We start from the raw sequence: 288,358 nt of genomic DNA, 5'->3' as shown, positions 1-288,358 counted from the left end.
AACCAGGCTGGCAATTGTCATAAAAGCCATTAATAATACTTCTTTGTACCTCTCTAGATATCTTAATAAACTCTTTTTAAATAAAATTTAAATTTATTTTCTAGAGCACCTGTAGATTCACAGCAAAACTGGGTGGTAAGCATGGAGAGTTCCCATATACCCTCTTCCTCCATACATTATCCACAATGCCCACCAGTGTGGATGGGGATGTACAAAGGATGAACCCATGCTGACACAACAGAACCACCCCAAATCCACAGTTTACCTTAGGGTTCACTCTTGGTGTTGTATAGTTTATAGGTTTGGAGAAATGTATCACAACCTGTAAACATCATTATAGTATCATGCCCAGTGGTTTAACTGCCCAAGGATCCTCTTTGCTCAGCCTATTCCTCCCTCCTTCCCCCATAACCCCTGACATCCACTCATCTTTCTACTGTCTCCATAGTTTTGTCTTCTCCAGAATGTCACATTGTTGGAATCATATAGTCTGTACCCTTCCCAAAAATTTTTTCCCACTTAGTGTGATATGCATTCAAGTCTCCTCCATGTCTTTTCATGGCCTCCTAGTTCATTTCCCTTAAGCTTTGAATATTCCACTGTCTGGATGGACCAAAGTTTATATATCCGTTCACTTACTGAAGGACATCTTGATTGCTTCCAGGTTTTGTCAATTATGAATAAACCTTCATGTGTTGGACCAAGTGTTTTGTGTATATGTAAGATTTCAACTCCTTTGAGTAAATTGGAGGGCAATTGCTGGATTGTATGGGAAGAGTAGGTTAAGTTTTATAAGAAATCACTAAATTGTCTTCCAAAGTATCTGTACCATTTTACATTCCCACCAGCAATGAATGAGAGTCCCTGCCCCACATCCTCACCAGCATTTAGAGTTATCAGTGGTTTTTTGTATTTCATATCCTAATAGGCATGTTGTTTTAATTTTTAATTGTTTCAAAGGGCATTTCCCTGAAGCTCAATGTTAAGCTTCTTTTTATGTTCTTATTTGCTATCTGAGGTGTCTGTTCAAATCCTTTGTTCATTTTTAAATTGATTTTTCTTTTGTTTTCTTACTGCTCAGTTTTAAGAGTTCTTTGTATATGATGGATAACAGTCTTTCATCAGATATGTCTTTGCAACTATTTTCTCTCAGTCTGTCTCCTCATTCTATTGACAGTATCTTTAATGAAGCAGAATTTTTTAACTTCTAGTGAAGTCTAACATCAATTCTTTCTATCATGGACCACACCTTTGAGTTGTATTTAAAAAGTCATCGTCATTCTCAAGGTCATCTAGGTGTTCTCCTACGTGATCTTTTAGAAATTTTATAGTTTTGCATTTTACATGTAGGTCTATGATTTTGAGTTAATTTGGGGGAATGATGTAATCCAATAAAGCTTCAACAGAGATTTTTGTACTTTATTACATGGAATTGTTATAACTTATTACGTATTTGATAATAGGAAACTTTTTTTTTTAGAAAACATGCTACATAAGTAACAGATTAAGGATTAGCTTTCCTTTAATCACAAAGAAAAATCAAGACTCTGTGTATCTCTTGAATTATGTTAATGACCTATTCAGATGTGATCATTCTAGTACATTCCTCCTAAGGCTAATGTTTTAGAGAAAATTCTCCAAAGTTAGAGAATCAGAGAGCTTGCTTTTTGGTAAAATTAATAATTGACAAAAATCTTTCACTACTTTTATGAACCAGGTGGTATCATGCCCTAATTTTATTGATGACAAATTTTGTGATCCTAGTCCAATCTACTTCTGCAAGACCTCAGAACTAGAAGGGTCACCAAAACTCAGAGTCTCCTCCAGCTGGCGAATAGCTCCCATTGTAGTAGGAACTTGGGATTGATTGCCCTGGTCAGACCATTTTTCAAATTCCTCTATTTCCTTTCTTGGCTAACTCTTACCAGTTTTAGTTTTCGTCAGTGCATATAATCTTTTCTTCAGTGATATTTATTGCTGCTTTATCCTAAGACACTGTTTCATTCCCATCACAAAAGAGTATGGCTGTTTTATTTATTTCTCTCTTCCAATGTTCTGTTTCAGAAAGAAACTCTCTTAAATGGCACAAATGCCTTTGTCACTTTTGAAGAAAAGAGGTAGTGAAACCAGATAAGTTCCATCGAGCTAAAATCATTTGTTAATCTAGTCATCTACACTAGATAACTCGTGAATAAGAGAAAGAATCTATCTATAATCAAATTTTACTGAATCAAGTATACGACTAGCTGTGCAGAACATAATAAAATCACTGTACATATTATTTAGCCTTACAAAGCTTTAATCTATATTGAGAGGTAAGATAAAGAGGAAACAACGTGTTACTCACCTGCTAGGAGATATGCACAGACTCCAAGTGTAATAATGAAAAAAATTTGTGGAAATTTAAAAACAATTTATGTGTTATAACTTTTTTTTAAGATTCTATTTATTTGAGAAAGAGAGAGACAGAGAAAGCGACTGAGATAGCATAAGTGAGGAGGAGAGGGAGAAGCAGACTCAGACTCAGCTGAGCAGGGAGCCTGATGTGGGGCTCAATATCATGACCCCAGGATCATGACCTGAGCTGAAGGCAGATGCTTAACCTACTGAGCCACCTCAGGTGCCCTTATGTATCATAGCTTTTAATGATTTATTTTGAATTATTTCATTTTAGAGTACTTGTACACTCAAGAAACAGGTATAATCAGCATCCACTTCTACAAATCAGGAACTCAAGTCATATGGCAGGAAACACTTAAGCCAGGATTCAAACCTGGTCTTTCCACTATTTTTTAATTACCTGCTCCTGGAGACATCTGTGGATTACAAAGCTAGGGTAAGTTCTTGAAGTGGTTATTGGATATGAAATGATTGTTGAAATTTAAATGAGCAATGAAATCCAAGATCAGGAACACCTGGGTGGCTCAGCAGTTGAGTGTCTGCCTTCGGCTCAGATCGTGATCCTGGGGATCAAGTCCCACATCGGGCTCCCCACAGGAAGCCTGCTTCTCCCTTCGCCTGTGTCTCTGCCTCTCTCTGTGTCTCTCATGAATAAATAAATAAAATCTTTAAAAAAAAAGAAATCCAAGATCATAGAATAGAATTAAGGCAGGTGATGAATCAACGTGCTGCTAATAATAAGTGAATTAGTGTGCACAGTTTGAAGGGTTTATGATTGAGAGTCATGGTGAATAAGACTGTATTGTACAAACAGCAATCAATATTGGTTGTTGATTTGCAGCTTCAGCTTTATAATAAGGTGTCATTTGCTACTTCTGAATTTCTGATGTATATTGATATATAATCTGACTATATACAAGCAAAGGATGCTGGAAAATGCTAAAGGCATCATGACTCATAACTGACTATATTTCTGAAACAGTGTACTTATTGAAAACCCAGAAAAATCTAAATGTACACTCTATATACCCAGGTTATTCTTTCTTTAGCTGAAAATGAAATATGACTATCTTAAGGGACCCAGAGTCCATAATATGATATAAAAGAAGAAAAAAAAACTGTCATTGAACCTGAAAAATTATCAGTGAATCAGTGATTTACTGACAAGTGTGATTCAGCAGAAAGTTGGCCTTAGAAAGTTGAGTACCCTGGAGAAGGCTCAGCAGTTTTACATGAATAGTAATAAATCTAAATTATAGGAAAGTAATAGTGATTTAATTCACATTATACTATTTATTCCAAAGTTTTCCACTTGGTTAAAATATTAATACTCTGAATAAAACTCTCAAACTAATATTGTGCAAGGACATCCCACTAGATCTTATTTCTCCTCCTTAGTGATGTATAGAAACAACCAGAATGTAATAAAGTACATTTGAAATATTGTTACTCATCAAAAGTGTAATAGTCAAGAGAATAAAAATTATTACAAAGCACTTAGCAAATCCAAAATGCTATGGGAATGCTAAATGATGGGAGAAGGCATGCCAGGTGGGTGACAGTAATCTGTTAAGCAGTTCAAAATGTATTTCTTTCTTTAGGAGAGAATCAAATGGGCATAAGTAGTGAATCCAAAGTGTATCAGAGTTCTATAAAAAGTGGATGTCGAGTGTGTGTTTGCATGTGTGCTTGGGCTTATGCCTATAAAGAGGCACAGAAATGAAATAGAGGAACAGTTTCAGTTATTTTATTTAAGAAGTTTGTATGTAGGGGCACCTGGGTGGCTCAGTCAAGTTAAGTGTCCAACCTGACTTCTGCTCAGGTCATGATCTCAGGGTCATGATATTGAGCCCCACCTTGGGCTCTATGCTCAGTGCAGAGTCTGCTAGAGATTCTCTCTCTCCCTCTTCCCCTCCATCCCACCCACTCTCTCTAAATAAATAATAGATAAATAAATAATGTCTTTAAAAAAAAGTCCGTATCCTATAAGGTGGGTAATCTGAATTCACGTAGGCTGTATTAGTCATCCACTATACACCAAATGCTGCTTGTTAACTAAAATTTAAAAAATAAATAAATAAATTTAGACATTCAGAAACCCTTTCAGCTTGAGCGGGCCAGTGGGGGGGGGGGGGTTGTGGAGAGGAATACATAAATGAGAAAACTGTAATAATTTTATTAAGAGTAAGGTTAGGACTCAAGCAAGGTTATTAGCATTAAGGTGATTCTTCAGCTGTGGAAGCACAGAAACCAGTACAGCTACCCTAACCTACACCTGTGTCCTCCTCTCCGGGAGCACTGACTGAGGCTGGATAATGCCTTGGTGGTGCTGTGTTTGTTGGAGTTCTCTTTTCATTGCCTTTTTAAAGCATTGCTGGTTGAGATTGCTTAAAGGTTACCTTAGTGATAATTTTGAGGGCAGGAAATACCTGTCACAAATATTAAATTGTGAGAACCTTACATTGACACACTACAGACCTAGCTCCAGGATAACCTGGCATTGTTAATTGTTAATATTCTGCATCTTTGTGTGACTTAGACAGCTTTTCAAAACCAATCATTTTATTTGAAAGGAAGGAAAGACTCCCTTACTACTCCCTTTGTGTATAGCACAGAGCATATTTTTTGCTATATGATATGAGTGCTTTTTTCCTAGTTACTCCTTCTGCAGGTTGGTACACTGACATATTGTATAACTTGTTACTAACCTGCCTATTGAAATTGAATAAATGGAATTTTCTCAGCCTTCTGATGGGAAAAAGAAAACTCTTCAAAGTAATTCCTTAATATTTAACTAAAAATCACCTAGTTGCTAATAAATGATAAATAGTTTTTATAGCTTGCCATGTCATATTTTTCTATGTCCAGAGCCTGAGTGTATAATAAAACAAATTGTTGTTATCTTATAGTCCAATTAATAAATATATCATTTAATTTTAGTCTTTTGTCAGTAAAATGATTAATATTTGATTACTCTGGCATTGGCCTTAAATCATAAAGAGACTCATTCTAATAACTTTCTTCTCTTACTCTATTCAATTATTTCAGGCTTATCATTTGCCACTCATTTTGATCCTATTTGAAATTTTAGGATCAACTCTTGGTGTCTGATTAATTAAAAACCAGAGATGCAGCTTATGTTATTTTCAAGAGGAAAGGAACTCTCTGGCATGCTAAAAATTTCCTCTCACTGTTGATACTTATTTTTAAAAATGCAATCCTGGCAGCAAATAATACCACAATCTGTAAGTAATAACCTGTTGGGATGGATGGAGGGGGAGCAAATTGACAATGGTGATTATAAATCAATAGTGTGGGAGTCACTAATGTTACATGAATAATTTAGTTTTATGTTTCTTCCTTAGGAAAAAAAAATCCAGTGGTTGAGCAAACAAACATTCTCATTACAACCTGTCACTCATCTCTAACCTCACATTATTGGGTAGTTATTTAGAGCAAGATTTTATCTGGAAGAACAAGTACCAACTCTGTGACTCCAATAAAACACGACAAAACTTTGAAAGAGCAGATTTCCAGGGACAAATCAACCCCCTCAGGTCCCCAGTAGAGTTTATTATATCTAAGCCACGCTGAGCAATATTTCTTAAATAAAATGATAGCTCTGCACAGATCCTCCTGAAAGAGTGGGCAAAGTCAGTGGAATGACATTAAGCCACAGTGCGCCATCCTAGAGGTGACAAACTGTGTTTAACGTTATGAATTCATTATGCATGAACAAACCCAAGGGAGCCCCTCTTCCACCATTCCTCCCAGCTCTCCAACCAGCTCAGGACATTCCACTGAGAACCAAAAAAGCCCATAAATAAAACAATTAATAAAGACAACCCCTGATACCAATTATATGTGGAATCTGAAAATATTGAACTCGTAAGAAGAGTGTAGAAGTTCCTCAGGACTGCGGGGTGGGAGGAGAACTGAGGGGGATGTTGTTCAGAACTGGTAAATAAGACCTAGAGATCTAATGCAGAGCACGGTGATTACAGACAATAATACTGCCTGGTAAACTCCAAAGTTGGTGAGACACTGGATCTAAATTGTTCCTACTACAAAAAAGAAATGATAATTATGTGACCCGATCGAGGTGTTAGCTGTTGCTCCTGAGATAAGCATAGTACAATATATAAATGTATCAAATCAATGGGTTATATGCCTTACACTTACACAATGTTATATGTCAATTCTATCTCTATTACAAAATAAAAAGGGCAACTCCTCTTTCTCCTTCCTTTGACAACACCACACTGTCACCTACCCGGTCCAGGGATTGAAAATCCAGACAAGTAAACAAATGTGGAAGGATGATAGTATCTTCAGGGTTTGACAGGTACACGTTTTTACATTTTTCTCTGCATCTTTACAAAAGAACCAAAAGAAATACAACAGGAGAGGGTGTTGAGAACACAAGAAGCAGCGGATTTAGCTGGACCTAGCCTCAACTTTGCAGAACTACACAATGACCACCTCGCAAAATAGAATTACAGGTACTCAGCAACAAACTGAACTTCAAGTCAAAAAAGCAAGCAGTGCAAGGAAAACTGCAGAAGAGAGGCAGTTTCCTTTTTTATGCTAATTAGTACACAAAAAAAGACTAATGATATCTTTACTCCTTGGGGACCTTAATGTGTTGTTATGGGAAAAAATATAGATAAATTCCTTAGCTATTCCATCTTGCCTGCTCCATCCCTCCCAACCACATTATGACCCCCTAGTTTCCTCCACAAAAAAATTTCTGGAGCCACTGCTGCTCCAAATTCAGTATCATGCTTAAAATTGAAAAGATTCCATGTAGCACTGGGAATAGGGGATAGTGAATGAAATGTATCCTATTTTAGAATTGTCAGATCATGCAGTCACCCAACTGATTCAAACGAGGGTACAGGGTAAATGCAGCTATCTCTAGGGCTACAGATTCTGGCACAAACCCCATTCTGTGCTACCTTCATTCACCCAGCCTCATATGTTAGTTAAGTGAAAATTGGTAAAATAAAAATCACCGGGCTACTATCAGGAAAAAGATCGCCAAAAAGCCTGCTGGAGGATGTCCATGAAAGGGAGGATGGGCAGCCTCTTTATTTTGTGTTGTGCTCCTGGTGTTGCAGAGAGCTCTGTGTAACAACATACCACCAACTAGGTACCTTATAATCAACAGAAATTTCTTTCCCACAGTTCTGAAGGATGGATGTTGGAGATCAGGGTGCCAGCATGGTCAGGTGAAAGCCCTCTGCCTGGTTCATAGCTGGCACCTTCTACATGATGAAAGGGGCAAAGGAGCACTCTGGAGCTCTTTTCTTAGGCCCTAATCTCATTCATGAAGGCTCCAGCCTTGTGACCTCCTCCTGAGGGACACTCCACCTGATACCATCTCATCAAGCATTAGGATTTCAACATATCAATTTGGGAGGGGGGAACATAGCATTTAGACCATAGACGGAGCATCCAAAGGGGAGGAAAGGGCAACCCTGGCCTACTGAGTCACTGTCAGCTCTGTCTGAGGAATGGAAACACATTGATAGATTTCTGGAAATAGACTAGGTATAGAAGGAGGGTTTTTGCATTTAGATGAGATCAGCTCTCTGTAACAGTAAAGTTTACATATTATCATATTTGTGACAACAAGATCAAAATCATATTGTTTTTAGCAAGGAATGGCCTTTTCCAACTCACCTCTGTTGACATACCTTGTAATAGCATATTTATCCTGTGGTCAAACTAGTAAATAATTCTAAATTTGTTTCATCTAAAAAAATCTCTATTATACATTCTTATTAAAGTCAGTATATTTTTTATATTCTAACATAATATGGTTGATGTTGATAGTACACGGACAGAAGATTTTTTTCATGACAATTGGCTGACAACTGTGAAAACCTTAACTAAAATATTAAGAAAAATATTTCCACTAATTTCCTGTAAAAGTAGCAAATATCACCAGGCAAATCATTTCCATATTGGGAAATTAAGAAACAACAGTTTTAAAAGAAAGTGAAGACTTGGGCAGCCCCGGTAGTTCAGCGGTTTAGCACCACCTTTGGTCTGGGGCCTGGAGACCTGGGATCAAGTCCCATGTCAGGCTCCCTGCATGGAGCCGGCTTCTCCCTCTGCCTGTGTCTCTGACTCTCTCTCTCTCTCTCTCTCTCTCTCTCTCTCTGTGTCTCTCATGAATAAATAAAATCTTTAAAAAAAAAAAAGTGAAGACTGAATGTGCATTAATTCTGTTTATCCCATGTCACAGCATTTCTTAATTTGTTATTTGTTGAATATAAATGCTGAGTTTTGACAAGTGGGAATAGCGAAAAGACATGCACAGTCTGTATTCTGAGTTATGAATCTTTATAATATAAAAACCTTTCACTGTCTCTCAAGTGACTTGGTTGTTTTTATTATTCCTTTTAAATGGACACTTGTTCTCAGGTAGGTGGACCTGTGAAACCACATTCCTTAACTAATCCATTGACCAAGGCAGCATGTATTAATCACTTTATAGGATGTTAACATATCTTACTTAGCAAAAGGGCCTGTGGTCAAACAAATGTGGGAAAAAGTTTAAATACATTACAAACATTTTTTAACTGCAAATTTCACATGCTTTTATATGTTAACATGAAATTTAAGTCTGTAAGATATGTTCACACACTCTTTAGGTTTTATTTCATAGCGATATATTAGACAGCTAGACACCTTTCTCCATATTGAATAGTATTTTTTAAATTTTAAATTAATGTGAAAAAACAAACCTTATTAATTTAGCAGGTGGGGTTAAATAACACTTATGATATTTACTAGCCATTTTTATTTCTTCTTTAGTAAACTCTATTTTTCTATTTGCCTCTTTCTTTCAAATTTTCTGTTTCAGTTCCATTTTTCTCAATTGTATTCTAGCCTTCTGATTTGATGGAACATTTGTAAAAGGAATGTAACTGATTATTTTAACCTTGTTTAGTAATCTGTTATTTTATATGGTAATTTGATACTTCCACATTTATTAATTAGTGATAATCATTGGTCTTCTTGATATTTACTTGATATTCTCCATTTTTACACTTTGTTTAATATTCTTCCTTTCATTTCAGATTTCTGCTCAATTGTTAGAATTTTCTATTCTTTTTGATTCTTTTGACAATCTTGATAAAGATTATTTCAGTTATTTTAGAAGATGATCTAAAAACTTTACAAAGCTAATCTAATCATACTTATCTATCAAAAAAGAACCATCTTAATCTAATCTAACCATTTTAACCTAATACCTTTATCTTTAAGGAATATTTTTCTAACACTATAATAATTTTCATCATAATTGCTATTTTGTTACACTTTGTATATTATTCATCATATCTCATGCTTTCTTTTCTTGAAGTCCTTTCGCATTTTGCAAAAAGAGGTCTTTAAATTATTGTTGTCTCTTTTTTTTCCAGAATAGACTAATGAATGATAATTTTTCTTAGCCTTTTTGAGAATATTATTTTGTCCTCAATTTCAGTGTAAATTCAAATAATAAATTCTATATTCAAGATTATTTTCCTTCAGAATCTCAAAACTATTGCTTCTTTTTCCCTAGCTTTCTATACTAGAGATAAAAAATATCATTCTTCTGCTGTTGAGTAACATCTTTTAATTAAACTTTTAATTTTGAGATTATTGCAGAGTTGCATACAGTTGTTGGAAATTACAGAGTTTATGTACCTTTACTCAGTTTCCCCTAAAGATAACATCTTGAAAAACTGTAGTAAAATATTGCAACCAAGATATTGACAAGTGATACAATCCACTATTCTTTAGATATCCTGTTTTAGTTTTTCTCATGTACGTGTGTGTGTGTGTGTGTGTGTGTGTGCATGTAGTTCTATGACATTTTTATTACATTTGTAGTTTTGTGTATAAACCACCACTGTCATGTACGGACCAATTCCAACACCAAAATGATCCTTTATACCATGTCTCACACTCCTCCCACATCCTCCAAACCATTCTTAATCACTGACAACCCCTAATCTTAATATTGTCATTCAAAAGAATTTTAGATAAAGAATAATGCAGTGTAAAACCTTTTGAAATTAGTTTTTGTTTTTTTTTTTTGCTCAGCATAATTTTAAGAGATTCCTCTAGGTTGCTCTCTGTATCAGTAGCTCATTCCCTATTATTACTAACATTGTATGGTGTGGCTATAGCACAGTTTAACTCCTTACTGATTTTTTTTGAAGGACGTTGGGTTGTTTCCAGTTTTGAGCTATTACAAATCAAGTTGCTATAACAATTGTCAAAGAGTAAAATTTGTGGGTCATATGGCAATTACATATTTACTGTTATAAGAGACAGTCACACTGGGGCACTTGGGTGGCTCAATGGTTGGGAGTCTGCCTTTGGCTCAGGTCTGATCCCAGGGTCCTGGGATGGAGTCCCACATCAGGCTCCCTGCAGGAAGCCTGTTTCTCCCTCTGCCTATGTCTCTGCCTCTCTCTGTGTGTCTCTCATGAATAAATAAATAAATAAATTCTTAAAAAAGAAAATCTTAAAAAAAAGAAGAAAAAAACTATTTTCCAGAGTGGCTGTGCCATTTTACCTTTGTACCATAATGTGTAAGGGATCCAGTTTCTCTGCATCCTCATCAGCATTTGGTATTGTCACTAATTCAGAAGTGTTCTAGGCTACCTCCTTATGACTTTAACTTGCATTTCTCAGATGGCTAATGAAATTGAATACCTTTCTACTTGCTCATTTGTCATCCATATATCCTTTTCAGTAAAAAGCATGTTCAATTTCTTTTGCCCATTTTCAAATTAGATTTTATTGTTATTTTTTACTATTGAGTTTTGAGAGTTTTTATGTATTCTGGATACTTGTTAGTCTTTTGTCAGATATGTGGTTTGCAAATATTTTATCCAGTCTATCATTTGTCATTTATCCTCTTAAGGCTTACTTCATCCCACAAATACAACTAAATAATTACCAAATCATCCTAAATACATCAGATGTTGACCTGAAGACTTACAGAGCAAATTCCACAACTAAAGAGAGAGAAGATGCTATATTAAAGAAGGTAGGAAGTGCAGAAACATGGTTTGAGGGAAAAGGAATCCTGGCTGCTGTGGAATAGCAGGAGCCACAGTTATGGAGAAAGATGAGAGAGGAGCACACAGGAGAATGCACAAGGAACATTTCCTCATAGCCAATGGCTTCAAGAGGGGCTGAATTTTGTGAGTTTTTGCAACTAGCAGAGCTTACAGCCTGGCTGGAGTTTTAAAGGGCAGCACGTTTGGCTGGGATAGAACCTGGAGGGTACTGCACTTCTCTTGGACAGAAGGCAAACAGCCCAAGTGTATACGATGTGAAACAGCAATCTGAAGAGACCCCGAGGTACACACAAGGAGATTATTTGCTCTTCTCAGAATGTGTGCTTGAGAGGCAACCTTCATAGAGACACCTCTCTGAGTACAAAGGAGCTTCCCTTCCCATTTCCCTTCCCCACCCCTAGAGCCACTGCTGGAAGTAGTGCCATTGACTCTCTAACTTGCTTACACTAAGCCCGATTCCCTTGCACTTGTGGAACTGTTCTTCTCAGTCCCAGAGTGGCAAGCGCCTCCTAGAAGACCAGGACAATCATCTGTCTACACCCTGTGTCTAGATCAGAGTCCTGAAGAGCTTCAGTTCCAGTGGAGGTGGTAACAGGTCTCATTTCACAAGCAATCCAGAGCACATCTATTTAAAACTCACCACATTCAAACCAGGAACCAAACATGGCCCAAAGCAGTCAAGGAAAGCCTCTGCAGATGACTGGCCTGAAGAAGCCAGAACACAACAGCAGAGTGTATGCAGCACACACTGGAGACACTCCCTGAAGCACCAGGCCCTGGGCACTACATGACCTCTTCTTCATAAGGCCATTACTTTCAGAAGCAGGAGATATAACTGGCTTTTCTAACACAGAGAAGCAGGCAGAGACTTAGACAAAATGAGAAGACAGGAATCTATCCCAAAGGAAAGATCAAGATAAGGCCATACCTAGAGGTCTAAGTGAAACAGATATAGGTATCATGCCTGATGGAGAATTTAAAGCAATGATCATAAGGATACTCACTGAACTTGAGAAAAGAATGGAAGACATCAGTGAGACCCTTACCTCTTATTATCTGAACAGAAAATCAATAAAAATAAAAAAGAATCAATAAAAGATTAAAAGGACAATAAATGGGAATAGAAACACTCGGTGCAATGAACAGCAGCTGGAAGAAACAGGGGAACTAATTAATGACTTAGAAGACAGAGTAATGGAAAATGATCAAGCTGAACAAGAAAAAGAAAACTTATGCAAAATGAGAAAAGACTTTGGGAACTCACTGACTCCATCAAATGTAATAAGATTAATAATATGGAAGTCCCAGAAAAAGAAGAGAGAGAAAGGGGCAGAAAATTTATTTGAGGAAATATTTGCTAAAAATTCCTCTAATTTGGGAAAGGAAAAAGACATCTAGATCCAGGAGGCATGGGGAACTCCCATCAAAATCAACAAAAACATACCTACACAAAGACATATTGTAATTCAATTAGCAAAATATAGTGATAACAGAAAAAATCTTAAAAGCAGCAAGACTAAATAAGTCAGTAATTTGTGAAGGGAAACTCATAAGGCCATGAGGAGATTTTCAACAAAAATTCTTCAAGCCGGAAAGCAGTGGCCTGATATATTCGAACGGTTGAATGGGAAAAAACATGCAATCAAGAATCCTCTATCCAGCAAGGTTATTATTCAGAAAAGAAGAAGAGATAGAGTTCCTCAAACAAAAACTAAAGTATTTCATGACCACTAAACCAGCCCTGCAAGAAATATTAAAGGGGACTCTTTGAACGGAAAGGAGAGATCAAAAGTGACATAAAGATAAGAAATACAAAAGTAGTGAAAATGAATATTTCCATAAAAAGTTCAGTCAAGGAATTCACAAAAAGGGATAATAAATATAATAACACATATCTAAAATGTAGGGAGAAGAGGAGAAAAGAATGGGTTCAAACTTAGCCATCAACTTAATAATAGCAGTCTATATTATAGACAGAAAAGGTTATATACAAACCCAGTGATAACTATATATCAAAAACGACTAAGAAATATGCAAAGAATAAAGAGAATGAAATCCAAATATATCACTAAAGAAAGTCAGCAAAGCATGAAAGAGAAAAACAAGAAAGGATCAGAGAAAATCTCCAGAAACAATGACAAAGCAAGAAACAAAATGGCAATAAATACATATTTATCAATGATTGCTTGAATGTAAATGGACTATATACTCCAATCAAAAGACATCAGGTGTCAGAATAGACAAAAACACAAGACCATCTATATAATACCTACAAGAGATTTATTTTAGACCTAAAGACACCTGTAAGTTGAAAGTTAGGGAAAATCAATGAATGTCACAAAAGCTTGAGTAGCAATAATTATATTGGACAAACTAGACTCTAAAACACTGTAACAAGAGATAAAGAAGGGCACTATATATTAATAAAGGAGACAATCCAACAAGAAGATATAACTGTAAATATTTATGCACCCAACATTGGAGCACCCAAATACACACACAAAAAAGTGAATAACAAACATGAAGGAACTAATGATAATAATACAATAGTAGGGGACTTAAACAATTGATCCACTTACATCAATGGATAGATCATCTAAATAGAAAACCCACAAGGAAACAATGGCTTTGGATCACACACTGAACCAGATCTACAGAATAGATATATTCAGAACATTCCATTCTAAAGCAGCAGAATACACATTCTTTCCAAATGCATATGGGACATTATCCAGAATAGATCATATATTAGGCCACAAAAATGGCCTCAAAAATTCAGGAAGATCAAATTCATATCATGTACCACCTGCTATAAAACTAGAAGTCAACCACAAGAAAAAAATCTGGAAAGACCACGAATACATGCAGGTTAAAAGACAAGGTACTAAACAATGAACAAGTCAATCAGGAAATCAAAGAAGAATGTTTAAAAACCCCATGGAAAGGAAAACTCAATGATCCAAAACATTTGGGATGAAGCAAAGGCAGTCCTAAGAGAGAAGTATATCTCTAAGAGATAAGTCCTAAGAGAGAAGGCCTATCTCAAGAAGTCAGAAAAATCTCAAATAACTTAAGCTTATACCTAAAGGAGCTAGAAAAAGAACAACAAATGAATTCTAAAGCCGGCTGAGGGAAGTAAATAATAAAAATTAAAGCAGAGGGGTGTTTGCTTGGTTAAGCAGCCTATTCTTGACTTCAGCTCAGGTCATGATCTTAGGCTTCTGGGCTGGAACCCCACATGAGGCTCCACTCTCAGCAGACAGTCTGGTTCCCTTCCTCTCTCTCTCTGCCCATCCTTCCACTCACATGTGCTCTCTTTCCAATAAATAAATAAATCTTAAAAAAAAACACAAGAGCATAAATAAATAATATAGAAGCTGAAAAAGACAATAGAACAGATCAATGAAACCAGTAGCTGGTTCTTTGAAAAAAAATGAGTAAATTGATGTACCTTTAGGCAATCTTAAACAACAAGAAAAGAGAAAAGATCCAAACAAATAAAATCACAAATGAGAGAGGAGAGATAACCAATACTATGAAAAAACATAAACAATTATAAGAGAACATTATGAAGAACCATATGCCAACAAATTACACATTTGTCCAATGGATAAATTCCTGGAAACATACAAATTACCAAATAGATTATTTCCTAGAAACAAACAAAACTACCAAAATCGAAACAGGAATAAAAAATTTGAACAGACTGATAACCAGCAAAAAAACTGAATCAGTAATCAAAACACTCCCCAAAAACAAAAGTCCAGGACCAAATCATTTCACAGGCAAATTCTGCCCAACATTTAAAGAAGAGATAGTACCTATTCTTCTCAAACAATTCCAAAAAACAAAAAAGGAAGGAAAACTTCCAAATTTATTTTATGAGTATCACCCTGATACAAAACCAGATAAAGACACCACAAACAAAGAGAGCTGCAGGCCAATATGTCTGATGAACATAAAGGTAAAGATCTTCAATAAAATGCTAGCAAACTGAATCCAACAATACATTAAAAAAAACATTGACAAAGATAAGAGGGATTTATTCCTAGGTTGCAAGGGTGGTTCAATACTGGCAAATTGGTCAAAGTGATATATCACATTAATAAGAGAAAGGATATGACCATTTCAATAGACAGAACAGAAAACGCATTTTACAATGTACAATGTCCATTCACTCCTGATAAAAACCAGTAGGTTTAGAGGGAACAGACTTCAGCATAATAAAGCCATATATAAAAAACCCACGGCTAATATCATCCTGAATGAGGAAAAACTGAGAGCTTTTCCTTACAGTGAGGAACAAGACAGGGATGTCTACTCTCATCAATTTTTTTTTTTTTAGATTTATTTATTTACTTATTTATTTGAGAGACAATAGGGGGGAGAGGGAGAGAGAGAGAGACAGACAGACAGACAGAAAGCATGAGCAAACAGAAGGGGTAGAGGGAGAGAATCTCTATAAGACTCCCAAGTGAATGTAGGGCCTAACACAGGCCTCCATCTCACAACTCTGAGAGCATGACCTGAGCCAAAATCAAGAGCTGGAGCTTAACTGACCGAGTAATCCAGCTGCTCCTACTCTCACCACATTTATTCAACATTGTACTGAAAGTCCTAGCCATAGCAATCAGACAACAAAAAGAAATAAAAGGCATTCAAATTGGTAAGGTAAAACTTTCACTATTTGCAGACGACATGATAGTCTATGTAGAAAACCTGAAAGATTCCACTGAAAACTGCTAGGACTGGTAAATTCAGTAAAGTTGCAGATACAAGGGATCCCTGGGTGGCCCAGCGGTTCAGTGCCTGCCTTTGGCCCAGGGTGTGATCCTGGAGTTCCGGGATCGAGTCCTGCATCGGGCTCCCTGTATGGAGCCTGCTTCTCCCTCCTCCTGTGTCTCTGCCTTTCTCTCTCTATGTCTATCATAAATAAGTAAATAAAATAAATCTTAAAAAAAAAAAGTTGCAGATACAAAGTCAACCTATAGGAACCTGTTGTGTTTCTATACACCAAAATGAAGCAGCAGGAAGATAGGGAATAAATTCCATTTACAATTGTACCAAAAACAATAAGATACCTAGAAATAAGCCCAACCAAAGAGGTGAAAGATCTGTACTCTGAAAACTACAAAAAGCTGATGAAAGAAATTGAAGACAAAACAAAGAAATGGAAAGACATTCCAAGCTCATGAATTGGAAGAAAAAATATTGTTAAAATGTTTATACTATTACAAAGCAATCTTCACATTTAATGCAATCCCTAACCAAGAACATTTTTCACAGAACTAGAACAAAAAAATCTTAAAATGTGTATGGAACCACAAAAGACCCCAAATAGCCAAAGCAATCTTGAAAAGCAAAGCAAAGCTGGAAGTGCCACAATTCTGGACTTGAGGTATATTACAAAGCTGTAATGATAAAAACAGTATGGTCCTGGCATAAAAATAGACACATAAATCAATGAACAGAATAGAAAATTCAGAAATGATCCCATGATTGTATGGTCAATTAATCTTCAAAAAAGCAGGAAAGAATATCCAATGGGAAAAAGACAGTGTCTTCAACAAATGGTGTTGGGAAAACTAGACAGCAACATGCAAAAGTGTGAAACTGACTGTTATCTTCACCAGAACAGAAAATAAACTCAAAACTTAAAGACCTAAATGTGACACCTGAAGCCATAAAAAAGTCTCTCAAGAAAGCACAGGCAGGCAGTAATTTCTCTGAAATCAGCTGGTAGCAACTCTTTTCTAGATAGATCTCCTAAGTCAAGGGAAACAAAAGCAAAAAAATCAACTATTGGGACTACATCAAAATGAAAAACTACAGTGAAAGCAACAATCAACAAAACTAAAAGGCAACTTACAAAATGGGATCATTGCCGATGACATATCTGATAAAGGGTTAGTATCTAAAGTAAAAACAACTTATAAAACCCAAGACCCCCCAAATAAATAATCCAATTAAAAATGGGTAGAATACATGAGTAGATGTTTTTCACAAAGAAGACATACAGGTGACCAATAGACACATGATAAGATGTTCATCATCATTTATCATCAGGGAAATGCAAATCAAAACTACAATGAGACTATCACCTCAGACCTGTAGAACGGCTAAAATCAACAACACAAGAAACAACAGGAGTTGGCGAGTATGTGGAGAAAGGGAAACACTCTTGCACACTTGGTGGAAATATAAACTGGTCAGCCACTCTGGAAAGGAGTATGAAGCTTTTTTTCAGGTTCCTGAAAAAGCTAAAAATAGACTTTCTTACGGTCTAGCAATTGCACTACTAGGTATTTGCCCAAAGAATATAAAAATATGAATTCAAAGGAATACATGAACCCCAATATTTATAGCAGCATTGTCTAAATAGCCAAATTATGGAATATATATATATCATATATATGTTATACATATATACACATACATGCAATAGAATAATACTTAGTCATATGAAGAATGAAATCTTGCCATTTGCAAAGACATGGATGGAGCTAGAGAGTATTATGGAGAGTGAAATAAGTCAGTCAAAGAAAGACAAATACCATATGATTTTGCTCATAGTGGAACTGAAGAATCAAAACAAAAGAGCAAAGAGGAGAAAGAAAGAGAGGCAAACCCAGAAACAGACTCATAACCTCAGAGGACAATAAACCAATGATCAGCCAGAGGGGAGGTCGGTGGGAGGATGGGTAAATAGGTGATGGGGATGAAGGAGTGCACCTGCGATGAGCACCGGGTGATGTACGGAAGTGTTGAGTCACTATATTGTACATCTGAAACTAATATTACTCTGTATGTTAACAAAATGGAATTTATTTCTTTTACTTTTATTTTTTAAGGATTTTATTTTAATTTATTTACTCATGAGACTCAATTAGAGAGAGAGAGAGAGAGAGAGAGAGAGGCAGAGACACAGGCAGAGGGAGAAGCAGGCCCCATGCAGGGATCCGGAGACTCCAGGATCATGCCCGGGGCCAAAGGTGGCGCTAAACCGCTGAGCCACCCAGGGATCCCCAACAAAATGGAATTTAATTGAAAACTTCATAAGACCAGGCCTTTCACGGAGCAAATTTTAAAATTTGACTAGGTACAATTTTATGGTTTGTTTGTTTGTTTTTTTGTTTTCTTTCTTACCATGTTTTTGATGTCGGGACCCAGATCTTTTTGCCTAGTCCTAGATCATGAAATTTTTCTGCGTGTTTTTTTTTTTTTAATACTTACAGTGTTACATTTTAAAGTCCACAATTCATTTTGAATTAATTTATAGAAAATATGTGAGATTTAGGTTAGTTAACTATTTAATTTAGCCTTGAATGTTCAATTGGATCAGCATCATTTATTGAAAAGACTCTTCTTTCTCTGTTGAATTGCTTTTGCATTTATGTCAAAAGTCATTTGGGCACGTTTGTGTGGCTCTAGTCTAATTTTTGGATCCTGTTTCTGTTTCATTGATCTTTGTATCTACCCCTTTTCTGATACTATACCATTTTGACTAATGTGGCCATACTGTAAACAATATATTGAGTACAGTGATCCCTGTCACTTCATTCTTCCATTTCAAGATGGTATTCATATATTCTAGAGCTTTCCATATAGATTTTAGAATAAGCTTGTCTATTTCCACAAAATCAAATAACACATTTTTTATTTCTAACCTCTATTCTATGTTTTAGTGAGGGTAAGGTGTAGGTTTCTTCATATCCATGTTGCTGCTTTAACTAAAGCTGGTAAATTGAGTTTTTCTTTGGATTATTGTCATATGTTGTTTGTTTCTACTTCTTTTTACGATTCACCTTTTTTTGAAGCCTTGTCTAATGTAATGAAATTTAAGCTAATATTGTAGATGCAGCAGTTAACTTCTGTATATCATCTTTGTCATTATGAATGATATGACCAGTTTAAGTTTCATGTTCTGCTTTTATTTTATTTTAAAGATTTTATTTTATTCATGAGAGACACAGAGAGAGAGAGAGAGGCAGAGACACAGGCAGAGAGAGGCAGAGACACAAGCAGAGAGAGGATCCATGCAGGGACTTGATCACACCCTGGGCCGAAGGCAGGTGCTAAACCGCTGAGCCACCCAGAGATCCCTGCATGTTCTGCTTTTTAAAGTTTCTTTTACACATTTAATTTCATTTGTTCCCTCATCCCTATGAGGGACTTGATCACACCCTGGGCCGAAGGCAGGTGCTAAACCACTGAGCCACCCAGAGATCCCTGCATGTTCTGCTTTTTAAAGTTTCTTTTACACATTTAATTTCATTTATTCCCTCATCCTATATCTTCTTGAGATTACTTTAACATGATTAAATGAATAAAAAGGAAATAACATAATAATAATAATATAAATCATAAACTTTTAAAAGAGTTGTGCCAGCACCATGTCTATTGTTTACATGTATTACTTAGTCAGTAATCTTATAAGGTAAATATCATTCTCATAGATTATTCATGATTTTACTATGTCTCAATAACAGATTAAATCCAACTCCCACTGGCTTACTACAGATTTTTATCTCTTGCTTATGGTACATAGTCAGCATGAGTTAGTGGGTAAAAAGTTCTGCTATACATCACTCAGAGGCCCTGACTGTGGGAGGCTTTGTGATCTCTGTGCTACTCTATTTAAACAGGGGGACTCTTTGGTTGTCAAAGCAACTTGTGTTCATAACCAATTGGTAAGGACTAGCTATACAGTCCTGCTCTATTTTAGGGATGGCAAAAAATAATCTAATACCAAAATGAAAGAAAAATTGGCATGGATAAACACTAGATGTCTCTACACACTCTATTTTACAATTTAGAAATGAGTTTTAGTAAGATCAGGTAATTCTCCAAAGTCTACATATCCAGTATGTAATCTACAAAGCCAGTACATTTACGATTTTAGTAAATTGAGCTCCTGGGATTTGAACATGAGTCTGTTTGCACTTAAGATGTGACTACTTAATAGGATTAGGGACAATCATACCAATATCAGATTTAATTAAAGGTGGCAGATTTAATTTTTAACAAGTGCTTTCATGCAAAAATTTAAGGATATTCTTCACGTAATGTGGCTAAAGTGATGACTCTCTGGAAATGACAGCTTCCTTCTAAAATATATTTTTATGGCAGATAACTTATGGTTACAGCTTGTAGATTCATGCATTCAATTTTTTATTCAACAAATAGCTAGTGAACTCCAAGTATGTCTCAGATTTCAAGGATCTGGGAGCATAACAGTGAGCAAACATAAAGTCCTTCCATCATTGAATATATGTACTAGTGGAAGAGACAGAAAATAAATAGGATAAATGAGTAGAAGATAGAATATTAGGGAAAGCTAAAGAAATCAGGAAAGATGGATGAGAAATTTCGGGGCGAATGTGTCCAGGGGTAGTTCGCATTTCTCAGGTAGCTGCATGCCAAGCTGCTGAGTAAAGCAACCAGCGTTTCATGTTGCTGGCAGGAGTGTGGTCCTCCAGAGCCAATGTCAGGGCACAGTCATGTATACACACCTTCCCCTAGTAAAGAAAATTCCTAAAGATGCTTGTGTCCATCAAAATTATATTCATATCATCACAGAATTATTTATTAAAGTCCTAGTCTCCAGCAGGAACAGATTAGAAAAAAAGAGTATGTCAGTTTGATGTTCTACTACAAAATTTTATTGTTGAGTAGTAAACTGTTGATACTAGTGTCACTTAGGATTGTGCAGCAAAATGTGAGAGAGACAATGATTAATGTTTATCCTATTAGGCTTACATATTAATAACAGCTGCACACACCATTATACATAGGGGTTAATGACACAGATTGCATTTCTTTCCTAAAAGGTGATGATTGCCTTTTGATGAAACTGAACTTTATAACAAATTGGATGGTTTCCAAAAGTCCTGAGAGTCTTCCTTTTCTCTTTTGTGCTTTTCTTTGGAATGAATAATAATGTTATTTTTCTTTCTGGAATGGATATTTAACTTAACCCTTTTCTAGATTTTATTGTGGTATGAACTTCCTCTATACAATTTTAAACTATAACATTTTTCTTGACTCTTTACATAATTCTGTAGGAATAGGTGAAATTCAGGAAAATGTGTTCATGGTAAGAGATTTCTTGAAGTGTTCGTTTCAACTTAAGAACAAAGACTATGAATAACATTGCAGGAGGTTAGAGTCCATTAACGACTATTAAAATTAGACATGTCTACTGAATACTTATGAAAAATGAGGAAATCAATCTACTTATACTTCCTCCTACATCCATTCTCCAAAACTATTGATTTTGTCATATTTTTATTTTTAATAAGGTTTATAATTTCCACATTCTGCTTCGTAACCATAGTTCCCAGAGTTGTTTAGTTACAGTTTTACATGTAAATCAATTTAACGTTCATCCCCAATCCATTTACTACAGATTCCCTTCCTGAGTTCTTTGTTCTATATTTGCTCTGCGTTGACTGGGTTTCACCTTGAAATATATTTTTCTTTTCAAGAAAAGCTCATGGGTCCTATGTACCTGAGTTATATGTGCTTGAAAATGAGTATCTATTTCCTTAATACTTTTAGGAAAAAAAAAAAAAGAAAACGAGTAGGAATAAAATTTTCTTTCTGCACTTTCTTTTACTTAAAACTTTGCTGACAATGGAAATTCAGTGGAACACTCTAAGATACCTGATTTTTCTTTCTTGTAAAAATTTTATTTTTCTGACTCCATCTCAATACGTATGTGTTCTGGAATTAGTAATTCTTTACCACTTTTTCCTCTTTTAATATGAAAATTCAACACTGTATTTCAGCAAGTTTCTTTTTCTTATTATATATTGAAGATGCTTTTTCTCTTCCATTAAAAAAATTATTCTCAGGATGCCTGAGTGGCTCAGTGGTTGAGCATCTGCCTTTGGCTCAGGGCATGATCCTGGGGTCCTAAGATCGAGTCCTGCATCGGGCTCCCCATTGGGAGCCTGCTTCTCCTTCTGCCTATGTCTCTGCCTCTCTTTGTGTGTCTCTCATGAATAAATAAATACAATCTTTAAAAATCTTTATTCTCTAAAACACCAATTTTGTGTATACTTAGGAACCATTCTGTTCCATAAGTACAATCTTTCTAATTCTTTCTTTTTTCCTTCTTTCTTTTGTTTTTGAATCTCAGGAGCACAGAATTAAAATAAACATAATCCTATAAAGGTCCTCATCTTGATCATTACTTAACCTACTTTTATTATTTATTAACGACTTAGACATTCTTCCAAAGACATACAAATGGCCAACAAGCATATAAAAACATGGCTAACATCACTAATCATCTGGAAAATACACATCAAAACCACAATGAGATATCACCTCACACTGCTATTATTAAAAAGAAAAGAGATTAAATGTTAGCAAAGAATGAAAAAGGACCCTTGTTCGCTGTGATGGGAATGCAAATTTGTACAACCATTATGGAAAACACTGTGGAATTTCCACGGAAATTTAAAAACAGAACCACCACGTGATGTAGTAATTCCACTTCTGGATATCTATCTTAAGGAAATGAAATCAGTATTTTGAAGAGGTATCTATACTCTCATGTTCACTGAAGCATTGTTGACTACAGTCAATATATGAAAACAACCCAAATGTCCACTGACAGATGAATGGATAAAGAAAACATGATTTATCTCTGTGTGTTGTTGGTGTGCATACACACGTTTATGTGTAACAGAATATTACTCTACCATAAAAAAGAAGGAAATTCTCCCATTTGTGACAACATGGATGAACCTGGAGAACATTATGCTAATTGAAATAAGCCAGACATAGAAAGACAGATCTGATGCATAAAATCTAAAAAAGTCAAACTCATAGAAACAGGGAGTAGGATGGTGATTGCTGGGGGTTAGTGGTAGAGGAAAATGCAGAGATGTTGGGTAGAAGGTACAAACTTTCAGTTATAAGATGAATAATTTCTGGGGATATAATGTACAACAACATAACTGTACTTAACAAATTGTATTATACGCTTCAAATTTGCTGAATAGGTCCTAAGTGTTCTCCTCACACACACAAAATAGGTAACGATGTGAAATGATAAATGTGTTCATTAAATTGATTATGGTTATCACTTCAGAATGTACATATGTATTAAATCATCACATCCTACCCCTTAAATGTACATAATTCTTAGCAATTATACTTCAATAAAGATTGAAGTATAAGGAAAACAGTAAAAAATGAAGTTTGAAAAAAATAGCTTGCCTCAGTTGTAGAATTCTATGTTGTAAGAATTAAAAATGGGGCCAGATCTTCTTTCATTATCATATTTAGGGACTTACCACATACACTAAATACTAAGACTTATATAGATCTAAATTAGCTTATATAAAATTATGCCTTTCATTTCACATGGAAAGAAAGAAATATATTTAAACCACCTTAGGTAAGATGGGTTTGTCATAAGGATAAATTGGGGAGTATATATGTATAGAGAATGATCTCAAACAGGATTCATGTTGTCCTAGGATTCCTTTCAGGATGTAACAATAGCCTTAGCTGGGTATCTGTTGCTCATTCTACATATGAACTCTTGTAGTGAGCTCTTTTTTTAAATTTTGTTTTCTCTAGGCTGTTCTTATGTCTTTTTGTGTCAACTTTTGCTTTTGCCATCAACTTCAACTTTTACCTGCTGTTTCTCTTATTTCCCATAGCATTCTTTGTATGTCCTATAAAGTTGTTTAATCATCTTTCAACCTGAAGTACATTTCCTGTACAGTTTTGTGTGGAGTTTATATCATACGGTCTAGTTTGTGCAGACTGTATAGATGGTTGTCATCATTAGGGAGACCTATCAGTGGGTGCTATCAGATAACATAAAGATGACAGCTCACATGGTGGGATGTTCAATGCTTGCCTTTTCCATAGGGACAGGGCATAAAGCAGCTTTAGAAACTCCTGGATCTCTCTTACAAAGGTTATTTTATACACCACATAAACTGTCCTTTGAAATATTTGAGACTCAAGCCCTTATAGTTTTGCCTCTTTTTTTTTAAACAATCACTTAAGACCTTTATTAACAGGTGCTTGCCATTTGTTGACTTTTTTGAAAAATTATTTTTGCCTTTTTAATGCCTTTTTTTTTTTTTTGGCATCCTATTTCTGCAAAGACCGAAAGGGGGCAGCAAACCCTCTTGAAAGTAGGAACCTGTAGCAGCATGTGAGTGTGTTAGCAGGTTAAGGGCCTTTCTCATTGTCTGACATTTTTCCTTTTCTTATTTTTAAATATAAAGCTTGAATCTTTAAAATGATCAACTTTCTGCCTTTCAATACATACTACTTTCAAATATGTAATGTTAAAAATGAAATGCCTGTTTTCTATAGAGGAGAGTTCAGAATTGACAAATTTGGATTTTATAATTTGATTAGAATAGAAAAAGATAACTTAGATAATTTTCTGTTAAATGATCTTTGTTTTAGAAGAAGGCTTTGAATCATAGCTTCAACCTTTCTAAATCAAAAAGTTTATCCAAGCACCAAATCAAAGTGCTTGGATAAAATATGATATAGATTTATGACCCAGGTTTCCAGAGGAATATCTTAAATAAATTTAAGATAGAAAAGACACTTTGGTTAATTTGAAGAAAAAGGAAACTAGTTAATATTTCATTTTCCCTTTAGAATAATTTGGCTTCTGCCACAGGTTTTATTATTTTATGAAAAGGAAAAAAGAGAGTGAGAGAGCGAGAATGAGAAAAAGAGAGAGAAGAAAAAAACTAGTTTCTGGTAAATACTTAAAAATCACAGGTTTGCTAATATTATTTCACAACATAGACTTTGGCATTTAAAAGGAATCCAGAGAGATATTTCATATTGATGAAGTATTAAAATCCAACCAAGAAGTACAAGTTATGAATGTTTATACACATTAGAAGTTTGAAATATCTGAAATAGAAATTGGTGAAAATACTAGAATATGAAAACAAAATGATCACAGTGAACAACTTTAAATATTCTCTGGTCATTGGATAGACCAAGTAGAGAAGACTTAAGTAAGGATACTGTGGATTTGAATCCTTCAGTTAAGAAGCTTAAGCATTCATGAGAACAACCAAGAGAGATTGCATAATATCAAAAAAAAAATAAATAAATAAATAAAAATAAAAGAAAAGAAAAGAAAAGAAAGAAAGAAAAGAAAAGAAAAGATAAACAATCACAGAATTTGGCCTGGTGGTAAGTTATAAAGACCACTTCATTAAGGTCTAAAGGAAAAAATTACACACTCACTATTCTCTGACTGCTATAAAATAATTTATAATCAACAAATAAGTAAAAAAGCATATGCATTATATTTTAAATACATTTTTTTTAAATTAAGTTTTATAGATTTCTTCAAATTCACCACTCCGAGCTGTTGAATTATGGACAATAGTGATAGGACCACCAGTTAAAAGCTGTATCAGAATGTGATAAAACTGATACTGAGAAGAAATTATAGAGTCTTAAATAATTTTTTTGAAAAGAAAAAGGGGTGAAAGTAGATAAGAATCCCATTTAACAAATAAAAGCACAAAAATAAATCCTAAGAAAGTAAAATGTCTAAATTAATATGAAAAAAAGCAAAAATAAGTGAAATAGAAAATAAATAATTACCAAAATACAAATAGTAAACTTACCTAATTAAAGCAAGAGCTAGCTCCAGAAACAAAAAAATCTTGTAAAAAATAATTGAAGTGGAAGGAAGAAACGCAAGAAATGAAAAGTTTAGAAAGGGAAATATATTCTATTAAATACATGACTATTTGAAAAAGGATTAGACACTCTTCTCTTGAATTTTTACCAATTTATTTGAATATCAGATATTTAGATGACAAGGATAACTTCTAAAAAATACAAAGTATCAAAACAATGAAAAAGTCAAAAGCCTATGGAGGCAAGCATCAATAGAAGATACTTAGAAAGTATTACAAGTTTGATGTATAATTATGAAAATTGGCTCAGTAAACCTAAAGGGAAGTTTCTACCAAACTTTCAAGTAAAATTAATTCCAATGTTATTTATTCCTCTAGATGACAGAAAATGGTAGAATTTTCTCAGATTTATATTTGATGCTGGCATTCCCTAACCCCCAACTGAGCCAAGAACAAAATTAATAATAAAAAATATATAGTCCTTGCTTAATTCTAAGCAAAGATGTACATTTAAACATGCATTTAATTTCTTACACGATAGCAAAATAAGGTTTATCCTATTAGTCATTTCCTTCTCACTCCCTGAAATAGCCTAACCTTTAGTAACTATTTTATTAAAACATTTTGCCCAGTCTCTATGCCATCTGTTCAGCTATTCCTTCTCACTCTTCTGTACTGTAATCCATGCACATGTTTGCTATCCTATCATTTGTTTTACTTCTAAATGGCAAGTGGGGGAACTTACCATTACTTACTATGTTTTAGATGATATATGTATTTGTCTTCCTACAAACTTGCATTCTACTTGAGGATAAAGATACATTTGTATGCTTTTGTATCACCTACAATGGCCAGGGCAGGGTCTTGTATATAGTAGATGCTTGTTCAGTTTAAATGAATGCAAATTTTGCTAAGGAAAATTAAAACAAACAAACAAACAAACAAAGTCACAGGAAAGAGATGGAGAAGACAGGATAACAGTTAATAATGGTAAATTTCCTAAGGACATGGGACATAAATATGCATCATTAGTGCCTAAAACGTCAACAACGTCCAAGTGAATAAGTAAAACATTATGTAGGAGTTAATGCAAAATTATTTTTTCCTTTAGTCATTGCTCATACAGCATTAAGCACAACTAACATTGCGTCTTTGTGTATATATTTTATTAGATCTTCTTCCATTGTTCTTTATCTATTGAAATGAAGATTCTTGAATATGTAAAAACAGTTGTAAAGCGAGTTTTATTTCCTTCATTTCTGAATGCCATTAGGGCTGAGACCTTCTAGATAAAAATGGGTAGAATCTAGTCATAAAATCCACCTGGCATGACTTGATTCCCTCAAAGACCATGACCTTTGCTTTTAATTCCAATCTTAGGAAGTATTTCTTTCAATGGGCTATACTATTGTGTAGTTTTAAAAATTAATAGACTTTACTTTTTGGTAAATTTTATATTTACAGAGAAACTGAACAGAAAGTAAAGAGAGTGCCCATTGACCCCCCCACCACCACACTCCAGTACAGTTTTCTCTATTATTAACATCTTGCATTAGTGTGGCACATGTGTGACAATTGATGGCCGATATTAATACCTTATTATTTCCATAGATTACATCAGAATTCACTTTTCTGTGTTGTGCATTCTGTAAGTTTTTACAAATGTACAATGACGTGTATCCACCATGACTGTATCATATAGGGTAGTTTTACTGCTCTAAAAATTCCTCATTTTCAACTTATTAATGCTCCCTCCCCTCCTGAATCTGTGGCAACCACTGATGGTTTGTCCTGTCTCCACAGTTGTGCCTTTTCCAGAATGTCATATAGTTGAAATCATACAATATATGCAGCCTCTCAGATTGGCCTCTTTCATTTAGCAGTGTGCATTTAGGGTTCCTCTGTGGTTTTTCAGAGCTCATTTCTTTTTATTTCTAAGTAATATCCTGTAGTCTGGATGTAACCACAGACTGTCCATTTACCTATTGAAGGACGTCTTTGCTGCTTTCAAATTTTGGCAATCATAAATAAAGTTGCTGTAAAATATCAGTGTGGCTTTTGCATAGACACAAGTTTTTAGCCAATGTGGGTAAATACTCAAAAGGACAACTGCTGGATTATATGGTAAAAGTATATTTACTTCTATAAGAAATTACCAAACTGTCTTCCAAAGTGGCTGACCCATTTGGGACACAATGAGTGCAAGTTCCTGTTGTTGACATCCTTGTCACCATTTGGTATTGTCAAGGCTTCATTCTAATGGATGTGTAGTAGTAGTTCATTGCCGCTTTAATATGTAATTTCCTAAAGACATCGATACTGAGGATCTTTTAATATTCTTATTTACCATCTGTATATTTTCTTTGGTGAGGTTTCTGTTCAAATCTTTTTGTTCATTTTTACATTGAGTTGTTCGTTTTCCTACTACTGATTTTTAAGAATTCTTTGTATAGTTTGGATACTAATCCTTTATTATCTATGTTTTACAAACATTTTCTTCCAGTCTATGGCTTATCTTTTTATTCTCTTACTGGTGTTTTTGTTGTTGTTTTATTTTTTGCAAAGTAGAACTGTGTTAAGACTTAGCTTTTTAGTTAAACAAAATTTTATTGAGACAACCTTTTAGAGCAGTTTTAGGGTCACAGCAACATTTTAGGAAGGCACAGAAATGTCCCAGATGCCCCCCGGAACTGTGTATTTTTTAATAATATAATTTATAGGCAAATAGGGTCTAGACCCAAGGTCAGATCTCACAGGGGTGTGATGAGGTCGATCAAGTCACTAGGGCGCTAATCTATAGAAGCAGTGACCCTGTGCTAATGGCTGTGCATGTCTGTTTTTCTCTTATTCCCATTCTCCCTTGTCAGCACAAGAAACTAATTAGGGTGTTACTCTAAAACTGGCTTCAAGCCCAAATTTGTTAGAGATTTTTTTCTTGCAATTTCACTGTTTCCTGTTTCTTTTTGGATCAACTCTGGTGAACTTTTTATGTTCATTAACTCTAGGTGTGACTGGAAGTAGAAAAAAATCTATAGAAAAAAGACCCATTAATTTGCTTACTACTCTGCCATCAGCAGAAAATGTCATGTCATGAGGCAAACTTGGAAACTCACATTAAGTTAAGGGAGGACGCTTACTGAGGTGTATCAATGTAATTGCACCTGCATCTTATCAAAGAAACCAAAGATTAAACCATCTAACTCTTAAGTATTAAAAACATGCAAAATAGAGCCAGCAACATAAGCTCGTCCCTTCCAGCCGAATGCATTTGATTTGCAAAGAGTATAAAATGTTTTCACACTCTGAAATCATTTTCAGATATTATATTCAACAATTTGCTGAAATGGTTAGCAGTTCCTTTAAAGAGATAATCACCAGCCCTTGAGCTGTATGTCATAAAAAATATGTATATACAAGGACTATTTCAAAGGGCAGAAACAAATAGATCTGGTGTGTCCCACACATCATCAAACAATCACTTTTCCTTAATATATTTTCTTTTACTGGGGAAAGGCACACAACTAGAGTCCATTCTATTAAATATTTGAAATGACTCACTGCAATCTTAACGCTTCTGAAATAAATCATACATTAAAGGGCAATTATGGAAGTAAATATATATTTGTACCATTTAATTTCAGTTATAATACGTTGAGTTTTCTGTTTAGAAATGACACGAAGTAAAACTCTTCTTTTGCTCCATGCAGTAACTAAACTCTGTTTTTTAATATGAAGGTAGCAAAATCTCCCGAAGTTTACAGGAAAAATATACCTATGTAAGTAGATAATACTCACAGCATGTGTGTTTGTCACTACATGTTTTCTTTCTGTGTTTCTACATCTACTTTTACTCTTTATAATTATATAATTTTCCCTTGCCTCATTACCCCTACATAAATATATACTTTCCTCTTTCATGTGGATGCTGCCCCAATCAAGGTTCCAGGCATCAGTCATGGTGATTAGGAAATTGCCATTTGGACTAAGTTGTGATTCAGCCATTGTATGAGTTTTCTAGGGCTCCTATAAGTAAGTACCACAGACTGGATTGCTTAAATGACATAAATCTATTTTTTTTTTCACAGTTCTGGAAGCCAGAAGTCTGAGATCAGTATGTGGGGAAGGTTGGTTCCTTCTGAGGGCCATGAAAGAAGGTCTCTTCCAGGCCCCTCTCCTTGGCTTGTAGATGGCCATCTTTTCTCTGTATCTTCACATCATCATCTTCCTTTTGTCTATATCTTTGTCTAAATACCCCTATTCTTAAAGGATGCCAGTCATATTGGATTAGAGCCATCCTAGTGACATCATTTTAACCTAATCACCTCTGCCAAGAACTGCTCTCCAAACACTTCCATGTTCTGAGATACTGGGCAGGGGGTGGGGTGGATTCTGATTTCAAAATATGAATTTTCTTCTAGGCTACCATTATGGGGTAATCTCTGAATAGTGCCTAAAACTCTTGACTCTATCATGAAATATTTTTCTGTCTTAGTGGAACAAAACACTAACAGATTCTAACTCTTGCTCTTAAGCATGCTTTGTAGGGTCTATAATCTTTCTCAAAACACAATATCATATAGGCATGAAAAGTGAATGAAATCTGTAAACAGCTTGTTTAAATCCCTGTTGTTTAGCAATCAACTTGATTCTGGTTTTGCTTTGTATGTCTTCCGAAATGGCATGAAATGGAATCCTTCTTTTGACACACTCAGTAACTAACCTCTGTTTTTTAATATGAAAGTAGCAAACTCTTCTGAGATGCTGAGAGATGCTTCCTGCTTTTTGTTCCAAATGACACAAGAGAAAATACCAATGGGATTTCACCATGGGTCCCTTGTTATTTTCTCCGAAAAGAAATAGAATATGAGTAAACTTTGCCACATGGTCACACAAATACAGCAAAAAGAAACTGCAATTGGAAGCCTTTATCAGTCATCAGAGTCATGATATAGGATCTTGGCAACTTCCAGTACTGGCAAATTAGCTTTATTATTTTGTATTAGTAATAGCAAAAATAATGAATGCATCTTAGCATCTTTAATATTTTAAAGTTCTTGCCACTATCATTCTTTTGATGCCTGTATGTATGTATGTATGTATTATACTTTACCACTTTATTTAGGTATAATTGACAAATAAAATTATAAGATATTTAAAGTGCACAAAATGATGATTTGATATATGTAGACATTGTGTCAAGATTCCCCTCATTGAGTTAATTAACACATTCATCACTATTTTTTTTTGTTTTTTATTTTCGTGAGAACCTTAAATATATATCTTTTATCTTTAAAGAAAAAAGATCTTTATATTAGATCTTCAGATTTTATTCATCTTTTTTTCAAAGATTTTATGCCATTTGGACTAAGTTGTGATTCATGAGAGAGAGAGGGAGGGAGGGAGAGGGAGAGAGGGACACAGGCAGAGGGAGAAGCAGGCTCCATGCATGGAGCCCGACGTGGGACTTGATCTCAGGACTCCAGAATCACACCCTGGGCCAAAGGCAGGTGCCAAATAGCTGAGCCACCCAGGGATCCCCAGATTTTATTCATCTTATAGCTAAAAGTTTGTACTCTTATATTCACCTCTCTCTATCCCTCCAGCCCCTAGTCCCTGGGCATCACTTTTCTACTCTTTGTTTCTGTGAGGTTTTTTTCCTCTTTTTGAGATTCCACATGTAAGTGATACTACTTATATTATATTAAAATCTAAGAAGTAGATAGTAATTGCTTAGTTTCACAACTGTAGGACTGAACCACTAAACATTTAATTGGTTTACCTTATGTCACACAGAGTTAAGACTTGACTTAGGTGTGTCTAACTCCAAAGTCCGTGCTCTCCCTAGTACAGCAAATTGTCTTCCAGAGTCCTCTGTTTAGTCGGGGGTCAAAAGATATGGATTTGAATGGCAATTATGTAATTATGTTCAATCTATAAATCACTGTAACCCACAATGTCATATAAAGTTGCAAAATGATGTTCCCAGTTTGCCATTTATCTTTTGACTTGTTGTTTATTGCTATGTGAAGATTTTTTATTTTCTAATTATGTAGCCATATTAGTCTGTCTTTTGTCTCAGTTTTTCTGATATGGTGGTATTGTGATGTGTGTTGATCTTCCTGTGGAAAAAAGGGGCTTTTCTGAATAGGCACGAATTAATATTTAAAACTTAAAGTCAAATTTAAAACAACACAAATACAGGATTACACTTAGAGTTCCCCCAAAATGAAAACCCAAAAAGAATAACTTACTTTCTTAGATTAGAATGATGTGGGAGAAATACTATGTGTGGGAAATATCCTTGCAATGCTTTAGGGTAGGGGGTGGGAGGAAGGAAGTGAAAATCCCATCAGCTGCATCCTGGAGCCATTGGAAAGTTAACTACAGAATATGTAAAAACCATAAATCACTCTACAAATGCAAAGTGTTATAACTCACAATGTCAGATGAAAGCAGTATCTTGAGATAGATTCTGCTAGTGAGTGATTCTACATGGTGTTGATTATGCATTTCCTCCAAAGGGATAGAAAATAAAGATGGAGGTTAATTGCACTCTTTCTGTGGCCTGCTTTTTGCATCAATCAAATCTACAAAACAATAGAGTGGAGTGAGAGCGATGTGCACAACAGAAAATGAATATTTGCCACACTTCTTTTACCTGAACTCACTTATCTCTTCTGTTGCATGTGATTCCACATGTAAGAGATACCACTTATATTATATTAAAATCTAAGAAGTAGATAGTAATTGCTTAATTTCACAACTGTAGGACTTAATTTAATTTCACAGCCACAATTGCCACAATTGTTGTGCCCAGCCTGCTCACACTATTTTCCAGGTCTGACCTTGAATGAGTTTTGATCATCTTCAAAAATCCCATTCACTTTTAGAGAATGAGAATGCCCCAATTTTAGGAATGTAAAAAAAAACTTTTTTTTACATAAATTGTAAAAAAAAAAAATTGTGGGTTGGGAATTGGAGAATAAGCAGTACAATAATACTGGAAATACACAAGTGACTTTTTAAAACTACAGAAGACAACTCTAAATTGAACATGTATTTAGATACAAAATTTTACTCTTTTATTTATTGAAAACTTACTGAGTTTTCAGTGGGTGCCAACAAGTCAGACACACATAGAGAATGTGAAGATGTAATAATTTAGAGTTGCAGCCTTGGTGCGGTTTATTCTGATGTGTCTGTGAAAAATTTCTGTATGTTAAAAAAATCTCTTGCCATGTTATGGTCAGTATTCTGGTCAGTAAACACACACAAACAGATATGATTCTTACTAGCTTTGTCACTTGCCTCCTTAAGCCTTAATTTGATATCTGTAAAGTAAGGTTACTCACAGATTGCTTTTGAGAGATATAGCTAAATTCCTTAGCCCATGGCTAGGTATATAGTAAGCATTTAATAAATAACAATATAAAAGCCACTCAGTTTTCTTTTTAGATTTTTTTGTCACAATATTTTTTCTCTGTTCATATTTTTTTTTGTTTTTGTTTTTGCTTTAGTTTTTGGGAGTGGCGATTTTTTTGAATCTTAAGTCTCATTTTTCACATATGTGTGTGCCACCACATATAAATATGCCACCTTAATTATTTCACACAGATCTAAGGATTCATTTGTTCATTCAGTACATGTTTAGGGAGCAGTTACTAAATGTGGGAAAACTTCACATACATTATTTAATTCTCTCAAGAAACCTAAGAAGTAGATAGAAATGGTTTAATTCCACAAGTGACAAAACTGAGCTACAGAGAAGTTGGTTGGTTTCCCTTATTTCAAACAGGAGTGAGACTTGAATTAGGTGTAACTCCAAATCCACGCTACCTAGTACAACAAATTGACTTCCAGAGTCCTCTGTTTAGGTAGGGGTCAGGTCAAAAGATAGAGATTTGAATGGCAATTACATAATTGTTCTTTTGTATCTCCCCCTAGAACTGTAGTTCCAAGAAGGCAAGAACTTTTTATGTGCATGGTCTGGCTCCTAGTAACTCCTCAATAAATACTTCTTTTTTTTTTAAGATCTATTTATTCATGAGAGAGAGAGAGAGAGAGAGAGGCAGAGACATGGGCAGAGAGAGAGAAGCAGACTCCTTGTAGGGAGCCTGATGTGGGACTCAATCCTCGGACGCGGGATCATGCCCTGAGCCAAAGCCAGGTGCTCAACCGCTGAGCCACCCAGGCATCCCAATAAATACTTCTTGAATGAATATATGGAATATAATATGAAACTCTATATGACCCCCAAACTTTTATGAAGTTGATATCAAAACCTGTAGTGCAGTACTTAAGAGAAGGTAAGGAGGGGAATGATACCAGGTAGAGTTCAGAGAAGACAAAATGCAACAGGTAGTGGGACATGTTGGTTGGGGAGGATTGAACAGAGAGTAGAATGGGGATGACTTTTCATAATGCTTCTGCAAAAGCAAAGAGCTAGCTAGCAAGGTAGACCAGGTGGCTTAAATAATTCCTGTACGTGGTTAGGGAAAGTAGCATTAGATTCATAGGGCCTTGAATATGAAGCAAAGTGGGTTGATATTGCCCTGTTGAAATGGAGGGTGAAACTAAATATTTACTGGTCTTCCAGAGCCTTTGGAGCAAAGCTTCTTGTTTATACTGTGTTTCAGTATTGTGTGTCCATATAATCTAGAAATCCTGGCTATACGTTCCATTAATACAGATGCCCAGTATCACCTAGAAATACACAGATATGAAATGATGCAAGTGCCTTCAGAGAAACCAGGAAAGGTAGTGGTTTCTTTACCCCTGTGGAGTTTTCTTTCTGTCCAAAGGGAAGGATTCCTTGTAGTTAACTTATGATGCTGTTTTTCTAAGGAAGTACTGACTGAAAGATCAAACCTCAGTATTTTGTTGGGCAATACATTGCCAACAGGGCCTATGTTGGGCTGCAGGGCTATTTTCACATTCACAGAGTTTACTACTTTCCTTTGCTCACAGGAGTATTGCTTCTGCTTGGCTAATACCTGCTCTGAGCTGAAAACCGGGATAGAGAAGTATCATCTTTGTGAAAATGCAGTAGGTTACACTGATTGTGCTGAACACCAATTCATTTTGATCAATTGCAATATATGTTTCTTGGGGTATATGTACTGCCTCTTGGCTATAATGTTCTTGGCAACTTAGCGGTTACAAAATGTACTGTTATATTTACTTCAGTTACTTGCATGTCTCTTCTATCTTAACAAAAATAAATTCCTCCCTCAACTGTATGTCTTTGTCCAGCTAGATCTCCCAACTGCCCTTCACAGTCAAGCTTATGGAAATGAAACATTTGTTCATTTGATAATGCACCCTTTAAGCACATGGCAGGAACCAGTCATATGGAGCTTCAGTGGCATTATTCTCCTGAGATGGTTAGTGATCTCTTTATCTCTTTCTCCTCTGTATCCAATATGCAATTTTTATATTTATCTTTAGTTGAGCTCTCCTTATAGCATTTCCTGACTTTCCTGTTTTATCCTTTTCTCTTAGCTTCTTTGCTGTCACACTCTCCAAGTCTCCCCACATGTCTGGCTACTCTTTTCCAGTCTTTGTAGGTGTTTGTTTCCTGCTCATCCCTTAAATGTTGGTATGCCTTAAGGTTTCCTGTCTGATTCTCTCACTCCCCATAGTTTGCCAGATTAATTCCATTTCTTTTTGTATGCTACAAATCTTCAAATCCTGATTTAGACTCTTGATTTATCTCTGAAAGTCCCAAAGACAAAGGAATACAGTATTTCCAAAGTTTAGCTCATCTCTTCCCCATTCAATGTAGCTATTATTCTTGTTTCCTCACTCATGGCTAATATTTTCCTTACTATATGACACAGATCCTGAGCATCCTTTATAACCCTTTCAATCTCTTTGTCCATACTCCCATCTCCTCTAAATCCCACCATGAGCTGAGCTACATGGAAGACTTTTCTAAGACATTTTTTATACTACAGCTTGAATGATCTTCTTTTCTATTATTATTACCACCCTTAAAATCTTTAATGACTTCCTTTTGCTCTCAGATAAGTCCCAACTTCTTAAAATCCCTTTTAATGCCCATCCTCACACTTTTGATTTCTGATTCTATATTTTGGCCATACTGAACTTTTAACTTCCCTGAATATTACTCTGCTTCAAATACCTTCACTTCCCACTACAACCTTCAGGTTTGGGTTAAAAGCCTGTGGTAGACAGGCTTGTATTGTAATGTACTCCTCCCTGAAATCTTGCTATCAACCTCCAACACCAGTCAGGTTAGGGGACTGTATCTAGCTCTAGGGGTGGGCCCTGATAGCTCTACACAATTGTTCACCCCTTAGAGAGTGCTCCACTGATCAGTCATTAAATAAATTTAGTTTGTGTTGACCAGATGCCTTAAAAAATAAAATAGAATAGAAAATTACACAGTGGATTACACATAGTTGTAAGCATTGTTTCTGGAAAACTTTGTTAAAATCCATTTATAAGGAATGTTAGTCTCATCCTCCTTGCCAGCCATATTTTCTCTGTTTCCTTTAGACATTGTTCCTTTTGAATGTGTGCCCCATAACTGCTATAGCTTGCATGTTACCAGTCAGAACATGAACCCAAAATACAAAGGAGAACACAGCTGGGAAAATCACAGAGAAAAGGAAATAGAATTGTAGGACTAAGAAAGCCATAATGCTTGCCATTCCTCTGAACTTCCAATTATATAATACAGCACATGTCCTTATTTGTCAGCCAAAATGACTTAGATTTTTTGCTTGCAGACAAAACATCTAATTGATATCATCATATTCTCTTATCACCATATACTACTTCCCTTAAGGTCCCTACGTGATAACTGCTCTTTTATTTGTCTGTGATATCCACCAGCTACAATACTGTGTTTGCCACAGAAAAGACATTCAATTAATACTCATCAGACAAAAGAATGAGAATCTAGTGTGGAAAAAGAAGGAGAATAAATAAACACACTTTATAAGGTACCTAATATTGATTAAAGTTAGGGCCTAGGGATCCCTGGGTGGCGCAGCGGTTTAGCGCCTGCCTTTGGCCCAGGGCGCGATCCTGGAGACAGGTATCAAATCCCATATCGGGCTCCCAGTGCATGGAGCCTGCTTCTCCCTCTGCCTGTGTCTCTGCCTCTCTCTCTCTGTGACTATCATACATAAATACATAAAAATAAAAATAAAAAAAAGTTAGGGCCTAAAAGTCAGGTATACGAAGCAGTCTAAAAGGTGGACTTTATAGCTATAAAGGCGTAAATTAAAAAAGAAGATCTCAAATTAACAAACTAACTTTACATCTCAAAACACTGAAAAAAAGAAGAACTAAAATCAAAGCTAACAAAAGGAAAGGAAATAACAAAGATTGCAGGAGAAATAAATCAAATAGAGTAGTAAAAAAAACTAGAAAAAAATCAACTAAGAACTAAGAGTTGGTTTGTTAAAAAAAAAAATCCACAAAATTGAAAACCCTTTAGCTAGCATACCTAATGAAAAAAGAGAGAAGGGATACCTGGGTGGCTCAGCAGTTAAGCATCTGCCTTTGGCTCAAGGAGTGATCCTGGAGTTCCGGGATCGAGTCCCACATTGGACTCCTTGCATGGAGTCTGCTTCTCCCTCTGCCTATGTCTCTGCCTCTCTCTGGCTGTGTCTCTCCTGAATAAATAAATAAAATCTTTTTTAAAAAAGACAGAAAACTCAAATAACTAAAATCAGAAATGAAAAAAAAGGACATTACAAGAAATGATAAAGAAATAAATAATAAATATACAAGAATTCTATTAAGAAGTATACACCAACAAATTGGACAATTAGAAGGAATAGATTCCTAAAAACACAACATACCTAGATTGACTCATAAGTAGAAAGCCCACACACATCAATAACAAAGGACAAGATTGAATCAGTAATCAGCAACTTTCCAACAAAGGAAGTCCAGGACCACCAGATTGATTTCACTGGAAAAGTCTATCAAACGTTTAAGATGAGTTAGTACCAATCCTGCTTAAATTATTCAAAAACAGACAGGAAGACAGACAAAAACAAACAAACAAAACAAAACAAAACAAAACAAAACAAACAAACAAAAAAACACCTGGAAAGAAGGGAACACTTCCAAGTTCATTCTATGAGGCCAGCCAAAGTTAGATAAAGACACCACAAGGAAACTATAGAGCAATATCCATGATGAATATGATGCAAAGTCAACAAGATATCTAGCTGATTTCAACAGAACATTAAAAAGATAATATACTACGGTGAAATAGGATTCATTCCTGAAATCCAAGAATGATTCAAACATCAATTGATGTAAATACCATGTTAATGTAATGAAATATAATACGTGATCATCTAAATTTTAAAATCCATTAAAAAATATATGTATAGGCATTTAACTAAATTTACACACTTTCATGATAAAAACTCAACAGACTAGGAATAGGAGGAAACTACCTGAAAATAATGAAGATCACACATGAAAAGCCCATACCTAATGTCATATAAAACAGTGAAGGACCAAGTGCTTTTCCTTAAAGGTCTGGTAAAAGGAAAGTTTTCTTATCCTTGCCACTTCTTTTTGACATAACACTGGAAATCTTAGCCCAAGCAATTAGGTAAGAGAAAGTAATATAAAGCATCCAAATTGGAAAAGAAGACATAAAATAATTTCTGTTTGCAGATGACATGATATTATATATAGAAAATCCTAAAGATTCTTTAAAAAAATGTCTTAGAACTAATTAGCAAATTCAAGAAAATAGTAAGATACAAAATAAGCATTAAAAAATCAGTTGTGTTTCTATACACTAACAATGAACAATAAAAAAGAAATTAAGAAAACAATATCATTTACAATACCACCAAAATTAATGAAATACCAGGAATAAGCATAACCAAAGAGGTGAAGACTTATACACTGGAAAGTGTAAAACATTGCCCAAAGACATTAAAGAAGACACATACAAAAAATAGAAAAGCATCTCATGTTCATGGATTGGAAAACCATACTGTTAAGATGTCCATACTACACAAAGTGTTCTACAGAATCAGTGAAATCTCTTAAAATCCCAAAGGCACTTTTTGCAGATATAAAATTTCATCCTAAAAGTCATAAGGAATCTCAAAGAATCTCAAAGAGCCAAAACAACTTTGTAAAGATTTATTTCTCTCTTTTTAGAAAGAGAGTGTATACATAAGTAGGAAGAAGGGCAGTGGGAGAGAAAGAGAGAGAATCTCAAGCAGACTCCATACTGAGTGCAGTCTGATGTAAAGCTTCATCTCATGACCCTGAGATCATGACCTGAGCTGAAATCAAGAGTTGGATATTTAGCCGACTGAGCCACCCAGGTGCCCTTATCCAAAACAATTTTGAAAAGAAGAACAAAATTGGAGGGGTCACACTTCCTAAATTCAAAATACATTGCAGACATACAGTAATCAAATCAGGGTGGTACTTCCATTAGGACACACAAATACACCAATGAACTAGGATAGAGAGCCCAGAAATCAACTCTCATGTGTATGGTTAAATGATCTTTAACAAGGGTGCCAAGACTGCTCAACGGGGAAAGGACAGTCTCTTCAACAAACAATTATGAGAAAACTGAATACTACATGCCAAAGAATGACATGTGGATCCTTATTTTATGTCATATAAATAAATTAACCGCAAATGGATTGGTGATGTAAACATAAGACACAAAACTATAAAACTCCTTGAAGGAAATACAGTAGAAAGCTTCATGACACTGAACTTAGGTGATTTCTTAGATGTGACACAAAAGCAGAAGGGACAATTGCAAAAATAGACAAGTAGGACCACATCAAACTTAAATACTTGTACACATCAAAGGGCATAATGAATAGAGTGAAAAGCAACCTATGAAACTTGAGGAAATATTTACAAATCATATATCTCTGTTAAGGGATTAGTATCTGAGATATATAAGGAACTCCAACAACTCAGTTGGAGTGAAAAAAATAAATAATCTGGTTAAAAATGGATAAATGACTTGAATAGACATGTCTCCAAAGATGATATGGAAGTGGCCAACAAGCAAATAAAAACATTGTCAACGTCACTAATTTTCAGAGAAATGCAAATCAAAACCACAATGAGATATCACCTCACACCTATTCATAGGCTACTATAAAACAACAAATAGAAAATAACAAGTGTTGGTGAGGATGTAGAGAACATGGAATCTTGGTGCCCACTTAGTGGGATTGTAAAATGGTATAACCAATAGGGAAAATAGTTATGGAGGTTCCTCAGAAGATTAAAACTACCATATGATCCAACAGCTCCATTTTGAGGTATGTAGCCAAAGAATTAAAAGTGGAATCTCAAGAAGATATTCATACATTCATATTCATAGCAGCACAATTCACATTAGCCAAGAGGTGGAAAAAACCTAAATGTCTATTGATGGATGAATGGATAAACAAAGTGTAGTATATACATATAATGGAATATTCTTCACCCTGAAAAAATGAGATAAATTCTGTCATATGCTACAACATGGATGAACCTCCTTGAGGACATTATTACAAATGAAATAAGTCAATCATAACACGACAAATACTCTAAGATTCCACTTAAATGAGGTATCTAAATATTTCAGAATACACAGAAATGGAAGTATATTGGAGTTGCCAGCGACTAGAGGAGGATATAAAGGGGCCATGTCATTTAATGGGTAAAAAATTTCAGATTTTTTACTGGATGAAAAAGTTCTGAAGATCTGTTCCACAACAATGTGAACATGCTTAATGCTACTGAACTGTACAGTCATAAATGATTAAGATGGCTTAAAAAATGGGTACAAAAGAGTGTTGCTATATTACTACAGGGATGACTTTAAAGATGGAACTTCAATTAAAAGTTACACTGTATGGCACTGCAGACTAATTGCCCAAGAACATCACACTGGCCCACAAACCTGCCTCAGTGAAATCATGGAGGGGTGACTGGACTTTCTGGATTGATAGGACTAGACAGTCTGGTCCTCTCCAGAGAGGTTTGAGCATGAACAACCTCCCCCAGACCAGGGCATGCCACACACTCTCATATTTCTCTAGAGCATAGACTAGACTAGAAGTGGAAGCTTCTCTGTGGATTCTCATTCTTAGCTCTATTCTTATCTCACGCTTTGCTATGTCTGGGCAACTACCCATGATGGGTCATGGTCCATCTCTAAATCTCAGCATCACACCTGTATCCTACAGCTGTGGGAGTCACCATAGCATAGCTTCCATTTACAAACAAACAAACAAACAAACAAACAAACAAACAAAAAAAACGGACAAGATTCCATATGGCTATAGGTCACACATAGCATAAGGCAGCAAATTTCTCTAGGTAAGGCATACTTTTAGAAATCAATGGAAATTTCTCAAATGCTTCAGGTTTTCCATTGAGAGAATACTCTGAATTACTATTTACAAGACACAAAACAGAATCAGTCTAACAATGGTACCTGGACAAAATATGCCAGTAATTGAAGTACATGATAATAGTTACAATGTGTAATGTATACATTGTAGGGAAAGTTACTAAGTTATCTGCCAGTATTTATTGAATATTGTATTTAAATTTAATGGATGGTTAATTTAAGCAACATCTTTATGATCATAAATGTACTATAAGCTCATTGTTGAAAACTCAAGAAAAGTAGCAAGTTTTAGAGAAGAAAATATAAATGATTCCCCTTCCTGGTAAATAGAAGCTAGATTACAGTGTTGAGTGCAATTAGGGATTTTCCTCAAAGGAACAAGATACCTTATTGTCAAATAGGCAGAAAAGGCTATAGTCCTTAAAACTGAAAGAAGGAAAGCCCTGATCTTTTTCCTGGAGTTAAAATTTGTTGGATGAAGATTCTAACATAGACAGATGCTAGTAGATTTCCTTTTGGGGATTGAAACTACTCTCTGTCCCAGGAGGCCCACTTTAATCTATGCAGGGCTTCTTCTTGGATTTGCTCTTTTCAGGTCCCCAAAGTAGCTCCCTACACTAATAGCTGTTTATATATGGACAGAGAGGCAGAGAGAGACACAAAGACACAGACAGACACATACAGGGAGAGAAAGAGAGAGAGAGATTTTATAGAATTGGCTCACATGATTAGGGAGGCTGGCAAGTCCAAAATCTGCAGGATGGACCATGAGGCTGAAGACCCAAGAAAGAGCTGATACTGCAGTTCAAATCTGAAGACAATCTCCTGTAGAATTCCCTCTTGCTTACAGGAGATAGGTCTGTTCTAGCCAACCCTTTCAATGGTTTGGTGAAACTGACCCATAGTATGGAGGATAATCCCTTTTACTCAAAATCCACCAATTTAAATATTAATCGCATCTGAATAATAAAAACAACAACCCTGAAAAGTATTAACCCTCCAGAATAATACGCAACCAAGTATGCTGAGCCACATTGCCACATACTATTAACCATCACAAAGCTTGAGGAGAAGTCATGCAGAGAAAGCAGCTGTAGGATGGAGACGCATGAGGTCTTCTGGGGCCTCCAGCTGGTCAGAGGTCTGGAGGAACACTGGCTGCAGAAAATGACAAGTGACCGTTGGGGTGAATCTGTGTATCCAAAAACTAATCCTTAGGAACTCACTGGACTTCTCGGGTGAGGGGTGCTCACTAGGAAAACAAACTTCTGAACTGAGGGATGGAAATGTAACTAGATTGTGTTTATCCAGGTGACCAGGCTGCATATAATTATTGATTTCATTTACTGATTTACTTGAACAACCTCAAGCTTACATAAAAAACTGCAAGAAGAGTGAACAGAGCTTACTTTTCCCCAGAGCTATTTAGATTAGATTGTAGCATGCTGCTCCAAAATGCCTCCAAACTAATGTTTCCTATAAACAATGACATTTTCCTGCATAAATATGCTTTAGCCATCAAAATCAAGAAATTGACTTGGATACTTACTATCTAGTCCTCAGATACCATTCAAGCTTTGCCATTTTCTGCCATAATGTTCTTTACAACAAAAGTATTCACATCCAGAATCTTGTGTTGTATTTGTCAGCTTCCTTCCATTTGTAATGCTTCCTCAACTTCTCCTTGATTTTCTTGATCTTGACACTGAAAGAATACAGGCTAGGCAATTGATTAAGCGTCCCTCAATTTGGGTTTGTCTGACGTTTCATTATGATGAGATCCAGGTTATAGTTTGCAGGTAGGTCAGAGAAAAGATTCTGTGCTCTCCTCATTGCTTCCTATCAGGTGGCACATGCTGATTTGTCTCAGAATAGCAGACCACTTGGTTAAGGGGATTTCTCCCCAGATTTTCCACTGTAAAATTACTATTTCCTTCCTCTGGATTAGATAATTATTACCTTTGTTTTGAGCAGTGGTTTTCTTCCACTATATTGGATTGTCAACATTTTTTAAATTAAATTAATATTCCTAAATTTTTTAATACTGTACAATAGTCTATTGTATTAATAAACCATTATATGTGTGTATATGTATTCCCATCTATATTGCTTTCAACAAGATTCTATCAACTATTAATGATAAGGTGTTCAACATATTTTTAATATTGATTTTTACTTGTAACTCTTATTTTAAAGCAAGCATGTTTCTAATTACAATTTTTTTCTGTGTCAAGTGACACATAAAGGCATTAAACTGTAATTAACAGATTATAAAACTAGGCTTCCAAGGACTGTTAAAAGAAACTTTGGGGACACCTGGGTGGCTCAGCGGTTAAGCATCTGCCTTCATCTGAGGGCGTGATCCTGGAGTTCTGGGATCGGATCGAGTCCCACATTGGGCTCCTGCATGGAGCCTGCCTTTCCTTCTGCCTGTGTCTGTGCCTCTCTCTCTGTATCTCTCATGAATAAATAAATAAAATCTTAAAAAAACAACAACAAAAAGAAACTTTGTAAGTTATTAGCTATATGAAACATTATAGATGATCCAAATGCTTGAGTGATCAATTTTGTCATTAAAATATATCCTCCAAAATATTAGGGAGATTCATTTAAAAAACAATAGGAGATAAATTCGTAACTCAAAGAAAAAATAAATCTGTACCAACTTATCATTATGAGCAAGGTATACCACAAACCCTTTAATTACATCTTGTGATTATGCAAATGTTGCAATATGTAGTAGATGAAGGTTATACAATGGGGAAATCTCTTGTGTAGTTTTATCATCCCCAGAATCAGAAAGCAATTCTACACACCCATCTCTAGATGCTACTGCACTAGCTTACAACACAGCTGGGAGCTTTTCATCTCTTCTCTGAGACTACTACTAAGTTACTAGCTATTGCTGCAGGCCACATACTAAATGAAATGGTTCTATGTCAGGGGTTAAATATCAAAATTTTTAAAAACAAAGAGAGTTGCAGAATTTTCTTTATATAGATCACTGTGCGCTTAGAAGTTTTTTGTTTGAAAGAGCAAAGGGATGCATGAAAATTGGATATTTCATAAAAGGATATAAAGACTATAAAGATTTATGTATGAAAACTAACATCCAGTTTATGTAAATAGGGAAATAATATAAAAGAGACAAATGAAAATATCATTATTTTGAACCTTTGGAATGTTAATTAGAATCTGGAATATTAAGTGTTCCTTTTGTGCATAATATTTTCATTTTTTTCCTTGCATTTTTTTCATAAATGTAAGATGCACATTTGAAACCAGGGCACTTATACATGTGAAATAGCACAATATGCAATGAATTTTAGTAGGTAGAAAAAAGAGACGGCAATGAAAGAATGTATTTAAGGGGATATCCTTAGTTTGTATTTTCCAGAAATCAAAGCATGTTAAAGATCTCAAATGTTTACAAGGAAATATTTTAGGTCTATATGTAAAGTGCTAGAAAATGTTCATCAAATATGATTTCAGATACTGTACTTATCCATTACACATAAGCATTTCTTCATTATTCCTCCTGTGCCTGCCTACTGAAGAGCAATCTTTCATTGGAAACCTGGCAGCTAACTATACCAGGAAGGTTTTTTCAAAGTATGTGACCATTCAAATGTCCCACACCAGATATTTTCTTCCTAATAAATGAAATAACATTTTATCTGCAGTATTAGTCCTTTAAGCTTTCTGATTAGAAAAAGATCTTGCTCTGAAATATAAAAATAAAAAGACTGCTTCAATTGCTGATAGTTGTCTTAAGGACGGCATCACTGTTTAAACTCAAATTAATTTAGATTTGGATATATGTTGCATCAAGCCATAATCCCCCACTCACTTGATAAATATTCATTTTACGTGATTTTATTATCTCGCAGGACACTTGTTAAATTTAGTTTTTTCTCTCTGTGTAAGTATAAGTTGCATTTTAAAAGGCCATCATTAATTTCAGCTGATCCATAAATATTTTGGGTTAATTCAAAATTAAATGAGCCACTGGAGTATAAATAACATTTTTATTTTATTCTTCTCCCTGTACTCACTTAAAACGGTTTTGAATAAAAAAATCTTCCTTTCCCATATGCCTATTTGACAAATTGGTCAAAAAGCAAAATTAACAGGAGATATATACATACAATTACTATTCAATTTCATTTGCTTGAGGTAAAAATATTTGAAAATTCAGTAATGGATTTTTAAATTATTATTGCTCTTAAATTTCCTTAAGAAAATGAAATAATAATAGTGTTAGATAAATTCCTGCTCCAATATTAATGATATAGGTGGATCTTATTGCACATTTTACTCGTGGAACGGTAATAGTTCTCGGGAGACCACTCTAACACAACCAAAGCACATGTATGCAAGGCTGGGCTTTTACAAGTTGCCTGGGGCAAATGTCATCATTGATTCATTTAAAATCCACCTAGTGCAGAGCACCGTGGTGTGCATTCTTTAAGCAGGTCAAACTCAAATGAGTTTGTGTAATGTTCCTTAAAACAGCATCCATTTTAGGTATTTATAAATATTTATAAATATTTGTTGCTTACTTTTTTGGGGCATTGGAATATGATTCTAAAATAGTGCCAATACTCATTCACCTGTTACTAAAAAAATATTTTGTTATTGCTTTTTGTATGTCTTCCACCCAGATTATAAACTCCTCAAGAGATAAGACATTATGTATTCTACTTCATTATTCTTTTTTTTCAGCCTCCCAAGTCTATAATAAAACATTTGAAATTCATTAGGATTTTAACAAATGAGTGAATGAAGTGAATCTTCAAGAAAACTTAATAATACATAAATATATACTAATGTGGTATGGGGCATCCTTATACTAAAATATTATTTGTTGCTCATTTTAAAATTTAACTAGGTGTGCTATACTTCTATTTAAATTTGCTAACCCTAGATATAATTAGCCCTAGCCTATGTGCTACTATAGTCCTAACATCTTAAGAGCAGCACACTAAAGGATCAATCTGTGTCCAAGCAAGTTAACTGTGTCTCAGAAAAGAGTTCAAGATGCCTATAGCAGTATAAAATACCCAATAACCAACAAGGGGAAATATACAAAGTCTGACATCTAATTGAAAACTGCTATGAATGCAAAGGAGTGGGAAATATGACTTAATAAGTTGAAACCTGTACCTAAGGGCAAAGATGTAAGAACAGATGGAGACATCAAAGTTATTTAAAATATATCATCCATGAAAGAACTATAGGAAAATTTCAGTATGTTAAGTAGAGTGTCAACGGTTTAAAAAAAAAAGAGTCAAATCAACCTGTTAGAGATGAACATTACAATAACTGAGATGAAAGACACACTAGGTCAAATTAACAGAAGATTAGAAATTGCAGTAGGAAAGACTAGTGAACTTGGAGACATACAGTAGAAACCACCGAAAATGAAACATGGAGATAAAAACAAACAAATGAACAGAGCATCATTGAAATGTGCAGCTTTAAGCAGCTTAAGTATGTATAAGTGGAGTCCTTTAAGGAAGCAATGGGGAAAAAATGACTATTAAGAAAGAATTGAATCTAGATAGAGATTTTTATAGATCATACAGAAGATTTTCTAATACATATACTAACTGGTTTAGGAGACAGCATGTTCTATCTCTTGGACTTGTTAGAAGAAAGTGCTTAAAAACAGATTTGTGTTCCATGGATGGTTAGACTTAGTGATTTTGACTACTGCAACATGATTTCTCACTTTCTCCACAGTTTATATAGACATTTTATCCATGGCTTTGGCTGCCATTCCTATGTTCCCAAATGACTTTCTCCAAGCCTGTGAGTGTATCTCACTATCCGGGTCTCCAAGTGGATATTCCAGCAGCACTTTCAGACTCAGCATGCTGCCAACTAAATTTGTCATTCCATCCAGTAAAGCTCTATACCTATTACATTTCATCTCTCAGTGAATAGCATTGTTCTGTGGCCAATTTTTGAAGGTTATTGTAAGACAATCCTTCTCCCAGCTTCCTACCACCATCCACTAGTCACAGAGTCTTGCAAGTCATATTTTCGAAGGAACTCTAGAGTCTATCCTTTCTCTTTACCAGTTGCCACTATGTTAACTTGTGTGACATTCTCCCTTTCTTCCACTATTGCCACAGTATCACACATCTTAAGCATGTTCAGCATAGTCATGCCTCTCCTTAGCTGGGCCTTTGAGTGAGCTTTTCTCCTTGCTTGGAATGCCTATTTTCTACCTTGCTAATCCTCTTTTCTATTTTTTTCTATTCTCACCCCAAATATTCCTTCCTGGGACACCTTTTACTCACAGCTGAACAAAATCCCTACTCTACAGAGTTATAGCCTGCAATTTATATCACAGCTCTTTTCTCAGTATGATTTCTTTCTAGCTCTATTTACATATAGGTAACAAATAAAATTGCTTATATGTAAGATGTAGAACACGATGTTCTGACAGGACTGCACTGAATCTGTAGATCACTTTACATAGTATGGACATCTTAGTAACATTAATTCTTCCAATCTATGAACACATGATATTTTTCTGATTATTTGCATATTCTTCACTTTCTTCCTCAATGTTTAATAGTTTTCAGCATACAGATCTTTCACCTCCTTGGTTAAATTTATTCCTAAGTATTTTGTTCTTTTTGACACTGTTGTAAATGGGATTATTTTCTTAACCTCTTTTTTTGTTTTGTTTTTGTTTTTGGATACTTCATTGCTGGGATATAAAAATGCAACTGATTGTTGCATGTTGCCTTTATATCCTGCAACTTCACTGAAGTTGTTTATTAATTCTAACAGAGGAGGGCTGAAAAAGTCTATTACACAATTTGCTGACATCACTCTTTTGTGCCTCTTCCATTTAATTTTGATTTTTGTATCCTACTTTATATAGTAACTTTCTCCAGAGAAGGGAAAGGTTTCTCCTCCTTATCCTTAGCACTGAACACAAGTCCAGAAGTGAAGTCCCCAAGTCCATAGTCATTGTGAAGATTACAGGACCCAAAGATTACATATTTTTCTTCTTGTAAATTTTGCTTTTGAGTCCTCTGTCTAATTTATTGAGCTATGTATTGGTGCCATTGGGTAATTATTTTCAGAGACAGATAGTGATTTCATACTGAGGTGGATAATGCCTATAGTTCATATATAATTAGGAAGTTGACATTTTACATGATTTCTGAAAATCAAATTTTCAGAAAGATCGAATTCTATTTAAATGGGAAAGCTGATTTATCAGCTTTCAATTTATCAGAATTTATTTCTCAATTTATCAGAATAATATTAGATATAGAATATTCTGAATCATTTAGTCCATGTGTTTTCTGTTATCTCATGAAAAAGTAGATGAGTTCACATTTTAGTTTTTTAATTGAGGAATTTTCTATGATTATAAATAGGGTTCTAACACTGCAGCAAATGGATGTGCAAATATCCTCAATTAAAATTGAGCATAATTAGTGATGTTAGTGATGCACTGTTAAATTCATCTCACAATGCTTACATGGGGTTTTAAAATAAACTTTAAATTGGCATCAACAAATAAACTGTCCCCCATATAGATTTCAAGGTACAAAGATATGAAGTAACACATGATTCTCTTTAATCAGTAGAATCTACAATAACAAATTAGAACAAAGTTTTTTCAATATTCTGTCTGTTTGCTTGCTCATTTTTTAGTCCATCATTTATATTCAAAATGCAATGCCCTAAGTCCAATTCAGGAGAACATTCTCTGATAATAAATGGCCACCATTGCTTTTGTCTACCCTAGATCTAGCAATATAATATACTAAAGTGGGAAGTGGAGAAAACTCAGAGCTATTTCTATTCCATTGGAAATATTTTGCTTCTTGCACTATATTCTTCAGAACCGACTGTAATAACTTGAACTTATTTGGAGAAAATGCTGTCTTGGAAGTAAATAGTAGAGTGTGAATTAAGCTCCCCTCAAGCTCTTCCCAGATGTTGATTCTCATTCTCCTTTAAATATAACTCTTGGTTGTCTTCAAGTTAATATTTAAATCTTACCTCTCAATGTTTAATTAATGCTCCATCTTTAATATTTTAAAGTGACATTGAGATAAAGTTAAAAGCTCCAGGGGTCTTTTGTAATCAAGTGCCTTTACTTCCAGGAAAAACATTTTTTTTTTTTAATCTAATGAAATGCAAGTCTCTGTAGCAACAAAATATTGTGAGAATTCTATTAATTTCCCAGGGAAAATTTTTCCTGTTCTATGTAGAGTTTTTATTAATAACTGTGGAATTTTTATAAAGCACTTTTCAGTATCTACCTATTGATGTCATCAGATGGTTTTTATTCTTGAGTGTGTTGCTGTGGTAAAATGTGCTAAACAACTTCTGACATTGTATCAGTCTTGCACAACCCATATGGATGCTGCATAATATATTTTTGTATTTCTTGGATCTTTTTGCTAATTTTTATTTGTTATATCTGCATTTCTACTCTTAAGTCGGGTTAGTTTTTGGTATTACTTTTGTCAGGTTTGGGATATGTTATATTCAGAAAATAAATTAGTTTTTAATTTTTTCTATAGCCTGGAATATTATAAATATTGGAATTACCTGTTCTTTAATTCATTTTTGAATCCACTTGTTCCTCATGCTCTTTTTAGTGACAGAGCTCTAAAATAAACTTTCCTAATTTTGTCAATGATAAGTGACTTATAACCTTGTCCTATTTTTTTATTTGATTTTGTTAACTTGTATTTTGCTAAGAAATCATATTTTTCTCCTAAATTTTCAGATTGGCCACTATCTAGTTCCCTAAAGTATTTGCCTATAACCAGCCTACTTTCTTCTATATTTTTTCTTCTGATTCTTATTTAATTTCTGATTGTCATTAATGTTCCTATCTTTGTACCTTGGTAATGTTTGCATGGAGTTGATCAACTTTAGTAATCTTTTCAAAGTATCACATATCAGATTTAGTTTTTCAAAAAGCTTTTGTTTTTTGTTTTTGTTTGTTTGTTTTTAAGATTTTATCCATTTATTCATGAGACACACAGAGAAAGAGAGAGGGAGAGAGAGAGAGAGAGAGAGGCAGAGACATAGGCAGAGGGAGAAGCAGACTCCATGCAGGGAGCCCGGCGTGGGACTTGATCCTGGGTCTCCAGGATCACACCCAGGCGCGAAGGCTGCGCTAAACCACTGAGCCACTCAGGGATCCCTCAAACAGCTTTTGTTTTATATTTCGGTTTACATAAGCAACCTCTTTGTTAATTTCCTAGTCCCAGTTTCCCTTGTTCTTCTAATTTCTTAAGATTAAAATTTAAATTCCTTACTTACACCTTCATTCTCTACTGATTAAGATATTTAGGCTATATAACTTCTTTTAAATAGTGTTTCCCCGGTATCATAGGTTATGCTATTTAGCATTTTTCCTTTTCTTTTTTCTTAACCTTTGTAAGTAGTCAGCCATGAGCATTAACTGGTATGTTTTGAATTTATATTAAGTATTCAGAGTAGATACTAGCCTTATTGTTCATTATTAGCCTTTAAAATACACTGTTTCACTCCATTCATATACTTTTTCTTCATATCATTTATAAATGTTTACTATTTTTCAACTGAAGTAAGTATAGACTTCAGTAAATATTACTGCTGCATCATGCCCTTTTGTTCACCTCCTTTATCCTTCCTAACTTGCAGTCACAAACCCACATTTGCTTGCTCTTGAATCTACTGCATTCGTATGTCATAGTAAAATTTGCTCTCACATACAATACTTTATCCTGGGTTCTTTTCCAACTTAGACCCTTTCTTACTCACATTATTCAAATGATAACATTCTTGGGTGGGTGCTATTATTACTCCAATTCCAGGTGAATAAATTGAGGCACTGAACTGTTAAATGAATTGTTCAAATTGCACCATTCGTCAGTGTTGGAGCTGAGACACAAATCTATGTAGACTGGCTCTAAGAAAGAAGCCTCTATGAAATTCTAATATTTTAAGAATTGTCAGAAAGCACATACTAATGGAAATGGAGGGAAGAAATGTCCTCTTTTTGGCTTCTGTTTTGAAATTTTAAATTTTGTATATAGAGTAGTGACATTAGTGACTTTCTTTCCTAGCATCTCAGCTAGGGTGTGTTGTGAATGGCCCATTTCTACTTTCTTTACACTTGATTTGTTAAATAGAAACTAATTAATCTGCAGCTTATGTGGTCATAACCAACCAAAGGGCTGCTATCACACTACTTAGCACTGACAGCATCTTCCACCTAAGACAAGGAGAACAGAAATTAATTCAGTCTTTAGTCAGTTGTCCCTGGTTGTTACCCCTCCTTTCCTGGTATTTCACCATTTCAGCTGTAATCACAGGGCTCCCCTGTGAGTGAGATCTATATCTGAACTCTGTGACATCTACCTTTCATAACTTTAAGTACCTTATAGTCATTCACTTTCTAAGGGTGATTCTAAATCATTTTGTTTTATAAATGACATGATACTTAAATGTGGAATCCAGTCTTAAATACAGTTTTTTTTTTTCCCCCATTGCTTCTCAAGTAGCTAAAGCAAGCTACTCTTGATCTTGGAGATTTCTCTTCAAGTGTAGAATTTACCTTGGGCAAGAGCTCCATTTTACAAGAAGTGATGGTTTTATCCACTTAGTAGGTCAAAGAGTCAGAGTTTAAGCTTAAAAGGACAAAAATATATTCTCCTATTGTATAGTTAAATGACTACTAAAAGTTATTTTAGAAGACATTAGAGTTCCTTTTTTTTGCACAAAATTCTGATATACATTTTCCCATGCAGTTATGGTTCAACCTTCTCTGACCTGCTCTGTGAACCAAAAGAGTGGATTTTATGGACCACATTAATGCAGCCTCCTTGCTCGAGGGTTCCTGAAGGGTTTGGCCACAGGGACACACTGGCAGAGGTTGGAATGTGTTGGGAAAGAGGGATCAGGGTATTTATTCCTAAGAGTTGGCCTAATGCCAAACCAAATTCCATGGCTCCTGTCAGATGGCCCAGTTGAGACTTCCTGAAGTCAAGTAAGTATCCCTCTATTTGCCGGTTCAGTCCTAGGTGACAGCTTCTCATGATGATAGCTTTGGGATGCTTCATATTATTGGCTTCTCTTTTTTTTTTTTTTTAATTTTTATTTATTTATGATAGTCACACACAGAGAGAGAGAGAGAGAGAGAGAGAGAGAGGCAGAGACATAGGCAGAGGGAGAAGCAGGCTCCATGCACCGGGAGCCCGACGTGGGATTCGATCCCGGGTCTCCAGGATCGCGCCCTGGGCCAAAGGCAGGCGCCAAACCACTGCACCACCCAGGGATCCCAAAAACCAGTTTTCCATGGCAGCATGTTGTTTGTATGCAGCTGCATGGAAGTTATGTTTGTACTCCAGGCTCAGGGCCTGAGCAAAACTGTTACAGAGCTTCAGTACCAATTCACCTACAAGGTCACCAGGCCTTTAAGGTAAGGTATTCGGAGACCTTAGTGGGAGAAAAGTGGGAACCTAAATCATGATAGGAAGAGACAAAGACAATTGAAAACTCTGAACTTCCAAAGTTCTCAAATCCTCCTTGCTATAGAGAAAGCCATGTACCACTGTCCTTCAACGATTACATTTGGACAGTAATTTCATGAAAGGACAGCACTTCTTTCCAGGCTAAATCCTCCCGCCTCCACATGGCATTACCTCCATGGACACCATAACTGTCCTGACCTATAGGATCTGGTAAGGAAGGAGATAGCTTATACACTGACAGGTGCAGGGTCTTGCCCATTTGGAGTCTTGGATGTATTAATTAGAATAGCTTCTAAAGGTATTGTATTGGGGCTCCTGGGTTGCTTCGTGGTTAAGTGTCTGCTTTCAGCTCAGGTCATGATCCCAAGGTCCTGAGACAGAGCCCCATGTGGGGTTCCCTGCTCAGCAGGGAGTGTGCTTCTCCCTCTGTCCCTCCCCCTTGCTCATGCTCTCTCTCTCCAATAAATAAATAAAATCTTAAAGAAATAAAGGTATTATATTAAGTAAAATTAAACCTCATATTAAAACAGCTGACTTTATTGACATGGGTGTACTCCCCTAATATGCAAGATTTAATATTTTATTTCTGAGCACTGAGCAGTATCTCCAACAGTTTATATGGATCATTGATTGAAGTTATGTGTCAGAAAGATTGTAATTTCCTTTCTCCTTTATTTAAATGTTGTTTCAGATTCCTTGTATCTCACAGAGACACCTACAACAGTTAGAGATATTGATATATACTGTATACTAAAAGTTGAAGTAAAATGCAAGGTATAGTAGTAATTCTTTGTAGTATCTAATGATCAGTTACGTTTGTTTGAAGTATTTTATACTCATGTATCTTATTTAGATTACACTATTAATTTCTTGAGAACAAATCAAAGACTATTGCTTACACCTTTTTTAAAATCTCTGCAACCTAACATCTTTCATAAAGTGGGCAATAAATATTGGTTAGTTGATTGATTGGTTATTTTGAAGCTAATTCCCAAATTCCTTACCTTAGTTTTTCTATCACAGTTGACATACATTTATTGAGAATAATCTCTAACCCCAATACATTTATAGCGTGTAAGAGAAAAAAATATATAAATCAGTATTATGAGATAGCATTACTGAGAGCCAACTAACAAGGCAGACCCTGTAGGTATACAGGGGTTTGACAAGGGAGATATCACTAAAAATGATGATCATAACCTTCAGTGTAAGGTGGGAATTGGTTTGGCTTGAAAGGTAGATGTAGATAAGGAGAAAGGTTATTTAAAGAAGAACGATTTTGAAGGCCTGGAAAAATATGTAACACTGTTTCAATGTTTGCTAAAAGACCTGTTCGGAAGTATGCAGATTTCTTATAGGTGAATAACTGTAGTTTTGCAAATTATTTGTGACCTGATCAAAAGCGAGTTCAGAGCATCAACTTTGCTAGTTTTAACTGTATTTTATAGGTAAAAATAGAGCATGAAATTCTAGAGCTGGAGATTAGCATACACAAAGAGTTTTGGGAAGACACCAGTAGCAGTAGAGGTGAGGAACTGAGGGGTGATCAGCTGGGAGCAGAAGAGAAGAAGAGAAGAGCTAAGTGCAGAGATGTGGACAAGAGACCAGGGAGGCTGGGAGAGGCTGCTCATTGGAATTTCCCTCCCTGGGCTCCCTGAGAAAGGACACCTGCATGATGGTGACAAACAATAACTGTTGTCTGTCCTCCGGATACTAAGCTTTTGCATGCCTCTGTATTTCCAAAGTTTTAGAGACTGAGATAAACTAAATTTAGGTTGCCCACGTTTATGAAACGTTAAGAATTGTGAGAACTCCATCTGACCATCAAGAGTTCTCCAATTCTATACAGGGAGGCTTCAATGGCACCAATTGCAGGCAGGGGAGATTCTCTACCATCATCCATGCAGGTGACTGGTAGTCCATGAAGAAGAGGTGGTCAGAGTAGAGTAATTAGTTAAAGGAAGGATTAAGAGGTTGGGAGGATACATGGGTGATTTTAATAGATGTGGATCTTGCATGGTAAGTAGGAAAGTGTGGGAAGTTGCAAAGAAGTTAAAAAGGAGAGATCAGAACATAACTGGAATGGAGGTAGGAGGAAGGAGGGGGTGGGTATTGACAGGTTTCTCTCACAGCTTTATGCTCTGAGCTAATTACATCTCAACTTTCCGCATTAAATTTAGTGCAATAAATGTTAATTGGTAGGCAAACCCCTCAGCCCATTTTTTTTAAAGTGTTGGTTTTTAGCTATGCTAAATGTCTAATATATGAAGTGCTTATCACCTTAAAATAGCCAGCTTATGTGTGCAGCAAAAGCTTAAGAATGTTTTTAAAATCTTGGCCCCCAGAAATAACCCTTAGAAGTTACAGATATTAAACAGTGGACTTGCTTTTAAAAAAATTTAAATGCTTTAGATTTTTGCTTTTTTCTACTCTTATCTTACACACTACCAAATGTAATATACTGAACTGAAATGTCATTTAAAAATTTTCCATTACCTGGAAGAAAAAAAAAAGCCTTGAATTTCATAATTTGATGGACCAAACTCATACTGCACATTACTTAGAAGCAAATGAAATTCAATATAATATGTCAGGTTTCAAGATTAAATTAAAGATACGTGGAATTCAGTTTATTCCTTGTGGGGAAATATACAATGCATATCAAAAAGCCAAAATGAAAAGAGTTAACCTAAGATAGGAGATTTTAATACATAGCATAGCAAGGGACACTCTATTTGTATTTTTCTTTGTATTTCTCCTTATAGACATAGATAGCAGCTTATACTAATATGTGTTTTCAAATGATCATCCCTTCTCTAATTTCTTTATAATTTTTAAATAAAAAAATAAATGCTGTTTTAAAGCTTCAGTCAGTACAGAATATTGATAATAACACAGGTTTTAGGGTACTCATCCCTTATTTAACTACATATATATCATATTATTATGTATTGTTATTACATTGCATATTATATAATATTTATGAATATATGTTATATAATATATGATGTAGTAGCATATAATATACAAATATATATTGTGTAAAACTTATAATGATAATACATATAATAAAATATATGACATAATAATCACATATTATATACATATATACACATATGTATATAAATCTAGATACAAAATCTTGAGAAATTTAACTTCATTGCTCTGAACTTTAGCAGTCTCATCTCTGAATAGGGTCCTCGTACCAACATAATAGGATTGTTGTGAAAGCAAACAGTATATTAAAACAACCAATGCAAAGTATGAACTAACATCATGAGCACTGATTAATGTACTTTGGAGATTCTTTTTTTTTTTATTTTAAGAATTTATTTGTTTTAGAGAGAGAAAGAGAGAGTGCATTCTAGCAGAGGGACGGACAGATGAAGAGAGAGAGAGCAAATCTCAAGCAGAGTCCTCGCTGAGCATGGAGCCCAGTGTAGGGCTTGATCTCACAACTCAGAGATCACCACCTGAGCCAAAATCAAGAGTCTGATGCTTAGCCAACCGAATCACCCAGGTGCCCCTTGAAGATTCCTATATTTACTTCCTCTTCATTTAATCACACAATGTAAATAATTTCTAACCAGAGTCCGCACAGTAGTAAATTGAGGGGCCCTTGCCACTCTACTGATGACTGTAGCTGTAAAAAAGTGCTACAATGAAAACATCACAAACTGGTTGGCATATGTTTGTTCGTTTGTTCATCTTAAATCTATGGACCCAGAGGTGAAATTCATCCAGAGCCTTAGATATCATATTCTATTCTTTTTATTTTTAGAACTGTAAAATGTGATCTAGGAATAAAGTGCCTTTTCTAGTTTCATACAATTTCATATACATTACTTGGCAGTTGTTTTTAATACCCATATAGATTTTCAGATGTGTGTGTGTGGTATGCAATGTAAACATTTTAAAGAATAGTACTTTTGGAAAATTAGGCTCCACCATTCACTCTTAACCTCTGAGAGAGAAGATTACTTCATCAATTCATACATATTTAGTAATTTTATTAATAGGACCTCATTTGGTTAGAGTCATAGAATTTTTATAATTTCAATTCAATATAATAAATATATAGTGAATGTGTAGTATGTAAAGTATCTGGGGTACACAAAAACAAATTTTATATTCCTTCACCTTCATGAATTTCATTTTCATATCTGTGAGAAGAGAGCTACAACAGTAGACCCAATGCTCTTCAGACTATAATAATTACACAGGTTAGCAAAAAATGAATTCTATACATGGATAAAAAAGCAAGTGATGATACCTCATTTTGGATCAATGTGTTAGTCAAGTTGTTTGCCATAACATAACACTTTAGGCTGGGGGGCTTATACAACAGAAATGTCTTTTCTCACAGTTCTTGAGACTGAAAAGTCCAAGATTCATTTTCCAGCCAAACTGGCTTTCTGATGCGATCGCTCCCTGGTTTGTAAATGGCCTCTTTGAACTCATATGGCCTTTCCTCTGAATGCTTGCAAAAATCTCTCTCTCTCTCTCTTTGTGCATCTCTAAGACTAGCAGTCCTATTGGATTAGAGTTTTGCCACCTGACCTCATTTAACCTTAATTATGTCCTAAAGACCCTATCTCCAAAGATGGTCACATTGGCGATCAGGGCTTCTACATGTGACTATGTGGAGAGCACATTTCAGTCCATAGCAATCAGGAAAGGTTTGATGAAGAAGGCAGTTCTTGGTATGGTATGAGAGTGTATATAAGAATGCAAAATACAGATGTGGAAATCTTACTCTGAACTAGGGGGAAGAAAGAGCATCAAAGTACAGAATCTTGAAAATTCAGGCATGTTTGCAGAATAGTAAATATTACAGTTTTGCAGCAGCACAGAATATACTTCGGGGAGCAGTCAGAGAATAAACGGGAGGTAATTTTACTTTATATGTTGGAGGACCTGGAAGGCTAGTCTGAAAATTTTTACATAATTTAAACATCACCATGAAGTCATCAATATATTTGAGAAATCAGGGAGTGTTATTATTTGCTCATCATATTGAAAAGATTACCTAGATGAAGTGTTCAGAACAGATTCAAATGAGATGAGTCTAGAGTATGGGAGACAGATTTGGAGAAGTATTGCAAGAGACTTTATTAGGATTAAATAAAATCGTGGCTGGAGTAATAGTTTTATTTCCTTTTCACTGCCAAAATCCCTGCCCCATGGCCATGCCTTTCCTCATTATTTAAAAACAGTTTAACTTGCATCTACACATTCCCATAGAAATCTCTTCCTTAAATTTCATGGTTGGCTTCCACATCTCCCAATCCAAGGGTCCTTTCTCAGTTTTCCTTATCCTTGGCTTCTCTTCAGGCTCCATGAATTATTTTTCCTAAACTCATTCTAGGAACTTCTTTCTCCTTCCTTTATCTATATTCCTTTGTCACTTTCACTTGCTTCTCTTCCTTCCATACCCACAAAATGCATGTCTATCTCGGATTTTCATTTGTATTTCATTCTATGTTATCTTCCATCCATTGTAAAATCACTTGCGCTCTAATTTGTGTGAGTTACCATATGATCAGGTTTATCCATATTCACCTACCATGTATATCCCAAGCCAACCTATAGCCCCACATTCTCCAGAATTCCAGATCCCTCTGGCATCTTTCCAATCAGTACACCACCACTTACAATTCATTTTTTCTCTAATATCAATCTCTGGGTGCCTAATTAAAAAAAATTGACCTTTTTAATATTTAGGCTCAAAACCTCAAGGTGATCCCACTCTTAGAATTCCTCAACTATTTTCAATATATCTGACAATATAGTTCTTACTTGCACAGCTTTGTTTTGCAGTGTTTTCATTGCTATTACTTTTGTTACTACATTTATTTTTAAATCCTTTTTATGCTTCTTTTTATGCTTCATACTTCTCCAGTTAAATGAAGCATTCAGCCGCTGTCTTCCTCTCAAGACTGATGTATTTGTCCTCTATTTTCCTTATTAGAAACCACCCTGCCTGCACTCTGATAGGATCATTTTGCTGCAATATGTGTAATATATATATATGTATATATATATATACATATATATATATATAATTTTTATGTTTCTGCAAACTACTTGTCAAAGCTAATTTCTTTGCCCATACAAAATATTAAGGAACACAAAAAGCTATAACATGAAAACAATGCTTAAAAATACCTGATAGGTATTAATTGCTTTTCCATGTACCACGTTGTTCTTTTAAAAACTATTAATATATTAACTCATTTAATCCTCACAACTTAAATGAACTAGCTATTGTTATCCCAATCCCTAGAATTTGATAACATGCTTTTTTTTCTTTAACTTGTTCTATATAATTTGTCAAATCTTTATCTCAGTAAATTTGGCACACTGTCTACCTTATACTGTTTACAATGTAACTAATGTAAAGCTCAATTGGCAGATGTGGAGGAAATTTATTGTGAGGCAGGTAGCAAATGTTATAGTTGGGTGACTATCTTGGTTTTGAGCAAAAGGGCACATAGATAACTTGTTAAAAGATGAATTGAAGCATATTAAAAATTTTAAAAGCTCATTTGTGCCAAAATCAGTTTAAATCAGGCAGTGCCAAACCGGAAGTGGTTAGGACCAACAGGAGCTATGGGAGAGGCTTTTATAAAGAAAAGATGGAAACAAAGTCAGCAAAAAAATTTTTTTCAACAGCTTTACTTAGAGACCCTGAGGTGCTTTCTTTCTTTCTTTCTTTTCTTTTTTTTTTTAAGATTTTATTTATTTATTCATGAGAGACACAAAGAGGAGAGAGAGGCAGAGACACAGGCAGAGGGAGAAGCAGGCTCCATGCAGGGAGCCTGATGTGGGACTTGATCCCGGGGTCCCCAGGATCACGCCCGGGGCCAAAGGCGGCGCTAAACCGCTGAGCCATCCGGACTGCCCCCAGCAAATTTTTGATATAGTTGGAGCCAATGATCATTTACCATTCTGAAAATCCTAAGGCCCTTAAGAATTATACTAGGTCTACTCTGCTTGTCTTCTAAAAATGGGACAGTCTGGATGGCAGCACATCTACTTATGATATGGTTTAGTGAATATCTTAAGCCCATGTTGAGACTTACTGCTCAGAAAAAAAGATTCCTTTCAAAATATGATTGCTCATTGACAATTCACCTGATCACCCAAGAATTCTGATGGAGATATTAGACTAACAGTTTTCATGCCTGCTCACACAATACCTGTTCTGCAGCCCATGGATCAAGGAATCATTTTGACTTTCAAATCTTAGTTAAGAAATACATTCCATAAAGCTATATCTATCTGTCAAAGATAGTGATTCCTCTGATGGATCTGGGAAAATTGGAAAACTTCTGGAAAGGATTCACTGTTTTAGATGCCATGAAGCACATTCATGATTCATGGGAAGTGGTCCAAATTACCATGAATTTTGAAGATGTTGATTCCCACTCTCATGGATGACCTTGAGTGGTTCAAGATTTCAGTGGGGGAAGTAACTGCAGATGTGGTGGGAATAGCAAGAGAACTTGAATTAGAAGTAAAGCCTGAAGATGGAACTGAACTGCTATGAGCTCATGGTAAAACTTGAATGGCTGAGGAGTTGCTTCTTATGCATGAGCAAAGAAAGTGATTTCTTGAGATGGACTCTAATCCTGGTGAAAATCCTGTAAAGATTGTTGAGATGACAACAAAGGGTTGAACATATTACATAAATGTAATTAATAAAGCAGCAGCAAGGTTTAAGAAAATTGACTGTAATTCGGAAAGAAGTTCTACCGTGGGTGAAATGCTATCAAACAGCACTGCATGCATACTGCAGAGAAACTGTCTGTAAAATAAGAGTTGATCAAGGCAGCAAATTTCATTTTCTTATTTTAAGAAATTGCCACAGCCACTCCTACCTTCAGCAACCACCACCCTGATCAGTCAAGACTGAGGCAAGACCTCCCACCAGCAAAAAGATTATGATTCACTGAAAGCTAAGATGATGGCTCACATTTTTTTAGAAATAAATTTTTTAAAAAAATATTTTTATATTAAGGTATGTACATTGATTTTTTTTTATATCATGCTATTGCACATTTACCAGACTAGAGTGGAGTGTAAATGTAAATTTTACATGCACTAAGGAACCAAAAAAAAAAAAAAATCCATTTGACTAGCTTTACTGTGGTATTTGCTTTGGGGTAGTCTGGAACTGAACGTGCAGGATCTCCGAGGTACCCGTGCCTACATTTAGAAAAATCCTTTCAGGGGATCCCTGGGTGGCGCAGCGGTTTGGCGCCTGCCTTTGGCCCAGGGCGCGATCCTGGAGACCCGGGATCGAATCCCACATCGGGCTCCCGGTGCATGGAGCCTGCTTCTCCCTCTGCCTATGTCTCTGCCTCTCTCTCTCTCTCTCTCTCTCTCTCTCTGTGACTATCATAAAAAAAAAAAAAATTAGAAAAATCCTTTCAAACATCCTGTCAGATTTCATCCAGAAGAAACAGCATTCTTAGCAAGTGACCCCCTGGACACAAGAGGGATCCCCCAGAGATGGCGCACAGATACCACCGTCTCAAAACCCAGAGCCACTCCTGAAGGTAAAGAAAAGACAGAAAACGGGGATCCCCGGGTGGCCCCGGGTTAGCGCCTGCCTCCGGCCCAGGGCGTGATGGGGTCCTGGGATCGAGTCCCACGTCGGGCTCCCTGCAAGGAGCCTGCTTCTCCCTCTGCCTGTGTCTCTGCCTCGCTCTGTGTGTGTGTGTGTGTGTGTGTGTGTGTGTGTGTGTGTGTGTGTCTCATGCATAAATAAATAAAATCTTAAAAAAAGAAAAAAGAAAAGAAAAGAAAGACTCTGGTCCCCTGGCGACCTGACACGGTCAGTGGGACCCTAGCGGCAAATGGGTTGAAACTCACGTTTCCGCCACATTTTGGGCACCCCCCAAGCTGACGAATGCCACGGCAAGTTCTCAGAGCACAAAAGGAGACAAGGAGGAAGGCAATAGCTGTTTCTAGGAGAGAAAGAACTGGGAACCAGTGGGGACCCAAAGCAAATTCGCCAGTCACAATTCAAAGATCGAATTCTTACCATTTTTCCCCTGCCAACGTGGACAGAAGGGCCGTGTGACCTGTTCCCACCCCCACCCCCCAGGCCCCGCGGATGGAGACCCAGGAGAGCTGACGCTCCCCCTTCGCAGGTCCTGCCCCTTTCCCGGCCGCCTGCAGGTCCCCGCGGGTGCCAGACTGGGGGGGTGGGGGGGAGGGCTAACCTGCCCTCGGGTTAGGGTCAGGGTCAGGGTTAGGGGCCCCAGCAGGGTTAGAGTTAGGGTCAGGGTCAGGGTCAGGGTTAGGGTTAGGGGCCCCAGCAGGGTTAGGGTTAGGGTTAGGGGCCCCAGCAGGGTTAGGGTTAGGGTCAGGGTTAGGGTTAGGGTTAGGGGCCCCAGCAGGGTTAGGGTTAGGGTTAGGGGCCCCAGCAGGGTTAGGGTTAGGGTTAGGGTTAGGGTCAGGGTTAGGGTTAGGGTCAGGGTCAGGGTGAGGGTTAGGGGCCCCAGCAGGGTTAGGGTTAGGGTTATGGGCCCCAGCAGGGTTAGGGTTAGGGTTAGGGGCCCCAGCAGGGTCAGGGTCAGGGTCAGGGTTAGGGTTAGGGGCCCCAGCAGGGTTAGGGTTAGGGTTAGGGTTAGGGTTAGGGTTAGGGTTAGGGGCCCCAGCAGGGTTAGGGTTAGGGTTAGGGTCAGGGTTAGGGTTAGGGTTAGGGGCCCCAGCAGGGTTAGGGTTAGGGTTAGGGTCACGGTTAGGGTTAGGGTTAGGGTTAGGGTTAGGGGCCCCAGCAGGGTTAGGGTTAGGGTTAGGGTCAGGGTCAGGGTTAGGGTTAGGGTTAGGGGCCCCAGCAGGGTTAGGGTTAGGGTTAGGGGCCCCAGCAGGGTTAGGGTTGGGGTTAGGGTTAGGGTTAAGGGCCCCAGCAGGTCCCCGCGGGCGCCAGACTGGAGGTGGGGGGACGGCTAACCTGCCCTCGGGTTAGGGTCAGGGTCAGGGTCGGGGTCAGGGCAGGGGCCCCAGCAGGTCCCGGCGGGCCGGCGCGGGAGAGGACCGCTAACCTGCCCTGGCCTCCTCGGCGAGGCGGGGCCTCCGGGCCGGGGCGCCTCCCGTGGGTGGGTCCCAGACGCTGGGCGCCCCTCACCGCGGCTGCCCCTGGCCAGGTGCCCCTCCGCGCTCCGCCGTCACCCACGTCCCCAGGCCTCGCACCGCCGGGCCAGCAGGGGTCGGGAGCTCCGGGGGCCCGCAGGCACCTGGCGGGGGCGGGGGGGCGGCCCTCTCCTGGGCCCTGACGCCGAGCACCAGGTGCAAGCGGGTGTCTGAGCAGGGATCCGCACGGGCCGCCCCGGGCAGCCGCCGCACCCGAGCTCCGTGCAAGGCGGAGCGGACCAAGGAAACGAGGACGGGTGGTGCGGCCGCTTGCGCCGGGCGCCGGGCCCCGCGGTGTGTGACCTCGAGGCACCTCCAGGCCGCGGCGGTGCTGCGCTGGGCGGGCCCCGCAGGAGCCTCCGCGAGTCAGCCCAGGGGACCCTCAGCTTTGTGCCGCCGAGGCCCGTGCAGTTCGGGGACTGCCCTCAAGGGAAGGGACACACATTCTGACCTCGTGAAAGGGCATGTGTGACTGGGGGCCCGAGGCTCAAGCTCCCTGGTCTTCACCATCAATGGATTTTATTTTATTTTATTATTTTATTTTATTTTATTTTATTTTATTTTATTTTACTTTATTCTATTCTATTCTATTATTTTTATTTTATTTTTTATTTTTTTTTTCTATTTCATTTTATTTTATTTTATTTCATTTTATTTTTTCTATTCTATTCCATTCTATTCTATTCTATTTATTATTTTTATTTTATTTTTTTATTTTATATTTTATTTTATTTACTTTATTTTATCAATGGATTTCTGAAGCAAAATATGACTCATAAGGGTGTGAGAACAGTGTTGGGTGGTGGCCCAGGTTCCTGAGGTTGGTGCTTCATAGCTGAGAGCCGCAAATCCTTTCAGTGACTGTCCTGTTTGGGTGCTGGGGACTACAGGGGACACCTGTGAGGTGACAATGAGCCCTTGCAGAGGGCTGGCTCCGGCGTGTACTGTAGTCTCACCTCCCCTCATCCCTTTTTGTTGTCTCAAAATCTTGGCTAAAGCTTATAATCCTCGAACTTGATGGAAACAAATTGTAGTGATTCCACTACAATTAAGTGTATAAATTCCACAGAAATCTGTTCTTATAACCAATTTACATATGCAGGCAGTTTTAATTTCAAGGTTTTTATTCTTCTGCTTTGCATAAAAAAAAGAAAAAAAAAACTCGTGTGATTTTATTGATATTAGAATTAAGAAGTGCTAACATACTATGTCTCCCTGGGAGTTATCTTGTTACTGATGTCTGGACGCCCTGCTTATCTGCTGCGTGCTTTGATGATCTGATATCATTTTATTTTGATGTTTCAATCTCCTATTTGGGGCAGGTTTGGTAGTCAAAATATAATTAAGTAGATGCTTTTAATATGCAAATATCCATGTGATTACTACATCAAGCGATTATATTTATTCTGGAAAGAAGTGAAAATTTAAAAAGGTTGGAGATAATGGCAAAATTTCAAAATCTCTCTCTGAGTAAATGAGTTTTTAATATAATGATACCAATTGATAAGGATTCTTGTCTCTTAAGATCATTCCAGCACACAATCCCTTGTTGAAAAAGCCTTGTGTTGTAAGGAATAAAAATGCAAGAGGTATTTACTATGCGGTTGCGTATCTGAACACATAGGTATTATAGTGCTGGTCCACACAGAAGAAAATACTACTCTGTGATATTTTGTGTACCAAAATTATAAACAGAGCTTAGATTTGATAAAAGACTATAGAAGAAAACATTTAAAGTGAAACAGATTTTTTAGGGGCTAGATCAATCTTGACATATGATTCATTTTTTTCTTTAGTTATTTTTGTTACTGTTTTCCACTAGCAAAATGAAATCTTCATATTGTCTTTTCAAATTACAGTGTAATATGATCTTTTTCTTATTTCATTATCTCTATTTCCCCACCCCACCATAAACAATTATTATACATCATTTGGCCAGTGTCCTTATATTTGCAGGTGTCCTTGAAAAATGTGGTGACATTCCGTGTGTATGTTTTTAGAATTTGTTTTATTTGTAAAATTTACAAAGGTACAGAAATGTTGAGAGATGAGTAAAATGAAGAGCTTAGACTTAAAATTGTTACCATGTTGCCACTTTTCTATCATTCCTTCAGTCTCTCTCTTCTTACCTTGGGAGTTGCAAGACAGCTATTTTCTAAATCTATACCTAGTATTCATTTGTAAAGAAGAGCTTTCCCTTTCTCTATCCCTTCCTATTGATCTATTGTTGTTGTTTTTAATTCAATCCATCAAGATTCCTTGCATTTCTCTACACCAATAGGTCATTTTTCTTCTTGATGTCCAAATTGAGCTAATTTTGGAATGTGGAATCCCTTTAGGTGGTTTCTATGTTTTTTTGATATGCCCCCATTATCTCTTTAAACATCTTTTTCTGGCTTTCTGGTTCAACAAGTTGCAGTACTTATTCACCTATTTTATTTTGTACTTTCTCTGTCCCAGACCTGGAATTATTCCTAGGAGCCTTGATTTCTTCTGGTAAGGAGTGGACATAGGCTCCAAGATGTGGGTTTATTCATGGCAACTGGGATCTACTTCACTCCTGGGGTTGTTCTGTGAACAGAACTAAAATACACACATATTGTAAAAACATGAATTCATACTAATACCTGTAATTAAAATTCAATACTAAGTTTTTTCTCACTGTCTTCCCTTGTACATTTATATCCCCCTCCTTTTCCAATGAAAGCCCTCACATCCAAACATATTATTCATTTGTTCAATAACAAATATAATTTCAGAATTACAACCACAATGTTACCAACAACAAACCTCTTGATTTCAATATTTCTTTGCAATTTGAGTTGTCCCAACCAAGTAGAAGCAGTATATACCTATTTGTTCATATTCTTTGAGTATTTCAGGTGTGTATAAAATTTTCCTCATGTAGATGTTGATGTGTATGTGTTTGTGATTAAAATATATTATTGTGATATAGATCTCATTTTGTTTCTTACTTTTTTCAATTCAGGATTATATTAAAATATTTTCTTAGAATCTTAAAGTAAATTTTATTTATTTATTAGAGAGAGAACAAGTGAGAAAGCATGAGTGGGACAAGTAGAGGGAAAGCAGATTCCTCGTAGGGAGTCCCATGCATCACATCACATAGTCCGTGGTATTCCGGACTATGCATCCACTTCCTTTCTCCAGAGTTGGGAGAGTAGGTTGCCTCAAACCTTCTGATATTGCATACAGAGCTGCTTACAGGCCCTTAGAGTCTCCTTATGAGCCTCTCTGGAAACTTCTCTGGAATATAAACTCAGGAACAAGTTTGATAAATTATAGATTCAAATGTACGTACTTTGATTATTAGATTATTCTCTAGAATTGATGTTCCTACTATACTCCCACCATAAGTGCTTGAGAATACATTTATCCTACATTATCACCATTAATTGTTATGGTCCAGTTTTTTTATTTCTCTGGTTTCTCAACATGAGGAATATATGCCTCATTATATTAGTGGCTTATTTCTAGATAGTGTTTGAATATCTCTTTATGTGTTAGCAATTTGCATTTTCTATTCTGTGGACTGCATGTTTTTACTCATTACTCATATTTCTTTTTTTCCTGTAAAATATTATATTTAGCTCCTTAATCCCATCACCTATTTAACCTGTTCCCCCCACCCACCTCCTCTCTGGTAACCATCAGTTCTTTATAATTAAGAATCTGTTTCTTGATTTGCCTCTCTCTCAGTTTCCCCCTTTGCTTGTTTGTTTTCTTAAATTCCACATATGAGTGAAATCTTATGATATTTGTTTTTCTCTGACTGACTTACTTTGCTTAGCATAATACTCTCTATCCACATCATTGCAAATGGCAAGATTTCATTCTTTCTTATGGCTGAATAATATTATACATATATCAGTCAATTGATACTTGGGCTGCTTTCATATCTTGGCTATTGTGAATAATGCTGCTATAAACATAGGGGTACATGTACCCCTTTGAATTAATGTTTTTGCATTTTTAGATAAATACCCAGTAGTGCAATTGGTGGCTCATAGAGTAGTTCTAGTTTTAGGTTTTTGAGGCAACTCCATACTGTTTTCCAGAGTGGCTGCACCAGTTTGCATTCCCATAAATAGTGCAGGAGGGTTCCTTTTTCTTCACATCCTTGCCAACAGCTGTTGTTTTTTGAGTTTTTAATTTTAGCCATTCCAACAGCTGTGAGGTAAAATCTCATTGTGGTTTTTATTTGCATTTCTCTGATGGTAAGTGATGATCAATCACTTACCACACTTTTCATGTGTCTGTTGGCCATCTGTATGTCTTTAGAGAATGTCTATTCATGTCTTCTGCCCATTTTTTAATTGGGTTATTTGTTTTTGGATTATTTGTTTTGTTGTGGAGTATTGGGTTTTAAAAGTTCTTTTTGTATTTTGGATACTAACCCTTTATCAGATATGTCTTTTGTAAATATCTTCTCCCATTCTGTAGTTTGCCTTTTTGTTTTGTTGATTGTTTCCTTCACCGTGCAGAAGCTTTTTAAATTTTGATATAGTTCCAAGAGTTTATGTTTGCTTTTATTTCCCTTGTCTCAAGAGAGACATCTAGAAAAAAGTTGCTACAGCCATCATTCCTCATATTTCAGTTGGGTTTCCCATTTTGCTCTGATGGGAAACAATCTCTTTGTGCTCAGTTTCCATGGTCTAAAAATATTGGTAGTGATTCTAATATCAACATAAAGATATTTATTTTTTCATTAGAGTAATTTCACTACTGGGATAACAAGGAAGTTTGTAACTCTCAAAAGAGATAGAGAAAGTTATTTTGAAATGATAAAAATGTCAGTTCATGAGGAAGATATAAATTTAGATAAATTTAGATAAATTATAAACATATACACACCCAACATTAGAGGACCTAAAAATGTAAAGGAAACACGGATAAATCTCAAGACAAAAAGAGACAGAAATACAATAGTAGCAGGAGACTTCAGTACTCAACTCTCACCAGTGGAGAGGTCATCCTCTCCACTTTTTCTTTCATCCAGACCGAAAATCAATGAAAAAACAGTAGACCTGAGCAACACTAGACCCAATGGACCTAACATACATATATACACCAGACAGCATCAGAATGCTTTCTTCTCAAGCATACGTGGAACATTCTCTATGATCATGTGTTATCAAAAACAAGTCTTAACTAAGTCAAGGAGATTAATTTTGTTTAAAAAAATTTCTGTAAATAAGTACTTGGTATTTTTGTTGTTGTTTTATCAGAGATGAGCACAATTGCTATTTCCAATTTCATTTTTTTAAATGTTGAATTAGTATTAATAAATTCTTATATTTAGGTATACTTTTTACTACTTTCAATTCATCAGATATTTGTATAGTTAATAAATTATCTCACTAAGCAGTACTGTCTCAAAAGAAAACAGATTTCCTGAAGCTTGACTTATTATGTAGCTACTCTAAAATATATTCATTTAATTAAAAAGTATGATGACATACTAAGTTTCTAAAATTGTTAAAATATTGGTAATGGAGGAATAACACAACAAATATTATATTAGTTTTAAAATTTATTTTTTACATCTATTTTAAATGTAATGCTATGCCAATAAAATATTTAAAAAGATTATCTTTAATTTATATATTTGATACATCTAAAATATATATTTAGTAGAATTCCTTTGTGAATTCTATTTTCTTAATGTCTTTCTCTTTTGTGTGTGTGTGTGTGTCTTTCTTTTTTAAAAGGAGAGTGGTTTTGTTCTGTTTTGCTGTTGAAATAATAAATGACAAGTGACAGAAAATTGCTGGCCAGTTTATATCAATAGCATTTTTAAAGACCCTTACCTATTTTTTTTAAAGATATTTTATTTATTTATGAGAGAGAGAGGAAGGAGAAGAGGGAGAGGTACAAGCTGACTCCACACTGAGTATAGAGCCCGATAGAGGGCTCAATCTCATGACCCTGAAATCATGACCTGAGCCAAAATCAAGAGTCAAACACTCAACGATCTGAGCCACTCAGGTGTCCTAAGCCTTAATTCTAACCAAATAATGACAATAACTAAGATATCTTATGTAAACCTAGATACAAGTTATAGGTGTTTTTCCTTCTCAAACTTTCAACAGGAAGAGAAAAGTACTTCATACAAGATTCCTCAAAAAGTTATGAATATTAAAGACTAAACCACCAACAACTTTATTGTTGATTAAAAAAAAGTAAGTTTGGAGAAGACAATTAGCCTAAATCAATCTCAGTAGTAATTTTTGGTTGCTTATAAAGGTTATCTGAAGTAATTGGTAAAAATACATGACAAAGAAATTTAAGGTAGATTTAGTCATTATTATAGGAAACACAGTGTCGTGACACTTATAAGCTTGGATATGATTGTGAACATGTCTTTAGAGACTAAGTGGAGATTTTGCTTTGGATAGGGGAGATTTTAGCTTTGGGTAAAACTTTTAGTAACAGTATCTATGCCTCTATTCAAAAAGTTACCTCCACGACTTACATGGAATGATAGCATTATGGTCTGGGGAACTGGGTTAGATAACTCAAATATTTATCTTTAAGAATGAAAAATTTTTTATGTAAAAGATGCATATGATGAGTTTAAACAAATTATTGTATAAATAAAAAGTAATATTTTATATTAATGCTTTATTTTACATTGTAGGTATTACTAAAATAATACAGTAAACATTATAAGGTAGAATTATATTTCATCCACGTCCCTAAAATTTAATCATATTGGTAAAAGAGCAGACCATATAGTATTCGGGTCCCTATTATATGCAGCCATAAAACAGAGATGCAAATAATATGCTAATTAAAACTGAAAACTTAAAAAAACCCTGAAAACTTAAAAAAGCTAAAGGTATTTATGAGTTATAAGTTTGTTGAGGAGTTTCAATTTGTTAGGTGTATAATAATATAACTATTTTATTGTTTAAGTAATTCCTTTCATCTGTGTTCCAGGGAGTCATCTTTTTCCCATCACTTAATATCATTTTTAGGGCAGGTTTGAAAATATCCCAGTCACCTTGGTTATTAAAATTTAGACCTGTCTATTTTAAAATTTCAGTCCCGTATTCTTTTCAAAGTTTCTTCACCTTCCTCTCCTAGGGAAAAGTTTGAACCCTTTTGTTCAAGGTTGAAGTGTGTATGTGAGATTTCAGATTAGGGAACTGGCATACAATTTGTGAGAGGGGAAGGAAGACAGAGAAGAGAAAGCATGTGTTTTTCTAAGTGAATGGAGTTTAAAAGTTTCCTCCATTATCATATCCCACATGGAATGTTGTTTATGGCAGAGAGAATAAAAGATGGAATATTCAAATTCAAGGACACTGCCGGTCAAGTAAACAGAGAAATACCTGATCTGGGTGAATAAATGAAACAACAGTCAACATTTTGCAGCTCATCTTAGGAACAGGAAACACTTTAGCGTAGATTATGCTATGGCAAAATATGAAAACCTGAAGAAGTGGAATATTAAAGCCTAGAAATAATTGCTGACACGTCCTTCTAGTTTTTTTTTTTAAGGATTTACTTAACTATTTGAGAGAGAGAGGCAGGGAGTGCGAGTGCATGCACTCACATAGGTGCGGGGGACGGGGTACGGGGATAGGGAGACAAGCAGACTGCCCACTGAGTGTGGTACCTGAAGGAGGACTCCATCCCAGGACCCCTAGGTCATGACCTGAGCTGAAATCAAGAGATGGATGCCTAACTGAACGAGCCACCCAGGCAACGCCCCCCACATACACGCACACAACACCTCTAACTATGTAACACACAATCCTCCATGCATTGTACTTATTTTTAATCCTCTTTGAAAAGTCTTTAGGCTAGATAATCTATCTCATTTCAGATTAGGGAACTGGCATACAACTTGTTAAAAGTTAGATGGTGGAGGCACTGGGATTCAAATGCTGACACTGAAACTCCTGACTGAATGCTCTTAATCACTATGCAATAGTGTCCTTTAGTATCCCAGAAAGTCTGTTACATGAGAATGTGCCATGTGGAATGACATGCGGGAAATGTTACAGTCTGCCAGAGATGGGATAAGGCAATGAGATTTCCTAACAGAGCTACTTTCTTTGGGTCACATTGCTTGCTTCTTTCCTCCAGCCCTGCACCCAGATATCACAATTCAAAGGCATGGGGGAGTGAATGCTCCATGGGCTGAAAACTTTTAGAATATGGGTGCAGGGGCCCATAGATAAATATTTCCTCCTTTCTTCTTTCCCCAAATAGAAAGTCCTGGCACACTTTTTATATTGCTTTGCAGACGGTCCCAGTGAAGGAAGTAAACAGTCACTCAGGTGGCTGATTTAATAATGCAGCCTTGTGTTGGCTCTTTTTGCTTTCTAGCTTTGCTCCCTTTGACCTTCCATCCAGCTCCCTGGGATTAAACACCCCCAGTAAATTGGTCTTGTGTTAGCCTTTGTCTCAGGCTCCCAGGGAAACTAAGGGCAGAGCATCAGTAATGTGTCTATTTCAGCAGGTTAGCTGTGTTAAGTGGAAGTGAGGGTTGTGTGTTACTGAGAGGTTTTTTTTAGAGTAAAGAGGCTAGATTATTGATTCTTAGCCCTCGCTGCATAATAGAATTATTTGGAGAGATTTTTTTTAAAAGACTTCATTTTTGTAGAGCAGTTTTAAATTCATAGCAAAACTGATAGGAACGTACAGAGACTTCCCATGTCCCTGCCCCCACACAGGCACAGCCTCCCCATTACCAACATCCACCATCAGAAAAGTACATTAATTACATTCGATGACCTACATCGACACATCATAATCCATAATTTACAGTAGAATTCACTCTTGGTTTTGCATATTCTATGCATTTGGATAAATTTGTACCCATCATTATAGTGTCATACAGAGTATTTTCACTGCCCTAAACATCCTCTGCTTTCTTTCTACTCATCTTTGTCTTTCCCTTCCATCTTCTGACAGCCTCTGGCAAACACTGATCTTTTTACTGTCTCTGGAGAGAATTTTGAAAACAATTGTATCTATGTCCTCCCTTCAGAAATTCTGATTTAATAATTCTGGAGTTGGTCTGAGCATCAACACGGTGTGAAATTTTCGGGATGATGGTAATATATAGCCAGGATTTAAAAATCTGGATTGATCATACTTAAATTATTAAAAGGTTTTAAAAGAGAAGGAGAGATCAAAGAAGGATATTTCATGGTTCATGGCTTTTCAGAAAAGGGAAGAGAATGGGATTCAGGGTACATGTGGAGAGATTAATTTGTGCAAGACATAGGAACACCTACTTTGTAAGGACCCAGGGATTTGTTTTCCCAGCACTCTTCTGCACAGGCATTGCCTGGGGATCTTGTTAAAATGCAGGTTCTGATTCTTTAGATCTCGGGTCTGAAATTCTAATGTCTAACAAACTCCAGGTGATGCAGTGCTGCTGGTCTGTTAGACACATTTTTATTAGCAAGGACTTGAGGTTTGTGGTTTTGTTTCTTGTTTGTTTGTTTTTTTCCAGGTAAATGTGATCAGAAGGCAATGGGGAGAGGGAGTTTAGGGTGTAATTAAAAGAATTCTTATACGATGCTTAACTGATGTTCTTTGGACTCTAAGCTCAATAAAAAGTGAAGTGAAAAGGAGATTAATGAATTGGACACAGAGGGGTCAATGACTGAAGGTTTGAATGCCAATGAAACAGAATTGTATTGACATTACTGAATAAATCAGGTTGGAAATATAGGAGGGTGTGGTGGTCTCCTAATGGAATATGTGCCTTAATGGTATGGGACAGGAATGAATTTCAGGTAATGAAAAGTCAAGGGCTCAAACTGAGAGGCTGGGAATGAGTAAAGGAGATCACTGGAGATAAAATCAAGGAATTACAAGGCCAGGATGTTAGGTTATTCTTAAAGAGGTTCAGGTTTGGTAAAGAGGAGAAGCATGAGTCACACAAAAGTCTTCAGTGGATGAAAGGGACTATGACAACAAAGGGTAGAATAGTTTAAGTTAATTGGTATGAACTCAAAGGTGTAGGTTTATTTTTTTTTTAGGAACAGTAGTTTCTGTTCCAACATGGCGTTAGGAAACATGGAGGACATAACTCCATTCTTTTGAATGGAGCAAGTGAAGTAGTTGAGGATGGAGAAAAACTCAACCATTTCAGAAAACAAGTTCTAGCATCGCAGTTTGAAGTGAGAGCAGTGGGAGGATTAAGGTCAAGGAGAGAAATTATAGATAAATTTTGGAGAGACAGTCAGTAAAGAAGAGCCCAGAAAGGCTTTTTGAGCAGTGAACAAGAAAAATATCATTTGTGTTGAGGGTGGTTATCTTATGTATTTTTGAAGAAAGACACATTCTTGGGTAAAACAGTAATCCTATATGTTTTGGAAAGGACTCCCCGACTCCTTTCCCCCAAAGAGCCAGACATTTTCATCCCTCTAGTCTCCTTCTGTTGACAACTGCAGTCAGTGCAGCGCTAGTGGTGGCATGGAGAAAATGGATGTTAACCAAGAAGGCATCATTTCTAGCTCTCAGGAGCTAGAAGTCTCCAAATGAAGATCAGAGTCTTATTTTTCCCCAAGAACTCATGACATAGACAGTCAGAAATGGTGTAACATGGTGGCTAAGAATATAGTTCTTGGAACCAGGCTCCATGGGTCCAAATTCTAATCCCAACCCATACTAGCTTCATGACGTGGGGCAAATTACTGAACCTGTCGCCGGGTCATTATCTATAAAATGGGCATAGCTACAGTGTCTAACTCACAGGTCTGTGGTGAGGATTTAGTAAGTTAACATGTCGAACAGTGACTAACACAAAGTGCTATATAAACAATTGATGCTTTATTTATTTAAATAATTACTGGGCTTATAATGTGTTATTTTGATTTAAAGAGGTTTTTTTTTTTTTAGAGAAGATCATAATTATGCTAACAGCAAATCCCTAAGAGAGGAGTCCTTACCATTCATTATTTAACAGTTACAACTAAAACAACTGCAAGATGCATAGACACATATACAGTTTTTTCTTTAATCTTTTAGGCAAAGGAAAATTGCTTCAGGTGTGCCAGTGGAAATATTGCAGAGCAGAGATTGAGAGTAGGTCAGATGATGCTGTGGACAGAAGGAACTGCAACCTAAGTGGAGAGGGGGCTGGTATTTAAAACACCACATTGTAAGAAGACAACCTTCTCATGCAGTGAGAAGTCTGGCTGCAGAAATGCCACACTTCTCACCGTGTGTGAGAATCCCAGCCACTCCCAGCTTCCTTATAGAGTTTCACGGGAGGCAAGGCTCTCAGATGGAAATATATTGAAAGCAGTTTTATTTACAGTATGCCTTCACTTGTTACTGAGGAAGGCAGGCAGCTGCCTGTGAGTGAACCAGCAAATTGTGCTCTGGTGTTCACTTCCTCAGTGCAAGGTTGATATCTCCAAGCCGTGTGCTGCTTGGAATAAAAGCACCGACCATGGGCCAGATGGTGAGGCATATACCCCACGTGCATATACCTGGGAAAAGTCGACCTCTCAATTCAAGCCACTTGAATATTATTTGGGAGAATCAGGAAGCTCAGACTCCTGAAGTTCAATGGATATTTTTCATTAATATCCTTTGACTAATTATCCTTTTTTTTCCTTTCGCATTGGGGAGAAATTACATTTTCCCAACCCAGCACCTAAATACAACTTTGTCTTTACACATTTTCTTGTCTATTTCCAAGGCTTTCTTCATTCATTCAAATGTTGATTGGCTTTATTGTTTGCCAGGCAGGATGGTTAATTTTATGTGTCAACTTGACTGGGCTACAGGGTGCCCAGACATTTGGTCAAATATTATTCTGAGGGTAAGTGTGAAGGTGTTTCTAGATCACATAAACAGTGAATGAAACCAAGTAACGCAGATTGTCTTCCCCAATGGGGATGTATGCACTGGGTAAGTGGAAATTTCCATCAGTAAGAGGAAATTCCTCCTGACTTTCAGACATGAACTGAAACATCACTTCTTGGGTCTCAAGCATTACGGATTTCAGATGGCGCTCGTACCATTAGCTCTCTTGGTTCTCAGACGTTTGGACTTGGACTAGCTCAGCACTTCTAGCTTGCCAACTACAGATCTTGGGAATTCTTAGCTTCCGTAATTGTGCGTGCCAATTCTTTTAATAAATCTCTTTCTGTGTAATGCATACATTCTACGGTACTGATTTTCTCAAGAACCCTGGCCAACACACCAGGCTTTTAGTTAAATGTTAGGAATAGAATAGTTGACGAGTTGGTCAAATCTCAAGCACTTCCAAGGTAGTGAGCGTTAACAAACAATTACATACATTTAAAGTATTTTAAATTTGTTCCAGTGTAAAGGAAATTAACATGTTTATTTTAATGCTTTCTCTTTCTTTTGAGAAGGAGATAATGGCATCTTTCTGACTGATAGGGATATTTCCATACATGTGAGTTACGAAATACTCTTGTACTATGTGCTTTTCCTGTTGGATATTTGATTCTGCTAATTTAGTCTGAATTTCCCCAGGTTTAAATTTGAAGTACTACTCTAATCCTTGCATTGACAGAGCAACTCTCTATCCTAATGAAAATTCAGATTGGATGCTATTTTAAAAATGGAAATATTTTTTAATTTACATCTTGAAAGAAATGACCCTAGAATAAGTAAAACCATTAAAAAAGATGAAAAAATCATCAAGTCTATGTAGCAAAAAAAATAAGTCTGTCGTTCAAATCCCACTGCCATTAGCCAACTGTGTAAGCTTTGATAAGTCACTTAAAAAAAAAATCTAATAATGAGATTTTATTTCTCTCTGAAGTTTTCTTTTTCTGACTCAGAAAAAGAGTCAGAAACTGTATAACTTGTAGTTAGACATCTCTCTGCCATGGGACTGTGCTTATATGTACTGTGGCCGCCAGGAGGGATGATGTTCCTCTAGGCAGCCAGCACTCACTCTCATTTTCCTTTCTCTCTCCAGCAACCAGCAGAGCGGGGCACACAAGTGATGAGCCAGAAATGCTGGTTGGGCTAAACTGAACCTAAGTTTCCCTTAAGTCTCAAGGCTCAAGTGATATAATGACTGACAAGACACTTCAAGTTTAGCAAACGCATTCCCCTTTCTCCAGAGGCCAAACTCCTTGAGATTTGCTTATGAAGGTTGCATATTCTTCCTGAATCTTTTTTTGTTTTGATTATCTTTTTCCGCACAGGTTGAACAGTCAGCATATAATTAACTAGATGCTTTTCATATGTAAATATCACAGTGATTACAATACCAAACTCACTGGGTATCAAAAAGGATGAATCTCTTCTATGCGAAAATTCAAAGATTAGATAAAATGACTATGACTTTCAGATTTCTTTTATTCTTTCCTGTGGACAATTCTCTCTGTTTTCTTTTCCTTTTGAATAGATCTTCTACTTGGTAAGAAAACTCTTTCCAGGCGCCTTGCCCTTAACATATTCCTTTCTATGCTATCTGAGGGGCCATCTGCCAAGCTTGATGAAAATGCTAATGGAGCTTCCTCTGGGCCTGCCAAGTGATTCTGTGTTCCTCTGGGATCTCATATTCAAAACAAATATCCTGATGCAAAATAACAGCAGGAGAAGGTTCAAGAATAAAGAAGGGCAACAAATTTTATCAGTAGCTACTGATTCTATAACCCGAAACCGGCTTTTTAGCATAACTGGTACTGATTTCCCTAAGTAAAATGAATCATGGAGATAGCACTGACTCTCTGCCCAGAGCCAAACACTCTGCATATGCTACAGATATTAATTCACTTAATCTTCAAACCAAACTTATCTCTAAAAATACCGTCATTATCTGCATTTTACAGATTAGGAAATGAAGGCAGAGTGGGGTTTAGCTACTTGGCCAGGGTGATGCTGCTAACAAGGAGCCTAAGGTTCAAATCCTGTCTGAGTGGTGATAACCAACTTTTATAACCATTGCAAATATGTAAGAAGTTTTCACATCACTCATGTTGCAAGCCCATCGTTCATCAGAGGCTGCTTTATTCCTGACTGAGGAAGCTTCTGTCTAGCACATGTCTTGTGACAGAAGGAAAAGACTTCACAGCTCTGAGCTGGCTTTTAAAGCTTCTGCTTGGAAGTGACACACCTCTTTATTGTCCACATAGATTTCCCAAAGCAAGTCACATGACCACTCCTGAAGTCCAGATGAGGCACACTTCACAAGGCAGCGCCTGATGCGGGGGAGAGACTCTGTAAATCACACAACAATTTTGAATTCCATACCAAGCTTTACACCAATGAGATAGAGAAGTATACTCTTCCAGGAAGAGACCTAGATAGTTTGAGCAGGAATATCTACTGCTCTGTGACACTCGTACCTATAAAATAGTATCCCATCAGTGTCTTTTGTCTTTTTACATGTTTAGTGGCCGTTGGGGTCTTCTTTTCTGTGAATGTCCTAGGCATATAATTTGCTTATTTTTATATTGGTTTACTTTCTTGTCTTATTGAAGATCTAAATATTTTTTCCTATTTTATGCATAGTGAAAATAGCTAATTTTAAAAATGAATATAGTCAGCAGTGTATTTAAATTATATGGCTGTAGTAAGGAATACATAACAATAAATATAAGAATTTGATCATATGCAGCATATGATAAATTCTCAAATGCAAGTTATTTTTTAATATTGTCTAGAGTGCAGGTCAGCAAATCATAAACTGTGGGCCACTTCTGGCTCTTAATTTCTATAAATAAAGTTCTATTGGAACACAGCCATACACATTTATTTAGGTATTTTCTATGGCTGTTTTGTGCTACAAAAGCAAATTGAATGATTGTGACAGAGACTGTATTTCTCACAAAGCCTAATGTCTCTTTACTATCTGCCCTTTCACAGAAGTTTGCCAACTGCTAATCTAGACTGAAAAACTAAATGGAGATATAATGGGAAGCATGACCCAGCCACCTTTAAATCCTAAAGACTGGTTTTAATCTCTAACCTAGATGCCAGGATGCAATATAATGATTGATTTACTCTCTTGGCAACAGGGGATGGGAGTGGTTTTAAAGGCTTCCACCTGGTCTTTCTCACTAAGAGAAATCTTTCCTCACCAAGCCAAGACTCCTATAAAACTACTGCCAACTACTATGTCTAATCTACTACTAGGGTCCATGGTCCAACGGACCCAATGTGAGTTGGACCTGGGCCAGGAGTTTATTTTTACTGCCTCACATATACCCTCTTCTGTCTCATAGAGGGACATGATGATACTTTGTATTCCCAGGTATCAATGACTACTCAAACCCTATGCCCAACCTCAAAATGTATAGTGGTTCCCTTTTGAGAATACATAATATCTGAGTAAATGGTCATAGGTCTTTTGGGGATGAACTGGGGAAATCCTTACATTATTGGGGATGAACTGGGGAAATCCTTACATTATACACTCACCATGGTGTTTCAGGGTACATCCTGCTTGAGACCCAGCCTCTTCTTCAGAAAATGGGTCCATACTTGAGAACTGGTGCATGTCCAGAAACTGGACAAGGGGTTGTAGCTCTTCATGACAGTGGTTGCTTTCAGCTTCCTAAACGTTTACTCTTTATTTCTTAATCATATAGCTTGGAGATTATCTTTTCTGATAGCATATATCTGTAAAGGCCATCTTCTGTTAACTGTTTCATTAACACCTGAAGCTCAGGTAACTTCGGCTGCTCTTTATGATAGTCTGCATTGATGGAGGTTGAACATTTCCACTGTTTTCTGTTATTTGGGGATCCTATTATCCCCATTGCTACCAGGGAGCCCAGTTCTATAAAAGCCTCTCCTATTGTCATCCCTGGTCTACAGAAGAGAGCCACCACTTCTTAGGGATACTGGTATGATAAATATTCATTATTGTTCTGATAAACTGAGCTGAACACTGCTGATTGCTCTGATAAGGAAAGCAACAGGAAGATCCTCCCAACAAGCAGGGTCAGTCAGTAGGCGTTCTGGTCTCATATACCAGCACCAGATCAGCAACCCCTCTTCAGCAGATCCTTAGGTTCTACCCTGCACTTTGCCACTGCAGTTCTACCATTTTAACTATACTTAATAGGAGATATCACATTTTCTAAGCTTCCAAATCATTTAACCACAACATTAAAAAAGTCTCCTGAGACCTCTACTAGGGAATTAAATTCCATCTCCTGTAAATACTTCTGTATTGAAACATTCTCTTATTCAGCTCTATATTCTCAGATTCACTCCAGGCTCACACTGTTCACCTTAGCCATGTCCTGCAGCTCCTCTGGCATATATCCCTGTCTCTTCCTTAGCAGACCCAGCAGTTCCCTTGTCAGGGATTGATCTGATAGTTAGAGGAGGGTAGGGGTTGAACTGAGGATGGAGTTGGAAAAATACGATTAAAAAAAAAATTTCCTCCCAACCTCGGAAACCCTCTCCACAAAGGTAGAAGAGAAAGCAATGCTTATTATCAAATAAGTATTGTAATAGAATGTGATGTGCATCACAGGAAATCCATTAAGAGATTGCCAAAATAGAAAGAAATCTCCCTATTTTATAGAACCAAGTAGATGCAGCCCATTACACACATGTTCTCAAGATAAACAGTAACTATTTCAAGTCAGAGGACTTCGACCATTTGTCACGCATTTTTCTCAAATTCACCTGGTAATTGGAGCGATCATCTGTGTTTGCTCTTTGGCTTTATCAAAAGGACAAATGAGTCTCTCCCATCATTATGACTAGAGGTAGTTTTGGAATTTGAACCGAGGGGGCCTCTGCAGTTAGGCTCCTACCCACCCACAGAAACTGGGAGATAAGAGGGCTATCTTCTTTGAAGATTACATTTCAAAGAGATGGTTCCCAGGTTCTTAAGAAAAACATTACTGGGTTATAAAGCTGACAAGAGGCTTATTTAGCTTTTAAAAAGATTTACATACATTTCAAAGTGATAGGGAAAGAATTTACAAGCTTTCTAAAGTCAATGCTCTAAGAAAAGGGATTCTTCCCTTATTTTAACAGACAGAATTAAGCCCCTCATTTTTCATTTGTATTTTCCCTCTTAGGAAAATGTATTTACCTGCAAGGCAGAGTCCACACTATCTTTAAGCACTGGCCAAATAGGCATGCCTAGAGAGTTCATGACTATCTGGGAACTCATGTTTTCTAAAGTGTATCACCATGGGTGCCCCAGCTCTTTTTTCTTTTTTTTTAAGATTTTATTTATTCATCACACACACACACACACACACACACACACACACACACACAGAGAGAGAGAGAGAGAGAGAGAGAGAGAGAGAGAGAGAGAGAAAGAGAGGCAGAGACACAGGTAGAGGGAGAAGCAGGCTCCATGCAGGGAGCCCGACGTGGGACTCAGTCCTGGGTCTCCAGGATCACATCCTGGGCTGAAGGTGGTGCTACACTGCTGAGCCACCCGGGCTGCCCGGGTGCCCCAGCTCTTAACTTGTGCTGTCACTCCTCAGGGTTCTGATCTTGGTATAGGAGTATAGGAGACCTTTTAGAGCTGAGAATCAGACCTTCTAGAACTGAGAATCTAATTATTTTCTTCAGTTCCACTATCCTTATGATTAAGTCCTGGGCCTTAGTCTTTTCTTTTCTTTTCTTTTTTTTTCTTTAAAGATTTTATTTATTTACTCATGAGAGACACAGACACACAGAGGGAGAAGCAGGCTCCCTGCAGGGAGCCTGACATGGAACTTAATCTCAAGTCTCTAGGATCAAGTCTCCCTGGGCTGAAGGCGGCACTAAACTGCTGAGCCACCAGGGCTGCCTGTCTTTTCTTTTCTTAAATGCTGCCATCTAGGCACTCCAACTTTCAACTTCAGCCTTAATTGCTAACCCCAGGCTTCCATTGTCCTTTCCCCAAATGCCTGTAATGCTCAGTTATAGCCATTGAAGACTATATTCCCTTTAATTGCCATTCTTCACCCCTCAAACTTCTCATGTGCCTGATGCTTTTCTCCATCCTGTGCATCCTCTTCCACAGGTTTCCTATGGGTGAAAGTAATAACAGTTTTATATCCATTGTATGCAAAGATCTATCTATACTCCACCTACTACCAGTGATGTGGTTGTTGTTGCCAGTCACTGGAGGCCAATTCTGTTCTGAAATTTCATTCTAGACTCTGTTGCTCAAACTAACATCAAGATGCATAGTTGAAACTCCTTGGAAGTAGACTCTGAGATGATTTGATGCAGAAATTTTATTGGTGAGTGGTTTCATGGATAGCACCTCTTGGAGAATGAAGGAATCAGGACTGGACAGAGACAGAAGTTGGGCTACTGGGGATTGACACTAAGGGTGATTGCCCATGGAGCTCTGGAGCTGGTTTGCTTCTGCATAATAGCCTAAATAAGGTTAGGGGGGATGGGCTTTATAATATAATACGGCTCATCATTTGGCCTTTGAATCAATTTCATATCTTTGAAATTTTTGAATAAGTAGATATTGGTGATCATTATCTTAAAATATTGCATTTCATCTAATATTTATATAGCTCTCATCATGTACTAGGAACTGTGCCATTATTTAAAGATCACAAAAAACCTATAGGTTAGGCATTATTGTTATCATTATTATCCTGTTTTATGAACTTACTGAATAAGTATTGAATAAGTATGAGCCAAGCACCATTCTAGGCACTTTGGATGTATCAGTAAAAATGGAGAAATAGTAAAATGTTAAGGATTTCATTTCATGTTAAGGAAGTAAATAAAAAATAATAATAATTATTATTATATTAATATATTATATGTATATTTATACTAATGAAAGATATGGACAAATAGATAAATATAAAAAGTCTAACAGAGTAAAAGGGATTTGGAGTGATGGAGAATGAGAGTGTTGCACATGTTCATTTGTATTATAAATAAGACATCTAAGCAAAAACTTAAAGAAGGTTGGAGGACAAAAAATAAATATTCCGAAAGAAGTGATATCTAAGCTGGAACTTGTAGAGTGGGTGGAGAATACTGGACAGCAAGTAACAATTCATAGAAGTCCATTCAAAGGACGAGGGCTTCTAGATAGTGGAAGGTGTGTGAGCACCGTGTAGGTGTGAGTGGAGAAAGACCAGAGAGAACAGAGACTGAGGAGATAAGAGTGGTGAGATCATGAAGGACTTTATAAGGTAACTTAAGGTACAGGAGATAACTGAAGGCAAATGGGGGAATCACTGATCCATTTTAAGTGAGGAAGAAAAGACATGCTCACTTTAAAGTTTCAGAAAGATATCTGTCTGTAGAAAATGGGTTTTGGAGAAGGAATTAGGTTAAGAAAGTGTGCAAGAATGGAGGAATGAGAAACCAACCAGAAGAATATTTCATTATTTAAATAAAATTGATAGATGACCTAAAATATGGTAGTAGTAGTAATAGTAATGGCATTGAATATGAGAAAGTAGTTCATAATAATTATTGGACAAAAAAGTCTTGATTAACACCATCATATGTGGTAGGTCACCTATGGGCCATCATTGGATTTGTCACCAAGAAGGTCATTGGTGATTTCTGAAAAATTAGAGGCCATTTTTGAATGTTTTGAGGAGTGAGAATGGGAATAGCTGTATAGACAACTTTCCCAAGATCTGTTGAAAAGGTACCAGGTGAAGGGACTCATAGCTGGAGAGCACAGCAGGATTCAGGAGGCCTTTTTGTTTCTAATGTGGAAATGACTAGAAATTGTTCAAATGTAGATGAAAAGAAAATAGTTCCAGAGAAAGGTGAGGAATCAGGAAAAAGATGGAGGGAGGGTTTGGAATCCCCAACATTAGCAAAAGAAAGGTGTCCCTTTCATGTTAATAGGGTATTAACAGGCACAGTTTTGTTTCCTGGTATGATAGTGAGAGACTGAGAGAAATCTCAAGTGATGACTCCTATCTAAAGAATGAGGTAAAGTTTTAATCTAAGAACAAAAGAAGAATGTTGGGATGAGACGTATGATGTGTTGGTTTTCATGGCGGTAAGTTATCATTTGCACATCTTTCATATGGGTTTTCAAGTCGTTATCTACTTGCAAAGTAGAAAAAATATATATATTTATTATAAACAAAACTGATAGTACAGCATTCCAGGATGCCATCATGAATTTTTATCCCAAATTCATGACACAAATTTTCAAAACTTTGGAAAAATAGTACGACATAAACATCCATGTACTTTCAACTTAAATGCAACAATAATTGGTATTTTGCTATATTTGCTTTATATCTTTCTTCCTCTTTCCATGTATACAAATTCATGTAGTATACACATATATGTATATATGGTTTTACATATAGATTTTTTGTAGTACCATTTAAAGGTAGCATCATGAAATTAGACAATAATATGGTTTATATTTTGATAAATATTTTTGTGGTAAGAGTTTTTAGAGCAGACACAAATTTCATTGAATGTTTATTTCACAAAATAAAAACTCTACAATGACTAATTGCTCTGATTGTATGAATCTGTTTATTCTGAAATTGCTACATTCTTTTAAAACATTGCTTAACTTTCTGAAAATTCCTATTTTCATGCAATTGGTCTTACATCTATAATTTGATTTGTTAAATCAAGAACAAAGTATTTGATAGTGTACAATTTTTAGACAAGGATGTTTAAAACCATAATGTGTTTGATCTCTGTGTTCAAACTATCTGAAAAATATGAATACAAACACACAAGGGTAGGTAAGAACGTTATTTTGCTAACATTATTTTAAACTCTGAAAAGCAATAACTGTTTTTTAAATATCCCACCATACCTAGCATAATGCTATGTACCTAAGAGTTGCTAACTACTTATGCATAAATCTACACATTCATCTACATGTACATATATATAAGGTGGTTTGATGAACAAAATGCTATAAAACAGTTGCTGTGTCCCCCCTTGGTTTTTATTGGCACCACATCAATAATGCCAAATCCTTTCATGAGACTTAGGTACTATTTTTAGGTCAATTCATCTCAAGAGGGTCATCTTGTAATTACATTTATACCTTAGATAAATATAATAATTCTCTTCTAAGGAAATGCTTCACACTTTTTGAAATATTACCTCATTTATCTTTTCAACATCCCTGGAAGGCCAAAGTTAATCTTATTATTCCTTTCTTATATGTGTAGAAATTGGCTTGCTATGTATAAGGAAGATTTGCTCAGAGACACAGATCATCAACAGGCAAAGTAGATTATAATTCAAATTAGCAAGTTATTTTCACGATGAAGGGGTTTACCAAGTGTTGAAATCAAGTTTATCTTCACTGTTACTTCTACCCTTGCCAGGTGTTTAGCTATGTGTCCACAGCTTTCCTAAAAAGGATTCAGCCTCTGACCCTATCCACACTCTCTCTTTAGCTTAAAATTGCTCTCTATCTGTCCCCTGAAATAAAAATCAATGTTTGAGCAAAGGTTTGTCTCTCTGGGCAAACTAGCTGTGCAATAAATATCAGCAAACAAAACAAAACAGACAGCTATCTTTCTATGGGGCTGTTCAAGTATTCTTTGTCGGTGCTGGAAGAACTCCAGCAAGCATAGGACAGTATGTGACCAACATCTGGGACCTAGAGGGGAAAAGTTGTCAAGGTAATTATAAATATACTGGAGATTTAGGCCAGCAGGTCTTCCAGTGAACCTGTTCCCTTGTTACCAACCCATCTTCTCAAATCCTGGGTCCTGCTCCATAGAGTAGCTGCCCTAAAACGTAATAGCTAACACTCATCACTGCTTGGTCTTTTGTGTTTTGTCTTTGAATTTTCAACATGGCTTTCTTATATTTACTATAAGGATACATACATATTGGTAAATGCTGAAGTTCTGAGGTCAGAGGTCATTTCTTGAGGAATGAAAAGTAAAAACAACCAAATAGACTACTTTATCAAGAAAGTCTTTTCTTTCTCTTGAAAAACAGAAGAATAAATGGCTGAAGGGACCAGTAGGGTTCAGGATGCCTTCTTGATTTTAATATGGAAGTGACTAGAGATGATTAAAATATAGATGAAAAAAAAAGCCGTTCTTTCTGACAACTGAGAAAGGGTGAAGATGTACCCTTGACATCTAATTCACATCATTCACATGCAAATGTAAATTTTTAAGAATCCAAATAATTAAAGCAAATTATTGATTGACTCATTGATGTGTTTATTGGTAATACTCATAGTTTCTAAATGCTTTACACAATTGGTTCTGACCCAGAATTTTGTAACAGAATAACACGGGGGATTGTTCCAATTGTAGACAAGCCTGCAAAGGTATATATATTTGGAAAAGGTTTCCCATTTTGTGTTGATGTGTGTTCCCCTTAATTAAGAACTACTTCTAAGACCATATTCTACACAGATTTGAAGGCTTTGACACTCACAAGTCAAAATAGAACATGACAATTTTGATATAAAAAGGGGGAAAAAAGAACATAAAAATAAAAGCCTATAAGATGAAGGAAATGGAAAATTCAGAAAAAAATCATTTGGCCATTTGATATATTTGCAAACATTAGATTGTAGCTCTTTTTCTCTGTAAAAGCAAACTCCGTGTCTATGATTTATTTTCTGTTGTCATATTGGACTTGAATGTCTCTGTCGGCTGCTCCTCTCTTGAGAGCTTTGATTTTCAAAGAAGAAAGCATGTGGGAGTATAAACAGATCTTATTTATAAGAAACTTATGCTGATGCAACTCATTTGCTTTGTCAAGAAGCTAATTAGAATCTTCCTCACTAATAACAAATATACATATTTCTTGGCTTATTCTTCTTGGCCTGGGTTGAAAAGGTTAACAGACTACTTATGATTCTCCTACTCAGATCCCAGGAGGTTAGTACCTCTTACCCTGTGTGGGTTGTACATATGGGCATATACATATACTTGTGTATACCCTGTATTTGCATATCTAAAAAAATATTCAATGTTAATGTTGCAAGGAATAAATATGAATGATAATGTCATGAGTGAAAATGATTGTGTGTTTTGAAAAAGGAAATTTAAGAAAATAAGACTTTTCTATAAGTCACTAGAGAAAAAAATATTTTTTAAGGGAAAAATGTGCTAAAAAATTCCAACTTCTAACATAACAGAACAAGTAACATTGTCCTTTTGAAGTTTTAAGTTTTAAGAGAGAAAAATAATATTTCTAAAATGATCAATGTGAATGCGTTTTTACTTTTACTAGGAATAGATTCTAAACTATGAGTCTTCAAATCTAGGAAGACGATATGATTAAAGTTTATTGTTTCAGTTAACTATACCAGACAATATGAGTTTAATTACAATACCCCATCTTTCTAGTGTTGATTATCTTTGACTATCTTAAAATATTCTCTAAAATAGTTATTTTTTGTGTTTATTTTGTGAGTTTGTAGAGATGGTTTTACAGAATCAAACAACAAAAAATTGTTGAAATTCTAAAAATGTTGTGGCTCATAACTCTTATTGCTTATTACATTTGATCACATTTTATCCTCCCAACTGGATTGTAAATTCCTAGAAGGAAGAGATTATACATTGTACCTGACTTCTCTTCTTCATACTCTTCTGAAAATATATGCTACAGAGTTCACTGCTTCTCTCTCAGTTACCACATCCAGTTGTCTTTTACAGATCTTTGATCATTTTTTTTCCTCTCACAGACATTGGACACTGATTACTGCTTCCTCTTTTTTAGACTCTCTTTTAACCTCCTTAATGATATATTATCTATTAATCTCTTTGAAATCTTCTCTTTTTAATTGGCTACTTTTTCTGTTTCTAGTCCCTAAATTTGGGTGTTCTACAAGGTTTGGTTCTCAAAATCCTCAAAATCTCAAAATCTCCTTTGCTTTATTATTTATTTATTTATTTATTTATTTATTTATTTATTTATTATTGTGAAAACAAGATAAAGGATGCCCCTGGCTCAAGGAACTCATGGTACAATGGAGAAATAGTTCACATTCAAATTCAAATTCAAAAATCCTAGTGTCAGCTCCAGATTCTCCCAAAATAGATAGGTTTTTAGCTAATGGCATTTAATTACACTGTCATGAAATGGTTATGTTTATGCTGTTGGCTTTTTATTTACCCAGATGGATGCTTCATCTTGCTTATCTTTCCAAGCACTGAGTCTCAGGTGTTTATTTGTTCTGCTTAGGTGATCATAGCAAGCAAGGAGTTAGGAAGACGGAGGGTATTTGAATTAGGCCAGGACACCACGGTGAGATGTGTGGTGATGTTCTTGACAAAGACATAGGCACTCAACAGGAAAGGGACAAGGTTTGGGAATCAAGATCAACTATCCACCACTTGGTCATGGAGTGGATTCAACCTGTTCACTTATCCTCTTTGTTCTTATTTTCTTTAATCAGAAGTAATTCTTAATCCAAATGGTTGAGAGTTAAAGGAAATAATATACACATTTTTCTAGTTTGAGAGGTCATATTTTTGTTCAATTCTGGAAAATTATTAACCATGACTGAGTCTATCTTATTCTCTCAACTCTTTTTTTTTTTTGAAATTCCTCTTAAATATTGAGACTTTTTGGTTAATTTTGTATTTCTCTAATATTTGAAATTTTTCATATTTTAAAAATTATATCTATCTGTAGCATTCTGGCAATTTCTTTTGATCTTTTTAAACCCTAATTTTCTCTTTAACTATGTTTGTCCTGTATATAATACATTTGTTGTCTGTTTTGATGACTATGTTTTTGCTTTTAGGATTTCTACTTGGTCCTTCTTCACATTCCCTCTTATTTCATTACTTCCCACTTTCGTTTTATGGTTGGATTATTCCTTTTATACCTTAAGATATCTTAAACATAATTTAAAATCCTCTTCAACATAGTGTAGCTGTGACAGTCATGTTAGCTCTCAATGTCAGCAGCTGCTTTTTTTCTTATTTAAAAATTACAACAGAATTCAAATTGAGACTATTCTTATTATAGTGATACTATTTATATAAGCAGATTTATGGCTTTAGTGGTAACAAAGTGATTCTTTGTGATCTCATGTATTTTGAGGTAAGTAAATAATAACAATAAAATACTCATGGCTCCTTGTTTAGCTATACTGATTACAGAGTGCACCTTACCATCACAAAGTAAATAATTGTTGAGTCCTTTCTTGGAGTAAGGATTCCCTAGGTTTTTAGAAGTATTTACTACTTGGGGATTTAAGCACCTTTGAGATTAGTTAGTACCCATTATTTTAATTTTACAACCAAGTTAAGTGACTCCCACCACAAACTAATAGGAAGGTAAATCTTGTCTTTTTATGTGATCTTGTCCTGAAATAGTCTTGTTAACAAGTAACATATCACCAACTCCTGAGGTGCTTTTTTTTGGGGGTGGGGGGGGTTATAAGTTTATACCTTCTTCCAGAAACTAGAAAAGTGTTGACATCAATTCAATTACCTGGCAGAAATCATTACCTTTGAAGAGTAGTGTTATACTAAAGAGTGCTCAAACATAATTTATTATTCTCACATATTATCTTGTAACAGAAAAAGAAAGGAAACCTACCATTCTCTTCATTTTCATATATAGTAAATCATAAATGTATTTTTAAAAGAATACACTTTCCTTTGTACAATACAACCAATAATTATCTGCAATTAACATTTATTGTATGTCCATGGGTAAATGGTTTATAAAACATAAAATATAGAAAATAGTAAAATGACATTGAACATGACTCCTTCCTTTGGATATTTAGAAGGTATTTGGTGATAATGTAGGGCTTTGCTCTCATCATCAAGGACAATAATTTTTATTGAATCTTTATTGCAGAAGCAAGTTAGTAGATTTTTGACTGTTAGACTGACAGGTAACTAACTTGTCTTTTCAGTTGATTGTTGTTTTGTTGTTGTTGCTTTACAGTTTTTCTTCATCTTTGCAGAAATCTCACAAATGGGGTAAAGAAGTTTCCAGGGAAGAATGCGCATTCAAGGGGTCAGTGTTTTCATGGGAATGGAAGTGGCCCATACTACCACAGTGGTGCTGATCAGTGAGAATGCAAGCCACTCTGATAGGTCTGTGCTCTTACTCCAGGGATATGTTGGTGAAATGTCCCAGAAGGAAGATCCATTGAGTTAAATGACACACTCATAAAAATCCTTTATGGAAGCATCTTCTGGCTGGTGTTTAAGCACCACCAGAAGACTAAAAAAAAACAGACTCTGATTTATAGGTGGATGACTTCTCTGGTGTAAATACTCTCACAATGGCCCATTTCAAGTCCCAACAGTCTAAGAACCAGTTAAACAATTAGCTCTTAGGAGCCAGTGCAAGTCAACTCTAGCACTCTAATGAAATTCTTCCCTATGTAAGTGTAATATAACAGGAAAAAATAAAGCAATTTGATGTACTATGATCCCCCTCAATTAACTGGGACCTCGTTGAAAACAAGGACTAAGTTTTGCACCCAGAAAACTGTATCTCTACAAAAGAACAAAGATGAAAAAAAGCAAACAAACAAACAAAAAAACAACCATGAGATGAATCTCCTTTGATTGAAAGTGACTTATGTGCTCTGTTTTATTGCTTTTACTGGGATTTATAGAAAGAGCATGAGTGTTTGTTGTGTATTACAGTCTTTTTTTTTTTAATATCCCAAGAAAAATTCTTCCTGCTTCAAAAGGGCTAAATCAACAGAAGTCAAGAATAAATATCATTGCTTTCTACCTCCTTTAATCTTTAAACTTTAATCACTTATAGACAAAAAGATGTTTCTGCCAATAATTAATTGATCAAAAACCAACTTCCTCAACTGTTTAATTTCTTCCAGACGTAGTAACAGAGTAGTTGCAATGGTTCTACCATTTTTATTTAACAATATTTTTATTGTTAGGAAAAATATTTCAGTAGCATTTGTTAAAATGTCACTCATAATTGCATAATGGCAATTATGTATTTCTTATCTTTCCACTGCATGTGTTTATATTGCTGTACATGTCATTAACACTAGATCATTAAACTTTATTTCAGTTTGTTAGTCTTTGTAATATTATCAATGGTTAATGGCTTTATAGTACCTGGAGTTGATATATATCATAATTTGATAAACAATTATTATCAATTATTATTAAACAATTGATATATTAAAACAATATAGATATACCATAATGAATATTGTCCCAGATGTTGTATATTTTTAAATAATTTCTTTGAGTTTCCAAAATAGAATTAGCTAGACTATAGTTTGTCATCATACGATGACGTTATTCAGTGGCATCTGTTTATCAGATGCTTTGGTAAATAAAACAGATAATTTTACCAAGTGAAAGGTAAATTTTCAGAATAATTTTTATGTAGTAATAAAATACATATTTTTTCAAAAGCATTATCTTTTACATAAGCTTCCCCCAAATCATGATTCTTTTGTCTTTCATAAAAACTTACCTAACAGATCAAATATTAAAATAAAATTTAGTGAGGCTTTTTTGTGTTTTTTTTAGATTTTATTTATTCATCAAAGACACAGAAAGAGAGAGGCAGAGACACAGGCAGAGGGAGAAGCAAGCTCCCTGCAAGGAGCCTGATGCTGGACTGGATCCCAGGACTCCAGGATCACACCCAGAGCAGAAGGCAAATACGCTTAACCGCTGAGCCACCCAGGGGTCCCTAAAATAAAATTTTGAATTAAAATAAAACCCAGATAAGATATTTTAGAAATGTGACTATTTATCAGCATTTTACCTTTATTTATTTATTTTTAAAGATTTTATTTATTTATTCATGACAGACAGAGAAAGGCAGAGACATAGAGGGAGAAGCAGGCTTCCTGTGGGGAGTCTGATGCAGGACTCGAATACCAGGACCTGGGATCACGACCTGAGCTGAAGGCAGATGCTCAACCACTGCTCCACCCAGGTGCCCCAGCACTTTGCTTTAATTGTCACAATAATCTTATGAGGTAAGTACTAGTATTACCCCCAATTTATAGATGAGAAATTAGAGGCACCAAGCAGTTAATTAATATACCCAATATTAAAGCTAGCAGATGGCACTTTTTGTTGTATTTTCATAAGGCATATCTGTGTTAATCAGTCTCCTGAGGCATCTTGAAAGATAACAGGTGTAAAGTAATTTTAGGTGCTTTAATAATAATGAAGCAATATAAAATATCATCAAAGGTAATACAAATACATAGAAATTTGACAAGAGAAAAATTCCTTCCTATAACTTTGGAAGGGGGGAAAAATAACAAACCAAATTTAAAAATAAATCAAAAGTATGGGAAAAAAATAAATATTAAACAACCAAGTAAAGTCATCATTTACAATATCTTGAAATATATTATTCCAAAATTACTTCATTTTATGGTTTTAAAAATGGATTTATTAAAATCTAACTTCCTTCTATATTACTCTACTGAGTCCCCTGGGTACCAAAGATGGAAGAGTAATATACAGAACATTAGAATGCAGTTGACTACTTTGATACCTTGTGTGGTGTTTACAGTTGAGCTATTTGTTTGAATATCTTAAACCCTTATTTGTTTCTCCTACTCCATAGGCTCCTCTTACTGGGTAAAGAAAATGGTTTATTTAGCTTAATATCTATTAAAAGTCTTGGCTGACACATAGAAGCTACTCAGTAAATACTTTGCTAATGAATGTTCATATTAATAAAAACTTCCTGAAAAAATTATAATGTTAGAAAAATAGAAGAGATATACAAAGACATTTTCCAAAATGTGAACATGTTTTCCCAGATCACTAATTTTGATGCTATACAATTTCCCAAGAGATGGTTGTCATTTAGACACAAATTCCTTTAGAATAATTTATTCATCTCTTTCTATCATTTATCTAATATTTAAGTTTTTATTTAAATTCTAGTAGGTCACATATATCCTTTAGAATCCTTTAGAGTTCCTTTAGAATGAATGTAACCTTTTCTAGGATAGAGAAAAACTCTAAGTCTTTGGAAAACTATGTTATTCACCCCAAACAATTTTACACTTATTTGAACTAATTTTAATGTATACAGTTTGATTATATCTTAGTGCATAACTTGTTAATGTTTATATCAATGAGAGTGCTAGTCTGTGCTTATGCATGGTGGTTATTATAAGTAAATTACCTCAAATTCTCTTTGAAATTTGGCTACTTTGTTTTAAAGATTTATTTATTTATTTGAGAGAGAGAGAGAGAGAGAGAAGAGCTTGAGCACAGGCAAGTGTGGGAAGGGGTAGAAGGAGAGACTCTCAAGCAGATTCCTTACTTAGTGCAGAGCCCTATGCAGGGTGTAATCTCATGACCATGATATCACTACCTGAGCTGAAACCAAGAAAGATATTCTTCACTGATTGAGCCACCCAGGTGCCCCAAATTTGGGGTAATTTCTAACAAATAGATAACTGTGATAAAAATGCCGTGACAGTCTTTTTTATTACGATCCATTTTTGTCATCAGTTTAATGGTAATTAGTATTATTATGCTTTTTAAAAGACTAAATTTCCAAGGTTCTCCTTTTTAATAAATTTTTTATATAAATTCAATTTGTTAAACATATAGTGTATTATTAGTTTGAAAGGTAGAATTTAGTGATTCATCATTTGCACATAACACCCAGTGCTCATTACATCAGGTACCCTGCTTAATGCCTATCACCCAATTACCCCATCCCCCCCCGCAACTCCTTTCCAGCAACTCTGGAGTTTTTTTCCTAGAGGTCAGAGTCTCTTGTGGTTTACTTCCCTCTCTATTTTCATCTTATTTTATTTTTCCTTCTCTTCCCTATGCTCATCTGATTTGCTTCTTAAATTCTATATATGAGTGAAATCAAATGGTATTTGTCTTTCTCTGACTGACTTATTTCGCTTAGCATGGTACTCTTTAGTTCCATCCAAGTCAGTCCAAATGGCAAGGTTTCATCCTTTTTGATGGCTGAGTGATATTCCATTATATATATATACACACACACACACACACACACACACATATGTACTATATATACATACATATATATATTAACTATATACATAGGCATATATATGTGTGTGTGTATCTATATCTATATCTACCCTCTTTAACAATTCATCTGTCAATAGACATCTGGACTCTTTTAGTATTTTGACTATTGTGGACATTGCTGCTATAAACATTGTGTACATGTGCCCCTTTGAACCACTATGTTTTTGTATCCTTTGGATAAGTATCCTGTAGTGCAATTTCTGAGTCATAGAATTTTTCCCCAGCTTTATTGCAATGTAATTGACAAATAAGCATTTATATATTTAACGTATACAAACTGATATTTTGATACATCTATACATTGTGAAATATATTACCACAATTAACTAATTAACATACTATATCACCACTTTATGTAGTTACCTTTCTGTGTGTGTGTGTGAGGGGTAAAAACACTAAAGATGTACTCTCTTTTTTTTCTTTTGCAATGTGGTTTTAATCATATGTAGGGAAGTAGGTAGAGTACAGACCTAACTTTCTGTGTCCCAACAAAACAATGTGACTCTTAAGCTTTGTCATAGGACAAACTTTATGTCTGATAGCACGTTCAGTTGCCAAAATCATTTTCTGCATAATCTCTGATTGTGTCTTGTATTATCTCTGTGGGCTTAATTCTGAATTTTTCTTTGTATAGTATGGGAATAAAGATGAATGGTTTAAACAAGAAAAGCTGCAACCTGTGTTATTCTTTCAAGTTCAAGGTTTCAAAAATCCTTGAGAAAAGTAAAACTTCCCAAGTGGTTTTAGCTGAGAAACTTTTATTCTCATTCAAACCTGCTGTCACACATTACTTCTCATTCTTTCTTTCTTTACCAGTCTAATACAAAGCCATTTCTCTTAAATGAAATACTGTGATTTTCAATGAAAGAAATATTTTAAACTTTCTTTCCCTTGTGCTCCCAAATGGAAACTGAACCCACCATCAGAGTTAATCTCTTTCTCCCATTAATAATCTATGTATCTTTTTTCTTCCTTCTAAGGAATCAACTGTCTGCTTGGTTGAGCTTAAAGGGAGAATTTCAAATAGCTAGTTTCAAAAAAAAAATAATGTGTTTTGTACCAAATAAGCTGAATTGGGGCAAGATGTTCAGTTGCAATGCAGTTCAATAAGTCTCTTGTCAAAAAGTTATATTTCATTGTAATAACCCCAGGTAATGCAAAGACTCATTTATTATTTGTCTTTAGTTCAGAGTGAATTCCTTTAAAACAAAAAGCTCTACTTTTCCTCACACAATGCTAATAACCTGTTTACTATACCTAAGGCAAATGATATGGTTCATTTTTATTATTAATCATTTTATCAAGAACTATGCCTTAATTTCCTCATCTATAAAAGATGTGGGTTGCTCGCATTGAATGATCTTTAAGTTTTCTTACAGATACAATAGAAAATTATTCCTGCTATGTATTGTGTGGGTGGCTGAAAACCACTATTGGGATAATACAGAATTTTTCTTGGGAAATTAAAAAAACAAGACCTAAGACGTTAAAAATCTGAGTGCTTGGAAATAAAAATCATTGGGAAAAAAACGTTGAGAAAATAGAGTGTGTACGTGGGAGGGGAAGAAGACAAAGGAGAGATGCCAGATTGCCTTTATTAGATGGTGTTTCTCGTCCTTCCTACCCTGTTTGAGAGCTACCCATTGCTAGATCCCTGCTAAGCTAACAAAAACACAGCCATCTTCATTGGTGACTGTGCTGTGTTAAGCTGTGAATAGTTGAAATGTTGATGACCCTCTATATCAGAGGACAATCAACCTCTTTTTCAGCTTTGTCATCCACAACTTCATAGACTCAGTACTCTGGCAGGATCAGGCAATGTCCTGTTCTAATTATATACCCCACACATCTCAGCTTATCTCATGCTGTTCCCTTTGTCTGAAATCCACACTCGCCCTGTCCCTACCTTTCAGATTTCTAGCCATCACTCAGGGCCTGGCTTTCATGAAGCCCAGCTTGAGATGATTTCTCTCTCAAGACCACTGCATACAGCTTTATTTCACAGTTATTTGTGCCCTGCTTTTATTCCCCTTTTTAAAATTCAAGTTTTTATTTCACAAGGGCTATAACAGTGAATCTTGCTCGTTTTTGTTTTCTCACTCCTTTCTTGCCTTGGCTCTTAATACAAAGCACCTAACAGGTAGATTTAAGATCTGTAGAGAGAGCGCATGTCCCTCAAATTAATTTCCTCTTTAATGAGTTTCGTCTGCATTTTACTGGTATGAGAGAGAGCACCGCAGGGCAGAGAGCATCCAACGGGCAGTGATGGAGTGAATAGTTTATATTTTAACATTTTCTATAACTATCTCTATTTTCTCTAAGTAGAATGTACATTTTCCAGTAAACAGTATGTCTTACAGATCTTTTTATGTAGACAATGAGTTTTACTTCTTTCTTTCTAAATTTTATAGTATGGCTCACAGCATATTATTTAAAGATTCTATTTATAGATGTGGCTTTGAAAATTCTTGATTTTACACACCTTGTAAAGTGAATGGTTTTGTAGGCAAGATTTTCAAAAGTGGCTGTAGTGAATCAAAAGTAATGCCTGATTTTTATGACAGATTTTGTCAAATTGTCCATCCAGAACTCTTAAAAATGGGAGTTGAAAATTCCCATTTCCCCACACTGCTACCAACACCAATTATGTTCAGCCTTTATAGTTTTTGCTATGTGATGGACAAGATGTTGTATCTCATTGTGACCTCAGTGTACAGTTGGCTGATTACTCATGATAATTTTTACTTTTTTTTTCTGATTTGTTCCTCTTCTGAATCTTCTCTTATAATGTTTATCTTTTTTTTGCTGATTTTTAAGATTATTCATCCATATGTATCATTTTTTGCTCTATGTTTTGCACACTTTTCTCCACATTTTTCTTTTTTAACCTTGTAATGTCTTTTGTAGCATGAGAGCTTCATAATATTATGTATTCAAATTTGTCAATATTTTACTTATGGCTTTTGCTATTAATCTTTTATAAGATAGGAGAATAGACCAGTATTGTTCTATGTTTTCATATAGTTATTTTATTTTATATATTTTTAAAGATTTTGTTTATTTATTCATGAGAGACACAGAGAAAGAGACACAGGCAGAGGGAGAAGCAGGCTTCCCGTGGGGAAACCCAACGTGGGACTTAATCCCAGTACCCCAGGATCATGCCCTGAGATGAAGGTAGATACTCAACTACTGAGCCATCCTGACATCCTAGTTATTATATTTTATATACATTTTTAGATTTACTTATTTGAGAGAGAGAAAGAGACAGGGTGCCAGCAGGGACAGGCCTGAGGGAGAGGAAGAGAGAAAATCCTCAAGCAGACTTCCTGCTGAGCTCAAAGCCCAATGGGGATGAAGGGTAAGGGTGGGGGAGGGGGTCTTGTTCCCAAGACCCTGAGATCATAAACCTGAGTTGAAATCAAGAATTGGCTGCTTAGCCAACTGAGCCACCCAGGTGCCCCTCATGTAGTTATTTCAGAGCATAAAATATTTGGCTTATTATTCTGACTAGAATTCACTTTTGTGAATAGTGTGAATTAATGATCTAAACTGAGTATGTGTATGTGTATGTGTGCATCCTAATCCCAATACTGAAGTTCATTTATTTGAAATAATACCTTTATCTGCAATAAAATGCAATAAAATAAACCCTTGGATCTTCTTTTATAGTTTCAACTCTGTTACATCAATATATTTGTCTATTCTTACACCAGCATCACACTTTAACTTTTTTTCAATAACTTTTGTATCTGTTTTAACAATATTAGGACAAATTATTCCTCATAGTTCTTACAAAATGAAATCGATAGTTCCCATTTATTTTTTTCAAGTAAAAATTGGGATCATCTTGTCAAGGTCTGTTTTAAAAATTCTATGGAGGTTTTCATTGAATGAGTAAATTCAGGAGATTGAAATACCTAATTGGAAAGGTTGAGTCTTTAAATCCACAGACATAATATGTCTTTTCTTGGATTCAGACTTTAAATTTTTCCAAATGAAGTTTTATAATTTTCCTCACCAAAATTTTAGACATCCTGAGTTTTTTTTCCTATGTATAATATATTTACTATTGTAAATTGAGGTTCCCTTTTATTGTTTTTCAATTAAATACTGATGTTTTATAGGATAATTATTGAATTTTGCCTATTGATTTTGTATCTAATCACATTATTGAATGCTCTTATTTGTTATGATACCTTAGTCAATTCTCTTGGACTTTTAGGTGGACAATTAAATTATTTACTAGTAAATCCAAACTATTCCAGTTTGGATTATTTTTTCCAATAATTTAAATTTTATTTCTTTTTATATTCTTATTGCATTTGTTGGAACTCTAGGGAAATGAAAGATAATGATGATAGTAATGTGCATCCTTAACTTTTTCCTTAACTTTAATGAAATTTTTCTAGTTTTTTTTTCAGTAGTTATATTGTTTGTTACTGGGTTTTGCTATATAACCATTATCAAATTAAGGGAAAACTGGAGTTTTTGTTTTTGAGTTGGAAATATTTGTTCAGTTTTACTGAGTGTTGTCTTGTCAGTTAGGGGGAAAAATATATGCTTTTTTCCTAAAATTGGCTCATAGAGTAAATGGCAATAACACATTTTTTGAATCTTTAAAATATCTTTGCATTTTTGTTTAGCCTATTCAATTTTGATGTATTTTTCTTTTTAATATGCTGCTAGATTTTATGTGTTACTATTATATTTAGGATTTTTTGCATCTGTAATCATAAATGAAATTTATATAAGGTATTTTGTGTATGCCTTTATTGCCTTGTCCTGTGCCAGAATTTGGTAAATCTTACAGGATGAAATAGAAGGGTTTTATCATTTAGTAGGTTCTGATTTGCTTGTTTCTTAGCTAAAATTACTTGTTTCTGTATAGTAAAGTCTCTTATAAGTACATTAGTTTCTATGACCATATTGTCATATACTGCTATTATGTTCTTTGCCAATGTTGACTCTTAGGAATGTGCTTCTATTCTAAAGTTAGTGTATAATTAACTTGCTTTTTAATAATTCAAGACAGATCAAATCCTAGATTACTTGTTTATAAATAAAAAGTAGAAAAATTAACATTTGGACAGAATGCACTTATTTAGTGATTATACATATTGTATTTAATTGTGATATTTATGAAAGTATTCTATGACATTGCAAAATATGTTTGAGTTGATATGCCATTCATTATTATGCCTTAAGCTTACAAGTCTTTCACTTTCTCTTTTTGTTGTTTTTCTCTTTAAAGTCAAACGGGGCTGATGATAAATTTGAAGACTTAGCAGTGCTTCTTTAACTACACTCTAAATTGAGACTATCTCCCTGCTGTCTTAATTGAGTTGCCCATGGTAACCAACTGTCTGATTGTTTTCCAGTGTTAGGGGCAGGTTTCCTTAGGATGATTTATCCAGGTATTAAGGCTACTACCACAACGTGATGGTGATCCTGGTTGATTTTTGCTTCATTTTTATTTTCCTTCTGCTTTCTCTTCCCCATTCTTTATTAGAACGTCAAGTAGAAAATGCTAAATGGACATCCCACCAAAGGTGAATATTTCTAATTTATTTTAAATATCTAATATGTAGAACCCAAAATAGTATTGCAGTACTGACTTGTGTATTAACTTTAAACTTATCTTATACATCCATTTACTTTAAATAAACAAAAACAGATAATTACTTGGAAGTTTATAATATGCTCAACACAATACAAAAAAGTACATGTATATCTCCTTACATGTATAAAAATTATACAATGGTACTTCTCCATAAGCTAAAGGTTTTACCTTATCATTTTCAAAGCTGTCCATTAATCCTCTTTTTGATTTTTGACTGTGGATTTTGGGGAAGGAAAAAAATTATGTACTTTTGGAGTTTGTGCAAAAATAAGATAAGAAATAGTCTTCTATTAGTACCTTAAATGAATGTAAATATCACTCCTTAATAGAAAGATTTAATATTGATTTAAGTGAAAAGTGAGATATAAGCAACAATTGAAAACCTGTGACTACAAATATCTTACTTCTGATATATAGACTATATGTCAGAAGTGAGAAAAAGGTTGCTAAGGATTTTAAGGCAATACTTGAAAAACACTAAACATTTTTGGAATACATTGATGGAATGAAATTAATTATAAACCTTTGCCTTATATACCACTTAAATGAGATTATAAGGTTGTTAGAGGTAGATGTACATTCTTTTTGTCTTTTGAAAATACTTTTTTTCATGATTATGGAAAGAATATTTTACATGACCAATTTATTTACTGATGTATTCCTAAAGTATTTGATCCAGTTTACCTATCTAAAACCATAAAACACAGATCCACAAAGAAACTTATATATCAGTTAATAAAATTCCCTAATGTTTCAGAGAAACTTGACTCAATATCAAAAGCCACATAGCTGGAGAATTGATCGGGATTCTAAGAGATTTGAAGACTTTACGTTAGTCTTTTTTCTTTTTTTAATGCTTTACATCATACCACAAAATCAGTCAATACATTAAGTAACTTTGAGCACATTCCTGCCAAAAATTTATTAATGTTACCATTACTGTTTTTAAATGTAAAGAAATAATCATCCTTTTTTCTTGCTGGGTTCTATTGGCTAATTGGCCTTCTTTCCATGATTATATATAAGGTATAATCTTTTCTGAAAAAATCATGTATATACATGCAGATAACATTTCTACATTCAAATGGAGAAATGGAATTTACAGAAATGTATTACATAATTTTTAAAAAATATTATTCAAATTTTGAGATGCGTATAAAGGTGATTTACCTCAAATCCTTACCTCCCTTACCTCATATATGCTACATTTATCCAACCTTCACCCAAGTCCCTGTCTTGGACTCTGCTTTTAGTGGGACCCAAATGAAGAGATAGGAACACAAAAAAGAGATACAGATTTACTCAGGTTTTGATTATGTATTTTTGTGTATACATAACAATGTTTTATAAAAAGCATGTACATAATATATATGCTTTGTGTGACTATCTGTACATAAGAACATGTTATAAAAGATATTCTGGTTGTGACATCTCTCACTCTTCCATTGATCTCTGGGGCTGGTCAGGTGTAGCTGTCTAGTTTGTCTGTGATTCCTGTGATTATCCTAAAGTTGCTCAATCAATCAACACAGTTCCCTTTTCTTCCCATCTTAATAAATTACTCATTTATTTATAGTTCTATCATGTGAATGTACCTTCATATTCTAAAACCACATCTATAATCCAATGATACTATTATCTTGCTTGGGAATCAGGAAATTCTTTTGTCAAGTATGAAAGGAACATTTTATTTAAATCTTCAATACATCTATGAAGAACTATTCATACAAGCCACAAGGCATTCTTACACTTTTGGAAAGAACACATTTTTAAGGATGAAAAGATGTGCTTTTCTTCCCAGCACTCCTGAAATTTCTCCCAATGTCCTCATGGTTGGAATTCTTCAGCTATAAGTCATTTACTGCAAAGCAGAATATCCGTGACTACAAACTGAATTATCAAGTTACAAGTTGCAGATCCAAGGGTAAGAGAGGGGACTGAGGTTTACATGGCTCCAAGGGAGCAGATAGGATACCACCACTGGTGGGCAAAAAGAGGAGCTGAAGTTCAGAAACCATGAGACTCTGGCAGGAGCAGTAGCATCCTTCCCCACACTGAGAGTGTGAGGAGTTGAGTTTATTTGCCTTGTTTGCTCCCCGATGAAGATCACTAACACATAGTGACCCCATAAAAGGATCATTTACTGAGTGTGAAGTGGTGTTTGTCTGTGTCCTGAAATCCTGCACAGGTATCCGTGAAGCCCAGCCTGTGCCTCAGTTCAGGACATGTGTAAGCTGGCACTCTGGACAGTGTGAGGCATGTGGGGGATGTGGAGAAAGAGCTCTACCCTGACAAAGGCGGGATTCAATGGATGTGGTTTATGACTTCCAGGTTGTGATCTGTGAATGATGCTCCTTTTAGGAAAGATTTCTTAATTATAATAGGGCTTCCTTATTTTATTATTGGCAATTATATTTTTTTCTACAGTGAGTATGTATTGAATTCATACCTAGGAAAACAATACCTAGAAATATAAACCTACTGTATATCATCAACAAAACCCATTATCTGTAAGTGCAAGGTTTTATTTTTCATTATTTTATTCTATAGTTCGGTATCTATAGATATACAAAGATTCCTGTAAAAATGCACAATCTTTAATAGCCTTCCGAAACTCAATCTAATGTACGTTATTATAATGAATAAGAATTGATGTTTTATGAAGTATTTTCACAAAGCAAAGGAAATGTGGGAAGTGAATACAGTTATTTTTGGAATTTATAAAAGGCCTGACAACTTGTCTCAAGTGTACTCCTAATTTGCTAATTAATGGTCAAATAATTCCTTGTACCATTGTTTCTTTAACAAGGCCAAGATGGCTCCAGCCACTTTTTTTTTTTTTTTTTAAATTTATGATAGTCACAGAGAGAGAGAGAGAGGCAGAGACACAGACAGAGGGAGAAGCAGGCTCCATGCACCGGGAGCCCGACGTGGGATTCGATCCCGGGTCTCCAGGATCGCGCCCTGGGCCAAAGGCAGGCGCCAAACCGCTGTGCCACCCAGGGATCCCTCCAGCCACTTATTTATTTCAACTTCATATTTATAGAATAGCAAACCATTACAGTCATATTTCTTTGAAAGAGAATTACAGAGTAATTCAAGTTCTGTTATAAAGCCACTATCTGATTGTAATATGAAAAATCTGACCTTAACAAATTATAGTAATGTTCTAAGTGAGTGGAAGACACTAGTTTCTATAGGACGCAAAATGCATCCAAAGTAAATGCACATGCAGGAAGCATAAAACCATCTGCCTGTGGAGCCTGCCAAGAGACCAGATGCAGTCACTGGAAGAGCTACCTTCAGTGAGTTGGCATCTGGACATGCTTAACTTGACAAGGTGCAACATTTGATCATACTGCCTTTAGGCATTTTTTTGGCTATGTCTCCTGGAATAAGCATAATCTGGCAGATACAGAGGAGTATGTGAATACTGCAAATCTAGAATTGGATGAAAAATGGAAGGCATCAAATATCTTATTTTGATTGTGCATATGACACTGAAAAAATACCTGAATCATAAGGTTGGTAAATGAGATGCCTGGATGGCTCAGTCGGTTGAGCCTCTGACTCTTGATTTTGGCTCAGGTTGTGATGCTGGGGTCCTGAGAGTGAGCCCCTGTATTGGGCTCCATGCTCACTGGAGAGTATGCTTGAGATTCTCTATCTCCCTCTGCCTCTGCCCCTTCCCCTGCTCATGTGTGCGCAGGTGCCCTCTCTCTCTCTCTCAAATAAATAAATCAATCTTGAAAAAATAAAGTTGAAAGTATTTCTTCCATGTATTTACATTTTTTACAGCTGCACAAGTGCACATGTAACTTAGATATTCCCATTACCTTGTTTACACATGTATAAAATGATAGGAAACATTAAAATGGAAAACACCAGCGGGGTAAAGTATAATAATTAAAGAGCTTTTGGAACTTAAATATTTTGGTGGCATTTTCTATAAGGTAAAGGGCTCTTGAAGTGAATGAGGCATTTTGAGATATTACTTTGCATACATTTGCCAGCATGTGGTTAATTTAATAGTAAATTCCTGTATTTTCCAATGAGAATTTATGTTTCATAAAGTCACATAATTTGTTGAAAAAAATATTGACCAGTGTTTTAGCTCCAGACCAGAGAATTAAGTCAAAATATCTGCAGGTGTGTGTGCTTATTTAGAATCTTTGTATTTCTAATGTGTAAACTGTGTTAACCACAAAATATACAAAAGATGTAATTTGTTCATTTAAGCCTTTTTTTAATAATAAAGAGAAATTAGTAATAGCTTAAATATCTAATAAAATAGATGTTGGTTAAATATAGTTATAAACATGAGGAGATGCTATACAGCTATTCATATTCTTGAGGCATGCTTAAGGCAATTCAACTTTATTCCTGTGGTAGTTTCTTGCAGGTACTGTAACAAATTACCACAACTTTGGTGGCTTAAAACAAACCTTGGTATTTCCTCATAAGTCAGAAGGACTGACATCTGAAATCAAGGTTTCTGGGAAGGCCCTTTCCTTCTGGAAATTCTTAGAGGAGAATCCAGAGAAAATCCATTCCTTGTCACTTCCAGTTTCTGGGAGCCATTAGTATTCCTTTGCTTGTGACCACATCCCTCCTATCTTTGCCTCTGTCTTCATTTGCCTTCTCCTCTGATCTCCCTCTGTCTTGCTCTTATAGTATTTTGGGCCAATCTACATAATGCAGGAAAACCTTCTCAAGATCCTTAGCTAATCGTATATGCAAAATTTTTACCTTTTACTTCAACATTCACAGGTTCCAGGGATTAGGACCTGATGGGGCAACCATTTCGGGGGCACCCTTAGCCCACTACACTCTGGTACACTTTTTAACAGGTGCCAGCATGATCTGTAAATTCACTAAAACATGTGTTACTGAAAGGATATATATAAAATTCTCAAAAGTGATTTTCCATGAAGTAAGATTGTGTGAGATTTTTCTATTTCATTGTCTATATTCTATCTCTTAAAAATGTATATGATAAATGCGTTATATACATATGCAACATATACTTGGGTACATATCACTTGCTTCTGTGGGTAACAAAAACTCTCACTTCTTACTGCACTTATTTAGTGTCTACTGAATGCATATATTTATTCTTATATTTACATGTTGCATTGGAAGGATGCCACACACACACAAAAAGTATTTGCTTGCTGGGTACTAGTAGTATACCTGGAGAGAGAGAATACACATGGAAGATAATGTAAGATAAAGCAATCAGATACTATGACCTCAACAAGCAGAATGCCCAGATAATTTTGTAGGTGACTTCTAGTAAAATTGCAAGCAAAAAATATGCTATTTCTATGTTCTTTAAAAATTTTTAGACACAAGAAGGTGGGCAAGTATCTTTATTTCTAATAGACTTGATTATCAAATACTGGATATACTTGACACAAATATCCCAATCACACACAAAACCAAAACAAAATAGCATATATCAATCAATTTCATATACTAATGTAGCTGGAAAATATTAGCAAATTAAACTCAGTTTTTTAGTCTTTTAACTTTTTTTTAAAGATTTTATTTATTTGTTTTAGAGAGTGTGTGTGTTTGGGGGTGGGTACAGAAAGAGAGTGACAAGCAGACTCCATGCTGAGCATGGAACCTGATACAGGGCTCCATCTCACAACCCTGAGATAATGACCTGAGCTGAAATCAAGAGTTGGATCCTTAATCGAGGTGCCTCTACACTCAGTTGTTTTAAAAGAATAATACAACATGGATAGGGGCTATTATTCCACTAATTTTAGAATGCTTTGCCTTAAATAATATTATTCTAAAAATGATGAACAGCATTTAGAGATAAATAAGTATACACCTTAATAGATTTCTAATAACCATTTGATAAAATTCAATAGCCAATTCAGATTTTGAAAAAAAAATATAAGAATAGAAAAAAGTTCTACATAAAACTTCAATGGTGAAACTGAAAAATCCCTATTAAAATTAGAAACATGATAAGGATGCCCACCAAATCAGAAATTATAGAATTGTCCTGGAGTCCCAGCCAATATAGTATTAGAATATGAGAAAAAAATCAAGATCTAGAATGATATGCGATAAAAGTCAATTGAATAAAATTCCCAGAATGATAACAGTGAAGCAAGTCTAGAAAACAATCAGGCCAAAAAAAGTGCAAAAACCTCACCCTTCTGTAAAGCTTTCTTTGGAATCCTGAGAAGAATTCGTTACTCCTTCCTCTGTGATCCAAAAGCACTTGGTACACAGCTTTACTGTAGATTTTATCTCAATTTATTGCATTTGAGATTCCTATCAGAACATATACTTTTAACTTTTTAAGTCTAAAACCACAAAAATTGAGAGACTAGAATTTTGAAACCCCATGTATTCACCACCCAGCTTCATACCCTCAACTTTGGTCACAATTCTATCATCCTAGTTTCACCCAGAACTCCTATGTTTATTTTTGACAAGATATTGATTGATTGATTGATTGATTGATTTTAAAGATTTTATTTATTTATTCATGAGAGACAGAGAGAGAGAGAGAGGCAGAGAGAGAGGCACAGGCAGAGAGAGAAACAGGCTCCATGCAGGGAGCCTGACATGGGACTCGATCCCAGGATTCCAGGATCACAACCTGAGCCCAAGGCAGACAGACGCTCAACTACTGAGCCACCCAGGTGCCCAAATATTAATTCTTTTTTTTTTCAATTTTTAAAAAATTTATTTATGATAGTCACAGAGAGAGAAAGAGAGAGGCAGAGACACAAGCAGAGGGAGAAGCAGGCTCCATGCACCGGGAGCCCGACATGGGATTCGAGCCCGGGTCTCCAGGATCGCACCCTGGGCCAAAGGCAGATGCCAAACCGCTGCGCCACCCAGGGATCCCCCAAATATTAATTCTTAACATCATATAAGTGTGTCTTCATTCCTTAGAATGGTTTTTATCACCGGTTTATTCAGATCAGTGATATATACTTGGGGCTTTTAAGAATTGTCATCTTCCATGTAGCCTGTGGGCCATGCTATCTAGAAAGTGGGCTGCTTCCTAGGAGGCAGGGTTAGGCTGGCTTGTGTTTCTGTGAGCAGGAAGTGGAGGTGGATGCATGTGCACAGGATGACAATGCAGTTTTCAGCCTAATTCCTGCTGGAGAAAGCCACACAGGGCAGCTGGGACTGCTCAGCTGGAGGAAAACTATGTTGAGGAAAGATTTGGACTTCAGCACACTGCTTCTGTGACATCAACTGGTGTTGGTGATGCCACTTCTCCAAGAGTCTCTGTGCTTCTTATATCAGTTCGATGTCATTGAGCATCTAGTAGGTGTGAGATATTTGAACTATAACTGATTCCAGCAGAACCAGTAACTACTAGTTTTCCTAAGTCCCTGGCCTTTTTTTTTTTTCACTTGTGAATGAAATAAGTAAGGAGTGTTTACTGCATTTCTGGGTTTCCTATCTCCCTACTACTTCCCTTTGCAAACAAGCACAATCTCCAGAACTTCTTGCAATCAGATCCCAGAAAGGATGTTAAGCACATAAATCCCAGGACACTAACCCAGAAACATACTTAAGGGCTGGCCAAGATCTGATGGGTAGAGGATGGAGAAAAGAGCCTGGACATTTACCCTGTCTAGGACAGGAAGGTTGAGGCAGGAAAAAGGACGTAATTGATTAAGTGAAGAGGGCATGAGTTGGGTCATGTTTGCTTTCACATGTCTTAATCTTCAGACCCAGATACTTGCCTTTGTTGTAGGCATATCACTGAAACCTCAAAGCATACTTGGCGCATAGTAGCTACTCAGCAATATTTGGTGAGTTGAATTAAATTGAGCTGATCAACTCAAGTAAGTCAAATGAGAAGCTAAAGCTGACAGCACTGAAGGAAAACAAGAAATGAAGTACGTGACAAGATTTCCTTGAGTTGTTCAGAAGAAGGCATTGGGGAAATCAGCAGAAATGATGTTGATGGAATGGTAGCCTGGAGTTTAGTGAAAGGTTGTGAGAGCTAGACAGCTGTTTGCGTTTCACAGGATTTGTAGTGGTCCCAGGATAGAAAATGCACTATACCTTGTGAATCCATTTTACTGCATAACTGATGCATTCTACAAAGGATACATAAGGAGGCAATAGGAGTGGAGAGTCATGCATTTCTTTTCTCCTGTCATAGGCTAGTTGATGGAGATGAGCAAGCCATGGGAATTTTAAGAGAGCAACACTTTAAGAAAGAACATCTTTACATTCTAATCACTGTGTTCTTCTGGGCCTTCTTTTAGCTTTTTCTCTTCAATTATTTACTAAGTGTATAAGTACTTGTCAAAATATGGATGTGTGTTTCTAAAGCATTTCTAAGTCAAATTCTGTAGTCTGTCATTACCTCTGGAACTTATCTGGGGAATCTGAACACCTAATGTGGACGTGGGAACCTTTTGCTCTCCTTGAGGCACCATGTGTGTTCTATGAATGTGTCATCATTCCAGAGTATAATATTTCATGTCTTCAATTGGAAATGATCCAGCATGCTATTTAAGAAAGTTGCGGTTGCTGTTTTTAAATAGAAACTTGTAAGATATTTTCTTTATACATTTTAAGTATAATGAATTTATTGAGATTTTGAGGCAAGGCAACACTTTATATAGCTTTAAAATTCTATATTTTAATATTTAATGTAGACTTTGGGTTTATCTTTGCATTAAATATGATATTTAGATTATAATAGGTATATCAGCATTCAATACTTTTGATGCTATAGAGGAAAGGTTGGTTTTTTTAATGTTTATTTTTAATTTATTTATGAGAGACACATAGAGAGAGAGGCAGAGACATAGGCAGAGGGAGAAGCAGGCTCCATGCAGGGAGCCTGATGTGGGACTCGATCCCTGAACTACAGGGTCACACTGAGCCAAAAGCAGAGCTTAACCACTGAGCCATCCAGGTGTCCCGAAAGATTGGTTCTCATAAAAAAGTGAGATAAGGCAGATTATTCAAGATATCTGCAAAGATCAACTATAATCTGGGTGAAATAAGTAGCACTAGCAGTTGCATAAACATTTCTAAGTGAGGCTATCCATGATGATGTCTGAAAGACAGAAGTGTAAGAACAAGTCATTTGGTTCTACCTTCCATTCTGCTATGTGACGGCAGAAAGTCCCTTGTCTGAGTTTCCTCATTTGTAAAATATTTAGAATAAAACCAGATTCATAAGAATGGAATGAAGATCAAATTAACTAATCTATATATCTCAAAAGTATTGCAGATACAAGGTTCAGTTACCAATCATAATAATATTCTTTCTCCAACACATTTCTCCTCTGTAATATGATGTGGCGCTACATAAGCTATGAAGTTCCTCCTCAATCTAATATTCTAAAATTGTGATGGAATTTCTCTTATACTTGTAAATACATTTAACACATTTATTTTATGTTATATTCATTTGTAGGATTTCTTACATTATGTACTTCATTAAAGAACAGCACAGTGAGCATTGTAATCTCTTCTGAGTTGGGTATGTTTGTAGAAGGAACATACCTGATGGGATCATAAATGAGGCTCTTGGGGCACCTGGCTGGCTTGGTCAGTAAAGCATGGGACTCTTGATCTCAGGGTTATGAGTTCAAGCCTCACACTGGGTGTAGAGATTACATTTTTAAAAAATCTTTAAACTAACCTAAAATAAAATTAAAATGAGTTTTTCCTTTCTAGACTGATATTTACTTTTTGGGTCTAGTCCCTTGGCATAACAAGTGGTTTCACAAAGAGAATGGATCATTAATCAGCAAATTTTTATGAAGGATTCCTGAGTACTTCATGCTTTCCAGAGGCTACTCATGGTAATGCAGTTAGTGTAATTTAAAATCATAGAGTAAAAGTATTTTACCCTTCTGAAGGTTAATTTTATTCATTAATTTAGAAGAAAAGGTTAAATATTAAGTTTTTTTTTTTTTTTTTTTTTTAGTTTCAAACAGGATGAGAACTTTGTGAAATAAAATACAGGATGTTGGGACGCCTAGGTGGCTCAGCAGTTTAGCGCCTGCCTTTGGTCCAAGAGTGTGATCCTGGGGTTCCGGGATCGAGTTCCACATCAGGCTCCCTGTGTGGAGCCTGCTTCTCCTTCTCCCTATCTCTCTGCCTGTCTCTCTCTCTCTATCTCTCATGAATAAATAAATAAAATCTTTAAAAAAAAACAGGATGTTCACAAAATGACAATCATCACTGGCTTCCTCCTCCAAAAACAACTTTGGAAGAGTCATGTAAAAAACAACAATATGGGGCACCTGGGTGGCTCAGTGATTGAGCATCTGCCTTTGGCTCAGGTCATGATCCTGGGGTCCTAGGATTGATTCCTGCATCAAGCTCCCCACAGGGAGCCTGCTTTTCCCTCTGCCTATGTCTCTGCCTTTCTCTTTGGGTTTCTCATGAATAAGTAAAAAACAAAACCAAAAACAAACCAATATTATAACGAACAATGAGTCTTCTGAATTCAGTTTAGTATTTCTTTGAGGCTGTGTTAGTTCTTAGACAATATTGCTCTAAGGGTCTGCAACCAAAACACTGTTAAATTCATTTGAAATCATATTATTCTCTGGGTTGTTGAATTATCAACTTCATATACAATTAGTTTTATTCATTTGTTTCTTTTTCTGAGAGATTTTCTTTGTTTAAGAGAGAGAGTGCAAATGAGCATGAGCAGGGGGAGGAGCAGAGAGAGGGGGAAAAGCAGACTCCTAGCTGAGCAAGGAGCCTGATGTGGGCTTGATCACAGCATCTCTGGATCATGACCTGAGCCATAGGTGGATGCTTAACTGACTGAGCCACCCAGGTGCTTCTCATTTCAGTGTTTTTTCAACTTTTAGTGATTGATTTTTCATTTTATTCATTTCCTAAAAAAAAAAATAATAAAACTGGTATATTTTGGAAAGTAAAACTATATCTACGAGGTATGGTCAAGAGAATTCTCACTTCTAGTTTGTCTACTGCTATATTCCTTTTCTCCCTTAGGGAAATATTTTTTGTTTCTCCTTCCAATATTTATTTTTGCAAATATTACAAACACTGCTCTGAATTTTGTTATTTGATTTTTTTCTCACTGAATGTTCATGGTTGTGATGGTGTGGTGATGATTTCATGGTTGTATACTTATGCTCATCGAGTTGTATACATTACCTGTATACAGTTTTTTGCATGTCAATATACCTCAAGAAAGTAGTTTAAATAATAATAATACAAAGTAGAAAAACAAATAGCAAAAGCTTTCTTAAATAAGGAAGATAAAGTCTAAAAGACTTCTCTGTATCAATATGCAGACATTTTCATCATTTTAAAGGTACATGGTATTTAATTGTACTGATGTTCTATATTTTATTCAAACATTTCCCTTAATAGATATTTTAGCTTTTTTTCCAATGATTTGCTTTTGGAAATAATGCCACAATAAAGGCCTTGCTACTTCATATTTCTACCACTTTATGTCTAGGGTTGTTGGGTCAAGGAGTGCATCTGCATGCTTATATTCCCTTGCAGTATTGAAAAGTTCCCTCACATACGTATTTATGTCTCACCAATGTGCTGTTTGTTTTAGTTGCTTTGATATTTATCGATAAAGAATGGCAAACTATTTTTAATATTTCAGGACATTGTGTTAGTAAAACTCATCTTGCTATGAGTATTTCTAGTTTATTTGTTTTTGTACTTTCAAGTAGTGCTGCCGTAAACATTCTTGTGCTTCTGTTTCTGGTGCACATTTGCAAAAATGGCTCTCTGTGTGTGTGTGTGTGTGTGTGTGTGTGTGTACAGAAAATCTTCACATAGACTGTGTAACCATCCTCTGCTTAATATACTATAATGACAGCTTTTCACCTTCCAGAAAAACTGTAGTATTGCAATCATGCCTAGCTATTGTTTGCAGGCACTCTTCCCTGAGCAACCATTGGTAAACTTGCTATTTCCTATCTTTTTTCCCATCTTAGTTCCTTTGCCTGAAGCACCCTTTACCTTGGTTAATACTTAACTTCTACTCATTTCTCAAGACTCAGTTCAAGTATTTCTTCTCCTATTCTTAACAGATGCTTTTTTGAACTATTCTTGTGCTGAAACCTCTGTTGGAATAAAAGCATGTCGTGCTAAGTGTGTATATCCATAGCTGCCTCCCCCACTTAACTGTGAGTTACTATAGGGCAGGAACAAGTTCTAGTCATCATTGTATTACTTACGTCTAGCAGAGTGTTGGCTCAAAGTAGGTGCTCAAAATGGTTTTTTAACTGATGAATCAATATTTAAAAAAAATTGAATGGAAAAAATTGAATGTACATTATATTACATACAATCTTAAATTTTAATCTGGAAATTTGTCTTAATTATCTGACCCTCAGAGGATGCAAACACCTAAAGAAAAGTTAAATATTGAGCCAATACATTAACAAACAAACAAACAAATACACAAAAAAGCCTTTCTGGTAAATCAAAGGTGCCCACAAAGCCTGGAAAAGAATTAGGATTTTTAGAGCCAGAGGGCAAAGAGAAAGAAATAGCTAAATGTGGTTGTTATTTGTTACCTTATCTTACATCCAATCTAGAACTTTGAAATTCAAAGGGAAGGCTCAGAGGGTAGCAGATCATTGAGTTAATATTATAATAAGTATTGGATTGGACAAAAGATGACCCTAACTTTCCCCAGGGGGGAGTAAATTAGATGGAGGTGGATGAGGGTGTTTAGAGGCAGCCAATTTCTCCCTTTACAAAAAGACCTAATCCTTCACCACATGACAAACACATGAGTTTTTTCTTCTGATCATTGCCATTAGTACTTTTTATATGTTTTCTAGTGTCATTTAGAAGATTGCCATGTGTTCATGCCCCATAGTATTCTCACCTCTAAATGGTAGTCTACTTTGTCAATAGTCTGAGATGTTATCAGTCTCCACTTCAACTGCTAAAGATAGAATCCTTGACACCAGAAGATCAGTATCTGCAGAAAAGAAAATAGCCAAACAGGAGTGTCTGGGTAGAGCTAGAAAATACAGAGAGACACCTCCTTTACGACAATTGTGAGTAACTGGTGTTATTATTCACATTTGGTAGGTGAGAAAACGAAAGCTTAGCAAGGCTAAGTCAGTGGATCTCAATCGCATGCTTAAGAACTGGCAGAAACAGAAATCGAAACTCATTGTTATCTGGCATTATTGAGAATGTGTGTTAAATTCTCCCCCTTGAATTGAATAAAAAAGAGATGAGTTATTTAGTTTGACAGTACAGCCTTTCACTCTGTCTGCCTTGGCAGACTCTGACCACTGCTTATCTGCAGAGGGCGGGTTCCTGGTTGGCAGAGGAAGTGTGATGATTTGTGTCTTTTGCTTCAGATTCAGCTGTTTTGTGACAGAAAGTAGCTTATGCTATTTCTTTGTGTATCAATATATTAAAGACAGGAGAGAAGAATGTGGATGTAGATATTGGGAAATCTGAGTGAGTCCTTTACTGATTTGACCTCTTGCAAGCTGAGGGATTCTTAACTCTCCTGTTCTTATGCTCCTTATCCACAGCGGGAATAATACATAAATGGATTTTACATTTTTGTGATGGTCAAGTGAGATGGTGTTTACAGAACCACTGTAAGAGTAAAGTAATGCATTACCATGTCATTCATTCAATCAACACATGTACTTAACTACACATCTATTAATTAAACACAAATATGAAATCATATGATTCTGATCTTCAGAATGCTTTATTCATAATGGTGGCAAGACACGTACAGAAATATCTATGAAAAAGAAGAAAAACTTTAAAAATTCAAGAAACTAGGTATAGGAAAAGCCCTCATGAAACTGGAAAACACTTAAATCTTATTAGTATTTGAAATTTCTATATATTGAAGAGCAAAGATACTACTTTTACAAAACATATAGGTTTTCACTGAGAAAAGCAATCTCCCTTATATGAGTGATGGACCCGGAGGAATGATTGCTGTCACTATCAAAGAAATACCATGGTTTGTATAATATGTTATCGGAATATCAAACCTAGGAGATTTCTATTCCTATTCACAATATATAAAAACGTGAATAATACTTTAAATTGATAGACACTGTTTTCTATTAGCTTATAGAACTGATAGTTTACAGAAGTGACAATTTACTTATATGTCAGTCTTGCTGCTAGTGAAGACAGTGGAGCCTTATGCTAATTTTTTTGGTAGAACATACATATGTGGCTACAATAACATCCCATTCTCTTCATAGAGAGTTTTTGCAAGTAGTTAATTTTTCAATCTTAGTGACAGATTTACTTTTTTATTTTTATTTATTTTTATTTTTTATAAATTTATTTTTTATTGGTGTTCAATTTTCCAACATATAGAATAACACCCAGTGCTCATCCCATCAAATGCCCCCTTCAGACAGATTTACTTTGAAATCAAAACCAGGGCGTGTGTGTGGGGGGGTGGGGGGGGCACTGCTGCTGAATGGTAAGGAGACTAAGAATAAACATAAAAACAAAAGAAGAAAATGGTTCTTGAAATTTCACCACGCTGTGTTCATGTCAGTAAATTGACTCCAATTTCACCATGTACCTCTGAGCCTGCAGGGATCCCAGCAGCTTTCCCTCCAGCTTCTCTATACCCATGGACAGTGGTTGTAGTTTTGAATTTGGCAGTATAATTAAGAACAGTAAGGCAATGAAGTCACAAACAAAATTGATATCTTTAGTGTGTAAATTTTCTCTTGAGAGTTATCAGTGGAGTTTATAAAACTCCAAAAATTTCAATCCACGTCTTTCTTTCGATAGAAAGTCAATGCTTTTTCCTTGTAGCCTACATTTTAATTTAGAATCCCACATCTTAGAACAATGTTAAAATCTTGTGAATAGGCTAAAATTGCATTCTGTCTTTCACCGTATCAATTAAGTATGTGGACAGGATGTGGCGGGTGGGTGGAGAGGTGGGTGGAGAGGTGAGGGAGAGAAACTGATTTTTGTGTGATTCTGGGTAAATCCCTGGAAAAGTGTATTTTAATGGATTTATCATTTAGAAAAAGCAGATCAGTAAGTTGGCTTTCTCTTTCTGTCTTTAAAAACTCTGACTCAAGACTTTTCAATTTCTCTATGTTTTAGTTTTCTCACCTATAATATGAAGTAATCATCTGTCACTAATCTTCATCTTCACTGAATTCTTAGAACAATACACTTTATGTTTACAGGATGTTTTGAAACTTTTCAAAGAAAGCTTTTCATGGTTGCAAGATAGAATTTTAAGATATTTTTCTTTGAAATGTAACCATTGCTTTAAAAATTTTGTATTATGTTCTTTCTTTTTAAATTTAAGGCTTTTTGTCGCACAAAGGGGTACTTGCATTTTATTTTTTATTATTTTTAATTCTTTAAAGATTTTTATTTATTTGAGAGAAAACAAAAGAGAAGGAACATAAGCAAGAGGGGTGAGGCAGAGGGAGAGGAACGAGCAGGCTCTCCACTGAGCAAGGAGCCCAACTTGGGCTCAGTCTCAGGATCTGGAGATCATGACCTGAACCCAAAGGAAGACATTTAACTGACTAAGCCACCCAGGTGCTCCTATTATGTTCTTGGTAACATATTCTTTTTACAGCAAGAAAAAAGAATGGATTATATTAGTGAATATCTTATTTTAGGTTTTAGTTGATATTTCCTATACTTTTAGGAAAGTAAAATTATTTAATTTTCATTTAAAAGAAAGGATGAGGGGAGCCCTGGTGGCTCAGTGGTTTAGCACCGCCTTCAGCCCAGGGTATGATCCTGGAGACCCGGGATCGAGTCCCACGTCGGGATCCCTCCATGGAGTCTGCTTCTCCCTCTGCCTGTGTCTCTGCTTCTCACTTTCTGTGTCTGTCATGAATAAATAAATAAAATCTTAAAAAAATAATAAAGAAGTAAAAGAAAGGATGAAGTATTTCCTAGGTATATACTGTATTGAGCTAATATCTATGTATTCACTAAACAGGGAAACAGTATTTGATGAGAGGAAAAAGCAGAGAAAAAATTATTTTTAAGAAGAATAATAAATACATTAATGCAAAAAGTAAGTAAAAGTCAAAGCATATTTCACAGTAAACATAATTCTATTTTGATTATGCCAGCAATTTTCTCAGTACATAAAAAAATCAAAGAAAATATAATAATATCAACTTTGGTAATAAGAGGTATATAAATAATAATCTAATAATTACTAATAAGTAGAGAAATGGTATATTTTATTTATATTAATTAACAATATTAATTTTAATAGATGAGGCATACAAGGAAGAAAATGGTATCAAAATTTAAATCTATTTTTGACAATGGAAATTAGGAATTACAGTGACAAAGAATTTAGCAAATTTTTTTTTCCCCTGGCTTTTTAAGTAATCAGGAATTGTGTGTACTTTTAGATAGAAAGTTATCCCTTAGAGACTCAACAGGAGGCATTTCAAAATGGCTTTCTGCTGGCAAAGTGGTATAGATGAGGATTTGTCTTCCAGTCTTTCCTGTGAATTCCAGCATTTTCACTATGTCTCACAAAACTCTCCCTTTTCCATTTTCTGTTCTAGTATCTTTGTTATTCTTGGCTACTGTTCAATATTGCATTTGAAGCTAGAAAATTGCACTGTGGCATAGTGAAATAAATTTGGGGGGAAATGTTCAGTTTAGATGAAAAACATTCAAAGAATCTTCCCAGTATCACCTGTTTCTGCCGCATTTATATCTTGGTTGACTTTTTGTTGATTCTTATGTATTTTTCAAGTTCTCTTTTGCTTATTTGTTTCACTTTGAGGTGACTACATAATGAGTTTGTGATGTTTTAATAAATCAGTTAATACTGATTAAAATAATGAAATTATTTTTATTCAGCAAAACTGTTTATAAAAAAAAATCGATGTAAGAAATCTGCCCCTAATTCTTCCTAAGTACAACAAAAATAATCGGCATTATATATAAAACATTCTGGGATGTAAAGAGAATAAGGCAGGACAGACACACTCTGGAAACTGAGTAATGATATGTTAGTGAGTTGCTTGTATTTTCCTCTTCTTATTTTTTTTTTAAGATTTTATTTATTTATTCATGAGAGACACAGGCAGCCAGAGACACAGGCAGTGGGAAAAGCAGGCTCCATGCAGGGAGCCTGATATGGGACTCAATCCCAAAACCCTAGGATCGTGATTTGAGCCAAAGGCAGACACTCAACCACTGAGCCACCCAGGTGCCCCTCTTTTTGTCAAATATATCCTAGGCATAAAGCTGAAGAAGCTGCCAGGCAACCTGGGAAAGCCAGGAGATGTTGGGGTGGGAACTTACTTTCTCTAGTCAAAGAACCAAAAAATGAACAAAACAGCAAGATAAACAACTTTGAGACAATAATCACTTTATTCTAGTCAAAGAATGCCAAAATGCTGTGACCTAACCCTAGTCATGCCAGTAAAGTTTGAGTTCGAGCCTTTCACCCTTGAGCAAAGAGATGCCCCAATGTGCCCACCAGGCTGGGGTCAAAAGGCCAAGTAAGCAAGTGAGGTTTTCATCACCACTAGGTGATAACGAGGCTCCTCTGGCTGGTGCTGTGGAGACCATATGGGGAGACTGGGGGGGGGGGGGGGTCCTACCTCAGCCCTAGCCCACTCCACCCTCCATACATAAACATTCTTTAATCAGTTAGGAAGACCAGCCACTTTAATATGAGCAGCAAAAGAAAAGTTAGGTGTCATAGAAAGCAAAATGGAGTCTCTTATGTCAAGCAGGAGCCTGTGTCAAGCAAGAGTGCAAGTAGTTAAAGGTACTGCAGCTACAAGATATCCCTAGGACCAATGTTAGCTGACACCCCAGAACTGATAACCAGCAGAACCAGGGGTGGTCTGCAGGGGCCCAAGACCAATTAAATCCCTTTAAAAGAAGGAGGAGTTTTGCAGCAAATTGTTGGACTCTTCAGACATGACCTCTCTATGTCTGACCACTTAAAAAAGGCAACTACCACCAAAGGCTCTACCGGATTGATCTCTGGAAAGAACTGAGATCCTCCACTGCTTGAACATAATAAGCAGTAAGTGCTGAGAGCTGACCCAGAGGAGACCCCAGTCTTATTTCAACTGTGTGCCCGTAGACTGACTTTGCATTTGGTTCGTTAACTTCCTGTACCCATCTGTTATCTTGTTTGCAGTGTAGTTTGTCTTATGTCCTGCTCTGTGTGATGTGTAAGAAGCCAGCTTTAATCACATGGTGAAACGTCATTGAGTTTGGAATCCTGAACCTGCTTTATAATTGTGACTACTTTTGCTTTATGACTGAATAAAACTGGCATTGTAGAAAGATGCAACTCGTGTATACACCTTCATAGCATGCTCATGACAGGTGTACACATGTATCGATTTATTATTAGGAATGAAAATAAGCATGATAACATTCCAACAAATAATGATAAACACTGGAAAATGCGACTGTGAGTTTATGAAAAATTTCCTGAAATAATTCAATATATTAAAATCTATATATTGACAAGAAACAATATGTGTCTGGGAAAATTAAACCAGAAAAAGTAACACTGATACATGTCTTAGTAAATATATTGGTCTTTAAGGAAAGAGAAAAAATTCCTTAGTCATCCAGACACAACATCTAAGAGAAAGAAAAAAAGGTAATTTTCACACTTCACTCAATTTCTTCTTACGCCAGAGTGGGGATAAAAGGACCAATAATTCAAAACACTCAAGGAAAGAACATGAAAAAAAAAATAAATTATATCCAGCCAAATCATTGCTCATATAAAAATATCACAAACACACATCTGTGAACTTAAGAGAATGTTGTTTCAAGGAATCTTTCTTGAAGGAACCTACAAGAAACAAACTCTAGACCATTACGACATGATTGGAAACTTCCAACATTAGGTCTCCAGTGATTATTGAATATATTTAAATGTAGAACTAAGATGTTAAAATGAAGTCAGAATAGAAAGAAAAAAATTATGTAATGATTATATTTTTATTAAAATGGGAAGAAGTGTAGGAAAGTAAGACAAAAGTAGAAAAGCCTTAGGATAGTCATAATACTGACAAATCAAGTGTTACAGAGAGTAACACCAAATATAAATGACTCAAATGGAAGGGTGAAGTGAATGGAGGCCAGGCAGGAAAGAATTATTTCCAGCTAATGTCCAGACTAGAAATCCAATTACTGCACCAAAAGAAAGATATGTCTAAGGATATACATAAGAAAGCAATAGACAAAAGAAAAATTAAAAATCCTTATTATTAAAAGAAATAATAAAAAATGCAGTAAAGATAACAGACCTCATGTAGCATCAAGTGAAAGAGGTAAGCAACCTCACAGAACTAAGATGGAACATAGAGATGAGACTTAAAATGTGAGTAAGTACAAATTATCTACTTTAAAAATGTCTCAATTTGGCTAATAGAGCAAAATCCAGTTCTATGCTGTGTATGAACAACAAACGAGATGGAATGATTCAGTGAGGTTATAAATAAAAAAGATGAGTAAATATTAGACAAATGCAAATAAAAAGAACAGCATAGACCATAGTCTTGATGACAGGATAGAATTTGGGTCAAAAATGCACATAAGAGACAAAGATAGAGGGTTTACAGTAGTACAGAATGCAATTCCCATTCAAGGTAAATCGATTATCAATATGTTCATGAAATAGCACACCAGCCACTTGCACACAATATAGTTTAAGGGCTGTAAGGAGAGAGAAAGAGATTGAACCAGCATTAAGGACAGGAGATTTTAACACACTTCTTACAGACCTAAGTAGATCCATGGGCAAAAGTTTAGTGAGGACATGGAAAACCAGAACAACTTAGTGATAGTTGACCAGGAATGTGGATAGACACACACACTCAGAGAAAAGGAGCAAAGGAGAGAAAGAGAGATGGAGAAAGGGAGACTGAGATGCATCATGTAAAAGAAATTTATATATATATATATGCAACTGTAGAAATTTAATTTAATTACAGGCAGGATTTTAGGTAATACCAAGGTAATTTTGGTAATACCAAATTCTTCATTTTGTTATGTGTGAAAATGCCATGGTGTTATGTCTAAAGGTGTCTGCAGTTTTCAGAGATGCATACCGAAGCAAGTGTTGAAATTATATGACAAGTGTGTTAAACTGTCCTTAAAAAGGCATGGTTAAAACAAATGTTCAAATGTTGATAATTGCCGATGCTTTACATGGGGTATGCAAGGGGTTGCTGTACTGTTTCATGTCCAGGTCCATGTCTTTCTAACAGTAAGACTTTGTCTTCCAAATGGTAGCATTCTCTATAATTTTGGGGGCTTCAGTAATATCCACCTCATTGGCTTATTGTGATTACTAGTTAGATACAGGTTATCTGCTTACAGTACAAGAATGTTTGTTCAACACGGTGCTTTCTGGTGAAGGAAACTGGCACTAGGGAGGAACAATGCCAGGCTTTTATCTCACTTACACCGTGGACCACCTTTTTAAATCTCCTTTTCTTTGCATTAGTATAACTTCTTTTAGATTAAAGAAAATAAGCACTTTTGCTCATGATGTATTCCTGACCTGCCAAGCTGCCCAGGTCCATGGGCATTCTGGCCTCTCATTATAGAAGCTGACAGCCAAGGGGAGCATGCATTTCAGAGGAGGGTTACGTTAGGTCTAAGCTTAACTTCTAATTGCTACTTTGGATGCTTTTTTTTCTGTTTTTATTCAAGAGAGTTTAGATTCCTATAGGGCAATGGTCACTAAAAATACCCGATGTAGATCTAGGACTAAGGCCTTGGTTGCTTATTGAACCGTGTCTGGGGCAGGTGCTGAAAAACATCTGAGATTTGTCATCTTCTAGGGCTATGGCTAATACAAAACTAATTACCTGAGACAGCCAGCAAGGATAGAAGAAATACCTCAGGCCAGGATGTGACTCAAGCCGCTCTAGCTCAGCAAAATGATCTGTGGCATCCCAAATACCTTTTCTGACTGGGAGTTCCATGCTGCCATCTGAACTGTTTCTGACTTGAGGGTGTCTTAGATTTTGGAGGAGGCCAGAGAGGCAGAGTAAAGGCCTGTGGAGAGGGAGAAAACCTAAAAAGAAAACAAAACAAAAGCAAAAGAACTCCCACCCATTTAAGAAGTGACTGCAAAGGCCATAAAAAAAATTAAAAAAAGAAAAGCTAACATAAAGTAAGAGCCCTGATGTAATTCACTCTAAAAAAGATGAAAAAAAAAAAATGGAGTAAGGCAATCTAAACACAGCTTTAAGAATGGATGGCATCTTTGAAGATACAAAATAGAGAACATATGTGAAGAAATAATAGATATGAAAAAATCAAATGTAAATTCTAGAAAAAAGATATATTTTTAAAGATTTTATTTATTTATTTTAGAGAGAGAGAGGGCATGAGGGGGAGGAGCAAGGGGAGAGGAACAAGCAGACTCTGTGCTGAGTGCCAAACCCGATGCGGAGCTGGATCCCATGATCCTGAGATCATGACCTGAGTTGAAATCAAGAGTCGGATTCTCAACTGACTAAGCCACTCAGGCACTAACATTGTCAATTTTAACACTAACGTCAGAAAGGACTAGGAAAGTAGGCAGTATTTCCCTTCTGAGTCCTTGACTGCCTTCTCCCATCTTCAGAGCCAGGAGTCACCCCTTTGCCTTTAACATCCATAGAACATGAAGGGCTATCATTGATAGAACTTCCTGCCCTTTCTATAGCCTTCTTTTCAGGGACTTGGTCTTTTGCAAAGTGTGGGGTTGTCTTTCCCAAGCTTTTATTTTCTTGGGTCCAGACATTTAATGAACCATTCTAGCCAAGACTTCTTTATTACTTCATTCTTGTCCATATTCCCTAGTCCCATATTCTGGGAGTTCTATGTGTGGTCTTTCCCAAAGCAGAATCGGGCATTTCTGACCTACATCCCAGATCCCAATACCCAGAAGGTTGCATGCATCCCTCAGATAATAGTTCCAACCGGAGCTTGGTCTGGGAAGTTTTTTCACAAGAGATGGTGGGCCTCCTTATCCCTGCCTCCCAGGAAGCTGCTTATTGGGAGCCAAATCAGAGCTGTCACACCAGCTTCTAAGTCTCAACAGAAGCCTCCGATCCATCCAGCTCTTCTCTTTGGTTTTATTCTCCAAGGCAGTCAATGTGACCTCCTTCTATTCATCCTCCCAAATTAGTTTCACTAACAGTGAAAAGTCTGTAAGTCCCTCTGGTCTGCTGTGAAGTCAAAGTTGCCTCTGTAAGGCTTCACTCTAAATCAATCCAGTAGCAACTTCCATTCCCCTGGGCCTGATTTTTCTGAACTCCACCACACAGTGCTGTGTTTTACAGCTCACAGAAGAGTTTGTAAAAATCTCAACTTACACAAAGAGGTCTTTTCTCCTTCCTGTTGATGTACGATGAGAAATTTGACGTTAGAATCTTGGCATCGTCTCATATAAACAAATGCCTGTTCCAGTCGTGCTAGTCATTCATCCAGAGACAAAGGGATCTGCTGGTTTCTGACGATATATAATTCTTAATTTCAAGGCCTGCAAAAGTTTCCATGAATCTGTGTTACCCTGCTTCCTCTAAGGTCTGTTATATTTTAGCAGCATAGTGAAACCATAACTCAAAATCCATTTCTCTACTCCCAGAGTCCTGCATGATATTCTGTGGTTTTGTGATATTCTGTGGCTTTACTACAGAGCAGTGGATACTGAAGCCTCTTCCCAGACACCCTCTTTAAGGTTGATATGCTTGTCTTCATCTGATGCTAACCACTCAGTTCTGAATCCCTCATTAGAAACATCTCGGTAATCGATACCTACTTCCCTGAAATGTCTTTCTCTTCCTTGGGGTAGTCTGTGGTCAATGACTGTTCATAGCCGGGTGGGTGGGTGGGGAGGTCTGGCCCTTTGGCTCAATTTGGGGTATCTGAAGTGCCATCCCAGCTCCAAAGTTCCTTGGAACTTTCTTAAGCTTCAGTGTAATTATGCTGCAAGTTTATCCCTCTTTGCAATGTGACTTTCTCAATTCCCTACTGGTATATTCCACCAAAACACCTCCTTCGAAGGCTGCATGAAATGGTCCATCTCAGTGTTTATTTCCTGGGAACTTGCTCTAAAACAATTAGCATCAGAAGTGGTCCTAGGTAGTTGACTCAAAACAGGAAAATGGAGATGAATTTGATCCAGTTGGTGGGCAAGGAGGAACAGATCACTGATGGGATGAAGTATTGATAGCCCACAACTCACCATAAAATGCACTTGTTAAAGAGTTGGCGGGTACAAACCAGTGAAAGCCAAGGTGGGTGGGTTTGGTGCACTGGCTGCTACAATGTCTCTGGCACTAGAAAGTGTGAGAGAAATGGTCACTTAGGGATTATGGAAATGAGTGACTGCTGCTGAGTCTTTGACTCTTTGTTGAAGAGAGATAATGACTGGCTCAATAGTTCTAGGCAAAATGTGAAAGCCAGATAATCTTCTCAGTAACATTTAATGAAATCCTTGTATCGGCAGCCAGAAGGCCAACAAGGGCAGAGGAATGCTTAGGGTCTAATTATAAGGGAGGGTAGTGGAACTTCAGAGAGGTTTGAAATACCAGCCCCAGGCAAGCCTTCACACCAAGGTCGTGAATCAGAGGGAACCTGAGTAATGCAGGTGAGAGCCTTCAACAGTATAAATTTCACTCTTGCCCCAAGAGTATGTTAACTCTTCTTCCTTCTGTTGCAATGTTCAAAGGTGCCTGGCCCACCTGGATATTCTACAGAATGTTTTGAGGGTCCATTATGTCAATGACATCATGCTGGGCTAATCAGACTGGACGGGCAAGAAGAAGTGACAAGTATGTTGGCGGTCTTGATATATGCAGTACCAAAGGGAGGAGACAAACTCAGTGATAATTCAGGGTCCTGCCACATAAGTGAGGTTTGTAAGAATTCAGTCGGGGTTGGTCATATTGGGACTTTCCTTCCCAGGTAAGGGCAGGTTATTGTAGCTCATACTGTTCAAAACTTAAAAAAAAAAAAAAAAAAAAAAAACCCAAATAAACAAACAAAAAAACAAAAACTTTAAAAAAAAAAAAGCACAGAACATGGGAGACCTCTTTGGGTTGTGGCTGTAGCACATTTGGTATGTAGGCATTCTGCTCCAGTCTATTTAATGGGTGCAGAGAAGGTAGCTAGATTTGATTGGGACCAAGAATAGGAAAGGCAATATGGGTCCCTTTCTTTAAAGCTTGATCAAGAGCAGGTTCTACCTATCAATATAGTTTCCAGGAAACCCCATGTCAGCAAGAGATATGGGCTGGGGCGCTTAAACTAGTTAATGAGCACTTCTGATCAGAGCCATGTTTCCTCGTTAAGAAAGAACCTAGTTTTGTAGGAAATTGTGTAACAGTTGAGGCTACACTAAACTTCAAGTTCCAACTAGTTATTCTACCAGAAAGTGATTTTACTCAGTCTGTGAGCTCATATAAGAGTGTTTTATCTGAAATATCCAAGTATGTCTAGACTATAGACTTAAAAATCTGGAGCTACTTGGTAAGAGAAATGTAGTACCTCTGAGACTAGGTAGCAAATGGAGCATCTACTGAGCTGGTGTTTTGCTTAATCTTTGTCTAACTTCATTCTGTGTATATTTATATCAAGAACAATGTGCAAGAAAGATGGAAGAGTGTGGCACAAGTCACAATGGACCTAAGAAAACCATTGGAATGCAAGGGATTTTATGACACCTTAGTTCAGCATTTTCAGGGGTTTGCAAAATCCATCCTCAATATTGGAGAAGGAAAGGCTTTCAGGGTGCAGCAATGGACTATGAGAAGGTGAAACAATTTGCCAGATTTCATTTAAATGCATAGAACCTCAAGTTTCTTTGTCATTGGAGTCATCACAGATCAAACCTAATCCAATTTCTAAAATATGAAGGAGGGAATTTTTAAAAAATTTCAAACACTTAATACTAAAATACAAAAACCAAGACAAAATTATCTCAGAATGAGAAGTAAGGTGATTTTCTTAGAGAGACAATGCACTTTTACTCACTTTGCTTTTGTCTAATGTCATTGATCTGTTATCTAGTTGACAAAGCCAGGAGTGAAGCTTGTAAGCTGTCATGTATGCAAACTACCCAGCAGGTTTAAACATATGAATATAGAAGAGAGAGGCCATAAGGAGAAAGTCTTTTTGGTTGATGATAGCAACTTAAAAAAAAATTACTTTTCTTTAAATTTTTGGTATTTCTCTGTGTTGGTGACCACAAACATTATTTTTTAATCATCTGTTTTTTTTTATTGAGGATAGTATGTTATTTGGGGGAAAATAATGGCTGTTGGAAAATCAACTTATCAAATTGATAGATATGACACTCTTTTATAAAGACTGAGAACAGGTGCCTGGGTGGTTCAGTTGGCTAAGCGTCTGCCTTCAGCTCAGGCCATGATCCCAAGGTCCTGGGTTCTAGTCCCACACTGGACTCCCTGCTCAGTGGGGTGTCTGCTTCTCTTTCTACCCTTCCTCCCCGGCTTGTTCATTCTCTCTCTCTTTCTCTCTCTCTCCCAAAAATAAATATATAAAATCTTTAAAAAAGTCTGAGGAGCATAATTAGCAGAATTTGACATGTAAAATGAATGTAACTTGTAGATTTAGTGTTCTCACATACCTCACATTTCTCTATCTGAAATGTTTTTTCTATAGTTGCCTCTCCATTTTAACCTTTTTCTACTCATGGATTTGGCTACAATATTTTAGAGACTCATTTAATATGTGTTCCACATCATTCAATTGTAGTTATTATTATAACTTTTGCAGAAGAAAATCACAACATACAATAATTGATTTACAAGTTATCTTTCCACATTTAAGCAATATTTTCAAACCCTTTTATTTAACTCCAAATCTTCTCTAAATGTAATAAATTTTAGTTTATATTCTTTATTACTTTAAAAGTGTTTTTACAAACAGAATCAGTATTTAAATCTTCATGAATCTCAAAAGACAAAATTTCTATGGGGAGATGTTGAATCAAGGTAAACATCAGGTAGTATGGATGTGTTATTTTTTTTTCCAGTTGTGAGAATTATTGTGGTAACCCTGTAATGCATCCCATTTTGAAAGTCCCTCAAGATGAGGATTTTCGTGATTGGCTTTGAAATAAATGATGCACTTTCACCAAGATGCTTCAGATTCTAGAAGCACCAGATGAACAAATAATAAGAAATGGGCACTATTATCAATGTATTCTTGTATGTTTATTTGTGTGCTTACTTATTTATAACTTGCCCATTTAGGCAAAGATTTAAGGCATCTGGATTGAGTTGCATGCTACTTTAGATGAAGGGCATTTGAACTTCTCTCAAATATAGTTTATTGGAACCAATTTCAGTGAACATTTCAGATGGGGCATATGCTTCTCACAACAGAAGAGGAAGTAATTTAACTATTTTGGTATTAAGTCTGTAGCAATTTATTTGTTTTCAAGTTAAGACTGACCCCCTTTTTTTTCTTTTTCTTTCTTTCTTGTCTTGCAATAGACCTGTGAGTGAAAAGTTGGAAGCAATAGCTTCACATCTGATAAATATTCAAATAAATATTCTCTCTTCTGCCACATAAAAAATTTTTAAAAGTCCCTCTTTTGGAGACTAAGGGAAATGGAGTTTGGTTTCCTTAACTAAACTTTTAGGAGTAAGATGGGGGCTGTTCTTTTTTTACATATCTGGAAGAATTCTTATTATTCTTGAGAGTAAAAAGGATGGAATTGGCTAAGAAAATCAAACTCTGAGGAATTAACAGAAACTTCTGTTTTACATGTTAAGGGAAGGGACTCTAAAAGTTAAAGTATTGCTTCCAACTTCTCACTCACAGATCCTTTAATTGAAAAGTAAGCTCTTTTGGGGACCAAGACAGCCTTGGTTGATATAGATTTGTCCTGTGTCAACTTAGCCAAGTGAGAACTGTATTTTCCAGAATTCCCTTGTGTCACAATCCTAGGTGAATATGGACCACATTCTTGTCTTGCACCTGTGCATGAGATTTTCATATTTGCTTGTATGCTGTTGTAGGAGGCATGGCATTACTGATGCTCTGCTCCAGTGTGCTGTCACTTGTCATTTGTCACTGGCTTACCTTGTGGCTGGTTGCCCAGCTCCCACCATCTACCTTCCTCTTGTCTGTGAGTGCAGGGCCAGGTGGATGATGTGATGTGGTGAAGACTGTGAGGGCCTGGTTTTCAGCTCCCCTGCATAGTTTTTTATTATAGAAGAAATGTATGTTATAGAAGATTTAGAACATACAGAAAGCTAATAAAAAATCACCTGTAATCCCAGTGCCCCATCAAACTCCTCTCTATATTTGTATGTATATTATCTTATCAATCATGTATATGTGAACATGCATATATTTATATACTTACATATTATACTTATTAAATTATATAATACACAAAATATGAGACAGTATACAGAAACATGAATTTTTATATATTCAATTATATTTTTACACAATTAAGATTATATATTATGTAACATAATTGCATATTATAAAATACAAAAATAAATTATGGATATACATAAATAAATATTTTTAATTGAGTTATATTGCTTACATAGATTTAATTTGTACCTCTCTCATTTTATTTGTACCTCTCTCATTTTAATTAAGAGCATTTCTTCAATCCCTAAATATTTTTGAGAGTCTATTTTAAATAATGTATCCAGTTTCTTCCTTTACTTATCTAATCATCAACTGTATGTGTATTCATGCTCCTTTATTTTTTATTATTAGCAACATTGTCATAAGAAACTTTTCACATAAAATTTTGTGTAGATCTGTGTTTATTTCCTGAGAATAACTTACAGGACTTGGAGTTTCTGATTTAATGGGCGTTTTCTTGAATGTTCTTGATACTCAAGACTAAATAGCCCTTTTTACAAACTGAATGTGTTTTCCCCAAAACTCACAGCTCTCCTTATTTTTATTTCCTTGAGTAGTGAGGAAATGAAATATTTTCCTTTTTTTTAAGATTTTATTTATTTATTCATGAGAGACACAGAAAGATGCACACATAGGCAGGGGAAGAAGCAGGCTCGCTGCAGAGAGTCCAATGTGGGACCCAATCCTAGGACCCCGGGATCACGCCCTGAGCCAAAGCCAGATGCTCAACCACTGAACCACCCAGGTGCCCTATTTTCCTATCTTTATTTGGTCATTACTATTCTTCTCTTGTGAGCTGCACATTTTTCTCCTGAACCGAACTTTACATTGTAGTGTTTACTCTCTCTCATGGTGAGAACTCTCTCTTTTTTTTTTTTTTACCAGTGACATTTACACTTTAATTGACAGGATGTAACAATGTAAATAAAAATATTTATTATATGAGAATGAATATGTGGTGAAATATACATAGGCCAAGCATCCTGTAAATTACAATTGAATTTGAAAATGCTTGCTAACGGTTTGACAGAGATCATAGGGACAATAAATACTTGGAAGGTTTAAGATTTGTGCTGAAATTATCCTGGTCGGCAAGATAAGGAGAGAGAATAATTGGCTGACAGAAAAGAGATAAAGACTAAGACCCAATTAAGTTTGCAGATCAACTAAGGACATAATAAGATTTTAGTCAAGTGAGAACAAGGTTCTACAGGATTAAACTGTGAAGCCTCAGATGTGGCTGCCCTGGTCATGAAGTCTAATCCTCATGATGACAGCAATAACATGCAAATAAGGTTGAGATTAAATACATTTACACAGTGTGACTTTAGGAGGCATTTCAGTGAATTGTGTGGAGCAAAAATATTTGAGACTGAAAATAAAAGATACCGTGCTAAGCTATATATTCTAGACTTTCTTAAGTTTATGGTTAATAGATGTAAAAATTAAAATAAATGCTTTATACACGCAGGCTGCGTCACCTCTTTTACCTGGAGTTCATGGTTGCTTAGGAGAAAACTTGGACTGAAGTTGTCCCTTCTGTGATCTGGTGCTTGGACCTTTGGCAAGAGTAGATGTGTGCTACTTTAGCTGCCTTCACAGCCTTGCTGTGAACTGCTTAAAACACTGAGGATTTAGATTAGCAACTTAATACATTGCAAATACTTATTTTTCCTAATTTCCATTTGTTTTTATCTTCCTTATAGTTTGGTTGCTGTTTCCTAATTACTTATTTATTAGTTTGTTGCTTACATTTCAGTCATATACAATTTGTGGGTGTGGTCAGAATTTTCTTTGTGATGTCTTCCCTTGGTTATATTTTTTTCCGATCTACAATCATTTAATATTAGCCTATGGTTATCTCTGTGGTTTCTATTTCTCTAGTATATCTTTTTATGGTTTAGTTCTAAACTTGGAAATCTTTAATAACTCTGGAAAATAATTTTATAATATGAAATGTTAATTTTATATTCCCCCCCCATATATGTCAAATTGTATATAGCATTTTAAATACTATTATTTGTTCTCAAATTTGACATGACACATTCATTTATCACAAATTAACACATGTATGTTAGTGGAGGTTTTTTTCTTCTATTTTTGTTTGCTATTCTGTTCTTTCCACTTGTATTTTCCTATTTGAATAACGAATACCAGAATTGAGAGGAAATAGAGTAATAGAAAAAAGTGAAACTCCTGCTTCAATATTTTAATTGTAGGACCAAAGGAGAAACAATACTCTTTTGAAATGTACCTGGTGTTTCAACGCAGCTTATCATGCTTTGTTCTTATATAGTTGTGTTTCGAACAAAGGCACACCTTTATCATAGTATGGAGAGGCCCAAAGCTGAGGTTCTCAAATATCAGCAAGCCTAAAAACTGTCTTGTATGCACATAAAATGTGCAGAATCCTAGTTGAGTTGCCAAGGATTCCTAACCAATCAGTCTAGAGTGAGACTCTGACACTTAACATTTAACAAGTATCCAGGTGATTTTGATATGGAGGTCCATGTGACCAAGTCTTAAAAAAACAACTCCTTGAGCCAAATTTTGGCTGATTTTTATAAACTCAAACCATCTCTTAGAAACAAAGCAAAATAAAACATATTTGACTTTGTTCTTGAAACTGGTTTAATGGCTGAAATCTGACAATAGAATTATTTTATTTTCTCATTTATTCTGCTCAAAATATTTTGTTTTGACATAAAGGATATTAGTGAATTGCCATTCTAAACATAAAATTTTCTCCAAACACACAAGCTCCCTTGTACCTCTACCACAATGCTAAAGCCTATCAATCTTAGCGCTTGCCTTGAGGAATGGTTAAAAATGACTAAAATACATTACTTAACGTCTGCCAATAGTTCTCCATATAGAGTTGTGAGAAATACCCATATGAAATGCCTTCTGGGATGTGCTGGATCTCTGGGGAGAAATGGTAAGAGCTCCTGGAGTTCTGCAGTAGAGCGCAGCTGGGTAGGAGCTAAAAAACATACAAGCAAAAAACACACTAGTCCTGTCTAGGTTGTGACCCAAACACAAGGTTAGGTTGATGCCAGGGAGCAATTTCCATTTCCAAAAAAAGAAAGAAAGAAAGAAAAAGTTTGTAGGGGCACCAGGGTGGCTTAATCTGTTAAAGCTTCTGACTCTTGATTTCATCTCAGGGTTTTGGGATTGAGCCCTGAGTCAGGCTCCCTCTCAGTGGGGAGTCTGCTTGAGATTCTCTCCATCTTCCTCCACCCCTCCCCTACCTCCTTCTCTCTCAAATAAATAAATCTTTAAAAATAAGTTTGTAGAAGAATTAATGAAGTGACAATATATTGTATGTAAACTATGTAAGTAAACTATAATTTAGATCTTTTAAGAAAGTAGAGTTGCTGGGACACCTGGGTGGCTCAGCAGTTTAGTGCCTGCCTTTGGCCCAGGGCGTGATCCTAGAGTCCGGGGATTGAGTCCCACAGCGGGCTCCCTGCATGGAGCCTGCTTCTCCCTCTGCCTGTGTCTCTGCCTCTCTTTCACTCTCTCTTTCTCTCTGTTTGTGTCTCTCATGAATAAATAAATAAAAAGCTTTAGAAAAAAAAAATAGAGTTGCTGAAGAACTACTTTCTCTCTCTCTCTGTGTGTGTGTGTCTCTCACGAATAAATAAATAAAAATCTTTAGTAAAAAAAAAAAAATAGAGTTGCTGAAGCACTACTTTTCAAAAAGAAGTCCAGAAAAAGAAAGCAGAAATTCTTATTGAGAGAAAGAGAGAGATTGGGATTGAGAGCCCACAGCAGGTGAGAAAGCCCACTTGGAGCAGAGAAGATAGAGCACATTGACTATTCAGCCCTAAGTGAAGAGCATCAGTAAACAGTCCCACACTATTGTCAAAGAGAACTCATATTAGATAGAAATAACAATACAGGAAGACTTTATTCAAAACTATTTGCAATAGTTTTACTTAATAGTTTTACTTAAATTCCAGTTAGCTAACATACAGTGTAATATTAATTTCAGGGTACAATATAGTGATTCATTGCTTCCATACCACACCTGGTGCTCATCACAAATGCCCACCCTCATCCCCACCACCTATTTCACCCTTCTCCACTGGTAACCATCAGTTTGTTCTCTATAGTTTGTGTCTTGGTTTGCCTCTCTCTCTTTTCTTGGCCCTTTGCTCATTTGTTTTGTTTCTCAACAAAGTGAAATCCTATGGTATTTGTCTTTCTCTGACTGACTTATTTCGTTTAGTTTAATACTCTCTAGTTCCATCCATGTCATTGCAAACGTCAAGATTTCATTCGTTTTTATGGCCGAATAATATTTCTATATATATACATATATATAGAAATAGTTAATAGAATAATGTATGTATGTGTATATATATATATATACATACCAGTATATATATATATACCAGTTCTTTTTTTATACATTCGTCAATTGAAGAACACTTTGGCTGTTTTCATAATTTAGCTATTGTAAAGAATGCTGCTATAAATAATGCTACTATAATAGCACATGTATCCCCTTGAATCAGTATTTTTGTATTCCTTGGATAATACCTAGCAGTGCAATTGAAGGAACCTAGGGTAGTTCTATTTTTAGCTTTTTAAGGAAACTCCATGCTGTTTTCCAGAATGTCTCCACCAGTTTGCATCTCCAGCAGTGCAAGAGGGTTCCCCCTTCTCCTCATCCTCTCCAACATCTGTTTTTCTTGTATTGTTGATTTGAGCCATTCTGACAGGTGTGACGTAGTATCTCATTGTAGTTTTGATTTTCATTTCCCTGATAGTAAGTGATGATGAACATCTTTTTATGTGTTTGTTGGTCATCTGTATGTCTTCTTTGGAAAAATGTCTGTTCATGTCTTCTGCTCATTTTTTTAATTGACTGTTTGAACTTCTAAACAAACTCAGTAAAGTCACAGGATACAAAATCAAAATACAGAAATCTGTTGCATTTCTATACACCAATAATGAAGCATCAGAAAGAGAAATTAAAGAATCAATCCCATTTATAATTATACCAAAAGCAATAAAATACCTGGGAATAAACCTAATCAAAGAGGTGAAAGACCTATACTCTGAAAACTATAAAACCCTGGGGCACTATTTTTCTTGATGAGATCTTTGTGTGAGAGAGTCCTGTGCTGTAAACCTGCTTGTGAGATTTACATCTCAGAGGGGGCAGAGAATGAATTTACAATTGCAAGTTTTCTAAAGTAAATGCTCTGAGAAAAGGGAGGTCAGGAGCCTGTAGTCAAGATGACACCTGTCTAAAATTTAGTTAAGCTGAGGGGAACATCTAGACCTCTATCCCTTTCTATCAACCTAGGCAACGTAGCCTGACAGTTAGCAACAACAACAGAGAGAAGCCATGAATGTTAACAAAGAATCTAAGTATCTAGTCAAAGAAAGCAAATCCCGGCATTTATCTCCAGGACTTTTGATAGCAAGGAAGCCATTGACAAAAAGTTAAAGGGAGAAGGAAAAGGGACTCTTTAGTTCCTCTGAAGATGAGAATTGGAATTCAAGGAAAAAAATACATTGTGAATAGCCGAAGTTACAGAGAGAGTTAACAGATTTTAAAGACAAGCAACGTTATCAAAACTCAACATTTTTAGCTGACATGTTTGTATTTGGCATTGTCTGAATATCAAGGAAGTTAAATTATTTGTTTAATGTAATATACTTAGTGCCAGAGGCAAGATATACTATCCATTTTATTGTAAGATCCATTCACTCAATTATTCACATTCTTATTCACTGATTTTTTTCAAATGCTCTATGGAATTTTTTTAAATGATCAACTTTCCAGCATTATACTTAATTAATGAAGGAAGCAGTAACATGTTACAATCAGTTCAAAGAATTTTTCAAACAACTCACTTATATATTGGCAAGAGAAATTGCTGAAATCCATTTACATTTACAAATGTGCACACCCCTGTTCTGTATTCACAGTGCGATAATAGAGAATATTCTATTGGATACAATTCATGTGCATTTTGTGGATAAGTTGGTATTATCTTAAGTTTCCCCAAATAACAGTGTTGTAAAATAGCTTAAAGACAACAAAAGAGCAGATACTCACAGAGTAAGATGACTCTGGAAGGCATGATCTTTTTTCACCTTTTTGATGTATATTTCAGTCTTTCACAACTTTTCCTGACAGGGCTGCTCACTAAGTAGTTTATAGTGAAAGTTGCGTTAAAGGGATTATATAAAATAGAAATGAAATGGACAAACCCTGTTCAGGAGGAGAATAATAATCCCAACCCCAAATTAATATAATTTTTATAAACAACAAGTAAGATAAAAAAGGAAAATAAGTTTGTATAGTTCTAATTACTAATAAACATAAAGGAAAATAAGTTTGTATAGTTCTAATTACTAATAAAAATAAGAATTAGACATTCTCAAGAACACTAACAAAAAACAAGTTTGGTGTATAAATGATATATTTTGCATTTTGCTATCTACCATCAACACCTATACCAACGGCATCAAACCTTCTTTTTGCCTCTATTATTTTTTGACATCAGTTGCTGTGCCAACTCCTGTGCTGACTTCTGTATTCCTTGCCCTCTCCTCTTCCTACATTACCACCCCCATTTATCTTCGTTATAATTCTATATTTACTTGTAAAATACTATATTATCATTTCTTATATAGACCCTGAAAGGTTATCCTTACTCCTTACTTAATTATCTATGCATTTTAAACACATATTGTAATAAGCAAGTATTTGATTGGCAACTGTTTCATATTCAAATCAGGAAAAAAAAATTCTGTAGAGTCACCTTTCCATGGAATGGGAGAAAAAAGTTCAAGTCTGTGTAGGTGAAGGTTCTTGAATAGCCTTAATATTTACATTTTGAGAAGACTTTCAGTGTTGCTGAAAGAATAATGATTGCTGTAGAGTATGCTTAAATACACTTGACACTTACTAAACACCTGTTTTTATTAACAGTAACCTTGAGATCTCTTTCAGTAATAATTGAGCTCAGGATTCAATGCTTGATTATGGAATCCAGGAAGTATATCTTAAATACTTCTCAGGGTTACTTAACAAATACACAACCTAGAGACAGAATAGATTTCAGCTGAAATAAATACAATGTTTAGAGTATGGCACAGGATAAATCAATCTTTCCAAAATTCTTTCTTCTTTTAATTGCCTCATTTGCTTTTATCTTGAATTTTTCTACTTTAAAAAGTCATTCTAAAAAATCGCAATAATAATACCTGCTTATTATAGCAACTTAAGCAATGAAGAAAAATTAATAGTGTCTTTATTTATCAGTAAGGCGTGCTTTGGAAATGCAAATAACAGAAAATGACTAATACTCATGCATATTTGTTTATTTTTCCCATATAAACAGGAGGTTTTATGTAAGCAGTGACTGGTCTTGATTGTATCTCTGCAGTTCCTTTGGCCTGTTTCTCATGGTTACAGTATGATTGCTCCAAGACTCATATTTGAGTGTGTAGGGAAGGAACCACAATTTTCCCTCTGCTCTTCTAAGTAATTGGCTGAGACCCTTGTAATAAAAAATCAAGAAAAGCCAGATAAAAACAAAGAGAAGTTTATCAACATGTATACTTCTATATACATAGGAAATATTCTGGAAAAAATGAGTAATTCATTGAGAAATCCTAAATCCTGGCTTAAATATCATCTTCTGTTAAAGGAAAGTGAAAGAAAGGTATGGGAGGTTATGGGGAGAAGCAGGGTAAACAAGGGTGAGGTGTGTTGTGTAGATTGAAGTTGGAACCTTCTCAGTGATGACAGTTTCTTGGGATAGAATCCTCCTCCTCTTTCTGGTACAGAGAGGAAGACATGCTTTCAAATGGCAATTTCCTTTATAAATGTGAATATCCCCTTACAGAAGGGCAGCAGTCTGTACTGTTTCCAGAGCTTCCCTTGTGTCTGCTGTTTCTCAAAATAATCAGCTCAAAATAATCCTATGCCAAAAAGGCATGTTTTGGGATGCATGTTCTGTTACCCTTCAAGTTTAAGGCAAGGGATGAGGGAGAAGACAGCAGCAGCTGCCTCTGCTCCTTTTATTCAGAAGTTATGATTTCTCAGAATTCCCCTAGTGACCGTCCTTTTGCCTCACTGGCCAGGACTTGAAAATAGGGACAGACGTACGTGCAAGTACCTGGGTAACCTTTCTGGCAGTACAGTGGGAGGAAGCAAGGGAGAAAGGCAGTGAGGAATGGCTTTCGGGAGGACTTTCCTCTTTCCTTCTCAGTCCTGCCCATCTGCGGCATTAACCCTTTGGAGTGTAGCCCTTTCCTTCTACACACACACACATACACACATGCACACACACGTGCGTGCTTTCTATATACTATACACACATATTAACAACAAAAATGGGATAATATCTGACGCATTATTCTGCCAATTTTTCCCTCCACCTATTGTCCTCTTTATATAATATAAGCACGGATTTGCATATGTACATGTGTGAGATATTTACCAATGTATTATATGCAGTGTAATATCTTACGTCTACTATAATATATAAATATATGTATTTCCAAAGTCTTCCCGAGTCCATGTGTATATAGGCAGGTATATGTGTGTGTGCACATATATGTGGAACATTTATTTTTACATGTATTTTATTTATGTGTGTGTATATGTATGCATGCATACATATACATGCATATATACATACATATTTATACATATATATACCTTTGTAGATTCATCCATATCTGCAGATTTTTTATTTCTATAAGTGAGATGCATTACAGTTATATATTAGCATCAAAATCTATAAACATTGTTTTAAAGAGGTACGAAAAGAGATTGTAACAAGTGATATATCTCTCTCTGCACTTCATGTGGCTTTCTGTCTCCCTACTTTGTCCAGCATTGGATAGTAGTGATAGTTTAATGATTGGCAATCTGATGAGGTACATCGGCAGACTGATTATACACATTTATAAATGATGGAACTGAAGCTCAGAGAGCCTAACTGAATAGCTCAAGGTGATAAATCACTAGGAGTAGAGCAGTTTGGTTTTGTTTCTTTTTATTTTTTATTTTTTTGTGTGTTTCATTTTTAAATACTGGCCCATTCTGTTTCCAAAGGAATGCACGTTAATCTCAGCCGTGTATTATTATTTTAGGTCTAAGTCTTGTTCTTTCTTCAGATTTGTCTTTCCATAATTTATTCCATTCCTTCTTTTTCTAAGAGCAATGCCCTTTAGGATTCTAACTCTTCTTCCTTCACCAAAATCCTCTTCTTCATCATAGATATAAATTATTGCCTTAATTTTGGTATCTGAGAAAGGCTACGCGTAGACACATTCCAGCCATGACTCATCTTAGAGTATTGATGTTTAGGTAAAACTGACTCAATCTCTTTTCATCAGAGTATCTCTCTGATACTCCTGTGGGGTGCAGAATGTTTGAGCAAATGTCTTCTGCCTTTCAGGGGTTCACTTGCTTGGTATTGCATCAAAACAACCTGCTAGAGTTGCTGATGGACTAATAGGCTGAAATGTTTCCCTGATCACAAGGCCTGGCAGGTAGATTTCAAAATGTTACGTCAAGTTGCTGGATTGTATATTTTGTACACACAAGGGTTTCCCCATGGGCTGGTAATTCAAAGGAGCAGTCCTTCTATTATTCTCATAGATGCGAAGCAATTTGAGATTTTTTTTCCCACTTGATTATATTATGTCTCAAGGGTTAGTTTTACTGTGTGAACATGCTCTAACTGTAATTTCCTGATAGGTACTATTTTCTTGTGAAAGCACTATTTACATAAAAGACAGATGCAGGTTGTTGTAGGAATAAAACATAAGGTTAAAGGCACATCTCTTAGTTTGAATTTCTGTAGCTCCTCTATCAATTGCATCTCCACAGGGGTCTATCTACTAGTGAGACCATAGAGTTACGGATTTGAAGTTGTTCCATCTCCATCCCTCTGATACTACTACCATTGCTTACTCAAGTGGGGTTAAACTACTGGTGGGTTTTACGAAGTAAGTCACATTAAAAGTCTGGCATATTAAAAAAAAAAAAAAGTCTGGCATATTATACTGGTATTATTATTAAAAGTTTAAATATGTATTAGAAAATAAGTCCGTTTTACATGCCAAAACTTAGATGTAAAAATTTTAAGATATCAGACCCCTAAGTTATTCATACACTGTTTCTCTTCACTCTATAAGGAAAATAATCAAATTTACCATAAGTGTATTTAAGAGTACCCATTTTTTATACAAGCTTATATAATAACTTATGGGGACAATTTTACAACAGCTTTTTATAATAAAGAATATGTTTCACGTTCACAAATACAATATGAAAAAATCAATATCCCATTTTATTTTCAAAGTGATACATGAAAAGGAGTTTCAAGATTTATAGAATTTTAAATTCCATTAAGTAAGTTATACTAAAATCCTTGAGTCTAATGATTCCCATCCAAAGCAGAATTTTGTCTACAATCTTCAATTTCAGCTTATTTTTAGAGGCAATCTTTATATAGCAGCTCATTCCAATTTCAGGAAGTTTAAAGTACTGGAAAGTTTTCTTTTTACTCTGTCAAAGCCAGCTTCACTGTAATTTTCACACACTGGCCCTGGTTCTATTCCCTGAAGCCACACAGGATACATTTCATCCTCTTCCCCATGACAGTCCTTCAAATATTTGTGAATAATTCTTCCCATAAGACATTTCTGCCTCAGCTAAACATTTCACTTAATTAAACCTTTCTTCATATAACAAGTTGTCCAACCTTTTCATCATCATAGTTACTCACCCCAGCACACAAGTTTATTTTATTTTTTTTAGTGTTATGACCAAAATTTGTAAGTAATGTAACTGATTTTCCTCACAGAATGTGGAAACAGGCATGGTGTAGTGAATGAGGCTAGGAGTGAACTGCAGACAACACTTCAAATAATGTCTCACCAAAGAGAATATTCCAGACCAATAGCTCCCTTCATCTGAACATGCTGCTTTTATCAATGTCGCCCAAGGCTGTACCAGCTTCTAGAAAATCCACAGGAGAATGTAAGTTGATACTGAGTTTTCTATTATCTAAAGGTGATATTCAATTTTGGTAGCACAATAATAAGAATTATTCAAGTCTAATAATCATGTTCAAAGTTTCGATTTATTTGCTAGACATAATTTATAAATACAATAATTGCAGATAAGTAGTTCCTTTTCTCTTTAAATCAGGCAAGCATATTATCTCCACATCAGTAATTTTTATTTTTGACCTATAAGATTTATCAAATCATTCATGTATGCACTCATTCACTGATTCATTTGGCCGGTATTTATTGAGGTGCTACTATGTGTCAGATACTCTGATACTGGGACTGTAATTGTGAACAAAACAAATGTTGTCCTTTTCCTCACAGATTTCTTCTTCTAGAGGCTGTGTGGGAAAACTGACATTACCGAGATAATTATTGACTGTCCTCAGTGCTGAGTGAGAAATAGATGTGAGGTGACCACTATTGATTCTAATGTATGGCCAGAGTTGAGTGCTACTTTATTAGATGAACGGAGTAGTCTATATATTTTTGTAATAATTAACATTAAAAAAGAAAGGATATTACTTATGCAAGAAGCTACAGCAATTCAATAGTAACATTTAAAAAAATATCTTATATCTGTAAACTCCTTGAGAGAGGCACAAGTTCTATTTTCTTTTAAAGATTTGTTTATTTAAAATTGTTTGTTTATAAGTCAATTAAGCTTATTCACGGAAAACAAATGGCAGGGAGAGTTAGGTGTCCTCAACAACCCATAATCACATAGAGTTGAAATGATCATTTAAAACCAAAATATGGGGACGCCTGGGTGGCTCAGTGGTTGAACGTCTGCCTTCTGCTCAGGGTGTGATCCTGGAGTCCGGAGATCAAGTCTCGCATCAAGCTCTCTGCATGGAGCCTGCTTCTCCCTCTGCCTCTGCCTCTGCTTCTCTCTCTCTGTCTCTCCTGAATAAATAAATAAAATCTTAAAAAAAAAAAAAAAGAAAGAAACATGCAGTTTCCTGGGTGACTCAATTGGTTAAGCATCCCACTGGTGGTTTTGGCTCATGTCACAATCTCAGGATTCTGGGACCCTGCCCCATGTCAGGCTGTGTGCTTAGTGGGGAATCTGCTGAGGATTCTCTGTCTCTCCTTGTTCACTCAAGCACAGGAGTACATTCTATCTCTCTCTAAAATAAATCAATAAATCTTAAAAAAAAAATAAGATATATCTTTTACCTTTAAAACTGATTAGTAGTGACATTAGCAGAAATGGAGGAATAAGGATTTCTCAAAATCTCTTTTATAAAAGCACAAAGCATATGGGCAAAAATATCCAAATCAACTATTTTCAGGACTCCAGAAATTAAAGAAAAAAAAAAAGGCTTGCAGGGATCTGAGGAACATTTATTTAAGTAAAACAGTAGAATTGATGTGGGAGAGCTTGGCTCTTGTCTCATGGAGTCAAAAAATGAATCTCTCAGACAAAAGAGAGTGAGTAAAGTGATAGAAGTTTATTAAACAAAAATACAGAGAAAGCTCTCAGAAGTTAGAGGGGTCCCAACAGGGCTGCCACTGAGGGGGTTTTTTGGCTAGGTTTTTATAGAAAACCTGACTAGGGAGTTGATGGCCTTGGGAAGTCTTGAGTGAATGACAGGACTGTTTTGAGTCTTGGTGATTACTTGATAGCCATCAAAGGAAGATACTTGCTAGTATTTTGGAGTCAGGGTGTCAGATTTACTTCCTTATCTCTGTTTTTGTTGGCTTACCTCTGTTGCATCTCAGCGTCCTTGGAATTTATGGGATCCCAGAGATTTGTGGGAGCCTGACTCTGGACCTTTCCCTTATCTTTCCTTGCCTAGCCTCATCTGTCCCTAACTCAGAATCTTTGTAAGACAGTAAGTTTTCTGATGTTTTAACTTGTCTATATCCATCCCCTTCTCCCCAGCTCCCCAACAGTTTTGAAAACCAACAGCTTACAGTAAAAAATCAGTAGCTGGACATCCACTGGAAGTGGATGGGTTTGGAACTCCTTCAAAGCCCTAATCCCAAAGAATTGCTATTATTTGGCCTTTTGGGTATATCCTTTGAAAACAAAATTTACAAGTCTTTTCTTAATCTAACTCAGAGGTCTTTCTTTACTTAATCTAACTGAGATGTCTAATCTACAGGCCTTCTCCCCTAGGGCATTTGTCAAAAATTATCGGTAGCAATTGTTGAAAATCGGAGCTGCTTAAGGCAGTAGATAACATTTAGGACAAACAATAGATCAACCAAAAAGTCGAAAAGGAAAATCCTATGGATGGTATGTTTGTAAGGGCTTTAAAAGCTCTGGCATATTTATGGGAATCTAGAAGATCATACACATGTGTAGGGCTATATATACTTGCCCTGGACTCTATGCATGTTCAGGAAAAACTTGAGAAGGCCGTAAACTCTCATATCTGGCTTTTCTTGAGGTTTTCCATTGGGAAGTACCAGTGAAGGAAGAGTTATCAATTACCTGGTTCAGTATTAGAAACATGTCCCAAGACAAAAACAGAGCCCCTTTGTAAAGACTGAGCTACTTATTGGCTCCAGACATTTAAGGAAATTATTGTCTAATAATTAATTGATCACTAAATTAATCAAGCAGATACTTCAGTGGCCACAAATAAAGAATAAAGATGTTACAGTATTAGTTTAGAAAATCACTAACAAAACAAATAACAACACAGAGACATACCCACAAAACAACAACACCGACAACACCAAACCTGGGCAACAGGAAAAGGTCTTCTCTAGTTTGTCATATTATCTAAAATGTCTGATTTTCAACAAGAACCTCAGAAACGTGACATACAAAAACAAGAAAATATGCTCCATGAAATGGGAAAAAAAAAAAAAAGCAATCAAAGAAACTATCCCTGAAGAATTCCAGGCATTGGATTTACTCAGCAAAAATTTAAAATTTGCTATTTTAAGCATATTCAAAGGAAATCATATCTAAATAACTAAGAGAAGTTATGAAAATAATGTATCACAGAATAGAAAATATCAATAGGTATTATTTAAAAAAAAGCAAATAGAAATTCTGGAGTTGAAAAGTACAGGAACTGAAATAAGAAAAAAGAAAACAATTCTTTAGCTGGCTTCCCAAGTATATTCTAGGAGGTAGAAGCAAAGAATCTGTGAAATTGAAGCTATATTAATTGAGATTATCTCGTCTGAGGAACAAAAGAAAAAAGAATAAAGGAAAATAAACAGAGGTTCAGAAACCTCTGAGGTGCCATCAAGCATACCAACATAAGCCTAATGAGAATCTTAGGATGAGAGAGAAGAGAGAAGGGGGCAGAAGGAATATTTTTTTAAAGGTAGGCTGACAGATTATCAAATTTGATGAAAAACTTGAATCTACAGATGCAAGAATCTTAACGAAATCCAAGTAGAGTAAATTAATAATTAATTAATGGTACAATGGGTTTGGAACTCACTAATTATTAATTATTAATTAATTAATTATAAAAACCCACATTGAAACACATCATAATCAAGCTGTCAAAAGCCAAAGGGAGACTCTTGAAAGCAGAAAGAAAGGGCTAATTGATTGTGTATGAGGGATTCTTGATAAGATTTATTGCAGGTGTCTCATAAGACAAAGCCAAAATACCAGTGAGATGACATACTAGAATTGCCAAAGTAAAAAAGGCTTTTGGACAAGAATTTTATATTCAGTAAAACTGACCCTTAAAAATAAGAGAGAAGTTAAGACATTACCAGATAAACAAAAAGCTTATGGTTTGTCACTATTCTTGTCACTACAAGAATACCAAAGGCAGTCTTTCAGGTTAAAATGAAATGACACTAAAGGATAAATCAAATCACTATGCAAAAATAAAGACCATTAGGAAACATAACTACATAGGCAAATATAAAATACAGTATAAATACATTAGAGTTACATATCTGCACCAAAAGGCATAACCATTACAGCTTTTAAGGGGTACTAAAAACGATTTTAGCAAGTTATTTATCTTCACCAGCACTTCATGTAAATTTCTTATTCGTCTATAGTTTGTCCAGCACTGGATAATAGTGATATTTTAATGATTGGCAATCTGCTGAAGCACATCAGAATGTCACATAGTTGGAATCGTACAGCATGTAGCCTTTTCAGATTGGCTTCCTTCACTCAGTAATGTGCATTTAAGGTTCCTCCATGTCCTTTCAAGACTTGATAGTTCATTTTTTTTTTTTTTTTTAGCATTGAATAATCCCATTATCTGGATATATCACAGTTTATTTATCTATTCACTTATTGAAGGGCATCTTGGTTGCTTTCAAGCTTTATATTCTTTATACATATTGCTTCCAAGTTACTATAATTCCAAGAATTATAAATAAAGTTGCTATAAACATTAGTGTGCAGGTCTTGTGTGAACAGAATTTTCCAACTCATTTTGGAAAATATCAAGAGTACTGTTGCTGGATCATATGGTGAGAATATGTTTAGGTTTGTAAGAAGCTCTCAAACTGTCTTCTAAAGTGGCTGTTCCATTTTATATTTCCACCACCAATTAGAATTGGAATACTGGTTGCTCCACATCCTGGCAAGCATTTAGAGTTGTCAGTATTTTGAATGGTGGCCATTCTAATAGGTATACAGTGGTACCTCTTTGTTGTTTTATTTTGTTTGCATTTCCCTAATGACATAGAACTTGGAGCATCGTTTTATGCTTGTTTGCCCTCTGTATATCTTCTTTGCTGAGGTGTTTCTTCAAGTCTTTTGCCCTTTTTAAAAATAGGGTTGTTTTCTTAATTATTTAAAAAAATGTTGACTGTTAAGAATTCTTTTGATATTTTGTCAACAGTTGTTTATTTCCTGTCTTATCCAAAGATTTACTCCCAGGCTGTGATTTGTCTTCTCATTCTCTTGAGTAATTCACTATTTTAATTCTACATTTTTAACCCCTCAAATAAGATATTATTGTTATTATCATCATTATTAATGCATTATAGACATTTGTTTAGATTTACCTATAAGCTTAACATTTCCTGCTCTCCACATTTATTCTTGCATCTCAGACCTTCCTTTTGGGATTTCTTTTCTTCTTGAATATCTATTGGAGATTCATATAGTAGAGGTCTTTGGGTGGCAAACACACTCAATTTTGCATTTATCAGAAAGTAACTTTATATTGCCCCTTATTTCTGAAAGTCAGTTTTGCTAGGTAGTTACACAATTCAGGGATAATAGTCTTTTTCTGAATATTTTGAATGATATATTTGTATGTGGTATTTTATGTCATAAAGTGCTTTCAGACTAATTATATTATTTTAGGTGAAAATTTTGTTTGTTTTATATTATTGGCTGCTTTGAACTTTTACACTTTGGCTTTGATGTTTTACCGAGTTTCAAGGTGCTGTGTCCAGAAATATTTGTTTTTTATCTATGGATTTAAAAAATTCTGGTACATTCTGCTTCTTGTCTCTGTGGATTTATGTTTTTTATATTTTGGGTTTTACATTTTGTTTTTCATTTTCATATTCTATTTGGCTTCATCTTAACTCCTTTCTTGGATGGGACTTTCATTAGATAAACATTTCTTTCTTGTTCTTCAAGTCTTGTTTTCTGTTTTATTCTCTTCCACCTCACTTTCTCCTTTCTTTCATTTCTGTTTTATCTCTCTCTCTTCTACAAATGAAAAATCTAAACATTTCACATGTCTCTTCTAAGTTAATGATCTTTACTTACACTGCCACTCATTTGTTTTGTCTATCTGTGGAGGCCGAGAAAAATTAAGGCCATCCCACCTAAAGTTTAGCATTAGCACAAGTACAGCCATCTTAGGCCCCTGTGAAACTTCAAAGGGAAAAACTGCAGAATGTCCTCAATGTCCTGGGCAGGTAATCCCATATCAGAAAGACAACAGAGCTCAGAATTGCCCTCGGCAGAGAATCCATATCAGAAAGACAACAGAGCCCATGCCCATGGTAGAAAATCCCCTAGACCAGCCTATAAAAAACCCAGCTGTAACCCACTTCGGGGTCCAAGTCCCTGCTCCGCTGTGTCGCAGTGTTGGGTATACTTGGACCCAAGCTTGAGCTTGCTAATAAACCCTTGTGCGCTTGCATCGGTATTGGCTCCTTGGTGGTTTCTCGGATTTGCAATCTTGGGCACAACATATCCATTGAGTTCTTAAGCTATCTTATTCTTTATTTTTAAATTTTTCGTTTTCTTTCTTCAAACTTCCTAGTCTTATTAGTACCTTTTTATGCCTTTTAAAGAATATATACATATTTTATATCTTTTAACATTGGCTTGCATGGCTTTATTTTATTTTCTATATTTGATATTTTAGCATCTGACTCTTAATTTCAGCTCAGGTCATGATCTCAGATTCCTAGGACGAGCCCCTCAAAGGGCTCTGCTCTCAACAGAGAGTCTGCTTGAGATTCTCTCTTTCCCTCTCCCTCCCTCTTCGCCCCTCCCCCTGCATGAGCTCTCTCTCGCTCTCAAATAAATAAATCTTAAAAAAAAAAAATAGTTCTTTTCTTAAAGGAAGAGTCACAAAAAATAGCATTTTCCTTTTACAAATAAACTTGCTTTTTTGGGGGGTAGTATTAGTAATTATTCATTGACCTTTTATCAATGAATATTAAAATCCTTAGACTGAATATGACCTGAAGTAGTGGGAGTATTTACATTTTGTTTATAGAAACAGTTATAACAATGGTTAAGATTCCTTTGATATTTTATGAATGGCTTTTGGGAAGACTATATAACTTTTAAAGAAATGACTGACTCCACTCAGTAATTCCACTTTTAGGTATTTTCACTAATATATGTGTAGAGATGTTCACTATAACATTTTTCACAATAAGAGAACTGTTTCTTAAAGTTGGTATATCCAAGCAGTAGAAGACCATAAAACCACTGGAAAGAAAGCATAATTTTGTTTACTTTTTATTTTTGGAAAGTAAGCTTAATTTTATATCTGCTAACATGGAAATATGTCCATAATATGCTAACACAGGAAAAAAATACATGTTTTGAACAATTATAATCTCATTTTTAAAAAACTATGTGTGAAGGTAGATATACTCATCAATTATGAACAGTCCATCTTATGTTAACATAAGCCTAGGTGATTTTCCTAACTCCTTTTGCCCTAGTACCAAGGAAGTCTTTATTTACATTTTGACCTCCACTTAGCATTGTTACCATAGAAATACATAGAGAAAGAATCATTGCTGAGCCTTGACTATCAGCATTGACTTTTGAGGTCCATGGCAGAGAGAAGAACTTTGAGAGGAACAAGGCTTCATGTTATAAGAGCTATTATATATTGAGTTTGAAAATGTAACGTTTACACCATGAATAATAGGTTTGAGAAAAAAATAGTTGAAAGGCCAGATGACTATATAAAGGGTAGGTAAACATACTGAAAGATTTGTGATTTGGGGATTTCTTAGCATCTCAGTGGACAGGACCATGAAGAGAAATCAGTGGCAAGTAGGAAAATATATCTGGAAAGTTAAATCCCAAGTGGTGTGTGTGTGTGTGTGTGTGTGTTTTTTTTTTTTTTTTAAAGATTTTATTTAGGGCAGCCAGGGTGGCTCAGTAGTTTAGCCCAGCCTTCAGCCCAGGGCCTGATCCTGGAGACTGAGGATCAAGTCCTGCCTCAGGCTCCCTGCATGGAGCCTGCTTCTCCCTCTGCCTGTGTCTCTGCCTCTCTCTCTCTGTGTCTCTCATGAATAAATAAAGTCTTTTAAAAAAAAGACTTTATTTATTTGACAGAGAGAGAGAGAGAGAGTATACAAGCAGGGGGAGTGGCAGGCAGAGGGAGAGGGAGAAGCAGGCTCTACCTGGGCAAGGCTTCATCCCAGGACCCTAGGATCATGACCTGAGCTGAAGGCAGATGCTTAACCGACTGAGTCACTCAGGAACCCCTAAATCCCAAGTGTTAATGGCAGTTACATTACAGGTTAATGTAATAGAAAAACCTCTTTTTCCAGTTTTTGCATTCCTAAATTTTTGGCAAATTACAATAAGTAAGAATTGCTTGTGTAATCTTAAAATAAGCTTAAAAAACATGAAACAGGGAGAAGTACTGAATTTGGGAAGGGGCAAAAATAATCTAGTAAAATATCTATGGTTCTTGAGATTCATTGAGTTTTTTATGATGTTATTTAACTTCTAGTTATTTTCCAGAAATTACTAAATAATCAGTAAACAAAATGACATAGATGTGAAACGTGGATAATGAGCAACAAGCTTTGTAAGGAAATTTATTTCATGTTTCTCTATTATTTTTGAGAGGTTAGAAACTGGAGAAGGAAAGAAAGGATTGACAGGCAAATACAGAATGTACAGCGCAGTCCCAGGGAACTACTGAAATAAGAGTGAAGGCTGGGAGCCTGGGGAATTGACTTAGGATGGAAAAGGAGACCTCACATTTGAGGAAAATTAGCTTTCCTGAAAAAGCTTGCCAATCAACCCAATGGCAACTGTTATCTATAACTTACAAATTATTCAAAGTCAAGGAGTACAGTACATTTGATTTGAAAGAGTTGCATCAACTCTGAATCCATGGATTCCACTGAGTTTACCAAAGCGGAGGTCAATTACAGTGTGAGGAATTGTAGGTCTGGTAATTGTTTTTAGAACCTTCAAGGAGCCAGTAGGGTTGAGGCAACAATGTACTCAGATGATCCTTGTCATGATATTCTGGGGAAAATACTTTTTTTTTTTTAAATAAAAATGTGGTGTAACCTAGAGCATAATATGCAACAGAATGATACTGCTGGCTTTGAAACTTACATTGTGACCACAGGCAAGTTATCTAGGCATCTTCTGCTTTAGCTTATCCCCACTTAAAATACCAGAAACATTCATTTCCCTGGTTGGCATATGGATGTTCTTAGGGTAAATGTGATAGCACTTTGAGAACCAGGGAGAAGTCTTTAGTGAATTGTTTTAGTTCACCATTATTTTATTCATCATTATTTTAAAAACCAAAAACATTTAGATGAGGAGCCTGCCTATCCTACCAAATGGTAGTAAGCTCTCAGAATGCAACAGAATGGTGGTGATAGAAATATCACTTTTTTCCTAGTGGTAAATATCAGAATATTTGAAGGTGATGACCTTTATTAAATAAACTTTATTGTTACAAGTTACTTTATTATTAATTCGATCTTGGGTAATAGCATAGAGCAAATCTAATTAACTGTAATTAGTAAAATAATCATCTTAAGCCTTTAATCCTGAAAGAAAAACAATTTTTTTTTTTTTTAGCTTTTGATGTATTCAGGACTTGAAAAATTATTGTTTTCCTCCTCCTTCTTTTTAATCAAGAAATAACTGCTTCAATAATTAGGTAAATAGTCTTAGTGGTCTATAAGCTTGTCCTCTGTGGAAATGATAAAGAAGTGCACAAGAATGACACATTAATCAGCATATAACTCTATGCAATATTGAAGCTGACACAATTTTAGAACTTTTTATAAAAAACAAGAATATGTTTCTTTCTTTTTTTTAAAGGACTATCTTTCTGGACCCCAGTTTGATTTTTCATTCGTCTATTTAATATGGCACATTATTTTTCACTTAACTAACATTTTTGCTGAGGATGTACATGTGAGTATGAAACATTACTAATGTGTGACAGTGAGTTAAATTTGTAGAAAAGGGAACAGGCAAATGGGAGAAATCTTTCAGAACAAAGTATAATATTAATTAATAAAATAGCCATCTAAATATGCCAGGCTTCATTTCTCTAAAAATCCCTGCTGTGCTTTGATTGTGGTGACAGTTGTGCAACAGGTTTCCTGGATTGCTGGAAAATCATATGCTTTTGTGCAAATTCAGCATCATGTTTTGAAAAATAACCACTGAACAGTTCTCTACTCAATTTGTTTTCAATTGGCTATGTGTGATTTAAACTGGAGTATCATGCATATTGTACTCTCTTGCAGTCCCCTCTTCTAGGTTATCTAATATTTAAAGCATGTTTCAGTTTATCTGAAGTGTAAAGAGAATTTAGCAGTGCTTGCAGAACAATTCAAATGCAGAATACTTCTGATTTTTAAAATTTTAGTTTTTATTCCCTACATGTAACCAATCACACATTTTTTAAAGCCACTCACCTTTATTGAGGCATTTCAAACAATTGAAATTAGCTATATAGAACATAACTCTCTCTTCATACTTGTTACACCCACATACACACACATACATTTAAATTGAGTAATTAAGAAAAATATAGTATCTCTTTATCCTGTGGTACTCATACTAAAATTTACTACTATAACCACTTGGGGCACTTGTAAAAAATACCTTTGTCTAAGCCCATTAATTCATTAATTCGGATTTTTGACAACATTAATTCAGATCTTTTGAGTAGCGCCCAGGTTTTGTTGTTAATTTTTAGAGATTCCCAGGTGATTGTAGAAAAGCCGTGATGAGCATCATTGAAATAAATAACTTTATTACAAATAGAATGGGAACCAAAACCAACTTGTTTTGAGACACATTCAATTCAGTTTGTGGTCTCAAAAATACCCAGATGTATTCAAGAGAGCTTAGCCTGTCAGGCTTAACCATTTAGCTTGCTGTAAGCATGGACCCTTATTGGCGCTGGCTGTGGACTCTTCTAGTCTAAGAAGGAGAAGCGCATGCTACTTCTTTGCCTACCTAACTCTTTAGGTCGAGGATATGTCCACCTAATGGTTTAAAGTTTTGTAGTGAAGATTTTGAAGTTTCTCTTTTAATCACTTCTAAATATTTGGGAAATTTGTCCGTTATTTTTACTCAACTTCTCTCTGTACAAGGTAGCATTTTCCCTCTTTTACTGTTGGCGAAGTGGGGCCTCGAATGTATTACATAGTTATAAAGGACAAAACCGTGTTTAGAAATTCAGGTTTGTGTGTTTCTCCATTACTCACTTGTTTTACTTATGTAAGAATTTAGAAAGAAGCACTCTGGGATTTATAAAAAGCAAGAAGGTAACCCATTAGCCTGCTTGTATGATAGAATGTTACAGATCATCTATGTGGAAGGAATTATAATTTAATGTGTACAAGTAACTAGAAGATGTATAGTTACTGCTCCTTTTCATTTTCTACACATCATCTAAGCTAGATCACTGGAATGTAAACAGAAATGCACAAGGGCCATTTTATGATTGGTAATGATTATCAAAATATTTGTTTGATGCCTGAGAGAATAATTTCTTCTCTTCAAGGTGAGAACCTTACCTTTTGCCATAAGATCTAAAGGACCATTATTATGCACTAAGGACACTTTTTGACATATGCCTCTTTATTTGTTTCCCTAGAAATAGAAAGAAGCCTTGTCTAGGTTGGCAAATTCATCTAAAAGACCTGATGGCTGCAGGCATAGCATAGAACTGTCAAATGAATTCAGAAAAACAAGGAGTTTGAAGAGGTATCCAATCCTAATGAATTAGATTCTCACCGTGTGTTTTGGCTTTTTTACTGGAACTGTATTCCCAGAGCTTCAGTCAAATCTATGTTTAAGTAAAAACTAAAACTTCATTCTGAAACCCTTAATATGAAAGACTTTGTGTCATCCCTGTTACTTGTAACTGTTTTCCTGTTGTTTATTGGGAATTAACTAAAATGGGCTGTAAGAGATAGAGAAGAATGTCTTATAGAAAGATTGCTGTAAGATTATTGCAGTGGTTGATTTTATGTGTCACCTTGATTTGGCTAAGGAATGCCCAGATAGCTGATAGAATATTGTTTCAGTTCGTATTTGTGAGGATGTTTCCAGAAGAGATTAGTATTTGAACACGACTGAGTGATGAACATTGCTCTCACCAGTGTGATCCACTCTGTTGAAGGACCGACTTGAACAAAAAGGCACTGGAACGGTGAATTTATTCTCTCTGCTTTAGCTGAGAAATCCTGCTCTTGGGCATTGGTGCTCCTCATCCCCAGGCCTTCAGTCTCACCCTGAATCACACCGTTGACTTTCCTGGGTCTCTACCTTGCAGAGGGCAGGTTGTGGGACTTCTCAACTTCCATAATTTTTTTTTTTTTTAAGATTCAAGTTATTTATTTATGAGAGACACAGAGAGAGGCAAAGACACAGGCAGAGGGAGAAGCAGGCTCCCCACAGAGAGCCTAATGCAGAAGTGGATCCCAGGACCCCAGGATCACGACCTGAGCCAAAGGCTGAAGCTCAACCACTGAGCCACTCAGGTGCCCCTCAACTTCCATAATTAAATGAGCTGATTTTTGCTTCTGTTGGCCTTGTTTCTCTGGTGAAGCAATTATAATTATGTACTTATAAAAGAGAAAAACATGAATTTATGGTTATAAGAATATTTATTAATGATAATTTAACGGAGTTGAAAAAATCAAACTAACATAGCAGTATGCAGTATCTGGTGAATAAGTTTTTGCATTGTTTTTATTTGAAATGCTCACAATACTTTATTTTTTAGATGATTCATTTTTCTTAAAGATTTTATTTATTTGAGAGAGAGAGAGAGAGAGAGAGAGCAAGAGCACAAGTGGGGTGAGGGGCAGGGGAGAAGCACACTCTCTGCTGAGTAGGCAGCCAGATGACAATGCAGGGCTAGATCCCAGGACCCTTGGGTCATGACATGAGCCCAAGGCAGATGCTTAACCAACTGGAGCCAACCACACGCCCCTCTTTATCTGATTTCTGCTGCATGTTAATTTTCAAGCAGTTGTGAACTTTAGAGGATAGATTGGTGGGTTTTTTTGTTTGTTTGTTTGTTTGTTTCTTTAAGAGGGTCTGCCTCTTGACTTGTAAGAATATTAATCCTTGCTAACAAGACATTAATGGTATTTATATTTACCAAGGTGAATTTGGCAACAATTCTAATTCAGAAGTTTTATTTCTGATCTGGTGGTGAGAAATCTAGAGTTAAATGTCTATAAAACACTAGCAGTTTGCTAACAGGACTTATAAACAGGGCAAGTTCAACAAAGCTGATTTGCATGACTTAAGTGAGATTTTTTTTCCTGCTACAATTATCTTTCTAATGAAAGATTCTTTTGAGTGACTCTAAATACATTCTAAGGAATAATTAGTGTAAATTCATCAATAATTAGTGTAAATTCATTACCATATATTCCTAAACTAGCAAAATTAACATGGCAGTCTTGGGCCAGTGATCAGCTACTTCCTGTCCATGCATCTAATTCTGTCAATAAATCACATTAACAAGATATTTTTTTCAATGGTGCATTTATTTCTTTATGAATATATGTTGGTCTCTGGTGTTTCATGAAATTCAGCTTTAAAACGGAATAGTTTTAAAGTCTAGAGGTACTAAAGAGCATTAATTATTTGAGACTAAGAATTACTAGTCCTCTTCCCCATTCTCAGTGGCTTTCAAAGAACATTTTAATTCTGACATTGAAATTCAAGGAGGCTAATTTTAAAGTGATTTCAAAGTGAGAAACATTATTTTTTTCACATTGTTTTTTAAAGTACCTGAATAATTGCAACAAAGAAGCCATATTTCCATAACAGAAGGGGGTATATGGGCACTGCCCTAATTTTAAATGGTGAAATCTGACTGTATTCCAAATACTCTGGTGAAATTTGCTTGTAAAAGAAGATCCTATCCTATTTCATATGGATGGCCCATATGCCATTCCGAAAAGTAAATAAAAGTTACTCTTTATTGTGAGTTTGCATGGAGACATTTGTCCAGTGTAAATAAAGCTTGTGCAAAAATAATAGATAATAAAGAAAAATGTCTTAATAAGAAAGACTTTACTTAGAAAATTCAGTATGACTCATTGATAAATGAGCTATATTAGAGGCTTATAACTAGGACTTAAATTACCCCAATATATTATGATGTAGGTTGTAATAATAATTCTATTTTAATATTTGTGTAACTAGAAAAGCAAGAATGTAATGAGAAAAACAGGAACAGCATACAGTAAACCATTGTAAATGACATCTGGTTACGAATCATTTGATTTGTTAGATGTAGGAAGTTTTATTGGCAAATCTTTACAATCAAAATTATGTTTCCACAATCAGCATCAATTTTGCTTATATGGCTTTGAGATTATAGTTTTAAAGATCCAAAATATGTGCTCCAGCACTAAAATTATAAATGAAAATAGAAATCCCCAAATGACAGTTTTTAAAGGTATAATATTTAGTAATTCAATATTGAACACCAAACATTTTTAATCCAGGGTCATCACTGAGATGCTTTTTGGATAGCTTCCTTGCAAAAATGTGAAAAACTCATCAATGTTCTTGCAATTTTATTCACATAGGAATTCTGGAACTTTAAGCTCCATGTATGGTTGGGGGGTATGGGGATGATACACAGCCAACTTGAGGAGGGGTAGAGAAAACCCTTGAACAAGCATTAATTCTTGAGTAGTTGAAAGTCTCTGAGAAGACATGTTGTTACCGGAAATGACCCAGAATGGGAGGAAGTGATTTGGCACCTATTGTGCATCCTATGCTGACCCCAAAGAGGAGCCACCGAGTTTCAGCTGGGGATATGGGTGGAGAGGTCAATACAATAAGATAGAAATTAAGTCCAAGTATCTTAACATCTGGGACAAGAGTAGGTAAATGTCCATCTTTCAATATGTTCCTCCTACATAGAAAAAAATACCCTGACAGGAAAAACAGTGGGAACAGAAGCTTTTAAATGCTTTGTGTGAGCTGGAGGCAGCTGCAGAAACAAACTTTGAATTGAAACCCAGATCTCTGAGTTCGAATGGAAGACCTGGCTCAGACACAGAACATTAAAAACATATCTCACCACTCTTGATTTTGTTTTTTTATTATTATGTTTTTTCTTTTCACAAAGTGCAGGCTTTTACTATTTCAAAGGTCAATGCCTAATGCAAGTGGGAAAGAGGCCGCGTGGCTTGGTGATGAACCCTGCTGAATTTAAGAAGAGAACTCTGAAGAGGCGCTAGGATAGGCAAACAAAGGGAGAAGTGCTGCTTCAGACTCTGACAAGAACTCCTTCTATCAAGTTTCAGTTAAAAATGATGGTTAAGTTCAATGCCTTTGAAGAAAGAGAGATCTCAATTCATCTCTAAGCAAAAGAGTGAAGTTGAAAATTGGTTCCTACTTATGTATATTATTTTTTTTCTGGAATCAGGTGTCTGTGTTCTTTTATCAAGGAGGAAAAATCCCTCAATGATTTTGCAGTGTGTGTATGGACGCGGCCCAGGATGAGGAGGCTGCCTGGTGCATGGGCACCAACATGACCCCTTTTAATCAGCAGATGTGGCTGGCTCTGCATTGCTGAGTAGTTGTGTGGCTTTATTCTCATCTTTTGACCTTCCTGTCCCTCATGGTTTTTTCTTTGCAACAGTAGGGCCTTATATCAAATAATTTCTATCAATTTTTTCTATCTAAAATTATATAATTGAATCTCTCTTATTTTACTTACTGGGCTATTTCTTCCATGACATTTGCCATTACGAATATAAAGTGTTTCATAGGGCATAGTCCTGAGAGATTTGAGAATGTCTTTAGGGGTTTTGTGCTGTCATTCAGGCTTGTCAACAGCCAATTGAGTTGTTAGTTTAATATTGATCGAGGGAGCAAATGTCTCCGGCATTGATTACTAAAATAAGAAAGTCACATAAGCCATCATAGCTGATTGGCCTTTTTTTCCCCTACTAATCAAAGTAAACTATTTAGTGCACAAAATAACTTTATAAACCATACTTTTTCTAAGTACTATTTATAATATGTGAGAAAATACCACTTGAAAACTAAAATATTGCTGGTGTTTATTGACCATGTGTGGTATGCTAGGCATACATGTTGTGGCTACATTCCACATATTAATTCACTTATTTCCTATAGCCACTGTGAGTTAAGGGCATCCTTCTCCATTTTATAAATAGTGAAATATTATGCCCATGGAACCATGATCATATTATATAAGTCTGTGGGAGAGGGAATTTGAACCCAGACCATCTTACTCCCAAGCCTATTCATACTGCCTTTCCTGTCAGCACAGGCTACTCATTCCTACTTTTCTTTCTCTATTTTCTACTTCTTTTTTTTTTTTTTTTTAAGATTTTATTTATTTATTCATGAGAGACACACAGAGAGAGCGAGAGAGGCAGAGACACAGGCAGAGGGAGAAGCAGGCTCCATGCAGGGAGCCTGATGTGGGACTGGATCTGGGGTCTCCAGGTTAAGGCCCTGGGCTGAAGACGGCGCTAAACCACTGAGCCACCCGGGCTGCCCACTGTTTCCTACTTCTATTATCAAAGTCCTTAATCAAGAGTTCCCACTAATTTTCTCTCTTTTTATATCTGGCACTTCACACAGAGATTGTTAAATGTCTGCTGTTCCCTTTTGGCTTGGCTGGTCTGATAATGCAAACTCAGAATTACCATGAACCCGTGTATCTGTCAATTTTCTTTAAATTAATTTCCATTTTCTTCAAGGCTCTAATGACCACATGTGTGTGTGTGTGTGTGTGTGTGTGTGTGTGTATATATATATATATATATATATATATATATATATATATATATATTTTTTTTTTTTTAGAGCAGTAGCCAGTTCTGTCCCATGTTCATTCTCATTAAACTGAACAAGAAGTTTTACTGCAATTGCCACAGCAGATTTCTTCCCTGTTGCTTCTAGACTTTGCACTCCTGTTTTCACTCGTTTTATCTTTGCAGCTTTAACACACCCTGCAGAAGAGCCCTGTTCGCTCCACTTACGTAATGCAGGCTGTCTTCATTGGTGACCCTGGGGAAATGTTCTGTCTCTTTGTCTCTAGGAGACAACACTGGCTGTCAATCAGTGGCTGTTGACAAGTTGCCTTCTAATGGGACCAAAAAAAAAAAAAAAAAAAAAATCACTTTTAACAGAACATAACTTTGGAAGACAATTATGCAGAACTTCCATTTCTCTACACTTCCAGACCGACAGTAATGGCATTTTAAAAGTAGATGCCTGCAGAGGGACTGCTCACAAAGAGTGAAGTACAGACGATGAAATGACAGATCATCAGGAGAGATATTTTTGGGCAGGCTGGCTCTTTGGTGTCCCTGAAAGTGTACTGCATATATACCCCATTTTTGAAAGACACTTTGATAAAACACCTGTGAATAAAAAATTTTAGATTTTTTTTTTTTTAAACCTGCCAGTTCTGTAGAGCCTTCATTTAAACAAAAAAAATACATTGTATTAGGTCATGTTTCACTTTGTATCTAATCTAACAAAGGGATTCAGGTGCATGTGGGTTTTATATGCTTAACATTGATAGTTTTATTTTTCCTTCTTAAACATAAAAGAGGAAATTTGTATTTTCTTGTAAAATCCTGAAACAGGTTGAATCATCCATAATAACACATCATTTAATTTCTGTTAATTAGCATTTTAAATGGGGCACAGAATATTGTAGTCTTAATGTCATGTGAGAAAGGTTTTAGTAAAATAGAACATTTCTCATTTGGGTGATAAGATATGCTGTTTTGTTTTGTTTTGTTTTGTTTTGTTTTGTTTTGAAGAGAGAGAGTGTATTACACAAGTGTCAGGGGGCGGGGGTGGGGGTGGTGGCAGAAAGAGAATCTTAAGTAGGTTCCAAGCCCAGTGCAAGCCCAGTGTGAGCCTGACTTGGGGTCTTATTATCACCACTCTGAGATCATGACCTGAGCTGAAATCAAGAGTTGAATGCTTAACCTGCTGTACCACCCAGGTGCCCCAATAAGCTCTGTTTTTAATTCAAACATCAGTTAATGCTTGAAAGTGTTTTTGAAATGATTTTTCTTTCAGGCTTCAAAACATGTATTTTTAAAATATAAATGGAATTTCATTTGTAACTGTTGACATGCCTCACATAGGATTCTTTTTTAGAGCTTTAGGAAGGCTTTCATGGAATTTTAAGACCTGAAAAATTTTATGGAAAGTTTTGTATGAACATGACATTTTCTTGATAAAAGATTAATAGCTTTGATAAGGTTCTTAATGAAACCTATGAACTGAAAGCTAAGAGCCAACAGCCTAGGTGAAACACTCCTAAGTCATTGTTTATATTCCATTCCAGTACTTGGTTTCTTCTGCCTCTCCAAATTCTGGAATATATATTGCTGGGCTTTGTCTTAGGGATGAGTTCATTACAAAGAAGGATAAACCTAATTGAGTCATCTTGAGAAAGGGTATCTACTTTAAAGAATGAGGAGATGTTAAGGAGCTCACAGACAGGAAATACATCATGCTTTCAGAAGGACTAAAACCAAGCTTTGCTGAAGCCGTTAGACATGATGTTTGCTCTGTTGTGTCCTCTTCATATTGTTTGGTCCATGTGTGTTTATGTCATCCCTCTGCATGTGTTATTTACTTATTTCTGCCCACGTCAGGTTCACTCCTAAGACTCAATGTTAAATGTCTTTATAAGCTATTGTCCTGCATCAGTAGTTTATTAACTTGAGTTCCTACACATCAATTCCCAATTCCTAGGAGCGACAGGAACTCATGTTCATTTCCGGATCCAGGTTATGGGTTCACATGGATGCTTGCTCATTAAGGAGAGCCTGTGAAACTAGTCGGCTTCAGCAAGATGCCTTTAGCACAATCTATTTATTTGTCATATTGGTAATGTTAATAAACCTTTAGCCACCTCCGCTAAAGGCACATCAGATCTCCCATCACTCAACTGCTGGTGGAGGAGGGGACCTCCAGAATCCTTTTCTGATTAGTAATACTGCCTGAAGTGTTAATGATTTTTTTAAATAATTCTACTCATTTTTAGAGCTCTCCATATTTCCCAAAGATTTTGAGAATTAAGATGAGAAACTAATTAACATGTTGCAGCTGCTGGGCTTATAAAGACCCTGACTCCTGTTAATACCAGAGTAGATAAACTGGAGCTTACGTGGAGAGGGTAAAATGCACTTGTGGATGAATGACTGTGAGGGGAAAGAGAGAAGGTGTGGTTGCTGTCACTGTTGATGGCATTTCAGTTTATGGATTCAGCCTTGCCTGGAGTGCAAGAGCACTTCCTATCTACTGCTTTCATGATTTCCTCTAGTTCCTCACAAATAAATGTCAATCTGAATAGAAGTCAATTGGGTTCCTATTTCTTGTAAGCCAATCATTCCCCAAATAAATTCAAGGATATATAGTCTAGAGATAGAGGACGTTGGGCAAAACAAAATATTTGGAGAAAATAGCAGATTAGACCCACTTGAGAGGAAAATTAATAAGCTAAGTAGACTATGATAAGAACTCAGAATTTAGCATACATAGATAAACCTATAGAAAATAAATATCAAAACTGAGTATGAGGATCTTCGATCATTAAGAATTTCCAATGAACATTTATAGAAGTTCTAGAAGGGGAGAATGGAAGAAATAGAATATGAATATGCAAGTAATGGAAGGAGAGCCCTGAGGTTATCCTGAAAATATTACTGGACTGATTAAAGATATTAATTCTCAGATTCAGTAATCCTCAATAAAAAGAATACAAATAAATATAGACTTAGGGATAACAGGGTGAAACTGCAGAACTCCAGAGGTTAAAAAGAATCTCAATAGCTCCCAAAAAGTAAAAGCAGGATACCTACAGAAGAATAGTCATGATTCCCTATCTTGTAGATGATAATCTGTTCTAATTTTTTACTTTAGAGAAACTAGAAGGAGTAGCAATTTCTCCATTCTGAAATATATGTATTTTCTCAACAGCTTCTCTGCGTATCTCTATTTGCAACATGTATTTGCAACAGAAGGCTCTTATCTGTTTGTTTCTATATAGACAGTGAGATATATAGAGGGAAAATGTTGTGTCTTATGCACCTGTGTTTCCAGACTATCGAGGTCCTGGGAGCTAGTTGAAGCTCTTTCAATAGTTGAAAGAATGAATGAACGACCAGTCCCAGGGAATTTGTTGAAACTGCTCAGCAAAGATAGTTCAGTCTTCCTCATAAGCTCCATTAGTATATTCCTCCTTATGAGACTGTGGTATATTTCGGAAGGCCATCTATAGCAACACTTCTCATCTGCTAAGGCTTAACTTTGACGATCTACAGTTATTTTTTATTTTTATTTTTTATTTTTTTAACGATCTACAGTCATTTACTCACTTTGTTCATAGTTGTGATCCTATCTGAGGACCTTATAAGAAAGCCAAAAAATTAAATTTTTGACACTTTCGGGTAAATTTGTAGTACAGGTAATATATTTTCTTTGGACACGCTGAGCATAGTGAGTGGAAAATGATTAACAAAGGAAGAAAAGGAACAAGATAAAGCAGGAATGCTGAAGACCACATTTTCTTACTTCTTAATTTTGTGTAGGGCCAGTTGGGTTTCTTGATAATTATAACTCTCAATACCTTTTTATTGTTTTAAAGTCTCTTTCTGGCTCCAGTTAATGTAGAAAACAAAGAAAAAAGAAATAAATTCTTGAAGTGAGAAATTAGAGTGAAACAAGTTGACATAAAATTATTTTAATCACATTACAGATTCAAATGTAGTAATCATGCTTGGTATCATTGAATTAATCAGTGGGTCATTCCCTATTTTAGAACTCAGTAGGAGACAGCTGTTTAGCTGTATCTCTCTTTTGTTTTTAACTACATGACCCAGTGATATCTCAGAAGATCCCATTACTTTTCAAAGTCTTACTGACCTAGATGCTCTTTTTGGTTTCCAAAATGTCAGTTTATCTGGATGTCCAGGCAGAAATGTTCTAATCTTGCAAGAATTTACATCACAGAAAGCTGGTTAGATTCCTAATGCTGCTATTTGTTTTATTATAAACAAACAAGGATTCTCAGTTGTAAAACATTACCTCCCTGAGTTTCATTTGTTTTAGGAAATTGAAATGTTTCCATATTCTTGGCCAGTGTTCTCACATATTTTAATTTTTTTAAAACTCAGAGAAATTAGAGTCTTTATATTTCAATAAAGACCAGGTGTGCTTTTAAAAAAAAAATGCCTTAGAACTGCAGCATTTTCTCTACCATGCTCAATTTTATTTGGGTAATTTGCATTTTATCTTTGGACAATCAGTATGGAAATGCTTCCCTTTACAAGTGGTCTAGACGATGAAAATCACAGCAACATATGCGACTTTGGAGACGTGCATGTTTTAGTGACTACTTGATATAATGTTCCTTATGTTTCATCAAGCAAAAGCCACCAGTGAAAGGAGAGGATCTTCCCCTGTGTCTTTAAATATGGAGTTCAAACTGGCAGTACTTGGGACCAACATTTGTTATTTACATTCAGCGCAGCTGTTTGCACTTTGAAAAAGTTATCTACTTTAAATGGGGGAAAGAAAAAGCTTAACTGGTTTTTGGTTTTCCTTTTTTGTTTGAACGGTGAAACAAAAATAAAACTGTATGAAGATGGGAGGAACCTGTATTGAAAGAACAGGCGAAATATAATACAATTATCTCTTGTTAAAATTTACAACCATATTTGTTCTCATTTATTCCTTAATGGAAGTTTTCTCCAAGGGGTAATAGAGCTCTGTTAAAGCCAGAGATTTAACATTGCGGTAACCTTTGCTATTTTCAAGCCAGCCAAACATGGCTATAGACAGCAGATCTGCAGCACTTTCTCTTTTAGCACAAATTTGAGTCTCAGTGTGAGACTGTGTTCCCTTCTACTTCCAGTCTGTTCAGATTTGAATCCATTTACCCCCAGCCAACCTCGAAAGGAATGAGCTCTCTTTTTCTGGTGCTTCACTTGATACTGCAGCAGCAAACACATGTAAAATTAATATATCACTGTGGCTAAGCCTACCCATGATTGTGAGTAGGCATGTTTCATCTTTGCCATCCACCCCCCCCCCCTGCTTTTTTTTGAAGTCTTCTCTATTAGGACCCCCAGGTATCTGGACTTCACATTCTGCCCCTGATAACTCTGGACTCTCCAGTACAAGGCTCATATCTTAGGGTCTTACCAACTCTTCCTTTTCACTAAAATTATTTACCTAATGATATTCTGATCCAAATGGTCATGGTGGAAGCTAATAGAGAAATGAGATGTTGTAATATTGTCTAAATTATCCATGCTTCTACATTCAAAACACATGCTTTTAAAAGCTTTCTAAACAGAATATTCATTAAAATTGGGGAAACTATGACAATATGCTTGCAGAGTACTCGTAGGGTTTTGAGCATCTTTAATACATGCCACATTGGCCTATGCCACATTCCATTTTCACCAATTTTTTTTTTTGTATCTATTAATTCAAACTTAGATTTTTTACTTAGGCTGAGCCTATGTAGAAAAGGGCAGGTTGCTTTCATTTCTACATTATAAAAGATGTTGTTCCTTTGTGACATGTTCTGCTCTCAATAATTTTTCTACATTTCTGGCTTTCATCAGTTTTTGTTTTTTTTTTAATGCTATGTCTCGGCATAGCTTTTCTAGTATATAGTAGGCTTGGAGGCTACTGAGATTCATAATTACACAAATTTACATCTTTCAACAAATCGTGGAAACCTTCAGTCATTATGTCAATTTTTTTTTCTGCCTTGTTTGCTGTTCTCTCCTTTGAGACTAATTACATTCATGTTAGACATTTTTAACTGTGTTATAATAGTTGCTGTAATAGAGATGTGCAAAGGTGTAAAGGACAGTAAATGGTAAAACCCACATTTCCAATTGTCTAAGTACTGAAAATAAAAGAGCTCCTGCCTGGTTACCTTGTAGCACTTTTGAACATCTTTATAGTAACTAAAAATAGTCTTGATTCAAAGACATAAGGAGTTATTATGAACATATCTTTTATTTACCCTTTCATACCCCGAATCCTCCAAAACTGTCGAATTAGTATCTGAGTGTGTGTGTGTAGTATGTGTGCCTGTGTGTGCATGTACACATACATGCATGCGCCTGTACTACATTAATTTTTGCCTTATGGCATTTTAATAGGTTGTTTTGTAGTTTGCTTTTGCTTTCTTTTTTTTTTTTTGCCTTGCTCTTAGGCAGCAATGTACCTGGAATATTGAGATGTCAGACTTAAGCAAAGTTGAAGAATTTTTTTTCTTGATGGAAGACAAAAAAGTGAAGTCCTGTTAGTGATCTGGTGCTCCTCTCTGTAAATATGACGTGTGTGCCGTCAGGAGTTGACAAACACAGAAGAGTATGTGATACCACTTACCTTCTAGACAAACAAATACCAGAATTCAGGGGACATGTCATCATGAATCAGTTCACACATGTAGATAACACTTTTATTGCCTGTGTGTGGATAATAAAAATGGCTCTAGACTACAGAATACTCAATTATTAGTTGACTTCATGTCACTACTCGGAGCTGCTTTACAGTTAATGGTAAAGTTTTCTTCAGAAAAATTGGAAAATACTAGCACTTCAATATCACTCCTCTTGAATTGTCCAGATACCCTTACTAGTAAACGCCCCTCACTCTGGACTCTTAACTCTAACCATTCTATGTTGGCCAAGTGGCTCAGAACTTGATTTAGGTTTCTTGATGTTGAGCAGCATTCAGTATTTTAAGGGAATTTTGCTTTTAGTTTGACATAGTTGTGAGACAATATTTATACTGTAAAACTACTTTAGATGATTACATCATATTGGGTCACTGTATTAGTTTCCTATCACTGCTATCAGAAAGTCACAAACTGAGTGGCTTAAACAACAGAAAGGTTTTGTTTCATAGATTTGGAGGCTAGAAGTCTAAGATCAAAGTGTGGGTAAGATCATGCTACTCTGAAGGCTCTAGGTAAAGATCTGTTCCATGCCTCTCTTCTCACTTCTGCTGATTCATTGGCATTCTGTGACATTGTTTGGTTTATGGGACCATAATTCCAATTTATACATGACATTTTTCCTGTATATGTGTCTGCATCCAAATTTCCCTTTCCGTAAGAATACCAGTCCACTCCACTCCACCAAGACCTTTTTTAATCTAACTAATTACATCTGAAACTATGCTATGTACACACAAGGCCACATTCTGAGGGGCCAGGAATTAGTACTACAACAAAAATTCTTTGGGGGAGACAATTCAACCCATAACAGTCATCAGTAGATTAATCTTCATTTGAAACTGGCTTGTGATGGGACTTATCATTGGTTCTCAAGGCTGCGAATTGGGAAAAACAGTCTGTTGCAAGCCAACTTTATTGTCAGTCTAAACAAAAGGACAGATAATAGGAAGTAGTGCAAGATGAGAAACAATTACTGTGTCAGATCGAAAGTTAAAATCTATAGATGTTTTTAATTACATGCTTTTTCTTGAGTGAATAAAAAGAAAATAGCAATGCCTTTCTTTGCCAAGGAAGCATACTATGAAAGAACTGGGATTTTAGATGATTTGAATTCTTTTTAAGAATTCTTGTTTTTTAACTAAGAATATTTGTATTTTAAAAATTATCCTTTTACTCCCTTGTTTTGAAGTAAAATTGTCATTCTTGTTCAACACAGACCTCTGTTCTGGAGAGATATGAGATGTATTCTCTTCTTCTGGGTTCAAAAAATATCTACAGCTTTTCAGTGTTGACATAATACTGTGAGTAACATACCAAAAAAAGGCATAGATTTAATTTAAAAGGAAAACAGGAGTTTCATTTAACAATACTTCTATTATACACTGTTCAGAATTTGAAGAAAATGCAAAGAATAGTGTAAGAAAATGGAAATTCTCTTTTTGAGTAAAAATTATGCCAAAAGTAACAAGGATTTTGCCTTGTATCTCTTGCTTTCAACACAAGTATTATTCACTGGGAAGAAAAGAGTTGGCTTTTGTATAATGTATTTCTGCCTCCTTGAATACCAGATTTTTAAAAATTAAATTGAGGGATGCCTGGGTTGCTAAGTGGTTGAGCATCTGCCTTTGGTTCAGGTCATGATCCCAAGGTCCTGGGGTAAAGCCCTGCAACAGGCTCCCCACAGGATGCCTGCTTCTCCCTCTGCCTATGTCTCTGCTTCTCTCTGTCTCTCATGAATAGATAAATAAAATCTTAAAATAATTAAATTGATATAGTTTTTAAATTTCTTTTTGTAATAAAGCTGATCAATGATAAAAAAATTCAAGAACAAAACAGCAAAGGATAGATTTTTGATAGCTGAAATGAAACCAAATGCATTCTTACATAACTAATGTCATCAATATTTGTTGAGTCCCTATATGCACAAGTGTTGAAGTCTATGATACTTTTTTAAAAAAAGGTTTTATTTATTTATGCATTATAGACCAGAGAGAGGGGCAGAGACATAGGTAGAGGGAGAAGCAGGCTCCTTGCAGGGAGCCCAATGTGAGACTAGATCCCCGGGCCCCGGGATCATGCACTGAGTGGAAGGCAGATGCTTAATTGCTGAGCCACCCAGGAGTCCCCAAGCCTGTGATCTTTGCCATGAATTGTGGACTATAATCTAGAAGGGCATCTACAAAATTCATAAGCAATAAATTATAATACAGGCTGAATTCCAAAAGTATAAGGAGAATATTAGAAACTTCCATGAGTTTAGGAATACCAAAAATTCTTTTATCTGAAGAGATTAGAGAAATCCTCAGGGCTATTGTCTACATTGGGATTTATAGCTCAGGTGCAGTTTTACCAAATGATGGAGAAAGAACATTTTGAAGGGCCAAAAAGCATGAACCAAAGCCTGGAAAATAAAAATTAAAATTGGTTAGAACAGAAAGGAATATAATTTTCGTTAAAAGTCAGAAATTGCTGATAAGACCCAGATGGGTCGGGGGGGCAGAGGATAGGGGCTATGAAGTCCAGATCTGGGTGATTAGATTCTATTTATTGGAAAACAGTATGACCACAATTATTTTTTAATAATGGGGCAATGTATTAACAGCAGTTTTAAGGATGATTGCAGTAGCACTGTATAGAGTGCACCTGATTGGAGGGATGATGGACATAGAGACAATCTTTGCTTCACCTGCCAGCCTGAGAAAGCAAATAATAATCTTACTGGTTCGCAAAAGTAAAAAATAAAATAAGGGATAATGTGTCTCTCGTTTGTATTTATGCTTTTAAAATTTGATCATTCATTTATCCATTTATTTATGCAAATACATTATATAGATTTTGCTAGATAGCATAACGTATATGTTAGTAGGACCAGTATTCCTGAATTCTAGACCTTGAGGAATTTGTGGGGATTTATTATCCAGATAACTTAACTAGTTTATGTTCCTGGTTGTGGAAGACATGAGAATATTCTTGCAAGCCTCTGACTATAGGGGGTGTAATGGATCAAGGGCCCCAGCTGCCACACTTCAACATCTGTGCTTGTGTTTGTGATAAGGGTATGCTTATCAGTCAGTCCCAAACCGTATTTTGCCTCACATTTTGCTAAACACTCATGGTACCACTCATGGTAAACTGGGTGCACTGAGGAGTCAAAATCAAAACACGATTAAATATGCAATGATTTTATTAAGAAAAATGTCTTTGAGCTGCTCCCAGCAGTGACGGTGTACTACATGAATTCTTAAGGCAGGCCTGTCCGTGGTAGACGTGAGTCCTCTGATGATCAGCTGCAGCTCCAGGATTCCCCAACAGTTTTGGAAAACCTTCCTTAGATCCTACAGCAGCCCAGAGTACTATCATCTGACTTTCTTCCTTTCTTCTTCTTTCAATATTAAACACGGCTCATGATCTGAAAGATTCCCCAGGCTTACCCAGTGTTCTCCCTATCTTATCATACAAAGACATTTTTCTTAATAAAATTGCATATTTAATTGTGTTTTGATTTTGACTCCTCAGTGGACCCAGTTTACCATGAGTGGTACCATGAGTGTTTAGCAAAATGTGAGAAAAATAGGATTTGGGCTGACTCTTACACCACCTGGTAGGCAAATAGGGCACTCTCCTGGTTGTTGGTGGGGCATACATGTCCTGCTATAGGGGAATGTTATGGCAGATATGATGATGCAGATACTTGAAAAATATGTGGGAACAATGTTTCAAAAACAGTGTTAACTGGCTGGTGACTGCTAAGTTTCATTGATACAATACAGATGATGACAGATTGAGAGCTATTCATAAGTACCCAATGGTTAAGTATGAAAACCAGAGAGCTTTTATGGTGGCATATAAAGAGGTCCCTATTATCTTCAGTGGAAGGGAAAACACAGTTAAATGGAAGGGAATTCAAGCAATTTTGCTACATGAAACATTCTGCCAAATTTATAACAAATTTTAGGAAATAATATTTTAGATTAGTGGGCCATATTGCTATAGATTAGTGGGCCATATTGCTAAATAGCATAATATGAAATTAAATTTGACAGGCATTATATCTATATCTATATCTATATCTATCTATATCTATATCTATATCTATATATATCATTGCAGTATTTTTCTTTTAAGATTGTATTTATTCATAAGAGACACAGAGAGAGGGAGGCAGAGACACAGGCAGAGGGAGAAGCAGGCTCCATGCAGGGAGCCCGATGCGGGACTCGATCCCTGGTCTTCAGGATCAGGCCCTGGGCTGAAGGTGGCGCTAAACCACTGAGCCACCTGGGCTGCCCAGCATTGCAGTATTTGGTATTGGTTTGATATTTTTAATTTTACATTTATTTCTACATTGTTTGTGAAGATGTTTTCAGAAATTCTAGTTTCATACAGATAGGTAGTGTGAAATACAACATTATAGAAAGCCTATTCTGCTATATGTTGGAATTATATCCTCTTTTTGCTCAGAATTTAATCATCATTTGAAAAACCTAGATTTAAATTATCTCTACTCACAATTATTCCATTACTTAAAATTCTGTTTCTTAACAACTTAACAGCACAGAGCCCAAGCCGTTAAATGGATTGGGAATCCAGACACAATATTTAGTTCAGAAGGAAAAAAAAATAATTTAAAACGGGTTGAGGTCTAGCTTTGAGAAACTTCATACAATTCTCTATTGAGCCATCATACTGAGATTATGTTATGGGAGGTTATCCACGATGACTGAGCAACTAATTTGAGTATGTGTGGTTGTGTGTTAGGCAGAATGTTTGTGATTACACTGTTGCTGGGGGAGCCTGAATTTTTCTTTCTCTCTACTCTTCATGGATCCTCCTTCCTTTGCCTTTTTTTCTGAGACAACTTGTCTTCCAGGTAGCAACTCATTTTTCACTTCCTTGAAGATGACTTTCCTGTCCTCTCAGGGCAAATTTCCTATTACACAGTCTCCTTTATAGCATGTTGTCATAATTTTAATTTTACATTTTGTTTATTTAGTTATATAATTAGTGCCAGTCTCATCTGCTAGACCATTTATATTTAATGTGTGGTCCATGCATATAACATCATCAGCATCACCTGGGATCTTTTTAGAACAACAAAATATTGGGTTCAATCTCAGATCTACTGAATCAATCTACATTTTAGAAGTACCCTAGTGACTCACATACACATTACAATTTAAGAAGCCCTGCAGTAGATTATAAACTTCATGAGGCCATAGTTTGTCAAATCTCTAGTTCAAAACACTGTGCTAAGAATATATTTATTGAATATAAATATATATGAAATACACCAGAAACATGTGAGCTTATTGAATAATCTTTAAAAAGCCCAGCTAAATATGAAATTCTTTGAAATTTTCCCATTTATTTATTCAGGCAATATTTAATTAATGCAAATCACATGCCAAGAACAGTAATATTAACAGATATTTTTGGTGACTTTATTCTCGTGTAGCTTTTGCTGTCAGATAAGTATTAATGTGTGCCAAAGGCTTAAGAAAAGTATGTTAGACAACTACTTAAATTTGACCAATTTAATTTTTTTCTAACTTCAAAAGACTGTCATAATATATTTTTAGTAATGAAATATTTCAACCAATTTTATAGGGCAAGATGAACTGAGAACAGGATTTATGGACCACTCTTCTAAGCTGTGAGTTCAGTAGCGTAGGAGCCAGGATGAATGCATTCATCCTAATGTCTTTAGTCTGTTGTATGGTGCCAATAGCTACTCCATTTGTTGGAGTAAGGTATGAGTTATAGAAAGGAGGATAAATGAAATAATTGGGGAAAAATCCTCTAAATTGATATTAAGATAGAAATTCTTTAATTTAGCTTATAATTCATTGAGAAAAAAGACAGCTTATTAAATTGTCATCCATATACTCTAGGGAACAATACCAGATCTGTAAATTATTTCAAATAACTAGGTCTTTTAAAATCTGAATTTTGAGGGATGCCTGGGTGGCTCAGCGGTTGAGCATCTGCCTTTGGCTCAAAGCGTGATCCCAGAGTTCTGGGATCGAGTCTCACATTGGGCTTCCTGCAGGGAGCCTGCTTCTCCCTCTGCGAGTGTCTCTGCCTCTCTCTCTGTGTCTCTCATGAATAAATAAATGAATAAAATCTTTAAGAATAAATAAATAAATAAATAAATTCTGAATTTTGAGTAGGTCTCAAAGGTCATGCCCTAGGAAAAAAATAAGCTAGAATGTATGTGATGGGAATTAAAACAGTCTCTTAGTTTCATTGTAGCTATACAATATAATAAGATCAGTATGCAGAACATACTACAAACTACAGGTTTCATGGAACTAGCAATCTTTAGCTCTAATTAAGCTGGAACACAGCTTATTTTCTAAACTTATGCCATGTTCTTAAGTAATTAGATTTTCTCTTCATAGAAAAGTTGTACATGTGGTACCGCTTCAAAACTGTATGTACGACCATTTATATTTATCACTGTTAGAAATGTAAGTTTTTCTCAAAGGGTCTAATTAGAATTCTGGACATCTATCCTTTTGATATGGTACATACTTTGAGATCACAGGGGGTATAAATATGGCTGATAAGGTTTTTAAATATATTCCAACAGTTTGATATCATTTTGACAGTTTTTAAATTTGCTGAAAGGAAAAATTCATAAAATTACTTGAAATAAAATATATGCTGATTACTACATTACCATGTGCTCAAGTTTTTAATGCCCTGTTAAATTTTAATAATGAAATCTTGATTTCTTTTTCCTATGGAAGTGAATAAATGAAGAAAAATATTCTCGTAAGATAATCTAGTGAAATATTGTTCATTTTAACAGGATTAACTGTTCTTAGAGAAAACACCATCAGGCAGTGTAATTTGAATGAAAGTCAATTTTTAAATATTAAGCATATGCCAAGTTTTAAATATACGATTTAAAAAGAAGGAAGGCTTTTAGAAATCAACCCGATAACATTTTCATATCTTGACTCCAATTGGAGCGTTCTTCACTGTTTCTATCCCTTTGTTTGCTTTGCAATCCCATTTAAAGCTCCAATTTTAATTCCTTTGCTCATGCTAACTCTTCAAATTAACATTCTGTCTTCGCTGTCTCTGTCAATTTAAACTGCATGTTTCATTTTTATGTGGAATCAAAAACAAAAACAAAAACAAAAACAAATGAATAAACAAACAGAAGAATGAGACCTAGAAACACAGCAAACAAACTAATGGTTTCCAGAGGAAAGGAGGTAAGGGATGAGCAAAATATGTGAAGGGGAGTGGGGGTACGGGCTTCCAGTCATGGAATTAACAAGTCACTAGAAAAAAAAAGTACAGCATGAGGAACTAGAAAAAAAAAGTACAGCATGGGGAACACAGTCAATGATATTGTAATAATATTGTATAGTAACAGATGGTAGCTCCACTTGTGAGTATAGCATAATATATACAGAAATTAAATCACTATGTTGTACACCTGAAATTAATGTAACATGTGTGTCAACTGTTCCCAAATGACATTTAATTTTAATAAATAAATAAAAATTTTAAGAAGGTGCATTTCCAGGGGGACTTCTGAGGAAGGTGGTGTATGTAGTATGGAGACCCTAAGCTCATCTTGTCCCACAGATACACCTAGATAAAACCCACATAAGTGTAGATGACCCAGAAAACGACCTGAAAACTGGCAGAACAGACTTTTCACAACTAAATGAGGAGAAGAGGCCACATTGGAAAGGGTAGGAAGACGTGGTTGGGGGCCAAACTGATCCTGACTGTCTGGGATGAGGGAGGGATGCTGCAGGGCAGAGAGAGGTGAGGAGCAGAATCCCACCTCAGGAACCCCAGGCATGGGGGATCCACATTGGGAATATGAGTCCCCATAACACTTGGATTTGAAAACCAGAGGGGCCTAATTTCACAAATTCTTATAATCAGTGGGGCTTAATACCTGGAACTTTAAAAATCAGCAAGGCTTCACTCTGGGAGACCTGAGGTCAATAGGAAACTGAGTCCCCACCCTTAAAGGGCTGCACAACAAATGATCCTGCTGAGATACAGCACAGAAGCAGCAACTTGAAAAACACCTGGGGTAAACACGATTGAGATTTGTTTACTAATCTCAGAGCATGTGCTGGAGGGGCAGGGATCTTTGGGAAGTTTCTCTAAGAATAAAAGAGCTGCTGGGCACCATTTCCCTCCCTTGACTTCAGCCTACATACAGGGAGACCTGCCTTAGAATACTCCCCACCTAGCTTGCAGACAGCAGAACTTACCCCTGTGTCTCTCTGTGGATCTGCACCCTCCAATCCAGCCAACCTTAGCTGGCATTTTCTCCAGAAGCTATAGCTCCCTTCACACAGTGGACATGCACAGACCTTGCTGGCATCTCATGTCCCACCCACCCCTTTATTCTGCAGACTCACCTCCTCCATCCCAGACTGGGCAGTTTTCCCAGGCAGCTGCAAGTCCCCTCCTGCTCTTTACTGCATATTTGCCCTCTGAAGCCCAGCTGCAGGAGTTTTCAAAAGTGGCTCTAGGTTAAAGGGCCAGTGCCACTCCAAAGTGACCTGTGCCCTGGAGAGGGGGGAAGATAGCACACATAGCAATCTAAATGTGGTCTTAGCAGAGGGCTGGGGGCAGAAAGCTGATCTGACTGCAGGCTCTGCCCACCAATGAAAGCTTCTCAGGCAGCAACACTAGAGAGTGCTCTACAGTCTGGGGCTACCACAGTTCTGGCAAATGCCTGGTCTGACTCAGCTTAAGCCCGAGGTGCCCCAGGCTTGGCCCGCTAACAACACAAGGACCAATGCTACTCAGGCAAGGAGAACAATTGCAGAAGGCAGAAGTGACTTAGCCACAGTAGGGTGCATTCAACACACATAGCAGACAACTTTGAAGTGCCAGATTCTGTGAACTGAGGGGACGTTGCACTGTAGGGCACTATAGAACCTCTTCTTCATAAAACCGTTACCTTCAAGAGCAGGAGATGTAGCTGACTTTCCTAATACATATAAACAGACATGGAGATTTAAAAAAAATAGAGGAGAGAGAGGAATATGTCCCAAATGAAAGAACAAGGCAAAAATCACAGCAAGAGAGCTAAATGAAAAGGAAGTAAGTAATATGTCTGATAGAAAATTTAAAGTAATTGTCATAAAGATACTAACCAGACTTGAGAAAAGAGTGGAGAACCCCAGTAAGACTCTCAAAAAAAAAAAAAAAAGTAAAAAAGAACCAATGAGAGATGAAGAACTTAATAACTGGAATTAAAAATACACTAGATGGAATAAATAGTAGACTAGAGGAAGCAGAAGAATGGATCAAGGACCTGGAGGACAGGGCGACCAAGTTGAATAGGAGAGAGAGAAAATAATAATAATAATAAATGGAAAAAGCAATGAAGCTGAACAAGAGACAGAAATAATAATGATAAATGAAAATAGATGGGGATACCATTGAGTGTAATAACATTCATGTCATAGAGATCCCAGAAGGAGAGGAGGGAGAAAAAGGGGCAGAGAATTTATTTTAAGACATAATAGCTGAAAACTTCCTGAATCTTTAGAAGGAAACAGAAATCATAGTCAATAGTGAAAAACTACTGTCAGGAAAAATACAAGGATGTCCACTCTCACCACATTTTTTAAACATAGTTCTTGAAGTCCTATCCATAACAATCACACAAGAAAATAGAAGACATTTTAGCTTTGCTTTTCACTCATTTATATTTGTAGATTCCAACTTTTTTTAGAGTAACACCTCATGAATTTAATCCTTTGCATTTTTCCTACAGGTATGCTCTTTCAAGTCCTACTATACATTCATGAATTTTTTTTTTTTTTCTTGTCTAAGTTCTTTTTTCCACAGTTGTTAGATTATTTTTCATTAATGAGAGGTTTTGTTATGTCACTCCACTAAAGCCCCTGAACAGATTTATATAGCTTGACTATTTCTGTCTAAATTTCTAGCTGAATCAGCATTCCTTGTTTTTTTTTTTTTTATCACCGTATTTCTAAATAGTATTCACATGAACTTTTACACCTCAGTCTTTACTGACTTCTGTGTTAGTCCTTATGTACCTTTAATCTCTTTATCTAGGCTTTCCCCCTTTTTTTTAACATCTCAATTCCTTTTTCCCAACTTAAAATCTAGCAGAAATTCTGCTAGAACTTCTCAGTGAAACTTTTCTGATTATGCTCACATGTGAATTTTCTTTTCCACCTCTGAATTCTAGGAATTTATTCACTGGATTATATATTGCTTTGTACTATTAGGATTTTGGCTTTGCCACTTACCTGATGTGTGTCCTTGAAAAAGCTATTTAACTTCCTTTGTCTTTCAGTTTTAACATGTATAAAGTAAGCAACATAATAGAACCCATCTCAAATAGTTATAAAGGCTAATTAACTTAATACATGTTAGAGTCCTTAGAACAGTTCCTGTCATATAGTGTATGTTTAATAAGTTATCTTTCATTCTCATAATTATTATTTAATTCATCCCACTTGCTTCAGCTTTACACTGATACCATATTGGAGTTCCAGAGACTCAAGAAGAGTAGTCATAAAATCAAGTTCAGCTTGAGGTCATCTAACTTAGATCAGAAGGCAGAGTCAAGGAGGGAAATGTCAACATTTCACGACAAACGCAGGGGATTAGATAAAAGATTCAATTAGCAATTTTGCCTACAAGTTTCAAGGTAGAGGTCTAGGAAGAAACCAGTTGTAAAATAAGGAAGTGATTTAGCTCATTAAGTGCAGGACCAAAAAGGCCTCCATGTGATCTATTGCTCCAAAAGTTTTCCATTCTCTGTGGTTTTCCAACATATGTTGAAGGCGGAGGTAGTTGGCTCTTCCCACATGACAGAAAATTCCTTAAAGTGCTACCCTCAAGGAAAGATGAATATCTTCCTTCTTAGTCCATTGTTCACACGTGAAAGAGCAGACCATAGTTTCTGAGCAAATTTCAATCTTTGTAGGAGTTTTTAAGTTCTGTTAGAATCTCAAGGGGTTCAGAATTCAAGAAACATGGTCCCATTTTGCCTACTTTAGACTTACCCTGGTAAATAGATCAGGGCAGTGTTCAGTTCTGAGCATTATGCCAACTTCTCCACACAAGTTCAGCAGTTTGTGGAAGCCAGAGGGCTGGGCAATACCTGGGCTTTGTTATACCCTCCAGTCCTCACACCTGAGTGGGCTCAGAGGAGATGAACATCAGCTTTTCACCACCAGTGAGCTAGATGTTATTCTAAAAGAAGGACATGCATTGCTGACTGGACTACAAAAGCAAAACTTTTTCAGCCTTGGAAACAGCTTGGTCATTTATCTGTGTCAGCAAAGAAATAACTTTACTTCAGAGCTCTGGAAGGAACCTTGAGGCAAGTTTTCTTAGCTCTTGTTTCTGTAATCATTTTCCACTGAACAAAATCCAACCTACTTCTGTTGTCTCCCTTCATTTTAAACCTGCTTAGTGATGTCCTCTTCAATTTATTGATTTCTGCTCTCCTATTTGCTAAGGTCATCTTCCCTTTGTGTTCCTAGTTTCAGTAAGCCACAATGATTCAAATTTTATTATTTGTTATTCATGTGAACTTGGATAAGTTTTTTGAACCTTATGTGTCTAAGTTCTATTCAAAAGGGGCCTAGTTATCAAGACTATTGAGACTTTACACAATACTAACAGTTTTGAGCATATTGAAAAATGATAATAGTCCTACTACACCAACTTTAATGATCGTGGAGAAAACTCATCTAACTCTCTGGCCTTAAGTTGTCTTCATCATCAACTCTAGAAAAGATAACTTGGAATCATCATTTAATCTCCAAGATTATATCCTGGGCCGTGCCAGTACATAGTGAATCAATTTAAAAATATATAGTTGCCAATGCAAATGACCTAGTTTTTGAGAGAAGATGCAATAGTTTTCAAGAAAAGCATTATAAAATTTTATTGTCTTCTCACTCATTTTCTTTTTTCTGAAACCTGTTACATCCAAACAGTTCTCTTTGTTTTTCTGTATTTCTTTCTGTGTGTGTGCATAAAACTACCATGTTAGCAATCAGAAGAGAATTTAGTTGCTCGAAGGCCCTAGGCCCATGAAAATCTTAGCAGATGACAATCATGCTCAACCTTTCTTCAATAATTTAAAGTAAATAGTTAAGAAAGTAACCTAATCCAATTACTTTCATTGACTAGAATTGGCAGAGTTGAAAAAAAAAAAAAACCCTATAAAAATTGTCCTGGCTGTGAAGAGCAAAATTATATTACTTTCATTTTTAGTGTGCTTTTACTCCTTTTTATCACATGTAACACGTATCACAAAATGCCACATTATTTTTGTGTTTCATTGAAAAATTGGCAGATTGAAAACCATAATCACGAAGGTTTTTATTTTTTTTTCTTTTTTTTTTTTTTTTTTTTAATTTTTATTTTATTCATGATAGTCACAGAGAGAGAGAGAGGCAGAGACACAGGCAGAGGGAGAAGCAGGCTCCATGCACCGGGAGCCCGATGTGGGATTCGATCCCGGGTCTCCAGGATCGCGCCCTGAGCCAAAGGCAGGCGCCAAACCGCTGCGCCACCCAGGGATCCCCATCACGAAGGTTTTTAATGTCTTGCACAAGATCTCAGAAATGCTGTTAAACTCCATTTCCTTTTATTTTCCTTTCAATAGCTCCCCCTTTTCTGAGAGCTAATTCATATATTGATTTCTTGCTCCATATATGGTGAATGTCATTTTGAAAAATAAAAATAATTAGATAAGAGACACTGCTTTTAGGCAGATTCTAAAGCTGCAGAACTTTTGTAGAATTACTCGTTCAATGCATTTTCCAGTTCTTTTCTCATTCATTCATTCATTCAACTGGTACAAATTTTGTTCAGTACAAATTGTTTGCTGCCATGAAGAAAGAAGAAATTTTAATATATTTAGAACCATTGTTAAACTTTGTTGTTACAGCATTTTTTTTTTTTTTAGCACATGAGGAAAAACACATGAGCAGACCAAAATTAATTTACATAGTTATTCTTTCTTTGTCTTTTCCTCCCTTTCTGGTTTTGTCTCTCATGCCCTCATCATTGTATATTCATTTGTTCAAAATGATCATGTATTTACTAGGCAGCAAGCATTCCCTTAAGCGCTAGAGCTGTATTTCCTCATATGGTTCCTACTAATGTGGAGTATACAGTTTACCAGCTATCCGATCCTTCCACTACCAGTACCACTGTAGTGCATGTTCATACACACACACATACTCACACACCTACCTGGATTTACAGTATCCCAGAAGACATCAAAATTACTTTTAGTAGATGATGCCCTATCAGTTTTTGACAAACATTGGTCTGCTGACCAGCTGCATCAATATTACCCAATTTTCATAAATAAAAGGACATTCTGGAGCTCCACCCAGAATTATTAAATGAGAATCTCTGGAAATAAAGCCTGGAAAATTTTATTTTTAACAAGATTCCAAGAAATTATGGTGCATCCTTAGATATGGTAAACCATTATTATACTGTGTTTATATATTGTGTTTAAGAGCTCACTATCCTACTCATGTCAGAACTCACTTGCCCTGTTCCTTATTGAATAGATGTATTTAAAAAATATCATTAATAACTGCTAATGGTTAGGTGTTGCTGTGTTTCAAATCTGCATTTGAAAAGAGATACTTGAAGATAATGTAACTAATTGGCTATAAGGCAATTTTACCATAAATGATTAAAAAAATAGCTGGATGAGATTGGTTTGACAGTTTGTTGGTTTCATCAACTGGCTACCCCTTTGGTTTGATTTCCCCATTGACACAGGGCTTCCATTTTTATATTATAAATATTAGCCTCATACTGGTCTATATAGTGGTAAACAGTTTTGAACTTATATATACCAAAGAACTTTGAAATATCTACCAACAGACAATAAGCCCAGAACAAACAACAGTGTAAAAGGCTTCACAATGCAATATAAAGCTTAATCCATTCTTAATAAAGTCAAAAAGATTAGCAAAAAAAGAAAAAGAATGGCAAACAAGAAGAAAAATGAACAAGCAAGCAAGCAGGAAAGAAAGAAGGAAAAAAGAAAGAAAGAAAAGAGGAAAAAAGAAAGAGAGGGAGGGAGGGAGGGAGGGAGGAAGGAAGGAAGGAAGGAAGGCAGGAAGGAAAGAAGGAAGGAAGGAAAGAAGGAAGAAAGAAAGATGAAAAGGAAAAAACGTGGAATCCTATAAATGGAAGACTTTGAAGACAAGTGCTAAATGCAATCCACAAAATAAAATTAGTTATTTGCACAGTATTGCAATGAATCTAAACATATTTTAAATCTAAGCATATTCAAATTTTTGTATTTCACAATAAAGTCTTTAATTTTGTTATTCATTTTCTATGTTTCATTATATCATTTTAAAAGAAGGTCCCTCTTTTATTTTTTGTGGCTTTATCTTTAAGGGCCAAACTGCCTTATGACCGATTAGTTAATGTGGCAAAAATGCTTATAGCAAAGATGCTTACATTGAAATTACTTAGAACAGGAAAAAATAAAAAACACAATATGGATGTTTTAGTAACTGTAATATACTAATAAAGAACAATATTTGAGCAAAGCCAGGATTGCTGGTATGCCTCCAAATCCACCAGGGAATAGGGATAGCTTCCTACTTACAAGGTAGAGGTATATATTAAAGGAGAAAAGTAAAACTTGTATGTATATGCTAATCAATCTTTTTTATTACTCAAGTTGTGGTGTGTAATGGAAGGGGGAAAATGTTTGAACAAGTCCATTAAGATGAAGTGGTTGAGTCACTGTTTGCAGAAATACATTAAAATGAGGTTGATGACTCATGTGCTGTTTCACTTTTCTGGCGAGAGACAGCTGCTCACCATTAATGACCAACAACAGTGAGGAGTGATCCATCTGCCCAGTTCTGGCACAGGGGAATACACCACCTGTTCAATTTAGAACCACAGCTTCTGCAGATCAACATGAAAATGGAGTCCCTAGATTCTTTTAAAAAATAATGGTTGGGATTACTGAACTGGAATGGCAATAATGTGTAGCTTTTGTGTAAAAACATAAAGAAATTTGAGAGCCTTTGTTTGCTCTCCCCACTTGGTGTTTGGAATTACTTAGAAGAAATAGCACTGTCACTGGGATATTAAAATTTTTGACACAATGCAAATTGTTAACTCAAGTGTTCTGTATTAATAAAACAGTTGCAGATTCATCAGAGGTTAAATTCCTCTTGCATCTATGCTGACAAACACCAGTGGGGAAGCAGTGCATTTTGTGAGTGTGAATCTGGTGTAGCCTTTTTAGTCCTAGAGAAGTAATAGAAATCAGTAAATACGAATAAGAAAATCGTTCAATATCAGTAAATACGAATAAGAAAATCGTTCAATAATTTTGAGATAATAATTTCACTGAGTATTAAAGTTTATGCTGTACAAAACAATTGACTTTATTTTGTTTTCTCTTGCTCACTCCAATTAAAGTTCTTATCTTTTCTGGGAATAGATGTCTCATTTTTTCTTTTACAGATTTCTTCTTCCATAACTTTGCTTACAATAGTTTTTCTGCTAGATTTACCTCATAACCATAATCCACGTTTTCAAAGTTAGATACCCTTCAATACTTTGGTTAGATTACTGTCTCTTCTCTGATGAGGTCTCAAAGCAGCCTAACTCAAGCGTATTTTTAGTTCTTCTAAATGTAAATATTTAGAGATTCAATATCTTGCGTCAACTTGGATTTTTAAGTTAAAAATGATAGAAACTCAGTAAATGACTAAGACATTTTTCATATGCTTTTTAGTATTCTGTATAATGGATAAACTGACTATATTGTTCTTTAAGTAGCTAAAATTCAGTAAGATTAATGTACATTGTACATAGTTTTGTATACTTAAAATCTCACTGTGTAATACTGAAATTAGCTCTGGACTGGATGTCTACCAAGTACTGTGAAGACTTTATCATACCTGTAAACTAACAAGTTAGTCTGCCACAGTTTTATGGATCCTGGAAAAAGATATGAGACTCCTATGTCAGAGATAAAGGAATTTATTACAGCACAGCAAGAAACATTAGCATCTGCACATTTGTACCAGTTCCCCTTATTGCCAAGACCCATGGGGATACTGAAGATGTGCCCAGATGGATGCCTGCACACATATGCCAGAGAGGAATTATGGTCTTTCCTTTCCACTTTAAGAGTCCTTTTTAACATTTCTTGTAGGGCTTGTTCAGTGGTCATGAATTCCATCAATTTTTGTTTGCCTAGGAAACTCTTTACACTCCATCTACACTGAATAATAGCCATTCACTCATTCATTCTCCTAAGCCCCAGAGCCTGCGTCCTGCTGCCCTTCCTGCAGTCAAGCCAGAGCTGGCTCTGGGCACAGAGCTGTGGGGCTCAGGCCATCTGCCCCAGTGCTGGGTCCACCTACACTCCATCTACACTGAAGGATAGCTTTGCTGGGTAGAGTATTCTTGGTTGCTGGGTTTTTTCTTTCAGCATTTTAATATATCATGGCATTCCTTTCTGGCCTACAAAGTTTCTTCTGAATATCAGTTGATTATTGATTTGCCTTGTGTGCAACTGCTTTCTTTTCTCTTACTGATTTTAATATTCCCTCTTTAGCACTACTTTTGCCATTTTAATTACTGTGTGTCTTGGTGTGGACCTCCTTGGAATTGTGTCTATGTTAACTTCTGAAGAATTTCCTTGTAAGTACATTATTATGCCAACCACTGATATGTATGACCAATAGAAACTGAGAGCACATCTGTTCATCTCAAACGGCCTTTATTTTAAGATTATTATCAACATGACTTCAAATATCAGGATGAGGTCAACTTGTAGGATTGACCTCATTTGTCCCCATGTCTCCCAGGATCCCTGTGTCTCCCTGTGTGTTTTAAGAAACCCCTGAACAAATCCTGTCAGGGTCTATCTGGAAATGCAGGCCACTGTCTCCTTAACTATTGACATTTCCACTTGGACTGAGATATTAATCCAGGCACCATAGGAATTATTAGAGTATTGCACAGAGTCCCCCTGGCCAGCTAGAAAGAAGATTAGGGCAATTCTATCATTCATACCCATCCTGACTATTGAAATGTGGATGTATGTTTACCTTCCAAGGTTAAGGTAGTATAATTTACAGTCACATAACGTCAGAGACAAATGCAGCAACACCCTTTCTAATTGCAAGACTCCCATTATAGGGATAGGTGCCCACTGGGTAAATATAAGTCATACTAATATGTAAATAAGTCATGCTTTTGGGAATCTTTCTTCAGTAAACAAGGTTAATGTCATTTTTTATAGACCTCCACAGTCGCCTGAGTCTTACATGATCCATTGGTGGTATTTCTATGACTATCCCTGTAGTCCAAGCCACCATGTTTTGGGGAAGAGGAAAGATAATGACTGGCTTCCACATAAGATGTAGTCTTAAGAGGTTCACGGAATGTTCCTGGAAATAAAATAGTGTTCACAATTATCGATACCCCCTCGGAAGACCCACATCAGTTGGGAAAGAACAGGTTGACTTCCTCCAACATAGCCTTCTAGCCAGCTGCTAGGCTTTGGAGTCTCAGTTCAGTTTGAATAATTGAATCTACTCTTTGATTTTGGAGGGATGCCTGAGAGTAATAAGTCCAACATATCCTGATTGATTATACCATCTGCCTGGTGGCATTCATCTACCTCACAGGACAATTGATTAATGATTTTGGGAATGGAGCTGGAGGGGACAACCCGAAGATGCTATAGAGAGTCATCTTTATCTTACCCCTCTTCTAAAAGGGAAGATTGTTTATATTTTATATCTGTCTATCTATGTATCTATGTAGCTATCTATCATCTATGTATCTATGTATCTATCTATCATCATTTATCATCTATCTATATTTAAAACACTTTATCAGGCATAAGAAATATCTAGAGGGAATAGAAGGTGAGGGGTTGAGATGCCTGCCTCATTTCAAACTTAGAAATGTTTGATGGGAACAATAAGAATTTTTTTTTTTAAAGATTTTACTTATTTATTCATGATAGACATAGAGGGAGAGAGAGAGGGAGGGAGGGAGAGAGAGAGAGGCAGAGGCACAGGCAGAGGGAGAAGCAGGCTCCATGCCGGGAGCCCAACGTGGGACTCGATCCCGGGACTCCAGGATCACACACTGGGCCAAAGGCAGGTGCTGAACCCCTGAGCCACCCAGGGATCCCCAACAATAAGAATTTAATAGATGTCCCCTGGCGGCAACACCTGCAGTCTAGGATTTGTTATGGCAGAGGATGTGTGTTTTACGTGGACCAGAAAGATAATAGGCCACATGCTAAAGAGTACTTAGATGAAATTAAATTTGGTTCTGTTCAATAAATTCACAGGGAGAGGTGAGACTTATTTAAGGTGTCATATTTCTAGGGGCTGATGCAGTCAGTATTAATTGACCAGATAGAATTGGAATGCAATTTCCTGCATTACAGACATTGGAGATTGAAGATTCCTGGTGAGGGAAGGTCTTCTATTAACCCAAGATGGGATTACTTGGGACTGAGCATATTACTAAATTGAGACTATGTTCATCATTTTGGATGACTATAAGATTCTCTATTTATAAGACTGACCAGGGAATTTTACATCTTGAGTTCAGTTTTTACAGAGGGGCAAAGGAAAAATTAGCCCCAATGTGCAAATTTAAAGGAGTAAAGTAGCTATTTTCTGATCGTATCCATAGAGTTTTGCTTTTATAACGTTCTGGTTCCATGATGTACTGTGCTATCTACTTAGGATACATAGGAGTTAATACATGTTATACATATTATATGTAAAAATATGTAGTATATATGCATCGTATGTTGGTGTTGAGATAACTTCCAATTTCTCTCCATTAGCAATTGATGAAAAACCTCTAACCAGATATAGTGAAGAAAATTTCTCTATTATCATTCAGTCTATATGTTGTTTTAGCCCTTTTTTTTTTTTTTGCTTCATGCACTCAGATTTGTTGGAGGTTTTTATAGTAATTGTAGAGAAATCAGTCTTACATTACTCTTTACTTCAGTAATTTTTAAACCTCTGTGCAAATAAATAACCATGTATATTGTCTGATTTGAAGGTTTTTTTTTTTTTTCTTTTCCTTTTCTTCGGCTCACGATGAAAGATTTCTACTGCTAGCTATGTGTTTCCCTTAAATGAATTTTATTTTCTTTCATGTGGCTCAATATCAATGATAGTCTATTTTCTCTGTTTGGAGTAATTTGAGTTATGTGTCTGTGCCCTCATTTCAGCTCCTTCTGAAAGATGCTATGTTCTGCATCATGAAGTGGGTTTTATGGCCCCACTTATTTGGCTGAACGAGTAGGATTGGAGTTTGAGCTTCTCAATAGCACTTGATTGACAGTTGTGGTCACCTTGGAAATACCTGTGACTCCATGAAATATCCCTTAAACAGTGGTATGTTGAAATTTCATTAACCAATGAAAAATCAACCATTTCTCTCCTCCATATGTGTTGCATTTATCATGATCACATATTAATTCTCAAACTTCCCAGAATAAATATTGTCCATTTTCTACACTGACTCCATATACTGCGATATTGGCAAAAAAAATGTATTTTTTTTGTTTTTAAAATATAAAAGGGGCTTTTTAAAAAATATTTTATTTATTTATTCATGAGAGACACACAGAGAGAGAGGCAGAGGCACAAGCAGAGGAAGAAGCAGGCTCCACTCAGGGAGCCCAACACAGGGACCCTGATGCGGACCGGATCCCAGGTCCCCAGGATTATGCCCTGGGCCAAAAGCAGGTGCTCAACCACTGAGCCACCCACACTGCCCTAAATGGGGCTTTTGAAAGAGAAGTTATTTGACAAGGAAAGATAATTGTTGTGTGTGTTTTACGAAACTCCTAAACCTAAGACTTAATTTATGAAATAGTTGTATTGGGGAGCCAATGTTCATATTTTTAATCTTAAATGATTTTTTAAATTATATAATTGCTTGGAAGTTTTTTAGTTCAATTTTCTGTGATGTTCGTCTAGCAGGATTTCAGGCTGCCAAACAAACAGAAGATGAAATCATAATGGAGTATTAACATGTGACTAGTCCCAGAGTCCCTCACCTTGCCTCCTGGGTGTCCCAGGAGCATAACCCTGGAGAGCAATAGAGATGCGTGACAATTCAGAGGATCCCTTTTTGCCTGGCACTGTAAGGCTGAGTGGTGCTTCCAATCTCAGAGCTGGTCTGCTCGCTAACACAGAAGTCTATTTGGTCTGTTTCCTGAACCTGGGTATGAATCACTCATTTGCAGTTTACTTGACCTTGCTCACTTCTAATCACATTTAGGAGAGTTCTGAAAATAGCCATTGAGAAATTAAATTGGGAAAATAATGTGTTGTCTAAAGCCCAATCTGCACTTAGATTGATTTTATTAGTCATGGTGTACTTCATTGTTGCTTATTGTTTATAAACTCTGTGCTCATGAAATGTTCCATTTAATTCAGATATCCCCTTTGACAGAAATGCCTCCAAACTGCACGGCTGTATTTAAGATATGTCAGAGTATCTTCAATTATTTTGCCATTTTATGAGATTAATCTGTGACCTTCCTATGATTTGAAACTAGACTGACATTTCCATGCAAATATAACAGATGTATTCTCTGGATGTTCAATATGCTTATTTATTTATTTATTGGAGGGCTTTTTAAAATAATATCTATTTTTTATTGGAGTTCAATTTGCCAACATATAGCATAACACCCAGTGCTCATCCCGCCAAGTGCCTCCCTCAGTGCCTGTCAGCCAGTCACCCCAACTCCCCGCCCACCTCCCTTTCCACTACCCCTTGTTCGTTTCCCAGAGTTAGGTGTCTCTCATGTTTTGTCACCCTCACTGATATTTTTACTCATTTTCTCTCCTTTTCCCTCCATTCCCTTTCACTGTTTTTTATATCACCCAAATGAATGAGACCATATACTGTTTGTTTATTTTGATACCTCTTCCAGATCCACTTGGTCATTGGAAATTTACTAGGGTATTGGAATGGGAAAATTATGTTTAAAGATGTATTTATTTTAGAGAGAGAAAGAGTGTGCATGTGTGGGTTGGGGGAGGGGCAGAGGGAGAAGGTGAGGGGAAGAGTCCCAAGCAGATGCCTCACAGAGCACGGAGCCCAATGTGGGCCTCAATCTCTTAAACCTGAGACTGTGATCTGAGCTGAAATCAAGACTTGGACACTTAACCAATAGAGCCACCCAGGCACCCCCTGGAATGGGAAGGTTTTAATCCTGAACACTAACGGCTATGACTTCTGCACTGAACAGTGTCTATTTCCTAGTCAGGAAAATGTTGTTCAATATACAGGAGTGAGGGATCTGACTTCCTTGTAGTATCTGAGAAATTTGTAAGAATTTGTGTATATAGCTATCTTTAATTTTGCATTCGTTTCAAAGTATCAATAAAAATTTGAGGACACCTTGTATTTTAATGTTATAACTCTACTGTAGGTATCTAAGTTTGGAATACTCTACCAAAAGTATTTAGCTGTTTTATTATATTTGGGGAGGGGAGAAATAGAGACAAAGAGAGATTATGTATAACTAAAAAGTCTGAAACTGGAAAAATGGCTAGGACTGGACAATGATTACCTGTAGGGCTAGGAATACAAGCATAGTCTATGCTGGGTTGTTTTCACTACATTATTCTTAGGGTTAAAAAAGGCAGAAGCTTCTGTTCCTGAAAAAGAAAAACATCAGACTTTTTGCCATCAGCACTGTTTTGAGCAGCATCAGGTGCTGCATACCTTTTTCCATGGGTACATTTTGCCTGTACTCCTGACTGAACCCGGACGTTCAGGCACAAGAGCCCGCTACTTGTACCCAAGATACTAGCTTTTGATCTGAATTTTTTGTTGTCATTGTTTTATTCTATATTTTTAAAATCAACCTTCTTCTACAATATCCTGAAAGTATGTTCATAGTAATTGAAGTTCTGTGCCCCAGAGAATAGACTTTTGGTTTTTTAGTAAGAACATTTTTATTATTATTATTTTTTTAAGTAAGAACATTTTAAATGGCAATTTACCAAACACATTTTTATATGCATTTTAGTTTATAGTATAAAAATACGAAGAAGGGGAAGACTGTATAAAATACATGTATAGCCTTTTAAAGTAATACAAATAAAACAAACATCCATGTCACTACTATACAGGTTAAATAATAAAATGCTGGCAGTACCTTAGAAAAGCAACCTTTCTTCCTTTCTTCCTTTCTTCTTTCCTCTCTTTCTGTCTTTTTGTCTCTCTATGCCTCTCTCATATTTTCTTTCTCACATACATGGAATTTTACATTCCATAAGAACACAGACTCTGGGGTTAGACTGGCTATGTACAGAAGATACGTTGGTTACTTGCATGTTGTGTAATCTTGGGTACAATATTCGACTTCTCTGTGCCTCGTTTTATGATTTACAGGAAAGATATATAACTCAGAGATATTTCATTATTGCTTGAGAACAATAAGGACATAACCTTAAACACCCCATAAGTGTTCATTTAAAAATTATCTTTGCATATTGTGATGTCTATCATTACATTGGGGGTAGGATTTGAAATAAAGCTATTTTACAGATATGTTGCTATGAAAGAGATACAGCATCTTCTTATATTAGGTTCAAAGAGATTTTTGAAACTGGTGTCTTGGTTAATGTGTAACAGATAAGGATTATTAATAGAAATACAAAAGTATGTGGAATACCCTAAATATGTTTTAAGTGAAAATGCAAGTTACAGAAGAGTAGGTATAGAAAAAATGAAATTGTCAGCACTCAGACTATCTTGGTAAATTGTGTTTTTGCTTCTATGTATTTTGATTCCACTTATGTAGCAATACTTAACTTATGCTTAAAATATGTTAAAATAAGGCATTCATATTTTTGTTGCATCTTTGACAAGAATACCTACAGAAATTTTACTGGTTTTGGGAAAATAAATTTCACACCCACTTAAACTATTTTAAATTTTCATCTCAGAATAACAATACTTATGTCTTAGTTGAAAATCAATTTTATTTCATTACTATGGCAATTCAATTGTGTTACTACGCAATTACTACAGATCCTATTCTTTTGAAAAATACAGTAAAAGCTAAAGTTTATCATTTTTTCAGTCTTCCATCTTTGTGATCTTAATTTACCTTGATTTGAAGACACATTTGAGAGCATTGTTACTAAGTATGTCATATTGAAATGCATTATTTTAATGATAACGTTATGGGAAATGTTGGCATTATTTCTAACACTGCATTTTCTAGTGGCTAAAATAATCCATGTAAAGAGATTTAAGATCATTCATACACTATAAGCATTCTATTTATAATGTTACTATTCTTTTTTAAGACATGGGGAAAAAGCCTAACATACAAATAGCTGGTAAATGCAGATTGAAAAAAACTGAAGAGATTCACCCCTGTGAATATCCCACTTCTGCAAAATGGTCTCGACTCAGGAGAAGAGGCAATATTAGCCAAATGTAGTTGCCATCCTGTGATTACAGAGAATAAAGGCACCAAAAGATGGAGGATGAATAAGATGTCATGGTGTCAACCACTAGATGGAGAGTCAGTTCCCAACCTGGCTACCAGCTTCTCATGTGATCAGCTCTGAGACTCCCTAATCCACCTTTTAAAAAATCTCCCTTTAATATATTTTTCCCTGGTTCTGTTCAGTTCCTTAGGTGTTGGTCAGGATAATTAATTCTATCACTTTGCACAGAGAGGTGCAAATGGTGATTTGAAAATGGTGATTGAAAAGATAAATACAGCATCTGAAGACAGAAAAGTATACAGCTGACCCTTAAACAATAGCTCAGGATCACTAATATGTGATTTTTTTAAAATAGTACTATAAATGTCTTTTCCTTGTGATTTCTCTTAAGGACATTGTTTTTTCTCTAGCTTACTTAAGAACATAGTATATAATACATATACAGAATACATCTCACCGAGTGTGTATATTATCAGTAAGGCTTCCATCAACAGCAGTCTAATAATAGTTCAATGTTTGGGAAGTCACAAGTTACGTGATGATTTTCAACAGTACAAGGGGTTGGCACTCCTAACCCCCACTTCGGTTCAAGGGCCAACTGTATTTAATCCATGTGCCAAGGCTAACTTATAGGCTATAATCACTGTTCATACCAATTCTGGCACATTCCTAATATTTTTTTTCTTTTGAAAGAGATTATAGGTGCTGCTGGTGGTTGACATTGATCCCTTAGGGAAGGATGTTGTGAGGATAAGACTGTTGTTTTCTCCAGGATTCAAAAATCATATAGAAATGGAGAAGCAGTCCACATACTAACACGTAGATAAATTTGTGGTCTATCTAAGAGGAGCAACAAAAAAAGCCAAAGTGATTCCATGTGTAGAAATGCAGCTATTCAAACCATAATTACCAATGATACCTTTCTGCACACAGCTTTTAATGCAAGATGCGAAGTCTAAAGGTAACTGAGAGTGAGTTCTCCTGTATGCAGTGCCTCTAAAGGCAAAGGTTGAAAAGATGGAACAGAATGTTAATACATGCAGGTCTAAGCACATCATTGTCAAAAGTTCACTTTTTTATTGAGACACAGAAATTGTGTGACAACGTCTTGTCAACTGAAGAACTTAATAGTGGCAATTATCTTTTGTAAAGAATTCTAATACACCTTGGATTCAAAAATCATACTTTTTTGGGCAAAAGTATTGAGATGCTTTGAATTTTTAAAAAGTATTGCTCCTAATATGAATAGATTTAAAGTGCGAGCTATTTGAAGATGCTAGGGCTGTAAGTATGAGTGGAAGAGACAGAAGAATAAATAACACCTAATTACCGTGTGGCAGGTGGCAGAACAGGTACACGGAGGAAATACAATTTCACTCGTGACTTGAGCAGGGTAGAGGTAGAGGGGCAAGCCAAGCTGAGTTTTAAAGAGGACATAGATAAGGGAGGGAAAACTGAAGGAGAAGTCATCAGAGAAGGACAAAGATCACGAGAGATTCTTAAATCTAGGAAACAGATTGAGAGTCGCTGGAGGGGAGGTGGGTGAGGGTTGGGGAACTGGGTGATGGGCGTTACAGAGGGTGCGTGATGTCATGAGCACTGGGTGTTACATACAACTGATGAATTATTGAACTCTGCATCTGAAACTACTATATGTTGGATAATTGAATTTAAATAAAGAATTTTGAAAACTCAGAATAAAAAAGAGGACATATTCAGACATATATGCTGAAGGGTAAGAATCATAGATGGAAGAACAGGAAAGGAACAATCTGGCAGTGGCAGGTCCAAGGAAGTTTCTGGGAAAATAACCAAGGGTCAAGTGAGTAGGGAAAAAGAGGGTACTTTATATGCTACGTTTTTTTTCCTTTTTGTGTCACACTTTTAAATTTCTTTGTTTCTGAGAAATGTAGGAAATCAACCATACACCCTGGATCCCTTAGTCCTAACTAGACCAGCTCTTCGACCACATGCAGTTTGCTAAAATAATTACTTAGTCGTTGTTTTCTCTAGGTTCTGACTCCTGACATTTAATGGCAGGTGCTAAAAGCCACCTGTGAAGCATGATTGACGTGAAAAAAGTGAAAACAGTATTAGTAGCCTGAGTAAATGGGGCTATTTAGAGTCCCAAAGCACTTTATTTTTTGAATTTTCACAAACGTGGGTGAGGATTTTTGAGCTTTAGGTGAGAAGGAGAATCGTTCTGAAAAAAAAATACAGTGCTTATTTTCAGAGGATGATGATGCATCAGGATTTAGGAAGGCAGTATTTCTCTTAGGCGATGACAGGTTAAAATTAAAGCTATTATTTTTCTACTAGGTGCATATCTGGTCTATTAATTATGCATTCAATGTGTCATGTGCAAAATGAGTTAAAGGATAAGGATTAATGGATCAAGAAAATCACAGCTGTAAATAATAAAAATATCTTTTTAAATTATTTCATAATTTTATGTCAATTTTAATGTAACATTTTTATTAAATACCTTTTTATCCAGAGAAAAAAATTGCAGCTCAAAAAGTAAGTAAACATCAGTGCACTGTGATTGTCGCCAAAAGTACTCGCTCAAAATATATTCTGGTAGAAGAAATTTCTGTGGTTGGAATTTCTTTTTGTCATACCTGTTGAACGTTCATGAAAAGCCCACCCTACTTTATTTGGTGTCCCATATTCAGCATCTGCCAGTAATTTGCTGTGGGACGTTAGGCACCCTCAGGCTGATCACTGTTGGTATTATCTAGAACTACACTCCAATATGATAGCCACTAACCACGTGCAGCTACTGAGTACCTGAAGTGTGGTTAGTCCAGATTGAAATTTAAGTGTAAAATACACTCCAGATTGCCAATATTTAGTTTAAAAAAAGAGAGAAGGAAATGTAAAAGACCTTATTAATAATTATCTATATATATATTACACTTAAAAAGATAACATTTTAGGTATATATTTGGATATAGATAATGCTGGAAGTGTATACTATTTGGGAGATATTATTAAAATTAAGTTCACCTATTTTTTTTTACTTTTTAAGTAGATCTACTAGAAAACTTGGAAGTCCTGCATAGCTCACGTCTGTGACTCACATTAGGTTTCTACTGGGAAGCACCAGTCTGGAATGTTTTTGTTGGGCTATTACATGTATATATTGTGTTTCATCCTGATTTTTAAGACAACACTGTAATTTACCACATTGTAATTTTCACCTCTACTTCCCAGTTAGCTTATGTCATCTTTATGCATTTATTTCTCTCCTAGTCAATTTCGTTTTTCTAAGGGAGATTTATTTATTTATTTATTTATTTATTTATTTATTATAGGCACACAGTCAGAGAGAGAGAGGCAGAGACACAGGCAGAGGGAGAAGTAGGCTCCACGCAGGGAGCCCGACGCGGGACTCGATCCGAGGTCTCCAGGATCGCGCCCTGGGCCAAAGGCAGGTGCCATCCGCTGTGCCAGGGATCCCCCTCTAAGGGAGATTTCTAAGAAAATTTGTCTATTATAGACTTTTGAGAATTCTATGATTGAAAATATTCTTATTTTACCCTCTCATTAAAAAAATGTACTTGGTTATAAAATGCTGTATTCAAAATTCTCTTCCTTTATGCTTCCAAACTATTTTTTTTTCTTTTTTTTAACATCCTGATTTGCTATTATTTATTTATTTATTATTTTTTCTGATTTGCTATTTAAATGTCTGATTCACAAGTTAATCCTCATGTGTGTGTGCATGTGTGTGTGTGTGTGTGTGTGTGTGTGTGTGTGTGTTGGAGGTGATGATAGTTAATTGTATATATCGACCTGACTGGGTTCTCATGCCCAGTAATGTCTGTAAGGGTGGTTTTGGATAAGATTAACATTAACACTTAAATTGGTGGATTTAGAATAAAGGAGATCACCCTCCATAAGATGGGTGGGTTTCATCGAATCAGTTGCAGGCCCTAGTAGACCAAAAGACTGGCACTCCCACCCCAACCAGAGGGAATTCTGCAGTGCTCTGTCTGTCTTTAGATTTGAACTGCAACATCAGCTGTTTTCTGGGTCTCCAGTGTGCCAGCCCACCCTACAGATTTTGAACTTGTCAGCCTCCATAATTGTGTAAGCCAATTTTCTAAACTAAATTTCTGTAGATGATAGATAGATAAATAGATGATAGATAGATAGATAGATAGATAGATAGATAGATAGATAGACATCCTGTTGATTCCATTTCTCTGGAGAACTATGACTAATTCATAATTTCCTTATGAAGTACTTCAGGAACTTCTTAAATTGATGGCCTGACAATATTTAAATTTAAATTCTTTCTAGGTTTTTTTTGTTTTTGTTTTTGTTTTTGTTTGTTTTTTAATTATGGTGTGTGGCTCATGACCAGCCTTTTCAATTCTTTTTGATTCAAAATAATTATTGGTCAACATTTCTTCAAATAGTTCCTTAATTTGTTTTTTTCTCCCTTGAACAGATGTTGACAATTTATTTTTTTTCTTTTGTATTTCCAGTTTTTGTTTCTTCTATTATTTTTTAAAATTTTTATTTGACAGAGAGAGAGGCGGGGGGTGGGGTGGGGAGTAGCAGAGTGGGAGAGAGAAGCAGGTTCTCTGCTGAACAGGGACATTTCATGGGGCTTCTGGGATCATGACCTGAGCTGAAGGCAGATGCTTAACTGACTGAGCTACCCAGGTGCCCCAATTTCTTTTTCTTGATCTGACCTTCTAACCTTCTATTTCATTCTTTGGTTATGTCCATTCTGCTATTTAGCTTGCCTGTTTTATGCCTTATTTAGACTATTATAATTTTTATACACAATATTTCTCTTTGGCCATTTATAACTTCTTATACTTGCTTCATTTGCATATATCCTTCCTTGTGTGTTTGACATTATGATTTTTCAATTCTTATTCTATATTCCATTATTTCTGTTTTCTCTGGCACAAGTCTATATAGGTCGTTCAGCTTGTTTGTTTTCCATTTCCTAAATACAAGTTATGCCCTTTACATGGCTTCTTATTTCTCTCTCTTAGAAGTATCTACTGTCTTAATTGATGATATGGTTGTAGGGAGTTCTTAAGCCCAGAACTGGTACACCTTCTACTAAATTTAGAAGAGTGAGTACTGCAGGGGAGGAGTCATCTCAGGCATTACAATCTGGTATCTGACCGCTTTCAATTTGCAGCCTCCTCTCTACTAGACTACTTTGCAGTTATGCAATACCCACATAGCTCAATCATAGGATAACCAACAGCTAAGTAATTGAGTTTGTTATTTCGTCATTGGTGATATCTCTTCAACAATTCCCAACTTCTTTCCTCTGATTTGACTTTATAAGAAGTTTCTTCCCCAATATCTCAAGAGACCATAGTACTGGGGGCCTTTGGAGTGCATAAGAAAATTTAAATTTGGAAATGGACACTAAATTAAAGCTGAGTCATCTCAGCAGAATACTTGAAGATTGGCATTAACATGCTCCCACTAATGCCCCAACAGGACTTACTGGAAAAATACTTTTATTCCATCTCTAAATCCAGGAAACTAAGGCATTTTACGGTTAGCTCTGCCCTTAGTGTGAGAGCCAAGTTTCTTGTTTGTTCTCCTCTGATGCTTTGTTCTCTATTCCCTAATGTGATTTTGTTACTGCAAGTCTTTCTTGAACTGTCAGATAAAATGGATTGGGCCAAGGTCCCTGAATCAGACAATTTCTCTGCCTGAACTTGCAACTTCAGCTCAAATGGTTCCAGTTGGCTCTTTCTTGCCTTTTGAGCCTCCACTCAATGTGATTAATTTTTATCCTTTTATCTGTTTAGCAGAGAAGAACATTGTCAGTGGTCAGGAATTTTCATATTGACCCTGAAATCTCTCTCTTTGATTTAACTTGTGTTTTTATTTTTATTTTTATTTTTTAAAGGTTTTATTTATTTATTCACGACACACACACACACACACACACACACAGAGAGAGAGAGAGAGAGAGAGAGAGAGAGAAAGGCAGACGGAGAAGCAGGTTCCACGCAGGGAGCCCGACGCTGGACTCAATCCCAGGTCTCCAGGATCACACCCTGAGCTGAAGGTGGCACTAAACCGCTGAGCCACCCGGGCTGCCCTAACTTGTGTTTTTAAATATTTAATTTCCTCAAATATGTATTTTCAATCTGGTTTTATTATAAACCTCACTAAGACTAGTTATATGCAGATCATGCACTCCAGAAGTTGTTGCCAAATATTCCCCTAATTTTCTCAATAGTAGTGGTCTAGGAAGACCTGTAAATTATGCAAAAAAGAGAGAAGAGAGGAGATTAGCTGGTAGCCTGTCAGAAAATGCTGGTCAGAAAAATATCCTCAAAGACAAATATTTTGGTAAAAGAAAAATTTTAAATACAATTTAAAGTCTTTTCTAGACCCCAAGACACTGCTAACTATACGTTTACCAATTCTTCCTTTGCCGTGATATTTTTACCATAATAATGTGTTGTAAGATGTTTTTCAAAGGGGCACAAGGGTGGCTCAGTTGGTTAGGCATCTGCCTTCGGCTCAGGTCATGATCTCAGGGTCCTGGGATTGAGCCCCGCATTGGGCTTCTCGCTCTGCAGGGAGCCTACTTCTCCCTCTCCCACTCCTCCTGCTTGTGCTCTTTCTTACTCTCTCTCTCTGTGTCAAATAAATAAGTAAAATCTTTAAAAATATATGTTTTTCAAAAAGTTTTCTAAGTTGCATTATCTCTGGAGACACAAATTTACAAATACGGCCATTTTGTTTATTCTTTAGAAATATTTTGCAAAAGCTCTTCCTATAACCAAGTTCAGAATTTTAAATGAACAAAGAAAGCTACCTGAACCACAAATTTTTTTGTCACAACTGTCTTAACTTTCGTATTTTGCTCACTAATAGGAATGGCTCTTAAGTCATTATCCAAAGGGTGTATTCCTGGGGTGCCTAGGTGGCTCAGTCACTGAAGCTTCTGACTCTTGATATCAGCTCAGGTCACGGTTTCAGGGTCGTGAGATTGAGGGTTGTGAGATGGAGCTCCACATCACTCCGCCAACCTCACATCTGCGTCTGGCTCCCTGTTCAGCTTGGATTTTCTCTCTTTCTGTCTGCTCCTCCCATCGCTCATTCTCTCTTTCTCTCTCTCTCTCTCTCTCTCCCGCAAATAAATAAATCTAAAAAAAGAGAGTATTTTTCTACTGTACATATAATTTTAACAGGTATGGGCACTTTTGTCAGGAAGGTTAGATATAGAAATTCATAAGGATGTACAAGGGGATGGTCAATCATGTTGGGTACAATGAGAAGTTAATAACTTAATAGAAAGAAGACAGTAAGTAGAGACAAATACACACATTCTTCACATACACTAACACATATACTTCAACATAGACACATATGTGCCCACAGAGCACATATAACACTCACCTATAAACATCCATCTCAATGCATGCATGCTCTTCCTAACATACACACATACACAGACATACAACCCCCAACCTTGTGTACACATAATACTTCATATTTACATAAATACTATTCTAAATCCCAGCATACATGCAGATAGTACACCCATTTCATACATATAAACATACAGACCACCACCAATATCAGCATATAAATATTATTCATAATCCCAACACATATACTTCTTAACCCATAAATATCAATGTTCACATGCATCAGCATACTTCATCTGTCCTCTCCCCTACGCTCCTTGAAATTAAATTTTTCCTTCATGTTTCCTACACCATCCCCCCACCACTCTTCCACACCCCCTCTCCTATATCTTCTTTCATGTCAATTACCCATATGCACTTCATCCCATTACTCACATGCAAGTATAACTGAATACATACACATTCAGTGAATGACTGATGTCCTTACCAACTTCAAGGGTATCCCTTCAAGAGCATTACAGTGTATGTCAGCATATTCTCATAAGCTAATGATCCAGAAAGATTAAATCACATCCATTCTACTTTATTTTAGAAGGTAAGAGAATATTTAGCATGTTTCAAGAAGAATGCCAATAGATCTATAGTGTAACAAAACACTGTAATGTTTAAAATCTATGGGGAAAATTTTTAATGATCTGGAAAGGCATATGTCTTTAGATTTGCCATTTGCTGATGTATTATTTCTTGGATAATCATAGATCCTTACCTGCCACTCTAAAAATCACACTGCTTATATGTCAACCCCTACCTCTCATCACGGGGTGACCATACATTGTGAACATTTTTTAGTTCAAAGGGTGTAATACATTTTATAACTTTGCCTAAGGACTCAGGACTCTTTAGGGAAAATTGTGGTCACTCTTCTTATACACAAACTATAGGTACTTCATCATTTTCCATTCACTGTTGAACCCACTCAAAACTTGTCTTGAAATTCTTACTCTATGAAAATTACATGTGGGATACTAACTGAAAGTCTTAATGTGACAAATATCCAGTGAACACATTGCTCAACTTCTTGAACTCACAACTGAATACTTTATCTATGAACTACCCCTTTCCCTTAGCTCCACAACACCATGCTTTCCTGCCTTTCTACTTCCTTTCTGGATCATTTTGTTCAGGCTCTTTCTTTTCTACTTTATTGATACATATAGAGGACTCTTGGACCTTGTTCTTAGACTACATTTTTATTTTCTCCGTATGTTTGTTCCCATGATTACCCCATCCACTTTTTGGAGTTAAGTATCACCCCTCTAGTGCCAATGACCACCAAATTTATGTCTCTATCTCAGAAAGTTACTGAGGCCCAGCTGAGTATATCCACCTTCATTTGGATGTTTTGTGGGCATCTCAAGTGTAAAGTGGCAAAACTAAACTCTACTTTCTTTCTCAACACCTCACCTCCAAGCCATCTCTTTCCCCAGTGTTCTATATTTCAATAACATCTCCTTGATGTACCCACACCAAAAGCATCCCATAAATCTTTTTTTCCCTATATGTCATCTCTCATTAAATCCTGCCTATTTTAGGACAACATTGTCTCTTGAATATATTCCTTTTTGTCCGTCTTCATTGGCACTCCCCCTGCCTGAACTATGATGGTCTGTACTGCAAATTACTAAATTAAACTCTTTTATCCACTTCTATCCTTCTCCACCTCTTAGTAATTAGCAATGTTGCAGCTCAAGTAGTTGTCATGTCTTTGTCATAGGAAGAAGCCTGTAAAGAAGTACAGGTAAACCATGAAGAAATGATCTATGTGTGGAGGGATGATAAAGCTTCTAGGGGCACTGTCATAGGAAAGGATCAAGGACACAGGTACAGGAATACACCTAGAATAGAAGGAACCTTTTTCCCCCCATTTGACACTGCAGGAAAGGATATAATTTTGAGGACAGATAATTATAGCTTCATAGATAAGTGAAGAGGGGGGTAATGAAATTGGTTTTACTCTTGACAACTTCATTTTATTCTCTTGGAATTTGGAGGCAATATCATCAGTTGATGGAGTGTGTGGGTTATAGGTTGTTAGAGCAAAATTTCTTAGAAAAATTGATCTTGAGAACATGTCAAAGTATATTAACTTGTTAATGAAGGAACTCACAAGAAGATAATAATATGTCAGGTCAAAGAAGTATTGGAGAGAAGGATTTTATATATCATAAATGAGAAAATGTTTATATAAATAGCTAGGTTGCTAAGGGCAGATGCTCGTTTACTTCCTGTGGTTATAAATCTGCTATAGCTAGAAAATTACCTTACTTTATCAGTTAGCATGGGTTAAACTTGGGAGCTCAGCAATTAGAGTCAAATTTCCAGTGTTGCCAGGTATGAATCATTATTCAAAAATAACAAGTCATATATCTGAGAAGCAGACAATATGCAATTGACCTGTGACTGTTAATCAGACACATTAAGTTAGAAGTTTCTGTTCCTTGATTTCAAGGATATATTTAGCACAGGAATGCCAAATAGCAACCATCACTAAATTTCTGTGGCATGCATCCAAAAATACTAATGACACAATTTGCTTATTTTCAAGTTTATAACAATTTTTTTTATCTTGGTCCCCTCTTTGGAGTTAGACAACATAGAAATATCTTGATAATGAATATAAAAGTCCTCATTAAAATTTTGCGCTAAAACCCTTGAAGAAATTTTCTGCCTATTAATCCCATTCTGAAATTCTTGAATGTAATGGAAAATTAAAATATGGTCATCTAACACAATAGAATTACAGTTATGATTACCAGTAACATTTTTACAAATTTGTTATTGTTCCTTTAGCTCAATTTATAATACTGGTGAGGTGGTTTTCAAGTTAAAGTGCAAACATTTAATAGGAGACTGAAAGAAAGGAGAAAGATACAGGGGGCTTTATAGGTAATAGGATGATGGGGAGAAATCCCTCAAAAGTCACTTCTCAGCCTCACTTTTTCATTTCATGGAGTTTGAAGACAATAGGAGGAGCTGATGGGCTTTGGGGAATTGTGCTCTAATGGCATTAAAGCAAATAAGATTTAACTTGTTGTCAGGAAGTATTATTCTTTTGCCTATTCTTACAATAGTATTTTCCCATGGTGCCTGTTGATCATATATTTGTTCCAAAATTTTTAAAAATATTTATTTATTTATTTTAGGGGGAGGGACAGAGGAAGAGGGATAGTCTTAAGCAGACCCTGCACTCAGCGTGGAGCTGATGTGGGGCTTAATCTCAGGACCCTGGGATCAGTACCTGAGCCAAAGTCAAGAGCTGATGCTTAACAGACTGAGTCACCCAGATGCCTCTCTGTTCCTAATTTTTAATCTGTACTTCCTGACAGGAACAGATAAATATAGAGGAATACAGGAACAGATAGATATAGAGGAAGTTTAATCAAACTTCCTTTAGTATACAGCTGACGTCACCAGACACAGTTGACTCAGAGATTCCTCCTAAAGCTAATGCTCACTTCCACAAACCTTAACTAGGCCTGAATTGGTCAAAATGAGATAGATCATGTACTAATAAAACAAGGCCCCAATATCTCAATGTCTTTAACAAACAAACATTTGCTTCCTGCTTATGCAATGTGACATTGAAGCCTCTGCTGCTTCAGTGTCATCCTCTACTGTCATCCTCCAGAACCCAGGGTACTAATGCTATTTTCAGTTTCATAGGGTCACAGACTTCTAATCCAATTTTTTATCTCTTTGTCAGCATGACGTTTTGAAGATGAAGTAGGCTTCTTCACTATTCAAATGTGACTTTCTATCGATAGTAAGAAAGACTAGAAAGACTACCGATAGAAAGTCACATTTCAGATATACTTCTTAGATTTGCTCTGTTTCTTTGTGTATTCGTCAGGTTCTCCAGAGAAACAGAACCAATGATAGATTTATAGAATTGGTTCATGAGATCATGGGGCTAGCAAGTTGGGAATCTGTAGAGGAGATCAGCAATCTGGAAACTCTGGGGAGAGCCGATGGTACAGGCTTGTGTCTGAAATCTGCAGGCATGGTTTCTATATTGTAGTGTGGAGGTAGAATTGCTTCTTCTTTGGGAAGCCTCGTCTTACCTTTAAGGGCTTCAAGTGATTGAATGGGACCCATCCACATTATGGAGGTTAATCTATTTGACTCAAAGTCTCTACTGATTTAAATTTTTTAATGACATCAAAAAAATGCCTTCACAGAAGCATCTAAACTGATGTTTGACCAAACAACAAAGAACTCTAGCCTAGCCAAGTTGACACTTAAAATTAGCTATTACTAGCTTCCCTGGTCTATGCTTCTCTCAGCTTATTTGTGGCTACATTGGCATTGTGAAGGTGTCATTCCTTTATTTTTCTATCCTTGACCCATTTTATCCAGTTGAATGGATTTACTGGGCACCACTGAAATCCAGTGCAAAACTTTTCCCATGAGGGTGAAAGTAACATTGAAATAATCCTGTAGGGTTTTAATATACTTTGTCATTCAATCTCGATTTTTACTTTTGGAGGTGAGAAGTAATTGCCTCTTCCAAATATTCAGCTCTATAAATCTGTTACTTTTTTCTTTATCTCCTATCATTTTTACTTACAGATCACACAGTTAATTCCTGTGTTAATATTTCTTTTCATACCACCTTGCCAAGTATAGTCAATGACATTCACCCCAGGATAATTAATAATATACAGTTCTCAGGGATACAAAATTATTATATACATGATATGCCTTTGACAAATGTCTTTCCATATTATATACATAAATGGCTATTGCTGTATCCACCCTAGTAACTGTATCTTTGTTGCCTATGCCACATATATTACGTATTGTTTTTTTGTTGTATTAGTACCCACTTCCTATACTGATTCTTTTATTAGCCAGGATAGGTTAGATTTTGCCATATTTTGCTGTATCTTTATTATCACTATTTAGAACACTGCTTGTGTATATTGCAGAGGACTAGCATTTTGTAGAAGGCATATACCAATAAGTATATGCTGTGGCTCAGAAATGACAGCCATAATTTCTGTTATGCACTCAGACAGAACTAATCACATGATCTCTCCCAACCACAGTGGTCCTAAGAAGTTCAGTCCTATTCCATACCCAAAATGCAGAAAGCCAAGAATGTTTAGTGAACAGTAGTGACCAACACTGCAAGTCCTATCATTGCTGTCTGCACTTATACAGTATTGTATATTCTTAAGGGAAATTACACTTCAAAGAATGATTTTCATCTTTTAACATAATTATTTGGTAAATGTTTTGTGCTGAATTGTGTCTTTCCCTTCACCCCCCATAATTTATAAGTTGAAGCCTTAACCGCAATGTGACTGTATTTGGACATGAAACCTGAAAGATGTAATCAAGAATAAATGAAGTCATAGAAGTAGAGTCTAATTCCAACATGACTGGTGTCCTTATAAGAAGAGGAAGAGACATGAAGAGTGTGAGTGTGCACAAGAAAGGCCTTGTGAGGAGGCACAGAGAAGGTGGCAGTTGATAAGCCAAAGACAGAGGCCTTAGGAGACTCAAGCCTGCTGGCAACTTGATCTTGGACTTCTAGCCTCCAGAAGTATGAGAAAATAGATTTTTGTTGTATAACCCACCCAATGTTTTGTTATAGCAGCCCAAGTTGACTAATACAGTAAACATGGTCATTTTAATAGATAATTTGGTACCATATTTAAAATTAACTCTCTCTTTCATTAGGCTTTCCAGAGGTGTTTGTTATTTCATACATTTTTCTAAGGAAATCTGTAATTGAGTTTGAAATATGCAACCTCATTTGCATTGTGTAATTGAATTGCCCATAGGACTGCAGCAAAATTTATCTGGCAGTGTTTGTGTGACTTGGGTGGGATCATGAAATCGATGTAATGTACCTTTCAATAGTTACAGAAATTCTCTACTTTAAAATCTTATTTTTATAAAGAGACTTAGCAAGACATGTACATTGATATACACCGAACTGAGATTTAGTGAAGGAAATGTGTTGACATATGCTTATTAAACCCATATGTACTTAAAAACACATTAGCTTAGGGATTGCATTGTTAAATATATGAATTTATGTTGCCTCTAATTTTGGGGGTTTTAGAATAGCAAAAATATTTTTTATAAGTTTATTTTTGTTTTTTTAAATAAATTTAGTGTGTTCTATTATGTAAAAGTATATTTTTGAGATGGCTTAATGGATGTGAAACGTTTTCTATTTCAGCATTGTTTTTAAATTTTTTTCTCATTACCGACTATTTTAAAGTCAATATCATGAGATGAGGGACGCCTGGCTGGCTTAGCGGGTAGGCCATCTGCCTAGGCCAGGCTCAGGGCGTGATCCTGCAGTCCCGGGATCAAGTCCCATATCAGGCTCCCTGCATGGAACCTGCTTCTCCCTCTGCCTATATCTCTGCCTCTCTTTCTGTCTCTCTCTGTCTCTCATGAATAAATAAATAAAATCTTTAAAAATAAATAAACCAAATATTTATTTAAAAAATCATGAGATGAAACAATGTAATGACTGCATTTTCCAATTGTTCTCCCAAAAATATCTTTTTATATCGAGTATACAGTTGTACATTTCAGGCATTTAAATACATTAATTGCAGGCCTTGCTTTTATGCTATAGGTTTATTTTCAACCATTGGGAATTTGGATTCTGTAAATGAATCCTCAGGAGAATGGTTTTTTTTGATCTATACTAGTTCAGAGTAATAATAATGGAAGTAATACTTTTAATTTTGATAAAGTAGCTAACATTTACTGAGCATTTTCTATAAGCTAGACCTTATGCTAAGTACTTTATATTGTTTCACTTAATCTTATCAAAAACTATATAATTTAGATATAATTACAAACCTCTTATTAGCCAGAATAAGAGAAAATGGAAGCTAGCACAATTAAAATTTTCTGGGATTCCGTATCTAGTAAGTGGAATCCAGACTGGAACTGAAACAGCCCATTTCATGATTCTTGTTAAGAAATATGCATTTGTCCTTCAGCATAGTGCGCCCACATAGCACTGGGGTTTTTGCTTCAGTATCCATTCCCAGACTCTACCCATGGAGATTCTGATTCAGAAAGTTTTGAGTCATAGACCCATAAAGTGGTATATGGCTTTCCAAAATGGTAAGCTTTTATTTACAACCAGCTGAAGTTTAAAAGTTCTGTACACTTATACTGCAGTAGATTGAATAATGTCCCCCAAAGGTGTCTGTCTACATCCTAATCTCTGGAACCTCTGAATGTTACTTTATCTGGCAAATACTTCAAAAATGTAATTGAGTAATCTTTAAATGGGGATATTATTCTGGGTTATATGGCTAAGCCCCAAATGCAACCACAGGTGTCCTTATAAGAGGGAGGCAGATGGAGATTTCAGATGGAAGAGAAAGTAATGTGACCACAGACACAGAGATTGGAGTGATGAAGCCACAAACCAAGGAAGGCTTGGAGCCATAAGAACTGTGAGAAAATATATTTCTGTTGTTTTAAGCCACCAAGTTTGGGGTAATTTGTTACAGCAGCCCTAGGATTCCAACATATAGGCCACATGATGGCTTCACACGTTTGCTTATTGCTCTTGAAATTCGTCAATGTTTAACATGTGTTGAGGTTCAACTTTAGAATATTTGTGAGGAAAAGCTTTGCTTATCAAACTATTATTCTAGACTCTCTGTTCTAGTTCACTGCATGTGGATGAGTTGCCAGATGTAGCAAAATGAAAAAAAAAATACAGACTGCTTGGTTAAATTTGAATTTCAGAAAAACAGCAAAGAATTTTCAGTATAAATATGCTCCAGGCAATATAGAGTAAAAAAAATTGTTATGTATCTAAAATTTACAGTTAAGTGGGTATTTTGTGTTTTGCTGGCATATGAAGATAAGTTAGAAAAGGAGTGAATGTTCTTGTCTTCTATCTGTTCAGAGTGCAGGTCCATGCCACTGAGTTCATAGCCCAGGAGAAACCTCACCAGAGTAAACAGTTGAGAAGGATGGTGCAGCTAAATTGTGATGAAATAAAATCTGTGTTTCCTGGATCTCATGGAAAAAAAAAATCCAAAGGGAAGATACAGAGGCTCAATTTGGGTCAGGGCTCAGGCTGAGATGTTCTGTTCTCACTTGGAGAAATATGAGAACTTCTTTAGAGTGACAGCAAGAAAGTTACAAATGGCTCACATAGAACTCTTGGAGATTCAAAGAATATGAGACTCTTATTATCAGCCTCTAGAATACTAATTAGCAAAAAGCAGCTACTTTCTTTAAGCTCAAACCACAGAAACACTCTGACAAAAAAGCATAAATTACTGCCTTGGCCCCACTCAGGGCCTAGGAGGAAAGTGAGTACCTAGTAGTCATGTTTAGATTTTGGCAAACTGTATTTCACACAGAAGTTATTACTCAACACTCAACGAAATAGAAAAATTGCTCAATCCCATTTATCACAGAAGAGTGTAGTAGGAGTGCAAAAGACCAAATGTGTCTGGAATTTACTTGTGAGGTCATGACGTGAGAGCTAAATGTCCTGCAAACTCAAAACTGCAGTCATACTTGTGAAAAGTCAAATGCACTAATGATTGTTTTTTTTGTGAGCCCCAAGTGATATTATAACCTTGTTCTACTTCGAATTTCAGTGAAGATATTTTGAAATGTTTGGTTCTTCATACTCATTTACTTAATTTGAGTGTATCTTCAACTAAAAAGTTGAAACAGTCCATGCACTGAGTTACAAAATATCTTGATTCTATTCCATCCTTTTTAAAGATCAGGATTTAGTATGGAATCTGCCTATGCCCAAAGGTCCATAGTGACAGTAGGACCCAGGAGCAGGAAGGGTTAAAAGATGGTTCTGAACAATACGTAGGCTGTATTTGACTCACAGCAGTATTTACTCTCTCACTGCTATTGTTTACTTTTATTGGGTTTTCATTGGATCCAGAGTGTTTTATGCTTAGAGATTCTTTGATGTTCCCTTGGAGGAAAGTTTATTTTTCTTTTTGAGAGTATAGTTGGATATTTGTTTTTGGATTGTGCTCAAATGATGCTGGCAAGAAGGATACTTCTGGACTGGTATGTTTGGAACAACTTTCCTGTATATGAGCAGATAGTCAAAAAATAAATAAATAGGAAAAGAGATACTTCTAAACTCAAATTTGAAAATATTTTTGGCATCTTAATATGCAACAGGGTACATTAAAAATATTGAAATGAAAGAAAAAAGTTAATGAGTTCTTATAAAAAAATAAAGGGAACCTAAAATGAAAATACCAACCTGAATGTACATTTAATGAAATTTAATTATTTTGCTTAGTCCCCGAACTATAGTATAATTCATATACAGTAAAATGAACAAGTCTTATGGGAGTACCTTAGGGGCTATCTTTATAGATATATGCAGACACACACGGGTGTATACACACACACACACAATTATATATATTATATATATATTTAATAATTAAATTATATATATATAATTGTGTAAGCCCTTCTGAATAATACAACTTAAAAAAAAAAACGTTTCTCTGGCAATCTCCTACACTATCCCATGTATTTAATGAAATTAGCCAAATTTATTGTCTATTACTATTCTCCACCTAAAAAAATGAGGGATCCTTGGAAGATTAGTAGATTGATGTCTTAAGTCAAAAAGCAAACAAAACAAAATAAACTTCTCTCTTGGAGTTGGAAGAAAATTGTATGCTTTCAGAGGTCCTTCAAGATAGTGATAAAATGTCAAGAGGTCTACCTAAAGAGGCTGTCTATATCCACATGAGAACAACTTAAAGATCAATGAGAAAATATTGATTACAGCTCTTTGGAGCCAAGTGAGTATGGAAATTCTTAGGTATTGCTCAAAATAATGTTTGCTAGTACAAAGCCATACTCCTCATACGAATGAATGAAGATGTCTCATGCCTCCTAAAAAGGGAGAATGTCGGAAGACCTTGGGATTGATTTGTTTAGTTGCTGCTATGCCTTTCCCCTCTTGAGGACTTCAAGCAGCTATTGTAGTCACACAGATGGATCTGTATTCTGATCTCTGCTTGAAATGTGAAATACATGTGAAAAAAGAAATGCAGGACAGACCTGTGAAACCAATGCTGCTGTCAGGTCACTGCTTCTCACTCCTACCAGGAATATGAGGATTTGTAAAGCTTAGTCCCATTAAGATTGTTACATCCCAAGGTGTCTGAGATGACTTTGTGGTTCTTCTCTCTGCCTGCTGTATTTGCCAGGAGTGTGTTGGAGTTGACTTACATTCATTACCCAACAATAAAAGAATTTACTAAATACAATCAAGGCAGACATTCTGGTACTCTGGCATAGTTGTTTTACAGGAAGGATTTTGGTCTGAGAATGTTAAGCAACACAAGGGCATAGAAGACCTGCCTTGAGAAGGGCTCAGGTTGGGCTTCTCTTTCCTGTGGTGTTTCTGCATACAGACATGTGGTACCATTAGCAGATGGCTGCCTTACCTGGGAATGGGGACCCCAGGGGGAAATGGGTCCTCTGATGGACAAAAATGCTTTGTATGGACACCTTCAGTTGTCTAAGTCTGTATTCTCTATACTTACAGTAAAGAAATTGTAACTTTTGCTTCTGTTTAACTGCCATCTTCCGATCAATCACATCCCTCTCATGTGCTTCAACCGTGTAACAAGCAATGGTAATTTGAAGAAAGTTCTCTCCAGAGGAGAGATTTTTCTCACCAGCGACTTTCAATCTGTGAAGAGAAGAGGAAAAGGACCTTAAAAGATGGTTTCAACCATTTGAGGGGAGACATCATTCTTATGGAAAACAATAAATAACTAAAATCAATTTACTTTGAAATTGCTTTGGAATTGCGTTTTCATTTTTTTCCATCAGAGAGAAATTCAATTAAAAATATGTTAGATATAAAGATGTGTGGCTCGCAATTCATCCTCTATAGAGATGTAGAATAATATATGGATATCTGTATTACTATTGTAAGTGGGTAAAGTGAGGTAAATGACAGAAGCACTTGCATACTTTATGCACGTTAGTCATACATTCATCTTCTTGGTAGAACCCACTAGCTGTGTATTAATTACTACATGTTCATTGATTTGAAGACACTCTTCTATTTTCACATTTTAATGTGAAATGTCTTTGCTATCGGAATTTGCTTCACAATCATGATATCTCGTGATTGTTGTTAACTAGATGACAACTTTGGCATGGATGTCACTACGTCTGCATTCAGGAATACCCCAAGTGCCAGTATAACACTTCAGATTCTACACTGGAGGTTTGAGGGGAACTTCGGAAACAACAGTGGAGCACTCTCCTAAGTCCCAGGAACCAAGTGGTGATGGATATTGGATAAGAAAGTTGGTGAATGAGAAACTTTCAACAACTTTCCTGGAACAGAATCAAAAGCAGATTGGCTGTCTATAATACCTAAGCCAGCATAGGATGACTTTCAGTTCTATATATTGTGTTAAGAAACACCGAATTGCCAGCTTTTTTGATGACCATAGAGCTAGGTTGTGTGAAAGAAAACATATGTGCATGAATTCTGAATCAAAAAGGGATTCAGAAGAGTCAGATGCTGCAAGTTTCACAGATTCTTTGACCAAGTATCTATCTTAAATTTCCATTCTATTCATGCCTAAAAGTCATATGTGATAAGGGCTTACATCTAATCAAGTCTAAAAAAACTAGTCCAATAAATACAAAATTATTCTAAATGATAAAACACAAAGGCATATTTTATCTGGCAGCATCTTTGACTTGCTTAGCTGCACAAAATATAATGGCATGTAAAAACAAAACATATTGTCTGTATTTTAAAGATGAGAAAGTTTGAAACCTGGCACAGCCTCATTTTGAACAAAGCCACACAGCTAGTAGTAAATAGTGACACGGTTTTGCTTTCAGATACATCCAACACCTGACCATGAACCGTTTCGCTCCACATTGTGTCACTTCTATAAAAGAAGGGTTACAGGCCTTTAAGAGGGAAAAAAGTATATCTAATTAGAGAACAATGCATTCATGTTTTCCTTTCCGCCTAGCCTTAAATTAATCAACAGTCCCCCTTTATAAGCTTTTCCTCTTTGCATCACCTAACAGCAAGTATTTTGGCAATGGGAAGAAAACCATCCAGTTTTAGAATCAAAACAGTGAAAAGTCAAAAAGGTTTGAGCACATAGTTCACCAAGCAGAAGCTTCTGAGCAGAACCAAGACATTTATATTCCCATCTGTGCTGTAGTATCTTCAGGGATAATTATTGATAATTTTATCTTTACAGGTGGTAGATGTGGACATATGAATAAAAACAGGTCATTATAAAATTCATCACTGATTTCTGGATCAAGATATGTAGATGCCATCCTGGAACGTGTTTACTAGTGCACCTGCCTCTAAAAGGAAGGGGTGTCCATCTGAGGCTTGACAGTTGAGATGGTGAAATGCAAATTCCCACTGCTGCAAGAAAGCATTGCTATTCTGGATGCACATCTATACTGGGGGTTGTTTTTGCCCATTTTGTCATGACTCCATGAAATTTTACTGTAGAGGAGCACCTGGATGGCTCAGTTAGTTAAGCCTCTACCTTCAGCTCAGGTCATGATCTCAGGGTCCTGGGATTGAGCCCCACATCGGGCTCCCTGCTCAGTGAGGAACCTGCTTCTCCCTCTCCCTCTGTTGTTCTCCCTGCTTGTTCTCTCTCTCTCTCTGTCAAATAAATAAAATGTTTTAAAAAAATTTACTGTATAATAAGTTAGAGTCCATATTCAAAAGTAAATTGATTGTAATTTTTTATCTAAGTTCAATTCTCTGTTACATATGCAAAAAAAAAAAAAACCCAAACATGGTCCACAGATAAGGATATTAATCATCTAACAATTCAGGCCTCTATCAATTTGAATTACTAACATACAGATGTGTATTTAGTCTCCATGATTAACAATTAAACAATTAAAAACCCTTCTCATAAGGGAGACTTCTCAGCTTTTATACTACATCTTTCAAAATGACCTAAGAAAAATTTCTAATGTCTCTATGTTTCACAAATATTAGTTAATAGCATTACTATTTTGTACTATTTAATAAAACTCATAAATCATTACATTTGTATAGGAACAGGGAGTTTTTCTTTCAGCCTATGATCATATTTTCCATGTCTGTTTTACCTGCCAAAATTTATAAACAGATTAAAAATTAGATGGATTCCAATTGATATTTCTGAGCCATCTCCTCTGCACAGCCATAGATGAAAATTACCAATTTAAAACAAATAGGTAAAAACCTTATTTTAAATTCGGTGCCATTCCACCTGATTTAAGTCCAGGCTGAACTGAATAGTTGAATAAATTGCTTATCTATAAGAGCTACAGGACTATGATTAGTTATGATGAAGGAGGAAAGCTAAGATGGGACTCATCAGTACTTTCAAGTATAATGAGAAACTGTTATATAGAGGATTCTAGACCCCATTGCTTTTTGCAGAAAATCAACTAACTTTAGATTGCAATGTGATGGATTATGACCTGCAATTTGGGGAAGAATTTTTCAAGAAGTCAAAAATGATAGCAGAATGGGTCCGATTTTATTTAATTTTATTCACTAGAATTTAGGAGCTTTAAGATAAATTATAAAATTTTATATAATTTTACGTGCTAAAGTGCAGAGTCCTGATGAACTTGCTGCTAATGTGAGATGTAAAGAGAGATATGTTCTCTTCCAGCTCCACACGTGCCTTCTTTGACTCTCAATTTTCCATAATTAGGTTATAATTCAGAATATTAAATTTCTTGTTTCCAGGATCTCCACCTAATGTTAAATACTTTTTGTAGGTTTAAATCTTTGCCAAAGTCTTATCGGGGTTAACATCTTAGAGTAGGACATATTTTCTCATTTCCAATTTTACTCATTGTACTCAAGACTGTTAGGGAATAGGGCTCAGATGAAGAAGAGTAGAAATGCTAAGAATAGGCCCCTGGAATGTACCATAGTAGTTGTCAATACACATTTATTAATTATTTAATGTGTGAAACAATAGTTATTAAAGGGGATACTAAGTATATATGAGTATATGTACATATATGATTTATTTAATATATAAGGTGTAATAATAGGGAAAACATTCTTGTCAGAAGACACTTCATTATTAGGTACTGCTTAACAGTTTGTTGTCTGGATATAGATAAACCTGAGTTTGAATTCTGGTCTCCCTAATTTTTAGCTTTCTCATTTATATGATGCAGATAATAATACCTACCTGGTGTTATTTTCTTGAGAGTAAATACATTATATATTGTGTATTTCATAAGGTGGCTGTAGAGATTACATGGCATAATATTTATAAAATGCTTAGTACTTATCTGACTCAGAGAAACTGCCCAATAAATATTGCTCTAATTACTAGATCAATTCAAAATTGCCAAGACTGATCCTTAGTGACGTGAATGATCGATGCAATGAGTAGAGATAAGTGGAGATGTGCAAAGTACTATATGCATACAGCAGGGACTCTCAAGAGAAAGCCACTTAGGAATGCAGGGAAAGGAGGTTTATTAAGAGGGTTATGAAACATTTCTCAAGAATTGAAGATATTAAAGAAAAATTTAAAGATGATGTAATTATTCAGATGAACTGTACAGGTAAGAGCATTCCATGAAGTAGGACTCATAGGTGTGAAAACATAGAGGTTTAAGAACTGAGTTACCTTTAAGGAGCTATAAATTTGTCTGCATTGAGGTAGCCTTCGAAAGTGTGTTGGGTGGCTCATTAAGAGATGAATCTGCAGATGTGGACAAAAGCCATGCCAGGAAGGATATTTCATAGAACAACTACAGTTGGGCTTGGCCAGACAAAAGAAAGAAACTCTAAAATATTTTAAGAGGAGGATTAGTGTGATTGGATTTGGAACCATTCTAGAAGTAGTGAGAATAATGAATTAAATATAACGACACCAACCACAAGATAATCCATTAGTAATTGAAGGTTTAGGTGTGGGTGTGTGCTATAGTCTTTATGGAGCTCAATAGGAAGCAATACTGTGTAAAAGTATGTATGAAGTAAAATAGAGGAATTAATAATAGAGGAGATGAGGGAAATGAAAGACAGAGAGGCTTCTCACATGACTCTCAGATTTCTGGCTGAAATTTCATGGTTGAATTCTGCCTTTCAAGATAAAAATTAAATTTCAAGATAAAAATTAAAATGGATGGGATGGGTTTGAGAAGATAATCAGGATTTTCAGGAAGGAAAGTACTTCTTTCCTAAAAAGTTGAAGACCTCCTCTTCTTTTCCTCTTTTCCAATTCTTGAATACTAACAAGAATTTTTTAGGTGATTTGTTATATTACTCATAGGCATATTGATTGGAAACTTTAAAAAATGTGAATACCAAGGTTTGATATTGCTACTAACTTTTAATTGCCTTACTTTATTTTCTTTGTATTTATTCCCTGGCCTTATATTAAGATTTTCTTTTTTTTTCTACAAAAAGAAAGGTCATACTAAATATCCTTTTCAGTTCAACACTTGTCACATTACTAAGATTCTCACAGAAATTCCTTTTGAAAATCTTAACAAGGAACAAATTGTCTCAATGAAGAGGTAAACTCAGGAGCAACTTAGACAAATTTGGAAACTTAGATAATTCTTCTCACATCAAGTTACTTAGAGCATAAAACACTTTAGTGACAATCCCTTGAAATTGTTAGACTATAATATTTAGCTTCAAATTTATCAGTAGAGATAGGTCCATGCATGCCATTTATACATGTTGATCAGTTAGTCTATAATGTACAATGAAAATGGAAGTTATCATCATGTTGCCAGGTTCTTATTTCATAGCTGATGGATTTCAGTAGGTGTTGTAGGCACAGGCACAGGAAAGTTGTAGCTGCAATAATTGTAGATAAATTTTAATACTGGCTAACAAAAGCTTAACATTCACTCCAGAGGAAAAGTGACCTCATGGACATTCAGTTTGTTTTGAGACCTTTTTTAACATTGTCGAGGCATCTCAGACTTGTACCCTAGAGCAAGAGTCAGCAAACCTCACCTATAAAGGGCCAGAGAGTAAATATTTTCATCTTTGAAGGCCAAATAGTCTGTGTTTCAATTCCCAGCACTGCCATTTATTGCAAAAATGGCCATTTATAATTTGTAAACAAATGAAGGCATTCATGTTCCAATAAGGCATTATTTATACAGATAGGCAGTGGGCTGATTTGGCTCAGGCAACAGAGGGTGCAAACCCCTAACCATAGAGCCTGTCAATGGTCCCTAAGCAGGTGATATGCCCCTGCAGGGCTTTGAATCAAACTGCGCCACAAGGATAGCTTCTTTGTCAGTCACCATTACAAGTCTCTTCCCTCATAAGAAATCAGAGTTAGTATAGCAGGGACGACTTTGATTGACGCTCAGGAGATAGACCTTCCAAATCAGTTGCTAAGCTAGAATTAGTTGAGTTGTGTCTCATTCAGTCCCTTTCTGTACCTTCCTCTACCTTCACATTCTCCCCTGACACTGATTCTGCTGATCATCTAGAGTCACTATATGGAACATTTTCTTCCCTACAAGAAACCTTTAGGTTGTCTTCTAGCCACACGGATCTCTCTCCCCTCATACACCAAACCTATCCTGAAAAATCTGTAGTTTATTTCCCCAACCCAGACTTATTAAGCGCACCAAAGTTCATGCTCACTTAAATATAAGAAAAATCTTATATTTCACGTAGTCACTATACCTAACTGGTATCTCCTTAAAGTCACTGGCACCATCCAGAGGTGTTATATTCATGAAAATATGGGATACATTCTGTATTGCACAACCTTCTCTCAGGGCTTTTGGCTAATGCAATATCTCATAATACTGTTAAATTTCTCTTTTTTTACCTGGTTATCACATGTGACTTATGTTGTTAATTAGTCATTTCTAATCTTGGTTTAATTGCTATTTTCTTAGAATCTTCTTTTTTTCCTACACTTTCCTGAACCTACTAAAGAGATCATATAGCTATAATACATTATAGAGATATACATAATTACAGTTATGATCACATATTAACCTACATGTTTATGCAAAAATTAATTTGAATTTCTTAAGCAATTCATATTTGTAAGTTTAACTTTTGTTATGAGACAGTTGTAGATTCATATACAGTTGTAAGAAATAATACAGAGCTTTGGCACATTCTTTACCTGATCTCTCCCAATGGTAGTTTCCTGCAGTCCCATAGTACAATGTCACAGCCAAGACACTGATGCTCGTGCAGTCAAGACCAGAACATTTCCACCGCTACAAGGATTTCTCATGTTGCCCTTTTATAGCTATATCCACCTCCCTCCCCTGTCCTCCACCCTGTCCCCAAACCCTAGCAACCTGTAAGCTGTTCTCTAATTCTACAGATTTGTGGCTTCAAGAGTGTTAGATAAGTGAAATCAACAATATGTAACCATCGAGAGAATAGCTTTTTTCCACTCAGTAAAATCTGGAAATTCGTCCAAGTTTTTGCATGTGTCTATTATATCCATTTTTTTCTTTTCTTTAGTTGAATCATATTTTCTGAGAGTGTAAAGTTATTTGTAGACCCTTATCTGCAGGGTCTATGGGATGCAGACTATTTAATTCCTTATATTGGTGACTTGTGTCTTCTCTCTTTTAATCTTGTCAGTCTTGCTAGAAGCTTGCAAGATTTTCAAATTATTTCAAAGGGTCAGCATTTTGATGTATGGATTTTATTTATCATTTTCCTGTTTCAATTTCATTGATTTCTGCTTTTTGTTAGTTTCTTGATTTTTTTTCTCAGTAGCTCTGTTGCTCTTTAACTCCTAGTTTCTTGAGCTAGGAACTTGGATTATTTATTTAAGAACTTTTCTCTTTTCTAACACAATCCTTTACTGCTATAAATTCTTCTCTCAGGACACACATTTTACTATGTTGCCTACGTATTTTGATATGTTGCTTTGCACTTGTTCAGTTCTGTATATTTTTAAAAACTTTAAGACTTTCTCTTTGACTTAAGGATTATTTAGAAGTGGGTAGTGCAACTTCCCCATATTTAGGAAATTTCCCATAGTTTTTCTGTTATTGATTTCTATGTTGCTCCCTGTATGGTCAGACAATATAACCTATATCATGTCAATTATTTTACTTGCTAAGAATGTTTTGTGGTCTAGAATATGATCTGTTTATGTGAATTTTTTATTTTATTTTATTTTATTTTTATTTTTTATTTTTTATTTTTTTTTATGTGAATTTTTTAATAGATGCTTGAAGCACTTGTATATTCTGCTATTGTTTACTGGTGTGTTCCAAAAATAATCAATTAGATCCTGTTTGCTCCTTTTCTTGTTCAGACCTTCTGTATAGTTGTCTGGGAGTAATATCAATTTCTGAGAGAGGGGTATTAAATTCCCCATGTGTAACTGTAGATTTGGTGGTTTTTCCTTTCAGCTTCATCAGTTTTTTACTTCAAGTATTTTGAGGCTGCTGTTCTATGCATTTATAGTAATTATGTCTTCTGGTTATTGATTCTTCATTCTTGAATGTCCCTCTTTGTCTTAGATCATTTTCTTTGCTCTCTTCTTTCTTTGATATAAATTTGGTAATTTGTGCTTTAAAGAAAAATAATGTTTGCATGGTGTAACTTTTTTCCATCAATTTTCCTCCAACTTACCTGTATAGTGAAAGTTGAAATGAGTTTTGTGTAAACAGCATATAATTGAGGCATGACTTTTTAATCTACTCTTCTAATCTCTGACTTTCTTGGAATATTTAGACAATTTACATTTAAGGTAATTATTGATATATTCAGGCTGAAATCTGCCAAATTATTTGTTTTTTTTGTTTGTTTGTTTGTTTTCTCTACTCTTCTTCTTTTTCTCTTTTCTCATATTTCTGTGGGTCATTTGAACATTTTCTAAAGCATGTCATCTTGATTTATTTATGATCATTTGTAGCATACTGCTTTGGAGAATTTTTCTAGTCACTGGTCTGGGTACTGCAAGTTATGATATACATGCGACTTAAAATCTACCTGTGTCATGTTTTATCAGTTTGAGTGATATATGAAGGTAGAAAACTTAGTTAATTGGGTCCCTTTGCTATCTTCACTCCTCAAATATAATTGCCTTGAGTTTGAATTGTTTTACAACTTTTGAGTTGTAAATGATTTAGAAAACACATGAGGTCAAGCATGTCTTTTTTATTTATTCATATTTCTAATCTTTTCCATGTTCTTTCTTCCTTCCTGATATCCCAAGATTTCTTTTTTTATCTTCTCCATTTCATTTGAAACTTTCTATTTCCTTCTAATTCTCTTTACTTTTTCCTTTCTATTTGAGGTGCCTTGGTTCCTTTCTTCTGTGCTAGGGGGATGGGGATGGAGGAAAGGGTTGTAAGACACTCTGCCAGCACATTATTCCAGCAATCCTGGGATTCCCCAACCCCTGTGCCTGCCTTTTCTCATCCTTCAAGTTTTTTGGTTGTTCCTGGCATTATTTTCAGGGTGTAGAGTTCTGCTTAGTGGCAAGGAACAGGGAGACACTAGTCCATATCTTGTTCAAGTTTGAAGTCACATTAAGTTAATATTAAGACTTTGAGCCCATTTTTAGGAATTCTAAAGTGTTATTAAAATTACCATGGGATATAGGCACATGCATGCATCATTTTCTTAATATTTGAGTCCCCAAATTTATGAGATTATATAAGGAGGAAACACTCATATTAAGAAGATATTTATTAATGAATAATATAGTTATAAAATGTTTCCCAGTCTCCTCTGTACTCCTGGCCCCACTCTGCCAGATAAGAATACTAGCAAATCAAGCATTTGTATCTCTTGCTGTCATGAGGTCTTTTCTAAATCCAGTTCACTTGGTATGCAAGGTTAAGTTATGGTGAAAAGAAAGAGCACTTAAGAAGCAAATCAGGAAATCAAGGGAGGTGAGAGTGAAAAACTGCATCACAAGCAATGTCCGTGGTGCTGCAAACTCTGACATAATTGCACCAAATAATATGCAAAGGAAATAATTCTACAAGATAATACAACTAAGATAAACATATTAAAAGAAATATTGGATCATTGAGATTTGAAGCTGAAGTCCTTCTAAAACTGAAGTTTTCAAATACTTTTGCAAAAATTATACTTTTAAGGATTATGTCATGACACTTAAACACAAAGTGGAGAATTATGAATTATACTTAAATAATCTTATTAGAAAATTTAAACTGACCCCTTAGGACTTATTTTTACTTTTTTATTGTAATAAGTAGCATAAAGTCCCTAATTTCACTTAATTTTTGAGAACAATAAAAAATAAGCACTGTATTAGGATTAACTAGACTATGGAATGGTGACAAATACATTTTTAAATCTCAATGGTTGAACACATTAAACACGCACATACTTCTCATTCAAGATTCAGTCTGATGGGACCAGGACCCCCATTGCCTCTCACAGTTTGATCTTTAGCAGCACATGCTTCAGGATTGCTGTGGCAAAGGATTGTAGGGCTGTCATTTCACGGGATTAGTTTATGGGCCAGGCCTATAAGTAGCTTATATGCCTTTGGTCTACAAGACGTTGACTTATTCCAAGTCACATGACTCCAACCTGTGTGCTGAAGGCTGAAAAAAAGTTTTTCTTTTGGCTTTGCATGTAGAAACACATAGCACTTTTACTGTCACCATTAATTTTTTACAAGTTATAATGAAAAGCAAACTTTTTCACTATTATGCTGGCCTTCTACATGTGGTTTTAATTTCATATTTAGAAAAACTTTAAATGCCAATTTTTCTGAGATAATTAATAAGTCTCCTATATACTTGAGTCTTTTTGCTTTAAAAAAAAACAAAAAAACTCTATTTAAATAGTACTTTTCTGCAAGATTTCATAAACACTAAATTTCAACCAACAATATCAATTTAATATCCCAGGGAAAATTTTTTTTGAAGATTGATTGATTGATTGATTTATGACACAGAGAGAGAGACAGAGACATAGGCAGAGGGAGAAGCAGGCTCCCTGTGGGGATCCTGATGTGGGGCTTGATCCTGGGACTTGGGGATCATGCCCTGAGCTGAAGGCTCACCACTGAGCCACCCAGGTGTCCCATATGCTGGGGAAATTTGACTAAGTTAATTAACATTATAGTTCACCACTTCAGAAAAGTATCATAGAAATATGCTATTTTTAAGTCAATATGTAGTTTCTGTTTAGAGATGTCATATCAGAATCTTTCACTATAATGTGAAAACTGACTCAGCATTAAAAAAAGTATCCACTATCAATTGCATTGTCAGCTACACAGGCAACCTTTTTTGGTCAGTTCCCAGGAAATTAATGAACAGATTTGATTCCGCTTAGCTTGGAAAACTGATAAAATCTCACTCCACGGTAATGTGAAAAGAGATATAACCTTTCATTTTCTATTCTTTCAAGAGTAATTAAAAGACTTAATTTAAAAAATCCTTACACAATTCAAAGTTCTTTTCTAGTCCACATTATAATAATGCTGATTAATCAGATAAACCCAACTATCTATACCCTAGGCTATAATAATCTTTTCTCTGTACCCTGACTTTGTAAAAGGTTGATTTTTTTTTTTTTTGGTAAAGTGATTTTTCTTACTTCTATTTTAACTTGTATGTCTAATTCATAGACATACAAGTTTTTTTTCCCCAAAGAGGAGAAAATTATGTAGAACTGTATATCCTGACACTATGCATACAAATAGTTATAATTGATTTTCCAGAACTACAATGTATTTAATTATGTTACTTTTTGAAATTTATTGCTAAGAATATATAGATGAGGGCCAATTAATTTGACCAGGAAGGGAAGTGTCAAAAATGTAGAGACATTGTAAAATTGTTATCAATTTTTGAAAAATGAATATGCAAATACTAAGTAATTAAGAGGGAAAGACAGCATTTCACCATAAAGGCGTCAAAGATGTAAACTATGTCTAATCTTCTGTGAGAATAGGGGACATATGAAAGATTTACATGGAAGTAAAACTGGAAAGCCAATGTTCCAGAAACTTTTCAATATAATTAAAAATGTTATTTGAATCCTTTCTCAGCAAACAACTTACACTTACATAATCTAAAAGATTCAATTATAAATCAATTTTAGAGAAATGAATGAACATATCAGGCATGTCTATTCTTTATTTTGATATAGTGACTTTTGCACCCTCACTTAGTTGCTATGACAAAATTCGACATCTGTTTTTAAGGTAATTTCCAAATTGAATGTCAGAAGTCTCTCTGATTTATTCATGTCAGTGCTTAGAATATTGCAGAAAGGCACCAGAATGTGAAATGTATGTTGCTGTGTCAAGATAAAATCAGTATCATAAGTAAACTACATGGAATCCATTGACACCAGCACCTCACTGTCAACATGCTGGTATTGGTTAGATTACTGATAAAGAATTGACAGACACTTTGCAGGGATTTATCATTCAAGAGGGTATCAAATGTTAAGGTGACTCAAATTACTTGTTCTAAATAAAAACAGTAAAGGTAAACACTGGATAATACTCTATTCTAAAATAATTACAATGGATCTGCATATATTTTTCATTTATCCACCTATTTCCTCATTCATCCCATCAGTTCACTCACCTTCACATGTACACACACACACACATAGACTATCAAGTATGTTCAAGCCATTACACTAGATAAGATGATTATGATGAACTTGCCCTCAAGGAACTGGTAATCTATTATTGGGAGAGAAATGTAAGTACACAGAACGATTTTTATGGAAAGAAAAATAAAGATCTCTGGGAGAAAGCAGAGAAGGGTTAATTTAAATTAGACCTTAAGGAATAAGGAAAATGTTGACAGAGATGTTGAAAAGGCATGGTAAGCAGTAGTGAAAGAAAGTAAGCAGGAAATTCCTATGGGGCCACAGCCTACAGTTGGTGATCAAGGGTAGGTTATGCTATTGGAGGGGGGGTAGGTTAGGTAGGTGATCATGGTAGTGGTCTAGCTGTCATCAAAGCCACAAACAAAATAGAAAAAGGTATGTTGGGTGACTGAAGATTTCTGTGTTCCCCAAATATTAAAAATTTAGAAACAATGAAAGAGATTTTAGATCCAAGAAATGTTTATGTTGCATTATTAATAATATTGTGTTGCATTGCATGTTATTAATATTTTTATGTTACATTGTATTATGATAAGTATACCTACATATTATCTGTGAAAGGATGCAAACATCTTGGACTTTGAAATTCTTCTAATTTGTGCCCAGAGAGTATTTGCTTTCCATGTGCTGGGATTCACTTGGTTTTTTAACAATTTAATTATATGAGTGTGACTTCACTACCTTGATTTCCATTAAATTTGTGAAGGTGATATGTAACTTAAATCCCTTCTACTCACAGAAGCTTTGAAAACATTTGATTTTGATTATCCTAATGATCACTCTCCACTGATGGTCAAGCCAGACACAATATCGGAATCATTGAGTGGCTAGATTTTCTACTGATAGTCTCCAAGACTATTTTAAAGCTGTTTTGTTCTCTCCAAAAACTAAACTTTAAAATGAGTAAGAAAAATCTGCTCCATGTTCTATTTTATGATTGAAAATATACTGGAAATTCAGTGGCTCAAATCTGTGTCAAAATCTTATCTTGAGAAATGATAGCATAATTTGACCTTAATATTCACTTACAATTTCCAGGTTTTTATTTTTCTATTAACCTCTGGAGACCAGGATTTTCAACTACTAAAAAGAGTCTAGATTTTTGTTTTTGGGTTTTGTTTTTGTTTTTTTTTAATTGTTCATGTTTCACAATAAGTATATTTTCCCTCATGGTCCAGTAGACACACACATACACACAAAACTGACAACAAAGGTCTCATAAAACAGTATTGTAATGTTCTCTGATATTTTCCATTTTGTTTTACTTCCTTTGGTTTTACTTTATTTTGTGAAAAATATTCTGGTTGAGATCCACTAAATTTATTTCAACCTTCACTAGTGGGTTGAAGCTTATAGTTTGGAGAATTTTAAGACTGTCTGATTTTGTTCTCTCTTAATTTAAAAAGAACCACACACACACACACACACACACACACACACACACAAGATTTTATTCTTTAATCAATTGTTTTTCTACTTTAAATAGTCTCCCTAACCGTAATGTATTCAATTGGCTTTTTTGTCTTTTGTTAAAATGAATACAATTTTATCTTGACTTGAGGCTACATATGTTTACTACCCCCCAAAAATGAAGAAATCTTATACTAAGAACCAAATTATAATATTTTTCTCCTTGTTAGTGCAACAATGAATTATTTTAATTATTTTGATACTGAAGATTATTTTAGATTTGAAGGATATGACATTGAAGAATAACATGGTTGGTTAGCTTCTGTGGAAAATTGATTCAGTGAGCTAAATCAAAATGCCAGAGAGAGCTTGAGGTAACCAAAAGTGTTGTTGTTGTGTATTTTCACATTAATGAAAACTGCTGTTATGGAGAACAAAAACAAGTCACATATTGTGCCTATAGGAAAAATTACATTCTGCAAACTTTTGGTCATTGCACTTAGAGTCTCATCATTTTATAATTTGTTTTATCTGTTGGACGTATATTGATCTCGCTTCTTAAAACTTTGAAACCTAAAAATGATAACAAAAATAGGTTTTTAGGGAACTATAAACAGTATTTCTGTGCTATTAAAGAAAATATTTTGGTGTTCTCACATGGACTGATGTTCCTCTAAAAATCTGAAGTGAAAAATTAAAATAATGCAATTTATAACTGTTTCTAAATGCAAGTAATATGCTAAGAAGCACTTCTGCAAATATCTTATCAATCCTCACAAACACCTTTAAGGATGATCTGATTTTTCTATTCTTTGTAGCTGATACTTCTTTTAAAGGCAATAGTACTGAAACATTTTGAGTTCAGTAACATCTGAACTCTTAAGCATTATGCTGTATTGGTACCTTTATCACCACATTTAATTATAATCATGGATTCAGGCAATTATGGTGCTAACAACTGAACGACTTTCAGAATGAAAAATATGTACCCATGACATTGTAATATTTTTACTGCAGTGTGTAACTCACTTCAAAACATATATACAAAACCCCATTTCCCCTTCTCAAATTGAGACCTCACAGTATGACTTCATCAAAGGAACAAAAAATGGTAGTGTCAAAAGAATAACAGGAATCAGAAAAAGTTTTTTTAAGCATCTTAACACTGGTAATGCACAAGGGAAGTTGAGAAATTAATAAACATCCATCATGCAAACGTATGCAAATGTGTTCACCTTCATAAAACTCAAGGGGGACATATCAACGAATATTCATTTTCCTGATACATCCTTGAAGTAAACACATGATTCAAGATTATTTCTCTAATATCATTAATTTGATTCAGTCATTACAATCATTTCATTAACACAGATTATATAGTAATGTGTGATTAGGAGTGAAATTTTAAAAAGGAAATGAGGATGGTCAAGTATTGCCATGAATTAGAAAGCATCATTTAACAAACTAGGCTCTCAAATTACCTTCCTTTATCTGATTTTTTTCTCCAGTTCACCAATCTTCCTAAATATGTGTGATTTAAAGCTTTAATGAATGCACACTGGATTTATGACCTTTTAAAAATGTTTATCGATAAAAGGCATTAACTGGGTCCTTTTCTTCCTTCGGGTATGTTACAATGTTTACCAATGAGCAAAAAGTCATTTTGAATTAATTTAAGACCAGATATTTGTAATGTATTTTATTCATTTTAAGCTGTTTTATTTTATCATTTTTCACAAAGATGGTGAAGATACATAAATAAAATTTAAATAAATTATCAGAAGTGGGTACCTGTTTATTATCATATATTGATAGAAATTTGCATAGGGCACCTTTAGAATACAAAGCACATATTATTCAGGCACATCAGGTATTACATACATTTAACCAAAAATTTTATCCTTAGTCAATATACTCTCTACTTCACACAGCTAAAATACATAACATAATGGTATCGTATCTATATTTTTGAAACTTAAGCAAAGTGAAATAATAGAGAAGTATTTCCTAAAGCAAAACAGGTTACTTTCTGAATGTAGTAGCATCGATAATATATTTGAAAATACGTTGTAACTCTTAAATTCTACGTGAATTATTATTGATTACACAGTTAATTTGGCTTCTGCAATTAGTATGACAAGTATATAGTATAAAAAAAGATAAACTCTAGCCAAATTGTTTCTTTTAAAAAATATATGATAATTAGGAAAATATTCTATATGTATGTATTCTTAATTTCTCAGTTGAAATGGTTGAGAAAAAGGCATTTCTTCATTTGTTTTGTGCCTGAAACCATCATTCTCCAGGTGAACAGCTTGGCAAACAGATTGCTTATATCAACATGCTTTTTACAGCAAAATACCTTACAAAAGATTTATAGTATATATACCATATGAGTCTAAGGGCTTCATTGATTTTATGCATTTCCCTGTTCCTAGTAATTCACAAAGATGAATATCATATTTCATCTTTCATCTTTTCTTAAAGGAGATATTATAAGTACATGTTGGTGTCTTCATAATGTTGGGGAATGGTAACAAATTAAGCAACAAGATTGTGGGGGGTTTGTTTTGTTGTTTTGTTTTGGTTTGCTCTTGCTTTGCCAGGCTGACACTTAGCCCAACTGTCATCCTGACGAGAGAGTGCAGCTGAGTGATGGGAGTGGACACTCCAATGTCAACACCGAGGAGAGGTCCATACCTTTCCTATTTAACAGGCACAGAAGCAGCCTCTTGCAAATCACTACAAAAGATGAGGCTATGTGAGATCTATCAGGCTGCATCATGAACTCACCTTCTCTATGGTACCAGACTCAGACAGATGTAATTTTTAAATACAACTATTTGCTACCAGAAGACATGATTTTATGCTAGCTATTAAAACAACTTTGAGAAATGGTTGTTTCTCCTAGATGGACTGTTACAATTGGTTATTAGTTATCCAGAAAAGACAGCCCCCTCAAAAAAGTGATTTTTTAAATTTATTTTCTCCTAACCCATATATTTTATGTCTTTGAGTGTAAATTTTAGTTTCAGAATATTGTAATAGTACAATTATTGAACTGGATTTCAAGTGGGACCCTCTTTAAATCATGTAAAAAACATAAAAAAGCTTAAAAATATAAATTGAGAGAAAAGGGGAAAGTCTGGAAAAAAATATGATGCTCTCCTTTTTTGATGCTTGAAAAGCGGGATATAAACATTATCATTACTTAAATTTATTTAACTTGTTCCAATGCTTTGTGGAAATGAGTTAATCTTCCAAATGTATCCTCCTGTATTAAAGTGCCTAAAACAAATGTGCAATATACAAATCAGCTTAGGGAGAAAGCATTTCATGAGTGCTTCATCAATAAAACTGTTCCCACATAAACGGTGCCAGATCACCTCAGGAGAGGCTTTAGAAGTTCTGAATTTGGTGTCTTCTTTGCCTTACCCACTGCAGTAGCCCTTTGTTCTCAGGAGAGTTCTCTATTCCCTCGTGCTGAGATTTCCCCACATAATTCTCTCTGTAGTTGATGAAAAGTTCATTTTAATCAGTGGATCACTTAGGATCTCTAGTTGGCTTGTAAATGCAGGGGAATTAATTATTTAGAGGTGAAAGAGCTCTGCTCCTCATCATGATCTTGGCTTATCTTGGCCAGCTCCAGATTTAGGGATCACCAGTGTGTTCACTGAAGCATCTTTATGGCAAGAGATGAGCACCTGTGAAAATGAAAAAAGAAATGACAATGAAAATGAAAATCTTGGGCAGCCCTGGTGGCTCAGCGGTTTAGCAACGCCTTTAGCCCAGGGCGTGATCCTGGAGACCCAGATCAAGTCCCACATCAGGCTCCCTGCATGGAGCCTGCTTCTCCCTCTGCTTGTGTCTCTGTCTCTCTCTGTCTCTGTGTCTCTCATGAATAAATAAATAAAATCTTTTTAAAAAAAGGAAAAGAAAATGAAAATCCCTGCAAATATAGCTAATGAACAGCGACTTCCTTTTATACCTCCTTCCTTCTCCGTCTTCCTTCTCCCTTTCTCCATCCTTCCTCCCTCCTCCTCTCTTTTACTTTCTTTCTAAAGTGTATACATACTCAACTTTTGTTAAAACATCCAGCCATACCTTCCTTCACTATTACAATTCTGTATTATTTTATTTCTCCGAATGTTGTCACAATCTAGCAGAAGGTGTACTCTTCATGTTAACTCCTTCTTACTCTTAAGCTTTGTTTCCTGCACTCTCTCATGCTCTTCTGACCTAAACCTAATATACTTACCAGACCTTATCAAATACATAATCTAACCCCCATTAGGGTAAACTATTCTGTAATTAGTTCTGTGTCTGCCTGTGACACCATTTGACATCCCAGCAGGCATGAATATACTTAAAAAAATATATGTGTGTGCTTATAATTTTATGTATATTTTGCACCCAGAATGCAATGTCTGAACTACCTATCAGATGAAGTATCTAAATAAAGAAGTCTCTACTAACAGGTATAAAAAGGATGGCATAAATGAGGTTAACTTGCTTTAATGATCTTTTCAAAAAATCAAATTTAAAATGTAATTTTGAAAAACATTTCTCACCAGTTTCTGGAGCTTTCTAAATTTAAAATCCTTTTTAAATTAGCTTCTTTTTTTTTTCCTACATGAGACTTGCAATTAAGCATCATAAATATATGATTGCTGATAAGTTAATGTATTGTAAATGCATTGGCGTTCGGGGTTAGCCAAATGTATTAAACACTGAGTGCCAGTAGAAAATCACAAAATAGATGCATTACAGCCAGCAATCTTGTGCACACTTCAAGCTTGAAGCTGCTGCTATATCCTAATGAGGTTAAAGGCAATTCACCTTTACTGCTTTTGTCTTTCTTGAAAGAAATTGATTTTCTATTCTTGACCTCTATCTCTTTCAAATTTTCTTTTCTCTTGTTTTCCTTGATTTTTCCCAGCTTGGTTCTACTTTACTTTTCTAGAAGCTTCTTTTTTAGTATCATTTTTCTCTCTCTGCCCTTTAGATATTAAAGATTTTGGCAGTATTTTTTTTAAGACCTGGATCATACAAAAGTCATCTGACAAATTTTTTAAAAAAAATTTCTGGATGCCTGCATTGGAAATCCATGTTAGCAGATCTGGAATGGAAATAGTATTAGTTTGCTAGAGCTATGCCACATAGTGCCATAGACCAGATGGCTAAATAACAGAAATGTATTTTCTCCCAGTTTCAGACACTGGAAGTTCAAAATCAAGGTGTCATCAGGGGGTAATTCCTTCTGAAACTGTGAGGGAGGATCAGCTCCCAGGTCTCTCTTGGTTTGTAAATGATCATCTTCATCTTGGGTCTCTTCATATTTTTTCCCTTGTCTGTGTGTATCTGCATCCAATTTCTCCTTTTTATAAGGATACGGATCGAATTAGTACCCACCATCACGACCCATTTTAACTTGATTTTGTGAAGACTTAGCTCCAAATAAGGTCCCATTCTAAAGTTTGGGGAATTAGGACTTCCACATATCAATTTGGGGACACAACTGAATACACAACACAGTCTTAAGATCAATATGTCACAAAGGTATTAAGGCTAATAAGCAAATCTAGGAAGTGCCTTAGGGTGTGTCTTTGGACTTTCCCATTTATTTGGTGCACTTTCATTGTTCAGGTGAACTGGGCCAGTCCTTCAGGGAGCACACATTTCTCCCTAGCACCCCTGCTTACAATGTTGGCAAATGCAACAAAGCTGGAGGGGAGGGGGGTGGGCAGTGGGCAGGAAAGAGAGAGGCAGAGGTCAGAATGTGCCCATGGTTTCTCCTGCAGACAGATCATAGCAGTGGGGCACAGGTCTGCTGGAATAATCAGAGAGAAGGGCTTTGAACTCTAAGGCTAGTAGGACTTTAGGTATATTAGTTGGTCCTTTGCACCCTCTGAATCTCCTCCCCCTCCCCACTAAAATTTGTATAATGGAGTCTTATAAGACTTGCTATCAGTCATTAGAAAAAATAGAAACACTCCATGCTTGCACCTTGCTGTGTTGAGACTGATGAAAATAAAACTTTATAATTAGTTTACAATGCAGTTTTCTTTTTAGCTGTGTTGCCCAGGCTTTGAGTAAACAATCAAACAAAAAATATTTTTGTGACTAATTTTTTCTAAATTAATTAGTCAATTACTTATTCTAAATCCCCTTTTTGCTTTGTGCGTGTGTGTGTGTGTCACTATATTCAGAAGTTTTTTTCTGGGACACAGAATTCAGAAATAAAAACAGATGAATTTTATTCCTCTAACACCTTCCATGTGTTGAGTCAGAAATGATGATAACTGCAGCTCTTATTCAATAATCATGATCATCTCCTGGATTAGGTAGTCTTTCAATGTTTTATAGATTTAGAAAATGACACTCAGAGGGTCAGAGTAACTGTTCTCTCAAGAGAACATAGTTTTGAGGTCAGAATGCTAACAGTTCCCATAACTCCAATGACCATGATTTCAGCCACTGGATATTTTGCTAACTTGAGTTAGAAGAGCATTTTATCTGTCCAAACCATTACTCTATCAGATCATAATAAACTCTCATCTGGTTGGGACAGATATTTTTGCTGTTTTAGAGAGACAAAGAAGCCGAGTTTTAGAAAATTAAATGACCTACTCGAGCCATGCCATCATTGCATGGCAAGAACCAGTGTAGGTGCCTGGTCTTAGATAATTCTTGTTTAGCATCTATTTTGTTTGATCTGTTTTAAAAATTATCTTAATATAAACTTGAATTGTATTTTGGTGAAACCTTAGGAATACGGAATTCAATATTTTTTTCCCCTTGGCTTAGGAATGAATGTTTTTCCCAATAAATTTCCCGAAAAATTATCTGCATAAATCTTACTAAAGTCCCTTTGTTTCTGAGACTTGTATAAATTGCTACTTCTCTTCATCAATTTAATGTATAGCATACATTAAATAGTTTATAAATATTAAGGTGAAGAGAACATAATTTAGACATATAAGTTTTAACAGAGAGATATATTTAAAATATGGAACATGTGAAAGATACTTTGAAAAAAATGACATCTGTGATATAAGAAAACTTGATTCTATTTTCTAATTTGTTCTTAAATATTTTCCTCTGATTACTAAGTGAATGCTTTTATTATATGAAAATGAACGTTTTTATTATTCATTTATCTATGCTCCTCTAGTATACATATAATGGTTTCTGAATTTTATATGCTTAGAAAACTTGAGGGAGGCCTGGTGTGTATCTAAGAGTCAGTAGAGCTGAGCAATGTCATCATTGCAGTATTTAGAGAATCTGAAACTTATCTTTCCATTCAACTCTAGTTATTTATCTTTTTTAGTGATTCTCAGGATCTGCTTGGGTAGAAGTCTTGTTTTTTTTTAGTGAAGCTTGGAAATAATATATACCTTTCATGGACCCCACTGACGACCAAGGGAAAGAAAAATTTGTAACAACTGATTGTAACCATGGATCCAGATGCCCTTTCAAATATTCATAAGGAATGTAAAACAGCCCTATGATTGCTTTTGGCTCTTCTAAATTTAAGCATCTTTCTGGGCTTTGGGTAAATGATCCCACAAAATACCGCTCTTAGAGCTGGCTCTTATTTTCTTTTATCTATTAGACTTCCACATTCACTTTCTGCATTCTGCTCTGGAATGAATATGTTAGTGGAGGTTGGAAAACCTTTTGCCTGAGGTATAGCCACAGCTATTTATTTTGTCTGTTAAAAGTGAGTAAGAAAGGCAGAAGTATAATACAGGTATTGATATTAGGAGAAACTGAAAAAGAAAATATAACTAGAAATTTCCTTTTGGTTGAGTTAAGAGGATACTGTTTTCCCTTTAGAGTATGTAGTAGAAAACTTGAAGGAGTCTTAGTGATCATCTGGAGAAATCTTCATTTCAGTGGATGATGAAACCAATGGCTAATCATATAAAATAGAATTACTGCTCTGTGTCTCCTGCTGGCCCAGCCAGCGGAATTTGCTTAAGGCATATTATTAACTAGTTAGAGTTTGATTTTAGAATTTTTTAATTGTCCATAACCAATGTAAAGAAATTAACACAGGCTGGATTGTAGTCTTAAGCCATATTTAATGGTGATTGAGTATCATTCTTATATGCATCAGATTTATTGTGTTTTATTAGTCCTCTTAAAATTACTTTTTCATAAGAAGTACTGACCAATTCCTTCTTATAGAAATGCTCTCTTCTTATGACTTTCTTTGTATTTTCTTTACCAGTCATTTTTCTTACAATACTCAGCCAGTTCACAGTTTTCCCTGAAACTTCTGTATTTTTGAAAATTGTAGGGCAAATCTTGATACTTTTTTCCCCCTTCTAAGAATTTCCTATATTTCTTTAGATGGGTTCATACATTCTCATGGCTTTAATTATCCACTGTATATTTGTAATTCACAAAATCTTAGTCCATATCTAGCTCCTGTACTTCTAACCTATATATCCAACAACCTACTTGGGTAATCTGCAAGGGTGCCTTATGAACTTCAAAAGTGTATGCCTTAAGTGTCTATTCTCTTCACATCTATCTCCTACCTCTAATTGTCCATCTACCACCATCCATTTTTCTTGATGCCTTTCTTCGACCAGTGGTGCCTTCCTTTAACCATTTACCCCCAATTGTCCAAGGCAGAAAATAAAAATAGTCTTTTATTTTCTCTCTTTTTCCTACACATCTATTGGAATTGTCACCAAACCTACTGTATATAACCTGTATATACAGACTGTAAAATATATCTTAAATCCACTATTCATTCATTCAGCCAATACTTTTGAGAATCATTTACTAGGCACTGGATTATACACCAAAGCATACAACTGTGAACAAACCAAACATCATCTTGCTTTCATGGATTCTGTACTATTATGGTGGAAAAAAGAAAGCGCTGAATAAATAAACTAATACTATAATTTCAAAATATGTTATTATGCAGGAAATAAATTGTGTGCAATGACCAAGCAAAATAAGAAGTAATCTTTTTTAATATGGTGATTAAGAATGGACTATTTTGAACTGAGAGCTGAATGATGAGACCAACTTAGCCAAAAAAAATGTCCTGAGAAAGGGCATGTCTCACATTTGTATTGTAAACTTCATTGTTTTCTTATTGTAAACTTTAGTTTCCTTATAATGACCCTTGAGTTCCTACACAAATAGGCATCTGCCAAGTGTATATACAATAATTGTGTCAGATAGTATCTAAAATATAGTGACATAGCTATAAATAAGACAGAGAAGTTAAATCGTTGCAGTACTTATATTCTATTGGGGAGTTAGAAATAACTAAGAATAAGAAATCAAGAAGAATGTCAGACAGTGAAAAACTCAGTGGAATCCCTGGAAGGTCAAGGAAGGCCTTCAGAGACACACATTTAAAAGTGAGATTTGAATGAAAGAAGAAGTTAGTCATACAAGGGGAAATACCCAAGCAAAGGTGTTAAGGCCAACAAAAGCTTAGTGTGTTTGGATCCCAGAATGAGGCAGTTTGGCTGGAGGGTGGGGGATTGCAGGAGAGGTGCAAGATGAGGCTATAACATAGTCAGTAGGTTATCATGGTGGGGGTGTGGATTTGATTTTAAGAATGAGCGTATCAATAATTATTGCATATAAAACATCATAGAAATGATATATATGTAACAGTCAACTTGGATTATTTCTAATCACATAACATCATGTTCATTCTCTCATTTCTCCCTTTTTTTTTACAAAGATATATTGTTCTATGTGCAATTTTAATTAATTAGTTTAGCAAGGAAACTTGCTTATCCTTATAGAATTTTTAAAATTTTATGCTATCAATTATTTAGCAAATATATAGCTTCCATAATTGGGCTGTGTTTTGGGTTTTCCCATAAAGAATTATAAATTTTCCTCTACTGCTCTCACAGAACAAAAACACAACTATTGCGAGGCAGTGTTACATTTTGCAATTTCATCCAGAATCTGACATTTGGATTTGTTGACCTCATTAAAAAGTGCTGCTATAGTAACAGAAAAAGTAGATACCAAGTGAGTTATTACACACCTGGATCTTCAGAAGAGCAGATGTTGGTTCAATTAGAAGAAATGGCAATGTTAAGTAGCATCAAACAAATTCACCACGGGTATATTGCTGTTTACTTTCCCTAAAAAGGATTCATATTCAAATAATTGGAAGTGAGTCATACCACAAATATTTTAGAAAATAAGGAAAACCTTAATATTGTTTGTATAAATCTAAATATTTTTCAAAATTATATTTTTCCCTTTTTAGTGTTACATTTTTTTAATGTAAAACGTACACAAAGGGATGAAACAGTTGACACAGTTCACACATATCATTTATGAGGTCAAACGTGGACTCATTTATTTTTCATTTCCTAGAATTTACTGATTTATAAATATACTTTCATTCTTTGAATTATAGGAGTTGTAAAATGGAATAAACAAACACAGCAGGGCATTCCTATTCTTTATAAATATGTGCACAGAGAAACGAAAGTGTCTTCAATTTTCCAAGCAATTCTCTCAATTATCAGGTAAGTTAAAAATGCATCTTGAGGTCAAAATTAAAAAGGAACATGCCCTTTATTATATAGGACTCATAAAGCAACAAAGACATATCTCATTAGCTAGGTATAAATTTTAACTAATGCAGCTACCATAAGAATATTGAAATCATTGTCCAGCATTTTGGATAGCTACTTTGCAAGCAAACAAGTCTAAATAATGTTTAAGGAAGACTTAAAAATAAATAGAAGTATTGAAATAATTATCATAAGGATTATCTTATCCTCTCCATCAATTTTTAAGGTTTCTCCTCTTTTATAGTGTGGGATTTACTAAATAGAACTATAGCTCTTTATAGTTCTGAAAGTCTATTCATGTAACAATGTCATTATACATTTTAATGAAAATTTAAGAGCAATTGGCTGTTATTTGATCTTTGAAATTAATGTAAAAACAAAAACAAGATGTTGCTAAGTTCAAAATAAAAATTTGGTAGTTCTATGAAAAAATAGAGGGATTTCAGAGTAGAACTTATTATGGATTATTTATGTAGAGCAGTTTGTTAAATTTCCAATAAACAGCGAGAGAGTGAGGAATGTTACCTAAGTGAAAGGACATAAATGTCAATACAGGTTTACAACTCATTTGGCATCAGTGCAGATTGAAATTCTGGGACTATATGAATTCCCTAGGAATAAAGACAAAGGAAGATGACATCTTTGGAAATCCTGTTAAGAAACAAAAGAAGAAAGATATGGTGAGGGAGGGGGATTGGGGTGGGAGAATGGGAAAATCTTAGTGATGTATGGTATATACTACTTAAAAAAAAATAAGATCATTGGGTCATAGAAACTGCCATCAAAATATTTTGGGGGAAGGGATTCAAATCCATTTCCTGTCTTACTTTGCTGCATGCTTAAATCATTAAAGGTATTGAATTTTATTGAATGTTTTTAATGTTTTCATTGAGATAGTTATGTGGGCTTTGTTTCTTATTTTTTTAAAGTGGTGTTGACATTGATTGATTTTCATATGTAGAATCAACCTTCCATTCCTGGGATCACTTTCTCTTGGTCATGGTGTATAATCCTTTACATATGTTGCTGGATTCAGTTTCCTAGCATTGAGAATCTTTACATCAGTATTATTATTATTATTATTATTTTTAAATATTTTATTTATTTGTTAATAGAAACAGAGAGAGAGAGACGCAGAGGAGAAGCAGGCATCATACAGAGAGAGCCTGATGTAGGACTCGATCCAGGGTCTCCAGGATCACACCCTGGGCTGCAGGCGGCGCTAAACCGCTGCACCACCAGGGCTGCCCTACATCAGTATTCTTTAAGAATGTTGGTCTCTAGGTTTCTTTCCTTGTGATGTCTTTGTTTAATTTTGGTGTTAGAATAATACTGACCCCATAGTTTCCCTCATTCTCAATTTTTAAGAGGGTCCGTTTGGAAGAGTTCATTTTATCTAGGTTATCTAATTTTTGGCATAAAATTATTTATAGTATTATCTTGCAATCTCTTCTTTCCCCCTGTGATGTCTGTCAGTAGCAATGGTATTTTGTCTTTAGTAATTTGAACCTTCTTTCTTTTTTCATGGTCAAAAAAAAAAAAATGTTTTAAAAAGATGAAATAAACAAATGAGAAAAATCACAATGAAATAACTACTTTGAAAAACTAGTATTTCCTAATAAAGGTAAAACATACTACCTATGATATAGTCTTCTTTTCTTTTCTTTTTTTTTTTTAAGATTTTATTTATTTATTCATGAGAGACAGAGAGAGAGAGAGAGGGAGAGGCAGAGACACAGGCAGAGGGAGAAGCAGGCTCCATGAAGGGAGCCCGACGTGGGACTCGATCACAGGTCTCCAGGATCACGCCCTGGGCTGAAGGCGGTGCTAAACTGTTGAGCCACCCAGGCTGCCCGATATAGTATTTTCTAAATCTTTACCACAAATAATTTTTAAAAAATGCTCAAAGAAACTTATGCAAGAATATACAGAGGATTTTTAATGATAATGTCCAAACCTTAAGTTAATGAATAGCTTATAAATAAGAGAATAACTTTTTTTAAATGGAGTATATTCATACAGTGAATTTCTATACAGCGACACAAAAACAATGAGTGATAAATACAGCATCTTCAACATTCAAAAATAATATGTTGAGCAAAAAAGATCAATCTCAATAGGTAAATACTATAAGATCCTATTTATATGAGGTTGAAGAAAAGGAAAAGACTAATTTATATTCATGAAAATGGAAAAAGGGGTGAGGATGACAGAGTAGCAGCAGTAGGAAACATTTTGCCCTAATAGAAACGTTTTATATTTGATTAGGGTGGCAGCTCACAAATGTGTGTACTTTTCAAAATTCATCAACATATAATTAAGATACTTGTGTTTCACTGTATATAAATTTACTTTCTTTAATTTTGAATTTATTGTAAGAGTACCCATCCATGTTATTATATTTTTACTACAGTTTATATATCCCCCTAAAAAAATGTGCATAGTATTATTTTTCATATTTACTTATATGATTGACAACATAATACATTTATTCTTCTCTGCCCTATTCTATGCTGTTTAGTGACATCCATTATGAAATGTGTAGCTATAACTAATTAATGTATGAATTCCTCTACATGATTAAAATAAAATTTGTTTATTTTTCTTTCTGTTTATAGGTAATTGTGTTATTTCATTTTTCTTAAAACTAAAGGAAACACTTGTATTAATTAAGGCCAATATTTTTTGTAAATGTTGAGTAATTTGGAAAAATTCCTAGACATTGATAATATTATGTTGTAGTGACTCTATATTCTGTTATATTCTTTCAAAGATTTTTGGTTGTCTTGTTTTAGTTTAGGTGGCAATTAACTTGGCTAGAGAAGTCAGCCTTCAAACTCTGTTTTATCAGTAACAGCTCAAATTTCACTTCAATTATTTTAATCTTTAGTAGTGCTTCTTTTCCTCTGTCCTTTGTATGCATATTTGAAGAGTTGGCCAGAGGTGTGGGCAGAATTTATACATAGATAACTCTCAGTATCTTTCTCTTCTCTGAAAGTAATCCCATTGCATTTTAGTGGCTGTGATTACTCCAAACATTTTCCTTCTTTTCTTCAGGCCAGAAAGTCTGCAAGTTCCCCTATTGTTTTTGCCATCCTGTGTGAAACTGCCTGCAGCCAGTCTTCAGGCTAAAAGCTAAGAAAATGGTAAATTCACTCTGTGCCCTTTATTTCTCCTAATTATTCACTCTCTTATATAATTCCTCTGCTGTTGTTCCTTCTTCGGTTGTTTTATTTATTTTACTAAGGCTTAATAAATTTTGTCTGTGCTGTCATAATTCTGGTAGGAACTTAGCCCTACAAAAAGTGGATGAACACATTTTGACTATCAATGTGTTGTTAATTGTGCCTACCTCCTGTTATGTTGTCATTTCCTTGTGTCAAAATTTCAACAATTGTTTGATATTTACCACTGTAACTATGTTAAAATACTTTACCTTAAGATAAAACTTTTATTTGGTAATTGTACATGTTTCATAAAATATGACTTTGGGGTTTTAAATAAATTAGAATTTTGAGCTGACACCATGAAAATAACACTATTGGAGAGTGATTTGCAATTTTAATTGTCCCAGGATAATGAGAAAATGCAGACATGAGCTCGAAATGTAAATTATCGGTTTCTACCAAATGAAGGGGAAACATTGTCATGGCATGCTGTATAAATGAGAATTTTTCATGAGGTCAAACATTGAAATATGAAGATAAAACAGAAATGAAAACTTAATTTACATTGAAGTGACTTCCAAAGTGTTTTGGAATAGTTATAGCAGGATTTGCTGATTTTCTTCAACCAAGTAACTTCTGTGTCTAAGCATCTGTCATCAGTTCTGCAATAATAAAAATTAAATTTAAACATTAAGTTCTAGCTTTGAATCCTAGTTATTAAAGGGGAGGGATTGTTAATAAAGAAATAACACAAAAGTTCGAATGAATAAGACACTATACAGAGTTAAGTGATACCTAATTACAATTGAATTTTGAGAATTGCTCATTTAGAGGTATTCTGATTAAATATGAGGTCCAATTATTCTGAATTAGATGTTAATTTAAAACTGAACTTTGATGTTAATAATTTCCTTCTGATACCAAAATGTCTCTGTATTTATGTTATTGATTTTAAAATTTGTAAAATATTAAATGTGATATGAGTCTTGACCTAATATATTTTTTTCTGTAAAACTCATTCAGTGTATCACAGGAAATTAATGCTATTAATTTGAATTTATTGATTTTTAGGTTTTGTTTGTAGCTACTCTGCAAATTAGTTTTTTTTTAATAGGAGCCAAAAGAGTAAGGAATTTCTCTCCAATTTAGATTTGTATCCATTTGTATTATCTTTTATTAATAATATTAAAATATAAATAACCACTAAGATTCTTCCTTTATCATTTTGCCTGAATTACTGACACTCTTCTTTAATGGCTGCTCTTTCCCTAAGCTAGGGGGAAATAGTATAGCCTGAAACCTACCTTCAAATCCCAACTTTATCATCTACTAGAGGTATGATGCTTGGTAATTACAAAAATTCCATCACCCTCACTTAGAAAATGATGGAAAATAGTAGTACTGTCTTCATAAGGTGTTATGAAGATTAAATGAGTGACATTTGTAAAACCCTTAGACTAGTGCCTGACATATAGCACATGCTCTGTATATTTTTGTAAGTCCAAGGATTACTAGTCAAGTAGTAGAAACAAGCCTCCTTCTAGAAAATGTCTTTGGAGAGGAGATGCAGGAAGGGGAAATGCAGCATAACAAAGAGTTCATTTTTATGAGAGTAACTTTGAAATAGAAGATTTTTATAGAAACTAAAGAGCCATTGGGCCAGAAGATGTTGCCAGAAAAAACTTAGAAGAATTAAACAATATTTACCTCTTCCCCAATGGAATCTAGACCCTCTTGCATGTTCAGGTGTATCTAACATGGAAGGTCAGTTCATTGGGTTGCCAGTTCATCTGTTGCACCTGTCACCTGGTTCTGCAATGAGCTTCATCAGATGCTTTACCTTTGCCTCCACTGTCTCCCAAGTCATGGGGTGTTATTGATGATGAGCATCACAGCAAGGCTTGCCAAAGTTTCTCATTTGAAATCTCAGAACAACCTAAGACATGATTTAGAATGTGGTAGGAAGACATGACATCCACAAACTTTGTAGTAAGTCATTAGGGAAGGGAGATGCACCAACTCCATCTAGTCTGGCCTCCATGTGTTCTCTGCAGCATATCTGGAGTTATGTGATTACTGTGGTAAGCCCAGGCTAGGAAGCATATGGCCCTTTACCCTAAAGATACATTCTTACTGTGTGTACTTAGGAAGGGAAACAAAAGAATCTCACCTCTTTAGATCCATGCATGGAATTAGATATTTTAGTCTCTATAGATTAAGTAATAGCAGCAAGAGGTGGGAAAAAGATTAAGTAATAGCAGCAAGAGGTGGGAAAAAAATTGACAACTTTGGTTTGTCTTAGCAAAATGTCTTCATTAAAATTTCACAATTATCCTATTAAAATAGGTTTAAAAAAATGAACTTTCTAAACAGCCACACTTTGGGGATGTCTGTAGTTATGCGAAAATTCCCACATTAATAGAGAAAAGGTGCTGATCAGTAAATATTAACTGCCAACCTCAGCATACTGGAGTCAAGTGAGATACTTTAAAAGTAGAAATTCCAGAACAAGCTACAGAAAATGTGTTAAACCTTCTGCCTTTGGAAATAGTTGTTAATGATTCTTTTTATCAGTATTCTCTATCCTTGTCCCTGTGACACAAGTGTAATTTTTTATATTAAAGCAGAGTAGAAAAGAACAATATTATTTTGATTTTATTAAAGGGATAGATGTTCATTACTTATGTTTATGAACTTAATAGATCAGCCCAAAATGGATCCTTGCAGCAGGGAGAAGGAATATAGTCAAGAACCCCCAAATCATCACCCTTCATTTTAATAAAAGAGTCCGAGAATTTTTAAAGGTATCGTATAAGGTACACCAATCCTTTTATTTCTACTTTTCTCATAGAGACAACTTTATATCACACCCAAATGAAAGCAATCACTTCATTACAGATTTGCTGCATTTCATGTCCTCAATCTGAATGAAAGATTTTTCTTTAATCCAAATGGAATTTTCTATTTTATCTGAATTATATTTGTAATTACACTGAAGTTACTATTTGTTTATAATTGGGCCATAATACACGATGCAAACTCAGAGGAAATAACTAGCTGTGTTACAAACCATTAATTTTCATGGACAAAGTTGACACTCTACAGATGTAATTTGCAAGTCAAATATATGCTTTTTCCCTCTTGGATCCTTTTTTATTTACAGGAAGTCTTGGTTGAATTAATAAATAAACAGTAGCTGAAATATTTCACTTTAATTAGTATGAGGTGGCATTTGTGGAGGAATGTTTAACCAAGAGATGTGAGATGCTGTCAGACAAGGGATTAACACTAGAACAAAGATCTGAATAAATATGTGGTTTTTTAAGCCAAATTTAGTAAACACACAGGGGATCACACTTTAGATAAGACTCTCACATTTAATATGAGATGGTATATCCATGCTCTTTGAACTGTGATAAATTTCTCAGCAGGTGTCTTTGGGGACATGTGACAACAAGATATTATTCTTACCCCTGAAACTGTCAAACCCTATTATTTTCTAAGAAGCTAGACAGTTTTGGAAGTGAAACAAAAAGAGTGTTGGTAGGAATTACAACATTCTACAGGTATTCTTTTTTTTTTTTTTTCAGTACTAACGCAAAATTAATATCAAGGTCATTCTTTTCAGAATGCATAGCAGTGGTAAAATGGAAAAGCATAGATCTCCTCTAAGGATGATAAGTAAACAAACCTTTACGCTTTTGATCATGGTTTTATTTTTTTAATTGAATTCCACATTTGTTTTTTAAATTCCAATTTTTTTAAAGTTTTTTTCCTTATTCATGAGAGGCACAGAGAGAGAGAGAGAGGCAGAGACATAGACAGAGAGAGAAGCAGGCTCCACACAGAGAGCCCAAAGTGGGACTCCATCCCAAGACTCCAGGATCATGCCCTGAGCTGAAGACAGGCACTTAACTGCTAAGCCACCCAGGCATCCCTAAATTCAAATTTTATAGTAACAAGTCACTTTATGCATTAGAAAAAAGTGTTCTTATCTGTCCTTTTCCCTGTATACTTTCTGTCCTTGCAGACAAAGATAAGGGCCACCTTATTCTTACATTTTTCATACCACCAATTGGAGTGTGTTCATCTGTCAAGTGTATTTAGAGTCATGTCTTTGCTCCAAGATTTTCTAGGTGCTTTCTAGAATCCAAAGATAGATGAGATGTGCTTTCTATCTTCAGTGAATTTTCTATGTACTTAAGACAGTAAGATAAGTACACAATATTGGGTTAGAAGTATTACAAAGGTATTACAAATAAGGTTACAGGAGTTTACCAGAGACAGATTATAAATCTAGCTGAAGCAATCAAGGAAAGGAGAGATTTATTGATCAATTTTTGGAGGACTGTACAGCTGTCTACAACTTCAGGCATGTAACATTCAGATCTGTTGCGTGAACATTCGATTTCAGGTGGAACCCCACTCAAATTAACAAAGAAAATGTCCAAAAAAAAAGATCATAAAGCTCCAATTGAGAAGTCAATTAACTTAATAACAAAACAAAATGTTCTCCTTTCAAATCTCACAAAGTCTTGCACAGCTGTGCATTGTAGATAAAAAATCATCTACTATAACTTTTCTTTGATTTACTTTGCTCTTGGCAATGTCCCATGACTCCCAAGTTTTATTTAAAACTATAACCAGTATTTTTATAATTATGTTGATTCAATAGCATATTTGGTGGGATGTATGTTAACAGTAAATCTTTTCTGTTCCTCAGCGTCATTTTCCAGATTTGGTCAATGCAGAAAGACACATTTTGGCAGTTTTATGTACAAAATTTCAACTTCTGAAATGGATAGAAAATAAAAAGACCTAACATGTAAAACTTACTTGTGGGGATATGTGCTTATTAAAACTGTAAATAAAAATGTACTTTTAGAACTTTTTACTCTTAAGAAGATGTAACAGTTTGGATTCATTCTTCAGGAAATTAAAATGTATGGATAAGTAAAAAAATTATTAACCATTAAATTCTGTTAATTCATTTTTGATAATTCTTCAATTTTTAGTGTAGTTATTAATGGAGAGGTAGATATTTGCATAAATCATGTTTTTATTTGAATATAATTCAGATATTTTTGTGTTTAAATTATTTATTTATTTATTTATTTATTTATTTATTTATTTATTTATATTTATGATAGTCACAGACAGAGAGAGAGAGGCAGAGACACAGGCAGAGGGAGAAGCAGGCTCCATGCACCAGGAGCCCGATGTGGGATTCGATCCCGGGTCTCCAGGATCGCGCCCTGGGCCAAAGGCAGGCGCCAAACCGTTGCGCCACCCAGGGATCCCCTATTTTTGTGTTTATAATTTAGTATTAAAACTGAAGACTTCATTGTATATACTTTTGTTTATAATAAATTATATATTTGATTTCTCAATGCACATATTTTCAATGTTTTACTTTTTCAGTTATTTTATGTCGTGTGGGATAAAAGAGGGCATAAAAATGTCTATTTTACAGATAGACATTTTTAGCATTATGAAAGGAAAGAAAAATGCTAAAGTTCACTTAATAAAGACCATGAAAGTGCCTGTCAAAATATTCCGGGATCAAGGAGACAGCAGCAATTTCAAAAGTGCTGTTTCAAAGATCCTTTATATTCAAGGCATGAGTTTTTTCTCTTAATCGCTCATAAGAGAGATTTTATAGTCTTAAGTCACACAAAAACAAAATTATGAACAAAAGATTATGTGAAGTTACCTAGAACTTTGTAAGTTAGTTCTCTCTGAAACTTTCTTAGTTGGCTTAGAAGATATATAGAACCAGAAACCTAAGGAACTTAATGCTGTATTGTATAGATTTATAGTTTGTTGCATGTGTTTATTTTCAGAGCTCAGTAATTTCCAAACCAATACCATCCTTTTAATAACAGATGTGCATTTGTTCTATAGCTTTTTTTTAAAAAGAAGATTTTATTTATTCATGAGAGACACAGAGAGAGAGAGAGGAGAGAGAGAGAGAGAGAGAGAGAGAGGAGAGAGAGAGAGAGAGAGGCAGAGACACAGGCAGAGGGAGAAGCAGGCTCCATGCAGGGAGCCCAATGTGGGACTCGATCCCGGGACTCCAGGATCACACCCTGGGCTGAAGGCGGCACCAAATTGCTAGGCCACCGGGGCTGTCCATGTTCTATAGCTTTAAACAAATTCCTCTTTTATGAGTTCCCATTGGGTCCCTCTAGGTTCTCACCAGTGTCCTCTCTTTTTTGAAACAAACATTTGCTTAGAGCACCAACTTACAGTAAATTCAAGAGATAACTACTTAGAACCAATATTGACTTAAAATATTTATTTTCTATCATTTCATGTCATCTTACTATATGTATGTCACTCAAACTATTGTACTCTGTGAATACAGGAATCTGTTCTACATGCTGTAATAGGATGTTCTTGGTTACATGTAAAAGAAAAGAGAATCTGGGTGGCTCAGCAGTTGAGCGTCTGCCTTTGGCTCAAGGTGTGTGATCCTGGAATCCCAGAATGGAATCCCACATCAGGCTCCCTTCAGGGAACCTGCTTCTCCCTCTGCCTGTGTCTGTGCCTCTCTCTCTGTCTCTCATGATTAATAAATAAAATCTTAAAAAGAAAAAAAAAAGAGAGAGAATCACACTTGCTTAGACAGTAAGAATATTACCTCTCTGATCAGGAAGTTTACTAAGAAGGTAGACTCTAGGTATAGGAAGTATCTGCAAGAGGCTACCTGCTTAGTAACACTGATGTTTTAATAAATAATCAATTACTGATGATACTGATGATACTTTTGTGAAAAGAAGGTTAAAAATTGAGTTCTAAATTTAAAAAGACTCTCTAGTGAGGAAACAGCTTTTAAAAACTGCAATTAGAGGTTATTTCACAAAATCAGGCTAAGTGACAAAAATGATGCAATGTGTACTTATTTGTGTTTGTGTGTGTGTGTGTGTGTGTGTGCATGCATTTGATATTTTATTTATGTTGATTCACCAACACAGGCTCCGTATTTTCTTCTTGTCTAGGTATATGGACAACACCTCTATAAAAACATTTTCATTAGTCTGTACTATAAAATGAGAAATCAAAGGCAATTCGTCTTTATTAAATGTTTTGTTCTTCATCTGAAATGAGAATATGTGCTCTTGATTCTACCTGGATTGGTAAATGCCAGGGAAGAAGTTATATGACTATTATTTTCAAAGAGGTGACATAGTTTTTATTGTAATGTGTGTCTTCTGAGTAATAAATATCACTAAAATTTTTGACCAAAGAAATAATTTTCAAAATTTTATGTGAATATTTTTCAGGTTCTATATTCATTGCTGTGTTTTCCATATGACTATGCCTCAGCTGTGAAAATATAAATTAGGATTTTTTTTCCTCTTGTTCATTTTTTGAACTTGCCTGTCAGATTGTTAGTATTCAAGAGTGCAGGTGGAACTTCTGTGAAAACAATTACCCTAGGATTTCAGTTAAGCTGTTGCATAGTTCAGATCATTTAATACAAAGTATGAGCTAAGAACTGTGGGGGTGAATGATTCTTGTCAAGGAATTTACAACTACTACAAGAGTGTTTGAAAATTACACTACTGGAGCATCTGACAAACAAGTTCAGTTGCAGCTTCAGTGTACAGGTCGAAAACAACATATAAACAGAATGACTCCTGAAAATCCCTAAAAAAATATCAAAATTGTGTAAATCTAAACTCCAAACAATGTAATAGAGAGCTATTTCTCTGGTTGAATCATGCTTAGAATGATGAGCCTCTGCTATGATAAACATTCTAGAAAAAAAATATTGTAAAAAGCAAATGCTTGCTGTCCCTTCACATACTAGTTGGGCCTATATACTCACTCATCGGCCTATTCAAATATCTGTCTCTCTGTTTCTCTGTATTTTGTTTTTGTTTTTATCTGTTTGTTTGTATCTGTCTTTCTGTTTTGATCACTGTTATGTTCCTCTCTCTTTCCAGGTGCCAATATTTGAATACTTAATGCATGGTTCATGCAGAAACATGGCAAACAAATGACTATTCGCTGTTCACTAGATGGCTTCAGATAAGCATACCTGTGTTCTACAATATCACATGAGGTTCCAAAGAAAAAAGATAATCCTCGCCTAGGTAGGGAGTAGGATGACTTAGCATGGCAAGACGGCATTGAGATTAGCGTCTTAGACATGGATAAGATTCTAAGTGGTACTGGTGAAGAAGGATATAATATTTCAGGTGATGGGATTGGCCAAAGACACAGAGTAGGAAAGAGTAGGGCATATCTCTGGTATAACATAAAATTGGAAAGGCATTTGAAAGCATATTAAAGATGCATTTTAATGCTGGTATAGAGACCACACTAAAGTAAGGCTTAGTGGAAACTGAAAAAAAAATGTTTTTAAAAACTTTGTCCTGATATAACCGGAGATCTGCTTCAAAAAGAATATCTCAGCCATTTACGGAATGTACAGCTATAGAAATAGAGATAATACAGTGAACATGGTAACAGGAGAGACAAAATGATCAAAGATGACTTTGAATTTTTTAAGCTTATCTTACACAGAGAATGATTGTGAAATTTAAAGAATTAGGAAATTGAGGAGCCTTTCAATGCCCTACATCAGAAAACAGTTACTGTTTTAGCTTACAGTGTTTTTCCTTTGGTTTTATTTTTTTCCATTTAATTCTTAGTCCATTTCAGTTTCATTGGATTGTTGATAGGAGATCCAATGTGCTATGTATTTGTACTAGTCAATTTTCCCTGTAATATTATTGAAAAGTTACCCTCTTTTCTAATGGTTGGCATCATGTAGCTTTATTATATATGATACATTGACTATGACATATATTACAGAATTAGTGCTTATTGTTACACATAGTATTCAACATAATACATGACATTTAATACCATAGTTTATCTATCCATCTAACCCTAAACATGATTGTATCTTTATCAGAGTTCCACTGTTTATTTCTTTATTTTTAAATAAAAATTTTGATTTTTCATTATTTTTTTTCTGCCATAAGAATCTTTCAGTCTACATTATGGTACTTGCATAGCCATCCTCTTCTTCATAGTATTAGACTCAACATCTTTGAAGAAAGTAGGAGTGCCTGTAAAGGAAAGTAAGGGATAGGGAGTAAGAAGCCTAGAGAAGACCATATATTCAAGGGAAAGTTTTAAAATGGTGAAATATTTAAAGAGGTATATTCAACATCAGTTATAAGTATGATTTTTATGTGTATAAAAATGAGGAAAACTATGAAAATTTTAGTTTGGGGAAATTCTGTTATATTACTCAACATAGTATCACATTTTGAATGCCTCTCTAAGTTCCTTCTATAGGAATGAAGAGACACCATCATTTTGAAATGGCGTTGGACATCACCCTTGAATGGCACAAGGTACTGGACATTTTCAAAGCACTTAAAAAATTGAATCAGGTGGGAAATCTGTAATGAAGTTAAGATCATATCAACTCTGTGTTGTACAAAACTGAATAATTTATGATCAAGATTGGTTGAGTCCATGAGATTGAAGTTCCATGAAAGTACATATAATTAGAAATCACCAGCAAAACTGCTGATGATTCTTCTTTCTCTTCCCATCAAAACCCTCAAGCAACTGCTCTGGACTGAATGCTCATACTGCCCCCCAAATTCACATGTTGGAATCCAGTCTCCAAGATGATGGTATTTGGAGATAGGATCTTTGGGAGGTAATTAGATCATGATGGTGGGATCCATATAATGGGATTTGTGTACTTGTAAGAAAAGATATGAGTGTTCTCTCTCTCTCTCTCTCTCTCATCTGCCTTGTGAGGATACAAGAAGATGCTCATCTGTAAATCAGGAAAATGGCTCTCACCAGACACTGTATCTTCTAGCTCCATGATCTTGAACTTCCAGCCTCCAAAATGGTGAGAAATACATATTTGTTGTTTAAGACAACCAGTCCTTAGTATTCAACAAAGCTGCCTGAATTAAGACAAACAATTCTTTTATTGAATCGTTACATCATTTAAAACTTCTTTATTTTACTTAAGTGTTAGGTACATTTTTAAACATACCTTTAATGTACCACTTTCTTAATTTCTAGTATATGTTGGCTGCAGTATAGAAAAAAAGTATATTTTGTTACCATTTCTCTATATATTTTAGTTACTGCAAACAAATACACTCACTAACATATTTTTTAAGTGTAACATAACTGAGTAACTGGAATTTTTAATGGTTTACGTTTTGCAAAAAAAAAATGATGGAATATTATATGAGTTTATTTTGATGATAATGGAGGATTTTTGTTGAGATTTTGTTGTAGGCTGGGAATATGTTATTATTTTTCTCACTTAAAGTGGAATATAAGCTCCTGCTACCCAAAAATCCACTAACATATTTTTTTTGGTTGTGTTATTTCAGATAAAATGGTTTTTATACTGTTACTACTACTACTACTACTACTATGATGACTACTACTAGTAATGTTATTATTCCTCTGGTACTTCTCTTATTCCTTTTCCTTTTCTTACTACTTCTATTACTGATAAGAGACGCCTGGGTGATTCAGTGGTTGAGCACCTGCCTTCGGCTTAGGTTATGATCCTGGGATCTGGGATCAAGTCCTGCATCGGGCTCCCTACAAGGAGCCTGCTTCTCCCTCTGCCTGTGTCTCTGCCTCTCTCTCTCAGTCTGTATCTCTCATGAATAAATAAATAAATAAATAAATAAATAAATAAATAAATAAATCTTTAAAAAATATATACTTCTGCCCTACTAGAAGCAAGTAAAGTAGTAATCCCCTCTGGAGGCAATTAGAAACTAAGAGTGATTGGTCCACAGGTGAAAATATATATTCATGTATGTTACATAAATTTGCATGTATAATTTAAGAAAAATACATTTCATTTTTATTTCCTCATTGGATGCACAATTTATTTTTAAATTATACTGTTTTCCAAGAATGTTAATGTGTAGCAAAACTTAAACAAATATAAAATTCCATGGCTTATATTTTCCCCTGAACATGCCCTCTTATTTCCTAGGATCTTGACACAATAAAATGAGAAAATAATAAAAAAGCTTATTCCCTAAAACTTTCCTTTAAAAGACAGTGGGTCATAATGAAATGCTGTAATTAATGAAAATTTGATATTTGTGTCTATTTATCTTTTTTCTCCTTTCTTTAGTGACATCTCTCAGCTTCATTGAAATGAAGCATGTGCTTGTGTGAACAAGAGAGAAAAAAATGTCATTTTTCGTGTGGTGGAAGAGTGGTATTCACACGTAGTATTTACTTTCCAGTTAGTGTTTAAGCCTCTGCCGGTGGTTTTCGGCCAAGATAAGGGAAGGGCAGCAGACTGTTGGGTCTCTCATTGTTATACCTTATCCGTAGTCCAGCAATACAGAGATAATGAGGGAAAAAAGGCAAAACTTATGTAGTTCGAGGTCTTAGATATACAGTAATAACCCTCTCCATGCCATTATGTTGCTTTAGTGAGGGACAGACTGACATCATTCTCTTTTCTACTCTAGGAATAATTTTTTAAAAGAATATATTTTTTTATGTCTTTATAGACTATATGGTACTTTTAAATGTAGAAAAATAAAGGTTTTTCTTCATTTACTTCTTTAAATAAATGTGTATAATGTGTGAATAAATATAATATACTTTACTGAGATGAGTGGTTTGAAGAAAAAGGACAAAAGCAGGTTCCAAAGAGAACGTTTTCTGGATAAAATGTTCCTGAAGGCTGTGGATATTCTTTAAGGGAAATGCAGAAACATTATTCCCTGTTGAGATGTATAGAGTTAGTAATAACCTCTAAATTATCAACAAACTCTCAAATGATACTAAAGGTGCTATATTTTTATCTTGAAAATGCAAGTCTCTTTGTGATGTGTTTTCCCTGTCTAACCATAGCCTATCAGGAGCTGTGTTTGTTTTCTAAAAGAGTGAGCATGCCTGCAAAGAATAGATTATTACTCTGCCTCATGAAAATCAATTAAGGATTTTGTCTAAAGCTTTATCAAACACTGCAGAATTTATACACCCTGGAGAGTGTATACGTATCAGGATTGTTTCTGGGGCATGATTTGCATATACATCCCAAACTATCTGGACATGAAATGTAACAGAATTTGGGGCTCCTGCCAAGTCCCTTAGGATCCATGGAGCAGGCTTTATGAAGAAGAAGGCATGTGGGCTCCATCCTGCAGAAATGTGGCCAGGCCCTCCTGAGAGGCATGGAGTTTCATCCTGAGGCCAGGGACCATCAATGGACTTCCACTGTATCTCAGGATGGAACAGAAAACTTATGAGCAGCACTTAGGAGTGTAAAGAATTACACAGATCTTTGGCCTTACTCTACAATGAAATTCTAGGAAAAAAACAAAAACCAAAACAAAAAAAAAAACCACTTGCTGGCCTCTGAATATCTTATGACCTTTCCTTCTAACAGTTCTGTAAGTGCTGACTCCTTTGCCTGGGATCTATATGAAATACCTCTTCACTTGGCACTTTTTCAGAACTTGACTTAAACTTTAGCTCTTCTTAGGGGTCTACATAATTTTCTTTCATTGACTTTACTTTTTATAAAAATGAATATTGTCCAAAGGCTTAGAACATGAGGTCCTACAAAATGGGTGGAGAGCTACTTTCTTAACTGCACCTTTGCTGACTCACCTCTGCCCTGAGCAACATACTCCTTCCCCATCACTCAGGGCAATTAGCCTTTACCATTCTCTGTGGCTTATGCAGTCCGGCTTGCTTGATCTGTTCTTCTCTGGTACACTGTGCTTGATCTAGAATAATGCTTATAATTGTGGTCAAAAGAATCCTTTTGAGAGGATGGAGTTGCTACCTGATTTTTCCTAAATGAAGTGAAGTTAGAGTCAGATGTCATTTGACGAATGTCTTGTGCTTTTTTTGATTTAGAAATTTAGCTAAAAAGTAGTTGGTACAGGGGGCCAAATATATATTCATATGTGTTAGGTGCATTTGCATATATAATTTAAGAAATGAGTTAGTAGCTTCTGCTGTCCTTCCCAACATACTGGTGATTCTCTAATTCTAGTTAAGAATTTGCCTCTTGGGACACCTGGGTGGCTCAGTGGTTGAGTGTCTGCCTTCAGCCCAGGGCATGATCCTGGGGTCCTGGAATCGAGTCCCACATCAGGCTCCCTGCATGGAGCCTGCTGCTCTCTCTGCCCATGTCTCTGTCTCTGTCTTTGTCTCTCTCTCTCTGTCTCTCATGAATAAATGAATAAAATCTTAAAAAAAAGATTTGCCTCTTACTATGTTAATAACATAGAACCAGATTTCTATTCTCTCCATGTATAAAAAATACATGATTTTAATTTAAAAGAAAACCAATGTTGGAAGGGAAATATCTTAGTCACATTGCTTTGCTTTCTGATGTCATTTAAAACAATTTATTTGAGGGATGTCTGGCTGGCTCAGTTGGTAGAGCACATGACTCTCGATCTCAGGGCCTTGAGTCTAAACCCTACATTGAGCATAGAGCCTCCTTAAAACAAACAAAGAAAACCCAATTTATTTGACCAAATTAAAACTTCTTTTGACTTATAAAATATCATTTTTTTGTGTGTGTGGCCTATTTGCTGTATGTGATACGAGGGCTAAATTCATAATTTTCTCCCTATTTTATTTTGTTTTTGTCATGTTATTTTTAATGTCTCTGTAGCCTAGATGTGAGAAAGGGGAGTCATAGCCAGGCATTCAGTATAAATTTGTGAACCAAACAGACATGCCCCTGCACACACAGAGGTTAAATCCAGTGACATATATAAAGGACTAAACAGATATATCAAACATACATTGCTCTGTGATCCAAGAGGAGTGGGATATAACACTTTTCTTTATTTTGGAATATAAAATAAAAAATCAGGTCCCAATTAGTTGAGAGACTCCTTTTTCTCCCCCACCCCCTCTACTCTGTCTCTTTCAGTAGGTTTTATAAGGACCCTGAGGCTATTTATTACAGTTTTAATTTAAGGAATTTCTGGTCCTTATGACATAGTGGTTCTCATTCCTCCCTCCCCCTTGCATTGCTGCTGCTAAGGCTTTGGCAGGAGGCCAGGGTTAGCCACTAGGTTCTGCACGGGAGTGGGTTTCCTGCCTGTGCATCCCTCCTCTCATTATTTCCTTACCCATCTTTCAACCTCAAAGTCCAGTGGTTCTAATTTTTTCCTCTCCTGAGATGGCTCCATTGTATCTCTCCTTAGGGGCCATCAATTCCACCCCAGCCCCAACCACGGCCAACACATGCTGTGGTGTGGATTTTCTTGAAGGAGGTTACTGAAACACATGGAAAAACCTGTGGATTTCTTATAGCAGGAAGCCTTACATGCAGGAATGCAAAGGAGAAAGTTATGTTTTCATTATTTTCACTGTTGAACCTGCTCCTGTCAAGTGACGAAGCATAGGGTCATTTCCACTTACATTCATGGGCAATAAAAATAGTTCAATATTGGGGATCCCTGGGTGGCTCAGCGGTTTGGTGCCTGCCTTTGACTCAGGGTGCAATCCTGGAGTCCCTGAATCGAGTCCCACGTCGGGCTCCCTGCAAGGAGCCTGCTTCTCCCTCTGCCTGTGTCTCTGCCTCTCTCTCTCTCTCTATGTCTATCATAAATAAATAAATAAATAAATAAATAAATAAATAAATAAATCTTAAAAAAAAATAGTTCAACATGTTACAGAGTACAGAGAAATCCAGATACAACTAGGAGCTTCAGGGAACTTGGCTTTCTTGGAAATCTTTACTTGAGATTTGAAAGATGAGTTGTTTTTTAAGGTAGATTAAGGAATGAGCACTAGACATATTTGATGTCCTGATTTCTAGACTGAAGTGGGGAAAAAAGTGAGATGGATATATTAATCTTGCTTTGTCTACCCCACAGGTAGTTATAAACCTTAAAATACTTGAACTCTGAAGTGATAAACAGGTGTAAAGTTTATGAAATGGAATTAAATCTTATATACTTATTTAATGATGTAGAAAGTCCTTTTTAATGGCGAGGAGGGAAATCACCGGGCCTGGAATTTACAGGCTCTTTGAGGCCAGCCAGAGTGGACATTCACCTTTTGGTGATGAGGGCATGAGAGGCTGTGTTTTTCTACCATTGTGTTTGACTTGGGTAGGGAAGTCATTGCTAAACAAGCTGTTTTCCTAGATTGTCTTTTCTCAATCCTTTGGCTAGAGAAAGTAGTCTTTTCTTGGGCTGTTATTTTATCAGCTGCCAGCTACTCCAGCACCCTGCTCAGGATATACGAGAGGCTCAAAGAAAACCTGGCAACTCACTTTCATGTTGTTCCATGGAACAAGACAACCCTAGCCAACCTGTCTTCTCCCTACCTTTCTGAATTTTTCATGTCAGGTCCAGGATTTTTAGCTGTACCTGGTGGGAGAAAAGGTGAAAAAAAATGTGTGTAGATCATTCTTGTCTGGATCAAAATAATCCTTTTTTAAAATTTTGCATCTGTGGTCATTAAAACATACTTTATTTGCTGCCATTTCATGATCCCTCACTCAACTGAATTCCACTACCCTCATTAACTCTGCAGTGGGTATTGTGTGGGTGACCAGCTGAGACTCACATATTTCTAGGGTGCCTTACCCAAGCTTGTGTTACCTTCCCTCCCATTGCCATAGAAGCTAAATGGTTAGTTATGAGACTCAAAGCAACTGCAGGGTATGTGCACTTATCTTTTCTTGACATTTTCACTGTCAATCAAGCGCTCTGGGGAAAAGCCTCATGAGTGAAATTTATTTGATTTTCTTTATCATGCAGTAATACTGGAGATAAAAAACTTAATCTGAGCAATGGTATGAAATCACTGCTTTAAACTTTTAATGTGTGTTTCTCCCAGGCAGCGTTTTCATGGATTATTCTCTAAGGTTTACTGTTATAGAGAAATGTCTTGTCTGAATAAATGAAAAAAACCTAATATATAGATATATTGGTAAATGTTGAATGAAACTACACTAGCCATGTTTCCTTTCAGTTGTGAAGATTGTACCCATGGGTTTTATTGGTTTTAAAATTCATCTTTATGGCTGTAGAGGTTAGTTCATTTTTGTGCCTTCTTTTTCTGCAAAAAATAAAATCATGTGTCTCTACATTAAATTTTTGCACTGTTCTCTGGTAAGTTTCTTTCATAATTCAACAGAAAAAGACTTACCAGTTTATCATTTATAATGTCTCAATTTTTGTAGTTTCATCTGTTTTGAAATGTTTCTATGTGTAATTCACTGTGGGTAATTTGAAGTACACATTCTGTAAGTAGAAAAAACTGCTTTTCTTTTCTAAAGATGTCTTTTTCACATCATCTACATCATCTTGGAACAAAGAACCACAAATGACAGGAAAACTGTTTATTACCACAATATACGCGATTAAGAAAAAAAAAGCACTGAATGTGATTTTCCTGTCAAACTCATTTGCTCCTTTTTTGGGATTAAAAACAAAACAAAACAAACAAAAACACCAATCTTACAGAATAAAAGTCACATTTTTTAATATTTGGTATATAAGGAAGTGTTAACGATCCCTATGCTTTTAATAAAATTTTCTAAATGTCATTTATAACATCATCTTGAAACAATTTAATTCATTCAGTGTTGATTTTAACATTTAGGAATTAATCTGAGTTTATCTTTGGAGGTAAATAAGATACTTTATATAGTTATAAAACATTATGAGACATAAGGTCTTTACATGCATTACTTGTATTAGACAATTCTGAGGTAAAACCATGAAGCTGAATTTGAACTCAATGCTCATTGCCTGAAAGCAGTGGTTCTCAAGAGAAAGAGCTGTTCTCAACAAGAAATGGGTGAGGCTAATTATTTTCCCTCCAGGGACATGTGGCAACGAGTGTTAAATGTCCAGGGGCATTTTCAGTTGTCACCAATGCTACAGGCATCTACATGGTAGAGACCAGGGATGTTGCTAAATGTACTAGCATATACAGAGGACACGTCCACAGTAGAGAATTATCCGGTGCAAAATGTCAGTAGAGCAGCTGTTGAGAAACCATGGTCTCAGGGAATAATTCTAGGCTCTGATAATTGATGGATTGTTGGAACCTGAAAGAATAAGTAAGATCCATGCCAAGAACTTTGTTTTCTGTGTTTTCTTTGTTTCTGTGCATGATATAATATATTTCACTTGACAGAGGTTTTTAAACATTGTGGTAGTGATTATTCCTCTCCATTGTAGTTTCTAATTGTTTACTGTGTTTTCTCTGTGCTTATGAGCAAATACCCTCTGCGAAGAAAACCTCTCCTGCTTCACTCTTGATGAAATACACAGAAATGTAGATAATCCTCCATTTGTGGCTTTGCAAATCATTATGTATCCCTAATGTCTGGGCTGGGTGGCAGATAAATTGGAGGTAAGATTTAGGTCACGATTCATTTTAATCTGGATTGTGATGGATGAAAACCCTTACCTTCTTGCTCAGGCATGTGACTGTCTGTCATTTCCCTCCTGGACCCCACACTCTTCTGGAAAACCCCATTGTATGTGGCACCTGAGTTCATAAGAGCAGCTTGCCCTGTGGCCACACTGCTTCTCAGATCCCTCCCACCCTTGAAGGGCAGCACAACATAGTCCTGATTGTTCCACACATCCCTGCCTCTGCCACTGGGCAAATTCTTGCCAATTTCCCCTAAGATCCTTCAATCTTTTTGTTGCTGTGGTTATCTCTTGCAATGAAGAATCACCATAATTCTTGCCCCAGGATTGTTGCTCTGAGGAGGTTTCCCAGAATGGGGTTGTTTTGACCTCTTAATAGTCCAAATAAAGAGAAATGCCTTTTCATTTCACAAAGACATTTCCTTCTGGGGAAAATGGTGTCACCAGAGTATCTTGAGGACTGGATCAAAACCCGAGAGCTAGGACACACCCAACAACCACTCTCCTCCAACTATTAGCCTCCATTTCTGTGTCTGATTTTCCTGGCAACACTTCATTCTCTTGGGTGAATTCTATGTGAGGGACTCTGACATCTGTGATTCCACCTTGCTATCCTAGACTCCTCCATGTCTGTTTGAGTCTAAGTGTGGGGAAGGTCCCATTGCTCCCACCCCACAGGAGGCTCCTAAGCTGAGGCAAAATCTTCTTTCAGGTTCTCTGTCTCATAATAATGCATAATGATGGATTTGATCCAATCTTATTCTGACTTAGTCAAGACCCCAATACATTGTTAATCAACAACATAAAAATGAAAAAAAAATGATTACAACAATACAAATATATTTTTATCTAACCATAAATTGGCAAAAACCAGGGCAGAGCTTAACAGAGTAAGAGTAATAAGTGTAAGAGTATGGTAGTTATTTTTATGTGTCAACTGAACTGGATTAGGGATGCCCAGGTATCTGCTCAAACATTACTTCTGGGTATGTCTGTGAAGATGTTTCCTGATGAGGTTAGTGTTGGAATTGGTGGACTCGGGGATTGGTCCTAATGGGAGTGGGCATCATCTGATCTGTTGAAGATCTGAATAGGACAAGAAAGTAGAGGATGGGTAAAGTCTTTTTCTCTCTGCCTGACTGCATGAACCAGAACACCTCATCTCATCTCCTCCTGCCCTCACATTGGGAATTACAACATTGGTTTCCATGGTCTGCAGGCCTTTGGACTGACTAAGTTATACCACCAACTTTCCTGGGTCTCTGGTTTGCAAATGTTAGACTGTGGGACTTCTTAGCCTCCATGATCACATGACCCAATTTTTCATAATGTATTTCCTTGTATATCCTGTTGGTTTCTCTGGAGAACACCGACTAGTACAATGAGGGAGAGTTCAAATCTTTATGAGTAGTCAGTCAATATATTTTCAGGACTTGAAATGGTCTGGGAACTCAGGAGAGGGACACGGCAGATTCAAAATTACTGGTAAAATCTGTTCTTCATTTTAGGTCTATCTCTTATCTAACTATCAATCTTTCTATGCATGAATGCTTTGTATGAATGAATACTGACTGCACTTAAAAACAATGGGTCTGGCCAGATACAACTGAGAGGTTCTTGAGAGAAATCCCATATCTAATACCTCAGGGAACCCAGAGCTTGTGGAAGCTGAATCAGTGAACAGAAAGAGATTCCTTGGAGTTTATAATAAAGAAAATGCAAAAAAGACTTTGAGCAATCTTTGATGTCTTCTGGTCAGGTCTTATAGATAGCCATTATTGTTACAAGCTCTTAAATGATTATTGTTAGACAGCTGCAATGCTACACCGGTGTGTGATGTTTCGTAATCACCAAGGAACCTCAGGAGAATGTGGCTTAAAGGTCTAGTAAGAAATCAAATCTGGATGTCATTTAATTGACAAGGTTGAGGATTTAAAAGGCTTACCTATTGGTAGTAGGCTGAAGAACAGTTCCCTGAAGATTCCCACATTCTAATCCCTGGAACCTGTGATGATACCTTGTATGGCAAAAGCGGCTCTGCAGACATGGTAACGTTGAGGACCTTGAGATGGGGAGATCATCTTGGATTGTCCTGGCAGGCCTGAGGCAATCGCAAGACCCTTTACAAAGAGGATGCAGAGGATCAGAGTCAGTGTGGGGAGATATTACGAAAGAAGCAAGATGTTGGAGTGATGTGAGAATGGGACTATGAGCCTAGGAGTGCAGGTGCACCTGTAGAAGGTGGAAAAGACAAGGAGAGGGATTCTCCCCTAGAACCTCCAGAAGGAATGAGCCCTGCCCACGCTTTTACATTAACCCAATGAGACTGATTTGGGGCTTCTAAGCTCTATATATGTAAAAAAAAAAAGGAATATTTTAAGATAACAAGCCTATGATATTTTATTGCAGCAGTGATAGGAAAGTATTAAAACCCTCCAGTTGAGTCTCCCCCTGCATGGCCTCACCCTCTGGAGACCAAATCTTCTTGCCTCCCACCAAGCTTATCTCTTATGATAAACTGGGCAACAGGAAACCAACAGGTGGTCACTGACCTCTTGTCTTACACCTCTGCCACAGGACTGCTCTATGGAGAAGGTACTATTTGAATATTTCATAGCAAATTTTACATTCTCATAGGATTATGTATCTGGAGACTATTTCACCAATATTTTTGGGTGGCCATTTCTATATAGACACCTTTCTTTCCTTGTGACCCTTAAGAAACATTTGTGGGACCAAATACTCATGATTTTGAATTCCATTATCTGCCATTGACCTTAGATGGCTGACTTAGATGGAGAGTCAACATCATTGACTCTCAGTTTTCTGATGCATAAAATAACTGTCCTTATAGTGTTCTCTCCCAGTGAGGCTTTAGGATTGAATGAGAGCTCATTCTGGGCTCCAGAGGCAAGCTGCTTATTTACAGATTCTATCTCGCCTCTTAGTCCTACCTCAAAAGGTGGTTGCAAAGATTTTGTGAACTGATGCATTCAGATGACCTGATGCATTGCTAGAAGTCAGCAAATATTAGCCATTGCCATTTCTACTGCTACACTAAGAGCATTTTTGGGTCAAGATTAGAAAAAAAGAGAGAAGCCAAAGAAGCTTATAAGTGATCCTATTGAGGGGCACTTGGGTGGCTTAGCGGTTGAGCATCTGCCTCTGGCTCAGGTTGTGATCCTGGGGTCCTTAAATTGAGCCCCTCATCAGTCTCCCCTCAGGGAGCCTGCTTCTCCCTCTGCCTATGTCTTTGCCTCTCTCTCTCTCTGTTTCTAGTTAATGAATAAATAAAATCTTTAAAAAATATATCCTATTGAGACAACTTGAAATGTCAAGTCAAAGGTCTTTGCACACATGCAGTAGACATCTCAAGGACATGCACGTGCAGAACTTAGAACTGATAGTTCTGTGGATAAGACTCTAACACAGTCTTTAAAGTTGGAAGGATGGGAAGATGCTTAAATGTAGAACTCTACATTTTTACTTGTTCTACCAATTTGCTTATTATAGTAGATGTTTTCTTATGAATGTTCTTTATTCATCAAGTTATTCTATGGTATTTTTAGGCAATGGTTTTATCTCCTCTATTTTTGCTTCTGGCTCTAAGTTTTTTATTCTTTAAACCTCTTTCATTGCTATAACGTTACTAGCTGACTGCTGATCTTCATTGTTGAATAATGTGTCTTTCCTGACACCTTAGGAAAGTTTCCCCCATTTCTTATGTTCTCATGGCAGGATGGTACCATTTATCACAGCTCAGAGTTTGCATTTACTTATGTGATTGTGGAATAATATTAGATGCCTCTCTGAACTGAATGAATGAAGACTATGTACCTTCTATTGTACATTTATTCTCTGTTAATGTATACACAACAATGTAGCTAAATACTATTTTATTATATTGTCTCATCAATATAAAATTGATGCTGCTTCATCCTACATTTTTTTGCATCCCTCAAAATCCTTTTCCTATATGGTTTAGATCAGATTCTGCCGATAAGATACATTTACACAAACTTTAGGAGAAATAGAAGCAGAAGGCATGATTTGGGGTAGCAGGATCTCTGTTGCTCTAGGCAGTTAAGACAGACATGGGAACCCAACTTGACATTTCTTCTAACCCTTCCACTGGTTCTACAAGGCTCCAATTCCTGTATGGAAGTCTTTTTTTACAGAAATATTCATAATAGCTTCTGTTTTCCTGACATAATCCTAACTAACACAATTAATTTAGGGAATCTCTATTTCTCTAAGGAAAGATATTGCATATACAATATTTTATAAGGAATAAAAAAGCTTGAGATTCAGATTATTGTCTTGCCTGATATTTTCAGAGTCCCATACAATGTTGTCCAAACACTATAAGCAGTTTAGTTTAAGGATTGATATTCCATTGTTTACTTTTAGATATTGCATTAGTTTTAATATTTCTCTGGTTATTGTACTTTTCCCCATTTTAATTTTGATATGTTTTATGAGTTTATTAAAATGTAACTATCAATCCACAGTTTAGAAATTTAAAACGGTTTTCTTAGCAAAATGTGATATTTCTTAGATCTTTTTCCTCCATGATAACATTTGGTATTTTTCACTCATTCTCATATTCAGATCCATTCAGACAATTTAATCCTTTAAAAATAAAAGACCTATGAGAAATTAATGATTATATCTTAGAATATTGAGAGGTTTTTTTTTGCCATCCTTGTTTTTGTTTTTGGTTTTAGAAATCTGCTAGTTGTTAAGATCTGAATCTGTAGTTTGTCCCTAAAGTCGTTTTGCAAGGCCTCACATTTGTCTAATATGAGCAATTTTAGTTTTTGTTTTAAATCTGTTTGTAATTTGCCATTACTATTCTTGTTTGCTACAAATCTACCACAGACAATTCAGATAATGTTTCAAAGAGCTCCAGTCATTTATTTTGAAAGATGATTGATGTAGAAAGAGAAAAAAAAAAAGGAATCTTTTGCACCTCCGTGAATATAATGTATGCAGATCTAACAGAAGGTGCTGCATGCCATGAAGGTTTATCTTCACTTTCTTCTGAATCTCACACCTGTGCTTGTAACATGGTTGTGTGCTTACAATTTTCACAAGCTGTGTCCTCAGATGGAGATATCGGGAGATAACCATGTCCAGTTGTGATCCTTATCAACCTTTTGAAGAAAGAATGTGTTTGTTTTACTTCTTGTTATTACCCAAACAAAAATAAAAATCAAAATAAGCATTAAAAAACATATATGTAAACTGTGGCTGATGATCTGAATGGAAAACATGAGGCACATATGAAGTCAAAGCTGGGGGTGCAGTAGACTTCGGGACAGCTAAGCAAATGGTGCTAAATATGTGTTTATTGAAGTTTGTTGGATATTGAAGGGACATCTCATGAAAAATGTATTATGAATAACTTATTCTCTGAAATTATAATTTGAAGACTATGAAAGAAGCTAGAAATAAAAAATTATACTGTGGGAATTTGTGGAAAGTCTCATTGGGCAAGAAATGTCTGCATTAAAGCTACATTACAAAAATAAATAAGAAAATAAACATACTAGTATTCAGAAACAAAAAGATGTGTACTACTGATACATGCATTGACATGGATGAGACTCAAAACAATATACTGAATGAAATAGCCAAACATGAGATATTGCAACCCACATGATTCTATTTATATGAATTTCTAGAAGAAACAAGACCAATCTATTGCCTTAAAAATCATTGGCTGCTTCTGAGCTGGGAGGATTGACTGGGAAGGGGCCCAACAATCCTTTCTTATACCTTGATAAGTGTGTGGGTTTGCTTGAGTTATTACGATTGTAAAAACAAATCAAACGGTATGTCTAAAATCAGTCTCTTTTTGTATGCGCAAATTATACCTCAAAAAATAAGTGGAAATTTTACATCTAATGATATATTTTAGATATTTCAGTGTCAGTACATATAGATCCATAATTCTTTTTAATGGCCACACCATAGCCATCCACCTACGGATAGGCATTTGCATTGTTTTCCTTTTTTCCTCTCTTTCATTTAAAAAAAACCCACTTATTTATTTGCAATTTGAAATAATGCTGCAGTGATCATACTTCAAAATTTTGAAAGTTTATATTTTCACATTTTGAAAGTCATTCCTCGAGACAGAATATCTTTTACTCTGTTCCAATTTAAATGCCTACAACTCTGTAGGAAAGTGATCATTTTTTTCCCCAATAGACTCACCTACTCTAAATATATCAGTTATTTATTATGAAAGATCTACTAACTGAGACCTAAAATCCACTAACTGAAAGGGAAACTGAGTTCCTAGGAGTGATAACTTAACAACACTTTGGCAGTTTAATATGTTAATGAATTCCCCAGTCCTTCTACAGATGTTTCTATACTGTTTACTTAAATGACAGTACACTGGAAAAAGGGGATATTGGGGATTCTCTGATACAGGGTTCCAGTTAATATTTAGGGACCCAAAGCTTTACGGAGGCCTTGTGGTACAAGAAGGGCATATTGGTGGTAGGAAGCAAATGGAGTCCTAGCCTGAGTCCAAATCACAGTGGTAATTTCCCAGGTGTTTGAGTATCTAATGGGAATAGGCATACTGGGGCATTGGATGTATAGTTATAGTGGGAAAAGTCTGATGGAAGGCTCAAATTCTTTGCCCCAATGTACAATCAAGAACAGCCAAAAGCAGATTCACATCCTTGAGGGAATGGCCAAGATTAGCGCCATAATCAAGGACCAAATGCAGGGACTGATCCACCACATGCAGTTAAAATACCAGTCTTGCTCCTGCAAAACAGAACAAAACAATCAGGCAGATCCTTTAAGTTGACAATGAAATAATGCAAATTTACCCCAGTTTTAGCTGTGCTCCCAGATGTGATATCTTTTCTAGAGCTAATTAACACAGCTTCAACTACATAATATTAGATCACTCATTTGGCAAATATTTTTGTTTTCCCATCCTTATTAGGAAGGAGAAAAGAAACAATTCTCTTTCGCATGAGATGAACATGGACAGTAGTATGTATTTATGGTCAGGCCTAAAGGCTGTAACTCTTCTGCTTGGTCTTAAGATAATCCAAAGAGACAAGGATCACCTGTACACTCTAGAGAACAGCACAATGCCCACTGTGTGGATGGCATCACATTTAGAGGACCAGATGCATACAAAGAGACAAGTAAATTGGTGGTTTTGGTTAGAAACATGCGATCCAGATGGTGAGAGATGCATCCAAAGATTAGCCTGATGAAAATTCAGGAATCTTCAACCTTAGTGAAGTCTGTTGGTCCAGGCCAATGACAGAGTATCTCCTCAGAAGTAAAAATGAATTATAAGATCTTGCACCTCCCACCACTAAGAAGGAACAATGGTGCCTTTAGGCCCCTGCAGGAACTTGCAGCATCATATTCCAGACTTCTGCTATAAACCATTTCATGGGAAACAAGGGAGTCGCAGAGCAGGAAAGGTCTCTGCTGTAGTTCCAAGATTTGGTTACATGGTCTGCTGCTTGCACCACATAACCCAGCTTATGAAATTGGACTCTAGGGCTTTAGAGGTATCTTTGGTGGAAAACTGTGCTGTGTGAAGTTTGGGTAATTCCCTCAAAGGACAACCATAATCCAGAAACTTTGGATTCTAAAGCAAGGCAATACCATCGAACATGCTACTCAAGCCCATTAAGAATGAACAGCTAACTGTGGGTCATGTGATCAAAGCCTCTCATCATGGATTTATCAAATCCACAATATCCTAAAGTTTGATGGGTTCAGCAACAATCAGCCGTAAGAGGGAGGAATACTTGAGGCATTAGGTATGAGCAGAGCTCTTACCAGTGGAGAATATATTCTTCTTGGATTGGAGAAGAACACCACATGGGGGAACCATCTTCCACAAGGCAGAACTGGGTATGATGGAGACATTGTGGTTCTCCACTGGGACCTGGTGACAGATATCTGATAAAGACAGTTCAACGGAGTGGACCTGGGAGGGATTCCAGCTGGTTCTACATATTTGGAGTTTGAGGATCTTCCTCAAAATTTGGTTCTGGCTCCATTCTCAAGTGAGTCACTGCTTTAATCAGCTGTTTGATATCCTTTAATAAAAATCCCTCTGTTCTTAAATTTATTAGAGTGGATTAAGTTGTCTGCAATCAATACAGCATGAAAATATTAGATCTAGCATTTTTCTTCCTAGTTTTCCTGAATGACTTTTACTAATTTGTTTTTACTCATTCAACAAACTAAATCTCTACTGAATACTTTTATTGTTAGAAACTGGAGACAGTAGTTATAAAGCTCATTATGGACTATACAGGTGCAGTGCAAGAAAGTAGTTTTTTTTTTATATAAATCTCTTTATTTATTTGAGAAAGAGATATTGAGAGAGAGAGAGTGCATGCAAGAGGAGTAGCAGAGGGAGAGAATCTTCAAGCAGACTCCTTGATGAGTGCAGAGCCCAATGTAGGGCTCGATCTCACAATCCATGAGACCACAACCTGAGCAGAAACCAAGAGTTGGATGCTTGACTGACTGACTGAGCCACCCAGGTGCCCCACAAGAAGGTGGTAATACATGATTACACAAGCAATTTGCTGATTCTAACTCTGTTAAGTATTATGAGGACAATTACAGAGCATTAGACACTGCATATCAGTGAGCCATAATCTGGTCTGTGAACCCAGAGAGGAGGCCCAAACAACTGATGTGCAGACTGAGTCTTGAGAGGAGTAAGAGTATAGCCAAGTGAAGAGGTGGAGAGAAGGAGCATCCCATGCAAAGGCAGAGACCCATTCAAAGACGATATTGTTGAAGAGAAAGCTATTTTTCTTGCTCTGCTCTCAGGCACTATACAAAACAATGGAAAAATACACAAGAAAATAATATGCTTTGCTCAAGGCAAATATTATATAGTGGAATTATTTTAATGGGTAGCTGGATAGAGAATTTTTATATTACTAAGGGTTTTGTGTGTATGTTGGGACATTCAAGTGCAAACATTTGATGATGTGTTTAGGGATTATTATCCTCATTTTGGAAATAAATGTATTGAGTTTTACTGAGGGAGAGTGATTGAATTCCTGAAAATCTTAAGATGTGTACGTTTTCATGAAAGGATATTTGTAAGCTGTGTCTGTTTGCTTTTTTCTAGTATAGCACACATAGAATTTATATGTACATATCTGCATAAAACATAAGGAAAAGTTTAGACCACCTGTAAAAAAAAATCTCTAGCTTTTTTTCCCCTTTTATTTTCTGGCATTAGGGGAAGGGGACACAGAAAACATGAAATACAAGGTTATTAATGATAGATTGAAAGTAAGAAAAATTTAAAGACCTGGCTGCTTTTTTTTTTAAGGTTGATGAAGGGATTTATAGTCTTTTAGCATTCTTTTGTACTTGATTGATTCTCCAAAACACAAAGCTGAGGTAGGAAAGAACAAAAATCAAGTAGGATAGTGTGAGAATAAAGAAAATTATCAAACCTTTCTTCAAAAATTGACTGAAATAGGATTTCGTCATGCACAATTACCTAAAATTGGGATACTAATAGCAAAGCAATGAAAAGCGACAACCCACACTTGAAGGTAATATTTTAATACTGTTTTAAGAGTAGCACACAGAACAAATGCTTTCTCTTTGAACCTTGAGTGTTTCATAAAAAGATGATTTCTTATATTTCTGTTCTTTAACATCCTTAACATTTTGAGATAGACAACTTAGTTCTTTAGATGACTTTGAGGTACTACACTCTACTTGATACTGTAACAAACTTTTACATCATCCAGATTCAGGTAGTCTTGGATGAAGGAAATAAAATTTTCTATTTCTCTAACCAAAACAAGACAAATCACGTTAATATCTGTTTTCCAGAAATAAATTCACCTTAGGTTTCATGGTAGAAGGAGATAACAATTCCCAGCAAATATATTTACTAAAGGAATATCCTCTTTGTCTCAGGTATTCAGCCTACCAATGGTGTGGGCTGTAGTAGACATTGTGTGCAACACCTCAGAATTTAGGATTGCATTCTGAATTCTTTCTATAATATATTCTGTTAGCTTTAAGATTTATACACACTTTTCTGTCTGTCATACCAGGTGAAACATCTTTTTACTGGAAAGGTTTAGGAAGCCTAAAAAAAAAACAAATTATTTCATAGTTGCATACTAGTTAGTGGGTTTTGTTTGTTTGTTCGTTTTTGTTTTTGTTTTTGTTTTTTTGTGTGTGTGTGTATGTGTGAAGGAGTTTTTAAAGTTAAATGAGAAAGTACTATAAAAAAAACTTAGGAAAAAAAAAAACACTTTAGGATTCATCCCACTTCTTCATTCACCCTCCAGAAAAGAACCCAGAATGTTTCATATATATATATATATATAGTTACTTTGTTTTGTGATATTGTATGCCACTCATTCTTTCTGAACATCTTTTCCTGTATTTGTAAAATCAGACTAATCATACATGCTCTTACTTCAGAGGATTTTCATAAGAATTGCATGCAACATGTGAGCGTGTTTTGTAAGCATAGGAATGCTGTCTTCTCTTGCTGGCTCATTCCCAACCCTTAGTTTAAATTCCATTCCCTCTGTTTGCCCTGTGGCAGCCCTGCCATCACCATGAGAAAAACTCCTTCTGGGTGGCTGTGGCTTCTATTACAAGCAGACCCCAAACTAAATTTGACAGGCAGCAGGTAATAAGAGATTAACTATGTATGTGTTTATCACATGTGGATTTAGTAATATGAACGTTTAGTGCTAGAAAAATTCTAACTCTGGAGAACAGAGACTCAATTTGCTCAAATCCTGAGGTAATCCCCAGGCTCCCGTATCTGAACTTGCAGAAGGAACACTTAATATGGTACATCTCAGTACCTGATTCTACCATCATTTCCTGCCTTCTCGCCTCATTCTCTTTCTCTTTCTTACATGCACGCACACACACACACACACACACACACACACACACACACAGAACTGATATGTCCTCTATGTTTAAACCAAATATTGCAATCTTATACTCCAGTATTCTCCATACATAGAAAAAAAAAACAGAAATATAAATCTTATATTAACTTTGCAGGTCTTTTTCCCCCCATGAAAAGGAGTCAAGGTAGTAGTGGTAAGACTTAAGTGAAGAAGGCAGGAGATATTTGCCTTTCCTAGATGCCACATGACCCAACTATGGAAACACTTCCTGATGACCTGCTCACTCCTCACCATTAGTGGAGAACAGGAGAGGTGGGCGACAGACAGCAGCACTTGGCAGTTGGGAACACAGCCTTGTTACTTGAACAGAGAAATTATTTAAAATTTCATAATTTTTTAAAGAGAAAGTAAATGCATATAGGGATTATCACCAGGGGTAATATAAAGAATAAAGACATGAAGGTGATTTGATGGACTAAGACGGTTGGTTTCATGTGTAAATACCAGAGCTGTTACAGGGTCTCCCACAAGAAAATGGTGAAGGAGATTGAAATACGCCAGCATGCCAAGTGCACATGCTCTTCTGAAACCCCAGTGAGAGAAGTTGTGAGGATCCGACATTGTGTCTCTGCATGAAAACAGTAGCCAACCTACACCACCCCTGCTGAACCATAGTGAAGGTGGCCACCAGGAGACCCACAGAAGTGCCTCCACTTGAAACCCTGCTGGCTTATTTAACCTACATGTAGGTGGGTTAATTTATGCAACAAAAGAGACTAAAGATATCAAGTTACTGTGTTCAGAACACAAAATTTGTAGTGATCTTCCATATTATCCTAATATGTGGTCTTATTTTTGTTATTTGGTAGTAAAATTATCAAATTGATAAAATTGCATATTTTTGAATGATTTAATTATTTTCCTGTTGATGCATGCCAAAGTACAGACATGCTATCTCCTTTAAAATTTTACATTGCTGGTGTTAAATTTGCTAAACTTTCTTATGGTCTTACAAGTTTTTCATGTGATTCTCTTGATTCTTTTTCTGTCAGTGGATCATGAGATTATTGAACTTTTTCATTTGCTTATTTTTTTTCCCAGACCTTACCATGTTAGAAAAGACCTCTAGGTCTATGTTAAAAAACTAGTGATTAAAACAGGTATTTTGACTTATACTCAAATTAAAGAGAATGTATCTAAAGTTTAAAAAATTATGAGCAAGGTTTAGCAGGTTTAAGAAGTACCCCTTTTCCTAATTTTCTGAGTTTTAAACAAAATAGGCAATATAAATTTAATATTTCCATCTTCTGATACTTTTCATTATTTGTTTGCTAATGTGGTCATTACATCTATGGATTCTTCTAGTTGAGCAGTTCTTTCAGTCCTTTGAGAAAGGTTTATTCATGATGAATTACATATTCTTAATGCACTGCTGGTTCCATTTAGACTATAAAACAAAATTGTTATAAGCTTGAGATACTTAAATTCACCTTAATTAAATTGGATTTCAACTACAAGTCTCAAGTTAAAAAGACTGAGAAAAGGTCCTGTTGCAGGTACCTTTAACAACCTGAAGCCCTTGGTTAGCTTTTATGTTTGAATTGAAAATGTAAAGAAGATAATAACACAATAGATACCATAAAATATAAGTTAAGCCCATACTTATTCTTAGTCTCGGGGTCCTAAAAATGCATTTTTATCTTGGATGTACTTACAAGGTGAGGCCCAGGACGTCAACATTTAGAGGCATAACACCTACCATCCAAAATACTCTGTTTATACCATTGTGGGTATTGAATTAGTAAAGGAAATGTTGGCTGAACATAATTTTCTGCTTGTTTACATAAATATTTAAAAGGTAGAGTAAGTTCATTGAATGACCTATGTAAATATATAAATATATCCAAAAAATACATATGTAATGTACTATATATAATATATTACCTTATATGGTACATAATACATATTAATCTCCCATGATCTAGAAATATATTTTTATATAAGTAATATAATCAATGTATTATTTAAGATTATTAAGATAGAACAGATTCCATTACTGAAAATTAGTGTCTACACAATATATAAATATGTATAACATAATCTTAATAAATTTTAATAAATAAAATTTAACAAATAATAAATGTAATTACTAAATATTTTTAATAGAATAGAATCTTTTCTATTTTCATGTACTTTCATCAAATGCTTTATTTTTCATACTGTCTTATTATTTTATTATAAATGTTCTTTTTTGACAAATACTGTAGCTCTTTTATCACTTTGGAAATAATTATTATGATTCTTTTAAATCCTTATTCTACTGTTCCATCAATTCAGATTCATCTTTTTAAATTATTTATTATTATTTTTATTATTATTTTGTAAATAATTTATTTATTTATTCATGAGAGACACAGAGACAGGCAGAGACACAGGCAGAGGGAGAAGCAGGTTCCATGTAGGGAGCCCGACATGGGACTCCATCCGAGGTCTCCAGGACCACGCCCTGGGCTGAAGGCGGCACTAAACTGCTGAGCCATCCGGGCTGCCCTCTTTTAAATCCTATTCTACTGTTTCATAAATTCAGATTCATCTTTTTAAAAAAGATTTTATTTATTCATGAGAGACAGAGAGGCAGAGACATAGAAAGAGGGAGAAGCAGGCTCTCCATGGGGATCCTGATGTAGAACCCGATCCCAGGACCCTGGGGATCATGCCCTGAGCCAAAGGCAGATGCTCAACCATTAAGCCACCCAGGTGTCCCTCACCTTTTGTTTTATATTAGATTATTACATTTATTTGTGTCTTTCTTTCTTTCTTTTTCTTTCTTCCTTCCTTCCTTCCTTTCTTTCTTTCTTTCTTTCTTTCTTTCTTTCTTTCTTTCTTTCTTTCTTCTTTCTTTCTTTCTTTCTCTTTCTTTCTTTCTTTCTTCTTTCTTTCTTTCTTTCTTTCTTTCTTTCTTTCTTTCTTTCTTTCTTTCTTTCTTTCTTTCTTTCTTCTTTCTTTCTTTTTCTTTCTTTCTTTCTTTCTTTTCTTTCTTCTTTCTTTCTTTTTTTTTCTTTCTTTTTCTTTCTCTTTTTCTCTCTCCCTCTCCCTTTCCTTTCTTTCCTTCCTTCCTTCTCTTCTTTCAATGTTACTCCTTAGATACCTACTTGTTTCTTGAGGTTATTGGATGCCATAGTTGGTCTCGGTGCATTGTTGGGGAATGAGAGAATGAATTAGCACCAGCAGAATTCGATTCCTTATGTGCATACTGTCTGGTCAGTTTAAGGTAATGGAGAATTTTTTTTTCAGAATGGAAGACCACAAATGCCACTCTGAGCTAGACTTGGGGATGTGCTGGGTCTCCCACCAGGTGATTCTGAGAGTGTGGAGCCTTCCTTTTAGCAGCGCTGCATTGCTCTTTAAAGTTGACCTTTCCCAACTCTAGCCCCCTGTTTGTTGTGAAGATGGCACGTGGAGGAAGGACTTCTCTTGGCCTGTCTGGTGTGTTAATTCCACCCATGTATGGATGGCAAGCCAATGTCATCCTTCTGAGCCTGACTCATGCTGCCCTTCCACTTTGCAATCATGACTATATCCACTGAAGACAGTGGCTTTGCCAGAGTAAGGCAAGGAAGAAAAAGTATACAAATTAAAATCAACAATGCAACCTATCTATGTGGAATTGTGGCCTTTTTCATTTGGGCTGTTATTTTCATTCAGCTCTCAAACACCAAATACAGGTGTCTTCTGTCTCACCAGAATTTTTTTAAGACATTTATAAGACTGTGACACTCCAAAGTTGCATTGTGATAAAAGCCCATTCCAGTTTACCATCTTCTCAGTTTTGCACACATGAGAGAATGGTTTACAATGGTATAGTGCTCCTGGGAGAAATCTGCTTGAAGGTGTCAAGAGGTTAAAAATTGTTGAATAAATATTTATTTTCCTACTGGATATAGCCACCAATCAAAAGATGATTACTTGAGGCAGAGAGGTAAAGAAACCTAGCTTAGATTATACAGCAAATGAACCCTAGGGCTTCTCTTTGAAAACATGTAATCATACTCCACTCTTTTCTAAAGACAATGGATGTAAGTTATAATAATTTGTGTGTATAAACATCTAATAATATAAAAATAAATACCATGATTTAGCAGAGGAGGGAGGACCATTTTAGTAACGGGGTTATGGGAGAGAGAAGATTTTGTATTCATCTCTGAGCATCTGTGGTCCTAGGAAAAATAAACAAAATAAAAATTATAAAAATTATCTATGGAGCACAATTGCAAACTAAATATCATTCCAGTTACTACAAGCCAAGTTAACTCCAGGCGTCTCCTAAATTTGATCTTGTGTGTGTGTGTATATATATATATATATATATATATACACACACATGTATATAAAATAAATATATATTATCTATAATATTACATTTGTACATAACATAAATGTATACTATGTATTATATATATATATATAATTTTGTAAGTGACAATGGACAAAAATATAGAATGATATTATATATAAAATTAAATAACAAAACAAAATGAAAAAAATGAAGACAGAGCAAAAGTCCTTATGAATGCTCTTACTAAGTTTTGTAAAAATAAGTTTTAACATTAAAGGAAATTCCATATAATAAGCAGTGGAAAATGATGTGAGCAATGCATCATAAGTAAATTATGATGGAAAGAGCACTCTTCTGATGAGATTGGTCTGAATTCCCAGGTATGGGATTTGGACAAGTTATCTTCTTTCATCGACCTTAGTTTATCTACAAAACAGAGATGATGGCATATAGCACCCAGAATTGTAGTCCGATTACAAGAGAGAATTTATTAAGATCTCAGCATAATTTTTGGCATTTATCATGATTCAAATATCCCCTAATCTCTATATGGGGTGGATACAAAACAATAGATTATATTTGATCTGTCATTAGCAAGGTTAAAGAGGAAGAGAGGCACACATTATTTTGGGGATGTGAAGGCCATCTGACTGCAACACCTGTCACCCTGTTGATTGCCAGGGTTGATGTGGCTGATCCGGCTGGTTATTCCTTTCCTCCCAAGGCTCCAATTGCATCCCTTCCTGAGCTGTGTAGTCTGACCAACATGATGACCTTCCCCAAAAAGGAGGACCCAGGACATTTCTTCTGTCAAGTGTCTGCAAGTAGCTTTGCTCCCCTGCTGAAAACTCCAGATAAGCTCTCAGGGTCCATTTGGAGGAGAATGTAAGCTAGTCAAGCTTCCAAGACTCCAGACACATCCAAATGAGGCTCTGCATGTGGCAGTCTGCCTTTCTTTACATTTTTTTCCCTTTTTCTTTTCATATGAAAGATACAAAAAAAAAAAAAAAAGCTATACAACTATTTTAGTATTTCCCTGTGTTTGATCATTGCAAACACATTTTGGAAGTAGATCACTTTTTTTTTCTTGAATTACTGTTACTTTGAATGTTATATTGTTTAGTAATTAAGTCCCTTCATGAAATTACATTCATCATTATCAGGCTAGATTTAACTTAAATCTCCTGGCTCAATATGTTTTTTCTTAAAAGTTATACCAGTAATGCTTTTCTGATTTTTCACCCAGGGTCCTGACAGTCATACCTTTTTTTTTTTTTAATTATTATTATTAGTTTCTGCCTTTACCCATCTCACAGCACCATCTCTCTTAAAACACTGCAGCACAGAAAAGCATAGAAATGATTAGTGCATTATGAAAAAATGCATGCATAATTAGTAGGCTCCATTCTTATGCTTATGTTGATTTTAAGCCAAAAAAAAATAAGCCTATGCTTTTACTTTTAAATTGTATTCACCTTGCTTCATCTGCTGAAGGTTAAGCATTGTATTAAATGATATCTTTTTTTTCCCCTCTTTTCAACACCTTGTAAAATAATTGCTAATTTGAAACAGTGGCAAGTACAGTAACATCATGTTAGAAGAAAAAAAAAAAAGAATTGTATCTCAAAGGAGCCTTCTATCTTCTGGCTTAAATAACAAATATAGTTCATTAAAAAGGCCTTCGACTGGCTCCTTGCTTTCTATCTCTGCTCATTGACTCATCCGATTCTCACTCTACACATAAGGATTCTAAAACTGGGCCAATGGATTGGTATAATTCATACCCACCAATTGAGATGGCTGCCACACTGATTTGTGGGACAGAAGAATCCACGTCAGGCTCCCGGGGCATGGAGCCTGCTTCTCCCTCTGCCTGTGTCTCTGCCTCTCTCTCTCTCTCTGTGTGTGACTATCATAGATAAATAAAAATTTAAAAAAAAAAAAAAAGTTTAAAAAAAAAAAAAGATTAAGAGATTATGATTTTTATATGTAAACACTATAAATAATCTTAGGAATGGCACCGTATGCGGACAGAGAACACAACATTTCTGTTTGAAGGAGTAGCCATGTGCTCGTCTTGTGAAGTAGGCCCTCCAGACAGCCAAATCATAAATAGTAGAGTACTCATGAACACAAAATACAACATTGCAGCAGATTCTCCACTTGTTTCATTTTGATTTCATACTGTGTTTCAAAATATAAATTTCTAAATGTTTAACTCTAAGATGCAAATGGCATATGCTTACTAAAAGCCGTGAAAATATTCCATGATAACCATTTTATATGTAATATCTTTTTTTGGCATTAAAATTCAACATATGCATCTACTACCAACATGTTAATTTTTAAAAATTTTAAAAGATTTTATTTATTCATGAGAGACACACAGAGAGAGACAGAGATATAGGCAGAGGGAGAAGCAGGCTCCTTGCCCGATGCAGGGGGGAGGGGGCACTCCATCCCGGAACTCAGGGATCATGCCCTGAGCCAAAGGCAGATGCTCAACCACTGAGCCACCCAGGCAAACCCCAACATGTCAATTTTTTTAGGTCCTGACTCTACCAAAATGATATGTCTGATCCTTGAGGGTGGATTTTGAGGTATATATGTTTATGGGGTGGGGGGAATTTGGGGGTAGGAAGAAATATTAATTTTTCAATGTTCAGAAAGAAGTTTATATTTTGAGTAGAGACAACCCTATATGGAAGATTTAAGTTACTGGTGCAATGGATAATTTGAGTGGTTTATTTCAGTCCAAATCCATGCATATATTTGCATGCAACTACATAAAGTACTATTTTCAATAAGAAAACATTGCAAAGTATATGATCAGTACTTAAAGAGAAGATCAAATTATTTTATTAAAGGTACTTCATTATCAGTCAAAAGGGAAGATTTCTTTCTTTTTTTTTTTAAATTAATTTTTATTGGTGTTCAATTTACCAACATACAGAAAAACACCCAGTGCTCATCCCATCAAGTGTCCACCTCAGTGCCCGTCACCCATTCCCCTCCAACACCCCCCCTCCTCCCCTTCCACCACCCCTAGTTCATTTCCCCTAGTTAGGAGCCTTTATGTTCTGTCTCCCTTCCTGATATTTCCCAACATTTCTTTTCCCTTCCTTTATATTCCCTTTCACTATTATTCATATTCCCCAAATGAATGAGAACATACACTGTTTGTCCTTCTCCGATTGACTTACTTCACTCAGCATAATACCCTCCAGTTCCATCCATGTTGAAGCAAATGGTGGGTATTTGTCGTTTCTAATTGCTGAGGAATATTCCATTGTATACATAAACCACATCTTCTTTATCCATTCATCTTTCGATGGACACCGAGGCTCCTTCCACAGTTTGGCTATTGTGGCCATTGCTGATAGAAACATCGGGGTGCAGGTGTCCCGACGTTTCACTGCATCTGAATCTTTGGGGTAAATCCCCAACAGTGCAATTGCTGGGTCGTAGGGCAGGTCTATTTTTAATTCTTTGAGGAACCTCCACACTGTTTTCCAGAGTGGCTGCACCAGTTCACATTCCCACCAACAGTGTAAAATGTCAATGTTACCCAGGGCAATTTATATGTTTAATGCAATCCCTATCAAAATACCATGGACTTTCTTCAGAGAGTTAGAACAAATTATTTTAAGATTTGTGTGGAATCAGAAAAGACCCCGAATAGCCAGGGGAATTTTAAAAAAGAAAACCATAGCTGGGGGCATCACAATGCCAGATTTCAGGTTGTACTACAAAGCTGTGGTCATCAAGACAGTGTGGTACTGGCACAAAAACAGACACATAGATCAATGGAACAGAATAGAGAACCCAGAAGTGGACCCTGAAATGTATGGTCATCTAATATTCGATAAAGGAGGAAAGACTATCCATTGGAAGAAAGACAGTCTCTTCAATAAATGGTGCTGGGAAAATTGGACATCCACATGCAGAAGAATGAAACTGGACCACTCTCTTTCACCATACACAAAGATAAACTCAAAATGGATGAGAGATCTAAATGTGAGACAAGATTCCATCAAAATCCTAGAGGAGAACACAGGCAACACACTTTTTGAACTTGGCCACAGTAACTTCTTGCAAGATACATCCACAAAGGCAAAAGAAACAAAAGCAAAAATGAACTATTGGGACTTCATCAAGATAAGAAGCTTTTGCAAAGCAAAGGATACAGTCAACAAAACTAAAAGACAACCTACAGAATGGGAGAAGATATTTGCAAATGACATATCAGATAAAGGGCTAGTTTCCAAAATCTATAAAGAACTTATTAAACTCAACACCAAAGAAACAAACAATCCAATCATGAAATGGGCAAAAGACATGAAGAGAAATCTCACAGAGGAAGACATGGACATGGCCAACAAGCACATGAGAAAATGCTCTGCATCACTTGCCATCAGGGAAATACAAATCAAAACCACAATGAGATACCACCTCACACCAGTGAGAATGGGGAAAATTAACAAGGCAGGAAACAACAAATGTTGGAGAGGATGCGGAGAAAAGGGAAGATTTCTAAGTGAAATCTTGCTGGTAGTTTGTTTCCGGAAATATTAATTTTTAAATCAGTCCTTTTTTTCATTTTTTTCTTTATCCTAGATTCTTCTTTACTTTTTTCCACAAATCATTATTAATGCATATATATCATACATTTTTCATCACTTTAATTAAAGTTTGATTCTATTTTTATTTTATAGGAGATGAAGGTTTTGAAAGGAGAGGAGCTACAGAGGATAAATAATAAGTGTTCTAATGTCTTGAATGTACCTTTGAAAGAGCATTTTAAGAACAGTGTTAACATCATCAATTTTAAAATGTAATTGCTTACATGTTTGTCGCACCAAGAGAACGAAGGGATGGTATAGTTACATTTCTTTTTTCACTGAAGCTGAAGAAAAAATGGTAAATAGCTCAAACTTAGCATAGAGCACTAGGATACATCATTGGGTTTTTTGGATAACTCCCTCCTGGCCTTAATTTTCTGTTCCTGGAGTCCTTTTACCAAAATTCTTCCTCCAAAAATCAGCCATCAGGAAAGAGAAAACAAAACAAACAGACGAAATACAAACAACTCATCCTATGTTGAAATATAACGAAGCTCTTCTTATCACAAAGTAGATTTGTAAGAGATGGAGAATATTTCGGGGAGCTACCAGAGCCAAAGAAATGACAATCTTTGTAGATGGAGTGAGAGTCAAAAGGTTGTCCTGCCCAATGTCTCTGAAAGGAGCCAATAGGTGAATCCAAGCCCCAGGGTAGCTACAATCCAAGTAGGACAGCATCTACACAAAAGGAGCACGCTCTCTTTTTTTTTGGGGGGGGGTAACCCCGATAGTCTGTTCAGCTTTTGCTTTCATGAAGAGCACGTTTTTACAAAGCCCACATCCTGCATCAGGAATGAGAATAACTCCAGTGCGAGTTCTCATTTGTACCATAGTATATGTGAGAATGCTAATTGTCCAGCCTGTTCTCGTCAGAGGTATCACCTGTTGATTTAAGTGAAATCGTCAGGTGTTAACAATCTATCCAGCGGGTCCTTAGAGCTGCTCCCAGGAGAACATGTCAGCTACCAGTGCAGTCAACCTGACATGCAGCTTTAGGTGCCTGCTTCGATTTTTCATGAACATGGTCTGAGAATCCTCAGCAGGCTCTACACAGTCTGCTCCACTTGTGCGTGTCCTCTGGCTCCCACAGAGGCTCTGGCTCCCTTTTCCTACTGAAAAGAGCTCAGTTTGGGGAAGCTTCTAAAATGGAGGCAAATTCACATTACACCTGCAGCTGTTTCCTGGTCTCTGAAATATCTCCTGCGACAAACCTCCAGCAGGTTTTGTGTGGTTCTAAGCTGTGGCACATTCACTTAGCAACAGGGAACAATCAACAGTATCACAGCAAAGTGGATGTGGTCACATCCACCCCCCTACTTAAATTAAGACAAATGAATTTTAATTGTATATGATTATAAATTACACATTTGTTTAGAATAAGCACATAGTTATCTATTGGTACCTGGGTACCTTGAATTACAAATCAGAGAACACACATGCACGTATTAAGCACTTACAGTGAACAGACATTACTTCGTGGTAAAATGTTTGTATCCTTTCCAGGGTCCTCCACAGCCTTCTCTGTTAAGTCATTGCAAAGATGCCAAAAAATGCATTTCGAACAACGTGAGGTGTTGATCTTTTTGCCTTACTGAACAATTATTGTGTAACCGACTTCAGTGAAAAATAAATCATGGGACATAACTGAAGTTAGAGCTTTAATATTTGCCAAAAACCTGTTTGTCTTTCTACTTGTATGGAGTCTTTAACCCCTAAAAATATAGAGTCCAGGCTGACAGAAAGTATATTTCAAATACAATTATTTTTTAAGACAAAACAAACAAACAAAATGGGCAGTATTGTGAGAAAGACAAAGGATGCCAGGCTTTCTCTTTGGATTACACTATGCATTTCCTTCTCTCTATCTGGCAAAATAATATCTGTATGTATGTATATTGCTCTGTAGTTTACCATAAGATTTTCACCTATATTGTTTGATACGATGGTACCAACATACTCCCAAGTTAGGTATTTTCAATCTTCCAATTGGGATCATGATACAGTTGTTTTCATCCAAGATGAAACAGCTAGGAAGAGCCACAGTCAAGATACTCCAGACTTACCCAGCACACCACAGCTGCTTGCTTGTCTCTTTCCTTCGGCTTTGAATGTCTTTGTGTTTTCCTTACATATCCACTTAGCTCTCCCCATTTCTGGGAAAGCCCATGCCCTAAAACCACCTCTGCTTCATAGACTTAAGACCCACATTGTTTTCTCACCAAGAAAAATGAGTTCTATTACTTTGTTTTCTTCTTCATGAGTGAATTGTTTTAAGACCTATATTTAAATTATGAATAATAGATCTATCAAGGTTGGGAGTTAGTGTAGGGGGATAGTAGACTGCAAATGTTCCCTGAAATGCAGAAATTTTTATTTCATGTCAGATCTATTCTACAATGCCATGTAGTTATGCCTGGAGTATACTGGGCACCTTGATCAAAGGAGATTTAAGGTACCAGAAATAGGGGCATGCTAACTGGTGTTGCCACCAAATGCATGCAGAGATATCAGTGTCTATACAACTGAGAATGTATCTTTCAATGAGACCAGACAGACAGAATTTATATGGTTCAAAATATTTAGCTTTGCTATTGGAAACACATATTTTTTTTAATCTAAAAGACATAAACATTTCTCGTAGGCTCAATCCTCAAAACATTATGTATCAAGTGAATGGAATTTTATTAGATTATAAAGTGAGATACCTAAGAGAAAAGTCTAAACTGTTAATACAATTTTTCATTAGATTATAAATGAAATGTTCTTATCCACAACTGTAGCAAACATGTGTCCAGAGACTTGCACAGCGGTCCCTACTGGTCCATAATCCATATAGTCAGAAGTTAATGTATGGAAGTGCAACACTCATACACTTTATCAAGGGAAGGAGGAAAAAGGTAAGCCATAAAACATGCATAATAAAGAACTTTCCCCCACCACCAGAAAATTTATGTTCAGGACTAAATTAGTTTCTTTTAAATTATGCACAAGCTCTTATGATGTTAGCAAATATGTGATGCAAACTACTGTGAGTTTGTTCCTAGTGAAAATTCTATAGCATCTTTGAAAATGACTGTATTCATTTTTACCAAAAATTTTAAAAGATAACATTACTGATTTTGTTAAACAATACTTTTATTCAAGAAGTTTTTGTTAGCATAGTAACTAAATACGGAATTTAGATCAGTGTTTTTGGTTACCTTTAAATGTTTTAAATGAATGAATGAATGAGTGAATGAATAAATAAATAGTTTGTCACGGGGATTTCTGAGGTCCAATGGTCTGACTGACAGAAGTGGTCAGTGTTGGTTGCCTGACCTTTAGCAACAGAGATGATGGTCAGAGGCAGAGATAGTATAATTTGGAGCAAGACAAAAAGTTATAGTGTTTTCTCCATCTGGAAGTGCTCATACAAACAACATATGTGTAGCTTTATGGTGTTAGGAATCTCTGACTGAGATTGCTTGATGCATAGCACTTGCCTGAATCTTCATCTTATTCTCATCTTATGAGGAGATTTGGAATAGACTAGCTTATGGTCAAATATGCATTCTCCTATATTGCTCATAGAAAAGTAAACTGGCACAAACTTTCTTAAAAGCAATTTGAAACCATTTAATATCAATACATAAAATATTTATATGTTCCCTGAAATACAGAATTTTTTATTTGATTTTTTAGGTGAAAAATTTGTTTATTGCATATACACATATATATTTCATTCACAAACACATATATACATGTGTATGAGTGTACATGTGTGCACATTCATATACGCAAGGAAATCAATCAAACCATTTATAAAAAAAAAGAAATAGAAAAACTGAAATGTCTAGCAGAGGAGAACTAAATTAACTATGTAGTTTTAAAAATCTTTATTTAAAATCCAGTTAGTTAATATACAGTGTAATATTAGATTCAGGTGTGCAATAGAGAGATTCAAAGCTTCCATACATCACCCAGGGCTCATCACAGCAAGTGCCCTCCTTACTCATACCCCATCACCTATTTCACCCATGCCCCTACCCGCCTCCCTTCTGGGGAGTAAACTTCATGTTAGTAGGTACAGGAAAAAATATCTCACTCTGGGAAGAGTGAGGTGGGGTCCCCCGACCCCAATCCTCCTTGTGAAGGCAGGATCATTTGCTCTAGAGGTTCAACACAATTTTGCAAAGTCTTTTTTTGTTTCTAGGAAGGGTTTTACTCATTTTTGAAGAAATAATGTGGCAATTTACAATCCCAAGAGGTTTGTTGTCTCATCTTGGCAGTGGACAATTTGGCCAGTACTCTGGTACCATTGTTCTGAGTATGGAAACTGCATGCTGCTTCAGGGGATGAGAGAGACCCAGCTGTAATGTGATGAAGAAGCAAATGATTTGAAATTACTGAAATTTTCTTCCCTGCAGATGGAACAGATTTGGGTATTTTCAGATAAGGGACTGCTGTCCAGACAAGGAGCTGCGTTCTGTACGGAGTCTGAATTAATGTCTCTGCCTCCATATAGCTACTCCTGATCATTAATTAAGATAGTTCTGAAGGATGCATTTCTTTTTGTGTTGGAAGAGCATTCTCAAGCTTACACAGAAGAAAAATGTTTTAAAAATACGAGTTCCCAGGGCCCTCTCTTTGAAAATCTGATTTAGTAACTTAACCTCAAGACCCAGAATCTGGTTTTGAATGTTATGGATTCAATTCTCACAGTAAGCTTTAAAAACATGTTGCCAGAATAAGTTTAAAACTTCAAGCCAACTATTTATTAAATGATTTCTCTGCCGATTTTAACTTCAACTTTTCAATGGTGCTCAACTACTTTGATTTCCTATGCAAAGAGAACAATCATGATTTACTCCCCTCATTTTTTGATATTAAATGCAATTTACTTTTGAATTCAAACATGTCATATAGTTTGGTTTTCCTCTTATTAGTATTTTATGCAGTCTCTGGTTTTGTATACTATTTCTCTCTCTCTCTCTCTCTCTTTTTTTCTTTTTACTCTTTATTCTCTTCTTAGAAAACCAACCCTAAAACCTGAGGAAAAAACTTAAGGGACATACATTATACATGTGAATCCCCTCATGATCCTAGAGCATCATTTCTCCCTAGGGTATGTTCGTGCGGTGCTAAATTTAATAGTTCATTTTTGTTTTCTCTCCTACGCACCAGACTCTGTGCTTTTCTTTCAAGGCTGAGATTTTCCCTGTTAGATAACTTACCCTACTGAGCATTTCATAGGCACAGAATTGGGGAAGCATCTGGTGCTTCCAGTAGGACAATGCTTTCTTAACAGGGAGTGGATGGAGCTCTAAGTCAGACAAGGTCATCCCAGGGCCCCACACTACCCTACACAGACGTTTCAATGTGTGCTTCCAAGCACAGAGTTGTACCTACGATACTGATAATCATCACCAAACAAGTGTTTATTGGATGACATAATTAACAACCTTTTTTTTTAAATTTTTATTTATTTATTTTTTAATTTTTACTTTTTTTTTAAATTTTTGATAGTCACACAGAGAGAGAGAGAGAGAGAGAGAGAGAGAGGCAGAGACACAGGCAGAGAGAGAAGCAGGCTCCATGCACCGGGAGCCCGACGTGGGATTCGATCCTGGGTCTCCAGGATTGCACCCTGGGCCAAAGGCAGGCGCCAAACCACTGCGCCACCCAGGGATCCCCAATGAACAACCTTTTAAAAAAATCTGTATGAAAACATAAAGGTGCTAATATACTATCAATTCCACCCACCAGTAAATCTTAAAATATAGTGATCATGCCACATTTTCTATGACTTTTTTTGAGACACACAACTTTGTATTGGAAACAATTGTGACATCAATGATGCCATATGGATGGTTAACAAATTATATATAATTATATACATAATATGTATATCTAATGTACTATATTACATATTTTTAAGATTCTATTCATTCATTCATGAGAGACACAGAGAGAGGGGCAAAGACATAGGCAGAGGGAGAAGAGTTTTCTCTGTGGGGAGCCCGATGTGGGACCGGATCCCAGGATCCCAGGATCACAACCTGAGCTGAAGGTAGACACTCAACCACTGAGCCACCCAGGTGCCCCCATAATATGTATATATAATGTATTATAGCTTAATAAAGGGCAGGTGTTTAACCACTGAAGATAACCCTACCTCTGTGAGAGCTTTCTATTCTGCAGAAATTTGCATAACTTTGCATAACATTTAAGAAAAGGTAATGAGAATCAGCAATCCAACATTGGTTGATCTGCTACTCTGTACTCTGTTATTTTTATATTGATTAATCATTTTAGACATAAAAGTTTAAAAAGTTTTGTTTAACATTAAATTATTAGATTTTGTGCGAAGTCTCATTAGTGTGACAGGGGTTTGGAAACCTCACAGGACCACATCCTGAAAATTATTTTTCACAACAGCATCACAGTATGACTCATTATTCAAAATGACTTTTTGGGTAAGTGGAGGGTGTCACTTTACGTTGCTCTTTTTTATCTTTATATTTTCCTTTTTATTTTAATGTGTTTAGGTAAACACATATTTTACTATTAAGGATGTAGATGCTTTTGCATAATTAAAGATTAATCGATACTGCATTGACACACATGTATAAATCATACTTGGTTGCAATAGTTAATAATCATTATTGAGCCAAAGTGCCAGACCAATGCCAATAAAATGACCCAGGCATCTTCAGAAGTGTAATGACGCATGACTCGTGGAAAGCAAATGCTGCAGGACAGACTACAGACACTTCCAGGCTAAAAAATAATAATAATTTTAGGATAAAATATCAGTGATTTCTTTCAAAATGAAAAAAAAAACACTTTGTATTTGTTGGTTTCTATCTTCCCTATCTTAGACATTTTGGGAAAAAGAGTTTGCTTCCACAAAGTCTTGCGAATCCTGCCTGCCTCAAAATACATAGACTGCAATAACACTCTCCTTCCACATCTGTGCTCATGTCACAATAGCTCAGGGCCATTAAATGACTCCTTTTTGAAATTTTATATGAGGTTGTCCACTGGACCAAGGCTCCTTAGAAGCAATTTTGAAACATATTGGTTTAGTATCAACGAGGTCTGGAAATTCAAGCTGTCATCCCTATGAGCGAATGGAAACTTTATTCATTGCATCTGCTATTTACATGGACATATTCACATGTGCACATTACTGTTGCTAGGAAACTCAAAACTAGATTTTGCCACCAGCCAGGAGAGATGCATAAATAAATGTCACCAGATCACCCAGTTATCACAGCACACTGTTTTCTCTATTGCTCATCTCACTGCTGCCGAATTGTACTTCAAAACCCAAGCCTGTTTAAATTAGCTCAGACTGTCGAATGCCTGCAAATATCTTAAACTAACAGTAAACACACCATAGCTAGTCATTGTGAATAGCTTCATCGATAATTGATTTGCTGGTGTACATTCACACATCTTTCTTACATCTAGAAAAGGATCATCAATCTCTCTTACTGTCTACCTATATCCATTGCACAGTCTCTTAGTCATACAACCCAGAAATTAGAGTTTTTTTTTAGAAGTTACTTTTTCTTCATTCATTCAGCATATTTTCATATTACTGTAATGATTGAACTACTGAGTTCTCAGCAGTTCAGGAAATAATAGGATGAGTTAGACCTGCTTTTTTGCACTGAAGGAATTTGCAGTCGAGTAAGCTGAGTCAATCATAACACAAGTAAGTGCTGATGCCGCACGAGAGCTGAAAGTATTTTAGTAGTCAGACTAGTGGCAATATCTTGTAGGAGATATCAAAGAAGATGACATGGGATGTGTGGCACTTGGCTTTAGATTTAAAGTTTCATAAAATGAGGACGTGAGAAGAACAGGGTAGTTGGAATGGACAGCAGTAGCAAGTTTGTTGTGAAATCAGAAGTGAGAGAGGTGTTGGTTACTAGGTGAAGTGGAAGAGCGAAGGTAAAAGAGATAAATTGTCGCTGGGCTGCATGGATTGGCCATGCTACCAAGAGTGTCCATAAGTGACAAAATGAAACAGGGAAAAGACTCAGAATAATAATGAATGTCTTCTTTCTGGGATAATTTCACTGGTCGTATTAAATTTATGGGAAATTGTTCCTGAAATGTGTGCATATTTCTTTCCAGGTGCATTCTTACAGGTTTTTAAATTTTTCTAAATTTGTTTTTCAAATTTTCATTTAAATTCTAGTTAGTTAACATATAGTGTAATATTGGTTTCAAAAGAAGAATTTAGTGATTCATCACTTACATATAACACCAGGTGTTAGTTGTTTTTTTTTTTTTAAACTGAGTGACAAAATGTCTGAGAGAACTTAAAACATGCTCCATGAATGGGTTGTGTCTTAAAAAACGTAATGCAAATTTTTTCTTTTATGAGTTTTTTTAAAAGCATGCATAAGAAAATACCAAATGTATTTAAATAGCTGGATTGTTTTTTGTTTTTTGGGTTTTTTTTTTTTTTTGGACAATGTTTATTTAGGAATTGTTGTGCCTCACAGAGGATACTAATTCTTAGCATTAAAGTTTAACTAAAATTTCTATACATGATATTTGATCTACATATTATTGCTTATGACAATTAAACATCAGATAGGTGGGTTCTTCCATTTGACTCCTGGCATAGGTTAAGTTTACTAAAAGTTACTATTGACTTTACTTCAAAATGTTGATACTTATTAGGAATATTTGTGTTACTTGGGATCAATTATTACTGAGGTATTAGGAGACACCCTCAGAATAAACTCATGGGCTGGTACCAAAATGGGAGACTCATTGGAAATTTCTTAGAAAGCATAGATGTATCTATGGGGTAGAACTGACTTCTCCTGAGATAAGAATATAAGCTTTCTGGAGTACAGGTTACTGTTTCCGGAATCAATAATACAAGTTAAAAACCTTACCAAACTCACCCTGTGCCTCAACATTCTAAGATCTGGCAAAGCCATGAGAGATTGGAGAATCACTGGGACTGCCATAACTGAGTGGGACCCTCAGAAAGGCAGATGGGCTCTGAACATCCTTGGTAAACTTTTGGCTGAAACCCAGATTAAACATTTCTTCAACTTGAATATGAATGCGAAATGCAAAATCAAAATGAGGTCAGTCCACTCCCACTTGAAAACACAGCCAACGGTCAATAGCATTCTCTTTCATTAAGTGGGCAAAAATAATTGGTAAGAAACCTTAATTAAATATCTTGACTCAAAATGCGAGTTCCAGAAGGGAATTAAGTTAAAAGCCAACACTACTGAGACCTGATATACACTAAAGCAAGTAGACTAGATGAAGAACAACCTACCATTAATGGAAAAAGTCTGTGGGATGAGCACACTGTAAATGAAATATTAATAAAGAATCAAATGTGATGATAGTTGTCTCACCCTAATCCCTTCATAGCACCTTCTCTATGGTGCTTCCCTACTTCCAGATACTTGGCATCTAAGTTGGCCTCAGCTTTCTCTCCCTTTCTCCTAGACCAGCCTCTATCTTTATATGATCTTTCTCTTTGTGAAAAAAATCATTCAATGCTAATATGAACATGACTCAAACAAGCTTACACAGCTCACCCTCCAAGTTATCAGGCCTATCCTATAGAAAGGACTTCACTAGAGATGAAATAAATGTACTGGATACATTTGAGGGGTAATCATGAAGAAGATTTTTTTCTACTCTCTAGCCAATGGGAGAAAGAAATTTAAAAGAAATTCTTCAATAGTTTAAAAACATATCAAGTATATTGATATTACAGAGACCCATCTGGACTTATGGCTCTTTTAATATCTCACTACTATGTCATAATGAGAAGAGCATTTCCATTATCCGTGGATGTTCATATATATTTGAACACCCACACACCCACACACACACACACACACACACACACACACATATACACACACACCCACATATAGAGAGAAACTCCAATAGCATAAGAAGAAACCCTTCTAAAACAAAAGTTGATGTTTTGTGGATACAAATCTGCTTTCAGGGATTTCATTAGGGGCTAAATCTTAAAGATCAACCTATTATCTATTTTTTTAAGCACATTTCCCATTCCCCCAATAAGAAGATGAGTAATAAGCAGTAATAACCAGCCCTTAGTTTCCATCTTTTTTCTATTGTGTCATTGGAAACAATCTGTTTCATTGGTAGAGTTAAGTGTCAAAGAAGCTTTGTTCTGATTGACATACTTTTTATCCTATACTGAAGGGCAACCAGAAGGTGTCAGGGTTTGGCAACAACTTTCTCATTCTCTTCTCTTCCCTTCCCTTCCCTTCCCTTCCCTTCCCTTCCCTTCCCTTCCCTTTCCTTTCTTTCCTTCCCTCTCTCTCCTTCCTTTGCTTCTTCTATTAACCATTCTTTTCTTCTAAAAATTTTAAAATATAATGATAAAAATAGCTTTTTTTTTTAATCCTTTCTTTTTTTGTCTTGTTTTTTTTTTTTCTTCTTCTTCTTCTTTGGATCTTATTTTCCATGTACATCAAAGGTGCATAAGTATATGGTTATGGAAAATTATAGTAATAACTGTCAGATCAAAATGGAGTATGTCCTGGCCACAATTACCAAGTGTTGAATTAATACTTCTTGAATATTCATTATGGTCATATAGTGTAGACAGCACACTCAACAAAGTATTTTCGTCAAAATGAATCCCTTTCAACTGTTTTGGGATGCTGACATTGTTTTTTTTTTTTTTTAAGATTTTTTAATTTTTTTTACTCATGAGAGACACAGAGAGAGAGAGAGAGACAGAGAGAAAGAGAGGCAGAGACACAGAAAGAGGGAGAAGTAGGCTCCAGGCTGGGAGCCTGACGTGGGACGCGATCCTGGGACTCCAGGATCATGCCCTGGGCTGAAGGCAGGCGCTAAACCGCTGAGCCACCCAGGCGTCCCCCTGACATTGTTAATATATCATTGATATCACTTTTTAAGGGTGGGAAATTGAATGTAATGTCTTTTCATCTGTTGGAGTTTACCAGGGAGGTCATGGGGGGGAACTTATTTCTTCTTGCTGTGTTCCACCCTTTCTTCTCAGAGGTTTTCAAGGCTATTGCCTAAGTACCTTGAACTTCACCTGGTAATGCCAATTTCTTAGGATTGTAGAGATGAAAGAAATATTAACATTCATTGTTATTTCCATTTTTGGCAAATAAGATTTAGAAGCCCAGAAACTTGGGGGGGGGGTTGTTTCCAGTGTTGCAAAGACAGTAAAGTAGGCAGGTCTACAGCCCCAATTGGCTGTCCCATCATGACATGCTAAGCTTCTTATAAGCCTGGCATTGCTGATGAAAATTCTTGCACCAAAGACTTAATACCATGTATTATGTGTGTACATTGTGTCTGTGTTCTGGGGAGTTACAGCAAAATAAAATTATTTCCTTAGTATAAACAAATTATCTAGGATAGCCACTAATAGTATCTGATGGTGACAGCATGTGTTTCAGGAGGCATTTGAAAGCAAAAATATACTCTTAAAGAAAATTACCTTTTAAAATGTCAGTGTGATTTCTCTCTCTCTCTTTCTCTCTCTCTCTCGGTGTGGATCCATACACCTAAAATTGGATGCACATATTTATTTCTAAATTAGACCCTTCTGATTTTCTCCAGTTGTTTAATTAATTCAATGTTAAAATTCAAAATACTCTGAACTCTTTTCTGCCTGTCCTTCTTCCCATCAACCAGTATTATTTCATTCTTTGTGTTTCTACCTCAGAAATTTGGCTCATTTTAATCTTTTTTTTTTTTCTATTTCCACAGCTATCTCCATAGGTCTAGCCTGCAGAGTTTCCCCATTATTTCTCTTCTGGAAAGAGCTTCTTAATGCACAGCTATATGTGTACAAATTCAGGTTAATCCTGATGATTGAGTTGAAGGCAATATACCATGTTTACAATTGTTCTATATTTTCTCATAAGAGAAAGAACAAGGACTTTCTGTGCAAGATGCAAAAAATCATACAAAAAGGAAATAAAGTGTTTTGATTAGGGTAAATGCAATCAAATCAATATGAAAAGGGAGAAAATAAAGTATTACCCCCAGAAAATAGAAAGAAAAGAACAGAAAGGAGAAAGATGTGAATTGGCGGCACTGTTCAATAGGTGTCTTTTTTTTAATTTTTTTTTTTTTATTTTTAGAGATAGAAGATTATACCTAGTACTGGATCCTCTGAGACTTTCTCTTTATCCTGGAAAAATATGAAGGATCTTCTGGAAAGGTATGTAGGAACTCTTCATTAGCATGCTAAGGAAGGAATGTGCTGTGATGCTAGATGACTTCTTACCAATGTGTATTCACTTGGAAAAATGTAGATCTGACTTAGCCAATGAGGAATACCTGTCTTGTGTGTGTGTGTGTGTGTGTGTGTGTGTGGGGAGAGAGAGAGAGAGAGAGAGAGAGAGAGAGAGAGAAACACCTTATGATGAAGCAAAATCTTTTTCTGCAAGAAACCAAGCCTGCTAACTACCTTGTCCTACTTATAACTCAGTGTAATTAGCACCTTTAGAAAATACCGAGGCAGGAAGTCAAATAATGACTCCTTTTTATCTGTTTTGAATCAAAATTGAGGACTGCAACAAAAAGTGGAGAATCTCAGAATTGCCTTTAAGGATGAATTGATCATGATCATTGGAACCCATTGCCTTTTCTTCTAGAATATACGGCTAAACAACATTTCTTATTCTCCTTGTCAACTTGATGTTGACAACAGAGTAGAACAAGATTGACTTCCATCACATTCATACCTGCATTCAGGACTTTCTTGCCCATGTTTTTCCATGCTTTGCCCTCTGTTCCTGGCTGGATGTAGATGTCCAGAGCAACCTTTGAAATCGCATGTATAAGATAGCAGAGCATTGGTCAGTTTGAATCGGTAAATGCCTAGAGGAAACTTGAACTGCCTTGAGTTATTTTGGACAGTTTTACATGAGTGAAATTTAAATAACTTGTGTTTTTAAACTATTACTCAATTGGAGTTTTACTTGTTAAACCAGCTACTTTTGTGGTAAATAATACAAAAAGAATCTAGAAGTGTATCCATGTAACTAATATGGATGGTACATAGTAGAAGTGTTAAACGTCATTCTAGTTTATGGCTTTAAGAGATTTTTTAAAAAAGATTTTATTTATTTATTTGAGAGACAGAGCACGAGCAGGGGAGAGGGGCAGAAGGAGAGTGAGAAGCATGCTTCCACTGAATAGGGAGCCCGACTCAGGTCTAAACCAGGACCTCAGGATCATGATCCAACCCGAAGGCAGATGCTCAAACCACTGAGCCACCCAGGTACCCCAGCTTTAAGTGATTTTTTAAAAATTATTTTGGCTAATCAAAAAACATAATTTGAAAAACAGAGACTAAGGATGTGTTTTGACTGTAGAATCACTAACATAAATGGCAGAGAGTTTGAGTAAAGGTAGAGTATAGTGTGTAAAAGAAAATTTTCTGGGAAATTAAAAATTATTTTATAATAGTTAATAAAGGTAATATAGAAGAAAAACAGAAAAACAGAAAAGGCAGTGATATGTCATGTAAGAAATAATGACTCACAAATTTAGTATATTCCTTATGGTTTTATAAGTTTACATGCCAAAGAATAATATTGATGTACAGAGATAAATAAAACTTCATAGGTTTATTATGGTTGAATATGGCTGCTACAGTTGTATTCTAAAATGATGGAATTTGGGAGAAATGGATTGAAGATTGGGTCTATTTGAAAAATATGTTTTCCAGTGTTAAGCTCTCGCCTTGTTGATTTTGGTTTTGGAAAGTAATCAACAAATGTTTAAAAGCACTATTTTAGTAAGGATACTTAACTGCTGGATTCAAAAGTCCACAAAGCTCGGTACTTGCTTGTTTTTCACTCACATGAATACCAATCCAGAACTGATGGGCCTCAGACTGGAAGTAAGTTCAAAATCAATGACTTACTTTAAGCAAGTAAGTAAGTCATTGAAAAAGTAAGTAAGTCATTGAAAAATGACTTTTCCAGAGGAGGAAGAATGGTGAGGTCATAGCAAGGTCAGTTTGGTGGTGAGAGGTTGGCAAAGAAAGGGCCAGATGACTGTAACCCAGTCTTTCTCTTCTTGAGAAATCTGGAAAGAAAGGGTGAATGACACCAGTCAAATCTTGTTATGATCATTTTAGTAGGCTGATCTTCAAATAAATATTGTAAATGGTATTTACCAGTGGAAAACTTACAGAGTCATTATACATGAAATACTTTAATCAGAATATGTCAGGTCTGTTTATGTTATTTACTATAAAGAAATCTGAGGATTTTTATGACTGGCTGGGAGGTGTGGTATAGTCACATATACCATGTAATTAATGTGATAAAATATAATGTTCCTCAACATCTCAGGATCTTTGAGCATTCATTGCTCAGAACAACTCTCACAAGGTAGAAGCCAAATCAGAATGTATCTTGAAGCCAGAGATAAATGACCATCCTGGGCAGCTGTTTCAGACAGTCTGAGTGTCTCCAAGAGAATAATGCTTTATGTCTTATGATTGCTTGTATCCTTTGATTCACCGCCAAAGGTGAATGAAAACTTGGTTATAGACTAAAGTCCATGATTCCTGTGAGACTGACTTGAAATTTAATACTTTGTGTCATCTCAGTGTTATAGCATGAATACGTGGAAAAGAACACGCAGACCTAAAATCCCTAAACTATTTTCCTCTTCTTTATGGGAAAAAAAAAAGCCATACCTCAAAAGTGGATAAACAATTGAGATTATTATACCTAAGTTTAGTTAAGAAATTGCAAGTGAATATTTAGATTTTCTACATGAATTTCAGTCTTTTGGTCAGGGTAAGTATATCAGTTAGAGTTGCATTTGGCTGCAAGTAACATGTTTAAACTAGATAAAGGTTTTGTATTAACCACATACGAGAAGAAATCAGAAAGCAGATATTTCTAGACCTTCAGGGTTCTCAAGGATCCAGCTTCCCTTTATCTTTCATATCTAAGTAACTCTCAGCAGGTGGCTTCACACCCACTGCCACAAGATGGCTCACTGTCTCAGGATTACCTTTGCCCACTGCAGAAAAAGGAAGAGGGAGAGAGGAAGACGTAGTGAACAAAACATGTATAGAAATTGCTAGCAGACCTTCACTTATGCCTCATTGACTACAACTTTGTCATGTGACTATCCCTAGGTGAAATAGTGTCTGTAAAGTTAATTAGTTCGAGCTGTGCATATCACCACATCAATAAAATTATGGCTTACTTAATAAGAAAGAAGAATAGAACTTGGAAAAGCAATTATCAGCGTCTACCTCACCAAATGTGTGTGTGTGTGTGTGTGTGTGTGTGTAAAAGAGACCATGGAATCCCAGAGAATAAAAGAATAAAATTGGATTGTTATCACAAGTAGTTTTTGAAAGTAGTTAAACATAGATTGCAGACTAAATGATTGTGGATGTTTCTGAAGGGTTTTTGGATCTGAAGGGTGGTGTTTCGAAATCACTAATCTGTCTTCCAACTGTGAAATTTGATGAGTCTATTGTTTCCCTTTTGCACATCTCTCCATGATCATTGTTGCACTCCAAAATGAGAGCAAGTTTCTTTTTAGACACATCACACACTAGTTCATTTCAATATTCAATATCCTTAAACTGACTTTTAACTGGCTATCACAGACATACTGGATCAGAATTTACAGTGTCTATTGAACCTGAAGATTTTGGAAGTTATCTTTGATTAAAATCGGCACCTAGGACTGGAAACTGTGCTTGACCTTATATTGTAACAGACTTTTTCAACCCTGTCTCTATCTTCTTACTTTTTTCACCTCTCCAATGTGTTAGGTTACTCAGTGTTTGTCAATCTACCTCTTATAAAACTACCTCTGAAACCTCCTTTCTCTGTTTCTCAGTTTAATGGCCCACAATAACTGACCAACCAGTTTTAATTGCATTTTTTATTTCAAAATTTCACCAGTGGCTACCACATACAAGAATCTTTCTTATTTCTTCCAGGGAATAACATTTCCTTCTTTGGACATAAACATGATTTTCTGTGCATATTTTATGCTTTTTACAATACTGTGTCCCTTACTAACATTTTGAAATATCAGAATTTGGGCAGCCCGGGTGGCTCAGCAGTTTAGCGCCACCTTCAGCGTGATCCTGGAGAACCGGGAACGAGTCCCACGTCAGGTTCCCTGCATGGAGCCTGCTTGTGTCTGCCTCTCTCTGTGTGTCTGTCATGAATAAATAAATAAATGAAATCTTAAAAAAAGAAATATCAGAATTTTATTATGTTTTGCCTCTTTGGATATTTTAACAAAAGAAATCTCGTATTAGACATAATAAAATTCAATAAGTGCTTATTTATTTGAGAAAAAGAACACAAAAAATAATCAGAGTGAAAAAGAAAATGTAAATGTAAAGACCATGTCAAAAATAATTTACATTCAATATTAAGCCACACCTATTACTTGTTGTTATAAGACACTACCCATGAAACGAATGCATGGTATATAACTTGTGCCCAAAGTAAATATGTTCATATTTTCTTATGAAAACAATTAAAGGCCGAATAGCATGATTTGTAATGGACTTATGTATATGAAATCTCTCTGTAACCCCTGACTCAGGCTCTATCTTCCCCCCAAGTCAGTACGTGTATGTGTGTGTGTGTATAAATACATATGTGTGTGTGAATGAATATGTGTTTTCGGTGTATGTGTATAAATAGCTGGATGGGTGGACAGGTGTATATATACACATAGTATTGTAATGTCTCCCTGCCTTTCACTATGGTACAAATTATATAATATTTCATATATTACATGTTGTGATCTCTAAAAATAAAACAACTTCCCTTTTGATTTCAGTTTTGTCATTGGGAAAATAGAAGTCGAAGAGTTCAGTGTCAAAAGGAACGTTCATGGTCATAACAACTGTAATGGGCAGGAACCAGAGCCTTGGAAATTAAAATCTTGTCAGCTCTCACATTTTTTTTTTCTGTGTCTGGGGTTTGAGATAAGTATAAATTAAGAAATCTGAAATGATATAGAACTTGATGATTAACTGCTGGGATGAAAAGTAATCAGTATGCAAAAATCAACTGGGCTGAATGAAATGGATTTTCAACCTTCAAGGGTATTGTTTTGTTACCATAACCCTCGCAAAATGAAAATGTGCAAGATAAAAAGGATTTGTATTGGATAATTAATGGAAACTTTGGATCCCAATTGTACAAATAAAATGACAGAATCTTAAGAGTGAATTGAAGTAGAACCAGAGAGCCCCTCCATCAGGTCCTTAAGAGAAAGCAGAAGACAATGTGAAATTGTCTCTCACGACAGGGCCATTGCCGGGCTCCCCTTTGGACCTAATTTTACTGGCATCTATACTTAGGTTAATTTCATTTTATTTTTCTTTGGCATTTTTCTACAGAGATACTGAAAATGCCCTGTATCTTTGATTGTTTCCCAAATTGCCTACTCCCCTTTAAATCAGTTCTTAATAGGGGTTCCACAGGAATGTATCTGAAAGTCAAGATAATAAGACTTTTCTCAAGTCTTTATTGGCTTATAAAACCTATTCCTTGACATGGTATAAATAGATCCTCTGTAATCTGCCCCTATTTATTTTCCAGTGTCATCTCTTCAAGCTGTTATTTTCGAGTTTTGTCCAACACCTTGTTGGATGCAGCTGTTGTGCTTTCCATCTAGATGCGATCTCCTTGACTCACAGGCACTTCCTCACATGCCAACTCTATCCACTTAAACCCACTCCTGAAAACTCCTTCCAGGCATTATTTTCTTCAGGAAGCTTTTCTGGCCGCCAAAGCTTGCTTAGGTGTCTCTTCTCTGTGCCCTCATGATTCCACATTAAAAAGTAACCTTCTTATGAAAGTAAGACATGTATACAGGAAAGCTAAGCACTCGTATGTGCACACTTGGACAACATGAACCCATGTAACCAGCATTCAGGGTAAGAAATAGGACATAGCCTGCATGTTCGAAGCTGACCTCATGGCACCTTCCATCAGCTCCAACACAATCACTCCTCACTTCTGACCCCTTAGGTTAGTCCCACTTGTTTCTGAGTGATATAACATGTATACTTTCATGTATTGAGCAAAAGTTACCTTTAAGTAAGGATCTTGTCTTTGTAGAGATTACTTAAGTGATGAAAATGTGATAATTGAATGAACATGGCTAATTTTCCTTCCCAAAGGCAGACATATTTTCTCTGTTTGGAATAAATTGAAGTTGTGTGGCATACTGCAAAAATATTTTAATACATAGTGATACGCAGACTCACAGTTGTGTTCAGTTCTTTTTGTGTATGTGTGTGTGTTCAGTTCTTATGATAGTTACTCTGTTACTTATGCCACCTTCTTTAGATTTCTAAACATATTTGCATAGCAGACCCTTCAGTTTCAGGTTACTTAGCTTTACATTTACATGAAGTATGTATACTATTTTTGAAGGAAAAAAAACAGGTAATAAAGACAAATAAAGTATTAGATAATTCTAAACATATTGACATATTGGATTAAATGGCATTTGAAAGATAGTGCATAGGGACGCCTGGGTGGCTCAGCAGTTGGGCACCTGCCTTCGGCTCAGATTGTGATCCCGGGATCCGGGTTTGAGTCCCACATCGAGCTCCCTGCAAGGAGCCTGCTTCTCCCTCTGCCTATGTCTCTGCCTCTCTCTCTGTGTCTCTCATGAATAAATAAATAAATCTTAAAAAAAAAGAAAAATAGTGCATAGAAGGACAAGACTCATGTCATATTCCTTATAAACATAAGAAGACATCTAAATAGGACGCTTGAGGTGTGTTTGGATCTGGCTACAGAAGGTGCGCTTGTGAACAATTATTGTGAGTCTGAAATTTAACCTTAATTGCAAACCAAGAAGTTAGCCTGTCACAGTTTCATGAATCCTGACAGAAGACACGAGACTCTTAATCAGAAACAAAAGACTTGGTTGCTCGCAGGAATAATAAGGTATCGGTATTTCTATAGGCTGGTTCCCCGAGCTCCAGTTACCACAGTGGGACAAGAAGAGTGCAAACTGAAATCCACTCACACAGTAGAGGACATTATGGGAGAGGAATCCATATTCTGTAAGGAACCCAAATCTTCTATTTTTTTTTATTATTTTTAAAGATTTTATTTATTCATGAGAGACACACAGAGAGAGTCAGAGAGATAGGTAGAGGGAGAAGCAGGCTCCCTGCAAGGAGCCCTTTGTGGGACTCAATCCCAGGACCCCAGCATCATGCCCTGAGCAAGGCATACGGTCAACCACTAAGCCACCCAGGTGCCCTGGGACTGAAATCTTTTATGATGGACAGTCCACATGCCTGATGTTGAGAAAGGCACTGACTGTGTGTGTCTTCCATGACTCTTAGTAAACCTGGACTTTATCGGGAGGGAACCATTCTGTCTTTTAAGTATTTTGTATATTAATTTCCTTGAAAAGATAGTCTGGAACAGAGGCCCTCTGGATAGGCATGCAGAGATGTGAAAGCGCCACAGATAGTTGTCTCTCTCCAAATATAGATTCCTTATTTATACATTATTTTGTATTCTGGTGAATTTCCCTTAAGAGCACCCCTTTGGCAGCCACTCTGATTAATCTAAAAGAGGCCAGAACCAGAACTATTCATTGTTTTTCACACAAAACTTAATTAAGGCTACTATCAACACAATGCTGAGTAGCAGGATGGGGTCAACCTATGGTATTGATTTCAACTGTGACCTCCAGGGTCCTGGACCTTGCCAACTGAACAAATCTCATTAACCACTAGGGCCTGTCTTAGAAAGTCAGATAGCTTCCTCAGCCTTCTGAACTGACCTTTCTCCAGCAGGTACAGCAAGGAGTATTTGTGACTGCAGAGCTCCATCCTTGTCTCATAAGGAGGACGTCCAGGCCATTATATCATCCATATGATACTGGCCAGTGAATTAAGCTGGTCCTTTTCTCTTTCAGAGATGATGTCATTGATCACTGCAGATAAAATCAGAGACATAATTCATACCACCTTTTATAATCCCATTCTAGTGACAACTACACGCGTGGTAGCTCTCCACAGTAACCAAGAGGAGTTTCCCTTTGGGGAGATCTTTGCCCTCCTCTGAGGGCTACATGATCCACCAGTGGTATTTCTATAATAGTTAGAGGTAACTTATGTTTTTATAAGACACAATTCACTGTGTTTCGATGAGGGAGGTAAGCTGAGACCTGCATTTTGTAATACCTTTAAAGTGTTGTCCAGATTCCTGGAAAGTGTTCACAAGGGATTATGTTTTGTTTTGTTTTATTGGTGGGGCAAGGGTTCCTATAAATGCACAGGTTAACAGGGGCTCCCCTGGGGCCTCTCAGCAGACTAAGAAGCCTTAGGGTTCCCAGGTCAGTTCCAGTAATTAAGTTGGTTTCTTGTTTTGGGAGGGATTTCCTGAAGACAATTCAATCTTCTTGCCTGTCTATACCCCTAGTCAAGTGGGATTCATTCACCCCAATGAATGACTAAGTGAAGGTGAGGGCGATAGGGCAGAGGGAGACATCTGGTGGTATGGACAGAATGTTTTGTAGGGATGTGTAGGAATGGAGCTATCCTTAGCTGTTTCAGATAGACAGAGCTCTGGATAAAATTAGAAAAAATGGTGATCAAAATGGTGATCAGAGCCCAAGATTTGGCCAGGTTGGCAGATCCAGTGGTCTGTTAAATTTAAAGCTTTGATGGTCATTTGGGAAAGCTACACTAGGGTGGTTTCCTTCCTCATCAAGGCTGCACAGACAGACCTGAAAGAGAAAACATTACTAGAAGTTTCCTCTCCCTTCTGCTGCCCAGGGTGAAAGGTGCTCCCTCTCCAGACACAGAGGGGTATTTCTCTTCCTCCACCAGCACCACATTTTTTTTTTTTTTTTTTTTTTTTTTTTTTTACGGATGACCTGTGAGATGTCTTTAAGTTCTGGATGACTATGCCAGGCGGAGTGGGGTGGGGGTGGGGGGAGGCTGCGACAGGGGAGGTGGATCTTGGGAGATGCTCCTTAGGAGATGCTCGATTGGGAGTAGGTTCTGGGCTGTATGATATCCAGGCTTCGAGTCAATCCTGGCTCTTTTCTGGGTGGGCTCCTTTCTTGGCATAGGTCCCATGCCCCTGCCCAAGGCTGAGACTCCGGATGGCTCCCACGACCCTGAGAGACCCACAGAGCATCTCCCTGAGCTCCTTGGCCACCTCCTTGAGTTCCAGCACCACATCAGGGGAACACATTCTAATGGTAATAACTTTACCTCTGTCCCATTACTTCCCAACTCACAACCACAAGAATATCAGGTGCAAGGACATGAGAAACATCTATAGAAAGTAACCCAAATGTGCGAGGGATTTCCTACACCCTGTTTTGGCCAAGCTGCCACTGGACGGTGGAGCTTTGGTTTTCAGCAGGTTGACTCTGATTTATCTAGTATGGTCATCATTTGTATATCCTTCTTGGGGTTTATTGTTCATCTCATATCAATCAATAATTTTGTCTTCCCCCAGATGGAAAGATTTTTATTTCTTCAAATAAGAAAGGTCTTATTTCTTCAATATTTCTTCTTCCCTTTTGCTCTCTCCTGTTTTGAGATTCCATTTATATGGTGGTGGGAGGACTTGGTTTTGTCCTGCAGGTCTATGAGGCTTTGTTAACTATTTTTTTTAAATAAAATCTTCAATGAATTGTTTAACTTTTAATAAATAAATACTTGGCTGTATGTGTCACAGCCTCAAATATTTGCAAAATTTACAATATACAAATTTTATAAATTATTCTAGAAGTACTGTTGGTAGAAATATAATCTTTGTATATGGCCATGTGGCTTTTACCACAGTCAAATTAGAGATTATCCTCCTGTAGAGGCCCCCCATACCCCTTTACAAAAGCTGCTCTGGAAGGAGCCAAAGTACTCCTTTCTTACACAGCTTTTCTTTTCCACACAAAGGAAACTACTTGTTTGATTTCTCATTTCCCTCCTTTACCCCTCAC

Source organism: Vulpes lagopus, chromosome 24, assembly GCF_018345385.1.
Source record: "Vulpes lagopus strain Blue_001 chromosome 24, ASM1834538v1, whole genome shotgun sequence".
Taxonomy (NCBI): domain Eukaryota; kingdom Metazoa; phylum Chordata; class Mammalia; order Carnivora; family Canidae; genus Vulpes; species Vulpes lagopus.
The sequence above is the reverse complement of the archived record's forward strand: the minus strand, read 5'-3'. Positions refer to the sequence as shown.